Source organism: Cyprinodon tularosa, unplaced genomic scaffold (genome assembly GCF_016077235.1).
Source record: "Cyprinodon tularosa strain WSP-4 unplaced genomic scaffold, ASM1607723v1 ctg402, whole genome shotgun sequence".
NCBI classification, from domain to species: domain Eukaryota; kingdom Metazoa; phylum Chordata; class Actinopteri; order Cyprinodontiformes; family Cyprinodontidae; genus Cyprinodon; species Cyprinodon tularosa.
This window is the reverse complement of record NW_024039122.1, coordinates 419947-632966: the sequence shown is the minus strand read 5'-3', so window position 1 is coordinate 632966 and position 213020 is coordinate 419947. Positions and strand designations below refer to the sequence as shown.

Genomic DNA, 213020 nt, shown 5'->3' with positions numbered 1-213020 from the left:
AATCTGATCTATCTGATCGAATTCAGTTTGTTCATGTTAATGATAGATCTTCAACACGCTCAAAGGTTACCTGTGGAGTACCACAGGGATCAGTGCTAGGACCAATTCTCTTTACTTTATACATGCTCCCAATTGGTAGAGTTATTAGACAGCATGGGATTAATTTCCACTGTTATGCTGAAGATACCCAGCTATATCTGGCTATAAATCCAGATGAAGCTAACCCATTACATAGATTACAGGCATGTCTTGAAGACATAAAAACCTGGATGACTCTTAACTTTCTGCTTCTGAATGCAGATAAAACAGAAGTTATAGTCTTTGGACCAGAGTCTCTGAAAAAGAAACTGATTAGCCAGTCACTTCATTTGGATGGGATTAAACTGATTTCAGATAATAAAGTAAAAAATCTTGGTGTTATTTTTGATCAGGACCTGTCATTTAAATCCCATATCAAAGAGGTTTCTAGAATTTCCTTCTTTCATCTGAGGAACATTGCAAAAATGAGCAATCTCCTGTCCAGGGGTGATGCTGAGAAACTAGTCCATGCATTTGTTACTTCAAGGCTGGACTATTGTAATTCTTTACTATCAGGAAGTCCACAAACTGTAGTTAAAAGCCTTCAGCTGATCCAAAATGCTGCAGCCAGAGTTCTAATGAAAATTAAAAAGAGAGATCATATCTCGCCTATCCTGGCTTCTCTTCATTGGCTTCCTGTTAAATCAAGAATAGAATTTAAAATCCTCCTTCTCACATATAAAGCCTTAAATGGCCAAGCTCCATCTGATATCAGAGATCTGATTGTTCCTTATGTTCCTAACAGAGCACTTCGCTCTCAATCTGCAGGTTTACTAGTGGTTCCTAGAATTTCTAAAAGTAGAATGGGAGGCAGGTCCTTTAGTTATCAGGCTCCTCTCCTTTGGAACCAACTACCAGTTTTAGTCCGTGAGGCAGACACCCTGTCTACTTTTAAGGCTAGGCTTAAAACTTTCCTTTTTGATAACGCTTATAGTTAGAGTGGCTCAGGTTATCCTGAGCTATCTCTATAGTTATGCTGCTATAGGCTTAGACTTTTGGAGGACATAGGGACCCCCATTTCATCATTCTGCTTCATTCTCTCTCTGTTCTCATAACTGCAGAATCTGTTAGTTCAATCTCTAACCTTCTGCTCTCTCTGCTTTTCCTCAGAGTAGCTTTGCCTCGTCTGTTCCTGTTTGGCTGTGACGTCATCCTGGAAAAAAACATCAGCTGTGCTGCTTCTATCAACACCCTTGTTAATAGATGTTGGAGATCGGCCTGTTTTCCAGTGTGGTCCTGTTTCTCTGACCGTGACTGAGTGGATGTGCTCTCTTCGTCCTCTGGCATGGGAGCTGCCTTGGAGCTCGTCTGCCTGGCTGCGTGTTTCCTGGACGGGGCCGCCTTTTACAGCTGCTTTTTGTATCTCTGCTTCTGTCTCCTTGAACCCCAGTCGGCCTCGGCAGATGGCCGCTCACACTGAGCCTGGTTCTGCTGGAGGTTTCTTCCTGTTAAAAGGGAGTTTTTCCTCTCCACTGTCACTACAAGCATGCTTAGTGTGAGGGATTGTATTTGGGTCGATGCAATCAACTGGTTTTCCTTAGATAGAAAACTTTGTATCAATTTGACTGTATGATCTGGTTGAACTGTAAAGTGCCTTGAGATGACATGTGTTGTGAATTTGGCGCTATATAAATAAACTGAATTGAATTGAAGGCTGACGCGGACCTCGCGTTTCTGCTGATGTGATTGTAAGTAACATAGGAATGGTTTCTCTCTCTCTGTGCATGTTCATACTTTCACTGTGTTAGTCATTCGTTGCGTTCGCCTGTCTGCTAAGCTCAAAACAACCGCGCCTGGCTTGACGGAGAAACCAGGAGAACAGCTGAGCATATTTACGACAGTGCACTTTTATTTTCGCCCTCTGGGGGGAGCCTCGCTGGAAAATCAACACCGGTTGCATAGTATACCTTTAACTATTTGCGGTGCACACATTTAGTTGACTCATTTAGTAATTTCTTGTTTGGTTTTCTGTACATTAATATATTTTTCATTTGAGTTGCCAGTTCCTTGGAGGCCTTTGTGAGTGAAGCCAGTAAAGGAAAGGAGGCCCCAGCTGCAAAGGATCTCCTCATTGACATGGAGGCCTAGTTGGACTCTTCCACTTACATTTAGAAGGGGTGTAGCAAGGGTTTAGGTTTCTGTATTTGGTTTTGTTTTCTATAATAACATTTAGAAAGTTTAATATTGAAGTCCTCTTCCTCATAGGTTGCTGATTAGTTTTGTCTTTTGTTGTAGTTTTTGTTTAGGAAAATGTATTTTATGTTTCCCTCTGGTTTCAAAGTTGTCTGATCAACCAGTGTATATATATGTTTCCCTCGTGTGTCAGTTAGGGAGGTCTTTTCTGAGTCAGGTTTGGATTATGCTGATTTTTGTCTTTTGTTTTCCTTGATGGACCCAGTCTTGTTTGGACTTTTGAACGTTATTTTTGCAAAATAAATTTGTTACCATTTTTTCATTAATGACTTCCCTGTGCTTCTGATATTTTTTGGCTCGGTCCCTCATAAGGGCAGAACATCGAGCTGTGTGCTACGATTGTCTCGTTCTCATTTTTGCGAAGACAAATAAAATGCTGACAGGAAGAAGTGCCTTGTTTAACTGGATTGCATATTTTAATACTTTTTTCCTACGGTGGTTCAGCGATGCAAAATGAAAGAGATGCAGCTGCTGCAGAGCTTCACTCACCGTCGCAGGTCTCTGAGGTGCAGCTGAACGCGCCGCCTCGGCAAACGCTGCAGGGGTTAAAAACATGTTAGTGACTAAACACAGGAGAAGTCAACCTCATTTACTCCTTAGTTTATATACAGAACTAAATGATTCTTTAGTGCATTTATCACACTGGAAAAAATCCAAATCTGGATAAGTCATTATTTCTTAAAATAAGTGCATTTGTTCTTGAATTGAGATGGTAAAAGGGACATTTTGCCAATGGAACAAGACAATTTGGCCTTAAAATAAGAAAAAACAATTGCATTGTCTTATTTCAAGTGCATTTGATCTAAATATCTTATTTTAGGAGTAAAAATACTCATTCCATTGGCAAATCATCTCATTTACCTACTCAAATTAAGGGTAAATACAATTAATTTGAGAAATTTTTACTTCATTATAGATAATTTTTCCAGTGCATGACCTAAAAGATGTGATTGCAGTTATATTCCTCAGCAGTTTGGAGCTGAATTTGCTTTAAGACAACAGTAAAATATGTTGTTTTTTTTGTTAACCTAAAGGAAAACAGAGAACATTTTAAAGCAGTGATGTAAGACAGTATTTCTTCTCAGAATTAATGTTTGCAGTTAATGATTTTCTTTAAATATTCGCCTTCTCCTGAAAAATAAACTAAAAGTCCTCGTTTCCAAGATTATTTTTAAAGGTTGTAAATAAAACTTTTTTAATCAAAACTCTTCATGTTTCTAATAAAAAATAAATCCACAGAGTGTCTAGATTGGTGCAAAATAGAAGTAGAAATTTTGTGGAAGAAAAATAATTGTAAAAAATGTTTTATAAATTCTGATGGGTGCAAAATAAATAAGTTATGTTATTTCTTTCTTTACATTACGCTCTATTTACTAGACTAAAGAACTGAATGATTCTTTTAATGCATTTATCATGGCCTAAAACATGAGATTGCAGCTATTGCTTCAGTCTAAAGTAATTTGGAGTTTAATGGGCTTTAAGGCAACAGTGATAAAGTTGTTGCTTAAAGATGGAGATGAAAATGCTGTTTTTTTTTACCTAAAGGCAAATAAAAGATATTTTAATGCAGTGATGTAAGAAAACATGTCTTCTCAGAATCCATGTTTGCAGTTAATGTTTTTCTTTAAATATTCACCTACTCCTTAAAAAAAAAATAACTAAAAGTCCTCTTTTCTAAGAAGATTATTTATTTTTAGAGGTCATAATGAAAATGTTTTATTTAAAACACTTAATTTTTCTAAAATAATAAATCCACAGATCGTCTAGTTTGATGCAAAATAAAAGTAGAACTTTTGTGGGAAAAAAGTAATTATAAAAAAATGTTTTTATAAATGCTGATGGGTGCAAAATATATAAATAATTTGTTGTTTCTTTCTTTATGCAATATACACTATAAGTTTAACAGAAAAGACTAGATTTATATTAACATATCTAAAGCAGAAAAAGTTAGCTCCCGGAAGAAGCGTAGGATCCTATTTCCGTCAGAGACAAGTGATAAAACATAAAGGATTTAAATGGATTTATTTTCTTTCATAGATAAAAAGAAATCCAACATGAAGGTGTGAACAATAATCTTTATATTTAATAGTGTCTTAATTTTTTCACGTGACTGTAAAGGTTCCTTTTTGGAACGCTGTTATATCCTTGTTTTAAAACAATTAGCTTACCATGTGTTGCACTGGTGCTGAATGGAGGTTCCAGGCTGCAGGACAACCTCACTGCTCATGTTCCCGCTCTGGAACTCAGTCGGCAGAGACAGTGATGAACAGGGGCAGTCAGTGTGAGGCACACAGGAGCCTTCGTACAAGACCTACGGAGGACACAGTGAGACGGCTGCAGACGGAGACAAAGGAGTTGGATAAAACACACAAAGAGAGGGATGTCCACACCTGCCCAGGAGGACAGGAACAGCCTGGAGAGCAGGGTGCAGGTAAACACTGGGTGTGTGGCCACAGGTCCTCGCATGTGTAAGGACAAGAAGCTGAACAGTTGGTGAACACCTGCCTGCTGGGACACTCTGCAACGCACAAAACAGGACAGCAAGTGTAGCTGAGTTTAGTTGTTTATAACCGGATGGAGAAGCCTTGGAGAAAGATTCACACTATTTTATTGTGAATCATTATATCTATTTGAAAAGATCAGCATAAACATCCCCACAGCATGATGCTACCACCTCTGTGTTTCACAGTGGATACAACTGTAACGATCTTGGTTCTGTTGTTTTTCTCTAAGTTTTCAGTTTCAGGTTTTTCCTTGTTTTCTAGCTTTGTTGTTGTCTGGATTCATTTAAGTTGCTTAGGTTTTTCTGTCTGTCCTCTGCTGGCCCCTTGTGTTCTTTTCCCTTGGCTTCCTCCTCAGCTCTGCTCACACCTGCTCCCTATCAGGTCATTAGCCCTACCTTTGTTCAGTCAGCCATAAATACACTCCCTCTGCAGTCCCTCTTTGCTGGTTCCTCGTCTTATTTCATCCTACCCTGGCTCCTCATGACTTTTCCCCTGATGTCTCCATGGTCCTGGTTAGTGTTCAATTCTTAAGTTGGATTTTTGGATTCCTGTTTTTGCTGCCTGATTTTTCATTAAACCTTCCAAGATCTCACCCCCTGCCTCTCAGCTTCTGCTTTTGGGTCCTAACAAAAACCTTAAAACTAGTGATGGTGAGATGAAGCCTCATGAGGCATTGAACCGTTTGGCCAAATTGCTTCAACGATCCCCACAGTTCATGAGGCTTCATGTGAACATTTCACCACCTACTGGTGGACAGCAGAACTACAGTTTGAAATAAAATCTGTTTTTCTTTTTCTTCCCCTTTAAAGTTCCCTTGAAATTGTTAATGGTTGGTGTGTATAATAAAATCTTTTGTAAGTTTTTTTTTAAGTGTAAAATTTCTTAGAACAATCATTTAAGGCGCACCGTTTTTCTGTCATTTTAGTGAAATAAACTCAAGCAGACAGTGAAAGTGTTTGCACAAATTGGGCAATGATGAGCCAAATGAAAGGTGTTAGTCATTTTTATTCAAACATGATAGTTTTTCCACGTTTTTTGGTTTTAATCAGGGTGGAAGTTGTGTTCAACTAATCTTTTTGCTAAACCGACCCAATCTATATTTTTACTGGGGCAAAACAATGCAAATTAGTCTCATCAGCCAAAATATTAAGTGTAATCCCAACTTTCAAAAGACAAAGACAGGACTTGAACCATCAACCTCTAGAGTGAGAACCTGTCTCTTACAGACGCCACTCATGTAGATAGTCTGAACTGGGAGAAAATACTTAACACTGATGTATTAACACTGGCTTTGTCCGGTGGTTTGCTCAAATTTTTATAATTACATTGTTTATTCAAACCAAATTAGCTTTAAGCAACTAGATTGGTTGGAAAAACAACAAATTTATTCTTAGAATCTATCCAAATTCCATCCAGCTGACAGAAACTCTCCTCCAAACTCCCACATCTTGACTGAACACTGAGGCTGTTTAGATGCCTGTCAAAATTCTTGCGCTTCCCAAACCACTTAACGAAGCGGTCACATGGTATCACGGTAGCGAGGCCTCGGCCGTCATCCATTTTGGCCCCTCCTCTAAATGAATCACGCCTCAACACGCGCTTCGGGGAAACGCCCCCTCCATTACTCGACACACGCCTCGAAGCCTCGGCTCATCTCATAACATCACTACTTAAAACCAAATCGTGACAACAACAAGTTCAGGGTGAGTTGACCTTTTCTACAGGTTAGGAAACATGAAAGCAGGTTGCTTCCTTCCAGTTTAATTCTTAATAAAAAAAAAATTCAAATTCAAAAATGATCACCCTTGACATTAAAAAATATGTGAATCCTTATTGGTCCTTCACCTACTGCAAAACTGATCTAAATATACGATACATTTCTTGAAATTAGTATAATTGGCTTTTTTTTTTAGCAGATTAGTCAAATTATCTGTCTTTGGAATGATTGTTTTAGCCGCTAAAACAGATAATTATATATAAAGCATTTTTTTTGAGATTATGGCAAGGTTTTTTCCTAATGTAAATATAGAAATCTTATTCCACCTATAGATCATTCTACGTAGAGTACCAATGAAAATAAAGTGTAATTATATTTATTTGAAAAGAAAACTTATTTTTCCCTTTTTACAGTCTAAAGAATCCAGTAAAAATACATTTACTTTAAACAGGAAGAAGAGGACCTGTCAACATGTCTTTGCTATATAGTTGTTTTCAGCGCTGGTGTAGTATAAAACTTCTGAGCCACAGCTTCACAGGAAATCAAACATTTGTTTATTTCTTAAAAATATATTTATATAGTCGAATATAAGTTGTTCATAGAGGACCTTCCCTTTTGGAATTAATGACGTCTGTTTTCTTTTTCCTAATTAGTTATTTTCTGTCAGTGTGACAAAGATGCAGCTAATTAGTGGAAATTAGTGGAACTTAAAACTAAACGTACGTGTTTCCTCCGCCATTGGGTCGCCGTTACACCGTTACATCTGCAGTTATGCAGACTAATGATCTGAGGGCCACATTTGGACTCGCCCTACCCACTACATGGTTTAGGATGGCCTTAAAGCTTGGTTTATGCTCGACGCATCCGTGAGGTTCCCACGGCCATATTACTTAAAGGAATAGTACACCCAAAACATGATTAGCCTTCATTTTCTACTCACCCCCATGCTGAACAACACTCTGGAGTACTTTTTTGATATCTCAAATGCATCTGGAGATCTGGGAGGCTTCTTGCTGTCTGCTGACATTCAAATAATGGAGGTCCATGGTGCCTGAGACAGAAAGGTCCATAAAAGTCCACAAAAAACGTGTCAATATTCCTCCATACTGCTCGTCCAATGTATTCCAAGTGTCCTGAGTGGGTAGCGTCCATAATTTACTCGAAACGAAGTCATTTAGAATGTTTTTAGAGCATAAACAGTAGTGTATAGTATTTCCTGAAAGCGCGCACCTGCGCGATCACGACGCTACGGAAGCCGGCAGACCAAACCAGCGCATTCAGCTCGGCAAAGAACTCATGCTCTTCCTCAACACTGAAGTCCTCAGACATTTTTCTTTCGTTGTTTCTTTCTTTGCACAGGTAAACAGCACATTTCTTCTTCTACGCTTGCATTATCGGCAGAGCAGACGCTGAATGCGCACTTTCATCTGGTTTGGTCTGCCGCGGTTTCCGTAGACTCGTGAACTCGCAGGCGCGCGCTTTCAGGAAATCCTATACACTACTGTTTATGCTCTAAAAACATTCTAAATGACTTTGTTTCGAGTAAATTCTGGATGCTACCCACTCAGGACACTTGGAATACATTGGACGAGCAGTATGGAGGAATATTGACACGTTTTTTGTGGACTTTTATGGACTTTTCTGCCTCGGGCGCCATAGACCTCCATTATTTAAATGTCAGCAGACAGCAAGAAGCCTCCCAGATCTCCAGATGCATTTGAGATATCAAAAAAGTACTCCAGAGTGTTGTTCAGCATGGGGGTGAGTAGAAAATGAAGGCTAATCATGTTTTGGGTGTACTATTCCTTTAAATGGTTCTTATTGGATGGAGAACAACCTTCAGGTGCAATACTGCCACCGACTGGTGAAAAGTGTAACAGCTTCATTAAGGATTCTAGATTCATCCTCATTAATTCCTTTCATATTCTTGAATTTATGAACTTTACTTGCATTAATGCAAAGTTGTATCCTTGTAATTACTTAGTCCTTACAGATGAAACATCTGAAGTTATTTCTGAATGAATTTCTGAATCCGAACACATGCATTTGTATTGACAGTGTCTCATACAGTTCATTGCTAAATGTTTTCCATTCCAGTCTCAGTGTAGTTGTGTTACCAGGCAGGCAGCGGTTGGTGTTACAGATGCTGTGCTGTTTCAGAGGTCCAACACACTCTGCCCCACCGGGCTCTGGTTCTTGAAGGATCGTCTTGTTTCGCATTGTCACGCCTCCGCCGCACGTGGTGCTGCACTCGCTCCAGGACGACCACTCACTCACCAAACAGCCCTCTGCAGGAACAGCGGATCAGGTTGAAGCAGCTCGCTCCAACACCAGTGGTGAATCATGAGAGTGTGGGACTTTTAATTTACAGACCTGGACAAGATGGTAGATCACAGCTCTCTGTCTGGGTGGTGTTAGCACAGGGGGGGCCGCCCTCCGTGTCCTGGCAGCTGCGTGTCCGTGTTCTGTGTCCGTGTCCACAGGAGACGGAGCAGGAACTCCACGGGCTCCAGGGCTCGTAAACCGGGCAGGGACGCGTGGTGCACACCAGGCTGCCATTTTCACACACACTGCCAATACAGAGGTTTGGAAGAATTGAAAAGTTAAAAATGTTGTATTGAAAACTTAAAAAAAGGAAATACAGTACCCTAAAAGCAGTTTCTGCTTAAACTGCCCTCACCAAGTGTTACATTCAACAATTAGCTCCTCTTTAGGGCTGAACTCTAACGTCCCGTTCCCTGATGGGATCCCACAGCGACACTCTGTCACCGGTACGCAGCGGCTGTCCTGCAGCAGCTCTCCATCCGGACACCGACAGCCTGAGAAAGACGAAACATGACGAAGAATCAGTGAAACTTATAACTGTACCCTGTTGTTAGGATCAGGTCAGCATTGATTGATGATGTCCACCTGGGTGACAGTTTCCTTGCAGACACTGAACATGTTCCCACAAGTCTGCACAGCTCCGAGGACACTGGTTAGCACAGCTGTCCTGGTAGATCCGCTCTCTGTCCTCACAGCGCTCACCTGCGACAAGCCAAGAACTTCATCATCTTTCATCGTTTTAGAACAACATGACAAATAGGCAACTGTTTTAAGATTCCTGGAAGGATAAGAGCAACAACCCCAAAGTTAAGCCAAAGATCAGATCATTCTGATCGAACCAACTTCTTTATTAACCTGAATAACAACACAAAGGAGTGTTAACAGAAAAACATTTAAACTTTGTCATAATTTTGTCTTATGCTACGTTCACACCTAAAGCAGCAGAGGCAGCAGGAGCAGCTAGTTCACATGCAAAGTCAATGCTTGACGCGCATCAAGGTGCAGTAAAACGTCCAGCAGCTCGTTTTGAGCAGCAGGAGCAGCAGAACTATGGTCACTCCTCTGAAACAGTTAATTAACGCCGTTTATTGATTGGATGCAAACTATTGGTACTTCAACATACCAAGAAGCAGATTTCTCATACCCATCAGAAACCGCACCTATGCCGGATGCTGATGGGGATGTTTTTTAATATGTCATATTAAATTAAGCGTTCATTTCCGCATGTTTTGCTCCTACGTATTTAATGATAATATCACAGATGCTCTCCCCGAGCTCCGAGGAACTCGGACCGCAGCAAGATGGGAGAAACAGCGGAGGCTGTAGGCTTTGCTTTGCGCAGGCGGTCTGAAGCGCTGCGGGGGCGGAGCGGAGATGGAGGATGTGGGATTTCGGGGTAACAGGGGAAGCGACGCAAGTGATGTTTAGACACTGTCGTCAGACAATATGCCGTAATTTATAAATGTTTTAAATCAGGTTGGGTCCGGATTAGCCAGCAGGTGGGTCCAGATCCTGGTCTTCACCACACAGCATTTGTAAATAAACCAATGCGTTTAGTTTTGGTTTTTAATGTGTTTTCAGTGCGTCCTAAAAGGCTTACAGACATAACCTACTACCTTTCAAAATTGAAACAACTCTGCAGAAACCCAATTTGTGTAAGTCAATAGCTCACCCCACCTAAATTAACTTAAAACATGTTCACTTTTATTATCCTCATGGTTGCAGTTTGGATTACGTACATGAAAACCATCTTCCAGCCTCCGCGGCAAACCACAAAGAGGCGACCGGGCCTGAGGCTGCTGTTCAATGGGATTCCCAGTGACATACCGCCTGTATGTTGGGGTCTGAGCGGCACTGATAGGGAAATACTATTTGAAGACAGAATTGTAATCTGGATGAACTGACTGCACAGGTGAAGACTTCAGGTGGACTTTCTCACTTAAAAACATATTAAAACTACTTTATTCCCACTGATCACAGCAAATATAGCTGCAGGGCAAAGAAAGGATAGAGTAGCTCCGCCCAACGCGCATCAGAACCACTTTTCGACCGTGCAGCTAGAGCAGCAAAGCTGCGCGTCAGAACTAAACTTGTACAAGCATAAAAAATGAAGCAGCACGCACATTTTTGCTGCGCCTGCTGCTTGCGGTCTGAACGTAGCATCATGCTATGTTCAGACCGGATGCAGCAGGAGCAGTAAAATCGCGTCTGCTGCTTCCTTTTTGCTGCTTGTACCAGTTTAGTTCTGACGCGCGGCTGAAGCAGCTTTACTGCTCTGGCTGCGCGGTGCAAAAGTGTGTCTGACGCGCGTTGGGCATCAGACACACTTTCTTTGCCCTGCAGCTATATTTGCTGTGATCAGTGGGAATAAAGTAGTTTTAATATGTTTTTAAGTGAGAAAGTCCACCTGAAAACTTAATCAGTGCAGTCAGTTCATCCAGATTACCATCCTGCCTTCCAATATTAGTTCTGTGGGAGCCGCTCAGATCCCCACTTACAGCGGTGCGCCGACAGTAGGAATCCCATTCAATAGCAGCCTCTGGCCAAGTCGCCTCCTCGCGGTTCACCGCGGCGGCTGGTAGGGGTTTTTCATCTAAATAATCCAAACTGCAGGCAGCAGGATAATAAAAGCCAACATATTCTGCCGGCAGATTTCTGCATTTTAAGTTAATTTATGCGTCAATAAACTGTTTCAGAGGAGTGATCACAGCGCTCTGTGTTATCAGCGATGTGTCTGTCTCTCTGCCAGCTCCCAGATCAGCTTCTCTGATTGGTTGACGCGGCGCGTCGAGCAGCAAAAGTTCAGTTTTTCCATCTCGAGCAGCAGAGCGTTTGCGGCGCGTTAGATGCTTAAACGCGCCCGACGCATTGCACCTGCTGCTCAAAACGGGCTGCTGGACATTTTGCTGCGCCTTGACGTGCGTCAACCATTGACTTTTCATGTAAACTAGCTGCTTCTGCCGCGCCTGCTGCGTCCGGTGTGAACGCAGCATCAGTTTTAAAATAGTAAAACCCTGTTACAGGATCTGCTCTGTCACTCTGGTCACTTTTGCTCCAAAATGGATGGAAATTATGTTTGCTAGCAGCAGGAAGGACAGAAAATGCTCTGACTGTCGTATGTATATTTCCTTTTTTAGGGTATCTAAAAGAGTAATCAGAATCAACTTATATTTATTTTATCAGGCCAATCTTTAACAGCTAAAAGAGACTATCCAGTCTCTTTTAGAGATAATCCATTTAAATTCTATTGAAATTTGATCACCAAGAGATTTTTGATCTGCAAAAGACAAAAAGCATGTTTTGATTTGTTTCCATACTGTTCAGCACATCACTAAACAGGCCTTTTTGTTTGACGTTTCTGTTAGTCTTTTAACTGATAAACATTTTCCCTGCTGGAGAACAGTTGAGCTGAATAGAACAGCTGCCCCACAGTCTGACTGAAATAGCTTAACCCACAGATCTCCGTCTGCAAACTCTAAATGTCTCATTGATGAACAAAGCCCACCAAATGTTCTGCCTGGTGGCAAATAATGCTGTTATTCATGCAGGCCTACTACTGTAGAAACTAAAAAACAATTGGTAATATTTAAAGTTGTGTTTTTTCCATCTTCACATATGCCGTACTTACATCAAGTGCTGATTAGAAGCTGTTGAACTTAGTCAGGAACCATTTTTGAGCCACCATAACTAGAAAAGACACTGATGGCAGTGTTGGAAGTAACTAATACTGGTTTATACTTAACTAACTTAACTGAGACAATCCAGCACATAACTGCAGGGTGTTAGATGCTGGCCGGGAAACCATAACCAAGTGGCTGGAATAGTGTACAGGAACATCTGTGCAGAGTATTGGCTGGAAACCCCAAGATCATAGTGGAAAACACCTCCAAAGATGGTAGAGATGATCAAGCCAAGATACTCTGGGACTTCCAGATACAGACGGACCGAACGGTAATGGCAAACCAACCCGACATTGCGGTGGTGACATAAAGCAGAGGAAAGCCATTGTGGTTGACATAGTAATACCAAGCGACGGCAACATCAGCAACAAAAGAACACGAGAAACTAGAGAAACACCAGAAGCTCAAAGAAGAGCCTGGAGGACAAGGCATAAGTGGTACCCATGGTCATTGGGGTCCTCAAGGCAGTGACCCCCAAACTGGAAGAGTGGTTATAGCAGATCCCTGGAGATACATCAGACATCTCGGTCCAGAGGAGTGGAGTTCTAGGGACAACAAAGATACTGAGCAGGAATGTCAAGATCCCAGGCCTCTGATAGATGACCCCAGTTTGGGAAAAAAGGGAGACCACCCGCGGCGGATGAGGAAGACTTACTTTAAATATATATGTATATTATACAAATACTTAACTTTTGTAGTGGGAGACGTGTTTGTTAGGAATCCAGTTTGTGTGGGTTGTGTTTTGTTTGTGTTTTCTCCCTCCACCACCAGGTGGCGCCCGGTTCTCGTTGGCCCTTCCAGACACCTGTAGATGGTTGCCTCATTATCTGAGGACTCTTAAGCAGCTGACTGCCACTACCTCGACGCCAGAGTGTTTGCCAGTTTTGGGTACTCTAGCCAAGCTGAGTTTAGCAGAGTCTATCTGAGTCTTTTCTCCCTGAGCCTAACCTTGTTTTTTTTGTCTTTGCCTCTCGGCAGGAAGTCATCCTGCAAACTGGATGTTTGGACCTTCTCCCCCTGGAAGGATCGTTTGAGCTTCACACAGAGCAGGGGATAAATCTCCACGCAAACCATTCAAGTACTTCAGGAAATTTCAGTCGCAGTCAGCTCCATTGCACCTCAAGGCACCAACCAAACTCGAGTAAATTCTGTCCGCCCTCCAACGAGTCAACCAAATTCTGGAATAACCCACACCGACTGGATTCTGGAGAGGACACCTTTTTTCTGGAAATGTGAGTCCCGTTTCAGTCTTTGTTTTTGCAAGTCGTCGCTCAAGTTTCCCACTGAGCCTGAACTAAACTCTGAACTTTCCTTCTCACTTCCAGTTCTGGTTCACCAGCGTTCTCAGTAACACTGGATCCAACTCATCGTGCTTACAATAAACATGTTAAAACCTTTTCTCTGGTTCTCTGAGTGGTTTCCTGCATGTGGGTCAGATCCCTTAAAAAAAGAACATCACAATGTTTGTTTATCAGGATTTTGTTGATTGCTCCTTTTGACAGACACTTCATATTTTGATGTTTTCATTTACCAATAACATTACATTTGTCCTGTTTTTTTATTATAATGTTTATCTATTGTTTAATTTTCTAAGATGTTTTGCTTTTAACGCTGTAAACTTAAATCGAAGGGATAGGAGCTTTTTCTTATAAACCCAGAGTCCAAGATAAAAAAGTACAGTCTTAAAATATGACATATTACAAAAAAAATATTCAACTAGTGCTTTTTGAGCAGCACCAGTTGGTTCTAAAGAAATAAAAGAATAAAAAGATTCCCTGGGTACAGATATTGTCACAACATGACGAAGCCATGAGTGACTGCACCTTCTGTGAAATGAACCATCAAGCCACAATGCTGTGGGCTAATGTGCATGCATGGTGACTCCAGCCTGTTATTTCATTTATGACTAAACTGGTGTAATATTGTTACCAGCCATATTGGCCTCAGTGCCTCATTTTAATGAGGGTATCCATGACAACAGCAGGGATGCAATAATTTGCTTGTAGAAAGCAAATATATGCATTTAAACAAATCATAAGCTCATTTAAAATGGAGCTAAAAAACAGATTTAAAGACAAAGGAGATAAATCTCTGCTCTGGAATATTTTGCACACAGACAAACTTAAAAATGTAATTGTTCATCACAGCTTAAAGCTCTGGAGGTGCAGAGGAACATTCCCCAATAATGCTGATGTTAAAGAAAGGATTTAAATAATTTAATTTAGAGTAACTGTTTGCTATAGTAGTGATATTAGTCTTATTATTGTAACAAAATTTAAAGGAGAAATTACATTACTGTTGGAAGTGCTGACACTATCCTTTAAGTCTAGTTGGGAAGAGAACAATGTTCAATGCCCAGGAAATGTACAGAGGATATATTTTTACACTCCAAGTTCCAAATGGATTTCTGTCAGGAATCTCTTCCCTGGAAAAATTGTCACAGTGAATGTGAATATATTGTTTTGCATAGTTTGACTCTTTGATCCTGGAGTAAATTCAGGCGATTGAGTCCTACGCCACTTGGAAAATATTTGAGCTGTACACAAGGTTTAAAATACTGGTTTATAATTTTGAAATTCATTCTAGTAAACTGATTTTCATTTTCAGCCCTTAACGTTTCTTCTCCTTATATTCCAGGTTTAAATGCAGCTCATACTCAAACAAGGTTCTTAAACATGCATTTGAGTTGTTTTCCTCATCGTTCAAGTTTAAAATTAGCCTTACAACTAGATGATTGTTAGGATTCACACGCCTTCCTCATTAGCTTCAGTTCCGAAGCCCCTTCCTCTCCACTGTCCATGTGACGATCTCGGCACTGGTGCTGGCTTAATCTCCAACTCCTCACACCTGCTAACTCCACCCTGCCTGCTATTATCACTAATTGGTCCCACCTCTATATATAGCTCATTTGGATCTGTTCCCAGTGCCAGATCGTCTCAAACCAACTATTGATTACTATCCAGCTTTTCTATATTTTGCCTGCCTACCTGTTACCTGACCTGTTTTTGCCTTTTTTCACCGAGCCTGCCTGATCCCTTATCTGATCCTGTCTGCCTGCCCTGAATCCAAACCAGATCCGCCTCTGGACCCCTGCATCAGTTCTGCCTTGGATTGCCTGCCTCTGAGCCTGAACCCCACTCAGTCAGTGAGTAACCGAGTCTGCCTAACTGTTTTGCTTCTCTCAACCTGCCAGTAAACGGACACTCGAACGGACCTGGACCTCTCTTCTGGATTGCCTCTCTGTACCTTCGCTTGGACCCCATCTCTGAATCTATAAACGAACTGTCTCTGGAGCTCATCGGCCTCAGTCCTCAGCTAACCATCCGCCGCTCAACGGCCACCGCTTTCACAAGCCCCTTCATCGTACGGACTCCTGCCCCGGACCCAAAACGGTGCCAGTCGCCCACTCTGGGACCCATTAAAAGGTTAGTGATTCAGCCTCAGTCCCTCTCTAGTTCTGCTATTGCTGATCACTAACCTGTTGTCTCCGCCACAGGGGATTTCCTGAATGAGAGCCACCTGCACGCTCCCTGCGCCTCGCATTACTAATAAAATCTGTTGCATTCCACTGACCTGTCTGAGCTGTTTCCTGCGTCCAATATCCTGTACGTTACAGTCCAGGCTTTATCCTTCACCTCCCATCTTCTATATGTTCATTTTCAACTAAAGATGTTGTTGCTCCCTTTGCCTCCCCCTCCCTCCCTTCCATCTACAGAAGACAGAGAGGTGAAAGCTGTTTGAACATCCTCTTCATAAGACTGTCGAACAGAGTGTCTTCTTCAGTCCTGTATGACGGATCACTACAGGAGATCCTTCCTGCCCACAGGCATCAACATCTACAACAACTCGTTGAGAAAAACCTTATACTGTAGGAGTTACAACAGTGAATTTCATTTAGGATCAATAAAGTAGTTTTTAAATGGAGCCTTGACGGAAGTTCAACTGAATAAACTAATTATTCGCCTTCATTCGCCTACGACACAGCCAATCAACTTTGAACCGCGCCTACATGAAAGCCAATCAGCATCCAAAGTTCATCTTAAAAGGCCTCCAATATGCTGCTACCTAGTGTGCAGGCTATGGATGCGCTGTGACTTCATTCAGATGACACCATTTCAACCCCCCTCCAGCCCCTCCTCCACCATCGTAGCTAAAGCTTCATCAGAGCGTCATTCCTCCCGGACTCTTACTGCATTCTTTTTTTTTTTATTATATCTTTATTGATTCTCGAGAGTGTATCATTTACATGGCATTAGGCATCACCAAACTAACTTTCACATTTGAAATAAGATTCACATGTAGACCATTGCCTTATAACAGTCAAATCAAAAATATAACTATACTTCTCTGAGAAAGATTATACAGTAATCATAAAGGAAAAAAAAAATATGAAGGGAGAAACTAAGGGAAAAAATAAATAAATAAAATAAAAAATAAAATAATTAAGGAAGAAAAGGAAATACAGCAACAAAAAATATAATATAGAATAACTCTAAGGTATGGCTATCATAGGAGAGTGGATTGTCCAGGAGATTTAATAAGTTTGGTCTTTAAAGATTAAATCAGGTCTTTTAGGTTTTACATAATCTACCCAAATCCTCCAACGCTGATTAAATTTTTCAGTTCTGTGATTGAGTTATTTTTCCCATTTCATATATGTTAAATGTTATGTTAAGCCAGTCATCTAATGTTGGTTTGTCATGTGACAACCATTTTCTTGTAATGTTTTTCTTGCTTGCCGTTAATAAAATAGTCATCAAATATTTGTTTCTTTTTGTGGCGTCTTGAGGAATTATGCCTAAATACATAAGCTTGAAATCAAAAGGAATGTACTCTTACTGCAATCTGCGTCTCATTTCAACCGGTCCAGCAAAAGACCGCCATTTTGAGCCTGGTTCTGCCAGAGGTTTCTTCTCAAAGGGTAGTTTTTCCTCTCCACTGTGGCTCCATGCTTGTTCATCTTGGACAGGTTCTCTCCACCTGTGTTATCCAACTGGACTTCCATCTTCCAGGTCCCTGAGTGAAGCTCTAGTATCAGATGACGCAGTCCACTGGATCTCCCCATAAAGCTCAGCAGACCGTCTCGCTAACCAGCAGTCTACAGACTGACTACCTTCATCTATAGCCACTCCACCACCAGTTTCAGACCTGGGGGGAAACAGCCCTGTTCTCTGCTCCTGTTCATGCATATCTATCAATATTCAGCGCTAAGTTTCCTGCTGAAGTCTGAGTGCCAAAGACAAAGTAATTGCATATATACATTTCTTCTAATTGTCTTTTCTCTTCATGTGAGTTTTTCAGATTGAACTGATGTTTTATTTTCTGCTTTTGCATTTATATTAATTTGGCAAGTTTTGATGCACATAAGCTTTTAAAGAACAAGATTATACCTGAAGTGTATTTTTTAAAAGAGTGAAAGTAGAGTATTGAGTAAAACTTTTCAGGTGGAGAAGATAAAAGAATAAAGCAACCGTACCAGGACATAGTCCAGTGTTGCAGCTCTGACTCTGCGTCTGCTGACTCTTACAACGAGGCCCTGCAGGAGAGGCCAGGGGTCGTCTGTAGCGCTGCCTGACTCCACCGCTGCATGGCTGTGCACAGGCCGTCCAAACACTCCACGCGCTCCAGTTGCACAGATCTGGAACAAAACACCCATTAATGAGCCCTGTTTGGAGCCTAATTACACCCTCTGCAATATCAGACATAACTGCTGCTGTGGAAGCTGGAGCGTAAATGCAGCTCATCATCCCAGCAGTAATAGTTTGCATTATATGAACTGGTTCAGATTTACCAAAAACACATTCAATACATCTAGCTTGAATAAAGCCATTAATCAGTGCTTTTTTTTTTACATGTTTTAAAGGTCCATTTGGAACTGAAGAGGCCTCTGAGATGAGAGATGAAACGCCTTCTAGGAAACTTCAGTCCAGTTGCCTAAACTGAACTTTTCAAGCATTTAACCAAAATAAAACTATGATTTCACTTGTCGATTACTTCAGTGATCAATTAATCGATCTATTCTTTTTTTAAATGATTTAAAAGGATAGGTGGTTGAGGTTGCAAAAGACCCCAAACTAGGGTAGGAGTTAATTTTCCCGCTGGATATTGAGCTATGATCGAATAATTTAGATCCCAGCATATGTATGTTTTAGAATGTAAAAAAGCAGAAACTAGAGATGTTTAAAGGAAAAAAAAATACAAACTTCTAAAAGTACTTTAAGTATGAAATGATTCCATCCTGTTCAATAAATGATCAGTGTTTTTAATTAAGAGTAATTTTCATTTGAATGTGCTTTCCTGGAGGCATCCATGTTTGTCAAAGAACACTACTGCCACCTACTGGTTTGTGACGTCACGGTGCGGTATTGGGTGTTGATCAAGTCCCAGTGCTGTATCTGGTGTTTGTCACAATGTGCTATTTTACATGATGGTTACGACCAGTGCACTATGCAAAGTACACTGGTGTCCTCTTCAAGTTGGCAATCCAGCGACGAATCCGTCCATGAAGGATTGAAGTTTTACTTTGCTGCTTGTTTTCTATTTTTAGAAAATTTTTCTTATTTTGTTGTGTTTTTTGGTTATTTTCAGTTTTCATGTTTTTATTTATTGCCCTCTGCTGCCCTCTTGTGGTCTTCTTTTTCCCTAGCTCTTTTCCTGTTCTGCTCTGTTCACACCTGCTCCCAATCTGCTCCATAGTCCTCTCTTTGTTTCAGTCTCCCATAAATACCCTCTCTGTTCAGTTTCTCAGTGCTGGTTCCACGTCTAACTTCCTCCAACTCCGTCTCTCTTAGTCCTCCTCCTCGTGATTGTTTTTCCCCAGATGTCTCCATAGTTTCGTGTTTGTTTGACTTTGTTTTTGTTTTGATTTTTTGGATTTTGGATTCCTGCCTCAGTTGTTTGTTTACTCTTCATTAAATCATCAAGAAACTCTCCTCAGCCTCCCTTCCTCTGCATTTGGGTCCACAAACCTCAACCAAATCCTGACAGGATCATAAATCGGAAAGGTGAAATATCACTTTTTTTTTTCCACTTTTACGCGATGTATTCCAGCATCCAGCTGCCATGCACGTGGGCATTGTCAGTTTCACTATAGCTCTTGTGAATTTCAATGGTGAAGTCCTCTGGAAATCTTCAATAATTGTTGTTGATTGCAGATGTGTCTAGTAGTTCCCATTGATTTAGCTTGTAAAGCGGGGAGAATGGCGCTAGGCTAACCGCACCGTGACGTCACTGCTGGAAGATGGCAGGAGGGAGGGGTTACTATATTTGGGTCAAAATGGCCGCTTCCCGACTCAGTGATCGTGGCGGAATTTATTGTTTTTATTTCTTTACTGATTAACACTAAATAATAATTAATAAAGCGCCGCGAACATATTAGTTTTAGGTATAAATAATGATCCATGGATCATTCCTTGCTGACCGGACTTTTGCTTTAAAGCTTGTAGAGAGAAACGCCAAAAGGCTTGAATCTGTAATGAACGGCTCTTCATAAAACAATCTGGATAAATGATTTTAGGGTCTTTATGCTGACAACATGTGATTTAGGTCCAGATATATTTACTGCACTGATCATAATGCAAAGCTTATTTGTAGACTTTCAGTCAAAAAAAATTCAGAATGAATATTTAAGTGACCAAAAGTTTAAGTCCAACAAGAGATAAACATAAAGACTTTGCAAGGAAATTAACAGGAATCATTTCTACAAACTAAACCAATTAATCTTTAAATCTCTGCATGGATTTAAACCTTGATGCTGCATCTGTTTTATTATATTGGAACCTTAACGCCTCTCTAAGGAAGGATTTTTAAGTGCCTTTGTTGGAAGCTGAGATCAAAAACACAGCTTTGTTTCACACAACAGAAACAAACCGCTGCTTTTAAACAACACTTTCTCTTCATGAAATTCTATTTTTCTGGGTGTTATGCTTGTCAGACTCCATCACGTTTACAAAGTCATCAACAGGAAGCCTTTTTGAAGTGAGCTAAGTGTCAGACTGCTGCATCCTGCTGAGGAGAAGTCAGATGGAGAAAAAAAAACAACCTTTTTTTCCTTCAATGTAGAGTTAAAAAAAGATCTGGCATCGCAGAAAAATAAATAAATGTGTCTGCAATAAAAGATGTCCTGTTGAGAGAATACCATCACCTCTAAAGACACTGGCATCTGAACACCGCCTCTCCTCCACCAACGGTCCAGGACATTGGCTCCCCTCCTCGCCTCTGACAGGAAGACCAGAATCTACGTCCAAACAGGCCCGGAAACGTCTCTGGATGGAGACCATTTCACTGCTGTTGCTCTGCCCTTCCAGGGAGTTTTGGGGAATGCACGGAGAGCAGGCGGTCCACTCTGACCACTCGCTGAGGATTACTGAAAGGGGAGGAATCGGGTCAGGGTCGGAGGGCAGAGGAATCGGAAGGATCAACTGTTTCCTCTCTACTCTTACCGTCACACTCTCTGCTGTCACAGTGTAAAGTCCCATCATGACAAAGGCTGGGAGACAGAAAATGATAAAAAGAGACGTCAGAAAACCTGCAGGCTAAAACGTCACTGATCTAGTAGAACAGAGAACATGGGATTTAGGAGTTCGTCTGCCTGGTTTCCTGGACAGAACCGCCTTTTACAGCTGCTTTTTCTATGTCTGCTTCTGTCTCCTTGAACCCCAGTCGGCCTCAGCAGATGGCCGCTCACACTGAGCCTGGTTCTGCTGGAGGTTTCTTCCTGTTAAAAGGGAGTTTTTCCTCTCCACTGTCGCTTCATGCATGCTTAGTGTGAGGGATTGCTGAAGAGTCAATGAGTCGATGCAATCAGCTGCTTTTTTTCTTAGATAGAAAACTTTGAATCAATTTGACTGGATGATCTGGTTGAACTGTTAGCCTCGTGAGACCATCCTGATCTCGCGAGCTTTCAAGATTTCACTCGCAGATCAGTCTGGAGACTCTCCGTTGAAGAAAATTTGGAGCCGTTCACCAAACGAACGTCCAATCAGCGTTGGCTTTGAGGCGGGTTGAGGTGTGACGCAACGAGAAGCGCGACAGTTCAGTCTAAAGAACATGGCGGCTTCAGCCGATAAAACTAGCGTTAGCGTGGCTATCGAGCAAGTTTTATCGGAATTACAGAGTATTTCTTCACTGAAAGAAGAGCAAAACACTGCTCTGGAGGCTTTTCTCAAAGGAAAAGATGTTTTTGCTCTTCTCCCGACTGGTTTCGGCAAGAGTTTGATCTATCAATTGGCTCCTCTTCGTCGTCGCTCTGTTAGTACGTCATATGCTTCGTTGATCTGATTGGTTTATTTGGCCCGTCTATCACCAACATAGGCCAATCAGCTAACCAGTATTTTCGCCCCTTCCCAAAATTACTTCAACGGAAGGTTTCCAGATGGATATGCGGAGTAAATCCTGCTGGCGGAGTCAGGTTAGTGAACTGTAAAGTGCCTTGAGATGACATGATGTGAATTGTTGCTATAGAAATAAACTGAATTGAACAGATCTATAAAACTGGCTTTTTGTGCTCAACTGTTGAATCCAACACAATGAAACAAAAATGTTGCTTTAAGCGGTCGTCTCTAACCAGGAGCTGCAGTCTATGGTGACGGTGGCGCCCTGAGGGACCGTGAAAGGTGTGGGAGGTTCTCCTGAATCCTGGTGCTGCAGGTAGATGCAGCCGCAGTCCTGCTGAGGAACACAGCTGCCGTTCTTCTGCAGGAAGCCCTGGGAGGAAAAAAGGAAATGGCACCTTTGTTTTTTTAGCTAACATTTCATACAGAGGTTTTTTTGTTTTTTTTGTTAAAACTTCAAAATCTAACAAAAAGGTAAACTCATCTTGAAAGTATCTAATGTGAAATGAAAAACGCAATTTGAAAAGGATTAAATTTGTAAAATTCAATTTAAAAAAGAGAAAGTTGAACATTTAAATTAAAACAATTATTTAAAATAACAGTAATGCTACTTTAAAAACCTTTTTTTTTAGTTATGATGTTGAAAGTTTTGTTTTTAGAATTCATTTTGTGCAAAAACGGATCTAAAATCAAGTAAAAGTGTCTTGAAAAAGTTTCTTTTCCCATAATATGAGCAGGTAAATAAGATGATATGACAATGAAATGAGGATTTCTGCCCTTAAATGTGATTTATTAGATATTACTAACTTGAAAAAAGATAATATTTGTTTTTTTCCTTAATGTAAATCTCAATCTTATTATATTTGCAAATTATCAAGCATGCTTAGTGTGAAGGATTGCTGAAGAGTCAATGAGTCGATCAACTGGTTTTCCTTAGATAGAAAACTTAGAACTTTGATCAGCTGAACTGTAAAGTGCCTTGAGACGACAAGTTGTGAATTGGCGCTATAAAATAAACTCAATTGAATTATCTTACCTGCTGAAATGAAGGGAAAATACACTTAAATCAAAAATGAACTTAGTGTATTTCCTTTTTCTAGTTGATGCTTTTCACTGCAAATATTGTCAATTCAACCAAGCCTTACAATCTTAGCTCTATCAAAAAAAGAAAAGAAATATGATCTTGTTTTGATATTGATATACTAAGCAACAGCAGATTCTGAGAGATTCAGCTTTTGATATGATTCTACTGAATAATTAGTGCAATAATCTACCAGTGCAGTGAGAAAATAACACTTCTAAAATCCTATATATCCTCAAGTCTTTGACTCGTCCTTTTCCTCAAATTATTTATCCTATCTTTGCAATTTTCTGATTGATTTAATGATGTAGATCTAAACACTGAGAAGAAAATCATGAAAATAAAAATTTACATAAAAACACTTATGGCTATAGGAATATAACTTGAATCTTTCTATTTCTCCTCCGTTTTGTGTTAATATTCTCATTTTTGTTTAAGGAAAAACTTATTTTACCAATCTATTATCTAAGAACATTTCTTCTCAAACAGTGTTATAGTGCCCCCTGGTGGTATGTAGGGACCATAAGTTTTTTATTTTTATTTTTTTATAATTTTTTATTTAGAAAGACAGATTTCCATTACGTCAGTAATCACAGCTTCATGCGTTCAAGATTATAACTAAAGATATAGGCAGAAAGTCCAAGTGATTTTGTCCATGTTGCCTTTCTGTTATTTTTAACAGAATATCACTAACTTAGTTGTAAAGATAACAAAAAATTAACAGAATTAAACAGTAATGGGGATTGCACCACCTCAAGTAATAAAAACCACAAAGACATTAGAGGGCAAGACATATTTCAGAATAACAATCAAATAAAGTCGGATCTAATTGGTTTCACGTACTCAGTCCATTTGGACCAAATCTTATAAAACTTTTCTTTTTAAGTTTTTTTTTTTTTTTTTTTTTGAGTAAAAACTTAAATATTCAAATTCAAATTTGTGTTTAATCACATGAACATTTTCTAATTTGTTGGTGGTCTGCTTTGACAAGATCTCACAATATTTGTATTAATTATAACTTAGGTAATTATTATTAAAATATCTCTTATTATGTCTGCTGTGGCGGGCATGCACCGGCCTCATTTTTAATAATTTTGGAAAAACGATTATCTTTTTTGGTTGTGATAAAGTACTAATATGAACTATATATATTTAATTTTTATACTTCAAATGTAACATTTTGTGAAGCTTTGGAAGAAAAACATAAAAATCTATAAAAACTCTACATAATAAACAGCTGTGTTTCCTTTGGAAACAATTTCTGTAGTAAAGTAGAAACATATTGCTGTATTTTATTGGACTGTATTATGGTGGTACTCTAAGATGTCATGATAGTGTGAGGTGGTGCTTATAGAGAAAAAGTTTCTCAGAACAAATATATTATTAATGTAAACATTCAAGATTTAACGCAGAAATATTGATGTTTGACATACATGTAAACAAAAAGAGATGGGTAATTTTTTTTTTTTATATATATATATATATATATATATAAACTGTAGAAACTAACATGCAAAACAAAGTAGATCAGCTCTAAGTTGGGATGCTAATAATTGAGCATTATTTACAGATATATGTTTCCCTGTTTGTTTATAAAGAAGTCAGTCTAATGTAATTGAAACTAGTTTAGTTGTTTTTTGTCAAATACATCAGTATGTGCGTCAAACAGAAATTATAGAGCAGAAATAAGGCAGATCAGACACAGGAGGTTCACCTCAGGGCAGTAGCAGCCAGGTGTGCACTCCCTCACCCCCAGGCATAGATCCTGGTTGCCTATCAGCGCACACTGCTTCTCACAGGGAGCTCCGCATGCCGAGTAAACAAACGGAGCTTCACAGGCTACAAGACAGGGAGACCCGGCAGGTTAATACAGAGACAAAAAATCATTCAGAGAGAGTTTGGGAAGAAAGTAAAAGTGAAGTTCTCACCCTCACACTGGCTGAGGGTGCAGGCCCGGCTCTGGGTTTCTACAGGAGTGCACTGCTGCCCTCCGGTGGCTGAAGTGAGAGCTACACGATAACGCTGCTGCCTCTGAGTCTCACAGGAGCAGTGGGACCAAATGCTCCACGCTGACATGGGGCACACTGGAAAACAGAGCAGCTCATTCACACACATCTGTGGGTTTTCCTCAGACTGTTTAATAAAGTCTATTTTATATTCATGATGTGACCAAATGAAGGAAAACTAAAGCTGATTCTGTTATGTTGGGTTCTTCCAGTGTTTACCTGGGCATGGTTGGTGGTAGCACAGCTGGGTCTCCTCACTGTTCCTCACAGCATCAACCTCAGGGGGGCACGCGGCGTCCCCTTCCTCCTCACACACGCACACCCGGCGCCGGAACACGGACCCGGCACCGCAGCTCCGGGAGCACGGTGACCATGGCGACCATGGGCAAAGGTCATCTGGAGGGTCAAAGAAAGTAAACGATAAAAACAGGAGCTCTGCAAACATCTATCAGCTGGGGGAAGATTTACCAACAGAAACAGGAGATTAAAAGATTTTAGAGCTTTCACCTCAGATTGTAGGAGCCATTTATCCTTTGTCCTTTGTCGCCACCAGGGGGCGTATTTAATTTTGAGTTCTGAGTGTCTTATGGGGGATGGGTTATTTAAGGTCAACCATCAATTCTGTTCAGGTGTTGTTAATAGGCTGAGGCAAACAGTTTTCTACTGTGCTTGGTTAGGGTTAGGGTTAGGGTTATGTATGTGGATCTTGAAGGAAACAGTAAGACAATGGATATGGTGCTGAAAATAACTGACTTTATTTAATGTCAAACGGAAGATCGGTATTCTGAATCTTAATTGAGCGCACGTAAAACCAATGCCTTCCAACAACAACCACCAGTAGCCTAAAATATAGGATTTTAGCCGCTACACTGATGGAGGGGTGAAGCTAATTAGCTCCCGTCCCTTTAATGTGTATCTGGACCCTAAGGGTCAATCATATATTTCACAATATATGATTGATCTTTCTAAACAGTTAAACTTGTGTAGAAGTGGCTGCATGGCAGCAAAAACCTCTTAATGTATGCTGACGATTCAGCGGTTTCTTGATCTTTTTTCTATTCGAATATTCGAATGATGATGTTAAATTTAACTAATCAAAAACTGTTATTCTGATCTGTCTTACTAAAGAGGATAAAAGAAGAACATTTTCATAACTTTAAGCAATCTGACATTATACGATGAGTCTCTAATGAATGTAGATATCTGGGCAATGTGTGACAGATGATGACATTTACCATCAGTGCCATATGCACGCCACCTACACTGGAAAAAAATGAAATCTAGATAAGTAATTTTTTCTTAAAATAAGTGCATTTGTTCTTGGATTGAGGAGGTAAAAGAGACATTTTGCCAATGGAACAAGACAATTTACACTTAAAAATAAGAAAACACAGTTGCATTGTCTTATTTCAAGTGCATATGAGCTAAATATTTTATTTTAAGAGTAAAAATACTCATCCCATTGGAAAACTGTCTCATTTACCTACTCATATTAATGGTAAATACACTTAATTTAAGACATTTTTACTTATTTCTAGATCGTTTTTCCAGTGTATCCCTCCCTCCATCCACTCATGCACCCACCCATCTATCCATCCATCCATCCATCCATCCATCCATCCATCCATCCATCCATCCATCCATCCATCCATCCATCCATCCATCCATCCATCCATCCATCCATCCATCCATCCATCTCTGGTACTTAGGATACCATAATATAGGAAAGATCCAGAACATGAGGAACATGATCCTTTTCAGAGCTAAAGTGCAGTTGGAGACCGTATAAAAATTAGCTGATAAAATCAGACAATTATCTAAATATGAGCAAATAAAAAATAAAAAATAAAAAAAGTGGAAGTTATTTCTGATTTTGGGTTTAAAGAAATTTAGCTTCACTGGTCAGAAATATTTATTCAATAATACAATTTAAGTTATAAAAAAATAATATGAATGAATAATTCAATACAATATTACAAAATTGAGTTATGGAACAATGAGATAAAAGCTACTTGGACCGTGCAGGAGAGTGATTTTTTGATAAACAGCCAAATCTGAAAAAAGTTGATTACAAAAAATCAATAGTTGTTAAAAAATTATTTGGTTACATTTCTAACACTGATGTGTTATTACTGAAAAACCTTCTGGCAGCTAATGGGAAAACACAACGACGTCTTACTGATTATTGAACTACATAAAAAAAACTTTTATGATAAAAAATGCAATTCTGTTGTAGATCAATGTCCAAGATTTTAAATTAAGACAATATTTTCTTATTTCAAAGAAAGGCCGAGCAGCTAATGGAACTGTGCAGCGGGTCGATTTTTTACAATTCAGGACACTTTTATTGGCCAAGATGATTTTAAAAAGTCAAGTTTGTTCAAATACATTTTTTTTTCTATGTAAATCATGTGTTTTCTCTGAACAAAAACATAAAGAATGAAAAAGTCAACATATGGAGATTCAAATTTTTGTTATTCCTTAGCTGCCTAATGTCCCTTATTTCCCCCAAATTATACCAATTTAATTTGAAATCCAAATGAAAGTAAAAACACTGCATTTTTTGACCAACTGGTATAAATTCAGAGATTAATGAGTTAAAATAATGCATACAGACCCAAACATGGGGGGGTCAGACAGCTCTGTGTCTCCCTCTCTGGTCCGCTGCAGTGAGAGCCGTTGTTTCGAGGTGGGGGGTTGATGCAGGCTCGAGTTCGAACATGTGTGCCCCGACCACAGGTCACTGAGCAGTCAGACCACACCGACCAGGGGGTCCAGGAACCATCAACTGCAAACACCACAATTAGATCAGTGGTTGATATGACAACCTAACAAGGGTGCAGCTCCATCAGAAGGTAACAATCTCACCTGGAAACAGAGAAATAAAGTTACAGAAAAAGATTTAAAATGATTTTAATCTCACATTGTTCTGACAATATGTTACTGTGACAAAACTAAGAACTTGTAAAATGATTCTGTTATACTAATGTGTAAAATGTAACAAACAGGGGCGGAGTTAGGAAATTTGGGGCCCTAGGCAAAGACAGGCAGGGGGCCCTCTGAATTGAGAAGACAACACATAAAACAGCCCCATTCTACAGATAGAGAAATGTTAATAGAACAGACATCCATTGTTTGCTCTATGTTTTGTCCCTTTTCTTCTTGTTTTCCTCTCTATGTTTTGTACTCAGCTGACTTTTCATGCTGTCTCTAAAGGAATGAAAGATTTTTTCCAAGCACTAAGCTCACTTAGCTGATTGCTCCTTCCTGTGTTTCCAAAAAGGCCAAAGTAAATAATCCAGTCCTCAGACACACTTAATATTATAAGCGTTCCAATGTTCTGATGCATTTAAGTAAAAGGAGTTTATCAAAGACATAATTAATGTGCACAAATAAGTAATAGTTGTATTAACCATACATATAAACAGAGTTTTATGGGGCCCCCAGCAACTTGGGGCCCTAGGCAACTGCCTAGTATTGCCTAATGGTAAATCCCCCCCTGGTAACAAATGGCAACCAGAAGTGTTTCTGTATTAGCGATAAAAGAGCATGGCGCCTGGGTCCTGGAGGGTTTGAGTTCATCTCCCACAGACTGCCACTCTGGGTCCTTGAGTAGGACCCTTGACCCCAGACTGCTCCCTGGGTGCTGCACAGTGGTAGTGCTCCACCTGCTAAATAATGCGTTTTTTTCCACCTATTGATGTACGTTTTATACGAGTGCCCGACCCAGTGCAGGAAGCAGGATATAAGCTAGTGGTGGGATGTTAACAGCAGACTCTTATCGGATGATAAAAAAATACTTCCACCTTGATATTTTAGCCCGGAAGTATATCTAGGGGTGAGAAGGAATCAGTCTTCCAAGCTTTGTAGCCTCCTGTGAAATAACCACATCAAACGTGACGTGCTGACATGGATGCAGCTATAAGCACAGCTCTATCAGCCAAGCAAACCAAGCACGTCGCTCAGTGGATAGCCACAAGCTGCCAGCCCATCAGCATGGCTGCTGGGCTCCAGCTCGTGCTCTGGTCAGCCACATGTGACCCATCTTACAATCTACCTGCTAGGCGAGCTATCATGAGGAGAATTCATGACCAGCACGCCGCGGGGGAAGCTGCGAAAGATGAGAAGTTGATTGAGGCAACGTTTGTGTGAGATTTTTGGAGACAGTCTATTGTTAAAATGGGGAATCTATCATTTGAAATGGGACTCTCTATTTTTTTGCAGCTAACACTGTAAAAATTTAGCAAAAAAAGTATTTATAACTTACAAAGAAATTAGGTGTGATTTTGCAGACACAAAAAAACAAAACCTTTTCTCTTAAATTCTGGAGGTAGCACACACATCATGAATGCCTTTGGCAGAATTCAAATGAGAGATTTTAATCTAGATTAATTCCAAGATTACAGTGAGATTAATCTACATTTAAAAAATAATCCATGCCCACCACTAATATAAATATACTGTATAGTAAATATAGTTTTTAATTAAGTCTTTTTTCCCTCTGAAACTGTTGCACTACAATAATTACCTGATTACCACAAATTTGAATCACAAGTTCCAGACAAAACAGCCGTCCTGAGTTACATTCTTCAAGGTCTGTTGTCCTGTAACTTTGAGATTAATTTCTCTTTTTTAAAGCTACAGTGTGTAACTTTCAGCGACATCTAACGTCCAGACTGCAGACCGCAGCAACATGAACATCTCCCCCCCACCGCTTCTCCCCCCCAACAGTACGGCGAGCGTTACGGGACAAAATGTCTTCCACGACGTCCGCATCACCTACCTTCTCAAGTGATGAGGTTTGTTTACATAGATAATTTTACAGATAGTATTTCATTAGTCTGTGTAGGGTATAGATTTCATGTAGACTTAAGATAATAAATATACCCGTTATTTTTTCTACGTCGTTGTGACGTTTTGGTGAGCTGCTTTGCATGGTGATATAAACAGACGAAGTAATTGTAGTCATTAGTTTAACAGCGAGATTGTGTTCGCTGGAAGAATATATATTCCCCGTTTACAGAGTCCAAGTCTTGTTTGTGGCACGGGGGTTACAAGGCGAGGAAGAGGGAGAGGAAGAGGGCAGAGAGGCCGGGGTGGGCGTGCAGCCAGGGCCAGGCGAGGGAGAGGTACCAGCGGGGTGACTAGAGCAGAGGAGGAAAGGCTTGAAGATCTCCAAAGGAGCCGGAGAGAAGTAACCGAGGTATATATCCAGAAAATTATTTTACAGAAAATTACTGAATCATTACCTGTGAAACGTCAGGGACGTTGCTGAATAAGTATACTGGAGAGTAACAGCATCATCACGCAGCATGTTATTGTAATGGGCGATCTCGCAATCGCTAGTTTGTTGGCTCTGCGCTGCCGTAGCGCAAAGATGTCTGCCTCCATGGCTGCGAGAGCCGCTCCTATGTAATTATAAATAACGAATTCTAAGGCAACGCAAATATTAAGGTTAAGAGGCTGAGCTCGTAGATGATGATAAATAACATAGTTATGTATAATATATTACATTTCTGACTGTATATCCCTGTAATTATTACACACTGTAGCTTTAATGCACCTGAGTCAAATATTTAGGTCGTTAGCAGGACTTTGGAGGACCTAACTACATGCTGAGGAGGTGTGTGGCCAGAGACACGTCCGATAGGTGCAGGACATCAAACCTCCAGGAATACCAAAAAGGAACCTTGGAGTAATGCGTCTGCCTCAGATTACTGTCTGTTTGGTTAAATTAGATGTATTCTGTGGATTCAGGCAAAAAAAAATCATAGATTATTTCATAACCTAAGGTTAAGGTTTGTTGTGCCTTAACAAAGTTTTGGCAACAGTGACGTTATAGCAGTGTTTTTCAACCCTGGTCCTAAAGGCACCCTGCCCTGCATGTTTTAGATGTTTCCCAGCTTTCACACAACTGTTATCAATTGATAGCAGATTATCAGGCTTTGCTGAACTGCAATCATCTGAATCAGGTTTGCTAAAGCTCAGAAACATCAAAAACATGCAGAGCAGTTTGCCTTGAGGACCAGGGTTGAAAAGCACTGCGTTATAGTAATTCACCATGGTTAAAAAAAAATCTTAGAGGGAAACCTGTGGTTCTATTTATAAAAACAAAAAATGAGAAATTTTGTAGTTTTTTTTGTTGTTGTTTTTTTTTACATGAGAACCACCAACATTAAAAGGCAATCTGAAAAGCTTTATACATGAAATGTTTAAAACTGAGTTTTTAGAATTTAAGGCTATCAGGGAGCACCATCTATACACTGACCAGACTAATCAGGCTACATTTTAAAATGCTTTAATTGATTCTTCATCTTTAGTCCAACTTTTGCACACTCTCTCACTACAGGGAACATAAGGACCTACCTCTGCAGTCCACATCTTGGCAGTAGACTCCCTCTGGGGTGCATGTGCTGCAAAGCAAAACGATACTTAAATAAAATTAAGACACTTTTGCAGAAGTTTCCTCACTCAATGTTTAACATTTTTAATCAGTTTATTTATTTTTCTGTCTCACCATTGCTGGCACTCCCCCTGCAGCCAGGTGTCTCCCACTCGCAGCTCTTGGTGGTGGTGAAGGCAGAGGGGGGGGCAGGGTCCAGGGTTGCAAGGTTTGTGCTGAACCTGCTCAAAGCTGCAGTCTGCTCCTTCACTCTCTGGGATCATGGATCTGACACCAGAACATTTAAACATTTTCTACCTTCTCTGTCTAACAGAAAGATAGCGAGTATCTAAGCAACAGATACGCAAAAATTGTGAAGGATGAACACATCACTCTTCATTACACTGGAAAAAAATCGAAATCTAGATTAGTAATTTTTTCTTAAAATAACTGCATTTTTCTTGGATTAAGGAGATAAAAGAGACATTTTGCTTAAGATAATTTAAATTTAAAGTAAGAAAACACGATTGCATTGTCTTATTTTAAATGCATGTTATCAACTTATCCTATTTTAAGAGTAAAAAAAAACAAAATCTCATTTACCTACTCAAATTAAGGGTAAATACACCTAATTTAATAAATGTTTACTTATTTCTAGGTTGTTTTTCCAGTGTAGAAACAGGCTACACTGCAAAAACAATCCAAAAATTGGTAAAAATGTCTTAAATGAAGTGTTTTCACCCTTAAAGGAATAGTACACCCAAAACATGATTAGCCTTCATTTTCTACTCACCCCCATGCTGAACAACACTCTGGAGTACTTTTTTGATATCTCAAATGCATCTGGAGATCTGGGAGGCTTCTTGCTGTCTGCTGACATTCAAATAATGGAGGTCTATGGCGCCCGAGGCAGAAAGGTCCATAAAAGTCCACAAAAAACGTGTCAATATTCCTCCATACTGCTCGTCCAATGTATACGGAAACCGCGGCAGACCAAACCAGATGAAAGTGCGCATTCAGCTCGGCAAAGAACTCATGCTCTTCCTCAACACTGAAGTCCTCAGACATTTTTCTTTCGTTGTTTCTTTCTTTGCACAGGTAAACAGCACATTTCTTCTTCTACGCTTGCATTATTGGCAGAGCAGACGCTGAATGCGCACTTTCATCTGGTTTGGTGTGCCGGCTTCCGTAGCGTCGTGAACGCGCTTTTAGGAAATCCTATACACTACTGTTTATGCTCTAAAAACATTCTAAATGACTTCGTTTCGAGTAAATTCTGGATGCTACCCACTCAGGACACTTGGAATACATTGGACGAGCAGTATGGAGGAATATTGACACGTTTTTTGTGGACTTTTATGGACCTTTCTGTCTCAGGCACCATGGACCTCCATTATTTGAATGTCAGCAGACAGCAAGAAGCCTCCCAGATCTCCAGATGCATTTGAGATATCAAAAAAGTACTCCAGAGTGTTGTTCAGCATGGGGGTGAGTAGAAAATGAAGGCTAATCATGTTTTGGGTGTACTATTCCTTTAATTTGAGCAGGTAAATAAGATGATTTACCAATGGAATGAGTTTTTTTACTCTTAAAATAAGATAATTAGATAATATGCACCTGAAATAAGACAATATCATTGTTTTTTTCTTATTTTAGACATAATTTGTCTTGTTCCATTGACAAAATTTCTCACTGACCTCCTTAATCCATAATTTTAAGAAAAAAAATGACTTATTGAGATTTAATTTTTTTTGCAGTGTACACTAATGTCTCATTTCCACTTCAAGTCAACAGACTAAAACTAACTAAACTGAACCAAATAAAACTATTTTACCGATACGATACAAAACCAACAACTACGGTTAACCAACAACTTTAATCCTTGTAGAGTTTTAGAGATGTTTGAGTAAAACAATTATTCCACAATTATGAGTAAATGCTGCTCTGGATGGCTTGGCTAAAAAAAGAAAAGAAAAAAAAATCTATTATATAATTTATTACATTAAATATTTTCAATCAGGCATGTAGAGCGTTGCCAAAATGTCACGGGTGAGGAAAGAGTATAAAGAGTTTGATGGCCAGTGGAGGGAATTTATTTCTATTATTGTTGCAAGAAGAATTAAGAAAATTGTTTTTTGCTGTTTTTTATTTTATTTTATGCTTTTTAATGATTTTTGTACATTTATTTTTCAAAATGCATATTTCCATAACCATTTTTAAACAGATTTTATATTTAATTTATTTTTTAAATGTTTTTGCAGATTTGATATTCTATATATTTTTTATTTTTTTATTCCTGTTGTTCAAGTTATCTCTTACGAAGAGTTTTTTGTCGATTAGGTCTTCTATAAAGGTGCAAGTCTTCTTTAATGAGGAGGGTAAAACTTTTTTTCTACAAACAAGGAAATCTGTTCAATAAGGTAGCCTGGGTGCCAGTCCGAACTTAGTCCCGCCCACAAGGTTTGAGTTCGGGGAAGTTCGGTCTGGCTCTGCTCCATAGTAGCGCGAGTATTATAGCCCACTGTCAGGCGATCCAATCAAATTGTCAGGGCGGGCTTTATACGATGATGGACGGATGATCAACAGTAACGTAATCAACCACGTCACCAAAGCCCGCTTGGGTGACAACAATAATGGCTGCCGCTGGAGAGTTGAGGTGATTAGATTCTGCTATTAGGTCTGTTCTAGAAGATATCGACAGCAAATTAATTTTAAAAGAGGAACAGAGAAACGCGATCAAGTCTCATCTTCTTATTCTAGGCGTGCAACTGCACGCTTTGATTTTTGTTGACAACAACTATGCCTCGCTTAACATACGTCACGCGCTCCGTTGCTCTTATTGGTTGTAGGTCTATCCAATTGAATGCAGAGGCATTTTTTTTCCTGGTTCGTTCGAAACACGCCCCATAATCACAGCTCTATGGAGCAGCATCAGACTCATATTCTGACTAGAATTGAGTCGGACTACGTCAGGCTATCAATAAGGATCAGTTAGACGGAACTCCTGACCTTTAAATGCTAAATATTAGTTAGAACGTGTTGGTTATGTATTTGTTTCCCTCACCTGTATCTGGTTCTGCGGCCCTGGTCACAGGACACACTGCACTCTGCCCAGCTGGACCAGGGGCTCCAGGCGCAGGCGGGGAGACAGCTGTGATTGGTGCAGAGGAGCTTTCCGTCAGAGCAGCTGCAGTTGTTGCAGTCCACCTGGTGCCAGCTGCCGGCCGCCCACGTGTGGCCCAGAGAGTCCACACAGTCGCACTGCCACGGATCCACACACACACCGTCCTGGTGCAACTGACCTGGACACACAAACCTGTTTGTTTACATTGATTTTATAGATTAGATTAGATTAGATCAGATGAGCTTTATTGATCTCACGGCGGAGAAATTCACTGGTCACATATTGGCATAGTAATTAAAGAAGGTGCAAACAAGGAGGAAAAAGATGCATTAAGAATAAACAATATATATACAGTATATCAAGGTATATGCAGTATATCAAGATTATACGACCTAACCCACACCCTAAACATTGACTGACTTTATTGATCTCACAGTAGAGAAAATTTACTCATTACAGCAGCTCAAATAGTCAAAAAAGAGAAGAAAAAGAATGTGCCAAATGAAGAAAAGGTGCATGGGATATATACAGCATATACAATGCATCCACATATGACAGCTTTTGTTTATTTTTTGTTTTTTATAGCAGGATTATTACACAGCCTTATTGCACAGGGTGTTTATTAGCTAATATATACGTTACCTACACTAAACTAAATTCACACCTTAGTTCTAAACCTAACCCCAAACCAATGAAGAGAACTTTACCATATGGGGACCAGTTGAATGTCCGCATTAGTACCTGTAACCTCCAACATGTAGAATATTTTACAAACATTGTCCCCACATTGCAGATAAACAAACCCAGATAGCACAACCTGCTGTGTTGCCTAAAAGATAGATCAGATAATCTATGTTAGTGACTAGAAACTTTGGTCACATCTGCAAACTATTTTATTTGAGAATAACTGTTACAGTTTATTTCAATTTGTTTTTTAAATAAGCATTCAACTAATTATTATTCACATAAAAAACTGTTAAAAAAAGGTATACATTTTTGAAATTTTCATGAAATATTTTCCCCATTATTATAGCACTAATAACAGCAGGAGTTTCTGTCAGAGATCTACTGTGTATCTTTGCTAAATGAAGTTCTAATCAGGACCGGTTCAGTAAAGGCTTCCTAGTTTCCAGTTTGCTCCAGAATGATGTGAAGGCATAAAAAAAAAGATCCTGAGAAACCTCAGCTGCTAAAGAATAGTTTTTAACCATAACATTTGAGCTCAAATCTAAAAATGTCACAAAGGCAGAAGTCTATAAATGGGATCAATCGAACTGCAGACTGTATGGAGACACCAAAGTGCCACAAATTAATTAGAGTAAAAGAGGGAAATATTTTGATTTTTAAATGTGAACATATCAATATAACTTCATTGGTCTGCATCAAATTAATTAAAAAAATAATTAAAACACTAATTAAAACACTAAGTATTTGCTATTGTTTGATATATATAGATACCCATTTTCCAAACACATCAATTTATTTTATCTTTTTATCAACCAAAAATTATTCTTGCTATGAGAAATGTAAGAAGAAGAAGAAAATATTTGTTTAAAATTTTTATTTGCTCCCTTATTATTACATTCATCGATTCATTAATCGAGACTTTTGTTTAGATATATTTTAATGAAGTTAGAAATTTAAAGGGTAACATTAAAGTTGGGAATAACGTGGATTTTTTATTTGTTTCTTTTTATATTAGAAATTAAGTCTTTTTATATAAAGTCCTTTTATATTATGAATAAAGTCCTTTCCCTGAAAAACAAACCACTCATAACAGCTTTTTGGACCAGTTTGTCGTTTGCTTTATTTTCCATACAAATGTCAGTTAAAGCAGCCATCAAATATTTAAAAACGCGTTTGAACAAAATGACTGACTGATGTCCTCTAAAGCAAACAGTCTTTTACAAGTTTGATTGGTGGAATAAAAGCAAAGAACAGACATAAAGTCAGACGGAGGGAATAAATGTGAAGCAGGTTCTGTACCTTTAGGGCAGCGGCAGCCCGGCTGACATTCGCTGCTGTCCTGGCACTCTATTCCCTGCTGGAGATCTGAGCAGCGCTGAGGACACTGGTTGGCACACGCCACAAACTCCTGGCCCGCTGGACACCCGGAGTCATCTACGGTACACAGACAGATGGTCATGAATTAGTTTCTTCAGGATGCTGCAGGCAGTTTCTACATAACGAGGCTCCCAGAGAACAACAAAGGCGACAAACATCAGAGCGTTATTCTGAATTAATGAGGATTAATTCATGGACAGGATGAGGGCGCTGAGAGGTCAGACTCATCTAGACTGTCAGTGGGTTCGACACACAGGTTCAGCCCAGCCTCACCGCAGGGTTTGGTGTTGCAGGGTTTAACCTGGTTCTTCTCCCCCACACATTTCTTCCCTCCGTTCTTTGGCGGGGGGCTGGAGCAGGAGCGCGTGCGGATGGAGCGCCCCCCTCCACAGCGCTGATCGCAGCGGGACCAGGGGCTCCACCTGGACCAGCCTCCATCCACTGGTTCAGAAAGACAGCGTCAGTCGTTGGGGTGAAACCTCGGAGTCACAGACAGCTCCGTTCCACACAGCACTGACCTCTGCAGGGCCTGATGTTGCAGAACCGATTCTCCAGGTTCCCTCCAACAATGTCTGCGCACCACGAGCCGTTTCCAGCTGGTGGGAAGAAGGTCCGGATCCTCTGCTGTTGGCCTACTCCACAGGAGCGAGAACAGGACCCCCACTGCCCCCACTCCATCCATGAGCAGTTCCTTTCTACACAGTCGGCTCTGACGCACAGCTCCCCTGGACAATCGTGAGAGTGATTGACAGATTGGTTTGAATTGAATTGTGCTTAATTTGTTTGCAGCAAACATGTTTTCATTGATAAGTCAGGCTGTTATTATATCCTATTTCCTGTTCCTGCACCATTCACCCTACTCAGGAATCCGGTTGTGATGGTCACATGGAGTGCAATCAACTGGGGGAATGTGGCTGACATCATGGACTGATTGGGTGGTACCATCTAGAGTTCCACTATGGGGGAAGACCATGGACTCCACATTTTAAAATATGTTGCATGATTTCTTCTTCTTACTTTTGTGATTTGCTCATTTTGTTAATTTGTATATTGATTGTTATTTAAGTTTAATCCTTAAGCTAACTGTTTAGTTATTTTTTTTTGTTAATTTGTTGTAGATGTTCTCCCTACCTCTTCCTCAGTGTGTCAGTCTGGTCTGATCAGCCAGTATTTAAGTCCCCTTTGTTTGCTGTGTGTCAGGTCAGTTTTTTGTTTGTTCAGTTAGTTTGAGGTTTCATATGTTTGAACTTAAAACTTTTTGCCCTTAGTTAATTTCTTCATTTGACCTCTTTTAAGGGCCCTGAAATTTTGTTTGGATTATTGTTACTTTGGGGAAATAAAACCCAGTTTTTTTGACAATCACCACTGTGTCCTCATGCTTGGCCGGCTCGGTCCTTCACACAGGTATGAAGTCAGAAATGAAGCTAAGGCGGAAATTCAACTGAAGAAACTCTGATTACTTCCATTCAATCTGAGGCTGATCCGCCTCCAATGCAGCCAATCCGCTTCAAGCTACATTTCCTCAATGCCCAATCATCTTCCAGCACTCTACTTAAAAGCCATTCCAAATCATCTCTAGGCCTGCTCTTCAACAAGCGCAAGATCCGTCGCTCCTATGTCGGACTTTGATTCAGACAACCCACCTCCATCCCCTTCTCCACCATTGTAAGCTCATCCGACTCCTCCTCGATGCTCCTTCAACCTCACCTCCAGTGCGTACTCCCTCCAGACTTTCATGGAGTTCCCTGTCACTTTAAACGGTCCGGCAGAAGACCGCCATGTTGAGCCTGGTTCTGCCAGAGATTTCTTCCCAAAGGGGAGTTTTTCTCTCCACAGTCGCTTCATGCTTGCTCTTCATGGACAGTTTATGCAAACTTTGTTCATTCAGTGACATCTAACTCAAGCATCACCCTGTATACCAGCCTCTATGGATTAACCAAACTTCATCTATCTAAACTCCACCACCAGTTTCAGGCCCGGGGGGAATATCCTTTTTCTCATACATCAGTTTATCTGCATTAAAGTATAAATCAGCGTTTATGTTTCCTGCCGAGGCCTGAGCGCCAAAGTTCAAACTATTGTATCAATAAACTCTTCTAATTGCATCTTTCTCTCTCTGTGAGTTTTTCAGATTGAATTCTGGCCACGGTGCTTAATAATTACTAAGTTTTATTTAAAAACACACACAGGTAAACTACTCATCACACACACTTGGAACGCTGACCCCGGTCCATTAAACAGAGGGAAAATTTTAATTGCCATTGTTTAATATTGCCAGCTGCTTTCAGGGGAGCTAACCCTGTCAGTTATAGAGCTAAGCGCCCCTTAGTGGCTAAATGTTACACAGTATTGCATATGACTACTTTATGACATGTTTTTTTGGCTCTTAAGCACCAGATGAGTTGGGTTTTTACCATCCTCCAGTATTCACCTACAGTAGTAGCCATTCAAAGTCTCCTCACTTTCCTTCATGTGTCCTTGGTTGGTCCCCTGCAATTTCTTTTTAAACATCAATATTTGTACTACAAAATTCTGTCATCATTTGTATACATTAAGGTCTAAAGAGAAGCGTCATGTCCTGGTCAAACCCTGTAATTCAGTTATTCCGTAAAAGTTAAAAAAAAATATCCACTGGACTTGGTTTCCAAGATTTGAAGACGTTTCGCCACCTCTCCAGGAAGCTTTCTCAATTTAAATGTCTGGATCTGGAGTGAGTTTGAGTCTATATATAGACAAGGCCTTGTATTGCTTGGAAACATGCAAATGCAAGCAATACAAGACTCAAACTCACTGCGGATCCAGACATTTAAATTGAGAAAGCTTCCTGGAGACGTGGCGAAACGTCTTCAAATCTTGGAAACCAAGTCCAGTGGATTTTTTTGAACTTTTACAGAGTGACTATGACCTGGATGACTGAGATTCTTCATCAGCACCTGTAATTCAGTGAAAGGGACGAGTCAGAGTAAAAAAAAATATGCAAGAGGGGGTCACTGCAGGAAGTTGGAGGGGAGCGTTTTACTGTGAGGGGCCATTTTGAATGGCTGCTACTGTATCTGTATTTAATCTTTGGAACTAATCATGTCTGATTTAGTGGTTCTAGTTGCCCATCGAGCAAAAATCGGTTGAAAGACGACATGATTTATGTCCCAGCAATGTCTATATTTGGATTAAAAGTGACAAGGGGAAAAGCCCTAATTTTCAGATTGCTGAAAAGACATTGAAAAATGTTTTTACAACATCTACAAATGGAACCAACCACACACAGCCCAGTTTTCTGGATTAAATCAAGATTATGAAGGACCAACCAGATTTAGCCTAAAAACCAACGTATTAATAAAAAAAATGTCCTGTTTTATTATTTCCGCCTCAACTGACTGACACGGGGAAGCATTAACCTGACTCCGCCAGATGGATTTTCTCTGCATATCCATCTGGAAACCTTCCGTTGAAGTAATTTTGGGAAGGGGCGAAAATACTGGTTAGCTGATTGGCCTATGTTGGTGATAGACGGGCCAAATACACCAATCAGATCAACGAAGCATATGACGTACTAACAGAGCGACGACGAAGAGGAGCCAATTGATAGATCAAACTCTTGCCGAAACCAGTTGGGAGAAGAGCAGAAACATCTTTTCCTCTGAGAAAAGCCTCCAGAGCAGTGTTTTGCTCTTCTTTCAGTGAAGAAATACTCTGTAATTCCGATAAAACTTCCTCGATAGCCACGCTAACGCTAATTTCATCGGCTGAAGCCGCCATGTTCTTTAGACTGAACTGTCACGCTTCTCGTTGCGTCACACCTCAACCCGCCTCAAAGCCAACGCTGATTGGATGTTCGTTTGGTGAACGGCTCCAAATTTTCTTTAACGGAGAGTCTCCAGTCTGATCTGCGAGTGAAACCTTGAAAGCTCGCGAGATCAGGATGGTCTCACGAGGCTAGGGAAGCATAGCATCAAACCTGGACACTGGGGCAGGTTGCAGGCTTTCTCCTGGTGAGAGATCCCAGAGCAGGGAGGTTTGGCACACTGTCGATGACGAGACTTTGTAGCAGGGCTTTGGACATCGGTGCAGGTTTTGGTGCAGGAACTCCACAGGGACCACGGAGAGAAGCCTGAATCATCCTCTAAATGAAAACAGGGTGGAAAAGAGGATGAAATGACTTCAATCAGCAGGTGATGCTGAGCTTTAATGGGTCAGTCAAAAATATCATCAGCATCAGATCATTAAAGACAACATACTTCAGGGAAAGCTGTTGCTGAATCAGATTCAAAGTAAGTAAAAAATAATTAATATTCTACCTGGAATAGATGGTTCTACTGTTGGAACAATAGTAGCTGAAAAAAAAGAAAAATAAATGATAATTTTAACCATCTGGGATTAATTACATCTGCATCCAGAAGCTCTTCTCTCTCAGTATAACCCCCACCTGGACAGTCAGGGGCCTGGCAGTAGGTGGTCTCCTGTCGGGGACCCTGACAGTGTCTCCCACCATGGGCTGGGACAGGCTGTGTGCAGCTCCTGAATCGAGTCTTCACTCCCAAACCTCCACAGGAGAGTGAGCAGGGGCTCCAGGGGCCCCATGGTGACAAACCACCATCCACTGGGCAGAACTCCAGGGAGCAGTTCCACCTGCCATGCTCACAGTCACTATTAGAAAAAAAAAAAGATGATCCCAGGATAAGTTGGAATGTTGTTACATACTTTTAGGGTCGATTTAATGTAAATCAGCAGTTATTCCCTAATTAGCCTACCAGGTGCTGCAGTCATGAGTTAAAGTCTCTCCAGACATGAGTTCCATCCCTTCTGAGATATTGGAGAGCAACGGTTCAGGTGTGACAGACACGGTCCGCAGGGAGGCCAGGAACTCTTTATCCACCAGACATGGACACTCCTGAAACACAGAGATGGGTCATTTCTGTAACCTTACTTTAGTTTTTATCTGTCTTTAAAACTGCACCGCCTGAAGTGGCTCAGGACCCACCGGTGTGCACCTTCCACGGTGTTGGTAGGTGTGCGGGGGGCAGTGGCAGCCCTCCTCACAGCTGTCAGAGTAGCAGCCCTCTCTGCTGCTGAGCTGAGCGCAGCTGAAGGGACAGCCCTCTCCACGCTCACACTCCCTGTACAGCTTGCCTGGAGGGCAGCCGACATCTGCAGAAAAACCAGGCAAAAACACAGACAATAACACGAGCTGCTCACTTTCTAAAGATCAAGAGACAATACAACAGGATAAAATCTCTAAAACCAAATTCTAAATAAAAATCTTATTTAAAAAGCAGAAAACTTAGTTATTTTATAATGTTCAATGCTGGAAATTAAGCTATTATTCTGAAGGTTTGTTTATATTAAAAGTCTTAATATGGGCGATCCAGTAGATGGGAGTTTCCTGGTGTAACCACACGTGTCAGCAATGTGCACATGTACGTGCACGTGTCGTACGAAACAGATATGCGCAACTTCAACATCAACATGGAGAGTCGATGGCACAGAGCCACGGCTTCAATATCAGCGTTACTACAGAAAAAGAGCTACTGAAGGCTAAATATTGCTGGGATTGGATCATTATGTGCAGGAAAAAAAAGATTTTATAAACAAACGTTGGTTTGAAACTGGAACTTGTATAAAATAATAATTTTACATTTTCTTACACAAAAATCCTGCGTTAGGAATCCAGTTTGTGTGGGTTGTGTTTTTGTGTTTTCTCCCTCCACCACCAGGTGGCGCCTGGTTCTTGTTGGCCCTCTCACACACCGGCGGATGGTTGCCTCATTACCGGAGGACTCTTAAGCTGCTGACTGCCACTACCTCGAAGCCAAGCTGAGTTTTGCTGAGTCACTCTGAGTTTTTGTCAACCTGAGCCTAATCTTGTTGTTTTTGTCTTTGCCTCTCGGCAGGAAGTCATCCTGCTAACTGGATGTTTTGGACCTTCTCCCCCTGGAAGGATCGTCTGAGCTTCAAACTGAGCTGGGGATTCAAACTGGAGGTTTGGATCTACTTTTCCCCAAAGGATTGTTTGAGCTTCTCACTGAGCAGGGGATTCATCTCCACAAGAAACCGTTCAAGTACCATTGGGAAACTAAGTTGCAGTCAGTTCCTCCGTTCCTTAAAGAAACACTTCAACCTTGGTAAACCCTGTCCGCCCTCCAATGAGCAAGTCAATTACTAGAACAACCCACACCGACTGGATTCAGAGAAAGACACCTTTTCTGGAAACATGAGTCCTGTTGTCTTTATTCCCTTTGCAAATCGAAGCTCAAATTTCCCACTGAGCCTGAACTAACCACAGGAACTTCCGCTTCACTTTTCAGTCCTGGTTCGCCCGTGTTCAGAGCAGCACTGGACCCTTCTATACCAGTTCACAATAAACCTGTTAAACCTTCCCATGGTCTCTCTGTTTGTTTTTTTCTGCATGTGGGTCAGATCTTAGAATAAAATCATGACATCCTGGGATCATACACTCCTGTTTCTCTCTACTTGTGTAACACTTGTTTAATTCTACTGCAAAGTACATATTTTATTTTTGTTAAATTATATATCTATTTTAATCATACCTATTTTATAGCCAATTGAAGATTGTCAATGTGCAGAAAAAGGAATTAAAAAACATCTTATGTAGTTATAAACAAGAAATATTATCAAATCTACATAATTACAGTTCAACTCACCTGTCAAACCACACACACCAAAATAGTGCAGAGTAGTTTTCAATGTTTTTAGACGTGTGGACTTTTAATTAATTATTTCATTCATTAATATATAACAAACACTTTATATTCCATGATATAAGGTGTCTAGTTGTATTTCACAATTCCAACAGGAAAGGTTTCTAAATTATCTGATGCTTTAGGTCATAAAACTGCATAATTACGTACGTAAGTAACTTTCAGTTAATTACTTTTTTGAGGGAAGTAACTAGTTGACTATAGTTACTTTCTACAGTTTCTTGTCCTACATTGGTTCTGTGGAGCTTTAAGGCAGAGGAGGACCTTACAGACCCGGCAGCCACATTTAACCTCATGATTTTGCCTATTTTGCTGTAAAGTGTTGTTCATATCCAACCTACCGAAAACATGTTACAGTAGCAGCGATTCAAAATGGCCCTTCCCAGTCAAACGGCTACCGGACGGCAGCCTATTTCCCTGCAACTCCCAGGAAAATCCCCACCAACTTCCAACCACTGGAGTGACCCCCTCTTGCATATTTTTCACTTTGACTCCACCCTTTTACTGAATTACAGGGTCTGACCAGGAGATGGCGCTCTCTTTAGATCTTAATGTCCACAAATCATGACAGAAAGAATACTTTAGTACAAAGATTGGTGTTAAAAAAGGAATTGTAGGGGACCAGCCAAAGACCAGCCAAGGAAATTTTGAAGGATTTCTACTTAAGAATGAAGGTTTAGACCATGTAAAACAAAACCCACCAAGGCAGACTTGCGTGTTGCACATTTTGCTTTGGCGACTGACGCCGTGGCAAGGTGGAGAGGTGCAGACACGAGAACGGGACTGCTGCCCTCCACCGCAGGTGACCGAGCAGGCAGACCACTGTGACCAGGGCAACCAAGGGCCGACCGAGTCTGGAGACGTTAGGACAGAAAAAATGAGACAAAATATATTAAAAAAGATCCTAATAGGTTATTAAACTGTTGTAGCTTAACCCTTTTTAGGGCAAGTTACCTTTTTTGATCACTTGAATACCCCTTACAAATGGACCCCCCCCCCCCCCGTGAGGTCTAGAAGCACAAGATCTATCAATTAGATGAGCCCTTGAATGCTATATTATCTACTGTAAATTAAGTTAAAAAAAGCTGACAAGTCAAGAAAAAAGTTAAAAAATTAATAAAAAAAATGTAAAAGTTAAATTAAAAAGTTAATAAGCCTAGCAAATAATTATATTTAGGTTTATAAACTAAAAAATGTAAGTGCCAGTATCAGCATTAATGCCTCTAAGGTTATTTTGTACCAAAAGAATTTAATTTTTTGCACTCTAAGAGTGTTTTTCATGAATTTCTTATAGAAGAACTTTTATTTTTCTTAATATATTCAGGCAAGTTGGTCTTTGTTGTTCTTACATTGAAATTAAATTTTGCCAATAAAATATCCAAATTTTTGGAATGTTACAAAGATAATAAGCTCTTGTCCCTGATTCCAGTAACACTGCTGGCTTGAAATTTTGATTTTCAAAGAATTTCACTGAGTGCCCTATAAAGGGTTAAAGCCTAAATAGAATAAATGCAGCATGAGGTTTTTTATTTAAGGGGCCTAATGTTGACTGGAAACAGGTGGCTACCTGTGCACATCTGCAGGTTGCAGTCCTTTTGCTGCTCAGCTTCACCCACACAGCCTCTGCCACTGTTCTGAGGAGCTGGGTTGTTGCACAGGCGCCTCCTGAACGTAACTCCGCCGCCACAAGTACGAGAGCACTGGGTCCAGGCTCCCCATTGGCCCCAGCCCCCGTCCACATGGCAACCAGGGACAGACTGACACTGCAGGACCCCAGCCTCACATGAGCTGAAACATAAAGACGAGGATTTCTTTCTTTTCAGGACACTGGGTAGATTAAAAAACTGACTGGATTGAAAATCTAAAGATTTTTCAGAAAGGCTTTACCAGTTTTTACATTCGGTGATGATTATATCTCCTGGATTTGCAAACTGCCAATCGTATCCGCCCGGCCAAACCCATGATGCATTACTGGAATCTAAATCTCCATCTTAGCAGAGAAAAATTAAAAACAGTTTGATATTTGACAGTTCCCACTAATTTACAGAGATGGCAAAAGTACTCACTTTCCGTAGTTGAGTAAAAGTACAGATACATGTGTTAAAAAATACTCTGGTAAAAGTGGAAGTACTGATTAAACTTCTTTACTCAAGTTAAAGTAACAAATTACAGGCTTGTAAATTTACTTAAAGTATAAAAGTAAAAGTAGAAACCACTTTTTTCATGCCGTTGCCTACATTTTAAATGGATGTCTGCCAATAGGACTAGATCTCCGTTGTGTTCATTTTCAATCATCTCGTCGTCCATGCTACTATGCTAACGCCACCGCCACCAAGCTGCAATGATTTGCCGCCAATGAATACCGCCGAATCTGTCGATTCATCTTGTAGCGGTGCGTCAAATGCAACGTAGATTCCCATCCAATTAGATTGAATTTGGTATTGATGACGTGAAAAATAATAACGGTAACTCCATTGAAATGATTCAAAACTAAAGTAACGAGACAATTTTTAAAATATAAGGAGTAGAAAGTACAGATATTTGTGTAAAAATGTAAGGAGTAGAAGTAAAAAGTCGCCATAAAAATAAGTAGTAAAGTAAAGTAAAAATATCAGAAAAATCTACTTGAGTACAGTAACGAAGTATTTGTACTTCGTTACTTCCCATCTCTGCTAATTTAATATAAGCAGGAGACCAACCGGTGACAGAGCTGTTGTGATATTTGCAGCGGCACTCCTCTCTGGTCACACATGCTCCATCCTGCAGGAGCATGTCACCCGGACAACCGCAGGTCTGGATGCAAGGGGGGGAGTCCAAGCACTCTGTGTCGCCATGGAGATCTGAACAGGATCGAGCACAGGGCTTCCCACACGGCCATTCTTCCTGACCACCGCCGCATTCTGAAAGATGTAAATGAGTGTTACTTTTTACTCAGATGTGGAATGATAACTAACAGGGCGATACAGACAGATTCTCTGACTTTATTCACACCCATGAAGGAGTCAGCTGACCTGAGCAGACAGTGAGGTTGTTGTGGCATCGCCGACTCTGGCGACTCTCTCCCAGGCAGGGCAGACCGCCAAATCTGGCGGGAGGACTGTTACACTGTCTGGTACGAACAGATGACCCGGCGCAGATATCGCACTCTGACCAGGACGACCAGGAACTCCATGAACCATGAACTATCAAGGTTTTTTTTTGACACACAGAAAAGAAGAAAAAAAAGATTTGTAGGAGCAAAACTTTTAAATAGAAGGGTCAAAATGAGGAGGGGACAAGGGTGAGAACTGGACCCCCTCTTGAATCTGACTGGCCTGGAGGAACTTTGTATCAGAATTGTTTAATAATTTGTTGTTTTCTCTGATTGTATAGTTTTTATATCATATTTTTCCAAAATGTAATTTTACAGATCTTATATTATCTTTAACTTGAATTTTTGGAAGTTTCTCTTTTACTGATTGTATTTTATGAAGTGCATTCTTTTCAAATTGTGTTAACAGATCATATTGTCTGCACTTCAAGCGCAATAGAAATGTTCGCTTTTAACCAGTAAAAATGTTGCTGCTACGTTCCTGCAGACCAGAGAAACTTGCATCATCACTCCTTATTTTAGAGAAAGGTTTACGCCAGAAGGGAAGACACTGTGATGTGAAATATGCAGTAAAAAAAAAACACAGTTCATTTAACATGATCAAAGAGAAGAAATATATATATATATATTAAAAAAATTTTGAAAATCAGTAAAAAAAAAATGTCAAAAAAATGAAACATATACAAAAATGAAATCTGACTAAACAGTAACATTAATCTTTTTTTGAATAAAAGGCTTTTTAAAGTTTACTTTAAGGATTGTATCCTTTTCAAATTTCTATTTATAAACTATGTTTTTGTTTAAAACAATAATAGAGCAAAACTCCATATACTAGTTGGTCAGCAGAGGTTGAAAGTGTGAAAATAATATAAGTAAAAGTACAGTAACTTTGAAAAAACTTTGACTTAAATACTAGAAAACATAGCAGTCTAAAAGTAAAAAAAATAAAAAAAATTACCTACATTTATTTTATTTTAAGCTAAAGTAAAAATTATTCTGGTCCTTTTCATGAAGAAAAAAGGAGATATTGGGCTTAATATATATATATATATATATATATATATATATATTTTTTTTTTTTTAGACAAGACACGCCTTCTTCCCATAACAAGCCAGATTCTTTCTCATGGTTTAATCATAACATGTTACTGTTTAACCAAAGTGTCTAATTTGCTTTGACTTTCACAACTTTCTGTTATTGTAAGTAAGGGGAACGAACTCTGCTCAGGCAGAACAGGGCTGATTACCAAGCAATAAGGGCCGTATGATGAACTGTTCTCTTTTTGCAAAAATATGAAAATAAAGTGCAGACTGAGTGAAATCCATCTAACTCTGTGTATTTAACTGGGGTGAATAGTTGAATACCTTTTCCCACTAAATAAGTAACACCAAATAAGGCTGAAAAACTATATGTTAGCTTCCTTGTCAATTCTTGTTATTTTAACATTTCATTTGGCTCTAAAAGAAACTCTTCTTCTGGGGAGCTTTGTAACTAATCTAATTTTTTACTTGCAGCTATTTAAAACAGCTGTTACAGACTGGATCTTACTGGGGCAGAAGGTGATTACGGGGCAGGCCTTCCTCTGGATCTGAACGCCCATCCCGTTGTGCGTTTCCTGTTCTCCAGGACAAGGTTCTCCCCCAGCTTTAGGTTCAGGACAGTTACAGCTCCTGTAGCGGGACACAGACTCTGCCCCACAGGTTCTGGAGCAGGGAGTCCACTCTGACCACTCACACCACCCACCAGACACTGGAAAACAGGGATGTACCAATCAGTATCAGGAATCTTGATGTGACTTCATCGTATATGGGAACATTTTTGGCGATTTTACCCACCTGGACATGGCTCTCTGGTACAGTTGAACTTGCCACCCTCACATGTGCTGCAAGAGAAACGGAGCTGAGGCTTTTAGAGGAATTCGTAGGTATATTACAAACATGCAACATAATGATAGATGATAACAAACACCATTAGGAACCAGTTTTTGAAAAGTTTTGCACTGGTTCAACACTAGATGTACAATAACTGGCACATGCTATTCTGGTTGTTTACAGAGGGTTTGTTGAATATTTGAGTGTCAAGCAGTTAACACATCATTTACCTACAGAGCGAATGTTGCTTTACTTTTGTTGCATGCAAAGAGCGAGTTTTCTAAATTTAAATCTGAGAAAAGTAAGGTTTTGTAAATAGTAACAAGAAAATATGTTTTGTAAATGCAAATTTGTAAGAAAAAAACACATTTTGTTAGTGTTAAAATTCAATAAAAACAGTTTTTGCAAATGGAAATAAAAAAAAAAAAAAACTAATCCAGGAATGAAACCTTGAAAATCTTATAGTTATATAAAAAAAATAAAAAAACACCTTTTCTTTTCTTTGAAATCCAAAGAAAGCACATTTTCCAAATGGAAATAAAAAAAAAATGAAAAAAAAAGTTTTGCAAATGGGATATGGATAAAGTTTTGGAAACTGAATAAAAAAATGGAAATCTGGATAAAAATCCTCAAAAATAAGACACAAATGAACCTTTTTGAAATTTTATGTGTTTCAACTTTTTTTCCTGTTTTTTACATGTTTTATTATTTGTCTTTTAGAGGCATTCGTCTTCAATAAATCATTTAATTACATAAAATGATTCTGACCAGTTGTTGCATCCATCAGAGGCCTCAGTGGATTCTCCTGGTTCTATTCGCTGGCCAGAATTTATGTCCAGACAAGGACAGTCTTCCCTCGCTACACAGACCGTCCCATTGGCCGACAGGACCTTCCCTTCTGTGCAGTAGCAACCAGGCTCACAATGCCACTCACAGTGCTGGGAGAGATTGGACTGAGTTAGAGGATTTCTATTGAATCACAATAAATACTCGTATTAGCAGTTTTATTTCAAACACACACATAATCTACTCTCCATATTAAATTTGACATTTGATGGGAGCTAATTTATTCCCATAATGTTGCTCCTTCTCTGCATTTGGATCTTAAGTTAACACGGAAGCGGTTCATACATACCGCTTCCCCTCATTACCTGACATAATGACAGGAAGCGGTATATATTTAGGCCGAATCGCAATACATATTCTAGACCAAGTTTTTAGACCTACTTCTAAATTTTGCAAGTTGCTGTGAAGATAGAAGGGTCAAATTACCTCTTTGCAAACTGATCTAATTAAGGGATCTGTTCTCATTGTACAATAAATGAAACCATTTTTTAAAGCTTGTCTTTGTAACTAAAAAGAATATAGTATAGCTTCTACATTTTTTCCTTTAGGCTTTACTGATTTTATTTCTATTTCTAGTCCAAGAACAGGACTTAGATTGGCCTTTTTTATGTTTTTGATATGAGGAAAATAAAAGGACAATACATGTATATAACACTTTTTGTGGAGGGCCAAAAAAAGTCAATTCATGGTTTATATAAAGCAAACAGATGTATTAGAACGGCCTAGTCAAATCCAGACCTGAATCCATCTATGAACCTGAAGTAAAACGTAAACATCAGGCTTTGTAGGATACATCATCGATGTTGTAGGTGTGGATCAAAATGCTGCTTGACTTCACTTACTGACAGGTCGTCACAGGAGCGAGGGCAGGAGGGCCCACAGCTGCTGAAAACTGTCCCTGGGACCTTCCAACAAGGCGGGACTAAAGCAAATAGATACAGTAAACCTCATGGAGTTATAGACCTAGATATAAAACAGCTAGATCCCTGCTACTGTAGTGTGTCTGAGTACCTGGACAGTGGTCTGTGTTACAGCCTCTGACTTCTGTACCCAGCCCCTCGCAGTAGTCCCCATCCCCCTCTGGAGGGGGGCTGTCACACTGTCTCCTCCGGCTTTGAATCCCCCCTCCACATGACTTGGTGCACTCTGTCCAGTCAGTCCACTGACTCCAACCCCCATCAACTAAAAAAAAAAAATAATAATTTCATGATAAAAACAAAAGATCCTAATTGGAAGGCAGAAAGAACATTGTTTTCTCCAATGCAGCCATAAACCCAGTGGTCTGAATATGAACCGAATTTCTGATGCATCCAAATTCATATACTTAATTAATTAATATATTTATAAAAAAGTTTTTTGCCTTTAACTAGTTGCCAAAATGAAATTTTTTAATTTTCTATTTATTTTCAAAATAAATTGAAATGTAGGTATAATAATATAATGATAGATGATAACAAACACCATTAGGAACCAGTTTTGAAGAGTTTTGCACTGGTTCAACACTAGATGTATAATAACTGTCACATGCTATTCTGGGTGTTTACAGACGGTTTGTCGAATATTTGAAACAATGAGTGTCAAGGAGTTAACACATCGTTTACCTACAGAGCGAATGTTGCTTTACTTTTGTTGCATGCAAAGAGCGAGTTTTCTAAATGTAAATCTGAGAAAAGTAAGGTTTTGTAAATAGTAACAAGAAAATATGTTTTGTAAATGCAAGAAAAAAAAAACATTTTGTTAGTGCTAAATTCAATAAAAACAGTTCTTTCAAATGGAAATTAGAAAAAAAAGAACTAATCCAGGAATGAAACCTTGAAAATCTTACAGTAAAAAAAAAAAAATTTTTTTTTTCTTTGAAATCCAAAGAAAACACATTTTCCAAATCGAAAAAAAAAAAGTTTTGGAAAATGAATTAAAAAATGAAATGTAGAAAAAAAAAAATTTGTAATTTGAGAAAATAATCCAGAAATTAAACTTGCTTCAAATTATTTTTTGTCCTGTTCTTTGCATATTTTATTATTTTTCATATTTATTTGTTTTACTCCAGAAAAAGACAATCCACAGCACTAAAGGGATTGTGATCTTGAAAATGCAATCTGAAAATAATGCAATTCATAAAACTATCTGAAAGAGAGAAATTTAAAAATATAAAAATGCATTTAACAAATCTTGAAAGCATGAAACACAACAAACTGGAAAAAAAAATTGAGAAAATGTCAAATTTTCTCAAAAAACTATTTGCACAGTTTTCTGCTGGATTGCATTTTTGCTTTTTTTATATTTCCAACTACAAAACATCTTTGCTGCATAGTGGCACAAAGGCCACTGAATATTTCCTCACCATCACATGGAGAACTGATGCAGACTCGATCCTCGCGGCGGGAACCAAGACATGGAAGTCCACTGCCAGACTGCTGGGGACTGGAACAAAACCGGTACCGAGACTGGAGACCCGCTCCACAGGATACTGAGCACTGACCCCAGGGGGTCCAGTTTGACCAGTGGCCGTCCACTTGATATGAATCACACAATGTTAACATGTGTATGTAAACATTGTACATGTTGAAGTTTCCAATTCAAAGGTGTTCTTCCTACCGTTGCAGCTAACTTGAGAACAGTTGACAAGCTTTCCTCTTTCACAGGTACTGAAATATTAGGAAAAAACAATAGTTTCTCCTCTTTCTGTGTTTATGAAGAAAGTTAATCTAAAACAGGATGTTTGAGTTGGTTTATTGTGGATTGTCCCACCAGTTCTTGCAGTTCCTGGGCAGAGTGTCTCCATCTTCGGTTGGCTCTCTGTTGATATCACAGCGACAGTCTGACTGAGGCACACAGCTGCCGTCCTAGAAAATATAAAAGATTCTGAGCTAAACGTTCATGATTACTGGTATGAATCTCAACATGTCGAACTTTAAACAAAGAATCACGCTATACTGATACTGCCCGGGGTCAGAGGTCAGCTCTCTGCTGAGCTGAGGCTCCCTCAGTCCAGGTAAAACAGAGGGAGGCAACAGATGTGAGAAACCATTCATGAGTTGTTATCGTGGTCATTTCTAGTGCTAGCAGCAGCTACTTTTAACTGCTTTTATTTATTTACTTTTTAATTTCATGACTAATTTTTGGAACCCAATAAGATTTTTTTTAAATCTTATCTTTTTGAGTAAGTGTTCAATTATTTACATACACCAAACCTTGTCTTGGAGAATTTTCTTTTGGTCAATGTCCTTCCTCATTAATACATCTCAGATTCCTGACTGTTAATGACCAAGAAATTAACTACTGAGGTTTTAAGGTGTATAAGATATTTCTCCCTCCACGAGTCCGTCCATATATGGAGGACCAACTCTGCCACATTTAAAAATAAATACAGAAATACATAAATGCTCAATAAATATATAAGCATACAATTAATTGCCAACAAAAATACAATCAACAAATAAATGTAAGTAGAAATTAAATTATACAGTGAGACATAACTGTATATAAGTCTTTTAATTAGCTTCTTTATTTATTTGCCTTTGTAATATTTACCTTATTTATTTTTTGTCCTTTATATTTTTTGTCCTTTTTATTTTTTTTTACTGCCCTCATTTCTGCCTTCCCTTTTTACATTTCTGCCTGCCCTCATTTCCTCCTGAGAAAGGGAAGGCAGAAATGTAAAAAAAAATATATAAAGGACAAAAAATAAATCAATCGCTCAATCACACCTAATAGCTCCAGGTTGTGACCTCTAATAGAATTTCTTTAAAAGCATCCTTCACATCGGTCTGAGCATTTGGGGCCAGATCATTTGATTTAGTCTGTCTGTTGAGTTTGTTCAGTTTATTCCACGGTTCGTGTCCTGGATCTCGGCAGCCAGTGGAAAGAGGGTTTTCTGTCTGTCTCGTCTACTGATCGTGCGCTGTTCTTCGCCTGCGGGGTCCTCAGGGTTTTTGGCTTGGAACGTGGGGAGGATCAGTTTTTATTCCTGTAATGTTTTTGTTTTAATAAATGTTTAGAACTTTCCAACTGGCTGTTTCACCTTGAATACTGGGTCAATCTGTCCGTTTCATGACAAGTGAGATGTTTAAAACTGGCTTTACAGAGAAGGCTTGACAGACCTGCAGTACGGTCCCATGTGGACACTGGCAACCTGCGGTACAGTTCCTGCTTAGGTCCAATGTGAGATCCGTACAGGTGACAGGACCCAGCAAACACTGCGTCCACTGCTGACCTGGAGGACATATGCTGCTCTCACCTGAAAAAAAAACAGGTCAAACAAAAAACAGTGAGGGGAAAAGAAAAAAGGATTACATTTATGAGTAACAGGATTTAAAATATATTTTTTATATATCGTCTCACAGATGCAGGTTTCTTTGTAAACAGGAAGCATTCACTCATTTAATCACTTCCAGGAAGAAATATGAAGTGAATTTTGTTCCATCATTGTTAACATGAACAGATTTCTTGAACCCCAGTGGGCCTCAGCAGATGGCCGCTCACACTGAGCCTGATTCTGCTGGAGGTTTCTTCCTGTTAAAAGGGAGTTTTTCCTCTCCACTGTCGCTACAAGCATGCTTAGTGTGAGGGATTGCATTCGAGTCAATGAGTCGATGCAATCAGCTGGTTTTCCTTAGATAAAAAACTTTGATTCAAACTGACTGGGTGATCTGGGGAACTGTAAAGTGCCTTGAGATGACGTGTGTTGTGAATTGGCGCTATATAAATAAACTGAATTCAATTAAATTTCCTGAATAGACATTTGAAAAAAAAGTACAATCCAGAAATGGATGTTTATTCCAAGGATTATGAACATTAATCCAAACCAGTGTTACCACATGGCTGCAGGTTACAGGCGCTGAACTGCTGGGGTGTGCCGTGGATTCTGATTGGCCCTCGGGTCCGGGTCCTGTAACCTCCTCCGCATGTTGCAGAACACTCCGACCACATACTCCATGGTTCTCTTATTCCTTTAGACAAACCACAAAACCTGTACTCTTTTATTTCTACACATACATCCAACATCACATTTAAAACATTAGCGATCCGCGTCTCACCGAGACATGGCTCGATGCTGCAGGTGTCCACCCCGACTCTGTCTCCTTTACAGGGACGGCCGCCGAATGCCGGTGGCGGATTGGTTCCTGAGCGGTATCTCCGTCTTATACCTACGTCACAGGTTCGAGTGCACGCGCTCCACTGCGTCCAGCTGCTCCAGCCGCAGTCCACTGGGACACAAAATAAGGATTAGTTGAAGATCAAAAAACTGGACCCCACAAAATAAAATGGGATAAAAATGGTGATAAGCTGCTAACCTGGGCATGGAACAGCCCCACACTCCATTTCTCCATCAATGCAGGTACTGTTGGAAAGCAATATGGCACATGAAAAGAAAATAGGTAGGTCTATATAAACAGTAATAATAAAAAAAGAGAATAATTGAAGAGGAATACCAGTTGTTACAGGCATCCGAAGGCACGGAGGCGCCAGCTGGGTGCATCTCTCCCTGGTGGTAACAGGGGCATTGTGCCAAAGGAACACAGCTGCTGTTAAACAGGTAGAGGCCCGGGCCGCAATAACAGCCGTCATAACAGGAGGTGGCGCACTGAACCTCCGTAGAGGTCATGTCCATGCAGATCCGTGGACACGCCCCTCCCTGAGCTTCACACTCCGCTACGGTCATGTACATCATACCCTCTGGACACACACCTAAAATCACACAGACTCACAATGAATGTGTGATGAAGTAAAGATGAACCTCTACAGACATCCTTAACTGGTAGGGTACCTGAACAGGGATGGGAGTTGCAGTCCCTGGTTTGTATGTGGGGCCCAGTGCAGTTACTGCCCCTATGCTGTGGGGTTGGTGAACTGCAGAACCTCCCTCTGGTCTGGATGCCGGAGTCACACTGAGATGAACACTGAGACCACTGGGACCACAGGGACCACCCCCCATTAACTAGAAGAACAACATTAAAGTTAGCGTCATAAATGGAGCCGCTCATCATTTACATTTTGTTAAAAGGTCGTTAGCAGTTTAAAATTAAGTCACAGCCTCTTCATTCAAAAATGAATTAACATTAGTGTCAGGACTCCTGTCTTTGTGTTTCTGTGTTTTGTCTCCCTTCTTCCACCAGGAGGCGCCTGGTTCTGGTTCGCCTCCTCATGCACCTGCTGATGGTTACCTCGTCAACGGAGTGTTCTTAAAGGAATAGTACACCCAAAACATGATTAGCCTTCATTTTCTACTCACCCCCATGCTGAACAACACTCTGGAGTACTTTTTTGATATCTCAAATGCATCTGGAGATCTGGGAGGCTTCTTGCTGTCTGCTGACATTCAAATAATGGAGGTCTATGGTGCCCGAGGCAGAAAGGTCCATAAAAGTCCACAAAAAACGTGTCAATATTCCTCCATACTGCTCGTCCAATGTATTCCAAGTGTCCTGAGTGGGTAGCATCCAGAATTTACTCGAAACCAAGTCATTTAGAATGTTTTTAGAGCATAAACAGTAGTGTATAGGATTTCCTAAAAGCGCGTTCACGAGTCTACGGAAACCGCGGCAGACCAAACCAGATGAAAGTGCGCATTCAGCTCGGCAAAGAACTCATGCTCTTCCTCAACACTGAAGTCCTCAGACATTTTTCTTTCGTTGTTTCTTTCTTTGCACAGGTAAACAGCACATTTCTTCTTCTACGCTTGCATTATTGGCAGAGCAGACGCTGAATGCGCACTTTCATCTGGTTTGGTCTGCCGGCTTCCGTAGCGTCGTGAACGCGCATGTGCGCGCTTTCAGGAAATCCTATACACTACTGTTTATGCTCTAAAAACATTCTAAATGACTTCGTTTCGAGTAAATTCTGGATGCTACCCACTCAGGACACTTGGAATACATTGGACGAGCAGTATGGAGGAATATTGACACGTTTTTTTGTGGACTTTTATGGACCTTTCTGTCTCGGGCGCCATAGACCTCCATTATTTGAATGTCAGCAGACAGCAAGAAGCCTCCCAGATCTCCAGATGCATTTGAGATATCAAAAAAGTACTCCAGAGTGTTGTTCAGCATGGGGGTGAGTAGAAAATGAAGGCTAATCATGTTTTGGGTGTACTATTCCTTTAAGCTGCTGACTGCCACTACCTCGACGCCAGAGTGTTTGCCAGTTTTGGGTACACTAGCCAAGCTGAGTTTTGCCGAGTCAAACTGAGTTTTTGTCAACCTGAATCTTAACATTGTTTCTGTCTTTGCCTCTCGGCAGGAAGTCATCCTGCAAACTGGATTTTCTGACCTTCTCTCCCTGGAAGGATCAACTGAGCTACAAACTGAGCTGCAGTTCAAACAGTAGGTTTGGATCCACTTTTCCCCAAGAGGTCGTTTGAGTTTCACACTGACCAAGGGATTCATCTAGCCTGGGTGCCAGTCCGAACTTAGTCCCGCCCACAAGGTTTGAGTTCGGGGAAGTTCGGTCTGGCTCTGCTCCATAGTAGCGCGAGTATTATCGCCCACTGTCAGGCGATCCAATCAAATTGTCAGGGCGGGCTTTATACGATGATGGACGGATGATCAAGTGTAACGTAATCAACCACGTGACCAAAGCGCGCTTGGGTGACAACAATAATGGCTGCCGCTGGAGAGTTTGGGTGAGTAGATTCTGCTATTAGGTCTATTCTAGAAGATATCGACAGCAAATTAATTTTAAAAGAGGAACAGAGAAACGCGATCAAGGCTCATCTTATTCTAGGCGTGAAACTGCACGCTCTGATTTTTGTGGACAACAACTGTGCCTCGCTTAACATACGTCACGCACTCCGTTGCTCTTATTGGTTGTAGATCTATCCAATTGAGTGCAGAGGCATTTTCTTTCCTGGTTCGTTCGAAACACGCCCCATAATCACAGCTCTATGGAGCAGTATCAGACTCATATTCTGACTAGAATTGAGTCGGACTACGTCAGGCTAGGATTCATCTGCACCACAGCCCGTTCAAGTACCGCAGGAAATCTAAGTGGCAGTCAGCTTCTCCGTTCACCTACAAACAACCGCATTCTGGGTAAACCCTGTTCCGCCCTCCACCGAATCAGACAAACACTGGAACAACAGCATACAGACAGGAGTCAAAGATTCAACAACTTCTCTGGAAACGTGAGTCAGCAACCAAATCCTCTTCTCCAAGTTCACAAATCAAATTTCCCACTGTGCCTGAAGTAATCGCTGTGTCTTCCCCTCACTTTTCAGTTCTGGTTGAGCAGTGTTCATAGCAACACTTCACCCTGCATAATCTCTTCAATAAACCTGTTAAACCGTTTCCCCTGGCCTCTCTAAATTGGTTTCTCTGTCCGAGCTCTTGATAAAATCATGACAATTAGTCGTTCTTAGGGGCTGCAGTTGCTACTGTTAGCATACCACCTCTCAGTAATTCTAGAGCATTTCATGGTAACGCTCAAATATGAACTCTAAAACCAAACTTGCATTAAAAAACAGCTGATTATTTGGACAATTTCTGGATTTCTAAATGTCTAATATAAAAGTAGAACAAAGCAAAATCAAAATATATAAGGCTTTGAATGTGCTTTTAAAGCAGAACTGTGTAACTTTTAACTGGTAGGGGGCGCTAGACCTGTAGCTTCCACACCTAGACCAGCAAACTGCAAAGTTACTGGTAAAGACAAGGAGTTCATGGCTCTAGATAAATCCTACATTAAACTAAACTAAAAATATCTCTAAACAAGTAACAGCCAACTATAGTTTATCACACCAGGTTTAATTTCTCTAACAAAACTTAGCCCTGATTACTGACACAGAGGGCAGCACCTACATATTATTTTAGAGATTGATTTTTTTCAATTAATGAATTATTCTAAAAAGAGAAACTTTTACTAGAACATTGAGATTTGTAATATATTTTTTTAATATATATTTTACATTTGAAATTAATTGCAAATAATAAACTGCTAAGAAATATACATACGTATACATCTAACTCAGGTCTATCTATACATAGATATAGATGTAGGTATATTTATATAAGTTTTGTTGTTATGTTTTTATTCATGCTGCAGGGTATTTTTCTGCAAATGGCATGTTTTACAGTCAATGTACAATCTGTGTATTAATCAGGATTATTATAACAAGAAACTGTAAAATATACAATTAAATTATTTAATATTCAATGATTAAAAAAATGAAAATTATAAAATAAATAATTTAATTTTACTTTTGAAAAAAATTGTTTTAAAAATGAATGAATTATATGTATAGTCTGTTACATTATCATATTTGGGATTACAAGCTGACAAGTTTAGAAACCACAATTTTGTAATTTCTTCAAAATCCAATTTAGGGGCGTGAAGGAGGCGCAGTGGTTAGTGCGTACGACCCACGTACAGAGGCCCTAGGTTTGAATCCTTTGTTTGAGTCCTTTGCTGCATGTCTCTCCCCCTCTCTCATTCCCCATTTCCTTTCAGCCTACTGTCGAGAAAACGAGTCACTAGTGCTGTAAAAACTCATATATATATATATATATATATATATATATATGTATAAATAAATAGATAAAATAACCAAATGAGTTTAGAATTATTTCAATAACCAGATTAATCCGCATTAAATTGTCTCAGCCCTATATCTGTCCTCATAAAGAAATGACTTCAATAGAATCTGTCTGAAAAACTAAAGAAGACTAAAGCATCCTCTAAAGCGGAAGTCTTTAATGGAGGCCCACGGAGGTAGCCTACTGCATGGGGGTCGCAAAAGTTTTGGTCAATTAGACTTTTTGTTTAAATATTCCTCCTGCAATTCTTTCCACTAATTGAAATGTCTTTAAATCCACATTAACATGAATTCAACAGACTGTAGTAAACAGATAAATGGAGGCAGAAGATGTCTTTCAGTCATCAATGCACACATGCAGCGACACACAGGAGCTCTTTGAAGCTGGGCACCGTTTCATTCACAACACCTGTCCCATCAACCAGGAATCAGAATCAGAAATACTTTAGTAATCCCAGGGAGATATTACTTTAGTTACATTACTCCATCTGTAATAGAGTGACTATAGGACCAGTTTGATAGAACACTATTTCATACAATATATATAATTAGGGGGTCCCCGCTCCATCTAGCCATCAGTTTGGGGGTCCTTGGCCTGGAAAACCTTGAAGACCGCTGACCTAAAGCTAAAGGTGAGATCAAGCTCAAAATGAATTCAGGGGACAAATGAAAAAATATTTAATTGCAATATTTTTAATGGATAATGGTAATAAAGCCATTTCTGAAGCTCCTGTGAACCATAATGAGAGCGATCGTCCATAACAAAAATCCACTGCAGGCACACATGAACTGCCTCTATTGTTTGACCTCAAACATCCTGAACTATCCTTAAGAACAGAAATATAAATATCACCCTTCAATATTTGCATTTGGAGCTTAATTTAATGTTTTCTGGATCACCTGGGCAGTGCACGGTGTTGCACGGCTCTTGTTCCTCATCATCTCCATCACACTCAGCTTCTGTGCTCCTCGGGTTAGAAGCTGGGAGTGTTTGGTTGCAGCTGCGAAATCGCTGCCTCATTCCCACATCATCCACGTCACTGAAACATGTCTTGGTGCACTCTGACCAGCTGGTCCATTTAGTCCACGCACCACCTGCTAGGACTGGGAGAAATGAATGGGAAAATGTTATTCAATGCTCCTATTACAAAGAAAGAATGGTTTATGCATGAGATTAAAGATTCAACAGAAATGTGTAAGAAGTTGTGTTAAAATTTTAAAGTTGAGTGGGTGTGGGTTTACAGACCAGGAAGACATGGGATGGAGCAAGGCCGAGACTCGGAGGAGTCCCCTGAACAGGGCTGACCTCTGAATGGTCCATCTGCTGTGAGCACAGACCTGTGAGGAGGGGAATGGACCATTATAGGGTCTCATTAACCCTTTAACATCAAACAGATCATCTTTGATACACAAGTTATAAAGACATCCCAGCTTCAATGCGATATTTTGATAATTCAAAAACTTTTACACTCATACATATTTGGTGATCAGAAAAATAATAAATTGCATGAAGATCCATAGACTCTTGCATGGTTGTATAAAGCTGTTCTTGGAGTCCTTACGCCGTAACTTCATAGCTGTTACTTAGACAATCCAGCCACAAACTTAATTTTTTTATTTATTTATTTAACCTTTATTTTACCAGGAAGTCCCTTGAGATAAAATCTCTTTTTCTTCCCTGCAGGGTGCCATGTATACGATATAAACTCAGGCATCTCTAAAGTTGGATTTGCAATTATCTGCACTGGTTCCTCTGGGACCATTTAAAATTATTTTGTTTCTACTTTTAAGTCACCTTTTTAATTCTTATTGAATGTAGGTAAATGTTTTTTTCACATTCCTGCTTTGTAAACTGATGCTTTTTTGTTCTTTTTCTTAAATAATATAGTTGTTTCTTGAAAATGAGAGCCTCTATCTTTGTATAGATAAAGGATAAGAAAATAGTAGGAAAATGCCTCATCTCATAAATTACATAAATACGTTATCTAGCTTAAGTGATTCAACATTTTTCGCATTTAAAGATTTTATAAATCAGAACCAAACTTTATAGAGACCAAGATGCTATGATGAAGTAAATTAATCTGCACCAATGATTAGAATATATTGGATACATGTTTTACATATTGAATAAATGTTTTACACTAAAAACATTTATGTTATACAGGTCACAGAGTCCAAAAGAGTGTGCGCAAACGAATGTGGAGAGATAGAGAGCAGTGTGTGTGTGTGTAAAGGCTCTCTGCAGCTGCAGCTTTGGAGCGCAGCCTTGAAGTCTGAGAGATAAGACCAGGGTGGGAACACACCGAGAATGAGCGGGAGAACAGGAGCATTGAAGGGAGTCCAAGGCCATTTGAGGCCTTTGAAAACCAGGGTGCAGAAATGAGACCTGTTTGTAAGACAGACGCATTGAGAATGGGTTGTTCAGGGTTGCACAGCTAAGCTGAACTAATTGTAATATATTGAGTTGTCATCTCCAAAGCATGCGCTGCAGTGCTGGTCACACAGAAAGTGAGGTTTTTACTGGGACTTTGAGTTTTAAACTTATGCTGACCTTTTTTGATGTAATGTTATGATCATAAGTCACACTGGATGAAAACATTGTTTTGACATATTGATGATTAAGACTATGATGTGTTTTTGATTTAACTGCACTAAATGTCATCATGATCTACAAGAAATGTCACTATGACTTGTGAAGAAAAAGCTTTGATAGATCAAAGAAAGGCTTCAATTAAAAATATAAAATATGGTTTGAAGGTGGGTCTTCCACCAAGATGAAAGAGCCCCAAGCCCCGGGAGTGAATAAAAGGGGGCCCTTTTCTGCATGTAAGTCAGTTGCTCACCGGTGAACAGCTCATGTGTGTTCTGTAAATAAAATTCTCCGGACCTGGACTCAGTTGCCTCTGCCTAATTTTTGATCATAGTTTGAAGACTTTTTCTACAGCTTTTTGAGAACTTTGAATTTTTATAAGACTTAGCTTCAATTTTAAGTCGTAGGGAGAACAGTTTCCACGACAGCTAACCTGTAGCGCTGCTGCAGCCCCACGCCACACGTCACATCACAGGGAGACCATGAAGACCAGGTCGACCACTGACAGGTCCTCACACATCTAGAAGTGTCACAGGTCACCTGCCCTTCTATGCACACACTGAGGGAGGGGGGATTAAACCGTTATTTAGCACCAGTCTTCCATGGTGGATCCTTTAACACTTAAGGATGCGTCTCTCACCAGGTGGTGCACTGGTCTCTGCTGATCACCTGTCCAGGCTGCAGGGTGTCGTCATCCCAGTGACAGACGCACTGGCTGGAGTTCACGCAGCGCCCGTCCTGAAGGTACAACCCGTAGGGACAGCGACAGCCTGGGCAATGATACGGTTTATGTTCAGATTGAGACATAAATCTGCTCGTTTTCATCAGCAGAAAGGATCCTATCAGTCCGAAAAATGTAAAAAAAAACAATGCGCTGGACTTTGTTCCCAAGTTTGAAGAAGTTTCACTTCCCTTCCAGGAAGCTTTTTTCGATTCAAAATGTCAAAAATAGCGTCGAGTTTGAGGCTTGAGTTAGGATCAATGTTTTGTTCTTTTATCTACTAAGATTAGATGGATGCACACTTTACATCAGATGTGCATCTTTACCGGCCCTTTAACTACCACCATTCCCCACCCCACCTCCCCAGCCTGCAAGCTGAGCCTTACCGATGACACATGTTGCAGAGCAGTTGCTGGTCATGCTGAGGTCAGAGCAAGTAGGAGGACAGGGATCAACTCTTCCAGCGTTGCAGTCTTCTTCTGCCACCAGCACCATACCACTGACACACCCTGTTGGTTAACGCCTTACTAGTTTAGTTATGGACCAAAGCAGCACTCAGACTAGTCCTGTTAGTTGCATCTAAGTTTCCTCATATGTTTTACCTTCTAGAATGGCTGGTTTGATACTCACCCTTCACTGTGCCCGTCTCATCAGCGCAGGGCTGAAGGTTGCAGGTTTGACTCTGTCGCGTCATGCCCTCGCAGTCCTGCCCGCCGTTTTTAGGAGGTGGAGCTGAGCAGGTTCGGTTCCTCTGCCTAACTCCTCCTCCACACAGAGCATCGCACTCTGACCACTCTGTCCACTCTGACCAGTGACCATGAACTGGGAGAAGGAACAGGAACATTTTGATCGGGTGGTGTGCTGTTATTGCCATTAATGTGTTGCGTTAAGCCAGACTCTTATCGGGCGATAAAAAAATATTGCCGTTAATCTATTCTAAAAGTTGGGTTGGGAGCTGGGTTTATACTAACAATGACTATCAACTTGATATTTTAGTGCAGATGTATATCTAAGGGCGAGAATGAAACAGTCTTCCAACTTGTGTAGGCCTAATGTGAAATAACCATATCCAACATGGATGCAGCTATAAAGATGATGGGTTTGCTTCAGGGAAATCTTTTTTTTTAAAGCGTTCCAATCAAAACCCAACAAGACTAAAGCTGCATCTTGTGCAATGCGGAATAAGTTTACATAGGAGTCTTTACAGTCTCAAATACCACCTAAATGCAAAGCATCCCTTAACCAATGCGGAAGATGACGGGCCAAGCCCTCATATAGAACAGGGGAAGAGTCGTGTTCGTCAAACTACGACGTTTGAGTGCAACTGAGCCAACTAGTCAACCCAACTAATCTTCTCGCTAAGTTGATTGACACAAGCCTTTGGACCATTTTATAAACTACATGCGAGGCGAAACTATCATGAGGAGAACACATAACCAACACGCCGCGGAGAAAGCTGCAAAAGATGAGAAGTTGGTAGAGGCGTGTTTATTAACGGGGGACAGAGATGGCAAAAGTACTTACTTTCCGTACTTGAGTAAAAGTAGACATACTGTGTTAAAAAATACTCTGGTAAAAGTGGAAGTACTGATTAAACTTCTTTACTCAAGTAAAAGTAACAAAGTACAGGCTTGTAAATTTACTTAAAGTATAAAAGTAAAAGTAGAAACCACTTTTTTCATGCCGTTGCCTACATTTTAAATGGATGTCTGCCAATAGGACTAGATCTCCATTGTGTTCATTTTCAAACATCTCGTCGTCCATGCTACTATGCTAACGCCACCGCCACCAAGCTGCAATGATTTGCCGCCAATGAATACCGCCGAATCTGTCGATTCATCTTGTAGTGGTGCGTCAAATGCAACGTAGATTCCCATCCAATTAGATTGAATTTGGTATTGATGACGTGAAAAATAATAACGGTAACTCCATTGAAATGATTATAAAACTAAAGTAACGAGCCAATTTTTTAAAATGTAAGGAGTAGAAAGTACAGATATTTGTGTAAAAATGTAAGGCGTAGAAGTAAAAAGTCGCCATAAAAATAAGTAGTAAAGTAAAGTAAAAATATCAGAAAAATCTCGTTGAGTACAGTAACGAAGTATTTGTACTTCGTTACTTCCCATCTCTGACGGTGGACATCTGTCAATAACGATAACTACCTCAGAGTTACTCTACACCTCATCACTACCAGCTGGGAAGTTCACTCCTTCGCTTTAGGTAGGTTATGTTGTGTTATTTTAAATTTCATTTTGCCACAACACCATAAATGATTAACAAAACTTTATGTTTGCTTCTTGATGATTGCTTGGATGAATGTGGGTTAAATGGGACGGTTTTTGAAAATGTAGCTTCTGTGGTATTGATTTACCCTTTTTCATTTCTACAGCTAGAGTTTCACGTGATACATTTTTAACCTCTTAAAAACCACCTTAAGTGGGGGTAATAACTCATAATGCATAAAATTCCACCGGTAAAATTTTTACCAGCAGGTGGAGCCATTGCGCGCAGCTCCAAGCTGAAACCAAAAGTTCCATACCCCACAGCTCTGGAACTGTTGTAGCTAAAGGTCTGAAATTTTCTGCATTTGTGGTTGACATGATGTAGAACACATATAATACAATGAAACCTGCTTTTTCTCAAGAATGTCTTTATTACTGCTGTTCAAATAAGACCTATCATTTCCGAGAATAAAAAAACAACTTTGAGTCATGTTTGAACTGATGCAGCTTGGTCTGTTTTCTATTCACACAATTTTAATTTATATGTTCAGAAACTAGAGGGTGTTAGCTTTCAAATAATGTATTGCACATGTAATTTGGGCAGTTACCGTTCCTAAGTTATTTGCTTTTCCATTTGGGTATCCAAAATAGGCGAGGATTACCCAAAATGAGGTGGATGTCAAGAGGTTAAAAACCTCTGGATCACATCACTTCACATCACTTCACATTCTAAAAAACTGGTTTGAGAAACCTGTTCAAAGACTTACTTTTACTAATTATTTAGGTAGCGCACACATGTCATGAGTGCCTTTGACAGAATTCAAATGAGACATTTTAATCCAGATTAATTTCAAGATTACAGTGATATTAATCTAGATTTAAAAAAAGAATCTAATGCCACCACTAGTTCTATTACATACAGGGTTCCCTTCTGTAGAGTAAAAGATGGGGCTCCTGCACACAGACCTGGACATGCTCGAAGAAAGCAGGCTCGACTGTCAAACTGAGCTCCGCCACAAGATCCTCCTGGCAGGGCGTCTCTTAAAATGTCCCTCTGGCGGAACAAGAAGCCGAGACCACAGGTCACACTGCAGGAACTCCAGGCTGTCCACGGCGACATTATGCAGTCCACTAGAGGGCAGTAGAACAGATGTGAATAAAACAAACAAACCCTTTGATCACTTTAGCTGTTGGGAGGAGCATATATCATCTACCGCAGTCTTTTTCATCTGATCCATCCATGCAATCCCTCTGCAGGTCACATCTGCGATCTTTGTGGACGCACTCCCCGGTGTCACAGGAAAACTGCTTAGGAGAGCAAGGTTTGGGCACCGGGGGGCGCCATGGAGTTACTGCTGGACTGGTGAATGTGCCTGAAACAGTATGGAGGCATGATTTAGCACATCAAGAGGATTTTAGAGGATAGGAAAAAGAAGGTAGAGAGTCATACCACAACGTTCTTCATCTGAACCATCCAAGCAATCCTTCCTTCCATCACAGACTTGTGCTGCGTCCACACAGCCAAAGGACCGGCATGTAAACTGGCCCTCCACACAGAGCACTCTGGGTAAACCGCTATCAGAGGTGCTGCTAAAGACTGACGGTTCTGTGAAACAAAACAAAAACTGCTGCTAATACTCTACCAACTTTACCTTCAACGATAAATGTTTAAATGAGGAAATTAACTAAAGAGTCCCTAAAGTCATCGGATGACTGTAAAATATTTATCTTCCATCACAAATCTTTTTTTGTTTAGTTTCCAAACTGATGTTGAATTTTAATAATTTTTTTCCAGTTTCCAAAAATAATTTTTAGTTTTAAATTTCAGGTTTGAAGTTTTTAATTTTTCAGTTTTATATACATTTTTTTGGGTTTCAAAAATAATTTTCAGTTTTAAATCTTTTTTACTAGTTTTTGTCTCAAAAGGTTTTTTCATAAATACTTTTCTGTTTTTATTTTTGTATTCTATTTTTAAAAAAAATATTTTCTTTTCCCATTTTTAAATTAAATAAAAATATTTTTTCCAAAAATATTTGTATGAAGAAAAACTTTTCGTTTTTAAAAATTTGTTTTCATAATTTAAAAAATTATTTTTCAGTTTAAAAATGTGTTCAAAAGTTCTTTTTAATTCTAAATCAGCTTTTCTAAGTTTCAACATAAACAATTAATTTTAAATATGTGTATTTCAAAAATATTTATATATTTTAATTATTTATTTTTTTTGGTTTAAAAAATAATTTAAGTTTAAAATCTTCAAAAGTTCTTTCAATTTCAAATAATCTGAGATTTTAGATGAAGATAAATATGTTCTGATGTTAGTTTTCTGGCTGATATCTGATCAATTCCTGATCTCAGTACCGGATTAGGAAATCCCTACGGATTCACATGATTGTTTATGGGTAAGGAAGGGGAGGTTGGGTTCACTTCCTTGTAATAATAATGAAGGTAAAGTGAGCGGAAACATGTATACAGTATGCATGTTTTTGTACATCTAAATACTTTTTTTTAGAGCAGAAGTTCAGAATTCTGATCATCCTGATTGTTAGAAACCAAACACATTAATTTCTTTTGACATAAAATATTCAGGTAATGAATCAAACCTGTGGTTAGCGGCTGAGATACAGCTGTGACTCCAGGTGATACTACACCAGTGTAGCTGGTCTGATTACGGACGCCTGGAAGGCCTCTGGTGGTAGAGGTTCCTGGGGATGATTGAAGGAAAATCAGAACAAAGAAACAATTTACTGTTAGATGTGGAAATAGGGCAGATGTTTCTAAAAAGTCACCACAGCTTATCTCATCAGAGTGGTCCTTGCAGTTTGGTTGACCGTCACAAAGCAAAGACACAGGGATGCACTCATCACTGGTGTGGCATACAAACTGGCCTGGCTTACAGCGTTGCGCTGTCACTCTGCCAACACCAGAGGGCGATGTGGTCATCGCCTCGTCTGTAGACAGAGAACATAACGGTGGGTTTACACTCACCACCACAGATCCTTAAAGAACGTCTGACAGAACCTTTTTCATGTTTGAACACGTCACCATCATAGCAGTGTCTCCATGAAAATAATGCATGTTTTTCAAACCAGTGGGACAAGTCTTCTTCCTTTAAAGTTTAGACTATAGAGAAGAGACTATTGGTCTCCAAAGCACAAAGTGAACTAGGGCTGAAATAACTTTGAGGTGTTTCTCTACTCGATTATGATGTCAAAAAAGTGCTGCATATATCTTTAAATGTCTAAACCTGGGTGCTCTAGAAGTTTTTCTTTATTTAAAAAATGTTTTAGCATCACATCCATCGTAATTTGATTCATTATAACCTGTTTATACTGATTCTGTTAATCTTACATTTAAAATCAGGCTCTTACAGTAGTAGCCATTCAAAATTTCCCCACTTTTTTTGATGGGCCCTTGGCTGGTCCCCTACAATTCCTTTTTAACCCTATAATGCCAAATGTATCGTATTTGATACATACGGTTTCTGAAATGTTTTGCGTCTGACACCTTTTGCATAATTTAGAGGGCAGAAGACTACACAAAAAATAATCTTGACTTATCGCATAGTAATGAATTATTAATATCAAAAATGCATTTCTGTTTTTTTCTTTTTACATATTTAGTTAAAAGGCCAAATAAGGACTTCAAACCAAAAAAAAGTTATTTTCTGTTTTGTTTTTTTCTTGGATCGGGCTTTAAAGGGTTAAACATCAATCGTTGTACTAAAATATTCTGTCATGATTTGTTGACATTAAGATCTAAACAGAACCTCATTTCCTGGTCAGACCCTGTAATTGAAAGGTTGGAGTCGGAGTGAAGAATTATGCAAGAGGGGATCACTTCAGTGGCTAGCAGTTGGAGGGGATTTGCTGGGAGTTGCAGTTAAATTTTAAATGTCTGCTACTGCACTTGCTCCTTTGGCCAGGCTAGGAGACACAGCCCAAAGAGTTGGAGCTTTAGGTACAATAAAAAGCGATTCTGCCTGTTGATTCAGTACAGTTAAAAAGGAAATGCGCATCACAGTTTTATTCATATTTGAAAAAGAAAACTATTTACAACCTCATGACCATTTGTCATATCTGTCATATTAAAACATCATTAAATACATTGACCTCTTAGTTAATCTGTACTGTTATGAAAAAAACAGGAAGAAGAAAGTATCCCTACCTCCTCTGCAGCCGAGAATCTCCACACGCAGGTAAAAGGTGTGCCTGAACTCCACCGGGATGATCCGCATGTATTGAGCTCTTACCAACCGACCCAACCAACGGGTCACAGGGGTCCTGCCCACCATCCGGACCTCAAACACCTAGGTGATGATTAATCTCTTAGTGGAGAACATTTTATCTCAATGATCTACTTCAAACTATAGAAGCAGCACCTTAGCAGGGCCGTCAAAGTTCCCATTCGCTGTGAAATCTGAGAAGAAGCCGTTGTTGGAGGCAAAGGCCAAGCGGTATTTGGAGAGGTAACCCCACATCCGGTCGTTGCCCTGCGTCACCAACCCTGATATCCAAGTTGGCTCCAGAAAATCCACCTGGAAATAAGGCTGGGGGTCTGAAGGTAGGGGGCTCCAACCAGGCTCCATAACTGGACTGTATAAAGGAAAATATATGCATTTATAGTCAGGTACATCCTCACCCTGAAACTTTTATTTTTATTATCAACACGCCTTGTAAAAAGTGAGCAGTCACTCACATGTTTGGGATAATGTTCAGTCTCCCAGCATCAGCAGGGTTGTTATCTCGCTGTGAAGATGAGGACAGCTGGCCGTAATGAATCCTCCCATCCTCCAGTCCAAGAGGAGAGGAGCAAGCGCCTGATAAATATGATCTTTATTATTGTAAACATCATACATTTACGGTATTTAAGAGCATAAAGAGCATTTACCTTGATATCCTGGGCCACCATCCTGTTCATACATTAAACCAGATTAGAGAACATCAGAGAAAAGATATCAGTAATAAAACATACAATATTTCCATTATTGTCTAAAAGCAGTGTAATTACAGAAGTAATGATTTATAAAAACAATATTTGCTGTCTTACATCATAAATGCAATAATGTTATGAAGTTAATTACATTGGGATACTTCATTTTACGTCTCTTATTTTACTGAATCAATATAATTTCAAGAGTAAAGTGTTAAAGGGACAGTGTGTAACTAGTTTTTGGTTTTTATTAGCAATAATCAAGTAATGCTTTCATAAATATATATTTTTTGCCAAAGTCTTAAAGCAATCATATTAAAAATAAAAGTTTTCCCACAGCTTAGGAATATTTGTTTATAAATCCATTAGTGGTGATGCACCACATGGTCACCTTTGGTTACAGTGGCCAAAAAGGGACAAACTTATTAAGCTTATATATTCACCTGACCTGACCTCACCTGGTCTCTGTGACCATATAAGGGCTATACTGGCCTCTTTACATTGGCTGCCTGTCTTTTGCCGAATAGATTTTAAGATTCTCTTATTAACTTATAGTCTTAAATGGATTAGCTCCTCCTTATCTTAGAGACCTTTTAAAATTCCAGTCTGTGTCGAGAAGTCTACGCTCTGATAATCAACTGTTACTGACAGTTCCTCGGACTCGACTTAAGAGGAAAGGAAAACGGGCCTTCTCTGTTGTTGCTCCAATTCTGTGGAACCATTTACCTCTTCAAATGATATCCCCCCACAGCCTGGATCATTTTAAATCCCTTCTTAAAACTTATTTTTATTCTTCGGCTTTTAATTGAAGTATGGAGGTCCAACTCTGCCATATTTAAAAATAAATACAGAAATAAATGCTCAATAAATAAATAAATAAATCAGCATAATACATACTTTAAAGTATAAGTAATAAAAAAATAAAGTTGAAGATTATAAAGAACAAAAAAATAAATAAGGTAAATATTACAAAGGCAAATAAATAAAGAAGAGTTATGGCATTAATTAAAAGAGTTATATACATTTATGTCTCACTGTATCATTAAATTTTTACTTACATTTATTTGTTTATTATATTTTTTGTGGCAATTAATTGTATGCTTATTTATTTATTGAGCATTTATTTATTTCTCTATTTATTTTTAAATATGGCAGAGTTGGTCCTCCATATTGAAGCAGTGTTTCACATTCTGTTTTTTTTAATTGATGTTGTTGTCTTTCCTGTAAAGCACTCTGGTGCAGTTTTATGCCTGTTTATAAAGTGCTATATAAATAAATTTGACATTGACATTCACCTGCATATAAATTATAGCCGGTGGAGAAGAAGCATAAAACATGCAATGCAGCTTTTAACAGACTGAGAAGAAAATGTCTCCTTCATGCCCCTCCCTGACATAAGGGTTTTCTAAATGGAGTGTTTGCAGGCGTTCTGTTATACAGGCCAGTTAATTTAATATGATAGTGGAGTCAACCATGGTGTTATATTAGAAACAGGGCAAAGCAACCAATCTGCTCTCCTGAAAGAGACAGCTAGCTTGTTTGTTAGCCTACAGTACATTGGTAGAGCTACGTTGGAACAGTTATCATTCACTGTTGAATGTAGCTATTAGCAAAAGTTATTAGCTATTAGCTGTAAGGAAATACTTGTAGGTTATAGGCATAATTGAAATCTGAATTAAGTTTTGTTCTTGATGTTTGAGATCGGCCTATTTTTCAGTGTAGTCCTGTTTCTCTGACTGTGAATGGCTGGGTGTGCTCTCTTCATCCTCTGACATGGGAGCTGGCTGAGAGCTTCTTTTTCCATGTCTGCTTCTGTCTCCTTGAACAGTAGTCGGCCTCAGCAGATGGCCGCTCACACTGAGCCTGGTTCTGCTGGAGGTTTCTTCCTGTTAAAAGGGAGTTTTTCCTCTCCACTGTCACTAAAAGCATGCTTAGTGTGAGGGATTGCTGAAGAGTCAATGAGTCGATGCAATAAACTGGTTTTCCTTAGATAGAAAACTTTTAATCAATTTGACTGGATGATCTGCTGAACTGTAAAGTGCTTTGAGATGACATGTTGTGAATTGGCGCTATAGAAATAAACTGAATTGAAATCTGAATTGAATCTGAATTGAATCTTATCACCTGCCAGGACCCTGAACTTGTTCAGGATGTTGACATTTCGCAGCTTCTATAGTAGTTATTTTGTGGTTAACGATTCGGCACCGTACCAAGAGAATTATTCTTAATTCTCTTAGTACACCACTAGATGGGAGTAAATCCTACACACTACGCTTTAGGTTTTTATGCTCAGTTTTTATTTATCTTATTGAGTATTTATGTCGAAAAATAATAAAAGTTGGTATGGTCATATTATTTCTAATCTTGTTTCTTACAGTTGGTGTTACGGAAGAGAAAGTAACAGCAGCCATTGATGGGGTCCTCAGAGGGGAAGGGGTCGGGGTATGAGGCCTTTAATTGGTGAAAAAAAATGAATAAGGAACCACAGTTAAACAAATGTAAGAATTTGATGCAGCATTAAAGCAGATAAACAAACCTCACCTGTCTGACTGTGTAGTGATGTCATGTAGGTGGCATCCGTTTTCATCCTCTCCTTTGGGACAATTAGGAATACCATCACAACGCCTTTCTGCTTCGATGCAGCCCCCTGGGGGTGGGCAAGAGAAGTAACCAGTGGGACAGCTGCGTGGACTGGTGGCTGTTGAGGAGGGTTGAGTACCTGCAGGTAACATGTTTTATAAGCCTGAAAGGAAGTTGTCAAACTAAAATGTTCATCTACACCTTACCAAGGGACATTACACAAACAATGAGTTTGACTTTGGCCCCACTCATTGTATAGGCAATTGAAATATTTCATATTAGCAGGAATTATGTTCTACATTTGCAATTAAAAAATAATGTAATTGTCAACCTACTGGAGATAATATCTTGGAGTTAAAAAGTTAAGGACAGAAACCCAGAATCTCCTTCTTAATGCCTTTACCCTGGAACTTTACCGTTTTGTTCTCACTTAGTTGGGGTCATGTCCTTTGTAAGATTTCAGAGCTTTCCATTGTCAAGTATCTCCAGACATTCCTGACTACATGTTAGTTTTGAAGTACAGCAGTTCTTATTTGCCTTTTTCTTGATCCCTTTGTACATCCCTTTGTGCAATTTCTACAATAAAACCACCCGATAGAGAGACAGTGTCAAGACTCCTGTCTGTCTGTTTGTGTTTTCTGTGTTTGTCTCCCTTCCTCCACCAGGAGGCACCGGGTTCTGGTCCGCCTCCTCACACACCTGCTGACGGTTACTTCGTTAACGGAGTGTTCTTAAGCTGCTGACTGCCACTACTTGACGCCAGAGTGTTTGCCAGTTTTGGGAAGTCGTCCTGCTACCTGGATTTTTTTTTACCTTCTCTCCCTGGAAGGATCAACTGAGCTACAAACTGAGCTGGGGTTCAAACAGGAGGTTTGGATCCACTTTCCTCAAGAGAGAAAGGTATTAATCTCCATTACGACACGTTCAAGTACCGCAGGAAATCTGAGTGGCAGTCAGTTTTCTCCGTTCACCTATTAACGACCGCATTCTGGGTAAACCCTGTTCCGCCCTCCACCGAATCAGACAAACACTGGAACTACAGCATACAGACTGGAGTCAAGGATTCAACAACTTCTCTGGAAACATGAGTCTGCAACCAAATCCTCTTCTCCAAGTTCACGAATCAAATTTCCCACTGAGCCTGAACTAACCGCTGTGTCTTCCTCTCACTTTTAGTTCCTTGTTGAGCAGTGTTCAGAGCAACACTTCTCTCTGAATTATCTCTTCAATAAAACCTGTTAAACCCTTTCCCTGGTCTCCCTGTTTGGTCTTCTGCATTTGGGTCTGAACCTTAGTAAAATCATGACACACAATAGCTTTAAGTATGTAGAAAGTAATGTCGAGTTAGTTGTAAACTGTTCACTCCAGGCGCGAAGTTAGAGTTCTGTTTGAACAGGTAAGTTCACATAGAAATTGACATTATTCAAATGGAGATGTAGTAGAACCACTGACCTATAATTAACCAATTGAATGAACTTTAAACAGAAGTGGAGTGTTTCTATCAGCTTATTTATATCAGATACTTTAATGGTGTTGGCTAATATGATTCAGATTTCTAATTTTAATGTTGGATTGGGACATTCCTACCTTCGTACAGAGTGTGCTTTTTTGCCAAAACACAGATGTATACAGTATGTCTTTGTTTCCCCTATTCAAACATAAAAAATGCACCGCCACTTTACCTCTACCCAAGGAGAACATTCAGCCTTTTTCTGAATGAGAATACAAGGAGAACGCACTGTGTGAAATTTGTACAAAGGCCAATCATAGCAGACAACTTACCACAGTACTTCTCATCTGATCCATCCCCACAGTCGTTGACTCCGTCACAAAGAACCCCAACAGAACCTGCCGGTACACAGCGACCATTGTCACAGAGAAATTCTTTCTCTCTGCAGCGTTTACCCGGAGTCAGAGGTGAAGTAGGGGTTGGGGAGGTTAACCAATGATAACCTTGAGAGGAAGTAAGAATAAAGCTTTAAAAAGATGGGCCTGTTTCCACATAGCCATCAAAACATGTTAACAACAATCTACTGACCATCACCACAGCCCATGATCTCCAGCCGTAGGTAGATGCCATTCTGGAAGTCATGGGGAACCAGTCTAACAAACTGAGATGACACTATTCTGTCAAGCCTGCTCTCTGCCACACCTCGATCGTCATGGTTACCAAGAAAAATCTGAGGTGAGAACAAAAAGGCATAAAGCATTTATATAGAATCTGGACGAAAGTTGTATTAAAGCTTGAAGTTGCTTGTTCTTTGACCTTAGCTCTTGGTGGAGCATTGGAGGGAACCTCCTGGTAAGTGTACCAACGCTTCCCATCGTGACTAAACTCAAGGTAGAAGCTGGACACAAATGTGCCGAAAACACCTCCTCCCTGGGTGAGAACGCCTAGAATCAGAACCATCAGAACTTTTTAGTTAATCAACAGCACATAACACACACAAAACAGTTCACATTATGCACAATAACACTAAATCAACAGTTTCAGTTCCACTTGTTCAAAAGCACCTGTAGGAATCTTTACCAGTGATGTTGTAGGGTTTAAGCAGGTCGATCTGTATGTAGGGGCTTTCTGTGCTGACACTCTGTCCTTCAGGTCTCTTTTGAGGTAGGTCTTTATACTCCTCTGGCTGTGGACTCCAGCCCTTTTGAGTAAATGATAAGCAGAAGAGAACCAATGTACATTTTTAAGGGTTGATCTCACTACAGTGGACGATAAAAAAAATGTCAACAAGTGGCATATCTGAAACAGGAGATGTTCAATTGTGTTAATTTAATCCTAACGTCACATATTGCATTAACAAGATGACTGAATGATCACTTTTCCCTCTGTTAGGATTCCAGTTTGTGTGGGTTGTTATTTTGTTTTTCTTCTCTCCAACACCAGATGGGTCCCTGTTCTAGTTGGGCCTCCTTGCACACTCGCAGCTAGTTGGGTCTTTACCAGAGGAGTATTTGAGCAGTAGGCTTTCACTACCTCAACGCCAGAGTGTTTGCCAGTATTGGGTACTCTAGCCAAACTGAGATTTTCAGAGTCTAACCTTAGCCTCGTCTCTCTGAGTCCGCTTTGTCTTTGTTCTTCAGCAGGAAGCCTTCCTGTATCACTGGATAAGCCTGGACCTTCTACCCCCCCGGAAGGATTAACTGAGTCACACTGAGCAAGGGGAAACCTCCACGTGATCCGTTCAAGTCCACTTCTGGAAAACCAAGTGACAGTCCGCCCCTTTACTCCTCTGGGTCCAACGTTAGTCTGCCTGTCCGCTCTCCAACGAGTTCCTTCTTCTCTGGATTTAATCCCACAAACTGGATCCAATGAATAACCAAGAGGCCCCCCAAAACGTGAGTGCCTCTCAAGCAATATACGAGACTCTGTCTTTTTTCCCACAGTCCCTGATTTGATCATTGTGATCTCCCCTGCTGAGGTCCAAAAGTATTACCCAGGAGATTACCTCTCTCCATCTGCGTTTTTGCTAACTCTCTATAAACCAGTTAACTTTTACCCTTGGTCTCTGAGTGGTTCTCTGCATGTGGGTCAGATCTTTAAGGCCCATTATGACCTCCTCTCGACCTATGAAGTAAACCTCCTTGCATTCTGGCCACTGTCAGTCAAAAATCCTTCATTATGTTTTAGCCAATCATGGCAAGCGGCCAGCTTCACAATCAACCCCTGCTCCATAGAATATCTTGCCATATTATCCAATCAGAGGTCTGCATTCTCATTGCTTACTGCGATAGACTGAGGCTAAAACCTCAGAGCGGAGCGGAGATCCCATCCGAGGGAGGAATAAACAGCTGATTAATGCACAACATACTATATTTAATGCAGTTCAGTGACTACATTAATGAAGATTTACAATGCCTATTTTACCATAAATATTACAAAATGTACAGGAGAGTTTTAACCTCCCTAGTATTCAATGAGAAATCATCACTGATGTCAACTATCTATGCCTAAATAGACTAAAGAAGCCCCTTAACCCCTTGAACCCTACAGACCCACCGGTGGGTCCAGCTGCTACGTGACCTCGTAATTTTACCAAACCCCCAGTATTGATGTAAAAAACACATTTGGCACAGTTTGGTGGCATTTATGGATAAATGTGCCAAAATGGCCTCTCCGCCTAAGAAATTTCTCACTAATACCATTCTAAAATAAATATGATTCATCTGATTGAGTCCAAATTTAGTATATTTTTACACAACATTTAGATTTGAAAGTCTGTACTACTTTTTTGTGCTATAAATAATATTTTTGTAGTGTTTTACAATGTTTATTTCAAACAAAATTTTGGCGAGGTTCAAAAAATGCAAAATATTTTGTATTTTGTCCTTAATATTTCAGGCAGGGTCAAAGCTACAATGGTGCTGACACCAGAAAACCATTCTATGACATCTTACCTTTACAGACGTACCAAAAGTTTCTTCTTATATCTAATAGCTTTGAGGCTATAAGTTATTTACTTTTGTGTGTTTTTGTCAGGCAGAAATTTGTTTATACCCCCTTAGGGTGTAAGAGTTTAAGGAAAAGTGGGAGGTACCTGGAGGTCTCTATGAGGGTCCCACCCATGAAGACGTGCTGCCTCTGGTGGGTGGCCCTCCTGGTAAGACGAGGCAGTAAAACTAGATACTTGGAGGGTCTGGACACCCAGAGGCACCCAGCACTCATCTGAACAGAAATAACAAGGAATTACTGAGATATGCTGAATTGTTCTATGCGCTAAACGGTGTTATAAATATTAAAGAGACACTAACCTCCAGGTGGTACTGGATATGTAGGAACCAGAGGAGTTATATCCTCAGGCTTGGATGTTATAATTCCAGGGGTTTCTGTCACAGCAACTGTGTCGTTTTCAGCTACATATCATTGAAAAATCATGTTAAAGAGATAAAAGCAAACAGTGAACGGTAGGGGTGTAAGAATTTATTGATGATTCAAAGTACATTCAAATGGATCTTAAAATACAAGAGCATATAATTAAGCTACTCTGCACCAACAAGATCTCCTGAAGTTTTCTAGAGCTTTATTATTATAAAAATTACAATATATTATCTTTGTTAATGTATAGGTATGTATATCGGGATAAATCTTATCTTCACACCTGAACTGTATTGTTATATTTCATACCAACAATTTTCAACTGAATTGGATTTTTCCAGCCATGCTCTGGGATAAACACCATTAGAGGTGAACAGGGCTGAGTACCGGTCTACCCTAGGCTTCCATTGAGTCCTTGGTACCTCCAACAATAGCTGGTCTGAGGGACCAAGTAGGGGAGTAAGGGGGTAGGAGCTCAGAAAGATAAGGAGGATCAAGACCATTTAAAGACAAATAAAATGATTTTAAAATGACTCTAAAATGGACAGGTAACCAGAGCACAAAGGATAAAACAGGAGTACAGTAATAGCCAATCAAAATTTTCCCATTTTCCTTGATGGGTCCTTGGCTGGTTCCCTACAATTCCCTTTTAAACATCAATATTTGTACCAAAATATGCTTTCTGTCATGATTTGTGGACATTAACATCTAAAGAGAAGCATCATCTCCTGGTCAGACCCTGTAATTCAGTGAAAGGGTGGAGTCAGAGTAAAAAAAAATACCAGAAGAAGGCCAGGGGCTGGAAGTTCGAGGGGATTTTGCTTGAAGTTGCAGGGAAGGTGGCTCCATTCGACTGGCGTTTGCCTGGGAAGGGTCATTTTTGCATGGCTGCTACTGTAATATGCTCCCTGTTTGGTTTTTAGTTTAAACATGTGAATCTGTGTTCTGTACAGACTGAAGGATGACTTGCTCTCTCAAAGGTATAAAAAACAACAGTAATACAGCCAAGCTGTAACTAAAGCATGGACAGAGATGGCAAAAGTACTCACTTTCCGTACTTGAGTAAAAATACAGATACTTGTGTTAAAAAATACTCTGGTAAAAGTGGAAGTACTGATTAAACTTCTTTACTCAAGTAAAAGTAACAAAGTACAGGCTTGTAAATTTACTTAAAGTATAAAAGTAAAAGTAGAAACCACTTTTTTCATGCCGTTGCCTACATTTTAAATGGATGTCTGCCAATAGGACTAGATCTCTGTTGTGTTCATTTTCAATCATCTCGTCGTCCATGCTACTATGCTAACGCCACCGCCACCAAGCTGCAATGATGCCCATCTCTGGGCATGGATTACTTTTTTGAAATCACCTTTTCTCAAGGTGTATTTTACCTGGATGCCACAGGTGAAAAATATATGCCCATCTAGGTTAAAACTAAGGTTTGTGACAACAAATGTTCTATTCTATCAAAAATTTTTTTTAGAAAGAAGTTGATAAATTCTGCTAAAGTCTCAAGTACTCTTTCCATTTGTTACAAAATTGTGCATTACACAGTCATTTTGGTAATTAGTTATTAAGGTGTGTACCGCATTGCAATACAGGCTGGGGTTTTTTTATAAAAAAAAAAAAAAAAAAAAAAGACAGCCAACAGCTTCAATAAGAAATTTTTATTTTAGAAGACTGACTTGTTTTTTTTTTTATCAGGAGCGGACTGTTTTAAAAAATTGAAGAAGACGTCAAGATGGCTACAACAATTAGTTCTCTGTTAGTTTTTCAAGTTGGTATACTGGCATTAATGTTCAATGATGTTAAAATTGATGTTTATTCTGAAATAGTATAAGCTACTGTCATTTTTTATTTGAATGGAAATGTGAGTTTTTTTGTTGAACCTTATCTGGCTACACTTTACTGAGGAGCTAACAAATAAGGCCTAGAAAGAAAGCTTGTCTGATATCTTGTAAAGTTTTTTTCTGTTTATTTATTCTCTATAACTTTATTTTTCTGATTCAGCTATTCATGATAAATTATTGTGCACCTTCATTTTTGAATGCCTTTTCCTTAATGTTTATTTTGGCAAAAGTAGCTAAAAAGCAATCAGTAACTTATTATTTTGCACGGATGGTAACGTAAAGAAACCTTTTAATTTCTAACAAAAGTAACCTGTAATATATTATATATACATTTTTTAAAGCAGCTTTCCAAACACCGGCTTTTTACCAGTCATAGCAGTAGAAATGTGAAAACCAAATGAAACATTGATGGATTTAGAGCTTTTTCAGTTGCTGGACATAAAATAAACGGAGCTTAAATCAAAAGAGACAGAAAACTATGCAGAAAATTATGCTTTATCTACATTTAATAGAAAAGCTAAGTAAAAGAAAACAAAAAATGTCATCATATTACCTTGACAATAACAGCACCTGCTTCCCTCTCCAGGGACGAGGCTTTGGCCCTAAAAACACAGAAAAGACAAAACTCATGTAGACAGCTGCTCTTTATATAAGGCCATTAAAAAGTATTTGGCCCTTACAGATTTCTTTGTTTCTTTGCTTTTTTAATGTTCTCTTGTGATAAAAAAAAATTAGAATATTAAAGATAACTGGAGTGTAAAAGACACATTTTATCTTAAGAATCATCTCATTCTGATCTAATTTATCACTGAAACAGAAACTTAACAACTTTCTAAAATAAACTGGCCTTATGAGGAAACATTCGTGTCCATAAAACCAATAACCAGTAGCGGCACATTTTAAGGTAATTACTATTGTTTTTTGCTTGTGATAACTGGGAATAAATATTTACATCAGAGCTCTTTGGTTAATGTTATAAAACCTTCATTTTACTTTTTAAAACCCTCCAGACGGGAACCTTCTAGAGTACCTTGGATCGTTCTGCTGTTGTCTAATCTATGATGGTTTGTCAGCAGATGCCAAACTTCTACTCAGGTCAGGAAAGGTCAGATCAGTTCAGTCGGGTTTAATTCATTTTCCAGAAGTATCTCAATGGGGGCAGATTTTATATTTTCGCATTTTATTTTTACCTATTTTATTTTCAAGTATTTTAACAGATCTTTTGCTTTGTTTTGTCGATTTTTTGTTGGAATTTTTTAATTTTATATCTATAATTAGCATTTTCTATCAAATTGCCATTCCGATCTTATTCCCTTCATATCTGTGGTTTCCTTTGGTTTAAGGAGCGACGATGCATATTTGTTGGTCTCCTGGATGTTAGCAACAACATTTTTGTTGGTCAACAACAGCAAGTGTTTGTAACGGGTTTAAAGGCAAAAAAAAAAAATAATTTCATAAAATTATAAGTGAAAAATCCAAATAAGAAAAAAAATTAATTATGCAAAATATTTTTTAATGAAACGTGAAATTTTGAATTTTTCTGAAGAGTTTTAGAAAAAAAAAATATGTTTTCAAATTGAAATTTTAAAAACAAGTAAAAGTTTTTTTGATTATTCAAATTTCCTTTCTGGATAATTTTTTTTTTTCTAATGTGGATTTACAAATCATGTTCTTTGCTTGCAACAATGAATTAATTAAATGAGTAATTATTAAATGTCTATTTTTACTCAATGCTCATTTGAAGAAGTCATTAAGAATGAATTGATGATCTGCAGCTGATTCTGTTTCTTTTCTTTAGCACAGGAAGAAAAAAGCTGTTATTTTAATAGTATGATTCCATTAGTTATTTGAATTTAATGTTTATTGCATTCCCCAATTTAATTACAACATTGATTAGTCCATCCAGACCAATTCCAATGTCATATAAATAATTAAATAAAACGGTTCTGATTAAATTAGTGAATTTCAGGATAAGGTGGGGGTCCATATCCTGTTGTTTTGCCCAGCTGCTGTCAGCTGGAACCACCCACCACCACAAGTAAATTCTCAAACTGTAGGAAAGATGATGATAACTGGGATTTTTTTTCTGTTCTTTTTTACAAGCGAAACTAACTCCTTTATCGATTGAGGTCAACAGTGGCGATCGCATTTCTCAGATAACTAAATGCTAGATCAGGGGTTTCAAAGCATTTCAGCCCTTTACCCCCAAAATAACAATGCATCAGACTGATGACCCCATAAAATTTCTTGACTCTGTATATTCTTATAAATATAGAGTATTTTATTAATTTTTTAAAATTTATTTTTAAATAATTTCAAATGCCTTTTTCACAGCACCACAGGCTGTTGGGATCCGGAGGCTTGCCCACCAGAGGGCGACAAGGATCCCTTCCTGGGGATTTGTTTTTCTGTTGGCTTCTGGGTTCTGTCTGCCTTTCTCCTCCAGAGGGCGTTCTGGGTCTCCTGAAGTTGGAACTGACTTCACCAGCTGTTTCTCATCTGCTCATCAGGAGACCAGGATATAAGCAGTGGCAGGACTACACTCCAGCGCCAGAGTGTTAAGCCAGTTATGGTTAGCAAGCCTGAGCCAACCAGCCTGTCTGAGTCTCTGACCCCCCTGAAAACCTGAACTTGAATCTAATCAGTTTTTGTCTTCTCTGCTTCTTAGGAAGAAACCTGACTGAACCCTGGAACTCTGGAAGAGTTCTCAGCTGAAACCTGCCTGCCAGCTCTCAGGAGCTCATCTGAAGAATCTAACTGTCTGAACCTGCCTGCCCGCTCTCAAGAAGAGAATCGGAGGAAACCCTGGACCTGAACCATAAGCGTCGTTAGACCTATTTAAGGGTGGCTTCAGTCACCCTTTCTTTGGCATTAGCCACCCTATAATTATTTTGCGATTTAAAAAAAAATATTTTTTTTTCTGTATTTATTTTTTCCTCATATTTTCCCAAAACAAATGCAGTAAAGCACCGAATAAAAGCCATAAAGAAGACAAGTTAATCTGAACAATCATAGGCGTAACTTCCTTAAGGACTGGTGTGGACATGTCCCCACCAATATTTTGTACACGTATTTTGCTTTCGGTGCTGTGTATATCTGATTAAAACCCCATTCATGCCGCTCCTCAGAAAGAAAATAAAAAAAGTTCTCCCCGCTGCTCACCGTCCACAAACCCCGACAAAAACTCAGAAAAAAGAATCTGTTGCCTCTCGCTTTCTCCCCATCACCCCCCTCCAACCTCTCCCCATAACATTTGAATTGAAGATATCCGCGGGTGACGGGTCGGGTTCGGTAGTCATCCTAACGGGTTCGGGCGGGTGCGGGTTGGTAAAACTCGACCCATGCAGGTCTCTAAGCTACACTACATTCAGTATCGTTGCCATAGAAACAGACAACAGCGCCAATATATCAGAATTATACTAAAACACACGCAAATAATTTCCCACATAAAAAACAGGACTTTCAGTCCATGACAGTTTTCCGTTTTTAGAGGGTTGTTTATTTTGCGTTTATTAAGTGATGGCTGTGGTATATTAGCTTTCACTGCTATAAGCTTTCGCAGCAGTGATTGATTAATTTAAACACCTGCTCTACTGATGGTCTATCGGAGTTGGTGTTTAGGTTGAACATAAAGAACACCTTTTATTTGAAGCTTCTTGGAGCTACTGTTTTAATCCCGGCTTTACTTAAAACTTTTTCCTGACTTTGATAGTGTTGCCATTCAGTTGCAAGCACTGCGCCCCTTTTTCTTTTACATGTACACGTACATTTAAAATTTAGCGTGTTATGTTGACAACTCATGAGCAAGCTGCTTTTTGCAATCTAGCAAGGTAAGGATAGGATCTTGCAGGTGTGACGTCACTCTGCAGGGGGTCCAAAGATAAAAGATTTAAACAATTTTGGCATTGGAATTTCAGATTTAAGGGAGTTAGAAAGTTCACTTTGTAAAAGTGCAAATAATAAATCTGATTACCCATTACTTTTAAGCTGGTTGAACATACTGCGACAGACTGGTGACCTGTCCAGGGTGATCCCACCTCTCACCCAGAACGTGGCTAGAGATATGCACCAGCACCTCCTGATCCCACTGAGGGATAAGGTTAAAGAAAATGGATGGTTGAACATAGTCCGCTCTCCCAGATTCTATCAAATCAGTATTGATACCCTCAGGGGCTGATTTAGGAAATTTGGGGCCCTAGGCCAAGACAGGCAGGGGGCCCCCTGAGAAGTAAACCCATAAAACAGACCCATTCTACAGATAGAGAAATGTTAATAGAATAGACATCCATTATTTGTTCTAGGTTTTGTCCCTCTCTTCTTGTCCCTTTTTCCTCTCTATTTATCAGCGTTCTGACGGCAATTTAGCCAAAGGATTTTTATCAAAAACATAATTAATGTGCACAAATAAGGATTAGTTGTATTAACCATACATGGAAACAGAGTTTTATGGGGCCCCCAGGAACTTGGGGCCCTAGGCAACTGCCTAGTATTGCCTGATGGTAAATCCCCCCCTGGATACCCTGCTGGTGGATGTTCTTGACAGAAAGACGGAGTTGCTTAATCATATTCTGCTTAAGGTCCCATAAGATCTTGTCCGAGTCCTGGTTTAAAAGTAAATACATTTTAAAAAGTGACCCAAAATTGACTGTCAATAAATGTTCTACAAAATTGATATATTTATTTGATTTCTTTGATTTGTACTGTCTGTTTAGATTTATGTGATATTTTTTGCACAAAATATATACGTGAATATTGTAACAGTTATGTTTTCAACTGTAAGCATTAAATTGATAAATGTTATTCGCATTTTTTTGGCTTTATCCTTTCCAACAAAAAAAAAAGGCGTCGCGCAGGTAGCTCCCTTTCCTTATGAGCCGTCCCCACCAACTTTCAACACAAAGTTACACCCTTGTCTTAGACAACGCCTTAGCAGGTGCACTGAAAAAATTCGGCGCGCGCACAGTGCGTGCAATATCTTCTAGGGGCTCAGCCACCCTTGTCTCTTAAACCTAGAGACGCCCCTGACATGAACACTGATAAGTCTGAAGTCGAGCCCTGCCGTTGCTTAGCCCTCTGCCAACTACTAGCCTCTGGACCCTCCTGGTTCCCTCCCTCAGCTGCTAAGCCTGAATCACGTCACAGGTACAGACCTGCTCAATTCCTCTGACAAGATCAACCGCATCCTGGCTAACCAAACTGTCCCTCTCTACAGAGAAACCTGTGACCAGTCCCGGATCTGTTTCCCAGCATCTGTACATTAATATTGTCTTTGTTTTAATAAACAGTCAAACTTTTCATCTGACTCCGTGTGTGTTCTGCATATGGGTTAGGAACCTAATCCCATCATGACACAGGCATCATAACAGAAACAAAGACCACGACAGTAGAAAGAAACATTCTGGTCTTTATGAGTCACGGACAAAGTGTCAGTGACCCAGGATCACTAACAGGTTATTAAAAATGTATGGAAATTGAAAATTAATTGAATTTGTGCATGAAGAAAAAACTATATATAATAATGTTGAACTGTTTAGTTTAGGATTAAATGATGCCTTCTTACAGTAGGGCATCCACTGACGGCATATGGACAGTAGGGGGCACACTGCACTGTGAGGTTGGGAAGACAGTGGCATAGCTGGCAGGGCTCTGCCCTCCATCTTTCTCCAACGGCACGCGACCGACTCTGATAACGACACTGATCGCAGGGGTCTGTCTGACACCTGAAAACAGACACACACACACACACACACACACAGATAGGGATTAAAGCCCAGATGGATGACAAAAACTCAGTGCAGACACTGACTAGTCCTTTTATGCAATGATTTTTATCTGAAAATTCTATTTAAAAATAAAGTTATTCGTTCTTACCGACGGGCTTTTCTGTAAATCCCTCTGCACACCCTTCCATCTCCATGCTTAGTGGGATTATTCGGGCTTCGGAACGACCACTGGACGCTCTGGACTCCGCAGGGTCCCAAACACTCCCCCCACTCCGACCACGATGACCAGCCACAGTGCACTGAAGGAGGTCAAAGGTGAACGGTTCATGTGGAGCAGAATAAATGATCTTATTGATGCATCACAGAGCCTGTATCCCACCTGAGCAGTCGGGGTTGGGTTGACACCGCTGAGGCTTTCCCCTCTCACAAACGCAAAGGTCACAGTCCTTTTTTATTTGCTGGCCGGGCCCGTATCGAACACCGGCCACCTCACACACACACTCTTCAGGTGAGACGCACTGCTGCGTATGGCTCATCACCCGGCCTTCAGGACACCAGCAACCTACAGGCAGAGAGGAGTCACAGGAATCTAACGATTCATGGGGATCTAAAGCTCCAGATGACCTGAAGGCTGCATTATTTTTAAACGGACCAGAAACGCAGGGTGTCCCAGGGTCACAGGTGACCCCGCTGCTGATGTGAGCACAGGAGAAAGGACATGGAACACAGCTGTGTCTCAGGAGGCCGGGGGAACAGCTGGCGTTAGCACAACCATCATCAGGACAGGGCTCTGATGAACACAAAGTAAGGTAGAACATTAATACTATTATCTAATAGCCGTTTTGTTTTTACTTTAGACCAAATTATTACAACTGAATATGAAATATTAAAGATGCTTAAAGGTCATAACTACAATTTTTTTGAAAAACGAAAAAAACGTCAAAAACGTACGAAATTACTGGGCATAACTTTTCGTACGATTTCATACAAACTAATAATGAGAATAAACTGAACCACATGGAGGTTGCCACTTAGGCCGGGCAAACATTGTACGATTTTTTGCCCTTTTTGGGCCTATTATCCACTCGTACAAACAATTATTCGATCAGGCCTTGTGGAAATAAGGGAGTTCTTCTTCTTCCAAGTCCAACAAGCGGCATCTCTCTGCGCTGAGTCCGACCTGTGGTTTTTGGACATGCAGTGTGAGTGTAGATCACATCAGATCGTTGGGCCGTACAGTATAAGAACATGCATCATGAGTTTGGAACATTTAAACCCTGCAGTGTCATCGTACAGTTTGAGCTGTAGCTGAGTACCAAGATTGAAAATATAGTACAGTGTATGCCCGGGATTACGTTCTGGAAACAGTGCACACTTATAAAAAAAATAAAAAATACTAATACGAGTAGATTTATTTAAGGTACAAGTACATGAACTAATTTGTATGCGTATTTTGTACTTTATACCATGAGGCCCCCAATATGTCACAATCATAAGCCATTGCTCCTTCTCTTTCTTTTTATGCTCCTGTATATTCTCTTACGTGTTGAGCTGTGTCTCTGCGCTCATGTTGACTGTTATTGGATACTTTTACTTTAATGGAGTTATTTACTTAAATAAAAAAAACCAGTTTTGTAGTAGTGTACTTAGCTGTACTTATTACTATTACCTCAGTATTATTCTTGTCAAATTATCACTACTCTTGCTTGAATACATTTCCTGTTTACTCGTCTCACCATGAAAAACTTTAGCTATTTGACGTTCAGGTGAGAATACAGTAAACTTTGGAAATTGTAGCTGGAAGTAGTTTATCCTTTTTAAAAATATGTACATAAGATACTCTTTTGATAAGTTTTAATATGTTTATGTAGAAAAAATGATGCTACGAACCAAGAGTTACTCAGTACTCTAAAAGCCATTTTACCAAGAACTTTCTTTTCATCCTTCATGGGTAATTTCTTGCATAAAAACTTTCTTCTTTTGCTTAAAGTAAAAGCTTAATAGAGTAGTGCTGCTCTTACTTTAGTAAACATTTTGGGTACTCTACCCACCAGTTGACAAAGGTTTCCCAATGCTGATATAAACAATTAGAACATTTGAAAAGTGTGTGTGATTTGTGAAGTGTGTGTTCAATTTGTAGCCATTACCTTTCAATATTCCATGCTATGAAATAAACATATATAAATGTGTAGCTCATCAGCATACAGGGCTATTTGAAATCATTTAATTCCTACAAACTGCATTTAAACAGTTAACATATGTGGTCTTTGACCTAAACCCTGCAGAAAACTAACAACTCGATGTGAATGTTTAGAGCTCAGTCCTTACTAATCTCCATGGAGAGGTTGGACGGTCCAGGGAGCTGGGAACAGTGTCGACCTCCGTAGCGAGGAGGAATGCAGTCTCTATGTCGCACTTGCACCCCCCCACAGCCACCAGAACAGTTGGACCAGCCTGACCATGGCAACCACTCCCCATCCACTAAGGAAGAGAACAATCAGGATGTAATATTTACAACCTTTCTGTGTATTGTATGTATGTCTCAAGCTAGCTGATGAGCAAACAGCTAAATATGACTTCTAATCTATTTACCAGGGCAGGTGATGTTGAAGCACTGCTGCTTCTGGTTATGTTGTCCCAGGCAGTGGTGAAGCGGGTCACCTGGAGGGCAGGATCTCTGCCGACTCATGGTTCCTGTTCCACAGGAGGTGCTGCAGGGGCTCCAGGGGCCCCAAGCGCTCCAGGTCCTACAGCCGTGCTCATCTGTTGGTCCTCCAGATGCTGTTATGGAGGAGTCAGGACAGTCTGCAATGCCATTACACACCTGAGAGAGTCGATGACCGGAGAAAAACATTGTTAAGATGCTTTCGGGTTTGTTTTTAGTTATTCTGAAAGTGAAAACTGTAAAAAAAAAAAAAAGATTCTTATGTAAAAAAAAAATAAAAATACTGATAAATGTGTGTATTTTAGGACAGACGTTTGTCTTAAACGCCCAATAAATATATAATCTGACGTGATTTTTCATTTTCAGATCATCTAATATGAAGCAATAAGTGACGTTTTTTTCTGCTTGTGGTGAACAACAGACCTGTTAGATACCCACCTTGTCAAATGGCAAACAGGATCCATCCTTACAGGTGAACTCAGGGCAGGGCGTAGAGATGTTTCCTCTGCCAGGGGGCGCTGGTGAAATGGTTTTATCTAGAAATGGAAACATGTTCATTGCGTTAAAGGGACAATTTGTAACTAATTGGGCTATTTATTAGCAAAAATCAAGTGTTACTTTCATAAATACATAGTCTGCCAATGTTTAATATTGATTGGGCCAGTAATAAAAGTTCCTATAGCCATGTTTTATCGCAATCTTTGAATTTTTATAGTTGAAAGATGACAAACGGTACAGCCTTACTTGTTTTACCTGTATATAGCTTATTGTTATTGAGGAAGGAGTTTAAAACATGGAAAGACTGTGTTTGTTCTGCTACTTTCTGCAGAAATTGAGGACTATTTATAGTCTTTGCTCAGTGAAAGGAAATAAAAGAAACAAAGAAAAAAAAATAATAATCAAGGCAAAACAAGAGGTTTCAGGCTTTCTGCTTTGTCCCACCAGCAATGATGTTCAGCTCTGAAAGCAGGGGTCTTTATTAAACCCAATAAAAGCTAAGCAGCAATGCCCGGACACCAGCCCCAAGCAAGATTCAGATGAACACATCTACCTCCAGATGACAGTAAACACCTTTGAAGACCAAAACTTTCAGATCTAGAACAGAGAGGATAGAAGGTTTGAAAGAGGGGTGAAGGAAGCCATCTTTGTTAAAAGAGAAAAGCCATCACTGCACAAAGCGTAAGAAACAGGATTTCAGATTCCAAGCATCTACAGTTTTGTTCCAGAACTCATTCTGCAAAGGCTGAGCAGGCAGTCCCACAGTAGCATAATTGAAATGGCCAAACATAAAACCTACAAGACAACAGACTCAATGACCCACGAGAAGAATGGTTGGGTGTTTGATTTATATCTGACTTTGAATGTGCATAAAAGAATGGGCCTTCATGTTGTTTAAATACATCACCAGTCCAACTACAGATTGCCCTAGTGTGAGCCAACAGAAATCTCAAAGACTCCTGGATAGGTGTTGAAAATTATGAAAAAAAGAATGAAAGTCAGGTTGGCTCTTAAGCCCATTTTTTTGGTGTATATCCAAGGGCGCCACCAGGGACCAGGGACAGTCAGCACCTTTGATGACAGAAGCATGGCAGAACTCAGTGAAAGCAGGTGTTCCACCTGTTCCTGGACCGGCAGGTGAAGTTATTACCAGAGATGGCAAAACTACTCACTTTCCGTACTTGAGTAAAAGTACAGATACTTGTGGTAAAAAATACTCTGGTAAAAGTGGAAGTACTGATTAAACTTCTTTACTCAAGTAAAAGTAACAAAGTACAGGCTTGTAAATTTCCTTAAAGTATAAAAGTAAAAGTAGAAACCACTTTTTTCATGCCGTTGCCTACATTTTAAATGGATGTCTGCCAATAGGACTAGATCTCCGTTGTGTTCATTTTCAATCATCTCGTCATCCATGCTACTATGCTAACGCCACCGCCACCAAGCTGCAATGATTTGCCGCCAATGAATACCGCCGAATCTGTCGATTCATCTTGTAGTGGTGCGTCAAATGCAACGTAGATTCCCATCCAATTAGATTGAATTTGGTATTGACGACGTGAAAAATAATAACGGTAACTCCATTGAAATTATTATAAAACTAAAGTAACGAGCCAATTTTTTTAAATTTAAGGAGTAGAAAGTACAGATTCTTGTGTAAAAATGTAAGGAGTAGAAGTAAAAAGTTGCCATAAAAATAAGTAGTAAAGTAAAGTAAAAATATCAGAAAAATCTACTTGAGTACAGTAACGAAGTATTTGTACTTCGTTATTTCCCATCTCTGGTTATTACCATGTGGGCGAAATAATGAAATTAATGACCGCTGAACTGGACCTTTCTATAGTTTTACTAGTTCATTTCTTTGATAGCATATTGTACTTTATACGTATGGAAATTTCAGTAAAGTTGAGTGTCATTTCATAATATATGAATGGAATTCAGGAAATATCTGAGATGCGATTTCTTATAAAAGCTATGATAATATCCTTAACTTGATGAGGCATCACAGACATTGAGTGAACGCAAGAAGTGAGGATTCCTCTGCTGAGACAGCAGTAGAATAAAACCCTGAAATTATGTTTCTGTGGACCACCCCAAGAATTTAAGAGCTCCCATCTGGCCACCCCTATGAAACATTTCTAGAGGTGCCCCTGTGTATATTCAATTCAATTCAATTCAGTTTATTTATATAGCGCCAAATTCACAACACATGTCATCTCAAGGCACTTTACAGTTCAACCAGATCATACAGTCAAATTGATACAAAGTTTTCTATCTAAGGAAAACCAGTTGATTGCATTGACTCATTGACTCAAATACAATCCCCCACACTAAGCATGCTTGTAGCGACAGTGGAGAGGAAAAACTCCCTTTTAACAGGAAGAAACCTCCAGCAGAACCAGGCTCAGTGTGAGCGGCCATCTGCCGAGGCCGACTGGGGTTCAAGGAGACAGAAGCAGAGATACAAAAAGCAGCTGTAAAAGGCGGCCCCGTCCAGGAAACACGCAGCCAGGCAGACGAGCTCCAAGGCAGCTCCCATGCCAGAGGACGAAGAGAGCACATCCACTCAGTCACGGTCAGAGAAACAGGACCACACTGGAAAACAGGCCGATCTCCAACATCTATTAACAAGGGTGTTGATAGAAGCAGCACAGCTGATGTTTTTTTCCAGGATGACGTCACAGCCAAACAGGAACAGACGAGGCAAAGCTACTCTGAGGAAAAGCAGAGAGAGCAGAAGGTTAGAGATTGAACTAACAGATTCTGCAGAATAGGAGAACAGAGAGAGAATGAAGCAGAATGATGAAATGGGGGTCCCTATGTCCTCCAAAAGTCTAAGCCTATAGCAGCATAACTATAGAGATAGCTCAGGATAACCTGAGCCACTCTAACTATAAGCTTTATCAAAAATGAAAGTTTTAAGCCTAGCCTTAAAAGTAGACAGGGTGTCTGCCTCACGGACTAAAACTGGTAGTTGGTTCCACAGGAGAGGAGCCTGATAACTAAAAGATCTGCCTCCCATTCTACTTTTAGAAATTCTAGGAACCACTAGTAAACCTGCAGATTGAGAGCGAAGTGCTCTGTTAGGAACATAAGGAACAATCAGATCTCTGATATCAGATGGAGCTTGGCCATTTAAGGCTTTATATGTGAGAAGGAGGTAACCTTTGAGCGTGTTGAAGATCTATCATTAACATGAACAAACTGAATTCGATCAGATAGATAAGATTTAAACCAGTCTAGTGCTGTTCCTTTAATTCCAACAAAATATTCAAGTCTTTCTAAAAGAATATTATGGTCAACTGTATCAAATGCAGCACTAAGATCCAACAGGACGAGCACAGATACAAGTCCATTATCTGAGGCCATGAGAATATCATTAGTGACTTTCACCAGAGCTGTTTCAGTGCTATGATGAGCTCTAAAGCCAGACTGAAACTCTTCAAAAAGTTCATTATGGTGGAAGTGATCGCAAACTTGTTTGGCAACTACTTTCTCAAGAATTTTGGATAAGAAAGGAAGATTGGATATAGGTCTATAATTGACCAAGTCATCTGGGTCAAGAGACGGTTTCTTAAGCAGAGGTTTAATTACAGCAAACTTAAAAGCTTTAGGTACATATCCCTGTAACAGAGATAGATTAATCACATCTAAAATGGAGGAGGAGATCAAAGGGAATACCTCCTTAAATAACCTGGTTGGAACTGGATCTAACATACAAGTTGAAGGCTTAGATGAAGACAATAATTTTGCTAATTCAGAGAGTTCAACTGGATCAAAGCAGTCTAAACCCGGTTCAGATTCCATGACTACCTCAGGTACAATCGCGGATAGAGGAGTGCTTATGATCTTATTTTTAATAAGATCAATCTTATTTATAAAGAATCCCATAAAATCATTGCTGCTAAGAGCAGGTGGAATGGACGGTTCAACAGAGCTATGGCTCTGGGTGAGTTTGGCAACTGTATTAAAAAGAAATCTAGGATTATTCTTATTCTCCTCTATTAATGAGGAGAAGTATGCTGCTCTTGCTTTACAAAGGGTCCTCTTATACAGCAGTAAACAATTTTTCCAGACTAGGAAGGACTCTCGCAGGCCTGTGGAGCGATATTTTCTCTCCAGTTTCCTAGCATTTTGCTTCAAAGTACGCAGCTCTGCATTAAACCAAGGAGCAAGCTTTCTATTTTTAACGGTTTTCATTTTCAAAGGAGCTGCGTTGTCTAAGGCAATACGCAGAGAACTAGCAACCCCCTCAACAAAATCATCAACCTGTGAAGGGGAATAAGCTAAGCTTTTGCACTCTGTAGCACTGCTCAGTGACACAGAGCAGAGAGAAAGTGAAGCAGATTCTTTAAAATTTATAACTGCACTATCTGATAAAGATCTACTAAAATTGAACCTTCTTTTGGGGGAGGAGAACTCTGTTAAAGTAATCCTGAAGGTTATTAGAAAGTGGTCAGAGAGGACAGGGTTGTGAGGAAATAGGTATAATAAATAAAGGTATAATAAGGTATAATAAATAAATATATCAAGGTATATTTTGTTAAAAATGGTTATTTAAGGCAGAGGTCTTTAATAGGGGGTCTGCGACCCCTTGTGGTCCACAAAGGTACTGTATGGGGGTCATGAAAGTTTTGGTTGTTTCAATTTTTTCCACTAATTGAAATGTCTTTAAATCCACATTAACATGAATTCCACAGACTGTAGTAAACAGATAAATGGAGGCAGAAGATGTCATTCAGTCATCAATGCTCACATTCAGCGACACACAGGAGCTCTTTCAAGCTGGGCACCGTTTCATTCACAACACCTGTCCCATCAACCAGGAATCAAAAATACTTTAATAATCCCAGGGAGGGATTACTTTACTTACATTACTACATCTGTAATAGAGTGACTATAGGACCAGTTTGATATAACTCAATTTCATACAATATATCCCGCTCCATCTAGCCATCAGTTTGGGGCCGCTTGGCCTGGAAAACGTTGAAAACGTTGAAAAGTATAGATCTACTCTACTTAGAATCTCTAACCAAAGTTGTGAACGAATTGGACTGATTTTAAACAACTTTTAAAAAAGGGGTACACATTTCAGTCCCAACAGGTGGGCAGATCTTCAACCTTAGCCTGCAGCTAGGGAGAGTGCCCACCCTCTGGAAGACATCCTGCATCGTGCCGGTACCAAAGAAGAGCAGGCCCAACGAGCTGAATGACTTCCGACCGGTGGCACTCACTTCACACCTGATGAAGACGTTGGAGCGGCTCTTCCTCGGCCTCCTCAGACCCCAGGTGCAACACGCCCAGGACCGCCTGCAGTTTGCATACCAGCCAGGTGTTGGTGTGGAGGATGCTATCCTCTACATGTTACATCGAGTCCACTCCCATCTGGATAAGGGAAGTGGCACTGTGAGGATTCTATTTTTGGACTTCTCCAGTGCCTTTAATACCATCCAGCCCCCCTTGCTCCATGACAAACTGAGTAAGATGGGTGTGGACCCCCACCTGGTGCACTGGATTTCGGACTACCTCACTGACAGGCCACAGTATGTCAGGCTGAAGGACATCACGTCTGACACTGTGGTCAGCAGCACAGGAGCCCCCCATGGCACAGTGCTAGCCCCTGCTCTCTTCACCCTGTACACCGCGGACTTCTGTTATGATTCGGAGCTGTGTTACATCCAGAAGTACGCCGATGACACAGCCATCGTTGGGTGCATCAGGGATGACAGAGAGGAGGAGTATCGGAGTCTCGTGAGGGACTTCACTGCATGGTGCCACACCAACCACCTACAGCTCAACACCTCTAAGACGAAGGAGCTGGTCATCGACTTTGGGAGGTCCAGACCAAGACCACGACCAATTCTGTTAGGGGGAGCTGAGGTGGAGGTTGTGGACTCCTACAAATACCTCGGGCTGTGGCTGGACAATAAACTGGACTGGACAACACACACCAGCCACCTGTATGGCAAGACACAGAGTAGGATGTACTTCCTCAGGAGGCTGCGATCTTTTAACATCTGCAGCAAACTGCTGTGGATGTTCTACCAGTCTGTGGTTGCCAGCGTCCTTTTTTACACTGTGGTGTGCTGGGGGGCAGCACATCTAAGAAGGACACCTCCAGGCTGGATAAACTGATCAGGCGGGCCGGCTCTGTGGTCGGCATGAAACTGGACTCACTGGTGACGGTAGCAGAGAGGAGGACACTGGACAAACTGCTGGACATTATTGACAATGTCAGTCATCCCCTGCACACCGTCATCAGCAACCAGAGGAGCCTGTTCAGTGGGAGGCTGCTCCTTCCCAAAGGTAGGACCAACAGACTCAGGAACTCCTTTGTCCCTCATGCCATCAGGCTCTATAACTCCTCTCTGGGGGGGAGTAGGAAATAGAGTTAAGAGAACAGAAGTGAAGGAGTTGTAGTTACTCGCTGTGGTTTTTTATAATCTGGACACTCTTTTTTCTCAACCATTCAAGTGCAATACACTACATAACTGTTAATTTAAGTCATTGTTTTTGCTATAGCCCTCTGTATTTATTTGTCTATCCTCATCCCCCAATACATCTTCCTACACCTTATTTAATTGATTCTATTTTTTCTATTGTATATACTGTGTCTAAACATCCTCTTTTTTCTTGTATGTGCAATTTTTCCTGCTACTGGAAATACAATTTCCCGAAGGGAGTAATCCCAAGGGATTAATAAAGTCAAGTCTAAGTCTCTAAGTCTATATGATCCTCAATACTTTCAAATGAGGTTATAGCAAAAATACAATTTTCTTCTTTTTATATATATGCACTTATAAGTCTGATGGGCAGAATACAAGCTAATGGCAGACTTATTAGATTATAAAAGCAATTTTTTTCTTTTACCAATTTCAGCCTTTCCTTCAACTTAATAATTAGTCTTTACCTTGCATTTGTGTTTGTACAAAAATCCTATAAATTAAAGCAAGTTTTTTGGTGGTAATATGAAAAAGTAATGAGTTTGAATTCTATAAATACTTTAAAATAAAAAAAATGTTATCTTATCTTATCTTATCCTCATTTTACACTCTTATCCCTCCCTCCTTATCTTATGGGAACTCACCACACACCAACTCATCATCTCCGCGTGGACAGTCCAGGATGCCGTTGCAGACTTGTGACATGTTCACACAGGTGCGGTTGTCACAAGGAAAGCTTCCTGGACAGGATGGGATCCGAGAAGAGCCTGAAAGATGAAAGATGATTATTTACTACTAAAACAAAATGTTTTCATTCACATCAAAATATAATCTGTAGCATCACCTCTAAAGAGTTACCAAGTTTACTTGATTACTCAAGGACATAGAAACAACCTTTCCATCAAAATGACAAATAAAAGCAAAATTCACAGAACATCTATAACCTCACAACCGGCTGGCAAACAGAACAATTGAAGTTTGAAATTAGAGCTGCCGAGCAGGAGAGAGCCCCCTATTGGCTGGGAGGAGTTAAGCTTTTAGCTATGTCCTTTAATAAAGCACTCACCACAGGTGTTGATGCTCTCGTCAGATGCATCTCTGCAGTGTGGAGTACCATCACAGAGTTGATAGTAATCCACACACTGATCCCCACTGAGGCAGGGCACTTGGCCTGGTCCACAGGGAGCAGCGCACTGCTGCTCGTCACTGGCATCCATGCAGTCTGTTTCCCCATCACAACGCCACGCCTGAGGCACACACTGTGCCCCACTGGTACATGGGAACTCATAGGCCCTACAAACTGCGCAAAGACATAGTGAAATAGTGAAATTCTTAAACCGTCACCATCTCTACCAATGGAAATAGATAATTAATGAGGATGCAAGTCAAATATGTTTAGATGTGCAAAGAATATCTCTCTCCATCATCTGTCCTTGTTCCAATGCCTCCTTTGTGGCAACAATTACTGCAGCAATCTTTGCTCGTTGCTTTTTGACTTTAAGACGTACTTTCAGAAGACACAAAAACTAAAGCTGGTGTTGAGTTTCAAATTAGGAAAATCACTTTACACAGCATAAACTTTTACATTTTCATATCCTCCATCTATGCATTTGTGTGAGTTAGACGTTAAAATACGATCTGCATACAGTTGTAGCCATTCAAAATTTCCCCACTTTCCTTGATGGGCCCCTGGCTGATCCCCTACAATTCCTCTTTAAAGATACATTTTTGTACTAAAATATTCTTTCTGTCAAGATTTGTGGACATTAAGATCAAAAGAGAAACAATATTTCCCTGTAATTTAGTGAAACTGTGGAGTCACAGTAAAAACAATATGCACGCCCAGGAGAAGGAGGGGATCACTCCATTTGCTGGAAGTTGGAAGGGATTTTGCTGGGAGTTGCAGGGAAGTGGGCTGCCATTCAGCTGGTGTTTGACTAGGAAGGGCCATTCTGAATGGCTGCTACTGTAATAATTGTCATGAGGCGGTGTTGGTTTGGAGGACCCGAATGCTGAGACGAGTTGGCAGAGGTGAATTTAAGTGGTTTAATAAGGTTTTCAGGCACTGAGGCAGGAATCAAAAATCCAACAAAATAACTAACGAACCAGAACCAAGGTGACATCAGGGGAAAACCAAAATCTAGGAACCAGGGAGAGACGAGGAAGGCAGACAGACGATGACGAAAGGTTAGACTAGGATCCAGCAAACAGGAACTGAAGAGGAAGGGCTTTTAAAGGGGACAGAAACAGAGAGAGGGCTAACGAGGAAATTGAAAACAGGTGAGGGCTGAACAGAGAACAGAGCAAGAGAAAGAGGACACAAGAGGGCAGCAGAGGACAACAAATGGAAAACCTGGAAGACAGGAACTAATAAGAAAACAACAACAAAATAATTATTAAATAACTAGGATAAAGAAACATGGTGAAAAGAAAACTAAACACTAGAAATCAAGGAGCAAAAGAAAAACATAACAGAAACAGAAACCTAACAATAATGAAGGAACACAAGTAAAAAAAAAAAGCTCTGTACACACTGCTTGCTAAATGAGAAACACATCTCACTTAGCATCTACTTTAAAGATCTGCTCTGTGGGTTAGAAAAACGTTTGCAACCTATTTTAAAAGGTGCAGACCTTCTGTAGATGAGTTCCTGGGTGTTTTCTTTTAATATCAGGCCCAATCCTTTTGTAATAAATCTAATAATATTTTATCTGTTTGGTTTTGAAAAATCTTTTGCTATTTATTTTAAAGAGCTCCCAGTAAATTTAGTTGATTGTTGGCTTTATCCAGTGCAATAAAGACATGAGTGCCCAAAACGTTGGACACTCAAAGTGAAAAACTGTTTTTTATGAACAAGCCAGATGTGCATTATTGCATACATAATACATTTCCTTTTGCTAATCTCTTCTTATGTGATTCTAATAGGCCCAGAGGTGAGTACCGTCTCTCATCACAGACTGTATCGTTAGGCTCGTGTTGTTCACCTTTCCTTGGGCAGACAGCTTCATCTGTTCCTGCAGGACAGTCTCTGTGTCCATCGCAGAGTCTATCTGCAGGGACACACTGATCATCTGGACACTGGAACTCTCCTAGTGAGCACACACACCTATAAACCAGAGAGATTTGATGAAATGCTTATTTACAACACATGCTAACACAACTGTTATTAAATCTTAAAAAGAAAAAAAACAAGATAAAGTCCCGCTAGCTACCAGAAAACAAGGGTTTAGAGTCAGTCGGGAAAATGTAATGTAGACAGATGCTCTTAAACTGCTATTTAAATTTTTTTAACATAAAACAACAGACAGTTGTCTTTAATTTTATTTTTTTTTTCCATTATACTCTCTGTTTTCTGATCCTCTCGTCTCATGGAATGGAAGACTTCCAGCAGTTACTGTATATCTTCTGTGTTGTCTATTTTTGCTGTTTTGTATTATTTTCTCTTGTTTCATGAATTCATTTCTGTGTCTCTTTCTCTCTCCCCCGTTAGTTTTTATCCCCTTTTTAGTCTGTTGTATACAATTTTACGTCCTGAATAATTTTCAATTAAGGACTATATTTGCAATACAGGAAACAGAAAAAAAACGTAGCATAATGAAGAAAAATAATTAAACACACCCCCTTTCATCGCTGAGGTCTCCGCAGTCATTGTGGCCATCACAGCGGTGGATATAAAGGATGCAGCGCCCCCCAGGACACAGGAACTCCCCTTCATCACATACCACACCACAGTCTGGTATAACAAAAGCACAGATCACATTACATTATATAGAGATTCTTTCAAATTAAATTTATTCATGTAGCAGCAATTCAAAAAATTTCCAATCAAGGCTCTTTGAGACAATTCAGTGAAATCATCCAGCCAGATTACTCAAAAGGTTTCTATCCAGCAAAAAACGGGTGATAGCATCCAGTCACTGACACACAATTTCCTCCTCCCTAGATGAGCATGACAGTAGATTTCTGTTTGCATTTTGTTGTTGACTCCACAGCAATTCCCTCAGACTGAGCATGCATGCAGTAACAGTGGAGCAGAAATACTCCATTTTAAGAGGAAGAAACCTGCAGCAGAACCAGGTTTGGTGTTAGCATGGTTCAAAGAGACATGAGCAGACATGCAAAAGAAAAATAGAAACATTGATGCTTGAATATGTTACCATGTATTTCAGAAAATAGTGACGATAACTTAGCTCAATATATTTTTCTATGTTAAAGAAACTGACAAGCTTTGAGCCAGTTTTCATGTTAAAAGGGATGAAAGAGAGCAGACACAGTTATTCACAGTACAAGCTGAGCCCATAGGTGTCTTGAAAAGACAGAAATAAGCTCTTAAAAAAAGGCCCAACTCTATTATCTACATATGGAGGTGGTGAGCCGGGCTAGAGGGAGCTACTATGATAAGAAAAAAGCAGTAAGAACATGAAGTCCGAACCTGAACTAACAAAAAAAATGCAGAATGAGAAGTAGAATGAAGCAAAGTGAGGGAAAAGGGGTTCCTATGTCCTCCAGCAGCCTAAGCCTATAGCAGCATAAGTAGCTTACGAGGAAAAAAAAGGAGCGGTGTAATAGAACATATCAGCTAACAGAAAAATAGTATGAAAAATTACTACATTACAGGACAGGATGACTGCCAAAAGCTTAAAACTTTTCATTTTTTTTATTCATACAAGCAGCGGACCTCAATTTCTCTGTTGAGGTTTACCTTGCTCATCAGATCCATCAGCAAAGCCACAGTCCAGCCGTCCATCACACAGTCGACTGGCTGGTAGACACTTCCCATTGGCGCACTGAAACTCTCCAGGAGGACACAAGGGCATGGTGGTGGCGGGTCCACAGAACTCCTCATCTGATTGGTCGGCACAGTCTGGGTGGCCATCACAACGCAGAGCCAGGTTCAAACACGGTCCGCTGCAAGGTTGGGGTTATCTCTCTTAATTTAATTCAAGGATTTTACAGTAGTCCTGCACAAAGATTGACTTAACAAAGTTATGATTTATGAAGATCTTTTAAAGTATTGTGATATAATCATACAGGCAAACATTCAAAAAGCCACAAAACACATTTGTAAGCATGTTTAGTACATAGCAGGAATCTCAAATTGCATGATTTATATTCAGTTGTCCAAACAATTGTATTAATTGTGTTTGCAGGGCAATACGATCTATTTACCTTTTATGAATGATTTAGATGCAGATTATAAACAATAATAAACAAAATGTTAATAAATACCCTCTTTACCATTCATATATTATAGTTATTATTATTATATTAAGTGTTACCAAAACTATTTTACTGGATAGAACTAGAATAATTTTTCTAATCTTTTTTGATTAATACATTTTGTATAATGCTAAAAGTCATACAATCTATTATTAATTTATCTTTTTTTATATAATTTTAATCTATCTTTAAAATCAGTTTTGCATGATGAAAATAAATGCATTTAATTGACCTGTTATACAACTATACTCAGATAATTCCTGTTTTTAGTTTTAAGAATTTTAGCCTCTAAACCACAAAAATAACAATTCATCAGCTTGGGGAGCCCCCAAAATGCATATAACTACATCACTTTACATCAGGGGTCGGCAACCCGCGGCTTCTTGGAGCTTTTTCAAAAATTTATGGAAATGGAACTAGATGGATTTTTTTTTTAATGTTTTTTATGTTTTAATATTGTGTGTAGGGAAGAAGGGAGCGGGAGATCGACAGGCGAATTGGCGCAGCGTCTGCCGTGAGGCGGGCGCTGTACCGAGAGACAGCTGAGTCAACAAGCGAAGCTCTCGATTTACAGGTCGATCTACATTCCTACTCTCATCTATGGTTATGAACTCTGGGTCATGACCGGAAGAACGAGATCGCGGATACAAGCGGCCGAAATGGATTTCCTCCAAAGGGTGGCTGGGCTCTCCCTTAGAGATGGGGTGAGAAGCTCGGTCAATATGTATACACAATGATAAATATGAAAATGGGTTTAAGATTTTGTTTTATACAGCTTTCAGACATTGAATGAGCAGCTTAGCTGCGAAATGAACATTTCCATTTCATAAAGTGCAGCAGATTTTAAGCAGCAATTATTATGATGCTCTCCATCGGGATTGCATCATAATAATTGAAAAACCCATCTTGTGACCCCCAGCTTGGTGTCACACAACCTCCAGAGGTTCCAGATACCCATTCTGGGAAAACTCTGTGTTAGATGACTGCAGAGATATGTAACTTTTTCTTCTCTACCATTAAATACAAAAGTGTATAATTAAAACAGATTAAAAAGATATTAATTCTGAAATTTTCCTCCATTATGTTACTGTATTGATGGTAATGAGTTATTGTATTTTTACTTTGGTTAAAGTATTAACAGTTAAAAATGTCATATTAGTTATGATATTCTAGTGGAGAGCATCAGTGCTGCCACCCATTGGTAGAGAGGGGAACTGCTTGTTCAGGAGATGAAAATTTAACTCCACATAGGAAGAACTAATCCTGGCCGCCTTCTAGCTCTGCCCGTGGACTCAACTGCAAACTAGATAGCAGCCATGATGCCGATGGTAACCCAGGAGGAGCCAACAGATAAAGACAAGTTAGTGTGGAATCACCTTGGGGTGCTCATGCATCGGAACTGGTTTGGGGAGCAGGTAGACGGGCAGATCTCATCTGAACCATCTCCACAGTCGTCATCGCTGTCACACACCCACTGGGAGGAAATGCAGCGCCCGCTGGCACAGGAAAACTCTGACTCCAGGCAAGGAGGCGGCGGAGGAGGGCATGGCATTCCCTCACAGTGCCAAACACCCTCTTCACAAGAACTGGATAAAATAAATTAATAAAAATACATTATTTTCTAACATTAAAACGCATGTGATTTTCCAGTGTTTTTAGATCGACAGACCAGTTCTGACAGAGTTTGGTGATGGTACTTCCAGGTGGAAACATGGAGCCTTCCCATTCACAGGGGCACTGGGTGGGTTCTATACAGCCGTCACCTGTGGAGGAAAACAATTAAAGCATGCTGCTCTGAAAGTTTATCTTTAAATTCAAAGATCCTTTTCATTCTCTTTATAAATGTGTATGGGTTTGATGTTACAGTGAGGTCATTTTGAAAATAAAAACGCCTCATATTTGCTTTATGGGGTAAACAAACAAAATCAACAAATGCATCAACCACAGTGGACAAAATCAGTACCATCTTTCATTACTTAAACTATTCATAGCTAATGAATTAGCAGCTGTGTAGCATATTTGTTTTACCATGTCTGACTGTGCCAGCAGGGCAGAAACAGCCCTCCACACAGGAAAGCTCTCCACATCTAGAGTATGGACTCTGCTGAACGCTTGGGCATGACAGAGAGCAAGCCGGCCCGCAAGGATCGTAGACCAACCCTTTATCACACTGAAGAGCTGCAAAGAAAAGAAGCAGGTTATTATGAAAGAGATGCATTGATAGTTTGAAATGGTCCTCACACCCCTAAAACTGACACTTGTTTGCAAGGTTAAAATATTAGGTTGATATAGATGATTTTAAGATTTTTTTTTTACACCTTTAATATTTTTTTAAACTGAAAGGGAGAAAAATGTAAAAATAATTTAAGAAAGCTCCGCATATCCATCTGGAAACCTTCCGTTGAAGTAATTTTGGGAAGGGGCGAAAATACTGGTTAGCTGATTGGCCTATGTTGGTGATAGACGGGCCAAATAAACCAATCAGATCAACGAAGCATATGATGTACTAACAGAGCGACGATGAAAACACAACCACAAGCCAGGCTACTCTTGCCGAAACCAGTCGGGAGAAGAGCAAAAACATATTTTCCTCTGAGAAAAGCCTCCAGAGCAGTGTTTTGCTCTTCTTTCAGTGAAGAAATACTCTGTAATTCCGATAAAACTTGCTCGCCACGCTAACGCTAGTTTCATCGGCTAAAGCCGCCATGTTCTTTAGACTGAACTGTCGCGCTTCTCGTTGCGTCACACCTCAACCCGCCTCAAAGCCAATGCTGATTGGACGTTCGTTTGGTGAACGGCTCAAAATGTTCTTTATTGGAGAGTCTCCAGACTGATTAGCGAGTGAAACCTTGAAAGCTCGCGAGATCAGGATGGTCTCAAGAGGCTAGACCTTCATGGGCAGAAGGAGAAATCAGACATTCCTGGGGATGGGTACTGAATTTGGTATTGACTAAAATCCATCGGTACTACACAGTACCAATTTATGTAAAATCTGTTAGGAATCCAGTTTGTGTGGTCTGTTTTTGTGTTTCCTTTTCTCCACCACCAGGAGGTGCCCTGTCTTCGTTGGGCCTCCCTGCACACCTGCGGCTCATTGGATCATTATCTGGAGGAGTATTTGAGCAGTGGGCTGTCACTACCTCGACGCCAGAGTGTTTGCCAGCTTTGGGTACTCTAGCAAAGCTGAGATTAGCTGAGTCTAACCTAAGAGGTGTTTCTCTGAGACTTATGTTCTTTTGTCTTTGTTTCTTCTGCAGGAAGAATTCCTGTTTAACTGGAATACCTGGACCTTCTCCCCTTGGAAGGAGAAGCCGAGTTCACACCGAGCATGGGAAAACCTCCAGATGATCCGTTCAAGTTCCCATTGGAAATCCGAGTGACAGTCCGCTCCATTACTCATCTGTGTCCAACCTTTGTTTACCTGTTCGCCCTCCAACGTGTTTACTATTCTCTGGATTATCCCACACAGACTGGATTCAAGAACTGACAAGGCCCCCTCAAACGTGAGTCCCTCACCAGCACTACCTATCAACATCCTAGATGCAGGGTCCCTGAACTGACCTCTGAACTTCCCTACTTACTTCCAGTTCCGGTTCACCAGCTCACCGAGTTCCAGATCCAACCCCTGTACTCTTGCCTCAATAAGCCTGTTAAACTTTTCCCATGCATGTGGGTCAGATTCGTAAAACGGATCATTATGACAGAGAGGAAGTGGAAGAGTGGTCTATTTTCCACGGTGAGCATGAACGCAGCATTGCATGCACAAAGATTAACGATGTCAGAAGCTGCTGCTACAGTAAATAAAGCTAACGCGGCTGATATAAAACAAAAGGAGAGGTCCACTTTCCAACATGTGAAGAGGATCACAGTCACTAAAATATTTATGAAGGGTGTGTATGTTTACATCTGAGCATGCATGTATCTGTGGGCTTTGAATGTGTGCAAAGAAAGTTGATGAAGCACTGCTCATGTGTGCATTGTCCTTGATAGTACTATGTTAAGTAATACGCTGGTCATCAACCGGCCCCGAATGGACCAGTTTCACAGATGTCCTCAGGGAAGGAAGGAGCAGAGCGAGATGTTTACATAATATCCAAGGGAGCTGAGTAGATATATTTGAGAAAGCATCTCCTTAAGAGCAAGGGATTTTGAACAGCCTTTGATCCATGGCTGCAACTCCTGCAATCGTCTAAGTTAGCATCCATTAGCGGGTCGTTGTTTGCAGCCATGATCATGAGGAAGCAGCATCATCATCTTGGTTTGCTGTAGGTAAATAAACCTAGATTTTTTGATTGCATCCTACTGAAAAAAGGTGAGACATGACTGTTCAGACACCTTTAAAAGTACCATATACGAAGATGGCAATATTCTGATTATTAGAGGTCAAAAGACATAATGTGGGTTGTTTAGAATGACATAAAAATATCAGATAAGGGAAACATATGTGCAAATTTGAGCTAAATTTTCCTGTAATATAGCCTGATCGAAATTGGGAGGATAAGGGTGATTGGGGTGTGTCACACTAAAGGTGGGAAAAAACATTTTCTTTTTTTACCTTTTCCATCAATTTACCGTCATTCCACTGTCACAAGTACAGAGCAACGGAATGAACTCTCTGCATTTGGGAGCAGTGGGCTGCTGGGAGAGTAGCAGTCTGTGGGAGTGGGGCTTGAACTCAGAACCTCTGGAATCTAAACGCAATGCCATTAACGCAAGGCCTGTCATGGTTTTGGTTATGTTGTGCTTTACTTTGCTCCATGTTTCCTAGTTTTATTGGTTTAATTCTTATTTTATTGTAGTTTCTAGATTTATGTTAGCCCTGCTCGTTAGCCCTGCCATTGTCTTAGTCAGCTACATATACTCTCCCTCTGCTGTCACTCCTTGTTGGTTCCTTGTTGTTGCTGGTCCTGTCGTCGCTGTTGTCTTCTCAGCTCCTCTCTCCCTGGCTCCTTGTGCTTGTTTTCCCCTGATGTCTCCATGATTCTGGTCTGTGTAAAATTTTAAGTTGGATTTTTGTCCCCTATTGTTTGTGTTACCATTAAAACTACAAGAATTCACCTCATCCTCTCTGCCTCTGCATTTGGGTTCTCTAAACCATAACCCAGACGTGACAAGGCCGCCACTCCCACCATATTTGTCCTCCAAATGTAAGCATTTTATAGGACTGTGTAGACTTTTCCCCTCCATACTTTAATCCATAAAGATACATTTTAAAATTGGAAATTTGGGTGTGTATAAAAATGTGACATACGGCAGAGCTCCTGGGACCTCCAGCGAATGTAAATCCCTCTCCGGTTGCACTCCTCAGCGTAGGACGCAATAGCTGTGCAGAGACACTCGCAATCCCCCCCAGAGTCACAGCTGCAGAAATCCACAAGACAAATAACAGAGGATGAGCTCAGACATTCCTTTCTACAGAGAACGAAAGTCAAAAGTTATTTGGATCAACTTCTACATCTTTGGAAGTGGGGACTGCTGATGGATGAGTTACCGTACTTCTAGATGAGAATGTCAACAGATTGTTTCTATCTTAGGAAACAGTCTCCCAAATAAAACAAGCTGACTTTGGCAGAGTGGCTGAAATAAAATGGAATACATACAAGTTCATCTGATTGTAAGGTGGTGTTATATCAGATCCAATGTCAGTAGTTGTGTTACTATTCAAAAGTCATGCAAAATGTGTGAAAACTTTTAAAATGTTGAATATAAAATGTTAATTAGAGATGTTTCCGTCAATTGGAACAAATTAATGGTCAACTAATCTTGTCAATTTTACGTCCTGAGATGTTAGAACAAGGGTTATTCTAAAGTGGAAAAAAATACACTTTAAAACAGCAAACAAATGTTATTAAAATATCATTTGTTTGCTGTTTCCATCAAAATGAGCTGCTGAGGTACAGCCACCAACCGTTGCTCAACCTCTCTAGTGGCTGAGCCGAATGAAGTTGATTTAAACTATATCAGAATTTACATTGCATCATGAAACATCGACTTGTCTAAACATTTATGTTTGTTGTGCTATTTAACTTGATTCATGCACGTCTACGTAATCCTCATGAACTCTGCTCTCTGTGCAACATCCCCTGCCTCTCCTGGAAAATCAGTAATGGAAAAAGAAAGAAGAAAACAAAACATTTTATATGGAATATTATACAAAAAATAATTTCCTTTTTTTATTTAGATGAGAGCATTTTTCTTCATGAAGAGAAAACGTTATTTGCAAAACACACTGTCCACCTCTGCCCAGCTGAACTATCGACCGAGAATCTTCGGTTTAAAAACTCCTACTGCTCGTTCTCTTTGCTCCAGAGCGAGGTACCATCAGCCAACTCTGCCCCTAAAATCCATATAGAATTGTAACAACAGCTTTGTTTCTTGATGTTAAAGGAAAGCGCTTTATTTGCAACTTAAAGCTTCTCTCACCGGTTCTTTTTCCTGAAAATAGATCCATCGACACAAACTCTTTAAACAACACTTCATAACTTATATTAAAAAAACATGAGACATGACAACAGATTTTGATGAAAATTGTAATCTTACTCAGATCAGAGAAGTTGCTTAGAATGAACAGAAGGCAGCTGCTTACCAACCTGGCTCACTTCTCAGGAAGTGGCCCCGATTAACAGTTAAAGAAGCATTTTATACATCTCCAGTCTGCCACATCATCTTATTTTAAATAGAACACGTAGCAGATGATTAGATATCCATGGTTCCAGCCTTATCAAAATACTACAATTTGTTCTTAGCTGAAGGACGCCGCTCTCATTTGATTCCCAAATCTTTGCCGCATACAGAATGAAGATTATAACTGTATATCCGCACAGAGGAACTGTCTTAATTAGATAAAATACTGGGGAAAACATCAGTTCTGACATGCGGCTAATAATAAGGTGTAATAAACTCACGTATCATCAATAATAATTATCCTAACAGTGAGAATAAATTAGTCATTTGAATTTAAAAAGTAGTTCTTAGAAAAACCTATTATTTCTTTTTATCAAAGTATACCATTAACAATAAATATTCCATTAAAATTCCAAAACTTTTAAGCACAACTAACTTTTTGATTGAGATTATTTTTTGTTTGGTTTATTAGACCAAGACCTCTAGTTTATGAGACCAATTTAACTCCATATATCCTCACTTTTTCTGCATGATTTTATTTTTTATTTTTTTTGGGGGGAAAACCACTTTCTTTTATCATTTTATTCCTTTAATTTGATGAAAAAATAATAATGATCAATAGATGCTGCTGATAGTTAACGCATGTAGAGGAAGAAAATGAAAACTGCATGCAGAGATACTTTAGAGTGGATATTGAAGCCAACTGCCAGGTTAAAAGTGCTAAACTGCTAAACTTGCTAAGATAAAAAAAAACGAATGCTTAAATTTGTGATGTCACTCACCCACAGGCATCAAAGACACACCAGTCGTAATACTGCTGGAAAGACACCTCTGGGTGGCATCTTGAAAACAGCTCCTGAGTCAGCACAGCACACCTTTTCCTGGCCCACGTCAGTCTGTGGGGGTTCCGCTAAAAAGACAAAGGTTTGAGCACACCGATAATCAGTACTGATCTGTGGGACTAGAGGGATGGTTATGCATAGATTTCCATGTCGAACTTACAGCACAGGGATCTCTGAGGTCCTGGTTTTCCACATCAGGGCAAGAAGGACTGACCTTCCAGGAATTTCCAAAGAGCTCAGGCGTCGATTCGACGATTCCTTGCCGTGTAGTGAAGTCATTCTCTGTGTCTCCATCGAAGTTACCACAAAGTCCTCCAACCTGACCCTGCAGGTGGGGGGCCAAGCGCAAATACACACGCATACCTATGTAAAAACACAAAATCAGTAAAAATAAATGCTTCAAATGAAAATATTTTGATTTTCTGATGTAAATAAAAAAATCAGGTTAAGAAGCTGCCTAACCTCCATCCCAAAGCAAGGTGATTCCTAGTCGAGAAGAGAGTGCAACGAATATGCCAACTCTTTCCAAGGTCAGGCCGTTGCCGCTGTAGGACTTTGGTAGAGTAACTGGCATCCCGTTTACTGTAACTGCTTTACCTGAAAGCCACAGATGAGACAGCTAATGTTATCAAATGCTTTATTGCTTCATATAGTTGCTGAAATAAATGCATTATAAATATATATATAAATCTGAAAAGACTTGCACTTTGCACTTTTAAAAAGCTGTAGTTTGCAGACTTGTTTAAACAAAACTATCCTTTAACTCAACTTTTAAATCTAAAATCAAGCAAAGAAAAACCTTGGTTATTTTACCAATCTATGAACATAGAGCCAATCCTGGGATGTTTGAGGTGGTTATTGATAATTTTACAACAGTATGGCCCATAGGAGCATAAGAAAGGGGTGTCGCAGCCTTCTGTTCCAAAAAAGACAAAAATTTCCAACAAAGGCCGTAGGTGGTAACAGGTGGTTTTTGGCTTTGTATGCACGTCTAACTTGACTTATTTATTGTAAAAGCAAAGACAAAATAATAAAAAAAAAAACTTATTGCAACTTTGGTAACTAAAAAGTATGTTGATTTAATGTTTAAAGCTCTAAAAAATGGTAAAAATATAATTTTACAAAACGTCCTGTCCACACCGGAGATTTACCAAAAAACCACCCAGCACCCGGTGTGTTCTCAATTACTCAAATTAATGGGAGGGTTAAACATTAACAAAGTAATCTAAACAACTCCAAGTATAAAAAGATAAAAAATGTTGGTTCTAAATTAACTTAAATATATATTCTAACTACCAAAAGAAGAAAACTAATTGGTAGAAATTACAAGTTACAAAGCATAATGTAAAAAAAGGGTCAAAAAAATGTAATTCATGTGTAACTTTTGCCCCGAATGATATTTCTTTTCTATGTGTTCCCTATGCGGAGAATAGTACTGCCTATTTTCTTGCTCTAATTGTTTGTCATTCATGCGAGAATCTCCATCGGATGTTAACTACCTCTAGCAATCATTCATTAAAATCTTCCCAATAAGAGCTCTTTTGGTTCCCACCTCTCAGCAGGTGTATGACCGTGTTCCCAAGGCTGAGGGTGACAGACTTGGTGCAGGTGACGCCGGTACTGCCGCACGGCACGTTCTCCGCCGTCACGCTGAACAAACCGCTGTTCTCCCGGGCCAGAACATACTGGCAGTCCCCCAGAAACGAGTAGCAGCGGCCGTCAAAGGTCACATAGTGTGGATCTCCTGTTGCAACACAAACTCCTGCACAGATGGTGTGGGTGCAGTGCCACCGCCGCTCCTTACACACACTTTGGGAGACAGTTATACCGATTTGATTAGTGAAGTTAGAGGATGGGGATACTAATCAGCAGATGTAGATGTTACCATGTGTTGCAGTCTTTGGTGATGGTGTCATTGGTGTAATAAAGTTGACCATTATGGTGACATGGACACTCATCTGGGGGTACACAGCGATCATCCTGAAACACATGAAGATGCTGAGCAAGGAGCAAAGATCTGTTAAGCTGGGCATACATTGTACGATATTTTAAATCGTTGCACGCAGCTACAGCTAAAACGACGTAACCGCAGGGTTTAAAGTTCACAGCTCACGATGACGCCCAACGCTCTGATGCGATCTACCTTCTCACACTGCACCTCCAAAAACCACATGTCAGACTCAACGCCGAGAGATGGCGCTGGTCAGACTCGTCAATCTGGAAGATGAACTCCCTTGTTTGCACATGCGCAGTGCTTGAGGTTCTGGTAAATCAGCTCATAGCTCTGCTTCAATGGCAGGATTAGTCCACGAACACCTTGTGATGTCCGACTGAATTTCAAACATGTCTGATTTTCACCCGACCTTATGATTCCTGATCAGGACGTGGTCGTTAGAGGCTGAGCACCCCTCGTCACTCCCTGTATACTACACGACACAGGACGTACCATGAGGGTGAAACTCGGCCCGATCGAAAAAGGGCAAAAAAATCGTACAGTGTATGATGTATGCATTTAATTCTTGTCAAGCCTTGGACCTCCTTGTATAAAAAAGATTACCATGACCTCATAGTGAGCTGCATTTGTTGACATAAGTTGCTGTAATTTCTTTAATGAACATGCTGGAGGTGGTGGAAATTTGAAAAACAAAATTCTCATAATAATAATAATAGGTACACTTAAATCTAATGTTAACAGATAAGACCCTTGGCGCTAAACACACAATTTTCGTTTCACTAATTCACAAGAATGGAGTCTAGTTAGTTTAAAAGCTGGAGCATCTCAAGGAGCGGGGTCTTGGACTTTGATCTCTCATAGTGTTGTGATTAATTGCCACTAGACCGCTGAATGTCATGTAAAATGGGTTATTAAAAAAAAACAAAAAAAAATGAATTTTAGAACTGTAACTATACAGTCATATGTTTACACTACTGTTTTTATTCACAATGATTTTTTATCACTGCTGCTTACCTTATCAAGGCTGCGCTTTAAAAATGAAATTGTCTAGAGAACTGTACTTAAAGCTACAGTGTGTAATAATTACAGGGATATAAAGTCAGAAATTTAATATATTATACATAACTATGTTATTTATCATCACCTATGAGCTCAGCCTTTTAACCATGATATTTGCGTTGCCTTAGAATTCGTTATTTATAATTACATAGGAGCGGGTCTCGCAGCCATGGAGGCTGACATCTTTGCGCTACGGCAAGCGCAGAGGCAACAAACTAGCGATTGCGAGATCTCCCATGACGCTCAAAAATAACTACGGCAAGTTGAGAGAGATGAACTGAGACGGTACTGAACAGTAGATGGCAGTATTATGCCTGAGAAGCGTTTAGTCTGCCTGAAACCAAAGAAGAAGAAGAAGAAGCAGGTATACTGCGCCTCAGTAACAAGAAAGGTGAACAAGGCGGCAGGCGTGAGTGACTTTGCAAACTGTTTGGCACTGTGTGGCCAAACATCAGACGAATGGAGGATCATGCCTACTCTGTATCACAACGAAAAGCGGCGGACACCGAACCCCCGTCATCTAAGAAGCGGAAACACGACGAGAATAAACGCAAGCGTGACAAGAAACGGCAAAAAACACGGATCAACATTGGCACGGCATTTACACGATGGAAGTCACTGATGGAGGAAAAAGGTTTTCAAAGTGACGCTCAAGTTGCCAGTTTTCTCTTGGACAGGTAATTAATCCTACACACACAATTGTCTAATATCACTGCAGTTTTTGGAGTACAGGATGCTCAGACCTGTCTAAAACAATAACATGCTGCGTGATGATGCTGTTACTCTCCAGTATATTTATTCAGCAACGTCCCTGACGTTTCACAGGTAATGATTCAGTAATTTTCTGTAAAATAATTTTCTGGATATATACCTCGGTTACTTCTCTCCAGCTCCTTTGGAGATCTTCAAGCCTTTCCTCCTCTGCTCTCACCCCGCTGGCTCCCCTCTCTCGCCTGGCCCTAGCTGCACGGCCTCCCTGCCCTCGCCCTCGTCCTCTCCCTCTTCCTTGCCTTGTAACCCCCGTGCCACCAAAATGACTTGGACTCTGTAAACGGGGAATATATATTCTTCCAGCGAACACAATCTCGCTGTTAAACTAATGACTACAATTACTTCGTCTGTTTATATCACCATGCAAAGCAGCTCACCAAAACGTCACAACGACGTAGAAAAAATAACGGGTATATTTATTATCTTAAGTCTACATGAAATCTATACCCTACTCAGACTAATGAAATACTATCTGTAAAATTATCTATGTAAACAAACCTCATCACTTGAGAAGGTAGGTGATGTGGACGTCGTGGAAGAAATTTTGTCCCGTAACGCTCGCCGTACTGTTGGGGGGGAGAAGCGGTGGGGGGGAGATGTTCATGTTGCTGCGGTCTGCAGTCTGACCGCTAGATGTCGCTGAAAATTACACACTGTAGCTTTAACGAAATTTATTTTTGTTTACACTTGTGTATACAAAATGACAATATAAATCTTTCTTATTATGTGTAAGAGCCTCAATGCTTATTTTGTGTATTATTTTCCCAGCCTTGTTAGATTAAAGTTTCTATTCTCATGTGATTCTTATATTGTTTTAAAATGGATTCAAGGTATAAAACGGTAAAAAACACTGTTACAAATCTTAGCAAACTAATCATGATAACATATCGATGAAAAAGAAACCATTGAGCTAATGTGATATAATCATCTTAATAAAGAAGGTTTTGATGATTCTAAATTAAGCTAATATTTCTGTAAAAGTTACAGCGTGGCTTTAATTATTTTACGACAGGTGTTGATCGAGGACCTCACACAGTCTAGATGCAAAAATATTCCTTTTTTTAAATGAACTATTGTTTAATGTTTAAGGACAATTATCCTGCTTTGTGATAGGGTGCTGGATTGTAATGTGTGTGTGTATGTTTGGGAACTTTTCTAAACAAAGGAAAACCTGCTTTTTGCACACCTATTAGTCCCTCTCAGTTCCACGCGCAAACTTCTGTAAATCGACAGAAGCACATTTAATGGAAGAGTGGCAAAAAATATTTATACTGGAAGAAAACAGTAAAAATTTGTTTTTTAGTTCAGCTCCAGTAGTACATGGTTCAGTTTCTCTGAAAAGGTGAAACTCCACATTTTCCATTTGTAAAAGCTGCTTACAGGTATACGTGTCCCATTTAGAAAGTGCTTGGAGTTTTTACCCACCAGTAAGACAGTTCCCTGAGGACAGACGCAGCCAGACAACGGCTCTCTGCAGCTTGATTGTAAGACACTGGACACATGCGGATGGCCAGGAGGGTCCAGACTGGAGCAAGTGAGGAGGCAAGAACGGGGGGAGTAGACCAGGGAATGGGGGCACTGTTGTACCTCCTCACACTGTTCCTGAGTGCAGTTAAATACTCCCTGCTCACAGACACTGGAAAGTCAAGGCAGATATTTGTTAGACATTTGAGAAACACCAAGAAAATATCAAAAACTATAATCATTACAGATGCAGTGAGTTGTGTTCATGGTAAGGCAGGTTTCTCCATAAAACATCACAATATTTAATGATGGTTTGGTACATTAAAAAATCTCTGCTTGGTAAAACATTTTTTGCCCCATACGTCCATAAATGCTTGAGTCAACAAAATATATTTTAATGGAAGGACTCCAGTCTGTGTTTGTCTTTTTGTGTTGTTCTCCCTTCCACCAGCAGGAGGCGCCTGGTCCTGGTTCGCCTCCTCACACACCTGATGATGGTTGGCTCGTTAGTGGAGTGCTCTTAAGCTGCTGATTGCCACTAGCTCGACGCCAGAGTGTTTGCCAGTTTTGGGTACTCTAGCCAAGCTGAGTTTTTGCCGAGTAAGACTGAGTTCTTGTGTCCCTGAGTTTTAACTTTGTTTTTGTCTTTGCCTCTCGGCAGGAAATCATCCTGCAAACTGGACCTTTTCGGACCTCCTCTCCCAGGAGGGATCAACTGAGCCTTAAACTGAGCCAGGGATTTAAACAGGGGGTTTGGATCCAGTCTCCTTGAAAGGACGTTGAAATTACTCTCTGAGCAAGGGAATCATATTCACTACGAACCCTTCAAGTACAGCAGGAAATCTGAGTGGCAATCAGCATCTCTGTTCACCTACACCGTCCGAGTTCTGGATAAACCCTGTTCCGCCCTCCACCAAATCAGACAAAATCTGGAAACCAACACACAGATTGGAGTCAAAGATCCTTCACTTCTCTGGAAACGTGAGTCAACAATCAGATCCTCTTCTTCAAATCAACGAATAAAATTTCCCACTGACCCTGAACTAATAGTCTGTCTTCCCCTCACCTTCCAGTTCCGCTGAGCAGAGTTCAGAGCAACACTGCACTGTGCTTAATCTCTTCAATAAAACCTGTTAAACTTTTCATCTGTGTCTCTCTGAATTGGTTTCACTGCATGTGGGTCCGAGCTTTAGATAAACTCATGACAGATATGGCTGCTCAGTGGGGCAAGAATGTTCTGGGTCGATCCCCGGCCTGGGGTCTTTCAGCATGGAGTTTGCATGTTCTCCCTGAGCATGTGTTGGATCTCTCCGGGTACTCCGGCTTCCTCCCACAGTCCAAAAAGATGACTGTTAGGTTAATTGGCTTCTCTAAGCTGTCCTTAGGTGTGAGTGTGTGCATGAATGGTTGTTTGTCCTTTGTGTCCATTGCCCTGCAATGGACTGGTGACCTGTCCAGGGTGTACCCCGCCTCTCGCCCATTGACTGCTGGAGATAGGCATCAGCACCCCTTGCAACCCCAATTGGGACAAGTGTGTTAGATAATGGATGGATTTATGATAACTGTTTCCCTTAAAACTTTGGCAAGGATTGTATTAAGGCTGCTAAATGTATGTGGCGGTGTTTAGCAGTATGATAATTAGCCATGTTGCAGTAGAGAGAGTCAGCTCTATAGGCAGCACAAAGCAAAGGACGTCTGCACATAAAGCGTAGTGAAAGACATCTTGTCCTGCTTGTCTTTGAAGATCAGTTCAGGACACTGAAGGTGTTGAGATGTGGTGAAGAAATGCAATGAAATCAACCTATCCTGTTTGAGTGAGCAGGGTCATAGAGTGATTTCATCAGACCTCTTTCACCACAAGGTCTCCATGACAGAGAAAACATTTAGCTTTAAAAGTCAGCGATGAAGGGATTACATACGTCAATCCTATCATGATAGACTGAGGTTTAAGTTAACATCTTAAACATATTTCCTGCATAATTTTCAACTGTAGAAAGTTAGCTAAACACAAAAACATATAAAGTTTCAGCCATTAACTTTATGATGTGCAGTTAAACATAAGCCAGAAAAAAAAGGTCAGCTCAGCCAGTGACACAATTGTTTCATTGTTTTCTGCTTCCTATACATATATTTTACGTATCAGGCTTTTTTCAACAAGGTGATGTAACATTTTAAGTCGGCTTTTTTGTGTAAAGCTGTCTGTTTATTTCCTGAGTCAAAACAATCCTAGAAGACAACTTTGAGTGACATAGATGACACAATTTGATCTTTTAAACAGAAACCAATCATGATCATTACTGTAGCATTACTGTGCTTCCAGGAATATTTTTTTCCTCTTGGATGGAACAGCTTCTCTCCACTAAACTCATAAACAAGTCCCGCCCTAACCTACATACTACAGTAGTAGCCATTCAGAATTTCCCCATTTTCCTTGATGGGCCCTTGGCTGGATCCCCTTCAATTCCTATTTAAACATCAATCTTTGTACTAAAATATTCTCTCATGATTTGGACATTAAGATGGATTAATGAGTCAGAGTAAAAAAAATATGCATGCCCAGGAGAAGGAGGGGGGTCATTCCAGTGGCTGGAAGTTGGAGGGGATTTCGCTGGGAGTTGGAGGGAAGTGGGCTACCATTTGGCTGGTGTTTGACTGGGAAGGGCCATTTTTAATGGCTGCTACTGTAGTTTTACACCCTCACATTTTATAGAGACGCGATCAACCCGAATCACGCAAAAGCAGAGGTGCCTCAGCAAACGCCATGGTCAGTCTTATGTGGAAGGAGGCCGCAAGAGAAACCTGGAGGCTTCCTATCAATGGGCAAAGGGACCTTCTAGCACTTCTATCTCCAGCTAGGAACTATATAGTTGTCTTCAATCCTTTTTATAGGAACAGCTCAACTCAAGGAGTTTGACAACATATTAATTATTTTTTTGCACTCTGTGTGAAACATGCTAATGTCAACATCTTCATATGGTTTGGGTTTTACAATGGAGAGCTTCAACAGAACTACATTTCTAAATGCATCTTTAAAATGTTCTGTTGAAGATTCTCAGTCATCCAGCTCAAAAAACAAAACAAAAAAAAACCTGAATGTTGGAAACTGCAAATCATATACAGTCATATGTTTACATTTTATCACTGATGCACTTTAAAAATGAAAATGTCTTGACAGCTGTAATAAACGAAATTTATTTTTGTAGACACTGTGTGTACAAAATAACAATAAAGTCTGTCTAAGTCATAAAACAATCCAATGGACTTTATTTTTCAGGATGGGAAGACGTTTCGCTTCCCATCCTGAAAGCTTTTTTTTATTTATTTATTTTTTATTTTATGGCACTAGTGGCTTTTTTTTTTTGGACAGTAAGCTGAAAGGAAAATGGGTATGAGAGAGGGGGAGAGACATGCAGTAAAGGACCACAGGTTAAATTCGAACCTGGGTCACCTGCATCAAGGACTAAGGCCTCTGTACATGTATCGTGTACGCCAACTACAGCGCCACATAAGAACGCCCATCCTGGAAGATTTTTCAATGAAAAATGTCAGAATTAGCATTGAGTTCGAAGCTTTACAGAGTGGACTAAAACCAGTTTGTCCATTTGTCAGATTTAATTTGCATGTTTTCTAAAGCAAAACAAGGCTTTGTTTTTGGTCCACTCTACAAAGCCTCAAACTAATCGCCATTTCTGACATTTTGAATAGTAAAGGTTCCTGGCTGGGAAACGAAATAGCTTCAATTTTTTGGAAACAAATTCCAGTGTTTTTGTTTTCTTTTTTGTAAACTTTTTTTAAAAGTTTGAAATGTTATTTTTGTCCTTTATTAAGTTTGAGAGTTGGGTACCCAACCAAAGCTCATCATCCTCTGATCAAATAAGGAAACAAGCTTAGTTTTAACTTTATGTTTTGATATATATATTTAATTTTACTAAAATAAGGACATATTTGATTATCCTAAAATGTTGTCAGCAGGTTAATATGCAGTGTTATGATAATTAGATTAGATTTCTTGACATACCAGGTGTTACAGTTGTTCTGAACCACAGCGCCTGCTGGGTACAGCTTGTCTCCTTCCATACAAGGGCACAATGAGATGGGGACACACTGGCCTTGCTGGTCCTGCACCAGTCCTGCTGGGCACTGACAGCCTGGAACACACATGCCGTGACCCGTTTCGGCACTGAAATCATCGCAGTTCCAGCCCTGACTCAGGTCTGAGCAGGAACCACCGCAGGCACGACCACATTCCTGGTACACCTGACCCCCTGTGCAGTGGACCGCTGGGCAGGAAGGGAAAAAGTGGGGGGAGAAACTTGTTTTAATACTTCTGTGTGTTAAAGTTGGACAACTTAATAAATAAGCTAAAGGTCCCAGTTGTGTGTATTTCTGTTCTAACTGCTAAATGAATGAATAAAGAAGTGAACATTCATGGGAGGAGGGGTCTTACGGCAGAATGTTTGGTTGCGCCAGCGGACTGTCACCCCCTCCTGAGCACAGTGTCGAGCGAAGGCAGTGAGAACGGTGCAGTGACAGGCCCTCTCTGGAACACAGCCACACATCTCTGATAGACAGAGACGGAAATATGGCTCCCTGTCCACCACATCATGGCACTCCTGCAAGGTGAATGTGTGACGTATGCGTGATGGAGCAGAGAGACGTAAGGAGCCAAAGCTCTCTTTAAAAACACTGACCTGAAAGACGGGACTATGTATGATACCACACACTGTTTCAGCATAGATTCTCCTCTGGGTGTACGTGGAGCAGGGATCAGGCGGAGCGCCACCTGGCAGCGTGCAAGGCTCACTTGTGAACTTCTCAGCAAAGGATAAGATGTTGTTCTCTACATCTCCCTCCGGGGTGGTAAAGTCATCGTTTTGGCTCCAAGTAAACGTTCCACACAAACCACGCACCTTAAATGTATCACATGTATCCAGCGACCATCGGTAAAGCATTAAAACAAGAAGGCGTTTCATCTCTGAAACAATTAGTCCTAAATCTTCAAAATGGTGGGAAAGTATTTATTCAGCAATGATATTGCAAGATGAGAGGTCTTTAAGTTTTTATCAAAGGTACACTTCAAGAATAACAGAAAAAAATTTGATAAATCTGGAAATAACATTACAGTATTTTTTAAAGAATTTGTTTGCAAAGTATTGTGGAAAACGTGTTTGGTCATTAACAAAAGCTTAAAGCTTAAGCTACACTTAAATGCGTTAATTATTTATATTGAGTTTAACCTAATCTATGCAGTTAATAGTATTTTTATTGTTATACATGCAAAGGCACTGGCTGTCAGCTAGGAATGCAACAGGGCTCATGTTCAAACAGCACAAATATTCACAATGCTAGTGACAAATCGGACCAGATGAAGAACTTTAAACCCATCACAGAATGTCCACGCCTGGAAAACTAGACAACTCCCTGGAAAATTAGCATCAATTGTTTGTCTTTGTAACCAGTGTTGTTTTCGTCAACGATGATGATGACGAAATGATTTTGTTGACGCTCCTTTCTTTCATGACAGTAACGATAACTGACAAATTAAACATGGATCTTTGAGGACTAAAACATGACTAGTCATAAGTTTGAGTTTTCATCAACGAGACGAGACTAAATAAAAAGTAGAGGGTGGTTGGTTAGAGGTTTAAAATGCATCATTTTGCTGTAATCAGTTAAGCAGTATCAGCGGTGGTCCTGCGTCGTGTTTGGTCATGCTGCCCATCTGCTCTAGCTACTTAATAAACTATATGTGGCTGATCATCCTCTGCCAAGCATAAAAAAATCCCTTTGTTTAACTATCAACATTGTATTTCTTTCCAGCTCACAAAACATAGCATAATGTTTATTTTGGGGTAAAGACCCAGGTAAAAAAAAATGTATATATATTATATGTATATATATATATATATATATATATATATATATATATATATATATATATATATATATATATATATATATATATATATATATATATATATATATATAGAAGTCTGGCTTGTTTAACAGTCTGGCTTGTTTGTGGATTACAAGCCCCATAATTTACAAATAAATTCTTTTAAAAATCCTTCAATGTGACTTTTTATTCTAATTTTGTCTCTAATAATGAAAGTGTAGCGATGATGAAAATTATAGAACTCTCTCATCTTTCTAATCAGAATCTGTGCAATCAGACTAAATATTTTCAGGCCCACAGCATGACGGGTTTTTAGCAGTTTAGTTAGCCAATAGGCGTACTGGGGTTTGATTTTCTTAGAAGTGAATGAACCACATTTAGACTCAGAGTCACCTTGTTTGCAAAGCCAGGTTGCAGGTTGATGAGAGCAAAGGATCCATCTAAATACCAGAGAAGTTGAGCTCCAAATGTCTGGATAATGATGAATGAAGAGGACGCCTTACGCAACACCAGATCCCCGGTCACCACAGGCAGAGTCTCCCGTTGGCCATTCAGAGTCACAGTGCCTGCAACAAACAGTTACGATCTTAGTTACCAGGGTGATAAATGCTATAACTTTGAGCAGACATAAAAAAAAGCAACATTTTAAGTACATTTATATAATTTTATCTTATTAGAAGTGGGAATATGTTGAAAATGTTGACATTTTCAAACAGCATGCCTGTAGCATACATGACCTTTGCTTCTTTCAATGTTCAGTCTGTTAATATTTGTTGTGATATTGTTGTTTTGGCTTAATCTAAACTCCAGGAAACCAGGAGATGACACTTATCTTTATGAAAAGAATAACATAAATTCCAGTAGGGCTGCATGGTGATATAGTAGGTAGCACTGTTGCCTTGCAGCAAAAAGGTTCCGGGTTCGATTCCTGGAGCGGGTACTTTCTGCATGGAGTTTGCATGTTCTCCCTGAGCATGAGTGGGTTCTCTCCAGGTACCCCAGCTTCCTCCCACAGTCCAAAAACATGACTGTTAGGTTAATTGCCTTCTCTAAACCACCTTAGGTATGAGTAAGTGTTTGCATGGTTGTGTGCCTTTGTGTATCTCTGCGACAGACTGGCAATCTGTCCAGGGTGTATCTCACCTTTCACCTATAGACTGCCGGCAGTTAAAGCTACTCACCAGTGTCTGTGATGGTGACTGTTGTGTGCAGGGCTGTCACGGACATCTCCTTTAGACAACTTATTTCTCCTCCCCCTCCCCTGTCCCCTGCTGTGCACTCTCCACACCGCACTACCACCTCTAGCTTTCTGTCAACAAAGTCCTAGAAGCAAAAATGGAATAAATAACACACACCCACAACTCCGGAGCGCGTTACACTGTGGGCAATGTTGTAGCCCCATTTACTCCTAACCCTCTGAAACAGTGCCGAGATCGGTCCGAACATGGTAACCGAAATCACTGTTGAGTGTAAATGGCACGCACAACTGAACCGGACTGTGCCAGACACAACCGAACCACTCTAAACTGGTACTAGTTTATCAGTAGGTCTCGGTTCAGTTCTGGCTCGATTCTTAGATAACAAAGAGCGCGTGAACAGACCGCCTCTTCTCCTTACAGTAAGCCTCCATAATCATGAAATTTCCGACATTCATACAAAATACTAGCTTACTGTAGGTTACTAGCAAATTCAACAAAGGCTGCATTCTCCGCAACCTTCCTGAATGTTCTAGGCGCCGTCATGTTGATTTGCTTGTTTACCTATAGAGAGCAGTAGTACCATAGATTGTCATTAGGAGGTGAGGAACCGTGCTACCGTGGTGTGTAAATGGTCGTAAGGAAACATGCTCGGCACGGTTAACTGATCGAAGCTCGGTCCAAACTCGGCACAAATCAGTTTTCAGAGGGTAGTGTAGATGGGGCTTTAGTCTTACCTCTACAACAACGAAAGGACAGTTTCCACCAGACAGTGCATAGCGTTTTTTGTCGAATGTGGTCACCTGCAGTGCTCCCATCAGAGTGCATTGGCCTGCGCATCTCTCACCTGTACATTCCCACCAACCTGCCCTGCACACACTGGGTCAATAGGGACACCATGAAGGGGAATTAGAAAGACCAAATATCTGATAAAGACTGTTAAGCATGGTTCTGGAGATTTAAGCTCACCAGGTGTTGCATTTTATCTGGATCGTGTCCCCGGGTTGGTAGCTACGTCTGCGATGGAAACAGGGACAGTCTTCTCTTTTCAAGCAGTGGCCCTGGTGAAGGTAGAGACCAGGAGGACACTCACAGCCCCCCACGCACTCCTCTCTGCACTGACCCATGGCTGCAGCAGGTCCTGGAAGCTGAGGGGAAGTACAGCTTGGAGGACAGGAGGACACACAGTCAGAGAAGACCTGTCCTCTGGGGCAGACGCGACCTGGTAAGACAGATAACATTTGAGGAAACAAAGAACCAAACATAGGGTATGGGATGCAATAACGATAACATTTATAAACTGTTGTATTTCTTTACCACATAATGCTGCTGTCCTCCACATTATGATGATGTGTTGCTGAGCACACTCCCTGGTGTAGCTGGCCAGGGTGTCACACACTGCATCCTGCCTCTCTTTGGGTGAGAGGCTACAGTACAGATAATGACAGGTGTCTATGTATGGGACTGGGTCAACCTACATTGGAGACAGACACAACCTTTGATTATCTATCTTGAAATTACCAGTATTGTAATAAAGCACATTTAAGCCCAATGTTATTGATTTCCCTGGCTCATTAAGGAGCAAAGCAATGTCTTAATTGAAAAATCTTTTTTTCTGGATGTAATTACTATAACACTGGGCTTACACCTAACGCTGTGGAGCTGTGGGAGCAGAAAGTCACACGTACAGAATTCTAGTCGGTGTTGCGCAAAACCAGTCATTGCTGCATGTAAACATTCCTTTTCATTGCTTAATAACCCTATATTTCTGTTTTATCTTTCTGCAATTTAGGTTAGCATACAGTAGCTGCCATTCAAAATTACCCTTCCCAGTTAAACGGCAGCCCACTTCCCTACAACTCCCAGCAAAATTCCCTCCAACTTCCAGCCACTGGCCTTCTCCTTGGCGTACATATTTTTGTACACTTACGCCACCCTTTCACTGAATTACAGGGTCTCATTAGGAGATTACGCTTCTCTTTAGATCTTAATGTCCACAAATCATGACAGAAAGAATATTGTAGTACAAAGATGGATGCTTAAAAAAGGAATTGTAGGGGACCAGCCAAGAGGCCATCAAAGAAATTGGGGAAATTTTGAATGGCTACTACTGTAGGTTGATTTCTACATGGACTTTTTCCTGCCTGGCACCCAAGTTTAGAGGATGCTATTTGAGGACCTAAATCCAGAGGTGATTTCTTGTTGATTTAATGTAGAGGTAGATGTTAACAGAAGCAGAAATCCAGAAATATTATAGAAGGAACTCAGGGTTCAAAACTAGGAGACGCGAGGGAAAAACATACATGAGGAGTGAAGATATGGGAGAGAACAATTGCTGAGTTTGAATGCATCCCCCAAAGGCCAGATTCGTCATAGCGCGGCGCTGTGGTCTGTTCAGATTGTAAGACTCCTCATTATTTGCCTCTTTTGAAGAACAGTTCCAATGTATCCTACTAAGCTTTGAGTATCCTATCATTCATTGTGAGCAGCTGCTGTGATTGGTGTTAGTGGTGAATGTTGTATAAGTATGTGAATAGTTCCATCTGAAATGAATTAAAATAATTATTTCAAATTGTTATTGAGTCAGATATGTGGTGCATAATATTTGGTTTGAGAGGGTATTGAAAGGTATTATTTGTCTCTGTGCAATCAGGTTTGGATGTCATTTTAGCTCAGATTCTAATATATCTGTAGTGTGGGGACGATAAATCTGATACGGTACTACTGTTGAAACTCCTCGAAAATGTTATTAGCACCAGAACATCAGTGAGAAATTTTATAGGCTATTCATTCTTTGACTGTTTTGTGTGTCAACTGTCATGGTTGCTAGCCAAAACTCCAGTCCAGGTAGACCGGGTCCTTAGAGGATGCAGCCTATGAAATAGAACGCACCCAATCAATGGTGATTAGCTAACTGGGAGAAGGTGCAGACGGAAGACGCTAAGGGGAAACAAGAGGGGCAACAGGGAGTAAACAGAACGAAAACTAGAAAAGAACTTAAATGAAGCAAAATGGAAGAAAGACCAATAAGAAGAAAATTAAGATTGACCAAGGGTAAACTAGCGATAACTCAAGAAAAGTGCAAGCTAAGAAGTAAAAAATTATATAACTCTTAACAGTAAAAACAGAACAAATCCAAGCCTAACTGAAAACCAAAAGTGAAAAGTAAGCGGCATGGTTAAGAGGAGCTCAGGCAACCTCAATTTCATTTATTCATCATGATATCACCAGGTCAAAGATTTCTATAACTTGAACATTGGAGATGATGTTCTGACCAGCACCTCTTTCATTGTATGCAACTTCCCTTAATGTCTAAAGATATTCTGACCTGGCGGTGGCACTGCGCAAAGGGGTTCTCCAGCAGCTGATGACACACTGATTCTGCCTCTCTGCGTAGAGTGGGCTCTCCAGAAACTTCACATCTGTGGCCGAGCTCGGCGGCATCGCTGCAGTCCTGATGGACGGAGCAAGGAACTAAATTAGTAACTTAATATAAAACTAAAGGAATCAGAGAAACATCAATAGAGCAGTGTTGACAGCTAAGATCCCTCTACTATAAGAGATTTTCTTAAAATGTGGATCTAAACAAAAGGATTTTGTATACCTTGTAGAATAATACAAATTGGTGGAGGAAAAAGAATTAATGTTCTTTTAAATACAAAGACATTCAAAAAGGATTTAGCAAGTCACAGTGCCTCATTATGTTGGTCCGGAACTTTCCACGAGTTGCCAAAACTTGCAGCGTATGGAGACACGATTCCGGCCATCGTGGTGAAATCATCTATGTTTATAACAAAGGAAGGTTAGAGATCATGTCTGACTCACTAATAACAGAGAAGCAGAACACTGAGACACCTACCATCTGCGTTGTTGTTAAAGACGCCACAGAGTCCCCTGGTGGTTCCCAGGTGCTCAGAGGTTACCGTCACATACACTGTGTTGACCATGTCGAACTTCACCCTAACTCCCACTCCACTCTCCACAAACACAAAGTCCCCGAGCCAATGGACACTCACTCCTTGGGGCAATAAGAAAAAAACGGTATATAAAAGCCAAACCTGTCAGAACTTTTAAAACACATTATTCTTATTTTTTATAAACAGAGCAAACTAGACCCCATGTTAGAAAAAAGGGGATTTGTTTTGAGGGTCATTCCACTGATGTCAGAAATCCAGTTTGTGTGGTCTGTTTTTGTGTTTCCTTTTCTCCTCCACCAGGTGGTTCCCCGTTCTCATTGGGCCTCCCTGCACACCTGCAGCTCGTTGCCTCATTACCTGAGGACTCTTAAGCTGCTGACTGCCACTACCTCGATGCCAGGGTGTTGGCTGTTTGGTGTACTCTAGCCAAACTGATTTTTGAAAGAAAACCCAGTGAGAGGTCCTCCACAAAGATGTTAAGACTCTCCAGTGGCACACTGGGTAGCCACTGGAGAGTCTTACCTGGCAGCATGAAGGTCACGGGTTCGATTCCCGTCTCAGAGTTTTACTGCATGGAGTTTGCATCTTCTCCCTGAGCATGCATTGGTTCTCTCCACGATGATCTACCTCTACAGGTGTTCTAGGGAGGTTTTATAAGCACACAGATATGGAGGTGGAAACCATGATCGATTATTTACATTTTAGGACATATCAGAGCTTGATTAGGATTGTGAGAACAAAGAAAAGAGACTTAACATATGGATTTAAGTAAAACCAGCATCAAAGGTTATGCCAAGCTTAATGGTAGAGAATGATGAGGTCAGAGTGTTTGTTTTATGCCAGATATGCATTTTATCGCTTATGGCTCAACCAGTTCTAACATTCAGAACAATGCAACCATTACTGAAATACTCCAAAAACATTTACTTTAATCATAAACAAAAGTTATAAGAACTATGTCTTTCTCTGCTTAGAATTTCTCACCGTTTTGAAAAAGCGGCTCCTGTTTTGGAACAGGTATGCTGTTCAGTGTTATGTTTTTTTGATGAATAGAAACCAAATCCAGACCCAGCATCATCCTCAGGGCCTGGAAGCAAATTAGCAATAATGTACAGATGTTTTGTCAGGATTTACAGATGCTGGCAGGAAGCAGATCAGTGCGAGGATCGGTGTTAAGAGTTAGGGCTGGAAACATTACCTTACTACAGTCTCCTCTTTGGTCACAGACTGTACTGATGTAGACGGCCCAGGTGCCATCAGTAGAGGAAGCAAGAAGGTACGTACAGCTTCCCTGGAAGTGAAAGTGCTTCCTGTCAAAAGTGCGATAATGGGCTCCACCCCAGGACATGCATGTGGCGGAGCCTTGAGGGACCCTGGCAGTACCTAACAGGCCGCTCCGGACCAGAGGAGAGGACTGGGAGTCTGGAGGGGAGACGGAGAGGCAGTGCTTGTGAGACATCCTTCACGTGGAATGGTTTTCCAGCCAGAGGAAGCATCTAATAATACATTCTATCACACATTAAGGTGTTTTTAGACCTGGCAGCAGAGTATAGGTGCAAGTCAAACACGTTTGGTCCGAAGCGTTCCTCCAGCTTAGTCCCCAAAGGGTGCTGCAGCATTGCTCCATCGGCATGAGTGAGGCGTTATGAATGCCAGGAAATTCTTCACAGTTCCAGGTGGAATAGCACTGCCCACGTACCCCAACACCTAGAAGGAACAGAAAACAATAAACTTGCTGCACCAAGAAATGTCTTTGCTCAGCTGTTCTAACTTTACTTGGGATATACCACCTCATACTGAGTTACATTCAAAAATCCTGCTTATGCCTAAATGTAATAATTTTCCAATGGGATTAATAAAGTATTTTTAAATTGAGTTGAATTGAACATGACATTAAATCACACAGAAGGATGAAAATGTGTCTTTTGTTTACATTTTAATGCAAAACTTAGTAACTATTTTTTTGTGGACCTAAATGTGAAGGATTCTTTATCACTACAGTTTAAGTCTAATTGCAGTTCATTAAATTTTACTAGATTTTAAATATTTTTGACCAACATTTTTATAGATGCACAATCAACCCCTGGTTTCGTGCTCTTACCCTGAGAGCAATGAAGTCCTCCCCACCCCTCACAGCAGGTCCTTACGGTCTTATTAACTGCTCGGCTCTCCATCTCTGGGGGTCTAAAAAGGACAGAGAAATGTGAGAACTAAACTTTGAAACTATCCAAGTTGTCTTTGGGTTCATGTCTACGTCAAGAAATAATTAATTGTAACTAAGAAAGAAACAGTCAGTCTCTAAATGTGTTGGTAGTTTTGTGTTATTGGAGAGGAACCCAGGTACCCCTCATTACAAATGTTCACCGGTGTCGACTCTAATTTCATTTTTTGATTTTGCATTTCTGTCACTTTTAATACCTCAGATGATCAAACTAACTCCCATGTTAAACAAAGAACATTTCCAATTATCATAGCTACCTCACTTCGTTCTCTATTGGTGCTAGGTATTGCTTCAGCAACCTCCACTTCAGTAACATGGTGGCTTTTAGAGAATGTTTAACACCACAGCATCTCAGTTGTATTGAGGCCGAGATTTACTTAATAACATTGTTTGTTTGGCTGATTTCTTTTTCATTATCCCTTTTAAGCAATTCAGTTAACCCCTTGAGCCCCGCTGGCCCAGCTGACACCAGCTGATGTTTATCTATTTATAGAAATGGCCAAGACACAGTCACATGGTGTTTCATCCACACACCTTTCAATTAGGGCTTTACATTTTCTTAAACATGTTTCAAAATATTTTTTTTAACCAATTATTTTTCTTCTATAGATTAATCATAGGTTAATCAAATAAAATGAGATTTAAAATTCCACCTGACATGTCTGACTCAGCGGGAGTAAAAGCAATTTTAGCTCCATCCCCTAATTGCTGGCATCATTGGAAACTAGAGGCTCAGAACTTTCCAAGGAGGGGTCAGAGGTGATTATGTGACCATTTTAGGTGATGTAACCGGCATTACATAAGCTTACTCTGTTATTCTTATTTTTTATTCAGTTTGGTATTATTGGTGGATTTCAATGAAACAATGGCTAAATTTTAGGAGCAAAGGCTTTGCCTTATGCATAAGGTCTCCAATAATGTAAATCAGCATATTTGTCTGAGCAGATTCCCTTTTATGAGTGGAAAAATGCATTTTTGTACTTTTGGCACTGCCCACTAAAACCTTTGAGGAACATACATACTTCAACATATTCAGTCAAAATTAACTTGAGTTATAGTCAAGATGTGGAAAATAATTTGGCAAGGCTAATTAGGTTTCATTTTGTCTTTGTTTATGACCTATAAATCAGGCATGGCGATATTTAAAATAGTGGTTCCACCAGAAAATTATTACTCAATGCCTTTCTGTCATAAAAATTCAAACAACTGTGTTTCCAATTAATAGTTTGGGAGCTGTAATTTCTTTAATATGTTTGGGAGGTGTACTTGTTTTAATATATATTTTCAGGTGTAATTTGCTCCTAAGACCCTCAGGGCTTAAGGGGTTAATGTTGGACATCAGATCACTGCCATAATGAATAACTCTGTGGTGCCAAAGTCTACAGTCATAAACTGATAGAGGTCTCCCTTGGATTTTTCACCAACAGCAAAACTCAGAACTAACCAATAGCAGGTAGTTATCCAGCAGCAAAGCAAAAACAAAAATCACATAACCTACCACCATACAGGTGCTGGTCATAAAATTAGAATATCATGAAAAAGTAGATTGATTTCAGTAATTCCATTTAAAAAGTGAAACTTGTATATTATATTCATACATTACATACAAACTCATATATTTCAGATGTTTATTTTGTTTAATTTTGATGATTACAAATGACAACAAATGAAAATCTCAAATTCATCATATCAGAAAATTAGAATATTGTGAAAAGGTTCAAAATTGATGGCCCCTGGTGCCACACTCTAATCAGCTAATTAACTCAAACCACCTGCAAAAGCCTTTAAATGGTCTTTCAGTCTAGTTCTATAGGCTACACAATCATGGGGAAGACTGCTGACTTGACAGTTGTCCAAAAGACGACCATCGACACCTTGCACAAGGAGGGCAAGACACAAAAGGTCATCGCTAAAGAGGCTGGCTGTTCACAGAGCTCAGTGTCCAAGCACATTAATAGAGAGGCGAAGGGAAGGAAAAGATGTGGTCGAAAAAAGTGTACAAGCAAGAGAGATAACCGCACCCTGGAGAGGATTGTGAAACAAAACCCCTTCAAAAATGTGGGGGAGATTCACAAAGAGTGGACTGCAGCTGGAGTGAGTGCTTCAAGAACCACCACACACAGACGTATGAAAGACATGGGTTTCTGCTGTCGCATTCCTTGTGTCAAGCCACTCTTGAACCACAGACAGCGTCAGAAGCGTCTTGCCTGGGCTAAAGAGAAACAGGACTGGACTGCTGGTGAGTGGTCCAAAGTCATGTTCTCTGATGAAAGTAAATTTTGCATTTCCTTTGGAAATCAAGGTCCCAGAGTCTGGAGGAAAAGAAGAGAGGCACTTCATCCACGTTGCTTGAAGTCCAGTGTAAAGTTTCCACAGTCAGTGATGGTTTGGGGTGCCATGTCATCTGCTGGTGTTGGTCCATTGTGTTTTCTGAGGTCCAGGGTCAACGCAGCCACATACCAGGACGTTTTAGAGCACTTCATGCTTCCTGCAGCTGACCAACTTTTTGGAGATGCAGATTTCATTTTCCAACAGGACTTGGCACCTGCACACAGTGCCAAAGCTACCAGTACCTGGTTGAAGGACCATGGTATCCCTGTTCTTAATTGGCCAGCAAACTCTCCTGACCTTAACCCCATAGAAAATCTATGGGGTATTGTGAAGAAGAAGATGCAATACACCAGACCCAACAATTCAGAAGAGCTAAAAGCCACTATTAGAGCAACCTGGGCTATCATAACACCTGAGCAGTGCCACAGACTGATCGACTCCATGCCACGCCGCATTGCTGCAGTAATACAGGCCAAAGGGGGCCCAACTAAATACTGAGTGCTGTACATGCTCATACTTTTCATGTTCATACTTTTCAGTTGGCCAACATTTCTATAAATCCTTTGTTTTTATTGGTCTTCAGTAATATTCTAATTTTCTGATATGATGAATTTGAGATTTTCATTTGTTGTCATTTGTAATCATCAAAATTAAACAAAATAAACATCTGAAATATATGAGTTTGTATGTAATGTATGAATATAATATACAAGTTTCACTTTTTAAATGGAATTACTGAAATCAATCTACTTTTTCATGATATTCTAATTTTATGACCAGCACCTGTATTTTTCTCTCGATATGGGTCCTAATGTACACAGACTAGAAATATGCAGAGCTAACAAAAATGTTTGAACACAATTTTCATATGCAGTTAGAGGGAATGTTGCTACTAACAGGTGGAGGATTTTGTATTTGCCAGTTCCTTTAATCATGGATACTTTGAGACAGCAGAGTGGACTTTTTTTCAATATATTTTCCAACAGTTTGCAACAGCACTGCACACAAATAGAATGACTAAGATAGAGAAGATGCAGAGGAGAGAAAATATGAGCTTTTCTGTTTTTTTTATGAAATGAGAATAACAATTAAAGCTGTGCAAGGTTAGGAGATCAACTTTGCACCTTTTTTTACTTGCAAATGTTGAGTAGATTAGGACCTGACTGTTTAACTTGAGAATGTCTGTTTAACTATTTACTCCAGTTAAATAAACAGAGATTGATCGATTTCACTCAGTTGGCCTTTTGTTATATCTTTGCAAAGAGAGAACAATTTATCATACAGCCCTTATGGCATGGTTATCAGCCCTGTTCTGATCCCCTTACTTACAATATTGGAAAGTAGTCAGAGTCGAAACAAATTACAGACACTTTGGTTAAACATTAACATGTTATGAATAAACCTTGAAAAAGAATCTGGCTTGCAATGGAAATAAGTATGTCTTGTCTACAAACACCTCTCACTCAGGCATTGTGTGGATTGCAAGTGATACAAACTGAGTTAAAATCTTTTATCAGTGAGTAAACAGCATAAATCAATATATGAAATAAGAGAAATCTAAATTTTACAACCACACCATCTAGGCTGAAGTTATTTGAGATAAGTGAGGCCTTCAGAGCTTTAGGAGTCTGATGTTCTTTTGCGAGAATAGTTGATTAAAATTAAGTAGTTAATTTTGGAGTAATTCTGCTGGGTCCATAATTCCTGGTAGGGTTCACTGGAAATGACAAAGACAAATGGCTGTCCAAACCAAACATATAGCACATAATGGCAACGGCAGGGTATGGTAATCATCCTCTCAGTTCATGCTCATGCTCTCTTACTTGTCTTCAAGAAATAAGATTGATTATAAAATTGAAAATATTGTAATGTTTTTAAGGCTGTTGGTGTAAGACAAGGTATAAAGGATGATAAGTCAACAGATTTGGCTGGAAGTGGCAAAAATCAATCATCATTTATCAAAGGAGAAGCAGACGGAGCTAAAACAATGTTTTCTCCAAGCTGAAAGTGGATGTAGACTACGTCATTAAGCAATCTGCTTGAATTGTAACACGTTGCATACGCATGTCTACGCGTGGAAGCTCAACATTTCTCAAATATGAATTTCCTACATGACCATTGCTTCATCACACAAAATAATGGTGTATGAGTGATGTCTTCCCTGTGTCAAGGATACCCAGGAGGGCTATTAATAATCACACCAAAGTAGCAAGAATTACTGCAGATACAATCTCTCTGGTTCAGAAAAAGATGCCAATAAATAACGCCTTGTAGCTGTTTGTCAAACTCTTTAACTGCCTGGTCAACCAAATGGTTGACCATTTGCTCAGGGAAATGAAGGTTGGAAGTTGAAAAGGCAGTTAAAGGGTTAAGGTACAGGATGCCGACCGCACTTACCAGGGTAAATGGAAGGAGTCAGTTACTGTTAAATTGAGATTAAGCATTTTGCTTTGGTCAGTTAACTTTTTATGGGTTCCATATGTGTTTGATTTTTATAAAAATCTAAAAAGCCACCCATCTGTTTAGAAAAGAAGCAATTTACTGTCATTGTCACAATGGGGAGGAGGATTTGAAGACCCAAATTCAGAGACCAGGAGGCAGAGTTGAATCTTGAAGATTTAATGACGAACAGAGGCAGACAGTGGAGTATATAAGGGGAACTGAACAAAGGATGGGCTAATGAGCTGAATATGGAGCAGGTGAAAGTGGAACTAACTTGAAGAAGGAAGCCTGGGGGAAAGGAAACAATCACAAGGGGGCAACAGAGAGTAACTAAAGACTGCGTAAATACAATGGAAAATAAACCAAAGATCAACAAAACAGAACAACTGAAAACTAAAAACTACCAAATGGGGAGAACCATAACAGTCATGGAGCTGATCACCAGCCATTACTCCAAATAAAGCTTTAGTTTTCTTTATACGAGATGTACGCAATCATGTGACAAAATGAAACTTAAAAGATAAAGAAATTAACATATGCAACCATTTTAAAATTATAATTTCATAAACAATTGGGTTTTTGAAGAAACCATCCCCTTACTTGTATAAGAAACAGGATGCCTTTCGTCCGTGTTGTTTGTAATATTGTGCGATGCCATCATCTCCACCATGCTTGGTTCGCAGCCTGTCCACATCCAGTCTCCATCCCTGGGTGTTGTACTGATACACTTCAGAACAGCTGACTTCAAGCTGCAGACGTGGCGACAAAACCCACTCTACTTTCTCCTCCACCGTCTGTTCACACCAATGTCTGCAATGGGACATTTATGGTACATAAATAATGGCAGGTTGTTTAATTATAAAGTTTATCATTAAACCAAGGAGCTGGTATATTATGGAACATAAGAGGCATGTTTTCAAATATAGTAAAACTAAGAAAAATTTTGTTTTTTTTCTTGTTTTTTTTTTTTTTTTTTTATGTGATTTTACTAGTGTAGAAACTGAAAATCTTTGGCTTTATCAAATTGGTTCATTCATTTGGCTCTATTGTAAATCTATGTCAGATTTAAAGGCTAATGCACAGACAGAGCATAAAAGTATATGGCATCATGCATGCATAAGTTGCAAATAGAAAATTACTATAGAACTAAAGACTTGTAATTCAGTCTTGATGTAAAATCTTGAAATTATATATAATATGTAATTACCATAACAATGTAATCAATACACGTATATAACATCTACATCATCACTTCATCACTTTTTATTATTATCTAGTGACTATTAATAACAGGAAGGTGAGATGCAGCTACAGAGGAGCCGAGCGGGTGGTGATGTCATGAGTACGCTTCTATTCCAATCGACCCATGTTTATGCTGTGTGTGCTGTGTGTTCGTTCTCCCCGAGTCCATACACTCCCATGTTTTTGAGAATTGAGAATCGGCCTAGGATACGGTGACCAGATGTCCCCGTCCCCTAGCTAAAGCCGATCCGGGAAATGTTCCTGAATTTACCGTTCTATGAATGAGGGGGAAAAGGTTGCGTGTAGACTGTTATTAAAGTAGAACGAGCGTGTGAGCAGTTTAAGGGCATAAACAGTTGTTTGGAACAGTGTGAAACACTTTTAAGGAGAGGTCCGGTCATATTCAGAATTCAAATTTCTGAAAGTAGCCTACTTTACTTTACACACTGTTCAATAAATGATAAGTGTTTTTAGTTAGGAATAATTTACATTTGAATGTGCTTTACTGGAGTTTAACATACATGCAAGTGTGTTTATTTTGCTCTTGGGAGGTGGGGTCTTTAAATAAAAATTTGCATCATAGCCTGCAACACATGTTTCGGCATGGCGTGGTGCCGAGCAAACAAAGCAGCGGGTGTGTCACCGACCATGGATCCCAAGGGGAGAAAAAGGAAGATGCCTGATGAGAACAGAGGTTTCAAAGAAGAATGGACCGAATAATTTGCCGTCATTATCAATGTGGAAGGATTGCCTGCATTTTTGCTTTGTAATGAGAGGTTGTCAAAAAATAAAAAAGAATATGCGACATTTGCTCCAGGATGAACATTAAATTATGAATGCTTATTATATACGTTACTCAACAAAATTAAGGTAACACTTTGTAATTAGAGCATAGCATCAAGTTTATTAAACTTCTGGGATATTGATTTGGTCAGGTAAGTAGCAGAGGGGGTTGTTAATCAATTTCAGCTGCTTTGGTGTTAATGAAATTAGCAACAGGTGCATTAGCTGAGCAACAATGGGACGAGCATCAAAACAGGAATGGCTTTTAATGTTTTCTTCCGGAAAGATTTGTTTTTTTTTGTTTTTTTGGTCCAATATGGCTCTTTGAAAAGTTTGGGTTGCCGACCGCTGATTTATACCACTTAGGAAGTTGAGGCATTCACCAATTACAACAACTCTAAGGACAGAAATATCAAGTTCACTAGAAAGGATGTCAAGAACAACATGTTGCCCTTTGTGGACTGTGCTGTGGCAAAATTAAGGACAATGGTAGTCTTAATACTGAGGTTTACTGGAAACCTACACATATAGACCAATACTAGCATTTTGGCTTTTATTAACCACTGGACCATAAACTTTCTGTGATCAGAATTCTGAGTTACCAGCTAACAATATTCCTTCAGTTGCAGAGAAGAAACTAAAGGAACAAAAAGATGTTAGGAAATCACTTGAATCATCTGGTTATTCATACTGGGCGTTTTTTAAGCTGGCCAAAACAAATAGCAGGAAGAAAAACAGAGGAGAAAAGATAGGGATGCAAAAACATTGTAATTCCATATGTGTCAGGAATTTCTGAGAAACCCAGAATTTTCTCCAAACACAACATACTGGTGAATTATATACCCAACAAGACACTCCAAGAAAAAGATGTTCATCCTAAAGACAGAACACCCCAACCTAAGCTGTGCTTAGTTGTTTATGCAATCCTGTGCAGTAAGAACTGTATAGTCTCCTGTATTGGAGAACCAAACAACAGACACATGGCATAGCATAGGAGAGCCAATAACTCTGGATAAGATTCAGCTGTATACCTGAAGAACAAATGACTAACTATTGAAGACCAAAATGTTCCGACTTTGGTCAAAGAGGACAGATGGTTTGAAAGGGAGGTGAAGGAAGCTAGCTTTGTGAAAACAGAATCCCAATAGCCCATCAGTGAACAGAGGGGGAGGATTGCGGGTTCAACTTCCAAGCATTTACAATTCATTCTTGGAACTCGTTCCAAAGAAATTACATAAGACCTCCCATCATAATTCAAAAGGGCAAATTACATAGCCCATACACAACAAAAGACTACAGCAATTCAGAAGACAATGGCGTGGCTATTGGACTTGCATCTAACTTATTAATGTGTGCTGGAGGATGGACCTCCATGCTGCTCAAATACAGCAACTATGCAACTAGAATTTGCTCTGGTTGAACCCAAAAGAATCCTGGATAGGTGTTGAAAAAGCTTCTGTCAAGGTTTGGTTGAGGTTTTGAGGACCCAAATGCAGAGACAAGGAGGCACAGGTGAATTTTTGAGGATTTAATTGAATAACTGAGGCAAAAATCTAAAAACCAAACAACAAAATACATGGAACCAAAAAACAGACAACTTCATGGGATTAAACTCCTGTTGGGAGCCAAGAAAAGATGAGGAACCAGCACTGAGGAACTGCACAGGGAGAGTATATATGGGAGACTGAACAAAGACAGGACTAATTAGCTGATTGGGAGCAGGTGTGAACAGAGGCTTCTAGAAGGATGCTAGGGAAAAGGAGACCAACACAAGAGGGCAACAGAGGGCAACCAAGGTAAACCTAAGGACTCAAATATGTCCAGAAATCACCACAAAATAAGATTTAAACCAATAAAATTATAAAAACAAAGAAAAACATGGATCAAAGTGAAACTAAATACGGTACTCAAAAGAAAACTTAACAAAACCAAGACCGTGATAGCTTCAAAAAACTAAGCAAAAGTCCAGTTAGCTTCCAGTGTAAGTCTGTTTTATGGTTGCAATGACCTGGATGGTTGAGAATTTACACAGTTATAATCCCATATAAATCTTTAAAACAAAAGTTGCAAAGTTTATTGACAATAGTTTGTTCTGTAGGAAAATGTTTACATTGGAATATGTTTTTTATTTATTTATTTATTTATTTATTTATTTATTTATTTATTTATTTATTTATTTATTTATTTATTTATTATGTCATTTATAGTTTCTATATCAAAACTCACATGCTGACATAGAAAAGAAAAAGATGTAGTTTGAAGAAGAAAAAAAAAAAAAAAGTTATAATACACAACTTCTCTTAAAACAGGGGTTCCCAAAGTGGGGCTCAGGACTTCCCGGGAGGTCATGAGACACCAAGTGACACCAAGTTTTCACACCGATCACATCATTGTGATGTGATCGGTGAGGTACACAAACAAACAACATATATTGGGAATTAAATAAATGTCGATGTCCCATGAAAAAAAAAAAATTAACACTAAAAGGGTCGATGTAACAATGACCTTTTTGTTAGCTGTTAGCAATATTATTAAATTATAAAATATTAAATAATTAGATAATTATCAATTATAAAACTTAAATAATTAGATGTCTGAATGAATGAATAAAAACAAACATAAAAAATGCTGAATTAAATAAATGATTAACTAAATAGGCTACTTAAGCATCTAAAAAGATTTGTATCTTATTTTAAAACTGGATATAAATACTTCCCCTTACATGTAAAGTAAATATAGAGTGAAGTTATTAAGTGAATATGTATTGTTAGGGGGAGGCCAGCCTTTTTCATTGTTATATTTTTGAGTCACACCCTAAAATATTTGGGAACTACTGTCGTAAAAACTAAAGCCTAAACCACTAAGCACCAATCAACCATGGATATAGATGCATCTGACAACACAAAGCAGAAAATATGAAATAATAATAAAGAAAAAACATAATCTTATCAATGATACAGAGCTGTGTTTTTTACTTATAATAGAATACTTTATTCTTAAAAGTAAAAATTTACGATCCCTTTGTGGTTTTCGAAGACAGATTTTTCATTAGATTTATTACGTAAATAAAAATTTAATTTTTTTAGCTCCGACTTTAGGTTCTGACTTTAAAAGCCTCCGTCTCTCTCTGATTAAAAATGCTATCCCTTTGATGACATCATGAATTACTATTTTAAATCTAGCTATCTTCTGTTGCATTTACTTTGAGCTGAGGTAAAATCAGGTGAAAAATGGAGCATTTGTTGTAACTTTACTAATGTTTCGTAGAACTCACCCAGCTCCAACCACAGGCTGTAAACCCAACAGGATCAGAAGACCTAGTTTCATAATTCTCTCCATAATCTTTGTCTTTACAGCTTCTGAAAAACATGAGTGTTTGAATATTCTATTATTACATTCTTAAGTTTAATAAAATTCACAACTATATTTCTTACTCCAACATAGAATAAAAAAACAGGTCGGAGGTTCAAGGGAAAAAGCTTTTCACACAGGTCTACAGCCTCACGAACATCTGTCAGTCAATATTTCACTTGTGTGATCAAATATAGAAGTATACATTAAATCAAACTTGGGTTAGTTATTTTTAATCCTGCCTTCATTTATTAAAAAGACACACTTACCTTCAAAATCATGAGATGATAGTTAAAGTTTCACCTTTAATAAGTGGTTCTATCAACTTATTTCCCTAAGAGAAGTGAGAGATACTGTTAGAGGTGGCGGAGCTGAAGTTGTTGGGGGGTTTAAGTTTGGGGGTAATAGACGGGACAAACAATGGCACTTTAGCCTGCTGCCATTGGATGTAAGGGTCAGTGTAACAGCTGCAGACACAGGTATTGGACACTGAACCTGTGACCTACAGTAAACGCATCTGAATTATCTCCAACCAGCGTTATGTGACGCCGATGTTGGTGTGGCAGCGCAGCCTCGGCTCTGGGACAAAGGGATATTTGTTTGAGCTTAATCCTCTGAGGGAAAGCGTTTTCGGGAAGGATGATGATGACATGAATTTAGTCAAGCATGTCCAGAGACATGAGATCTAAAAACCCTCTAAAGTCACCCGATATCCTAAGTAGGACCTCCTGATGGGAGACAAAGGAGGCTCAAACACAGCTGTGACCACAGTAATGAAAGAAAAGAGAAACTGCAGTAATCTTGTTACTGGTAGTTTTCTTTAGAGGCTCAGTTGGCCAAGGAATTGTGTACAGATTGACCAATTGACTCCTACATGTAACAGACAGTATATTGATGGAGATATTGTAACAAGCTGAGTCAGTGTGTGGTCTTCATCATCATTTCTGGGAAGATTTGTGATTGGAGTTGCCGTTATGAGGATGAGGATGTTTTTAGCACATGCTGCTAAGGTTGACATTAGCTACGCTAATTAAAAGCATATATATTCGTTTAGAGCTTCAGTACCTTACAAAACATCACTTCAACGTTTCACATTTTGCCACTGAAGTGTATATTCTATTGGGATTTTATCTAATAAAATACAGAGCATTTCCATTCTCACGGAATACCATTTATCCATTTGATTAAGGCCCGCATTAAACCCGATAAAAATGATTATGTCGATTATCTTTAAAGGAAAAGTCCGGTCAGAAAGGAATAATCAATGGATCATTATCTATACCTAAAACTAATACGTTCGTGGTGATTTGATAGATTTAGCATTAATAAATAAAAAAAAGCAGTAGGATTTTGTAATACATTGGGTAAAAGTGAAAAAAAAATTTGTTCTTTCAGCTTTCCGATTCCTGATCCTCCACGGACGGGTTTGTCGTTGTCAACTTGAAGAGGGAGGATTTGCCATCGAACTTCTGGCGAGAGAAAAAACCCGTATTATGTAGCCAACATTTGGAAGAAGAATGTTTTCAAGATGACTTGGAAAATAGCGCGTTGTGACAAACACCAGATACAGCACTGGGACTTGATCAACAGCCGATACCGCACCGTGACGTCACAAACCAGTAGATGGCAGTAGTGTTCTTTGACAAACATGGATGCCTCCAGTAAAGCACATTTAAATGAAAATTACTCTTAATCAATAAGACTAATCATTTATTGAATGGTAATTTAATGATTTCATATTTAAATTACTTTCAGAAGTTTGAATTCTGAATATGAGCGGACTTCTGCTTTAAAGTTATGTCTCAGCGGGTGACAAACTACAGCTAACGAAGACCTGAACACAACATCAACAGAGCAAATAAGCCTTTATAATTCCTTTTTTTTTCAATTATACCAAGTAAAATAATTAGGACCAAAAATAAAAATGAATTCACGACTTTTAAACCAAAATCAACTACGGTAAATGTTGGTCAAAATCAAATCTACTGCCACTTTTTAGCACTCTAAGCATTGGATAAAAACCCTATGCACCCAATAACCTAAAGATGTTCCCTGACTTGTTATTAATTGTTGTGTTAAAAAAGCTGGAAAAAAGTTTTCCAAGTCCAGATTTATCTGGACTTGTTAAGGAACATTATGGAACTAATACCAAGCCAAGATGATGATAAAAACTAGAAACCTAGAGTGTTGTTTCTCTGACTGTGACTAACTGGGAGCTGGCTCAGAGCTCGTCTGCCTGGCTGTTTACAGTTGCCTTTTTTTTTATCTATGCTTCTTTTTCTATGTCTGCTTCTGTCTCCTTGAACCCCAGTCGGCCTCAGCAGATGGCCGCTCACACTGAGCCTGGTTCTGCTGGAGGTTTCTTCCTGTTCAAAGGGAGTTTTTCCTCTCCACTGTCGCTACAAGCATGCTTAGTGTGAGGGATTGCTGATGAGTCAATGAGTTGATGCAATCAACTGGTTTCATTATTCTCTCCATAATGTTTGTCTCTACAGCTTCTGTAAGACAACAGGCTGTTTTCATATTTTATTATTAAAATATGCTGATGAAGGTTCTCAGTCATCCAGGTCATAGTCATCCCGTAAAAATTCAAAAAATATCCACTGGACTTGGTTTTCAAGATTTGAAGACGTTTCGCCACCTCTCCAGGAAGCTTTCTCAATTCAAATGTTTATTATTAAAATCTTAAGTATAATAAAATTCACAACTATATTTATTCCTCCAACATATAATAAAAAAAACAGCTCGGAGGTTCAAGGGAAAAAGCTATTTACACACATCTACAGCCTCATGAACATCTGTTGGAAGTCAATATTTCACTTGTGTAATTAAATATAGAAGTATACATAAATCGAACTTGGGTTAATATTAATTCTGATTTAATTATTTTATTAAAAGACAAACTTACCTTCAAAATCATGAAATAATAGTTAAAGTTTCATCTTTAAAAGTGGTCCTATCCAGGCATGGATGGATGGATGGATGGATGGATGGATGGATGGATGGATGGATGGATGGATGGATGGATGGATGGATGGATGGATGGATGGATGGATGGATGGATGGATGGATGGATGGATGGATGGATGGATGGATGGATCGTTTCCCCTTTAAGCTCCACAGGGGCGGATTTAGGAAATTTGGGTCCCTAGGCAAAGAGATGCAGCGGGACTTCTGAACTGAGAAGACAACACATAAAATAGACCCACTATACAGATAGAGGGGGGTGAAACACACTTAAGATTATATATAATATTTTTATATATGTTATATATATATATATATATATATATATATATATATATATATATATATATATATATATATATATATATATATATATATATATATATATATATATATATATATATATATATATATATATATATATACTTATGGCATTTTATTGAAAGTAATTTTATCAAAAATATATTTAATGTGCAAAAATAAGCAATTATTGTATTGACCATACATGTAAATAGAGCTTTGTGGGCAACTGCCTAGTATTGCCGAATGGTAAACCCCCCCAGAAGTTGCATTAGTGATTATCCTTCTTCACAAGCAGCAAAATCTAATTTACAGATTTGTCTCACGTATCGTTGACAGCCAAAGTCTATGTATTGAAAGTTATATTTCAATCATTTTTACTCTTTTATTTCTGCTTTAATTCTTGTAGGTTTATTCTATTTCAATTTTAAGTGCATCTCACCTGTGAGTCTGACTCTGCATCTGTCTCTGAGTCCTTGCTGATTACAAAAAGATATGTTGAGATTAAATATAGTTGTAAACTTGATTGTAAACGTGGAGCAATGTCTTATTACATGTTAAATATTCCATTAAATTGAATGTCATCCCTTTGTTTGGTTGAGTAGCAATTTGTTTAAACATGCAATTAAGTCAATTAAGCCTGTTAAATGGGTTAGTTAGTAAAGAAGGTAACACTTATGCCCTACAATCTGGTTTCTTATTGCATGATGTCCCTAAATGCACGCAAGTATAATAATTTATTCAAATAATTCAAATCTGATGAAGAATGCAGCTGGAGAAAAAAATGTACTGGCTATTGTTTAACTGTTCCTTTATCATATCTGCTGATAAAAAGCTTTAATGGTTAACCTAAATGTGTTTCTTTTCTTTTAAATGAAGGCTAATAAAAAGAAAAGAAGGGCAAAGGTTTGTTCTTGTTATGTTGAAACAACTTGTAAAATATTGTTTAGATATAGACAGAAGCAATGCACAACAGAGGATTTGTATCACCTTTTGACTTTAATCTCAGAATCCTGACTGAATTCTGACAATAAAAAGTCAGAATTCAGTCAGGATTCTGAGATTAAAGTCAGAATTCAGTCAGGATTCTGAGATTAAAGTCAGAATTCAGTCAGGATTCTGAGATTAAAGTCAGAATTCAGTCAGGATTCTGAGATTAAAGTCAGAATTCTGACTTTTTTCTCAGAATTCTGACTTTAATCTCAGAATTCTGACTGAATTCTGACAATAAAAAAGTCAGAATTCTGAAAAAACGTCAGAATTCTGAGATTAAAGTCAGAATTCTGAGAAAAAAGTCAGAATTCTGAGATTAAAGTCAGAATTCTGAGAAAAAAGTCAGAATTCTGACTTCTTTCCCATACTAAACTGAAATAAAATGTAAAAATCAGTTAACTTTTTTTTTCAACTGGCCCGTAGTCCAGGCAGCTGTTTTATTTAATATATATTAGTATAACAGACCAACATGGGGACAGCTGTGTTTCAGGATTGATCTGGCCTTCCTTCATTCGGACCATGTTCCATCTAATCTGCTTTACTTTAATGCAAAGTTTTTCACCAACGCCACACTGCTCACTGTTAATTTTCTTTCACCTTTCAAATTACTTTTCATAATCATTTATTTATCAGTTCATTTATATCAAATATTTGCTTCCTGTATTGCTAAAATATTTTTTCATTAACATGCTTTTTTCAGTATTTATTTCAACTGTTTTTATTTACTTCCATTTCTTTCTTATTTCTACTTTGACCTTATTAGTTCCATTGCTGCTGAAAGAAGGCAGCTGTTTTGCTTTCTGGACGCCCAGTGATTATGTCGTAACATTTGCTGCAAGCCAAACTGTCTCTGTCCCTGATTGGTAGAACATAAGATTCACAGTAAGCAGATAAGCATTATTTCTTTATTGTACAATAGACCTTCCTGCAGCTGCTGAACTGGGACCACTGGACCTACCTGTCTTAAAGCATTGAAGGAGCAACAGCAGGTACTTTTAGACATTTATATGATATTTTTTAGAAAGGCTGCACTTGTTCCTGGGTATGGCTTTGTCACATTAATGTTGTAGTAAGCAGTGCTGTTATTAGTGTAGTCTGGGTCGGGTAAAGATGCAGCCTGGAGGTGAGGGTTCTGACATTTTATGTTGATAAGAGCCCTCACTAAACAATTCTGTGAAAAAGAAAATAAAAACAAATGTCCCATAAGTTTCAAGCGGCATCATTTTGTTAAATGTTATGTATTTACAGCTTATTCTGGGCTTAAAACTAGCATATAACTGGTATATTTTCAGGTATGAGTTTGTTGGCCAAGTTTATGAATACAAATGAAAGGATTTTGACTTCTGTTTCTATCTCTTGCAGATATATTTTCTTGCATAAATTTTATTTTATAAGTTTAAAACAACAACTCAGTATCTAAAACCAACAGCCTTTATTAGTACAGCAGAGTGTTTAAACCTTTTTTCTTTTTTTTAAACTTATTGGCTTTAAAGACAGGCTGTATTTACATTCCTCACGTCTTTCTGTATGCAGCAGGTAAACACCATCTTCTTCTACGCCTCTAGCCCTCCGTTTATTTGTTTTATAGCTGCCACAAGCACAAAAACTATTAATCATCATTGTTTACTATGCACAGCCGTTTGAAAGCTTGGCTTCTACTGTATCTTCTTTTTATTGATTGATTGACTGACTTTATTGGTCTCACAGTGGATAAATTTACATGTTAATCAGCTCAAATGTTCAAAGGAGAAGAATAATGTGCCAAAGGAAGAAAAAGGTGCATGGGGTATATACAGTGCATCCACATATGAAGGCTTTTTAAAAAAAAATTTATTGCATTTCCACTGGTTTATGTTGATTGTTGCCTTGCTATTTTCTGGGGGAATGCAGCATCAATGTCTACAGCTTCTATGCCCCTGCTCCAAGTGTGAACAGCCCAGTATGACAACCTAATGCATAAGTATAACTCAGGCTTCAGGAATCAGGTGAAGGAAAGATGAGTTGAAGGATAAAGAACTGCTTGATAATGTGAACTGTGTCAAAAAGCATGAGTAATGGATATGGTTCTATACTGCAAGAAGAAAGGCACATTTTGCAGACTCCTGCGCAGCTTTTTAACTTTTCACAATCAACCAAAATGTCTGGAACATGCATAACTCTGATAAATTCTCTCAGCTAGCTGTGCTAAGCCTGCTCCTTGCTTGCTTAAATTGACCTTTGCAGCTGGCTGTCTGTGTGATCATGACCTATATAATGAACCAGACTACCATCCAATCAAAGTATTCCTGACAAATACTGTAGAATAAAAGCAACCAATTACAACCAGCAGATCAAAATACCAAACCTAGAGCAGCAGAAATTACGAAACCAAACGGTTGGATTTGATAAAAAGACAAATTGATATTTATTTTAGCCTAAGAATATTTAATCCACTGGCTAAAGTTCATTTTAGGTCATATACTTGTGCTTTGATTTAGCTACAGGTGTGGATTATTTTTTGTGTGTGTGTCATTTCATGTCTTCAAGCAGCTGTGAGGTGATGCAAAACTTTAACTTCCTTAAAAGAAACGCCATCTAATCCGGATCACATATTCTTTTATTTTGCTGTACATGTTTGGATACAAACAGAGGAGAAGTAACATAGACCCTTCTTGACTTCTGCTCTATCATGTTTTCTTTTGTTTATTCAAATATGATGTTTTGTTTAGTTGTTTGTTGTCATACTCATATTTGAGAGCCAGCATAAGGCATTGTAAAACTGTTTTTGGACTGAAATGCTAAAAAACTAGATCAAAGGTCACTGTTTAAACATGTTGAACATTACAGTACTTTTTTTTTTTTTTTTTTTTACAGTTCCCTCTGCAGGCTCAGATATGATGACTGTGATAACTACCTTTTTATTACCTCATTTCACTCCCAGATAAACCTGTTGTCCTTGTTATTTTCCTCCTGGAAAGCTCACAATAATCTTGAGTGGAAGTGCATGCATAAGACCACTCTGCCATTTTTTGTGGAAGTACTTTTAAAGATATTTCTGCAGAAAATTCATTGTACATTTCATATTTACTATTGTTGTAATTAAATAATCATTTAACCAAATACTTGAACAGGTATTTTAAACACAAAAATATTCTGTAAATGTAAACTAAAGATATTTAAAAATCTGCAATATGTGTTTATCATGAGTTAACTGTGGACACATAGTTTATATTTATATTAGGATGCATTTAACATACTTGGAAATGTGCTTATCAAAGGTATATAAATGCTTTTATGTTAGCGTGTCTTGAGACTAAATAAGAAAAATACAACATGCCCTACCTTGAGATCTAAGGTAGAACATTAAGACTCATGCATATAATACAGGTTTGTTTATCAGCCATCCAAGGCAAGGAAAGTATATTTGTATAGCACAATTCAGCACCAGGACAATTCAAATTGCTTTACATGAATTAAACAATAAAATATAATAAAAGTAGAAGCAGAAAAAAAGGAAATGTAGCGTTTAGTTAACAGAGGATTGGGATGGCAGTGATTTTTTTTCCTTTTTTATTACTGTGGCTGATATGTGTTTGTGTTCGTTCCGAGATAAAAGAAAGTAGACATAAGTTATAAAACTAGATAAAGGTAATAAGAAAGATGTGATAATTCAGATGTGAAATGAAGAGGAATGAAAGAAAGATTCAGTACAATAGGCTTTAAGGTTTTAGGGGGGAATTATTTAAATTAAAGGCAAAGATATAACACCTATTATTGTAATTGTTAGGTATTTGTGGTTAGGATTTCAACTTCAAATAAATTACTAAACGTAACATTAATGCAGTGAATCATATTTTTTAATTGTGTTTCAGCAATGAAGGTTCTCCTTATGCTGCAACTGTTCTATTTGGCTGGCTGCAGTACTTCCAGAAGCAGAGAGTATGCTCATCACGGTGCAGCCATGTTTGCAGACCTCACTGTGCAGGAGATGAAAGCTGTCCGATCCTACCTGCATGGTATTCCGGATATGAAACTAACAGATGCCCGAAGCAAAACTCTGAAGAGGAACAGTGTCCTGCTCATGGAACTCCACCTACCTAAAAAGCATGAGGCCCTCAGAGCACTGGACCGTGGTCAGGCCAAACCCCCTCGTCAAGCTCGTGTGATCATCCTGTTTGGGGACCAGGCCAAGCCAAATGTCACCGAGTTTATTGTGGGTCCGCTCCCATCCCCAAGATCTCACCAAGTCAGGACAATCAAGGGGCACAAAACAGTTCAGTTTGAGTCCAGGCCGATAACCATTGTAGAGTACGACCATATTGAAAACCTCCTAAAGAAGATTGCAGTTCAAGCTCATAAGCTTATTTTTGAGACCACAGGAGGCTTTTCCTATGTAAACTGTTCCAACCGATGTCTGACGTTCTCAGACATTGCTCCCCGTGGGCTTGCTCCAGGTGAAAGGAGGACGTGGATCATGTTGCAGAAGTTTGTAGAAGGTTATTTCATTCATCCGATTGGATTTGAAGTACTGATCAACCATAAGGATCTAGATCCAGACAAGTGGACTGTTGAGAAAGTCTGGTACAATAACATGTATTTTGATAGCGTTGGGAAGCTGGTAGAAAAGTATGAATCAGGAGAAGTGGAGAAGTTGAGACTGCCTGATCACAACGACGAAGACTTTTACTCCACCTACATACCCCGAGGTCACAGTAACACACCGACTAATATCCATGGGCCAAAGCTTGTTGAGCCCCAGGGACATCGCTACTTCATTGATAAGAACTTTGTTGAGTATGCTGGATGGTCCTTTGCATACCGAGTCCGTTCTTCTGCTGGCCTTCAAGTCTTTGACTTGCGCTTCAATGGACAAAGAATAGCTTATGAAATCAGTCTCCAGGAAGCTATTGCCTTTTATGCTGGAGATACTCCTGCTGCCATGCAAACAAAGTACATTGATGCAGGCTGGGCTATGGGCTCCTCAACATATGAACTCGCCCCTGGAATTGACTGCCCAGAAATTGCTACATTCATTGACCTTTACCACTACTTTGACACAGACAAACCTCTGCACCACAAAAAAGCTTTGTGTATTTTCGAGATGACAACGGCTTTGCCCCTAAGGAGGCATTTTGATTCTGACTTTCAAGGAGGCTACAACTTCTATGGAGGTCTGGAGAACACTGTACTGGTGTTGCGGACAACCTCAACAGTTTACAATTACGATTACATCTGGGACTTCCTGTTTTACACAAATGGAGTGGTGGAGGTAAAAGTCAGTGCTACAGGCTACATCCACGCTACTTTCTTCACACCTAATGGGCTTAACTACGGCACAAAGGTATACAACCATGTGCTGGGCAACTTGCACACTCATCTCGTCCATTACAAGGTAGACCTGGATATTGTAGGTGAGTATTATGTCACACTCACCAACTTCTCTGGTCAAAATTTACAACTTCCTCTAAATTTGCAAAATCAGACAAAAAACAGACGAGAGAGCCATGTGTCTAAAATTCATTATAGTAATCTTGAGATTGGACCCAGTTCAGTCCATAAAAAAGCAACAAAACAAAAACAACAACAAAAAAACTTTTCTAGTAAGCAAAATATGCCTCAAATCCAATGTATCATACATCACACCTTAAAACAGGTGCAAAAGTGCTTATACCCACGAGATCTTCAAAGAAGGTGCAAAGTGTTTTGTATTTGCAATTCAGCAAACAGAGTGGGCCAACCTTTTTATGCGTGTTTACCTTTATCAATATGCAGATTATAATTTAAAGATGAAAGTGTGATGATTCAATAGTGGACAATATGTATATGTAAACATTTACCAGATGCAAGTAAGTTTCCAAACCCAAAAACTTAAATGTAGCCATAGTTTTAAGCATTCTATTTTTAGAACTATGGAAAGTAATAAAAGTCTGTGCTCATTTTAACTTAACAACAGTTAAAAAATAATATTAATAAAGGAAAAACATCTATGAAGGTAGGCCCAAAGTAATGCAACAAACACTCTATACAATTAAGACAAAGCAATAACATTTCTCACCCAATTCAGCAAAGCACTGTTATGTTTTATATGTTTGCACCTGTTTTATGGTATAAAATTTTTTATATTTAGTTTCAATTATATTCATTATATTCTTTAGTATATACATTAGTGCCACATAAACTTCAATTAACATTATAGTCATTTTTTAAAATCACTATTACTTCTAACTACGTGGCTTAGAACCTCATCTTTCTTTGATGGCTACTCTCAAACAGCCAGCAGAACCCAAAATCAGCTTTTTTAAACAGGGCAGAGCCAACCCCTTTAGTATTTTTTTACCATTTGGCCAGAAATCACCGTGGATTACCCACAACACACTCACTTATTGCATGTACTAGAAAAAAATATACACATGCAGTTCAGTGCCTCCTTTTAGCCATTTTTTTATTTTTTTTTAAATCACAAAAAATGAAAATCAAATTTGGTGGTTAAAATCTTTCAAGAGGTTTTGCTAATCATTGTAGAACAATTATGTCAAATTGTTTGTTGTTTTTTTTACAGCAAAACTCCTTCTTTTAAGTTGGGTTTAAGCTAAAAAAGTATGGTTAGGAAGATTAAAGTTCTAGGTTTCCGAGGAAAAGATTTATAGCTATAAATTAAGCTCAAACTATGACTTTCATCATAGGCTGGACAAAGCTGTTGTTTAACAGTAAAGGATTCGCCGCACTGATAAAGTGAAAGTTTTTTTCTCATTCAAAGCTATATATGGGATTGCTTTTACTGTTATCTTTTAATCCAATGAAATCGTAAGACATTTTGTCTTTGATGACTTGTCCTTACAGATAAAATGCACCTAACCCGTCTTTTAACCAAATATGTAGAAGTTATAATTATTGTATGCAATACTCCTCAGGCACCATAATATGCCAAGATATTGAATGCTTTGCTTAGGCGGCCATAAAATGCAATGTGTGCGTTATATCTGGCTCTTATAGTATATTAGCTTAACTAAGGAATTGGGAAAACTTTGTGCTGTAAAGAAAACAGTATCCTTTCACAGACATCTTTCCTGAATATATATATATATTTTTTTTTTTTTGTGAAACAGATCGAAGGAACAGCTTTGAAACAATAGACCTGAAATATGTGAACTTCACCAATCCCTGGAGCCCCGAGAATTTCATCATCCAGTCTAAACTCCACAGGACAGAACGCAAGACAGAGCGATCAGCAGCATTCCGCTTTGGCAAAAAGTTCCCTCGCTATGTTCACTTTTACAACTCCAATGAGAAAAACAAATGGGGACACAATAAGGGTTACCGTATTCAGTTTAACTCACATGCAAACAGTGTCCTTCCCAGGGGCTGGAAAGAGGAAGTTGGCATCAGCTGGTCAAGGTAAACTGAAATCTTTGTCATTTAATATATAAGTGTCATGTTGAACCATACAAACCAAGTGAGGCATGTCTTTATGCCTATATTACTACTGAACAAGTTGGAAACTGCTTGGTTTTCTACTTCCTCATGTATGTAGAGCTGTTATCTTGTAGTTTGTGCTGTAAACCCTCTCCTGGATTTGGCCAGAAGAGTAGGTACAAGTCAAAAAGCTGCACTGAGTTTAAAAGCTGCAAACACAATCCTTTGTGCATCTCAATTTCTGCAGAGAACGAATGCGCATCATTGTAACTCAGCCTCAAAGTAGCCCTGAAGTACTGAATGCCTCCCCTCTCATTCACATGGACTCCTTCATTAGTGCTTCCTGCATTATGTCACAAATAGGAGCTTTTCTAGTCAGTGTAATAATTCATACTGACTCTGTTGCATTGCAATATGATGCAGAGCTTCCCTTTGTCCTTCAGAAAAACAGATAAAATCTAGTTTTGATAGATAACTCAGCAAAATGTCTCGAAATCTTAAAAACAAATGAGCTAGAGACTTCTTACTGCTCTTGGTTAGCAACTAGGGCCACTGGTTGCTCAGGATGGAACCCTTGGCCGACTCTGAACAGGTGAGCCGGCCTTTTAGTGCACAGAGCTACAGTTTAAGTGTTCATTTTTGGCCACTGGATACAAAAAAAAAAACAGCATTCAAGGTTCCTAATTAGTGCAAAATGCAATTCCATCAGCTTTTTCCAATGTGCATTTAAAGTATTGCAATAGAAATGATGGATGAAAATGGGAAACTTTGAAAAAGCTTGAAGAAAAGTTTTTAGTGGTTTTTTTGCTTTTGCAAAAAAAGGCTTAAAACGCATAAGTATCTAGAATAACTGTTTTTAAAATCAGCTCTTATGTAGCAAACTTTTACCTCACATGACTAACCGGCTCTTTCGACTGTCTGGATCCTGCTGGATGATACTAATATGTGCAAAAACATGGCTGGAAGCAACATCGCCATCACTAGCTGACACGTAACATCAGAACAACTTCTCCGATAGCGACACATTCATTCAAACTTTCCTCCTCCTTTATTGATTATTGATCCTGTTCATTACAGCCATGAATGGTGAATGTAATTTAATGTTGACGAGAATGTATGACGACCCAGTTAATGGGCTTCAAACCAAATAGTTAAACAGAAAATAAGCAGTTCTGTTTTTTGAACTTTTAAAAAATTGCTTAAAATTTGGACTTGAGTTGGAAGGAAACGCGGGTACAGTCTTTTAACAAAAAGATAAAATTGTCACCAATTGAGGTACCCTTTGTCCAGTAGTTGACCAAGAAGAGGAAGGACAACTGTGCAGGTTTACATACCTTTGACATCCCCAGGAAATCTAGCTGTGAGGAAAATCTTCATGCCAAAGGGTTTTAAAGTGTCCATACTGGGATTCAGAACTCTTTATCAGTTTCTTTTTACTCTACTAGCAATTGAGTTCCTAATCCATCGGATGTTTCTCTCGCATTTTATTCTAAATGGTTCATTCTGTAATAAGGATGTAATGAAATACATTTTCAAACCATTTCTTTTGAAACCTTGGTTTACTTTGGAAACAGTAAGCTGCTGTTCCCTGGTTCTTATTCTCTTTACATTTGGCATCATCTCCCTGCAGATATCCTCTGGCTGTGACACGTCACAGGGACAGTGAAGCTACCAGCAGCACTATGTTCACTCAGAATGACCCGTGGGAACCTGCAGTGTCCTTTGAGGACTACATCCGCAACAATGAAAACATAGTCAATGAGGTACAGCATGAACATTTAGTTACGCTTCAACACTACCATGGTTCTGTGCTGCTTTTAAGACCTTGGAGACGGGTATCATTTAACACCAACTAGATATTCAATGTAGGACATTAGAGTATCTTTTTTTACCTCCTTAAATGGTTCACGAACCAAATTTAGAAGCTTAACAAGTGTTTCTCATTTTTTATTTGTTAAATCAGATTGAAAATGACAGTTTTAGGTCAGTAAAGATTATCCAAAATGTTCATATCATTATTTGGTCAACCACTTATTTATATTTAAATAGATAGATATAGATATAATACTGTATAAGATTCATATAAGTCTTGGCGGTTATTTGGCTAGTTTCTGCTGTAACTCAATCAGGCTTTCATACCGCCTTATACTATACCACCTGCTCATGCTGTATGTCTAACAACCAGGTGGGACTCAGCACCGCAGTGAGGTGGCGCTACTCTGACTTGTCTATCTGGAAGCCAAACTGTCATGATGTTACAAAGTTCTGACACAAAAAATGCAGATAACCGAACAGAGAGACCAGGGAAAAAGGTTTAACGGGTTTTATTGAAGAAGTAAAACAGAGGGAGAAGTGTTGCTATGAACACTGCTCAACCGGAACTTTAAAGTCAGGGGAAGACACAGTGGTTAGTTCAGGCTCAGTAGGGAATTTGACTCGTGAAACTTGAAGAGGATTTGGTTGCCGACTCACGTTTCCAGTGAAGTTGTTGTATCCTTGATTCCTGTCTGTGTGCCGTGGTTCCAGTGTTTGTCAGATTCAGTGGAGGGAGGAGCAGGTTTTACCCAGAATGCGGTTGATAGTTGGAGAATGGAGATACCGACTGCCACTCAGATTTCCTGCGGGACTTGAACGGGTCGTTGTGGAGAATAATCCCTTTCTCAGTGGAAAGCTCAAAACGATCTCTTGGGGAAAGTGGATCCAAACCTCCTGTTTGAACCCCAGCTCAGTTTGAAGCTCAGTTGATCCTTCCAGGGAGAGAAGGTCCAAAAGATCTAGTTAGCAGGACAACTCCCTTCCAAGAGGCAAACACAAAGTTAAATCAGGTTGACAAAAACTCAGCTTGACTCAGCAAACTCAGCTTGGCTAGAGAATCCAAAACTGGCAAACACTCTGGCGTCGAGGTAGTGGCCTTCAGCAGCTTAAGAACACTCCGTCTAACGAGGAAACCATCAGCAGGTGTGTGAGGAGGCGGACCAGAACCAGGCGCCTCCTGGTGGATGACGGGAGACAAACACAGAAACAAAGACACAAAACAGGAGTCCTGACACAAACGAGTAGAAGAGGAATATGAAGCTCACTAGAGTGAAACGCACTGCCTTGGCAATTTGTGCAATTTTATAATGAAAGCCCTAAAAAGAAAAGGCGATGACACATTTGGTCAAAGACATGGTTGAGCAAACTAGGCTACTACGGTCGGACAATTTTACAGAAAGAACTCCATGTCACTCGCACCCCCGCCATGCTTCTGTGTTTTCATATGAGAAGAAAAAGAATCCTGGTTTGCACACTTGAATTAAAGAAAGGAACCAAATATTAGGGTTGGTGACGTAGGTGTAGGATGGAGAAGTTTATCCTGGAACTGAAGGGTTCTCATTGTTGTGTCCTTAGGTCAAACACTTTGTCTGCGTTCTCTACCGATGGCGGTCAGAGGGCCTGGTGGTTCTTTTGTATGGCAGCGCTGCTTTAGCTGTGGCTACATTGGAACTTATCATCAGTATTTGAATGACAGACCCGTAATGTAAAGCAGCTTTGGGAGCTTGGATTCGATGAAACAATATAGAAGAAAAGGAAATGTACAATTTTTAATGATATTACACAAGAAATATTGATTTGTTCTGATAACTGAACTAAAATATGAAAAGTTTGATGTGATGTGACATCACATAGTGAGAAAACTTATTTTATACACTAAAACAATCTTTAAAGGAGGGATGTTTCTTTTCAATTTTAAGTTAATGGAAAAAAAAAAATTTGTGTTGGCTGAAAAAAAACAAAAATATTCTTCTTTTTAATTATGTGCAGGACCTGGTTGCCTGGGTGACAGTAGGCTTCCTGCATGTCCCTCATTCTGAAGACATCCCCAACACAGCAACACCTGGCAACGCTGTGGGCTTCTTCCTCCGACCCTTCAACTTCTTCGATGAAGATCCCTCAGTGGCATCCAGGGGCACCGTCATTGTGCGGCCGGGGCCGGACGGCCAGCCTAAAGTCCAGAGATGGACGCCTGAGGTCATAGGTCACTGTGTGACAGACAAGCCATTCTTTTACAATGGCACCTACGCAGGAGTTTAGAGCAATAAAATGATCATATTGCCAAGTGTTAACATGAAGGGAAAAATGTATCAGAAAATCACGACTAGAAAGGCAGTTCAGGACTTCAAACCTTTTTAATTTTTAAATCTTGAAAATTATACATTTTTTCTATTTAATTTTTAAGCAAATGGATAAAATTAGCCATAATACCATGAGGATACTTTCTTGTTTTGTTTTTTTCTTTTTCATGAAAAACCTAAAAAATTGCACTTGTTTTGAAAATACACACAGGAGGTAAATCCATTACCAGTGGAAAACTAGATGTTATAAGATGGTCCTTGGGAACCTATGCTAATCCCACCTAGCATCTCCATGGATGAGATTTAACAACAGTGAGCATCCAGGATCCAGGATTCTCCACATCCGCCCTCCCCTTCCAAGCAAACATATCAGGATACCACCTGGTTGAGCTGTTGCCTATGGAAACCTAAGTTGCTTTGTATGAAGCAGTTCTGTGCCTCATATATGAATTTTGCAATTATCTGGTCAATTTAATGCTTTTTTAAAATCAAATTCTATCAAATTCCTAAAATAGAGTTAAAGAAAGATGGCCTCTTTTCTTTTTCTTTTTTTTACAGGTATAACGAATGTAAGAACAAGGAACGAAAGGTTTAGGTGAGAATGGATTTTTGCTGCAGTAAGCTGGATTGTGAGAAGAGTAAACATTTTGTGGTTTGGAATAAAGGAATCCACCCAACAGCTTTCAGAAATCAAATAACCTTTTTCTTTATAAGTGTGTGCGGATGTTTTACAATGAACACCGTAAAAGAGGGAGAGCCGTGTCTTTGTCAGTAGATGGGCCGCAGCAGAAAGAAGGAGAAAGGTGAAAACAAGCTTGACCTGGGAAACAGCCATTCTTCAAGGTATTTCCATGGCAACCGTGGCGTTGGATGTCTAGAATTGAAGTAAAAAATTTCAAGAGGAGGGTTAATTCATCCTTTCTTTTTTTTTATTGGTCACCATTTGTCAGAATTTTCCCCATTAATATCCTAGGATTTATGTTTTATATTAAATTAATTTAGTTAACTTTATTATTAACGAAGCAAATGTAGGCCTATGTTTTGTCTATGTTTTCTTTTATTTCAGAAAACATAGACAAGGTCCAGAAAATCAGAAATAAATGTAAAAAAAAAAAAATTAAACAAAATGTTATAAGAAATAGTAGAGAATGAGGAATTAGTGTTGAGCTTAAATAAATGTGCAGATTTAGAGAGAGACTTGCTGCCATCTAGTGTTTCTTCGGTAGATATCTGAATAGATTTTCAAATTCAAAATTCTTTCTTGAAGGTCTTTCTAAAAAATAAAAAAATAAACTTAATAGAGAAGCATGTGTGTTAACTTTCAGTCTGTGCATAATTTTCCTGTCCAACATCATTAAGGCAATGTTAGGCTCATTGTAATTGTCCCATACATGATATTGATGTTTAATTGATCTTTTAATGTATGAATATGAATATTAACCCTTCATGCACACTGCTCACTAAACTAAACAGCTGTTTAAGGATAGATCCCTGCTAGGTGAGGGATGTTGGTTATATTTGCCAAGAACATATTTCAGAGGGACTCTTTGTTTGTCCATACACTGACACCTTCAGGGCACCTGGTGTAAGTTCATTAAAAAAGAAAAACTTTTAACTGACAAATAGCTTAGCTGGAAATGTTGAACAGAACTTAGATAGAAAACTTAATTTTTAAGTTAAATTGTTTCTGTAAAGTTCCTTGTGTTGTGAAATTGTGCCATATAAATAAACTGATTTGAATTGAATTATTTTGTTCACTTACATTTTACTTTATTATAATTAATATAACTATATGAATTAAGGAAAGCATACATTATAAAAGCAAATTTTGAAAGTTATAAAGTTGACATTTTTTTCTAAATGGTCTTACATGTGCTGAGTAGAAAAAAGGAAGACATGCAAAGATATTTTTTTCAAACCAAATGATAAAGCTAAAAGGAGAAGTGTACATTGCCTTGCACTACTACCAACCCATAGTCTCAAACCTATGTATTGTGTGTTTGTGACAGTGTGGGTGTATTAGTGCTGCTGAGGAGGATTACTTATTGTATTTCACTAGCAGGGTCAGGACATTTTCCTAATTATCACCTCGTTTTTAGCTGGAAAAAATAGGTAAACCAAGGTTTAAATTGAGTTGAGGTTAAAGGAAGGATTTGCAATGGCTATGTTTGGTTAAGGCCAGGGTTAGACCATTAATAGTCTTATAAATTAACCAGAAATCAACAGAAATGAATAACACTTCACAACATAGTAAGACAAGTGTTTGTGTGTCTTTTTGGATTGATTGAGGTGATGCCTTTAGCTGGGTTAATTAAAAACACACCCTTCATGTAGTTTTGATAGAAAGGCACTGTTGAGTTTGAAATCTTTCCTAAATCGTGTCTGTAGAAATTCTCGAGCACAGAGAATTTTTAGCTTTTTAGTGAATCAAAATGTATCACATAAAGGTGTTTAAGTTTTCCAGGCAGTTGTTTTTGCTATTTAGGTGTGCGTGTGTCTACTGTAGGTGTTCTTTCATGTTCTGAAGACGAATAGTGTTTTCCATCAAGCCCACAAACACTATTATCTTATCCATATGGAAAATTAATTAAATAAAAAATTTAACCGGCTGGTGATAGGCTAGAAATAATGATGACTTAACAAGCTGGTTGCAGACTAAAGTAGATGAGAACCCAGTTAAGGCAAGGCGAGTCCTCACACTGAGCATGCATGCAGCACTTACCTAACCCTAACGTTTAAACAGGAAGAAACCTCCAGTAAACCAAGCCCAGTGTGAGCGGTTATCTGCTGACTGGGCAAAAGCTTCAAATGACATGAAAAGACTAATGAACACAGGCAAAGAGAACAGAATAAGATCAAAGATAGAGGAAATAAAACAGAAAGTTGCTGGAAACTACGGTGGCCCTGAAGTGCAAACTGCAACTACAAATCTAAAAGCGCAACTATATTAAGGAAATCGCAACTACATAAAGCAAAGCGCAACTAAATTAAGAAAAACAAAACTACATAAAGCAAAGCGCAACTACATTAAGAAAAATAAAACTACATAAAGCAAAGCGCAACTACATTAAGGAAAATAACACTACATAAAGCAAAGCGCAACTACATTAAGAAAAAACAAAACTACATAAAGCAAAGCGCAACTACATTGAGAAAAACAAAACTACATAAAACAAAGTGCAACTACATTAAGGAAATCGCAACTACACTGAAGACACACTTAAAAGAAGCTGGACTGTTCAGACGACGCAACTTCTGGTTCAGCGGTCAAACGGCACCGTCATCCAATCAGCGATGTCTCATGTTTCCCACTGGTACCTACCTTTTCCGGTAGGTTAATGTAGTTTTGTTTTTCTTAATGTAGTTGCGCTTTGCTTTATGTAGTTTTGTTTTCCTTAATGTAGTTGCGCTTTGCTTTATGTAGTTTTGTTTTTCTTAATGTAGTTGCGCTTTGCTTTATGTAGTTTTGTTTTTCTTAATGTAGTTGCGCTTTGCTTTATGTAGTTGCGATTTCCTTAATGTAGTTGCGCTTTGCTTTATGTAGTTTTGTTTTTCTTAATGTAGTTGCGCTTTGCTTTATGTAGTTTTGTTTTTCTTAATGTAGTTGCGCTTTGCTTTATGTAGTTTTGTTTTTCTTAATGTAGTTGCGCTTTGCTTTATGTAGTTTTGTTTTTCTTAATGTAGTTGCGCTTTGCTTTATGTAGTTTTGTTTTTCTTAATGTAGTTGCGCTTTGCTTTATGTAGTTTTGTTTTTCTTAATGTAGTTGCGCTTTGCTTTATGTAGTTTTGTTTTTCTTAATGTAGTTGCGCTTTGCTTTATGTAGTTTTGTTTTTCTTAATGTAGTTGCGCTTTGCTTTATGTAGTTTTGTTTTTCTTAATGTAGTTGCGCTTTGCTTTATGTAGTTTTGTTTTTCTTAATGTAGTTGCGCTTTGCTTTATGTAGTTGCGATTTCCTTAATGTAGTTGCGCTTTGCTTTATGTAGTTTTGTTTTTCTTAATGTAGTTGCGCTTTGCTTTATGTAGTTGCGATTTCCTTAATGTAGTTGCGCTTTGCTTTATGTAGTTTTGTTTTCCTTAATGTAGTTGCGCTTTGCTTTATGTAGTTGTGTTTTCCTTAATGTAGTTGCGCTTTGCTTTATGTAGTTGCGATTTCCTTAATGTAGTTGCGCTTTGCTTTATGTAGTTTTGTTTTTCTTAATGTAGTTGCGCTTTGCTTTATGTAGTTTTGTTTTTCTTAATGTAGTTGCGCTTTGCTTTATGTAGTTGCGATTTCCTTAATGTAGTTGCGCTTTGCTTTATGTAGTTTTGTTTTTCTTAATGTAGTTGCGCTTTGCTTTATGTAGTTGCGATTTCCTTAATGTAGTTGCGCTTTGCTTTATGTAGTTTTGTTTTCCTTAATGTAGTTGCGCTTTGCTTTATGTAGTTGTGTTTTCCTTAATGTAGTTGCGCTTTGCTTTATGTAGTTTTGTTTTTCTTAATGTAGTTGCGCTTTGCTTTATGTAGTTTTGTTTTTCTTAATGTAGTTGCGCTTTGCTTTATGTAGTTGCGATTTCCTTAATGTAGTTGCGCTTTGCTTTATGTAGTTTTGTTTTTCTTAATGTAGTTGCGCTTTGCTTTATGTAGTTTTGTTTTTCTTAATGTAGTTGCGCTTTGCTTTATGTAGTTTTGTTTTTCTTAATGTAGTTGCGCTTTGCTTTATGTAGTTTTGTTTTTCTTAATGTAGTTGCGCTTTGCTTTATGTAGTTTTGTTTTTCTTAATGTAGTTGCGCTTTGCTTTATGTAGTTTTGTTTTTCTTAATGTAGTTGCGCTTTGCTTTATGTAGTTTTGTTTTTCTTAATGTAGTTGCGCTTTGCTTTATGTAGTTTTGTTTTTCTTAATGTAGTTGCGCTTTGCTTTATGTAGTTTTGTTTTTCTTAATGTAGTTGCGCTTTGCTTTATGTAGTTTTGTTTTTCTTAATGTAGTTGCGCTTTGCTTTATGTAGTTGCGATTTCCTTAATGTAGTTGCGCTTTGCTTTATGTAGTTTTGTTTTTCTTAATGTAGTTGCGCTTTGCTTTATGTAGTTGCGATTTCCTTAATGTAGTTGCGCTTTGCTTTATGTAGTTTTGTTTTTCTTAATGTAGTTGCGCTTTGCTTTATGTAGTTTTGTTTTTCTTAATGTAGTTGCGCTTTGCTTTATGTAGTTGCGATTTTCTTAATGTAGTTGCGCTTTGCTTTATGTAGTTTTGTTTTTCTTAATGTAGTTGCGCTTTGCTTTATGTAGTTTTGTTTTTCTTAATGTAGTTGCGCTTTGCTTTATGTAGTTTTGTTTTCCTTAATGTAGTTGCGCTTTGCTTTATGTAGTTGCGTTTTTCTTAATGTAGTTGCGCTTTGCTTTATGTAGTTGCGATTTCCTTAATGTAGTTGCGCTTTGCTTTATGTAGTTTTGTTTTCCTTAATGTAGTTGCGCTTTGCTTTATGTAGTTTTGTTTTCCTTAATGTAGTTGCGCTTTGCTTTATGTAGTTTTGTTTTTCTTAATGTAGTTGCGCTTTGCTTTATGTAGTTTTGTTTTTCTTAATGTAGTTGCGCTTTGCTTTATGTAGTTTTGTTTTCCTTAATGTAGTTGCGCTTTGCTTTATGTAGTTTTGTTTTTCTTAATGTAGTTGCGCTTTGCTTTATGTAGTTTTGTTTTCCTTAATGTAGTTGCGCTTTGCTTTATGTAGTTTTGTTTTCCTTAATGTAGTTGCGCTTTGCTTTATGTAGTTGCGATTTCCTTAATGTAGTTGCGCTTTGCTTTATGTAGTTTTGTTTTTCTTAATGTAGTTGCGCTTTGCTTTATGTAGTTTTGTTTTTCTTAATGTAGTTGCGCTTTGCTTTATGTAGTTTTGTTTTCCTTAATGTAGTTGCGCTTTGCTTTATGTAGTTTTGTTTTCCTTAATGTAGTTGCGCTTTGCTTTATGTAGTTTTGTTTTCCTTAATGTAGTTGCGCTTTGCTTTATGTAGTTTTGTTTTTCTTAATGTAGTTGCGCTTTGCTTTATGTAGTTTTGTTTTCCTTAATGTAGTTGCGCTTTGCTTAATGTAGTTGCGCTTTGCTTTATGTAGTTTTGTTTTTCTTAATGTAGTTGCGCTTTGCTTTATGTAGTTTTGTTTTTCTTAATGTAGTTGCGCTTTGCTTTATGTAGTTTTGTTTTTCTTAATGTAGTTGCGCTTTGCTTTATGTAGTTTTGTTTTTCTTAATGTAGTTGCGCTTTGCTTTATGTAGTTTTGTTTTTCTTAATGTAGTTGCGCTTTGCTTTATGTAGTTTTGTTTTTCTTAATGTAGTTGCGCTTTGCTTTATGTAGTTTTGTTTTTCTTAATGTAGTTGCGCTTTGCTTTATGTAGTTTTGTTTTTCTTAATGTAGTTGCGCTTTGCTTTATGTAGTTTTGTTTTTCTTAATGTAGTTGCGCTTTGCTTTATGTAGTTTTGTTTTTCTTAATGTAGTTGCGCTTTGCTTTATGTAGTTGCGATTTCCTTAATGTAGTTGCGCTTTGCTTTATGTAGTTGCGATTTTCTTAATGTAGTTGCGCTTTGCTTTATGTAGTTGCGATTTCCTTAATGTAGTTGCGCTTTGCTTTATGTAGTTTTGTTTTCCTTAATGTAGTTGCGCTTTGCTTTATGTAGTTTTGTTTTCCTTAATGTAGTTGCGCTTTGCTTTATGTAGTTGCGATTTCCTTAATGTAGTTGCGCTTTGCTTTATGTAGTTTTGTTTTTCTTAATGTAGTTGCGCTTTGCTTTATGTAGTTTTGTTTTTCTTAATGTAGTTGCGCTTTGCTTTATGTAGTTGCGATTTCCTTAATGTAGTTGCGCTTTGCTTTATGTAGTTGCGATTTTCTTAATGTAGTTGCGCTTTGCTTTATGTAGTTGCGATTTCCTTAATGTAGTTGCGCTTTGCTTTATGTAGTTTTGTTTTTCTTAATGTAGTTGCGCTTTGCTTTATGTAGTTGTGTTTTCCTTAATGTAGTTGCGCTTTGCTTTATGTAGTTTTGTTTTTCTTAATGTAGTTGCGCTTTGCTTTATGTAGTTTTGTTTTTCTTAATGTAGTTGCGCTTTGCTTTATGTAGTTTTGTTTTTCTTAATGTAGTTGCGCTTTGCTTTATGTAGTTTTGTTTTTCTTAATGTAGTTGCGCTTTGCTTTATGTAGTTTTGTTTTCCTTAATGTAGTTGCGCTTTGCTTTATGTAGTTTTGTTTTTCTTAATGTAGTTGCGCTTTGCTTTATGTAGTTGCGTTTTCCTTAATGTAGTTGCGCTTTGCTTTATGTAGTTTTGTTTTTCTTAATGTAGTTGCGCTTTGCTTTATGTAGTTTTGTTTTTCTTAATGTAGTTGCGCTTTGCTTTATGTAGTTTTGTTTTCCTTAATGTAGTTGCGCTTTGCTTTATGTAGTTTTGTTTTTCTTAATGTAGTTGCGCTTTGCTTTATGTAGTTTTGTTTTCCTTAATGTAGTTGCGCTTTGCTTTATGTAGTTTTGTTTTTCTTAATGTAGTTGCGCTTTGCTTTATGTAGTTGCGATTTCCTTAATGTAGTTGCGCTTTGCTTTATGTAGTTTTGTTTTTCTTAATGTAGTTGCGCTTTGCTTTATGTAGTTTTGTTTTTCTTAATGTAGTTGCGCTTTGCTTTATGTAGTTTTGTTTTCCTTAATGTAGTTGCGCTTTGCTTTATGTAGTTTTGTTTTTCTTAATGTAGTTGCGCTTTGCTTTATGTAGTTTTGTTTTCCTTAATGTAGTTGCGCTTTGCTTTATGTAGTTTTGTTTTCCTTAATGTAGTTGCGCTTTGCTTTATGTAGTTTTGTTTTCCTTAATGTAGTTGCGATTTCCTTAATGTAGTTGCGCTTTGCTTTATGTAGTTTTGTTTTTCTTAATGTAGTTGCGCTTTGCTTTATGTAGTTTTGTTTTCCTTAATGTAGTTGCGATTTCCTTAATGTAGTTGCGCTTTGCTTTATGTAGTTTTGTTTTTCTTAATGTAGTTGCGCTTTGCTTTATGTAGTTTTGTTTTCCTTAATGTAGTTGCGCTTTGCTTTATGTAGTTTTGTTTTTCTTAATGTAGTTGCGCTTTGCTTTATGTAGTTTTGTTTTTCTTAATGTAGTTGCGCTTTGCTTTATGTAGTTTTGTTTTCCTTAATGTAGTTGCGCTTTGCTTTATGTAGTTTTCCTTAATGTAGTTGCGCTTTGCTTAATGTAGTTGCGCTTTGCTTTATGTAGTTTTGTTTTCCTTAATGTAGTTGCGCTTTGCTTTATGTAGTTGCGATTTCCTTAATGTAGTTGCGCTTTGCTTTATGTAGTTTTGTTTTTCTTAATGTAGTTGCGATTTCCTTAATGTAGTTGCGCTTTGCTTTATGTAGTTTTGTTTTCCTTAATGTAGTTGCGCTTTGCTTTATGTAGTTTTGTTTTCCTTAATGTAGTTGCGCTTTGCTTTATGTAGTTTTGTTTTCCTTAATGTAGTTGCGCTTTGCTTTATGTAGTTTTGTTTTCCTTAATGTAGTTGCGCTTTGCTTTATGTAGTTTTGTTTTCCTTAATGTAGTTGCGCTTTGCTTTATGTAGTTTTGTTTTCCTTAATGTAGTTGCGCTTTGCTTTATGTAGTTTTCCTTAATGTAGTTGCGCTTTGCTTAATGTAGTTGCGCTTTGCTTTATGTAGTTTTGTTTTTCTTAATGTAGTTGCGCTTTGCTTTATGTAGTTGCGATTTCCTTAATGTAGTTGCGCTTTGCTTTATGTAGTTTTGTTTTTCTTAATGTAGTTGCGATTTCCTTAATGTAGTTGCGCTTTGCTTTATGTAGTTTTGTTTTTCTTAATGTAGTTGCGATTTCCTTAATGTAGTTGCGCTTTGCTTTATGTAGTTTTGTTTTTCTTAATGTAGTTGCGCTTTGCTTTATGTAGTTTTGTTTTCCTTAATGTAGTTGCGCTTTGCTTTATGTAGTTTTGTTTTCCTTAATGTAGTTGCGCTTTGCTTTATGTAGTTTTGTTTTTCTTAATGTAGTTGCGCTTTGCTTTATGTAGTTTTGTTTTCCTTAATGTAGTTGCGCTTTGCTTTATGTAGTTTTGTTTTTCTTAATGTAGTTGCGCTTTGCTTTATGTAGTTGCGCTTTGCTTTATGTAGTTTTGTTTTTCTTAATGTAGTTGCGCTTTGCTTTATGTAGTTTTGTTTTTCTTAATGTAGTTGCGCTTTGCTTTATGTAGTTTTGTTTTCCTTAATGTAGTTGCGCTTTGCTTTATGTAGTTTTGTTTTTCTTAATGTAGTTGCGCTTTGCTTTATGTAGTTGCGATTTCCTTAATGTAGTTGCGCTTTGCTTTATGTAGTTGCGATTTCCTTAATGTAGTTGCGCTTTGCTTTATGTAGTTTTGTTTTTCTTAATGTAGTTGCGCTTTGCTTTATGTAGTTTTGTTTTCCTTAATGTAGTTGCGCTTTGCTTTATGTAGTTTTGTTTTTCTTAATGTAGTTGCGCTTTGCTTTATGTAGTTGCGATTTCCTTAATGTAGTTGCGTTTTGCTTTATGTAGTTTTGTTTTTCTTAATGTAGTTGCGCTTTGCTTTATGTAGTTGCGATTTTCTTAATGTAGTTGCGCTTTTAGATTTGTAGTTGCAGTTTGCACTTCAGGGCCACCGTAAAAAACAGATACATGTTATTGTTGCGGTTTAACATTGGAATGTAAAATATTTGATCACATACAATACGGAAAAGCAGTGCATCAATACATTTTGTAGCTACAGCCAATCTGTAATTATTCTTGGTTGATATGTTTTTTGTTTTTGCGTTCTCACCATATCCTGGTTTAATAACACCTTTCTGTTTATAAGGTTTCCATAGTTCAATATTACATGTTAGATGTTACCTCATTATTTTATTCATTTTTTTTCCTTATGAGCTCCACTTTTATTATTTACTCTCCTCCTCTGAGCTTCTTGCCTTTTCTCCCTGCTGCAGTTGCAACTCATCTCTGAAACCTGTCGTGTGTCTTCCTCTTCCTTCCCTACAGCGCTGCTGGATTCTTCTCCTTTTTCTGTCGTTTTCCTGCTCATGCTTCATATCCTCTTCTTCTCAAGCAAGTCCTGTTTAGTAATCACTAAGTACTTTTTAGTCTCTTTCACTTCTGTTTCCCTCTCAATTTTCTCATGCAAAATAAGTAATTAAAATTTGTCTTATGGGTGTCAAATACAATTGACTGTAGTATATAGTCTACAAATTCATCATTTATTCATTTATTTGAAAAAAAAAAAAAAGGGTGTAACTTATTGCTACATATGGTGAAGAGAAAAAGAGCATTTGACCAAAACAGAGGAAGTTGGTTTCTGGGTTTTTTTAGTTCCTCAGAGGGAGAGTATGAGGAACTAAAAGAACCCAGAATTAGCTCATCTCACTCTTTTTAGATTCTTTTAAACTTTCTTCATGTTCCTAACTCTAGACATTAAAGATGGTTTCTAGCTGTCAGGCATTGAAGCTGTTTAACATTCTTGGTAAGTAACCTCTGGGTGTTTTCATTAACTATTATGCTTTGGATTTAAAGTCTATTCAGTTGCATTTACTCCTTTTCTGTGTTCATAACTTTAAAACCAAACAATCTAAATCTACATAAGGGTAGAGAAAAAAACGTCCTCTTCCGGGGGAAGATAGAACATACATTTTTTGAGGTACTTTGAAATATTTTGGACGACACTTAAAGTCGGTCAGAGCTTATCCTCGTTTGCTCGGCTGTTTTTAACAAGTCAACAAGAAGTGGTTGCTCACATTTGTTGGTGGCAGAATTTTACTTTGTGGTAAGAAAAACATTTTATATTGTTTATTTATGTTTGTTTTCAGTTGAAACTATAATGTTAGCTTCATATTTCTGCTTTTTTAAAAGTAATGAGTGGAAATGCTATGGAATTTATTTTGCTTTTCACAAAATGAGCTTGAAGCAGAGGAACGTTTTCTGAGGAGCAGAGTATTTTTCTTATGAAATTGCAATAAATTTTAGCTTTGTCTATTTAATTTATTTCTGTGAGCTGATGGAGGGATGTAGGAGTGTGATGGCAGCCCTGTCTGAGAACATGTTGACCGTCAGCATGTTACTGAATGTCTTCTTCTTCTCAGGTGAGCTGTTTGATTTCTCATTTTCATTCGTAGACATTACTGGAACCATTTTTAGTCTGAAATATTGGATCCTGATCTTGTTTAAAGGCTCTTTGTGTAACAAGCTGTAGCTCAGCTGGAGTTTATTGATCAGGAAGTTTATCTTTACGACTTAGTTCATAACACTAGTGATCTATATATTATATTCATTATTTATAGTAGTATTCATCTCTATACTCATTCATTAGAAATACACATGTCCTGTATTTATGGAACCATTATTTATCCTGCACTTGCTGCTATTGCACTTCTGGTTAGACCTAAACTGCATTTCATTGCCTTGTACCTGTACATGTGTAATGACAATCAAGTTGAATCTAATCTAATCTAATCTAATTTTGATCCACATTGTGTTCATCTCTATTCTGTATTTATAGGAGTTCAGACTGGTTGCTATAAACCAGCCCTCAGCATTACTGCACCAGAGGAGATGGAAGCTCTGAGTGGATCCTGTTTGCTAATCCCATGTAGCTTTAGAGAGAAAACAGGAGAAACCATTGATGGCAGAAGAAAAACATTTGGAGTTTGGATAAAAAGTCATCCTGAGTTTAAAGATAATCATTTTAACGTGATCTACAACAGCAGTAAGCCAACGAACATTTATAACATGAACATTACTGGAAACCTGAAAAAGAGGAACTGCACCACTGTGTTTTTTAATGTAAACTCAAGTCAAACAGATAAATACTTCTTCAGGGTTGAGAACGGGCCGTTCAAAGCAACAGCTTCCTGTCATCCTGTTAATATAACAGTTAGAGGTGAGAGCCTTTTGTTTTTATTTATCTCTAATGTTAATATTGATGAGAGAAAATGAATTCAGATGCATTTCTGCTCCAAATGTGTTTAAAGTAGAGATTTTCTGGATCTCACTGTGTAAAATGTGTGTATGATGTGAAAGCACAGATTCAGCTTGGAGGCCCAGGATTGAAATCTCAGGTGATGTGAAGGAGAAGGACTCTGTCACCATAACCTGCTCAGCTCTCACTCCCTGTCCACAATCACCTCCTGAACTCACCTGGAATCTCCAACCAGACTCTCCCAGACAGATAGAGGAGAACACAGATGGAACGTTTAGAACTAAAATCCAGCAGATCATCACTCTGTCAGACACACATGATGGATACAACATCATCTGTTCTGTCAGATATCCTGTGGATGGAGGAAAACACAGCAAGACAGCAAAGACAGAAGTGACTCTGAGTCTTTCCTGTAAGTCATCCTGTCAGAACATCATGGTTCAGCTGCTTCTCATCAATAAACTGAAGGTGTGTCACATTTTCCTCAGATGCTCCCAAAAACACCTCAGCGCCCATCAGTCTATCAGCAGATAGCTGGGTGTACCTGAACTGCTCCAGCAGAGCCAAGCCTCCCATCAGCTGCTTCACCTGGTTCAAGAAGAGCAAACATGGAGCCATGAAAGTAGCTGAAGGAGATGTCAGGTTAACCGTCTCTGAGGGAGGAATTCACTGCTGTGAGGCCAAGACTGAAGGTAGAACTAGAGTTTAGTGTGAGTCTCAGTCAAACTACTGAGCTAATTTAACTTAAAAATACGAAACTCAACTCATTATTTTATAATTCGATTTGTCTTTTATCTATTTTTTAAGTAAATAATGTTTTTAGAACACTATAAAACAAAAAACCCCCACAAAACTATAGAGTAGAACTAAGAAAAGTTAGTTAGTTTAGTTTTCCACAAATATAAAGTTCAGGTATGAAAGTAGCAAAAAACATGTCGACAAAATATACCAGACTTAACTTCTAGACTTACAAACTCTATAAACAGAACTCTAAATATGAAGACATCTTCTCACTTTTATATCATCACTTCCTTTTTATCTAGGTGTGCTAATTACACTCATTATACTTCCTGTTGTTGCTGTGATCGTCTTCCTGCTAATATGGTGAGTATTATTAACTTCCTGCAAATTTTGGTTACCCTGACTTATAGGATGATATGTAATGTGATCATAAATAATTTTGCTGTTGCAAATGAAAAAAACAACTCTATATATGTTTGGCTAAGAGAAACTGAACTGTCAAAGCAGAATTCAGTTAGAAATGTCCCATTTTTCTTTTTTCCAAGCAATTGGTAGTTGTATTTCATAGGGGAATTCAAGTGGTTTTTTCATTTTCAATACAGTGCATTAAAAATATCTTGTTCCATTTGGAAAAAAATGTATTCTCCAAAATGAAGAAAAGTTGTTTATACTTCTCTAAAGAGGCTGAACAGTCAGAGAGTAACCCCTTAGCTCACATCACCGAACTTGGGTGGCTTTGACAACACATTTTGTCGCACATCGAACATCCACCAGTCAGCCCCATGATCAGCTCAAGCTGCTGCCTCTAATTACCCCCAAATCATTCCACCTGTCTGCCTTTACATACCTGTCTCAGTCTCCAGTTCAAGTCGAATCATGTGCAGTTTCAAGCCAAGTCCCACCCTTGGCTGCTTTTAACCATGTCCATTACGAGGTTGCCTCTAGGTACATCATGTACCGGGCTTCCTCTAGCCATTTCCAACCTTGGGCTGCCTTTAGCCACCTGCAATCCCAGGCCAACTCGAACCCTGTCTGATCCTGCGCTGCCTCTAGCCACGTCCAATCCTTAGCTGTCTCTAGCCCTGTCTGATCCCGGGCTTTCTTTAGCCAAGTCTGATACCATGATACCTTTAGCCAAGATGTGCCTCATGCCAAGGAAGAATTCATTAAAATTTGGTAATAATCAACATTATGTTTGAGTTTTAGGTATAGGTGTGGTAATATGTGGCAAATCTTTCTGCATGGCAAAAGTCCTCTCTCTCAGTGTGCACTTCTAGTTATCTATCTTTTATATAGACCTAGACTCTCTTAGCTTGTGTCTTTAATTATTCTGACAACTTTTGGATGTCTTCCAGGTTCTTAAAAAACAAACGTACTGCTGCACAACACAATCAGGTGAGTCAATAGTGAACCAGCTTTACCTCTGCACTGTGCTCTGATTGGACAGTTGGACAAACTATCCATCTTCACATACAGGGCCGGATCTATCAATGGTTTGCGTGTATAAAAACGTGAGCTATTTCACTGCGCACGCTAAAAAATGTACAAACTGATCTATCAACAGCGTGCTAAAAGGATTTGGTCTTTAAAACGTGCTAAATAGCGCCTCTTATCCATTTAGTACTTTTTCTGCAATGAATATGCAATATGGGGCGTCTACACCCAAAAGTGCGTCTTGTGGGAGGAGATCATGTCAATATATTAATTTAGCACTCGCAAAGTGATTTATTAAACCTGAAAGCAATTTTGCTAACGGTATCTGACTCTATATTTAACACGTTTCAAAAGAAGGTGCAAATGGTCTGTATGCGTAATTGCGCACACATGGCAGCGATTATTGTCGCAAGAAGGAGACATTGAAATGAAGCAAGGAGACGCAGAGAACGCATTTTTTCACTCCGTGTGAATATTTTTGGAATGAACGAGGAAAGGATCATCAAAACATTTAGTTTATCCAGCATTGCCATTTTGGAGCTGCAATTCCAGTGATTTGCTCCTCACAGAGCGTCAGCTGTACCTCAATGCTGGTCAGAGGACATCTCATCTACTGTGCCCCCTCCTGTTTTGTTCGCAGATGTTTTGTTATATGCCAGTTTTTCTTTGGTTCGCCTTCTAATATCCTGGTATCTTCTTTTTACTTCATCCACTGTTCGCAAGGTTTCACCAACAGCGTTTACTTTATTACAGATTTGTTCACATATAGCGTTCCTCTGTGTGACAGGCACACTTCTTTGCTGTAGCTCACTTAAATGTCTGTTGGCTTCATCCACCAATACCTCCATTTCCATGGGGTCGAATTTCCTTTTGCGCCTTCTGCTGTCCAAACTCACCATGCCGTAAACCACAAAACGCGCAAAACTATCATTTAAATAGGGCGTCTCCAACAGTTTTGCACCTGCCACCAGTTACGCAATCGCTCTTGTTAAATCACCCGCAAACCATGGTTCAGCCCCTCGCGCAAAATTCCAGTTTGCGAGCGCAAATTACTGCACGCAAAATTGGATCTTGATAAATCCGGCCCATAGTCATTTAAATGCTCTTTGTTCTGTTCAAACATCTGTTGTTAAATTTAGAAAATTCTTAGTTTCTCAGTGTCAAATTTATTGGTGCATATAAGAACAGAAATTAAATGTTTTAAAATTATAATTGACTTTTTAAATTGATTCTAAATGTTGGATTTTTTATCCATGACTTCCTGTGGCTCTGAGGCATAAATACGATATGACACAGAATTAATTCTGTTCACCTCACTTCAAAAAAGGAAACCAAAGAAAACCTGCTATTTCAACCTATTCTCATTATGTATGAAATCGTACGGATGTACGAAAAGGCATGCACCGTAATTTCGTACCTTTTGGACTTTTTATTCGTTGTATGCGCATGCGCATCTGACGCCCCATCCACGAATATAGAATATAAATAACAATTAGCCCGAACCCTGACCCTAACCCTAAGATATAGAACAGCAAGCAACGTATTTAGAGACATGAATAAGTGATGATTGCACTGTTTTTCCCATTTTTACGTCTGCTTTTTTTTTCTGTCTGCCAGCGCATACGCACTGATGTGGTTTTTTGAGGAGAAACGTCCAAAACGTACGAAATAGTGTGCATAACTTTACGTACGATTTCACACGCACTGATAATGAGAATATGTTGGCTATTTAGTAAACCAGACCTAAGAATTAGGGAACTGCTCCTTACCTGGGTATCTATATCTGTCCCTGTTTGCTAGAATGTAGACGTCGTCAACTGATACAAACAGGCCTGGATACGCAAAGTGGCAAAGGGTCTCAGCTTTCATTCAACATGATGCCAACAGTTAAGGAACAGATATTTACTACCAATATATGGTAAATGGCCTGTACTACTATAACACTTTTTGAAGTCTGGAAACTCTAAAGCAAAATTCAGTCATTGAATCATTTTATGCAAATATTTACATATTGGTGGTACATGATGTGCTATGGATCTATTATTTTGTACTTCTTGTCACGGTTCAGAACAGAAGACTCAGTATTCAGGTAAGACAGACAGCGGGAATACTCAAAATGTGTTTATTGAAATAAACAGACTGCAGATCTGTTTTAGCTAGGGCGTCTGAGGCAGGAAGATCTGGGGGAGAGGAAACACATGTTAGTGACCACTATAACCTCACGGAGGAGGATAAGAATGCATGAGTCACTATCATGGTTTAGAGTACAGTCCATGTCCAGAGAACGAGGTTGATACCAGCCAGTTGGCTGACATTACGGAGCGGTTGCCTCAAAGAGAGTTCCAGACGCCAAAAACTTGAAGATTACAGAAGTGAACGGAGATCAGATGCAAACAAATAAAGGAAGGCAGGATAATCCAGAGGGCAAAGTCAAGAGGCAGATCCAGGTTTAGTCTACAAGAAGAATCCATCTGAAGACAGGTCGGGCAAACAGATCAGAACAGGGACAAGGAGGCTAAAAGGTCCAAAGACAGAAACAGGTCAGTAATGGGCAATCAGACCACAATCAGTGAAACTAGAATAATTTTCACACCAAAGGCTCAAGAATAATCTGGCACTGATGACTTGGAGCAAGCAATTTAAATAAAGGCAGGAGCAGGTGGATCAGATGAGCAGTAATGAGAAACCGAGAGTTAGACGGGTGAATAAAACGATTAATTAAGTCAGTCATGAGCACCAAGATCATGACACTGATTTTATATTTGACCTGAATAATATATATATATATATATATATATATATATATATATATATATATATATATATATATATATATATATATATATATATATATACACCTCAAGAACTCAATGAAGCTGGAAGCCAATGCAAAGCCAATAGCACAAGTCACCATCAAGTGCGGCATATACCAGGGTGATGCACTATCCCCACTGCTGTTCTGCATAGGCCTGAACCCCCTCAGCCAGATCATCACAAAGACTGGCTACAGATACCAATTCCGAAGCGGAACAATCATCAGTCACCTCCTCTACATGGATGACATCAAGCTGTATGCCAGGAGTGAGCGAGACATTGACTCACTGATCCACACTACCAGGATCTACAGCAATGACATTGGGATGTCATTCGAACTGGACAAGTGTGGTCGCATGGCCTCAAAGAGAGGGAACATGATCAGAACCGAGGGGGTTGAACTACCAGAAGGCCACATAACAGATGTTCAGGACAGCTACAAATACCTTGGGGTGCCACAGGCTAACGGAAACCACGAGGAGATGGCAAGAAAGACTGCCACAGCTAAATACCTACAAAGAGTAAGGCAGTTCCTGAAAAGTCAGCTGAATGGGAAAAACAAGATCCAAGCCATCAACACATATGCCCTACCAGTCATCAGATACCCCGCTGGTATAATAAACTGGCCAAAGGAGGAGATAGAGGCTACTGAAATCAAGACAAGACAGCTCCTTACAATGCATGGAGGGTTCCACCCCAAATCCAGCACTCTGAGACTGTACACCAAGCGTAGCGAGGGAGGCCGAGGGCTAGTGAGTGTCAAGACCACTGTCCAGGATGAAACAACTAAGATCCAGGAGTACATCAGAAAGATGGCCCCCAAAGACAAATGGCTCGGTGAGTACCTCGGGCAGGAGAAAACCGAAAGTGAGGACAAGAAAGAGGAAGGAGAACCATCATGGAGGGACAAGCCGCTGCACGACGTATACCACAGACAAATAGAAGAAGTGGCTGATATCAAAAAATCCTACCAGTGGCTGGAAAAGGCTGGACTGAAGGACAGCACAGAGGCACTAATCATGGCAGCACAAGAACAGGCACTCAGTACAAGATCAATAGAGGCCGGGGTCTACCACACCAGGCAGGACCCCCGATGCAGACTGTGCAAAGATGCCTCTGAAACAATACGGCACATAACAGCAGGGTGTAAAATGCAGGCAGGAAGTGCATACATGGAACGCCACAACAGGGTAGCTGTCATAGTGTACAGGAACATCTGCCATGAGTATGGGCTGGAAGTCCCAAGGTCAAAATGGAAGACACCTCCTAAGGTAGTTGAGAATGACCGAGCTAAGATCCTATGGGACTTCAAGATCCAGACTGACAAACAGGTGATGGCTAACCAACCAGACATCGTGTTGATCGACAAACAGCAGAAGAAGGCAGTAGTGATAGATGTGGCAATCCCAAGCGACAGCAACATCAAGAAGAAAGAACACGAGAAGCTTGAGAAATACCAAGGACTGAAGGAGGAGCTAGAAAAGATGTGGAAAGTAAGAGCAGCAGTGGTGCCAGTGGTAATTGGAGCACTGGGGGCTGTGACCCCCAAACTGGGAGAGTGGCTACAGCAGATTCCAGGTAAAACATCAGAGGTCTCTGTCCAGAAGAGCGCAGTGCTAGGAACAGCTAAGATACTGCGCAGAACCCTCAAACTCCCAGGCCTCTGGTAGAGGACCCGAGCTTGAGGATGACACATACCACCCCACGAGGGGTGAGAAAAAAGTATATATATATACATATATATTTTTTTTTTTTTATGTTCCCCACAGACTCCAGCTGCTGAGGAGCTCGCTCTTCAAATCCCAACTAATGAGAGACAGGAAGATCTTCATTATGAGGATGTGAAGTTCATAAAGAAACCTTCCTGTGTGTCACAGAGCAGCAGCAATGAGCAGCAGGAAACGCTGTACGCACAGGTCCAAGTTTCCAAGGTAGTGAACAGATCATCTCAGACTGCTGACGGACCAGAGGATCTCTACTCTAGTGTTCAGTGAAACTGTCTCCATCAATGACAGGATTCTAAACAAACAGACTATACTGATTATAGTAGTTTTATCTGGTTATATTTCTGGGTTTGGATGCAGAGTTTGCAGGGTTTGGTGAAGCTTAATGGGTTAAAAGAATTTTACTTTGGTTAGTTCTCCTGATATTTTTTTTAATCTCTTCATTTCAGTAATGATGTGTTAATACGATAACACAAATGCAAATGTTTTGATCATGCTGGTAATTTGTAAACATATTTAATATTTTATGGTAATGCTGCTTTCAACAAATATGTAATACTTAGAGTCTTTTTAATCTTATTATTTTAAAGATCCTGTAATGTTTCCCTCTTTTCTAATGTCAGAAAAACTGATATATTTTCATTTGCTTTAGTTTTGTTACATGAATCCCAACATCTGGAGATTAAACTGATTTTAAGGATTAAGTCTAAAGAAAAAAAATGTCTCTGGTTTTGTTATATATTTTTCATAGATCATTTTACATATTTCAGTTAACTTTTAGTCCGTTAATATTCTTTGATTTACATTATTTTGCGTTTAAGTCAACCTAAACATGCATCTGCAGAGGACATATTAACTATACTCCAAGGAGCACTGGAGCATGATGGGAGTTCTGGCTTTTTGTCCAGTATGTATGGTATAAATCAGGCAAAGAAGGCAATGACCATGTCGACAATAAAAGAAATAAGAAGTGTAATAAAATAAAAAAACAAGTTATGTCTTTCCTTAAAGGAATAGTACACCCAAAACATGATTAGCCTTCATTTTCTACTCACCCCCATGCTGAACAACACTCTGGAGTACTTTTTTGATATCTCAAATGCATCTGGAGATCTGGGAGGCTTCTTGCTGTCTGCTGACATTCAAATAATGGAGGTCTATGGCGCCCGAGGCAGAAAGGTCCATAAAAGTCCACAAAAAACGTGTCAATATTCCTCCATACTGCTCGTCCAATGTATTCCAAGTGTCCTGAGTGGGTAGCGTCCATAATTTACTCGAAACAAAGTCATTTAGAATGTTTTTAGAGCATAAACAGTAGTGTATAGGACTTCCTAAAAGCGCGTTCACGAGTCTACGGAAACCGTGGCAGACCAAACCAGATGCGCATTCAGCGTCTGCTCTGCCAATAATGCAAGCGTAGAAGAAGAAATGTGCTGTTTACCTGTGCAAAGAAAGAAACAACGAAAGAAAAATGTCTGAGGACTTCAGTGTTGAGGAAGAGCATGAGTTCTTTGCCGAGCTGAATGCGCACTTTCATCTGGTTTGGTCTGCCGCGGTTTCCGTAGACTCGTGAACGCGCTTTTAGGAAATCCTATACACTACTGTTTATGCTCTAAAAACATTCTAAATGACTTTGTTTCGAGTAAATTATGGACGCTACCCACCCAGGACACTTGGAATACATTGGACTCCAGAGTGTTGTTCAGCATGGGGGTGAGTAGAAAATGAAGGCTAATCATGTTTTGGGTGTACTATTCCTTTAACAGTTCAATGCAGACAGAAAACGTTTAGATTCAAGATTTCAGGTTTGTTGAGCTTCTTTGGCTCAATCACAGGCGCCTCCTAAAATGATGGAGGCAGACATCATCAGAGGTCATGGATTGGCAGGATGGAAATGGTTTATGGTAAGAGCCAGGTACAAACAACACCAGTTGAGGGGCAGAGGTGTCGATCTCTTATTATCCTTATTTTTCCTCCCTAATCCATTTAGCTGAAGCCACTTTATTGGGTTTTTCCAGAATAATCAGCAAGGCAAAGTAAAAAGAGAAAAGACTCCCATTCCAAATTAAAAGCATACAAATATAACCAGTTAACAAACTGCTTGCAGTTTTACCCTGAAAGATCTGAACGTATGTGGGAGGTTAACTCATCTCTGTCAGACATCAGCCTAAATTTTAGATATAAAACTACTTCCTTCTGTGTTAACTACTTCCTCAGTTGTTGCATCATCATCATTCATAGATATTATATATGTAGATGCCTCATTGAGTGGGTTGGCCCACTGCTGGGGTGTAACTGGCTGTCCGCCATATTGGAGGAGGCAAAGCTGCGCTTTAATAGGTTTCCTTCCTGACTACCTAATGATCTGCTACATCTGAGTTTTGAGATTGAGAAAAACTGTTGTTCATGTTCTGTGAGAGACATTGAAACCACGGATCAATTGTTTTTTTCATTGTAATTTGTCAAATGTTTTTTGGCAAGATATCTTTAAATGGCTCCACCCTAAAGTTTGCCAACTGATTTGTTTTTCTCTGAAGGACATTTTTTTTTTATACGGGACCGTATCTCAGTGTAAAATAGTCTGTCTAGTGGTAAATTCTATTTTAGTTCTTGAAAAGAAATGGAGACTCAAATCCAAATTTAAAGTGATTCCAAAATTCTGTGATTTTATCAACACAATAGCTCCTTTGTTTACCTATTCAGCAAAATAATACTGAGAAGCTTCTTTCCTGTTATAAATCTGGACAATTTTGTATACAGGTGTTATTTTGGATTTCTTTTCATTATTCAATTCCTTATTTTTTCCATCAATTATTTGCCTTCTCATCATAGTCTGGTGGTGTATTTGTACAATTTGTAATTGTTTGTATAAATTTGTTTAGTAAAAAACACAAATAAAATTTTAAAGCATGTGTTAATGGTATATTTTTTGTTATTGCCCTAGCTTTAATTCACATAAGATAACGTGAGAAAAAGGTAAAAAACCTAATATGTAAAAGCTTCTCAGATTAGTGCAATAATTTTACAGTTATTCACATTTCATCAGCTGTAAAGTAGAGCAAAAAACTCTGTGCTACAAAACAATATATGAATAACAATAAAGGTGATACATCTGGACCTCTGGACTATCAGTAATCACTGCTGCCACCTGCTGATTTAGAGGGAAACTGCTTATTCTGCCAAATGTCTGTATCTCACAAAGTTAGAAAATCCTTTAAAAATGTCTGTATCCAGATTAAGATCTAAATCATCACCAAAATGTAACGGATTCTTCCTTTCATTTTAATACATTTATAACCTTTTAGTTTTTTGGAAAACAGACAAATCAAAGGTGATGAAACCATCACCTCCTTGGCAGAGGTAATAATGTTGGTGACGAACAATTACAAATATGGAGCAGGTGTGGGTGGAACTAACTAGAAGGAAGCCGAGGGGGGAAAAAACAAGCCCAAGGTGGCAACAGAGAGCAACTAAAGACTGCTTGAATATCATGGAAAATAAAACAAAGATCAACAAAACATAATAACTGAAAACTAAAAACTTAGACTCCCAAATGGGGAAAAACCATGAAACAGAATCTATTATAATTAATCCTTCAACTTTGGTGACAGGATAAGAAAGATACCTGTCAATAAATTAGTATATTGAGCTCTATGTATGGTGAACAAAAGAAAATGAGAAAGTTTTGCTTGAGGGAATAAAAAAATGCCATGGGTCAATCCCCCTATTCATTCCAGGAGAACAGTTTCTTTTCAGAGAATTGGGATTAGAACAGTCCTGTACAGGATTAACTACAAAATCTAAAAGGCAACAAAAAATGATTTTTTTTTTATTTAAGCATATATTGTATAGTATAAATTATTTCGGTGCAATTAAAAACACTTTTTTTTTCAATCGTACTGAACATTTTTATTAAATTGTTTACAAAAATAAAAAGCATGAATGACACCAGCTATTTAACACTGTACAATACATGTTTTGAGTGACTAGAGGTAACAAAAATACACATTTGAGAAACAAGTGCAACAAAAGGCTAGGGAAAAAAACAGTATCATATTAGTAGCATTTTAAAATAAGTATTCAGACATATCATCATATGTTTTCCATGAAGTTTTCTATGTCTTCACTGTTTTGATAGAGGAGAAATAATCTTTTAAAAATTCCACAAGCAGTTACTGCATTATTGCTCGTAAATGTGGTGTTCACTTAGAACAGAATATTTCCTTTAACATTGCATTTGCCAGGAGACACACGCAAATAAAACAATAACTTAATAAAGCACAATGAGGAAGTAGTAAAAAAGGCACATAGATGTATACACCGGTGGGGGTTGTTTACTTAATATTTTCGGCAACTGACTGCTGAATTTTAAAGATGATAGAAGTCATCTGTCACTTTGACGAATTGTAAGTCCAACCCTGACCACTTGGTGGCATAAAGTGTAATAATTAGCTTGTGCAATTGTAACCTTTTTGTATATTTTAGTTCCCAAAAACCAGGAGAAGGACAAATAAAAAATTTCGAACACAATAAACAATACCTCCAATTCACTTTAACAGGTTACACAATTCTCCACCACTTAATTACCACAATTCCAAAGAACAGTTACCGGCAGAGCCAAGGAGATAGGAGAATTGGCGTCAATCATAAACATTTTAAAGAGCAGTGGTGATGCACGTAGGCTCAATAGTTCAAAGGAGTTAGTTGCTCACTCTAGAATTGCCATAGACATAAGCAGAGCGTAACATTTGTGCATGGAAATACTAATGGTTTTTGAAAAGGTAAGTTGTTCAAAGAAATTATGGTTTACATCATCAGCTCATGGTTTTCCCTTACATTTAACCAGCTTAGGAAAGTTAACAATTAAGATTATGGTCAAATTATTACTATTTGGGCTGCTGTAAATTTGTTTTTGTTTTTTTGTTTTTTTATAAACTAAACGTTAAATGTTGAAACAGACTCTAGATTAAATAAAAAGGACACATTTCACATGGTAAACAGAAGTATAATGTGGAGGAAAACCTCTCAGTCAGTAAGATTTTTTGTAATGGTTTTTGTATTTTGTGAAACAATCACCAAAGGTATCGTTTCTTTCATAGACCTGTCTGTATATTGAAAAACATTTACTTTATTGGACAACCGAACGCCATAGCAACCTAACTTGCTTGGTCTTCATCTTGTGCAAGTCTCTTATTCTCCATGGCTTTGGTTGACAGCTTACATTACTTGTAAGGTGATCAGCAAAAAGAGCGATATGACATTTAAATCAATTAATGTAAAAAGACTTTAGGAAGATATTTGGAAAACTAATAAAGAGTGACAAAAAACCTAAAACTGTTAGTAAAGAACAAAAAAAAAAAAAAAAAAACACAAATTCCATTAGAACTCAGTAAATAAACCAGTTGTGTTACAGTTGCTGATTGTTTCCAATTTGTTTTTAGTAGATACAAATATTTAGCAAGAAACAGTCTAATTACATGGACATTAAATCTAGAACATTGAATTTTATACTGTTTAGTATTGTTTTAGAGTAACTGTAACCCCTGTAATATGCCAAATAATATCGCTTAAAACTATAGTCTTCATGGATTTCACAGCATGTCATTTTGATTTAACAGTAAAACCCAACAATAAAAAACAAACCTTTATATCACAACAGGGTCAATAATATCACAGTAAACATTTTAAGGATTTCACAGCATTCAACATCAGTACATTGAAATACTGTATATAAATACGTAACTGAACTTGACACATATCGTCCGAAACACTTAAGTAGTACCTAAATGACTGACTTGGCTCACACAGGATACGGTGCAGCTGTGGTGAGGGAACTGTAAGGAACCTAAACCATCAAATCAATAGGCACACTTATATCAGCAATGGTGCATTATAGCTGCAGTTACTGTGTGGCTCAACTGAATGATTCTGCAAGAAGAGGGTTTAGCCAGACAACGCAGAGATCCTGTGTCAGCTGGCGGGAAACACATAAGCCACACAGGAACAAGTGAGGCACCTCACAGGAAGGAGTTCCAAAAAAACAACCCATCACTTATGTCAGCTTGGCTAGTCTAAGCAAAACGACAAACATGAAACAGGGCTATTGGAAGATGGAAAATTATTTTTGTCCTTGACCTTTGAAGAAAAAAGTGAGAACTCAAAATTAGGAGTTTAATGTTCATATTATACCCAAGTTTGTTGGACACAGGTTAGTGTTACGAATTAGCTGAGAGGTGGAGTTTTTTTTCTGTTAGACAGTGTCATAAAATGAAAGAGATGGATCCAGTATTCAAGGTGAGACAGTCAGTAAAAATATTTCAAAACGTTTAGGAGGTGATGAGAGCGAGTCACTTACCTGGTTTAACAGTTCAGTCCATCCTCTCAACCATAGGCAGGATCAGCCGATCTACTGCCAATGAGATGCGGCACTGAGCCGTAGAGTGGGTCCTCGATGCAGCAACCCCAGCGAGCAAGCAGGACTCCGATCCAAGACAGGGATTAAGATCAGACTGTTGTAGTTCTGAATTCCAGTAGTCCGCAGTCATTTCAGGGGTTCCGATCCACTCAGGAATGGATAGATCCAGGTTCCAGGAATACAACACAGCATGAAGGCAAGTTCTGAGTCCCATGCGTCGAGCATCCAGCGCAGACAGAAACGCACAGATGGACAGAATCCAGCAGGAGTCCAACCATGGTTCAGGCAAACAGTTCAGGCAGGGACAGACAGGGCCAGTGAGTGAGAGGGAATGGAATCAGGAAAACAGAATCACTAAGGAAATGCTGAAACGCCCTCACCACTGGTTACGGAATAACTCGCCTGAGGACACTGGTTTGAGAATAAACGTCTCATTGGAACAGGGACATAAACCAAACAGCACTCATAGGACACTAATGGAAGGCAAACAGGGAACAAACATCAAACAATGATCTGGCCAAGTTAGCTGGAACTGAGCCCAATATAAGGGAAACGGGAAGGAGGATGAGGTGAGAGACAATTAGGAACTGGATAGAGTTAAGCAGGTGAAATGCATGAGTAATTAAGGTGAGCTATTATCTTGATGATTTAATGAAGAGTAAACAAACAACTGAGGCAGGAATCCAAAATCTATCACGAGGAGGAGACTTTCTCATTCTCTCTCTGTTCTCCTATTCTGCAGAATCTGTTAGTTCAATCTCTAACCTTCTGCTCTCTCTGCTTTTCCTCAGAGTAGCTTTGCCTCGTCTGTTCCTGTTTGGCTGTGACTCCATCCTGGAAAGAAACATCAGCTGTGATGCTGCCATCAACACCTTTGTTAATAGATGTTGGAGATCGGCCTGTTTTCCAGTGTGGTCCTGTTTCTCTGACCGTGACTGAGTGGATGTGCTCTCTTCGTCCTCTGGCATGGGAGCTGCCTTGGTCGGTCTCGGCAGATGGCCGCTCACACTGAGCCTGGTTCTGCTGGAGGTTTCTTCCTGTTAAAAGGGAGTTTTTCCTCTCCACTGTCGCTACAAGCATGCTTAGTGTGAGGGGATTGTATTTGAGTCAATGCAATCAACTGGTTTTCCTTAGATAGAAAACTTTGTATCAATTTGACTGTATGATCTGGTTGAACTGTAAAGTGCCTTGAGATGACATGTGTTGTGAATTTGGCGCTATATAAATAAACTGAATTGAATTGAATTGATTTGAGTTGGAGGAATTTAGACAAGGAACCAGCACTGAGGAACTGAACAGAGATGTATTTATGGGAGGCTGAAACAAAGAGAGGACTAACGAGCAGATTGGGAGCAGGTGTGAACAGAGCAGAACAGGAAAGGAGCTAGGGAAAAAGGAGAACACAAGAGGGCAGCAGAGGGCAACAAATAAAAATCTGAAAACTGAAAAATAACGAGAGAAGACAACAAAAATAAGAATTAAACCACTAAACCTAGAAAACATGGAGCAAAGTAAAACTGAAAACTCAAAAGAAAACATAACAGAACCAGAACTGTGACATTCTCTGGTAGACTTTTGGTACTTCAAGAAATGATTATAATTTTTGCTAAAAGCCGGTCCCTTTCATTTATTGCTGATGGGTTGCATCAAAAGTGGCTTGCAGGTAAATTTTGGTAGATTTATTTTTTTCAGGGAAAATTTGAAGTACAAAAAAATACATCCATAACGGGACATTAACAATTTAGTGTTCATTATTTAAATGTCTTAAAAAAGGCAGATATTAACCAGACCATTATTTTATCATGGATATTTTGCAAGGTCTTTAACTTTCTGCAATAAAATATTTTTGAATGCAAAAACATCCCAAATCAGTTGCTTAGCAACCAAAAAAGCAGTTACAGAAAATTTATTGTTATTGAGGCTTTATTGCATCACTTGATATAACTAAACTTAAACAGTCTCTGAATTTGGAGCAGTTGTCGTTTTATTATCAGTGCTGCTTATCTCCTCATTCTTACATATTTTACAAGAACACAGTGAATCTAGAAGTTTATCCACAACGCTTTTCCGTATAAGCAAATACAACATTGCCTGTGCAAAGGGATAAAGACAAACAGAGATTGAAACCACCATAAAGGAAATATAATCACCAGGCAAGATCAAGAACGAAACAATTAAGGGCAGAAACAGCAGAGAGTAAACAAGCAGCACAACAACCTGAATGGCTGCGATTCGTCGTTTTTCAACAGCAGGGACACTGAGAGATCCAGACAGGGCTTTTATGGTCTCTACCAAGGAAAAGATGAACAAAGGAAATGGCAGGAGCAGAAAAGCTCCTAAAAGGGAAGGAGGTGTTTTTCAAGATAGAAAAACATCAGCAGAAAGAGGGAAGAAAGAGCCCAGACCACTGCACAAACCACTGCAGATGTCTTGATGTTTCTTGTGAATCTGTACCACAGTGGCTTGGCAATGATCAAATATCTGCAAAACCGATATAGGTATTTAGTTTTTAGAGAATATCAGATACAAAACAAAGTTAGACTTTCAGATTAAAGTGATTATGTCAGACAGAAAAAGAAAACAAGAAAAAAAACACAGTTACCTTTCAACTGATATGCACATCATAAATGCAACACTGGCTGTTGCACACAAAACTAGGACACTGCTTAATACGTGATAATTCTGGCAAAAATTCAATGAAATCCTGAGGCAGAGCTGAATGAGATCAGAAATTAAAAGGTTGATTACGTAGACTGGTGCACCAAAATCCTTTTTCACCTGTAAAACAATACAAAACAAAAAAATATATATATTTAAATATATTGGAGAAGGACATAAATCGTACAAAATTAACATTTCTGAGCTTTTAAGACTTAATGTTATTCCTTCACCAACATTATGTAGGTTCTCTGTGTATTTTAATCTATTTTGACTCCTGAGCTGCAGTAACCAAGGAGCAAATTCTCAGAAATAAATCCAAAATTGCCAAAGTAGAAAGAAGATTGTTTTTGTTCTTTGCTTTTTTAGAGGAAAGAAGATCTTATTGATGTGTGCGTAATGCATAATTCATAGTAGAACAGGAAGTGTCTAAAATCATTCCTTTATTGTACATTTTGTTAGCTTGTCTGTCTGCTATATTAACCAATATGATGTGTTTAATTAGATCTGCTTTTTCCACAACTTTGGGAGACACTTTTGTATAAAGTAGGGCATTAGTTCATAAAAAAGTGTTGGGATCTGGAGATTTACCACCTTTCTCCAGCAGAGTGCGCTGTGGGTCTCCTGGGCTGGAGCCCTCCAGCACACCTGAAGCTCATCAGCCCATCAGGAGACCTTCCTACATAAGCAGCAGCCAGACCTTCCTTCAACGCCGCAGTGTTGACCAAGTTTGGTTAGCGAACCTGAGCCTCTGTTAATCTGAAGAATCTTAGTTGCCTCTAGAGAGAAACTGGATTCTAACCTGCCTCTGTCTTCTTGCTCACAGAAAACCCGACTGACGTCTGAAGCTCTGGATGAGCTTTGCCTGTAAACCTGCCTGCCTGCCTGCCCAAGGAAGCCAAACCCGAAGATTTCAGTCTGGACTCCTCCTGCTGCTCTCAAGGAAGAGCTGGAAACTCAAATCAAGGTCTGCCACTTACTAGTCAGAAGCTAGACGCTGCTGCTGCTGAGCACTCTGCTGAACCTACAGTCTCTGGACCCAACTGTTCCTTCTCTCACACAGATCTGTCTGGACCTCTTCAAGGTATATTCTGAATAATCTAAACTCAACAAACCATCTGACTGCCTGGCTAATCAAACTATCCGTCTCTGCAGACATCAGTGATTCCAGCCCCGGACCTGTGCCTGAACCAGTTCATGTTCTCTGTGTGAAAACCTTTCAATAAACTCTGTTAAACTTTTACTCTGCTTCCAGTGGTGTTCTGCATGTGGGTTAAGTCTCTTAAGCCAATCATGACAGAACACTGCGGCCAAACACAAAACCCAGCAGATCAACTCCGGAGGAGGCTTGAGGAGCAAGCTGCCCAAATCCACAAACCACTGCGCCACCGAAAAACAGCCCGCCAGTCGCTTTTTTAATAAAAAGTTTGCTAGACATAATTGTAACCAAATTTAGCTTATGTCACTAAAAAGGGTGCAGGTCTTGTCTCTGTTATGACCACAGGAAGTGTTTGGAGCCGGATAAAGCAGCTGAGAATAACAACAAGTAATTAATTTGCACTGAAGGTAACCCCAGAGTGATTAATGTAACGCATGTAGTTGCCAAAGTCTCCAAGAACTAAGAAAAAACTTAAATGATTTATAAAATGACATCTTGTAATAAAACTAGCTGAAGGGGGGGTAAAAACTTGATAAATATTGAAACAAAGTCAAGTAGGCTACAGTGGAAATAGTACCTTCAGGGCCGGATTTATCAAGATCCAATTTTGCGTGCGGTAATTTGCGCTCGCAAACTGGAATTTTGCGCGAGGGGCTGAACCATGGTTTGCAGGTGATTTAACAAGAGTGATTGCGTAACTGGTGGCAGGTGCAAAACTGTTGGAGACGCCCTATTTAAATGATGGTTTTGCGCGTTTTGTGGTTTGCGGCAAAGTAGTTTGTAGTTTGTGCAAACTAGTCCATTAAGAAATTTTAATCTTACAGTGACACCCCCACCCCCTCCAAAAAAAATAAATATATATATATATATAGATATATATATATATATCTATATATATATATATATATATACAAGCCGGAGGTCGGGGTTCTCCGGTAGGGCGTCAGGGCGACATGGCATTTAGAACGTCGGACAGCACTTCTGAAAAACGAGATTGGGAGATCCCAGCTCTCGCTGCAACCGTACGCTGGAATGACCCAGATGCAAAAAAGTCCAATGTTGCAAGGAGTTTAGTGATATCTGGTATTGCGTGGGTCCTCCTTGTGGCTGGCTCCAAATCCATTCGGAGCTCCCCCAACAGCTCCAAAATGGCAATGCTGGATAAACGATATGTTTTGATGATCGTTTCCTCGTTCACTCCAAAAATATTCACATGGAGTGAAAAAATGCGTTCTCTGCGTCTCCTTGCTTCATTTCGATTTCTCCTTCTTGCGACAATAACAGCTGCCATGTGTGCGCAATTACGCATACAGACCATTTGCACCTTCTTTTGAAACGTGTTAAATATAGAGTCAGATACCTTTCAGGTTTGATAAATCACTTTGCGAGTGCTAAATTAATATATTTACATGTTCTCCTCCCACAAGATGCACTTTTGCGTGTAAACGCCCCATATTGCATATTCATTGCAGAAAAAGTACTAAATGGATAAGAGGCGCTATTTAGCACGTTTTAAAGACCAAATTCTTTTAGCACGCTGTTGATAGATCAGTTTGTACATTTTTTAGTGTGCGCAGTGAAATAGCTCATGTTTTTATACACGCAAACCTTTGATAGATCCGGCCCTCATTGTTATCTGATAGGTTTAAGTAACTTTACACTCACCTGTGACAAAACTGCAACTATCACTAGTAGAGTCAAAGGAAGTCCAATGCTGATTGTGATCCAGTTGACCGTACGTAAGAAGTTAGCCTTAGAAATATGGTAAAAAATTGTTTCATTGTTTGGGTCGCAGCTGTCGTTTATCTCCATCCTTAACTTTTAGACCAGAAATATTGAGAAAGGAGTATCTGTGAACAGAAATGTTTTATGAGGAAAAATCCCAAAGAAAGCATTTCCAATTGTTGTCCAAATATGGCCAAGACTTGTAGGCTTTACAGTAGTAGCCATTCAAAATGGCCCTTCCCAGTCAAACGCAAGCCAAATGGCTGGCTATTCCCCTGCAGCTCCCAGCAAAATCCCCTTCAACTTCCAGCCACTGGCCTTCTCCTGGGCATGCATATTTTTCTACTCTGACTTCATCCTTTCACTGAATTACAGGATCTGACCAGGAGATGATGCTTCTCTTAAGACCTTAATGTCCACAAATCATAAAAGAAATAATATTTTAGTGCAAAGATGGATGTTTATAATGGAATTGTAGGGGACCAGCCAAGGAGCTATCAAGGAAAGTGGGGACATTTTGAACGGCTACTACTGGTACATTGTGTAACCCGTATTCAGACTTTTTCATCTTTTGTGTCCCCTTGTGATCTCAAGCACAGAAATCAGGTAGGTCTCTATGAACTCAGTCTACTTTCATCCCAGTTTCAGTTTATGCTTCTACAGAACAAAGGAATAGCTCTATATAAGCACTACTTTAAAGTTGTAGAAAAGACCTCAACAAGATGAATTAGCAGTCGTACACTGTTTCAACCTTTGTGTATCTTTGTGATCTGACAGAGAAACCAGAGAGCTATTTCTATAAACTCGTTCTACTCTCATCACAGCTTCAATATTCTAAAAACCATTAAAGACTAAATTCCTAGAATTGACTTCACATTCAAAATGTTATGTGACTCTGAAACACAGAAGAATAAAATGTTTCTGTAAAACTATGGGGCCAAAATGGTAGCTTTAATATTTACAAATGTGTGTGGAGAGTTGTGTGTCTGTATCTCGATTTGTGTGTGTGCAGTGGGATTTGAAAATGTGTAAATAAATCTGTAAATGTGTGAGGAGATTTGTGTGTCTGTACAACAATCTGCAAATGTGTAAAACTACTTGTGTGTAATCCGTTTTGCAAATGTGTAAAAAATCCACAAATGTGTATTCAGATCTGAAAATGTGTACTGAGATTTGCAAATGTGTAAAAAATCCACAAATCTGTATTCAGATCTGCAAATGTGTACTGAGATTGGCAAATCTGTAAAAAAAAAATCCACAAATCTGTATTCAGATCCACAAATGTGTACTGAAGCTTGCAAATGTGTAGATCAATCTGTAAGCACACACAGAGACACTTGTGTCTGAAGTATTTTCGCTTCAAGGCCCAGAAATACAGACAAATCATTGGTTACAAGTCAAGCGGTTTTTCGGTTGGCTCTCTTTACACACGTGATTTTTGCTACTCTTCTTTACAGATTGATCTACACATTTGCAAGCCTCAGTACACATTTGCAGATCTGAATACAGATTTGTGGATTTTTACACATTTGCAAATCTCAGTACACATTTGCAGATCTGAATACACATTTGTGGATTTTTTTACACATTTGCAAATCTCAGTACACATTTTCAGATCTGAATACAGATTTGTGGATTTTTTACACATTTGCAAAATGGATTACACACAAGTAGTTTTACACATTTGCAGATTGTTGTACAGACACACAAATCTCCTCACACATTTACAGATTTATTTACACATTTTCAAATCCCACTGCACACACACAAATCGAGATACAGACACACAACTCTCCACACACATTTGCAAATATTAAAGCTACCATTTTGGCCCCATATAAAACAAATGTTAGTAGGCAAATCCCCTGGCCAAGATGGTTTGACTTCAAAATTTTTATGGAAAAACACTTAAGAGAATCATAGCCAAAGCCTGTATTGAAAAAATATGATTCAATGTAATCTATGAAAGAAGGAGTAATTAGATTATTACCCAAACCAGGAAAAGACAAAAGATGTATCGGCATCTTTAGCCATAACAATGAGTTCACAGCGGAAGTGGTTCCATATCAATAATAATATTTAAAAATAACTTTTGGCATTTTAATTTGATAAAAAGTCTTTTCAATGTAAACTTATGCTGTTCATAAAACAACATATTTCAGACAGAATAGAATAACATGTCAAAACAACATTTAATTGCACAAAAAAAAAACTTAATACAGATACTAGATGCAATCAGTATGTTCAGCAAACCCCCCATGGGAAATATGTCTTAGAACCGCCTCTGCCCTCTTTGAGGATTTGTATTCATATCCAGCCATTTTACTACTAAAAACATCTGTTAAATGAGACCAATTGCTATCACACAAAACACAATCTATACATTCACCACTGTGTCGTGCCTTCAACCTTAAAATTGTGCAGTATTTATCAGTTCATCTCTTTATTTCCAAAATAACTTCTCAATTGTAATATTTTGTAAACAGCTTGAATAATTTCCCCAGTATGGGACAATAAAGGGGTTTTCTGTTCTATTCTATTGTATCACTGCAAAAACAGAACAACAAACAAACTTTAAATAAAAGTACTCTATTCTATTCTTACACTGGAAAAAAAATCACAATCTAAATAAGTCAATTTTATCTTAAAAAAAAGTTTTTTTTTTTTTCCTTGAATTGAGGGGATAAGCAAGACAATGGAACAGGACAATTTACATTTAAGAAAAAAAATGCATTGTCTTATTTCAAGTCCATGTTATCTATTTGTTTTATTTTAAGAGTAAAACACTCATTCCATTGGCAAATCACCATATTTACCTATTCAAATTAAGGGTAAATGCACTTCATTTAAGAAATTTTGACTTATTTCTAGATTTTTTTGCAGTGTAGCTTTGATTATTCTCAATCACTAATAAATAAAGCAAGACATATTTACCTTTGAAAAACCTAGAATAAATCTGTGGCGGTTTTCTCAAATGTTTGAAGTCGTTTCCTCTGCATTCACTCTCTCAACAGGACTTTTATTTTGTCATTCAGCATATTGATAAATGTTTTCCTCCTGGACACACCCTTTTCCAGAATGTCACATGATATGGATTTTTCAAAGTCGTAATATTCTTTGTTCTTTGAAGCTACCCTCATCTTCCCTTGAGGCTGCTCTAAGGTGTTAATTTAATACATATTAAAGAACCTTTTTATTTACCCAGATGTGTGCTTAATTCACTATCATCTCTGACATGAGCCTTTATGTTTTCACTAGCAGTGGTTTTTGTTGTTTTATTGATGTCTAGTCATTTAGGGAAAGGATTGTATGAAATCCATCATCAGCGGAATCATCCATACTCCTTGGTGTCCATGAGGAGTATTCTGTTTCTTTAGCCAATAAGTATAAACCATATTAATATTAATTTATTATTTTATTATTAAATTTATTAACTTATTTTTTTTTTATGTATTTTCCGGACTTTTATCTGTTATATTATAAAAACAAAACATAAGAAACTAAACAAATAATTCTTTTTCAGATCAAGTACTTCAGTATTCAGTTATGCAGTCTGGTCCCAGTGTCTGTGATGTAATGAGAGGATGTGATATTATCGTTTTATCTCTTTTCTCGGTGTCTGGGTTCAGTTGGAAAAATTTGCATAGACAAATCATAACCAGAATAATTTCCTGGTACTGATCAGTTTCTTTCAGGAAGTAAAATTTAATACTGTAGCAATGATGCTCTTCAATAAAAATGTGAATATCGATATATATATAATTTTTATTTTTTTACTGAACTCTGGAATGAGTTTGCTTTGTGATTTTTTTGGTCATTGGGTTGGTAATCTATAATCTATAATAATCTATGCCTTCTAACGGTACCATGGTGGAAACGCAACGAGGAAATTATGTGTTGCTGAAATTACATTTGAAGAAATTTAAATGTCTCATTGAGATTTCAATATATTTTGTTAAATAGAAAAGTACTCGGAGAGCACAGATCTCCACCTAGCCGTAAATAGCTAAATCTCACAAATGTTCTGGATCATTACCAGATTTCAAGATTGTTCCTTTGCATGAGGTGAAGATCTGGTAAAATTTTCCTTAAAATACCCTCATAAGTTTTCAGGTAATCCTGCTAACAAACCAACCGCTCTGGTATCTCTTCTGCTCCATACTTCTGCATGGCTGCATTAACAGAAAAATTGCATGTTGTAGGATCTGGTGTCTGTCGTACTCACACCTTCTTCATTCGCTCTGCACTCTTCTTCTATGATCAGCAGATCAAGACGTCAACTGATGCATGGCTCCATTTTCTTGTTTGTATTTTTGTCTTCAGAATAATAATTCTGGTGTCAATAAGAATTGCTGCCACGCGCTGGTTGGGGAAGCTACTTGTTCTGCAAATGCCCCTATGTAAAATAATACTTTAAAGCCATTCTGTATACAGATTACATCAGCAATGTTTGATGGGCTGTTCCTTGGAAAGAGGAGAACCTCTTTTAAAAATCCCATTACAATATGTTATAATAATTAAAAAGTATCTAATGCATCTTTTTCCTATAATACTGTACTGTAATACCGTAATCCTAAATGTCAGAATAGTGGCATGAAGTGCTCTGTGTCTAGGAAGATATGTATTAGTAAAAAGGGAAATTTAGAAAATGATAAACCTGTTTCATCTGTTGTCCACATTCCAAAGGTATTGTTGTGCCGATCTGCAGCAGGAACGCTTTGCATAGATAAAATACAACCTGAAGCCTTTCCTGGTCCTGCTCTATTAATTTGAGGAAACAGAATTTAAAAATCCAAATGCAAATGCGAAGAAGTTCTCCTTTGACTGAGGAAGTTTTTTTTTTGTGTGTGTGCAATATTCTCTAAGTATATTTCTACTTGCTCTCTTCCCCTTGCAACCTCAGTCTGTACAGAGAAACCTCAAAATCCTGGCTGGCCATCATATTCCATGTGATGGAAACTCCTGAGGTTTGGTCCAGCTTTGCTTGCAAAGTGGCTGTATCCCACTCTTCAAAGAAGACTGAGCTGAAAACTCAACATGACCTTCAAATCCAGATTGCAAATCAAATGTGCATGTGCAAAGCAGCTGTTAATCCCGTCCTTCATTGCAAATTTTAATCATAAAAATACACAGTTGTTTCACATAAAATAACTGTATTTTGACTCTACAGCCTCATGCTCTCTCTCCTCCTCCTCCAGTCTCTATGTGTCTTTGCACAGCTTTTGTTTCTTCTTTTCTTACAGGTGGCAAACAACTAATGGAGTATTTATGGCACCGATTGGTATGGAGTGTGAAACTAAATGGCTGAAAATATGTATTTTTCTTAACTTTTTTCTGTAAAAGTCTCTGTAAATGTCTTGGAGGTTTTTGTGAGGACCCAAATGCAGAGGCTGACAGGCAGGGGTGAGTACTTTAAATATTTAATTAAAGATCAGGCAGCTTAAAAATGTTAAACAATTCCACATAAAAATCAAACACAAACCAGAACCATGGAGACATCAGGGGAAAACCATCACAAGGAGCCAGGGTGAGACAAAGTAAGATGAGGAAGCAGCACAGAGGGACGGCAGAGGGAGTGTATTTATGGTTGACTGAACAAAGGAAGGACTAACAAGCTGATAAGGAGCAGGTGTGAGTAGAGCTGAGGAGGAAGCGAAGGGAAAGGACCAACCAAGGGGGCAACAGAGGACAGACAAAGAAAAACCTAAGAAACTTAAATGAATCTAGAACACACCAATAAAGCTAGAAAACAAGGAAAAACCTGGATGAACTTGAAACTGAAAACTTAGAGAAAAACCAACAGAACCAAGATCATTACAGTAAAAGCATTGAAATCCCATGTTTTTACCTCCAAGCTATCCCATCTATCTCTGCGCTGCTTTTTTGGATGGATTCAGAATGACCTGCAGGTTAATAGTATGAAGTTTGCAAACTAGGTGATGTTCCAGTGCCTTTTAGAAGAACCAAGAGTGAATATTCTTTATGAGGAGTTGGACCCATCAGTAATATGTATCCATTCCCAGTAGTTGAATAAAGAAATTTCCTTAATATTATATTAAAATATGGTTTTGAACAGTTTAAATGGGAGGTTTTTATTTTGAAATTTACAATGGGTGGTTTGGTAGTCCAATTTCCAAAACTAGTTGAGTTTAGTTCATAACATTCAGACTTATGCCACAGTTATTTGCTATGTATCATGTAAAGGCTTTTATTTTGCTGGACCTAGAATGCAGAGGACCAGGCTTGGAGATAGGAGCAAATAGTTTATTTGGTGGCATCTCTATAAGTGGGTCAGGTTGAGGAGGAAGGCAAGCTCACTAGACCAGAAGGTGGAGATGAGGGAGGTGGGTTGTGTGGCTTGGTAGCAGGAGACCGGTGTGGCGCTAAATCCAACTAATCGGTGACCATCAGGCAGCAAACAGGAGGCCAGGCTTTAGATACTGCTCCAGACGAGTCTCAGGTGTGTGCAGCCAGCTCCTTCCAAAGCCACATGTATGAGAGAGAGAAAACAACCAAAATGCACCCAGACAGGCCATGTATCATTGGGGAGGACAGAAAGAAGGTTGCTCAGTTAGGCACTGCCAGAACTGCTGAGATGCAGTTTTGTCATATTTTACATTTTAAAAATAAGACACCCTTACATCAACTTATGTGATCCCACAAATTATTATGTTGGACTTTCCTACCATCTATTGTTGGATGAGAAGGAAGAAATCCTGGAAATGGTGGTAGGTCACGTTCCTGGGGTTCTTCTAGACATCATGGAATCAGTCCTCTGCTTATCATCAGTTCATTATTTTGCAATATGGCCATCTGGGTGCTGGCAATTGAATTATCATTTGAAGCTGCTGTATCTGACATTTCAGAGACCAATACCCTGACCCTTTATGTAACTGTAGGATTTACAGAAGCCCCATTCAGAGAAAACTTGTTCAATAAAAACAACATTTCATTGTATTGTTTAAAAGGAAGCTATGTCCCCCTGAAGGCAGTTCCACCTCGGAGCTTCCCTTCCAGTTCTCAGCTACTTGTTTTAACTACTCTTAACTCAAAACTTGGTAAATCTATATAAAAATGAATAAAAACAGGAGTAACTATTAAAAGAATTCACTCCAGATCAGACAGAGAAATTGCTTGGAGTCGGCACAGCTGTGAGCTCAAGTCTTCAGCATGTGATGGCATCCGGCAAATGAGCACCGAACAAGGTCATCTCCTGCTTCTTGTACCTCATGAGTCCATGTGTTGCATCAGGTGGATGCTTAACTGTGCATGTCAGGAACTGGCACGTCATCCATGCCCTAACCTCTGTGCTTCTTGAATCTACCCCTCAGGATTACAGATAGCTCTTTTTTTAATCAATCTGGCTCCTGGATGTATCATTATCCTGTGCTTATTGTACAGACAAAAAGACTGTCCTAATTAGATAGCCCCCATATACACAATGTGATACGCCATCTGAAAGAAGGCCGCCCGCCCCATCTAATCTGGCTAACAGAAAGGTAATACACATGACCAATAAAGAATAAACCTAACAGTATTAAAAAATATATTGTAGGTAATGTAAGATTTGAGACACTGCTCATAAAATAGCTTTGTTGATGAGAGCCATTTGTCTTTTTGTAGTACATCTTTGATATTCCTGAGAAATGTCCTAGAAAGACACAGAAACTGTGTCACTTCAGTTCATCAAGGACATAAATTCAGTCAGATAAACCATCCATCCATCCATCCATCCATCCATCGATTATCTGACACGCTTTTCCCAATTGGGGTCGCGAGGGGTGCTGGTGACTATCTCCAGTTGTCTATGGGCGAGAGGCAAGGTAAACCCTGGACAGGTCGCCAGTCCATCGCAGTAGTCAGATAAACATTTCAGACAACTGTTTTTTGTTCACACCAGAAAAAGGATGTGAGAACATTAAACACAGTATGAACATATTTATCTATATTTCCCCCTTGTCTAAACGAGGGAGGAATCCGCTTCTTATCACACCTGCTTCAACTTCCTACATTTCAGCATAAAGAATGGAACAATGTTAGTTTTATTTAGCCAAGAAAAAGCACAGTGTAATCTCATTTCACACCTCCAAGTAACGGACATCTGTTACGTTCAAAATTGTAGGTTCATAAAAAATAAACTGAGCCCGCACAGAAGGGGGATTTTGGCCTCTGCAGAGGGAGAGAGCCACGTTCAGCATCATCTGCTCTCTGATGGGTCTCCTCAGCAGAAGCCTTTTTATTAGCAGATCATAACACATGGGGTGGGTTACAGAACAGTGTTCCTTTTGACAAGGCAATTGATCAGGTCATGGGACAAAATGCTCCTCCTGATTGAATTACAGAATAGAGTGGTCTCCCGATAACTGTGATTATCCTCGCAACACACATCAGCAGTTTTCTACCAAAGTTCCATGACAGTTTGCATTAAACAGAGTTAAGCATCTCATTTATTAAAGTTCCATACTCAAATGCATTAATTTTATAATCATCATTGAATAAACCTGACAACATCAACAGTGATAAAGCTGTTAGAGTTAAATAACACATTATTATGTCTTTCCCTGCTCATCTCCTATAACCCACATTTCTATGTATATTATAACTCTAATCTGCTCACTTACCAGGATTTTGGGCCTTTCACATCCAGGTGGCTTCTGGACCGGCTGTCAAAATCCAGTTATTCTCACCAATTTAGTGACTTAAGCCACGCATACACTGCGATTTTTTCAAACATTGCATGCAGCTGCAGATCACACTGTACAACTAAACTGCAGGGTTTTTTCATACAGTGTGAGTTCACAGCTCACGATTTATGTGCAGCAAAACGCTCTCCTGCGATCTACCTGCTCAAACTGCACGTCTGAAAACCACGTTGGACTCAGCTTTGCAGTGAGATGGATCTGCTCTGACTCGTCTATCCGGAAGTCAAACAAATAGAAGGGGAATAACTCAATACCGGTATAAAGAACCACGCTGCCTTGGCAATTTGTGCAATTTTGTGCTGAAAGCCCTAAAAAGAAAAGGCGATGACATATTTGCACAAAGACATGGCTGAGCAAACATGGCTAATATGATCTGTCAATTTTACAGAAAAAACTCCATTTCACTTATTGCAACCCTTGCCATGCTTCTGTGTTTACATCTGAGAGGAACAAGAAAAAGAAGAATCCTTCTTTGAGCGCCGAGTGATTTGGCCATGATGGTCGACTGAAATTCAAACATGTTTGATTTTCTCCTGAACTCACCATTCCTGATCGGGAGGTGGTTGTGAGAGGCTGATTGCCCCTCGTTAGGCCCTGTAGACTACACAACGCACGATCAGGCTGAAAGTCAGCCTGATTAAAAAATGCTTGCACGACTTGAAAATCGCCCCGAAAGTCGCACAGTGTATGTGTTGCTTTAGGCTAGGCCAATAGCAGAGCTATTAATTATTTATCAAAAAAAATACTTATCTCTGTTTATTCAAATGTCAACAAAAGGAGGGTGAATCTGGCCTGCATGATCAACCATTCGTTGTACAAAGCACAAACGACTGCAAGTTAAAACAATGATGTCTGTATTCTAATTAAGCATTACAGAAATCTAACATCTATGCAAAACATTACATGCTATTAGAAAATCAAAATGAGGTAGACCAAATGACAAGTTTTGAAAGAAAGAGGAAAACAAAGTTCTAAGAGTTGGTTTAACTGGCTTCTGAGATTGTCCAAGATAAGCCAAATGTTAATACATTCAATAGTGTCCTTTTGGAATGGCAGCAGATATGATGACAACAACAGAGCAGTTAAAACAATGTAAATACATTCGACTTTAAATAAATAATGGTCACAAATGTATTAACAACATAGCAGCATAGGGGGGAGCAGCTTCGGTTCCAGCTCCACACAAGTCCGTTTCCAAACTGGGTCGATTCTTGGAAAAATCTTAGATCAGCCTGATGCAAACAGCAGAGGAATCTAATGGGCTTTAAAGGTAAAGATCCTTTCTGATGCATTTTTTACCATGTGGCTTAAAGATCTCCCCACAGCTGCTTAGCAAGCAGGGAAATAGAAGGTCTGGAAGTGAAATCAAAATAAATGGTCCCCGCTACAGTGAGAAATCAATGTATAACCCCACCAATCACAAAACACGGTCTGTTGTAGGTGATTGGTTCCATAACAAGTCAATCATGGTCATCTGCTTGACCCTCCCCCTTGTGTGCGTAGGCGGGGGAAGCATACCGTCTTCCCCTGCCTTCCCCCAAATCCGAGTTTTTGGCCCAGATGGATCTGATCTTTTCATGGCAGTCTGAACAACACAGATCTGATTTTTTTCAAATGCGACCCAGGCCACTTGGCTATGTTGTCCTGAATCCTATACGAATCTAATCTTTTTAAAGCGACATGTGTCTGAACGGCCAGGTCGCATTTATCCGACCTGAACGCCATTAATTACCCGACAAAGGTCCCGATTCTGGGTCTTGCTATGAAGAAGCGGCAAGAAATACAACAAACATGGCGGACGATGATGCGGAGAGCAGTATTTATATATAACCATCTTCAAAAGATAGTGTTTTCATAATTGGGAAAGATTGCTAGATGTGCTCCGGCACTACCATCCATGTTTACTTCCATAAACACAGTGATATCATTTCGTCCTCTACTGCGCATGCGGGACACTTGCGTTGTATGAATGCATTGTATGAATGCAGTTCACACAGGAGATCACAAGCAAGTCGCATATGTTTGGACATATGAACGGCAACGCAAAAAAAATTGGATTTCGCAAAAAAAAATCAGAATTCAGTATCAAGGCCTGCAGTGTGAATAGTCTCCATGCTGCAGTGCTACCTGTTACTCCTTGAGTCTCAGCTACTTGCTTGCCAGTTCTGGTGGTTCTCTGGTCCATATGGCCTATTGGTTCAGTCACCGCCTACATCCTCTGGTTCTCTGCTCATCACTGCAAACCAGCACTTTCAACCAGGATTCCACTGCCAAGACTGTAAGTATCTCGTCTGCTTCATCTGCCATTATTCTTCACTTCAATAAACCCTTTAAAAAAAACATTGTATCTGGCTGCATATCGGGTTTACCTGCAGTAATGTGTGTGTGAGGGAATTTCTACAAACCAACCAGAAAACCACTGAAATTTTTTTAAAAAAGTATTTATTCCAAAAATGTTCAAAAAAATTATAAACTGGGCCCCAAAAGAGAGGTCAACAAAACAGAATTCAATTCAGGCTAAAGAACTCAAGCACAAACTGACCTAACAAAAAGGACATGAGGGAAACTTAAATAGTGGCTGATCAGACCACTGTTGACACACAAGGGGGGTAACTGACTAACAAACTAATAAACAGATAAACTTAATTAAACAGATAAATAATGGCCAAACACTAAATACTTTTTAAATTTAACTAATTAACAGAATTACCCAATCTAAGAATATTTAAACAAACGATAAACAAATTTACCTTCCCATTACAAATGGTTTGATCCGCTGATTAGCCTGCAACCAATTGAGAAAAGCTGGAGCTCATTGCAGCCCTCCACCAGCAGATCCCAAGGAAACTGGCAACTCAAAGAAGAAGGAATCCTTGAGTCTAAAAGAGTCTGAGCCCTTTCCCAAACATCCCCCGGCCAAAAAAAATAAAACAACTCCTCACACCCAGGCTTTGTATAACAGCAGGTTTGCAACTGCCTGAGAGAGATCTTTTATGTAGAATATAAAATAAAATAAAAAGAATAATGTTTATTAAAATGCAGGAAAGAAAGAAAAAATGCAGAATTTCCTGCATGTTTTAAGCACTCTACCTTTATTTAGCCTTTAGCAGCTAATATTATATTCAGTGATTGACTTCTCTTTTGACACTAAGTACTTCATCCCCAACATGGTAACATGGCTGGGATTGAGGACTCTTGGTGGTCTCAATCAGGAAGTGGCACAAGGAAGCTAATAACTGGACCAATGGAATAAAACTGTCTGTTAGCCAATAGAATCTCTTTATTTGTTTTTAAAAAGTGACACAAGATCATAAAGACCTTAAATATGCTTTAATTTGCAAATTAGTATGTTGAATGTTGCTGCTGCCCAACCAATAAAACTGTTAAAAATAAACATCACAATACAACCATCCTTTATTTTTTCATAAACAAAGTTTAGCTTATTGATCCAGAGACACAGATGAATCAGTATGTTGCTGCCACTGCCACCTTTCTGTAAGGTTTGTAAAAGCATGAAAAAAAACATTAAAGAATGACATTAAATAATAAGATACAAAACTATCATAACTAGCTATTAGGGACGTATCCTTAAATAGTTCAGCACAGGTTTGATCTACATCCAGCTGGTAATATCTACAATATTCACTGTTCATTCATTTCTGCTAAGATCTTTCTGATAAAGAAGAGAAAAACGTTAAATTATCTAAATAAACATCTAATATTTCTAAAATAAACACCACAAAGTGAGAAACTTTGATATACTGAAAAAATGTTTTTATATTATCTGAACATTTCAGTTAAACTCAGATCCAAAATATGTAATACAAGCTAAGGGTAGGGAGACCTGTCTATATAAAATAAAATACAATAAACACACCTGAACTCAGAGAATATCTGCAGCTGTGTGATGTAAACACAGACATCTGAACTCACTTAGAAAAGGATTCTATTAACAGTGAACAGGACATTTTCTTGGTCTCCTCATGAAGCTTGGAGCTCAATCACTCTGTTGTTGTCGCTTATTCGGTTTCCTGTGGAAAGGAAAGAACAGAGATGTCTTGATGCTCTGCTCTGAATTTACTGCAGCTTCAACTGATTTAGAGGAAACTAGGATCAACATGAGACTTCATGTGTTAACAAAATGGCTGCAGGACACGATAAAGAAATATGTCTATTATACAAACTGAGATATCTTTTGTGAAAACTGTAGGATTATTTGCTTACCTTCTGGTTTTTGTTGGTGAAAACTGATCTCGACCAGCTGATGGAGAAGAAACCCCAAACACAGACATTAAATATGCTGTCTGCTGTGTGTCAACTGATAGAAAACTGGATCTCACCACTCTAGGACGATGATTGTAGTACAGAGAATCATAATTCCCACAATCTTTACTCCCATGTAGACAAGATTACCTGTAGAAAGAGAATTTTTTTTTACCTTTTCTGAGGTGGAAAATGTTTTGGTACCAGATCAACAGAAATCCATTCAATCATTTTCTGTCACGCTTATCCCTACTGGGGTTGGGAGGGGTGCTGGTGCCTATCTCCACCTCTCTACGGCAAGAGGCGGGGTCCACCCTGGACTGGTCACCAGTCCATCACAGGGCAACACAGAGACAAACACAACAAACAACCATTCACACCTAAGGAGAATTTAGAGAAGCCAATTAACCTAACACATCCGCTTTAGATGAAATATTCAAATAACCACTGTGAAATGGATTATTATTGGACTATGCTTTTTCTTGATTAAATAAAAGTAACTCTGTTCCATTCTTTATGCTGAGATGTAGGAAAAAGATGGAAGTGTGAAAAGAAGCAGTATTCTTCCACAGGTTAGATAAGGGAGAAACATAGATTAACATGTCCTTATTGTTCTCACGTCCTGTTTCTTGATGAACGGAAAACAGTTGTCTGAAATGTTTATCTGATTGAATTGTCGTCCCTGAAAAACGAAAGTGTTTGTCTTAAGAAGACTGATTGTTCGTGTGTGTGGAGTCTCCTTATAAGCAGGGGTGGGAAGCTATCCCGGCAGAGCCACACTAACAGTTCAGTTGTTTGTGTCGTTCTCCTCTGCAGAGTACAATAAAACCTTATCTAAACTACGGAAGAATCCTGCTTCTTTTCACACTTCCTTCCTTTTCCTACATCTCAGCATAAAGAACGGAACAGTATTACTTTTATTTAATTAAGAAAAAGCACAGTCTAGTAATCCATTTCACACCACTTGGTAACAGCAACAACCTGCCATATTTATTTACCTTTTTCTGGAACATTAAGATCAACTTCAGCTGATGTCTGATTACCAAGATCATTCATGGCCACACAGTAATAAACTCCCCCCTCAGTGACATTGATTCTATAAACGTCTCCTTCAGCTACTTTCATGGCTCCATGTTGGCTCTTCTTGAACCAGGTGAAGCAGCTGATGGGAGGCTTGGCTCTGCTGGAGCAGTTCAGGTACACCCAGCTATCTGCTGATGGACTGATGGATACTGAGGTGTTTTTGGGAGCATCTGAGGAAAATGTGACACACCTTCAGTTTATTGATGAGAAGCAGCTGAACCATGATGTTCTGACAGGATGACTTACAGGAAACACTGAGAGTCACTTCTGTCTTTGCTGTCTTGCTGTGTTTTCCTCCATCCACAGGATATCTGACAGAACAGATGATGTTGTATCCATCATGTGTGTCTGACAGAGTGATGATCTGCTGGATTTTAGTTCTAAACGTTCCATCTGTGTTCTCCTCTATCTGTCTGGGAGAGTCTGGTTGGAGATTCCAGGTGAGTTCAGGAGGTGATTGTGGACAGGGAGTGAGAGCTGAGCACGTTATGGTGACAGAGTCCTTCTCCTTCACATCACCTGAGATTTCAATCCTGGGGCTCCAAGCTGAATCTGTGCTTTCACATCATACACACATTTTACACAGTGAGATCCAGAAAATCTCTACTTTAAACACATGTGGAGCAGAAATGCATCTGAATTCATTTTCTATCGTCAACATTAATATTAGAGATAAATAAAAACAAAAGGCTCTTACCTCTAACTGTTATATTAACAGGATGACAGGAAGCTGTTGCTTTGAACCGCCTGTTCTCAATCCTGAAGAAGTATTTCTCTGTTTGACCTGAATTTACATTAAAAAATACAGTGGTGCAGTTCCTCTCTATGAGGTTTCCAGTAATTTTCATGTTATAGCTGTTTGTTGGCTTACTGCTGTTGTAGATCACGTTAACTTTATTAACTTTAAACACAGGATTACTTTTTATCCAAACTCCAAATGTTTTTCTTAAGCCATCAATGGTTTCTCCTGTTTTCTCTCTAAAGCTAAATGGGATTAGCAAACAGGATCCACTCAGAGCTTCCATCTCCTCTGGTGCAGTAATGCTGAGGGCTGGTTTACAAGTCTGAACTCCTATAAACACAGAATAGAGATGAACACAATGTGGATCAAAATGGTCGTAAAGATAAACTTCCTGATCAATAATCTCCACCTGAGCTGTAGCTTGTTACATGATGAGCCTTTAAACAAGATCAGGATCCAATATTTCAGACTAGAAATGGATCCAGTCATGTCTATGAATGAAAATGAGAAATCAAACAGCTCACCTGAGAAGAAGAAGACATTCAGTAACATGCTGACGGTCAACATGTTCTCAGACAGGGCTGCCATCACACTCCTACAGAGACAAGCTGTAACTTATTACATAAACTTCCAATTTAAATCTTTCAAAAAGAATAATAATAATGAAAAAGTAACAGAAAACCCCCAAAAGTTTTTTCCCCCAAAAAACTTTCAAAATTAGTAGAACAAACTTGTATCTTAGTGAATGATTCCTTAGTGACCTTAGTAAATGACCTTCTGATCCTCAGCAGACCAGACCCTGAACTACCAGTTAACTTTTCACACGAATCAACACCAATTTAGAGCAGAAGACAGCTCCACCCTTCATGGTTAGGTTCTTTAAAAGAGGAAGTCGATGTCATAATCAGTAGATGTTAGATTTTTAGTTTATAATGTGTTTATGTTTTAATTCTTTTTGTGTTTATGTTCTAAAATGTTGCGTATATTTTCCTTATTTTTTGTTTATTTCCTTTTCTAATCTTGGTTTTTAACTGAGATTTGATTTAAAAAAGACAAGGTTGCTGAGATCTATTTCTTTTCCAAGCATCAAAAGTATTTTTCCGTGTAAGAATTTTTTTCAGCATCGGCAAAAACACATGTAGCTGGTCTTATGCTCAGTGGATGAATGCTCAGTATATTGACCTTCAAACTCTCAAGTCATTCTGTGTCAAACTGTGTGACCTCTTCACCCTGACTCTGTTGCTCTGTCTGCATGTGAAAACCGGTCTAATTTCTATAAAAATTTACAGTTTTTCAGTTTTGTTTAATGGATGAGAAAAACACAGTGATGCATGTCAGCATCACGACTGAAAAATGCAGAGTTGTTCTGATAAACATTTAAGAATAGCAGAATCAAACAGAAAGTTTCCACCAAACTGCAGGTTAAAAATTGAATTGCACCAAATTGCCCATGGAAGGGAATGACTTGCTTTTTTTTAAAATATCTAAATATATAGGGTGGAGTTGTCTTAGATAACACATTTTAATCAATTCTGTTAAGGTTAATTTTAACCAGAACAGATAAGGGTTTAATTTTGCTTACGATCAGATGAGGTTTGGGGCCTAAAAAATATTTTCTTGAACAGTAAGATTAAATATTACTGTATGAACTTTATAAGATAGTATCATTTAATGCAAGGATCTTTTGGGGGTTTTGTTTGTATTACTTTTTATCCCATTCTAGTTGGAAGATTTTATATTTGATTTTTTGTTGTCCTTGTTTATAGATGCTGGAGATCGCCCGGTTTTTCAGTGTAGTCCTGTTTCTCTGACTGTAACTGGCTCGGAGCTCGTCTGCCTGGCTGTGTGTTTCCTGGACGGGGCCGCCTTTTACAGCTGCTTTTTGTATCTCTGCTTCTGTCTCCTTGAACCTCAGTCAGCCTCAGCAGATGGCCGCTCACACTGAGCCTGGTTCAGCTGGAGGTTTCTTCCTGTTAAAAGGGAGTTTTTCCTCTCCACTGTAGCTACAAGTGTATAAAAGGCTGGGACTCAAAAGACACACTAAATGTTTACTTCCTCCTGCCGCTAGGGAGCGGTCACGAGTTCCTGTATTTTCTTCTTCGTGTGTTGCTGAATATTACTGCAAGTATTACTGCAAAGTTATTGTTCTGTTTTCTTTGGGGACTCTTATTTTTGACTCGTTCCGTTGGCAGCTTGTCAGTTGAGCCAGTGTCGCATCCATGTTTACCTGCGGGTGCCTTATTGTGATACTTCTGGTGTTGAGTGAATGAAAAAAGTAAGTACTAATTGCTTCTATCTGCTTTAAATGTTTCCCTTACTTCTTCCTGAAAGCCTAATTTATTTGTTTATATTATCTGCAAGCAAGCAGACTTGATGTAAAAATTTTTTAGTTACGTGTATCACGGCCGGCAGCCATAGCGCATGTACGATTTCTTTCTCCACGAGGGAGGGGGAGCAGGTTTAATCATCTAAAAGCAAAATGTATACAAATGTTTTATTAGTTCTGTATTTGAAAAAAAAACAACAACAAAACAAATAATGTACACATGAAAAAAGACTTGCCTGTCGGGAGAAGCCAGATGCCAAGAAACAGAGACAGGAGAAACATTTTGTTAATAAGTTACCAGGATACTGTACGTCACTCTGTCAAGATAGGATAGATGCAGTCCAGACTAGAACTGCAAGTCTTTTTAAACAGGTCCAAAGCCCAACCCAGCAAGTCTACCCCTGGCCTCGCCCCTCCTGGTCACATGTCCCACATACACAGAACACATCTAGAATTTAATATAAATGCAAATTTCACAGATTAAGATTAGAGGATTTCTTTACAGTTTTAATTGCGTCCCAAAAGATTTGTCCCTTACAATGCCTTCTGGCTGTTTGAGCACACATTTTTGCAAATGGTTCATAAATAATTCATTATTTTAATCTTTTTTGGCCTGACATAACAGAAGACATCGGTAAGAAGTAAGAAGGCGGCATGGCTGTTATTGTCAATGTGAAGTGATACAATGCTAGGACACTTGACAGTTAGAGGTGCAATTGAGCAGCCTCAACAACAGGCCCATAACTATCTCCCATAGCAGCTGTAGACGCATCCCTCTGCTAGTGTAGAAGCAGTGTTCGAGACTCTACTCATGCTGGCCTGCAGTTTTTGTGCTACTATAGGTTAAATATATTATAGATTTATTTAGCACGTAATCGACTCAAAGGACCCCAAAGCACAGCAGGGGCTTGAACCATTAATTCCCCGATTAGGGCATTAATAATATTTCCAAGTTGACAGCAAATGTCTAAGTGAAGTCGATGCTTCTTTGATATATTAGTGGGGGGTATAGATGTTTTTTTTTTTTTTTATCTCGATTAATCTTACTAATTTTGAAATTAATCTAGATTAATATATATTAAAATTGCTCATTTGAATTCTGCCAAAGACATTCATGATGCGTGTGTGACCTCTGGAATTTCAAAGAAAGGTTTGCCCTATTTTATGTTTGCAAAATAACATGTAATTTTGAAAAGTATATACATACATACTTTTTTTTGCTCATTTGTTACTGTGTTAGTTGCAAAGTAAAGTGTCCCAGTTTTCTTTGAGATGTCGCACTTCTTAGGAATCTTGTTTGTGTGGGTTGTGTATTGTTTGTGTTTTCCCCTGTTAGAGTTATTGAATGACAATTATAAAATTAATGTGTGTGCATATGAAACATTGAAGAAAAAAGATGCTACATTCTGTCCTGTGATTCAATCAGGAGGGTCATTCTAGACTTGCCTTCAGCAAGAAGGCATTTACAGGGTCATAAACTTTTATGACCTGCCTCTCAGCCAGTTGGTCATTCTAGGGTCATAAGACCCACCCATCTGTTTCTGCTCTGTGAATAAAATACTCGGCTGTTCTGTTGGGGGGCAGAATGGTACTGGGATGTGAGCAGCAGCCTTTCTCATTCCTGCAGGAAAAGCTCTGCTTATAAAGTCCTTTTGTGCTTCAGATTCATTTTTGTCCTATATGAAATAAGAAAAATGAACTCACAATATTTTGAATCTAACATCCCCCTCCATCACCAGGTGGTGCCCGGTTCTCGTTGGCCCTTCCACACACCTGTGGATGGTTGGTTCATTATCTGAGGACTCTTAAGCTGCTGACTGACTGCTGAGTTTAGCTGAGCTTTAATGAGTCTTTGTCTCTCTTAGTCCTAACCTTGTTGTTTTTGTCTTTGCCTCTCGGCAGGAAGTCATCCTGCAAACTCGATGTTTGGCCTCCTCCCCCTGAAAGGATCGTTTGAGCTTCACACTGAGCAGGGGATGCAAACTGGATGTTTGGACCTTCCCCCCCTGAAAGGATTGTTTGAGCTTCACACTGAGCAGGGGATGCAAACTGGATGTTTGGACCTTCCCCCCCTGAAAGGATTGTTTGAGCTTAACACTGAGCAGGGGTTAAATCTCCACACGAACCGTTCAAGTACTTCAGGAAATGTAAGTGGCAGATAGCTCCATCTCTCCTCAAGGAACCAAACCAACCCGAGTAAACCCTGTCCGCACTCCAACGAGTCAACCATGTTGACTCGTTGGAGTGCGGACTGGATTCTGGGAAGGATACCTTTTTCTGGAAACGTGAGTCCCGTTTCAGTTTTTGTTTCTCGCTTAAGTTTCCCACTGAGCCTGAACTAAACTCCGGGTCAGATCCCTTAAAAAGAACATGACACCACTTTAACAAAATAATGTCTCCTTGATCTACTTCTCATCTTTCACGGCTTTCTCCACGGCGTTGTGGTCATGTATTCTCATGATAACTCGCCTCGCAGGTAGTTTGTAAGATGGGTCGCATGTGGCCGTCTGGAGAACAAGCTCGACCACATAAGCCAAGCTGATGAGCAGGAAGCTTTTGGCTATCCACTGAGCGAGGAGATTGGTGAGCTTGGCTGATAGAGCTCTGCTTATAGCTGCATCCATATCAGCACGTCGCATTCGAGGTGGTAATTTCACAGTACGCGTACACAGGTTGGAAAATTGATTCATCCTCGCTCAGAGATATACATCCACATTAAAATATCAAGGTGAAAGTCATCATTAGTACAGTCCCGGCTCTCCCAATCCAACTGTGAGAATATATATATAGCCAATGGGGATGGCTGCACTGGAGTAGACCTACTTAGAATTGATCACTTACAGCAGTTGTTGGAAAACCTAAAATTCAGATGTTTCCAACTTTAGGCTAGATCAATTCAGATTTAAAGATTTGAGTCTGAGATTGTTAAAGGAATAGTACACCCAAAACATGATTAGCCTTCATTTTCTACTCACCTCCATGCTGAACAACACTCTGGAGTACTTTTTTGATATCTCAAATGCATCTGGAGATCTGGGAGGCTTCTTGCTGTCTGCTGACATTCAAATAATGGAGGTCCATGGCGCCCGAGACAGAAAGGTCCATAAAAGTCCACAAAAACGTGTCAATATTCCTCCATACTGCTCGTCCAATGTAATCCAAGTGTCCTGAGTGGGTAGCATCCAGAATTTACTCGAAACGAAGTCATTTAGAATGTTTTTAGAGCATAAACAGTAGTGTATAGGATTTCCTAATAGCGCCCCCATGCGCGCTCACGATTCTACGGAAGCCGGCAGACCAAACCGGAAGGAAGTGCGCATTCAGCGTCTGGTCTGCCGATAATGCAAGCGTAGAAGAAGAAATGTGCTGTTTACCTGTGCAAAGAAAGAAACAACGAAAGAAAAATGTCTGAGGACTTCAGTGTTGAGGAAGAGCATGAGTTCTTTGCCGAGCTGAATGCGCTGGTTTGGTCTGCCGGCTTCCGTAGAATCGTGAGCGCGCATGGGGGCGCTATTAGGAAATCCTATACACTACTGTTTAGGCTCTAAAACGTTCTAAATGACTTCGTTTCGAGTAAATTCTGGATGCTACCCACTCAGGACACTTGGATTACATTGGACGAGCAGTATGGAGGAATATTGACACGTTTTTGTGGACTTTTATGGACCTTTCTGTCTCGGGCGCCATGGACCTCCATTATTTGAATGTCAGCAGACAGCAAGAAGCCTCCCAGATCTCCAGATGCATTTGAGATATCAAAAAAGTACTCCAGAGTGTTGTTCAGCATGGAGGTGAGTAGAAAATGAAGGCTAATCATGTTTTGGGTGTACTATTCCTTTAAAGCAGCTTTGTGAAACTAGCCTCACCAAACTACATTCAAAACTGACTGAATCAATAAGATGTGTGAACTAAAGACAGCTCCGCCCTTTTCGCTTTGCTTTTTTAAAAGATGAAGTCATTGTCCTGATCTGCGGGTGTTCAATCTTTACTTTATAATATGTTTGTGTTTTAATCTTCTCTTTTTTGCTTTATGTTTTAAAATGCCTTGTTTTATCGGTTAATTAATTTTTGTCTATTTCCTTGTCTAAATTTAGTGTTTATCTTTCCAGCTGGTGAGACCTCTCTGTATTTTTAATTCTAACTCAATGTTCCCTTATGTTAAAAAAAAAAACAAAGAAATAATTAAAAAAGTAAAAGGTGCTCACTTCTTACTGTAAAGACTTCATCTGATCGTCAGCAAACTGAAACCCTTATCTGTTCTGGTTAAAACTTAACCTTGACAAAAATGTAAAATGTTTTATCCAAGAAAACTTCACCCTATATACTTAGCTTGTTAAAAAGAGGAAGTCATTTTCTTTAGCATCTTGTTCTGCTTGGGGGATGGGCAGTTTGACTTGCTAATATTTTCAGCCTGCTATTCTTATATTTTTATCAGAACAACTCTGTATTTTTCAGTCGTAATACTGACATGCACCGCTGTGTTTTTCTCATACATTAAATAAAACCGAAACATAATAAAATCAGACTGGTTTTCAAATGCAGGCAGAGCTACAAAGTCAAGGTCAAGAGGTCAGACAGCTCGACAGTGAAGGATATGAGCGTTTGAGGGTCAGTATACTAAACATTCATCCACTGAGCGTAAGACCAGCTACATGTGTTTTTCTATTAATGCACATACTAATGTGGGAGACAGTATGTCAAAATTAGATTCAACCTCTCATGTAGACAGAGCTGATGCCGAAACAGATTCTTACACGGAAAAATGTTTTTCATGCTTAGAACAGAAGTAGATCTCAGCAACCTTGTCTTTTTTAAATTAAATCTTGCTTAAAAACTGAGATTAGAAAAGGAAATAAACCAAAAATAAGGAAAATACACGAGACATTTTAGAACATGAAGAGAAAAACTATTAAAACTTAAACACTTTAGAAACTAAAAATCTAAAATCTGCTGATCATGACATCGACTTCCTCTTTTAAAAAAACTAAACATGAAGGGTGGAGCTGTCTTCTGCTCTAAAGTGGTGTTGATTCTTGTGGAAATTTAACTGGTAGTTCAGGGTTGGTCATTCACTAAGATATATTTTTGTTCAACTAGTTTTGAGAGATTTTTTTAATGCAAGGACTTTCTTTGTGTTAAATCTCTATTTCACTCTTCTTGATAGATTTAAAATGGAAGTTTATGAGATAAGTTACTGACAGCTTGTCTCTGTGAGCTGATGGAGGGATGTAGGAGCGTGATGGCAGGCCTGTCTGAGAACATGTTGACCGTCAGCATGTTACTGAATGTCTTCTTCTTCTCAGGTGAGCTGTTTGATTTCTCATTTTCATTCATAGACATTACTGGAACCATTTCTAGTCTGAAATATTGGATCCTGATCTTGTTTAAAGGCTCTTTGTGTAACAAGCTGTAGTTCAGGTGGAGTTTATTGATCAGGAAGTTTATCTTTACGACCATTTTGATCCACATTGTGTTCATCTCTATTCTGTGTTTATAGGAGTTCAGTCTGCCTGTGACAAGGAACCAGCCCTCAGCATTACTGCACCAGAGGAGATGGAAGCTCTGAGTGGATGCTGTTTGCTAATCCCATGTAGCTTTAGAGAGACACTGGGAGAAATTTTTGATGGTAGAAGAAAAACACTTGGAGTTTGGATAAAAAGTAATGTCGAGTTGAAAGATAAGAAATTTAACGTGATCTACAACAGCAGTAATCCAACAAACAGCTATAACATGAACATTACTGGAAACCTGAAAAAGAGGAACTGCACCACTGTGTTTTTTAATGTAAACTCAAGTCAAACAGAGAAATACTTCTTCAGGATTGAGAATGGGTGGTTCAAAGCAACAGCTTCCTGTCATCCTGTTAATATAACAGTTAGAGGTGAGAGCCTTTTGTTTTGATTTATCTCTAATGTTAATGTTGAGGAGAGAAAATGAATTCAGATGCATTTCTGCTCCAAATGTGTTTAAAGTAGAGATTTTCTGGATCTCACTGTGTAAAATGTGTGTATGATGTGAAAGCACAGATTCAGCTTGGAGCCCCAGGATTGAAATCTCAGGTGATGTGAAGGAGAAGGACTCTGTCACCATAACCTGCTCAGCTCTCACTCCCTGTCCACAATCACCTCCTGAACTCACCTGGAATCTCCAACCAGACTCTCCCAGACAGATAGAGGAGAACACAGATGGAACGTTTAGAACTAAAATCCAGCAGATCATCACTCTGTCAGACACACATGATGGATACAACATCATCTGTTCTGTCAGATATCCTGTGGATGGAGGAAAACACAGCAAGACAGCAAAGACAGAAGTGACTGAGTGTTTCCTGTAAGTCATCCTGTCAGAACATCATGGTTCAGCTGCTTCTCATCAATAAACTGAAGGTGTGTCACATTTTCCTCAGATGCTCCCAAAAACACCTCACACTGAAAAAAAAATAGAGGTTGACAGAACTTACATTTTCTAGGCAACGTGATGCATTTGGTTTTTTGAGTTTTCCTTACTTAAATTCACTGTGGTTGAGTTTACAAAGATTTTTGAGTTCTGCCAACTTAGGTTTTTGGAGTGTTACATAGAAATTTTGAGTTCTACCAACTTAGGTTTTTGAGTTTCACCTTTAAGTTCTGAGTTCTATCAACTTTGTTTTATGAGTTTGACATATAGATTTAGAGTTCTACAAACTCAGATTTTGTAGTGTTATCTGCAAGTTGAGTTCTATCAACTCAGTTTTTTTAGTCCTACCAATCGTCTTCACTACCAATCATTCAACACACAAAAAATTATGTTAATACAACATTTTTATTGCTTCAAGCCAAACATTGCATAGATACAGTATAAAACCATGTTCAACAACATAATCTTAACTGCACAGATCAAAGTAACATGACACTGGACCAGAATGTTCTAGATTCGTAAGAGTGATGATGAGGGAAAAAACAGTAAGACACCATTTTAGTAAGAGGAAAACACACAGGTAATTTTTTGTGAAGTAAGTGTATTAACATATATGAAAAAATAACAGTTTTACAAATTTGGACGGCCTTCAGTTTGTTTTTTTCAATTGTAGTCTCTTTAAATTGGGTGCACCCTTTTAAAAAAAATAAAATGAAATAAAATGTCTTGTTTCCCAACGGAAAAAGAAAAAGGTTTTCCCTTTTTATCTCTGAGTTTTTCTTTTTAGTCCTACCACTCCGACAGGACGATGAATGCAAAAAAAGAAAGTCCTCTTCAGTCCAAATCCTTCTCTTCAATCCAAATCCAGATGTTCACACGGTTGGCTCACCATCTCCATTTAAGGAGAGAATCCAGAATCCAGGGTATCCAAAAAAACAAATTAGAAATTTAATAAGTTATTACACTCAACTTAATGTCACGCGCATTATACACGTGCACGTGCGCTGCTTTTCCTTTCATCAGAACGTGAAAAACATGTGAACTCATGCTTCAACTCGGTGGCAATACACCACAAGGGAATGCTAACTCACGGAGCTAAACGCTAACTGTCTGTACTTTGCAGCACTCACCGGGAAAACTGGTAAGGTCCCAGGGTCGTTCCTCCGTGGTTCTCCAGATGCATAAAATCACAATGTCCGCCAATCTTCTCAAACACGAGGGAAAAAGGCTGTGCCCTTGAAGAAAGGGATAGGAAACCCCGTACCGTAGTGGGCGTGTCCATGAACATAAGCAGTGCGCATGCCCATGAGTTTACAGTTGAGGGAACTCAAAAAATCTTGTATAGGCGATTTAAAACTCCTTGTTAAACCAACTTCTGAGAATTTGAGTTGGGCAAACGTGTATTTATTTGTTAGATGTCAAATTTATATTTCTGAGTCGGATTACAATACAATTGTGTGTTAGAACAACAATTGCCATTTACTTTTTTAACAGTGCAGCACCCATCAGTCCATCAGCAGATAGCTGGGTGTACCTGAACTGCTCCAGCAGAGCCAAGCCTCCCATCAGCTGCTTCACCTGGTTCAAGAAGAGCAAACATGGAGCCATGAAAGTAGCTGAAGGACACGTCAGGTTAAGCATCTCTGAGGGAGGAATTCACTGCTGTGAGGCCAAGACTGAAGGTAGAACTGGAGGTTAGTGAGAGTTTTTGCTCTGCTGTTTGTTGCTCATTTAAAAGAAGGAGGATTGTTTAAAATCTTACAATGATTTGCAAAAGTGAAACCTTTTTGGGGAGGATAACTCGTTAAAGCAATCCTCGTACTCGTACTCATCGTCTCCCGCTTTATCCGGAATCGGGTCGCGGGGGCAGCAGACTAAGCAGAGACTCCCAGACATCCCTCTCCGCAGACACCTCCTCCAGCTCTGTTGCGGGAAGCCCTAGGCGCTCCCAGGCCAGCCGAGAGACATAGTCTCTCCAGCGTGGCCTGGGTCGTCCCATGGGCCTCCTCCCGAGTGAGGCGTCCAGGGGGGCATCCGAAGAAGATGTCCGAGCCACCTCAACTGACTCCTCTCGATGCAGAGGAGAACCGGCTCTACACTGAGCCTCTCCCGAATGACCGAGCTCCTCACCCTATCTCTAAGGGAGAGCCCAGCCACCCTGCGGAGAAAGCTCATTTCAGCCGCTTGTATCCGGGATCTCGTTCTTTCGGTCATGATCCAGATTTCATGACCATAGGTGAGGGTAGGAACGTAGACTGACCGGTAAATTGAGAGCTTTGCCTTTTCGCTCAGCTCTCTCTTCACCATGACAGACCAGTGCAGCGTCCGCATTATTGCAGCAGCCGCACCGATCCGTCTATCGATCTCCCGCTCCATTCTTCCCTCACTCGTGAACAGGACCCCAAGATACTTGAACTCCTCCACTTGAGGCAGTGACTCACCCCCAACCTGAAGGGGACAAGCCACCTTTTTCGAGTCGAGAACCATGGCCTCGGACTTGGAGGAGCTGATTCTCATCCCAGCCGCTTCACAATCGGCTGCAAACCGCCCCAGCGGACACTGTAGGTCTTGGCAGGAGGGAGCCAGCAGAACTACGTCATCTGCAAAAAGCAGGGAGGGGATCCGCTGGTCCCCAAACCAGACCCCCTCCGGTCCTTGGCTGCGCCTAGAAATCCTATCCATAACTGTTATGAACCCCTTCTTGAACCGACACCCCCCTATATTCTATAATTTTCTATGTGAATCCCAGATTGTTCATTCTTGTTTTGCCTTTTCTAAAAAAGTGCTTCAAATCAGTCCTAGCTGTCTTTATCCATGCTGGGTCAGATCCTGACATGAAAAAGGAGGGAGCGAAAGCAGCATAAAGCTACATGCTGTTAGCAAAGCCTTCTTGCTAAACCAGGTCCTGGAAAAGGAAATTTCTAGCACCATTTCTCTCTTTCTCTCTCCAATGCATCTCCAGCCCCTGCGATTGACCTGTCAATCACCCGCAAAAAGTCTGCGTTGTGGCGGGAGGTGGTGAGCAAATATACTTCCTGTCACCTCAGGCGCACCAAAGCTGCGCCCCAAGCTCTCCTATACTTCTGTATTGTGAGGAGCTACTGCGAATGTACAACTTTGAACGAGAGTCAATGGACAAAGCCCCAGGGCGGAAATACGTCATCAATCCAACAAAAAATGTAATGACACTTTACTAGTTATTAAAGATTAAATATTTATCATGCACATCTGAAAAATATGTAGAGATATATTTCGAAATATCTTATGTTCTAATTTAATTATAAAAAAAATGACATTATTTTGTATGTCTTCATCAGGGTCATTGGTTGTGGGGCGGTCCCCTAGCGCCCTCTATTGGCCAGCCGCCACTGCTCTCTGCGTCATTTTTGTGAAGGTGTCGATCAATTGAGACTGGCTAATTTTGGAGTGTTCTCCTCTCAACTCCACTGTGAGGGTGGAGCTGTGAGAACGGAGCAGTGAACACGGACATTTAATTAAAAAATCAGTGCCCCAGGCATACCCAGGTACCACAGATCCACAATGAGGCACGTGCCCCTGTGAAAGGGTCTGCCGACGCCGATGGGTCAGAGAGGACAGGGTTGTAAGAAAATACTGTTATTTCTTTATATTAAATGCCAAATGTCAGCATAAGGTCCAAAGTAGGAAGATAGAAATGTGTGGGAATACTCAAATTTTGAACAAAGCCAATCAAGTCGAAGATAGCAATAAAGGCTGCATTCAATCTATCACCTTCCACATCCGCATGGATGTTAAAATCCCTGACCTCTTAGTATGAAACACTAAATCAGATAGAAACTAAGAACCGATCTAACAATTCAGAGTAAGGACCTGGTGGATGATACAAACAGAATAGGATGCTTTGTAATTTGAATGAGTGAAACCAAGGGTTTAATGTTCAAAAGAGTTGTAATTATTAACTGCCTTTAGAGTCATCAGTAAGTCCGACTGAAAGGTTGCTGCTATTCCTCCTCCTCACTCAGATTTTCTTGGTATGGGAAAATTTTGCTCAATTGGTGAGGGATTGCTTTTGAGTCAATTAGCCGATGCAATCGACTGGTTTTGCTTGGATAGAAAACTGAATTAATTTTACTGTATGATCTGGTTGAATTGTAAAGAGCCTTGAGATGGCGTGTTGTGAATTTGCGCTATAGAAATAAACTGTAGTGAATTGAATTTAAACCACTTGCTGCAGCCAAGTTTCTTTAAGGCCACATAAATCAATGGGATTATCACAAATCAAGTCATTAACTAACTGACATTTTGAAGAAAGAGATCATTACATTAAATAAACCATTAAATAAATCATCATCATATAATTGCATGTTTACAGTTTTACAGATATTGGGTAAATCATCTTTTCCGTCGTTTCCATCAGGACATTTCTTTATATTGGATATTTTGATTTCTGTTGATCTGGTACCAAAACTTTTCCTCCTCAAAGAAGGTCAAATAGACTTAGACTAAAAGACTTAGTTTTTAATCGTCATGTTGTTTACTCACAGCTTTCAGATAGTTTCCATTTGATAAAGTGCAGCAGTGATCAAAATGTGTTTTCTTTTACAGCTAGTGTTGCCTACATTGGAGTAAAGATCGCAGGAATTGTAATTCTCTGCACTACAATCGTGGTCCTAGAGTGGTGAGACCTGATTTTCTGTGAGTTGATATGTTGCTGCTACACATCAGTATTTTTAATTTCAGTGTTTGGGATTTCTTTTCTATCAGCTGGTCAAGGTTAGTTTTCAACAACAAACAACAGAAGGTAAGCAAATAAGTTTTTGCCACACATTATCTTAGTTTGTGTAATGGAAATATTTCTTTATCATTTCCTTCCTGTTTTTATCATAATGCTAAAATAGAAGTGACTTGATGTGCTGCAGCCATTTTGTTAACGTGGGAATTCTCGTGTTGAACCTTGTCTCCTCTAACTCAGCTGAAGCTGCATTAAATTCACAGCAGAGCATCAGAACCTTCTGTGTCCTTACCTTTCCACAGGATCCAGAACAAGCAGACGATAACAACAGAGTGATTGAGATCCAAGCTTCATGAGGAGACCAAGAAAACATATTGTTCACTGTTAATAGTGAGTTCAGATGTCTGTGGTTAAACAGGCAGAAGTTGTTATTCTGGGTTCAGATGTTTTACAAGCTTACCTAAGCTTGTATTACACATTTCAGATTTAACTGAAAAATTTAGAAAATAATTGATTAGGAATATTGATTTAGTACATTTTAGGCTCCACGATTCTCACATTGTGTTGCTAATGTCAAAAATTATAGTTGCTAAGAAGAGGTAAAGCAGTTAAGAAACTAGCAACAATTTTCGAACTGTAAATATTTTATAAGCAGATCGAAGCTGTGTTTTACTTTTTTTAGCAAACGTCTCTAATACCTAGCTCTCAGTACAGGTTTGTTTCCAATTATTTAATGTTACGCTTTAATGTTTTTTTTTATGCTTTTAATAAACTTTCACTTTGCCATAAAGCATCAGTTTCTCTTTTTATACAGTAGGTTGTTTTCAACTCGAAGAGATCGACTGAGTTAGCCACTGACATTCTGTCTAACGTTAGAAAAACATCCAGTCAGATTGATTCAAACTTTTCTATCTAAGGAAAACCAGTTGATTGCATCGACTCATTGACACGAAGGCAATCCCTGACACTAAGCATGCTTGTAGCGACAGTGGAGAGGAAAAACTCCCTTTTAACAGGAAGAAACCTCCAGCAGAACCAGGCTCAGTGTGAGCGGCCATCTGCTAAGGCCGACTGGGGTTCAAGGAGACAGAAGCAGAGATACAAAAAGGCAACTGTAAAAGGCGGCGCCGTCCAGGAAAACACACAGCCAGGCAGACGATCTCCGAGCCAGCTCCCATGTAGGAGGATGAAGAGAGCACATCCAGCCAGTCACAGTCAGAGAAACAGGACTACACTGGAAAGCAGACCAATCTAAAACATCTCTAAACTAAGGTGTTGATGGAAGCAGCACAGCTGATATTTCTCTCCAGGATGGAGTCACAGCCAAACAGGAACAGACCAGATGAAGCTACTATTAGAAAAAGCAGAGAGAGCAGAACGTTAGAGATTGAACTAACAGATTCTGCAGAGTGGGAGAATAGAGATAGAATGAAGCAGAATGATGAAAAAGGGGTCCCTATGTCCTCAAGCAGTCTAAGCCTATAGCAGCATAACTATAGAGATAGCTCAGGATAACCTGAGCCACTCTAACTAGAAGCTTTATCAAAAAGGAAAGTTTTAAGCCTAGCCTTAAAAGTAGACAGGGTGTCTGCCTCACGGACTAAAACTGGTAGTTGGTTCCACAAGAGAGGAGCCTGATAACTGAAAAATCTGCCTCCCATTCTACTTTTAGAGATTCTAGGAACCACTAGTAAACCTGCAGATTGAGAGCGAAGTGCTCTGTTAGGAACATAAGGAACAATCAGATCTCTGATATCAGATGGAGCTTGGCCATTTAAGGCTTTATATGTGAGAAGGAGGATTTTAAATTTTATTCTGGATTTCACAGGAAGCCAATGAAGAGAAGTCAGGATAGGAGAGATATGATCTCTCTTTTTCATTTTCATCAGAACTCTGGCTGCAGCATTTTGGATCAACTGAAGGCTTTTAACTACAGCTTTTGGACTTCCTGATAGTAAAGAGTTACAATAGTCCAGCCTTAAATTAACAAATGCATGGACTAGTTTCTCAGCATCAATCCGGGACAGGATTTTTTTTTGTTTTTTTTGTTGCAATATTCTGCAGATGAAAGAAGGAAATTCTAGAAACCTCTATGATATGGGATTTAAATGACAAGTCCTGATCAAAAACAACACCAAGATTTTTTAGTTTATTAGCTGAAATCAGTTTAATCCCATCCAACTGAAGTGATTGACTAATCAGCTGATTTTGTTAAAGACTAGTTGTTAGGTTCAAAAATGTAGGTTCATAAAAGAGAAACCGAGTCCACACAGAAGAGGGATTTTTTAACGGCTTCCGCAGAAGGAGAGAGCTACAGTCAGCTACATCTACTCTCTGACTGACTTCCTCTGCACAGCCCTTTTATTAGCAGATCATAACACATGGGGTGGGTTACAAAATAGTGTTCTTCTGACAAGGCACTTGATCGGGTCATAGGACATAATGCTCCTCTGATTAAATCACAGAATAGAGTAGTCTCCTGATATCTGTGTGTGACACAAACATCAGCAATTTTCTTCCACCGTTGCATGACAGTTTGCAGTAAACAGAGTGAAGCATCTCATTTCTCCAATGTCCCACACATTAACTTTATAATCATCATTGACTTGACCTAACATTTCCCTCCTGTTGTGCATATAAACATCAGCATGTAGCACTTCTAAAAAGATTTTTACTACACACATCATAAATGCATTGCAGATAGGAAATTCAGTAATCAAAGATTAATGTGCAAAACACAAAAATATGAAAAGGAGTCAAATGTAAAACTTAAGCAAAAACATTAAATTTATTAAGAATGTAAAAAGCTTCAAAAACTTGTACCTTCAGGAGGCAAAACCTCTCCAATAGAGGGAAAATTCCTACCCGATCCTTCCCTAGGAAGCGATCATTATCCCTGTAACAGATTACACAGTTGCCACACCATCAGTATCTTCACCAGCATCTTGGCGGAGTTGAACATAAGTTACAGCAGAATACAGGATTAGAGTGAATCCTATCATTCTCTGAATCATTGACTGGAGGCATGGTATTAAACAACAAATAAAAAGGAAAAATATGAAAAACAATCCTACAAATGGTAAAGCTATCTTCATCAGCACCTGCCACCATGATCTCATGGTGAACCAACTTGTCCATGGTGCTGGACTTGCACCAGAGGTGTGAACAGTCTGTTTTGTTCAAACCTTCAACAACGCGTTTGGAATGCTGCCACCACATCTTGGCACTGTAGGGATGACTTGGTGTGGATCCATCAAAAACCATTCTGGTTTTCCTTTGTTTCTTGCAGTCAATTTGAGTCCATAAGAGCACCAGTCCAATGGTCACCATCAAGCAGCAGAGCAACTTTAGTTTTTCCATCTTCACCAGTCCCTCCAAGGAAGCACCAACTAACCAGGACTCTAAAGGATTGGGTTAGGTTGGTTTCTTCACCAGCGTTGAGACAAAAATCTCTAAATTGCTTAACCCCTTTGTAGATGGGCTTCACCACAGATCCCTACCTTAGTCTTGGGGTACCTGTGAAGGTAACTGGGCTTCCTGTTGGAGAAA

The 213020-nt window shown here is 39.1% G+C and overlaps 6 protein-coding genes across 6 annotated transcripts; 3 read left to right on the top strand and 3 right to left on the bottom strand.

Moving 5' to 3' along the window:
• Positions 1-2760: 2760 nt before the first annotated feature.
• scospondin (subcommissural organ spondin) lies at positions 2761-135300 on the bottom strand (the record flags this gene model as incomplete). Its single annotated transcript, XM_038298218.1, has 109 exons — positions 135160-135300; positions 134814-134898; positions 130115-130324; positions 124622-124704; positions 124057-124227; positions 123719-123942; positions 123505-123607; positions 122463-122621; positions 122299-122384; positions 121932-122057; positions 119921-120077; positions 119573-119825; positions 119341-119482; positions 118589-118730; positions 117801-117973; positions 116203-116421; positions 115959-116124; positions 115530-115791; positions 111473-111683; positions 108149-108243; positions 107816-108072; positions 106726-106860; positions 106424-106626; positions 106204-106331; positions 104049-104158; positions 100826-100975; positions 100467-100560; positions 100174-100383; positions 98280-98485; positions 97196-97310; positions 96562-96683; positions 94644-94877; positions 94222-94344; positions 87078-87175; positions 86567-86798; positions 86303-86455; positions 84627-84764; positions 84354-84536; positions 84123-84273; positions 83812-83971; positions 78805-78853; positions 76341-76442; positions 76127-76254; positions 74113-74233; positions 73849-73976; positions 73621-73762; positions 73365-73535; positions 71544-71721; positions 71378-71453; positions 68961-68982; positions 68769-68889; positions 68452-68665; positions 68238-68379; positions 66860-67021; positions 66674-66775; positions 65524-65679; positions 65288-65446; positions 65040-65204; positions 62482-62673; positions 62238-62360; positions 61771-61900; positions 61564-61689; positions 59787-59878; positions 59441-59644; positions 54779-54949; positions 54444-54699; positions 54306-54352; positions 54048-54218; positions 53826-53960; positions 53112-53248; positions 51760-51854; positions 51607-51656; positions 51353-51523; positions 50023-50193; positions 49854-49933; positions 48934-49103; positions 48130-48176; positions 47843-48043; positions 46214-46384; positions 45902-46102; positions 45090-45192; positions 44770-44990; positions 43904-44056; positions 41465-41631; positions 41235-41374; positions 40910-41130; positions 40782-40817; positions 40442-40606; positions 37005-37211; positions 36760-36927; positions 36409-36543; positions 34363-34600; positions 31434-31586; positions 31283-31329; positions 27534-27704; positions 25136-25312; positions 24839-24994; positions 24625-24749; positions 22063-22202; positions 20939-20985; positions 20641-20862; positions 17974-18135; positions 9403-9519; positions 9173-9311; positions 8866-9062; positions 8610-8780; positions 4662-4789; positions 4440-4582; positions 2761-2807 (listed from the first exon to the last, which is right to left on the bottom strand). Coding segments are annotated over exons 2-109 (16024 nt in total), but the record flags the coding sequence as incomplete, so codon positions are not given.
• A 4702-nt stretch (positions 135301-140002) lies between these two features.
• On the top strand, positions 140003-151005 carry aoc1 (amine oxidase copper containing 1). Its single transcript, XM_038298199.1, has 5 exons — positions 140003-140139; positions 143002-144540; positions 146236-146524; positions 148173-148305; positions 150347-151005. The coding sequence occupies exons 2-5, from the start codon at positions 143004-143006 to the stop codon at positions 150614-150616; spliced, it is 2229 nt and encodes a 742-aa protein (XP_038154127.1). The 5' UTR covers positions 140003-140139; positions 143002-143003; the 3' UTR covers positions 150617-151005.
• A 9988-nt stretch (positions 151006-160993) lies between these two features.
• Positions 160994-170294, top strand: LOC119791862 (B-cell receptor CD22-like). Its single transcript, XM_038298204.1, has 8 exons — positions 160994-161126; positions 161655-161742; positions 162159-162539; positions 162685-162990; positions 163067-163270; positions 163622-163682; positions 164675-164714; positions 169337-170294. Exons 2-8 carry the CDS (start codon positions 161658-161660, stop codon positions 169559-169561), a joined length of 1302 nt encoding a protein of 433 aa, XP_038154132.1. The 5' UTR covers positions 160994-161126; positions 161655-161657; the 3' UTR covers positions 169562-170294.
• A 7362-nt stretch (positions 170295-177656) lies between these two features.
• On the bottom strand, positions 177657-181260 carry LOC119791869 (mas-related G-protein coupled receptor member B5-like; the record flags this gene model as incomplete). The annotated part of the gene is given in 4 exon segments (XM_038298216.1): positions 177657-178054; positions 178057-178187; positions 178309-178484; positions 181189-181260. Coding segments are annotated over 4 exon segments (777 nt in total), but the record flags the coding sequence as incomplete, so codon positions are not given.
• Positions 181261-193931: 12671 nt separating this feature from the next.
• LOC119791868 (B-cell receptor CD22-like) lies at positions 193932-196706 on the bottom strand. The gene is made up of 5 exons (XM_038298215.1): positions 196563-196706; positions 195994-196368; positions 195543-195848; positions 195212-195466; positions 193932-193981 (listed from the first exon to the last, which is right to left on the bottom strand). Exons 1-5 carry the CDS (start codon positions 196624-196626, stop codon positions 193932-193934), a joined length of 1050 nt encoding a protein of 349 aa, XP_038154143.1. The 5' UTR covers positions 196627-196706.
• A 6820-nt stretch (positions 196707-203526) lies between these two features.
• LOC119791867 (myeloid cell surface antigen CD33-like) lies at positions 203527-209827 on the top strand. Its single transcript, XM_038298214.1, has 6 exons — positions 203527-203667; positions 203862-204245; positions 204391-204694; positions 206255-206442; positions 207723-207778; positions 209774-209827. Exons 1-6 carry the CDS (start codon positions 203583-203585, stop codon positions 209825-209827), a joined length of 1071 nt encoding a protein of 356 aa, XP_038154142.1. The 5' UTR covers positions 203527-203582.
• The last annotated feature ends 3193 nt before the right edge of the window (positions 209828-213020 follow it).

Coding starts and splice junctions, on each gene's coding strand:
- LOC119791867 (XM_038298214.1), top strand. CDS start 203,583: ATGGAGGGATGTAGGAGCGTGATGGCAGGCCTGTCTGAGAACATGTTG. Junction 203,668..203,861: donor GAATGTCTTCTTCTTCTCAG/GTGAGCTGTTTG, acceptor CTGTGTTTATAG/GAGTTCAGTCTGCCTGTGAC. Junction 207,779..209,773: donor CTGCGTTGTGGCGGGAGGTG/GTGAGCAAATAT, acceptor ACCTTTCCACAG/GATCCAGAACAAGCAGACGA.
- LOC119791868 (XM_038298215.1), bottom strand. CDS start 196,626: ATGGCAGCCCTGTCTGAGAACATGTTGACCGTCAGCATGTTACTGAAT. Junction 195,849..195,993: donor TGTTAATATAACAGTTAGAG/GTAAGAGCCTTT, acceptor GTGAAAGCACAG/ATTCAGCTTGGAGCCCCAGG. Junction 193,982..195,211: donor TCTTAATGTTCCAGAAAAAG/GTAAATAAATAT, acceptor TCCTTTCCACAG/GAAACCGAATAAGCGACAAC.
- LOC119791862 (XM_038298204.1), top strand. CDS start 161,658: ATGGAGGGATGTAGGAGTGTGATGGCAGCCCTGTCTGAGAACATGTTG. Junction 162,991..163,066: donor AGTGACTCTGAGTCTTTCCT/GTAAGTCATCCT, acceptor CATTTTCCTCAG/ATGCTCCCAAAAACACCTCA. Junction 163,271..163,621: donor CTGTGAGGCCAAGACTGAAG/GTAGAACTAGAG, acceptor CTTTTTATCTAG/GTGTGCTAATTACACTCATT.
- aoc1 (XM_038298199.1), top strand. CDS start 143,004: ATGAAGGTTCTCCTTATGCTGCAACTGTTCTATTTGGCTGGCTGCAGT. Junction 144,541..146,235: donor GGTAGACCTGGATATTGTAG/GTGAGTATTATG, acceptor TTTGTGAAACAG/ATCGAAGGAACAGCTTTGAA. Junction 148,306..150,346: donor ATGAAAACATAGTCAATGAG/GTACAGCATGAA, acceptor AATTATGTGCAG/GACCTGGTTGCCTGGGTGAC.